The 288,358-nt window shown below is 38.6% G+C and overlaps 1 protein-coding gene and 3 long non-coding RNA genes across 17 annotated transcripts in view; 3 read left to right on the top strand and 1 right to left on the bottom strand.

Annotated features, from left to right (window-relative positions):
* NRG1 (neuregulin 1) overlaps positions 1-92,995 on the top strand; it is a 1,094,991-nt gene extending 1,001,996 nt beyond the window's left edge. For 3 of the 8 annotated variants that reach the window (XM_027598281.2, XM_027598284.2, XM_027598282.2), the window contains 8 exons: positions 51,473-51,602; positions 64,031-64,089; positions 70,741-70,764; positions 75,416-75,518; positions 77,051-77,177; positions 79,596-79,726; positions 80,529-80,735; positions 83,448-92,995. In XM_027598281.2, coding sequence (XP_027454082.1) covers positions 51,473-51,602; positions 64,031-64,089; positions 70,741-70,764; positions 75,416-75,518; positions 77,051-77,177; positions 79,596-79,726; positions 80,529-80,735; positions 83,448-84,099 — 1,433 coding nt within the window. In that variant the 3' untranslated portion in view covers positions 84,100-92,995. Of the gene's footprint in view, positions 1-51,472; positions 51,603-63,351; positions 63,420-64,030; positions 67,393-70,740; positions 70,765-75,415; positions 75,519-77,050; positions 77,178-79,595; positions 79,727-80,528; positions 80,736-82,917; positions 83,060-83,447 lie in introns of those variants that run through there. The other 5 variants (XM_027598286.2, XM_027598287.2, XM_027598288.2 and 2 more) reach the window with 5 other exon arrangements.
* Positions 92,996-100,783: 7,788 nt separating this feature from the next.
* Positions 100,784-123,843, top strand: LOC113925145. Its single transcript, XR_003520930.1, has 4 exons — positions 100,784-100,878; positions 101,907-102,081; positions 103,257-103,352; positions 123,678-123,843. It is a non-coding gene; the product is annotated as an uncharacterized LOC113925145 (long non-coding RNA).
* Positions 123,844-148,817: 24,974 nt separating this feature from the next.
* LOC113925144 lies at positions 148,818-170,294 on the bottom strand. 2 transcript variants are annotated; one of them, XR_003520928.2, is made up of 4 exons: positions 170,250-170,294; positions 168,316-168,624; positions 165,537-165,672; positions 148,818-149,525 (listed from the first exon to the last, which is right to left on the bottom strand). It is a non-coding gene; the product is annotated as an uncharacterized LOC113925144 (long non-coding RNA). The 2 variants fall into 2 exon arrangements; XR_003520929.2 differs by lacking the exon at positions 148,818-149,525 and adding an exon at positions 153,857-153,972.
* Positions 170,295-170,408: 114 nt separating this feature from the next.
* LOC113924977 lies at positions 170,409-285,035 on the top strand. 6 transcript variants are annotated; one of them, XR_003520868.1, is made up of 7 exons: positions 170,409-170,609; positions 171,483-171,600; positions 172,699-172,961; positions 210,793-210,861; positions 219,758-220,182; positions 220,276-220,410; positions 221,797-221,913. It is a non-coding gene; the product is annotated as an uncharacterized LOC113924977 (long non-coding RNA). The 6 variants fall into 6 exon arrangements; XR_003520867.1 differs by having other exon boundaries at positions 219,758-220,410; XR_003520869.1 differs by lacking the exons at positions 219,758-220,182; positions 220,276-220,410; positions 221,797-221,913 and adding an exon at positions 283,940-285,035.
* The last annotated feature ends 3,323 nt before the right edge of the window (positions 285,036-288,358 follow it).

Raw genomic sequence — 288,358 nt, 5'->3', positions numbered from 1 at the left:
GAATGAAGGGACTTTTAGCTAATGAATTTGTAAGTATGTTTACTCCTGTGAGCTAAGTATCTTTATTACCTTACTCTCTTCTAATTGGTTAGAAATAAGGAAAATGTGATTGCTTTCAAAACAATAAAATAACATGTTACTTTAGACATTGAGGATCTCTGTCATTTTGTAAAGGAACCCATGACATTGCACCTTTTTGTTAATCCTTCAGTTTTACCTTTGATTACATTTAACTATGAAGGTAATGAGTTGAAGTGGGTATAGTGTCTGACATAATGACCGTATCCTTCGTAAAAGGTTATTATTAATGTGTCTGATGGTTGGTTGACTAGAAATTATCTCCCGTTACACATTTCCTAATGAATGCACTGTGGGTAGAATGGTAAATCCGCTAATTGAAGCCATATTAACCATTACTATAGATCTAGAGTGACCAGTTTTTCCTGTTTGCCCAGAACTGAGGGAGTTCCCAGCACAGGGGTTTTCCATTTTAAAACCGGGATGGAGATGTTGCTGGAGATACTGGACTTTTAGTGGGCAAGCCAGGAAACTCCCAGGCAGGTGGTAGGAGTGGATCACCCTACACAGCTTACTGCACAATGTAATTCAAATGAATGCAGTTTGCAAGCCATCATTTAATGTGCCCCTATGAGAACGTGATCTCTATGAACATGTAGATTCAGCCATCGATGAGTGAGATCAAGGATTTTGCTTAATGGAGACAGACATTATGAGAACATGACAACAATGTAACCATTTATTGATCCCAAGACTGAATCTTTGTTGAGATAGCCAAAGATGGGGGCACCTGGGTGGCTCAGTCAGTTGAGCATACAACCCTTGATTTCAGCTCAGGTCATGATCTCAGGGTCATGATCTCAAGATTGTGAGACTGAGCCACCCCCCCCCCCCCAGTCAGGCTCTGCACTCAGCGGGGAGTCTGCTTGAGATTCTCTCTCTCCCTCTGCCCCTCCCCTGGCTCACGCTCTCAGTTTCTTTCACTCTCTCGCAAATAAATAAATACATCTTAAAAAAAAATAGCTAAAGATAACTTTCTCTGAAACCTTTCTTGATATTTTTCCCCAGGAGGAATTTACCATTACTTCCTTTTCACTGCCAATGTGCCCTCTACAAAAGTTTGAGATAGTGCTGGTAAACTTCACTATTTGTCTCCCTATACTAGACTGTAAGCTTCTTTGGGAGGATAGAAGCCTTCTTTTCCTTATCTTTCTATGCCAAGAATATAGTATGCTTAATAAATGAATTAATTACCTATGTATTTTCTACTTTTCAAAATAGTACAATAAAAGATAAGGTATTTACTGTCCTTTTTCTGGTGATGAGAAACTCAAAGATCCAAGATGTTACATAACAAGCATGAGAACACAATGTTAATAAATGATGAAGCCAGAGATATAAAATCAGACCTGATTGCAAAGCCCATTCTCTTTCTTTTACTCTGTATTGAATAATTCTGGCCAGCACAGCTACTCAGAAGGTCCTCCCCTGTCAGGGAGCAGAGCAGCAATCAGCAGCACAAATGAAGACCATGTTGGTGTTGTCACATACTGATACTGATTAATGTTTTCTAGTAATCTGCAGAGTAGATTTTATGGAAAATCCCTTTGGAAAAGAAGTGACCAAATGTAAAATATAATCAGCGCTGGTATGTTTAGATGGGGAAATCAGAATGCATTCCACAGTCAGGAAAAAGGTTCTATATCTCTTCCCTTGGGTCATCATTAAACTTTTTTTTTAAGGCACAATGAAGTGCTGTACCTTAAGAAATCCTGCAGTAACCCTAATTCACTGTGTCCCCTTCCTTCTCCTGCATCTTTTCCTCTTGTTGCATCACATTTTTTTACTTATTAACTGGGAACTGAAGATAATAAAATGTGTTAATATTATAAAGTACAGTAAAACAACATAGACCTATATGAAGAATATATTTATGCCAGCCCCTTTTCATTTATACAGGGATGAGCTAATTATTAAGCAAAACAAAACAAAAAAAGACTTTCCCAGCTGCTTGAAAAACATTTGTATACAAAGTTTCATAATAATTAGCTCTTGGTATGTTGTTGTCCTACCAATGCTATGATTCTTGCAAATTCAGGACATTTATAGGAAACTAAGCACCTGAAAGTAAGCAGGCATGAGGACTTCAGTTCCTATGACATGAAAACAGTGTGCAGATGTGGTAGGGACTTGAAAGACATCACAAAATATTTGCCAGGAATTAAATGTTTAATATCTCAAATCCTCAACACAAAAAGCGAGAAACAATATAAACATGGATGCAGAGTGGAGACATACTTGAGTATATAGTGAGGACCTACTATGTGCAAGGTGCTATATTTTCAGGAGTGTATATATTAATGAAGATTGTGATCAAATAAAATTAAAGTTGTTAGATTTTACATTTTGAAAAAAATCGGTTATAAAGTGTGTTGTGAGTGACAATCACTGGAAAGTTTTGCCTTTAAAATGATCAAAATTAGTAATTCTTTTTTATAGATAATAGGTGACTTGGAACCTTAAGAAATTATACTCTTTTTATTCTAAGAAGACTATTCATGTACATTAAGCAACATTGATAAATAGTTAGGTTTTCAACACTGTAACTTAAATATCTAATTTTCAGTACTTTACGTTAACTTATCTATGCCTTCATTATTTACATATTAGGAAAAAAATCACCTTTTTTTATATTCATCTCTCTTCACATGATCATCAATAAACAAAGGTCTGAGAGCTACTGATGAGTTTAATCTGTTTTACTTAGTCAAATTATATAACAAGCCTGGAAGAAATCCAAGCTAGCATCCTGTTTAGCCCCTACTGATAGGCCAGTAAATACAAATAGGCAATACTCTATATTCATCTAAAAAGCGATCTAAAAGCTGAACCTACAAAAGTCAAACAATAGACTTATACCCCCCAAAGAAGTAAACATCTTGAAGACACCACTGCATCTCACTATTTAAAGCTATATTCTATAGTATGCTTCCATAACATTTATTCATTTTTTGATTTATCCTTTTTCTTCAAAATTGAATATACTGTTAGCTTGCTTAAGTGCCGTCTGCCTTCATCGTTTAATATTTATCTATTAAATTTGCAGCTACACACAAAAGTGCACAAAGTGAGCATGAAATAGTCAATAGTCAAGGATTACCTGAACCTAAGCCATGTATAACAAGTGAGCTTTGATATTTAAAGTATTTTGAGATAGTTTTTCAGTTTAATAAAACTGGCATGCTTGTTTACTTAGGTATCAGGCCAATTCTGAGGGTTTGAAATTTGTCATCTAATCGAATCCTCATAACCACCCACTTAGGTTCTATTACTGACCTATTTACTCTTTTAGTTAAGGAGATGGATTTACCCAAAGTAGGAAACAGTAGATCCCAAGCAGGCTGCTTCCAGGGCCCCTATGCTCTGTAACATTAAACTATTCCAGAAAAACCTGAAGAAAGAGAATAAAATTGAGACTTCATGCCCTGAAAGAGACTGAGACACCTCAGATGACTTAAGAGAGACCATGCAGAGGACTTGGCCGTACTTTGTAGTTCAGTGCACAATGCAGTGTCACTCAGTAGTTCAGAACGTTACGGCACAACGTGGGAAGAGAGAGAGAGAACACGAATGTTCTGCACACAGTATCGTATCTGGTGAGACAAATCAAGGGAGACCTTGAGTGCACGGTACAGTTTTGAAAAGTAAAAAGCAGTGTGGAGTGGAAAAAGCATTCGGATTCAGGGGTAGAACAGTCTGCCGTGAGCTCTCTATATCACAGGATTATAGGTCATTTCAAGCAGAGAAGACATGTAGGGATGGAGGGGCAGGTAAGATTGCCATCATAGTTTGGGTCTCATTGTAAAGGACTTGAAATGCTAGGTTGAAGAATCTGAACTTAACTGGATAAGCATCCGAGGCACTGTGATGCTTAATTCACTCTATTAAGATTAACTGGACAGGCTGTATAGGAATGACATACTTAGAGAGTATAAATATAAATGTGTTTTCCCCAAAGGGAAATGTTCAACTTAAAACTTGAATACTGCACTTCATTCTACTGGGTAGAAGAACTTTATATTTCAGTTCTTTCTCATGTAAATGGACAGTTTACTGTTTTTCAGATGCTTGCTCTTCATATGCTTGTGAATAGTTATCGATTCTCCATTTACTATCTCTTTCACGGAAAAAGAGTCCAGTGCATTAATATGCATAAGAACTTATTTTCTATCTTTTAAATGATTGATTTACAACCATCTCTCGGTTCTTTCCAATCATGCTAAATAAAGAACGAAGAGGGGCGCCTGACTGGGTGGTTCAGTTGGTTAAGCATCTGCCTTGGCTTAGGTCATGATCCCAGGACCCTGGGATCCAGGCTTGTTGGGCTCCCTACTCAGCAGGGAGTCTCCTTCTCTCTCTCCCATAGCCCTTCCCCCTCCCCACTCTACTCCTGCTCTCTCTCTCTCTCTCTCAGATAAATAAATAAAATCTTAAAAAAAAAAAAAAAAAAAGAACTAAGATAGGCCCATAGTACATTCATGTGAACTGAATTCGTGAAGCCCCAGCCAGTGACCGGAAGCATTTGATAATGTGCCAGAGTATCTGGAGTTCTTCTGTCTTCCGTTTACCACCTTTTGACCTGTGGTGTCAAAAGAGAAAGAGAGAGATTCAGGCTAGGGAGAATCACGGTCAGATGGCTGTCCTGAAATCGTCTGTTGAAGGCAGATGACCATGTTATTGAGTGCCCTGCTGTTTTTTACCAATTCAAAATGTGTTTTTAAAAAAGTTTTAAAAACCGAGAACATCATATTTACCTTTCAGGCCAACCTTACAAAAAGACATGTTTCCTCCATGCGTTGACAGGATGCCAGTTAAGTCAGGAGATTAATAGCAGGTACACTGGTCTTATATCCAGTAATAGCAGCAATACCTAATTTAAGCACCCTTTAGCAGCAGAGATGATTATCTCATTAGAATCTGGACCGTTGTTTTACTTGTCTCCACTCTTTTTTTATCTTCCTAAAAGTAACCTTTTTTTTGGTTTTTGGTTGATTTTCAACTCATTTTCACAGGTCATATCCATTGATTTGTTGAACACTGAATCCTTTGAGTCCATCATAGCCGTTGCCTGTTTAATTTATATCTAGAATCATACACACAGATACTGATCCCAGTGAATCAAAGGAATGAAAGTCAGGTAGATTTGTAACAATTGACTTTCCTCCCTTTTCCTTTTGTTTGTTTTGTTTTTGTTTTTTACTTTTTAGCTAGTTATTCTCGTACTGTATAACTGACTAGTGGTACCACGCTCTGAGTAATTATTCTTCCTTATTATATATGATTGTATTTTCTTCAATCCAAGCTCATAAACTTGAACATATCCTAGTGTATTCGAGAAAAGAATTAATTTGTAATATGAAAAAATACCACTTTTTTAAATAACACGTGTGCAACACTGTTGAAGCTTATGCTTAAAAAAATTTATAGTCACATAAGATCCATATTATTGAGAATTATACAGTAACCTTGGTGTGAAAATAGTTAAGAAACATAAGTTTTCACCAAGCACCAGTCAAGAATTGGTTTATTATTAAAAACATTAGCTATAGAAATTATTTATTCTGGAACTGAATTATCCTATATTGGCTTTTAACGTCCTATTTGTGGCACTTCTTATCCTGGCAGAGAAATCTGGATAATATGGAAAAGCTAGTGGTCTACACCCACAGATTAATTAACTGCCAGGCATTGACTGGATAAATACCTACTGGGGGACCTCTATACGCTCTTTGCTCTTACAAGAATCACATGGGAAGAGCCACAGAGATTTTCAGCCGAACGTCCTTAGATTCGATGAGAAGGCTGCTGTCTGCGGGAATTAAAAGCCCTCCCCCGAGCCCCAGAGCCTGTTGGTGCAGACCCGACCTCACCCTCAGCTGTGCCCTTAAGCCCACTGTTGTTTTTATTTCTGGTTCTCCTGTCTGGAGCCAACCTTGAGGCCTGAACTTGGACAAGTAGTAAATATTTAAATGTAGAACACTAATTGGGGGAATCAAATTAAAAATTACAACCCAATGCAGAATATCCTCATTAGTTAGGTAGCAACTTTGTGGTCTAAGGATTTCAAAAAGTGAATTTAGTGGAATTCAGTGGATGTGAATAGGTATGCTACAGGAGAAAAGAAAAAAAAAAAAAGAACGAAGGAGGGGAGATCATTTCATGGGCAGAGTTTGGCAGTTGGTTTCTATTCCTGGAGATTGGTGAAGCATTTGAGCGAAAATAAGAGTGAGAAGTCCTGAATGACAATAGCCTGCTTTTATTTTTTTTAAGATTTTTTTTTTAATTCATTTGAGACACAGAGATACAGAGAGAGAGAGAGAGAGAGAGAGAGAATGAGCAGGGAGAGAGGCAGAGGGAGAAGCAGGCTCCCTGCTGAGCCAAGAGCCCAATGTGGGGCTCGATGCGGGGCTCGATGCGGGGCTCGATGCGGGGCTCGATGCGGGGCTCGATCCCAGGACCCTGGGATCATGACCTGAGCCGAAGGCAGACGCTTAACCATCTGAGCCACCCAGGCGCCCCGACAATAGCCTGCTTTTAAGTCTACAGTTTCTCAAGAGGCTTGCCTGTGGTGTTTTGTTTTGTTTTGTTTTTTTCTCTCTGAATACCTACTTACTTTTGGACATAGAGTTCTTATGGAAATAGTAGACTAACGAATAATGAATAAACCAAAAGAATACCCAAAATAGGAGTCTCCTAATCTTTGTTTTGCTCCCGTATTTCTAGCATTATAATGGGAACAATAATACCTGTTATGCCTTGGGTTAAAAATTATAGTAATTGGGTGTTACCTTTATTTCAGTTTCATTCAGAATGAGGTTTTTTTTTTTTTTCTTAAGTTTGGGCAGTATAAGAGTTTTAGTTACTGTATTAGGATTTTGTTTTCAGTGTATAGCTTTACGGACACATGGTTTTCAATATGACGTAACTAGAAAGAGATTTTTACTATGCTTAAAAGATGTAGTAAGTTTATTAAAACTTAGTCGTGAGAAAAATATTCCTGTAACATACCATTAGTAGTGTAATACGTGCTTCCGATGCCTGCTTTTACTTTTCCGCATATATTGGTTCTTTTCTAGAAGTTGAATGCATGCTACAGAGCTATCTGGAAGTCTCTTTTGCCACTTGGAGTAACTCTACCAGTTGTCATGGGGAAGGCAGCAGGTGCTAGTTTCCAAGTGTATACTGTTTTTACTTTTCCGTGTACAAAATATTAGAACAATAAACAGTTATGGTAAGGCTTGTGGAAATGAAAACAGCTGTAAATCTGTAATTTATATGAAATTTATGTGGGAAAACTTAACTGCTCTTCTTTAAGAAACTCTCCTTTGTCGTAGCTTAGTTGAGAATAAAAATATGCACCTTATCTAAACTGATTTATAAAGCAGGCATTTTGACAAATACCTAAGGAAATTCATAAACTCTGGAACGACAAAAAGAAAAAAAAAACTTAATGGCAATGTCAACTATACTTTTAGTGTAATTTATATTTAACCTTTTATCTTGATACTAATAAATATTATCACAGCCCATTCGAGCGGGCAACTTTAATTTACATCTGTTGGTTAAAGGCTTTAGCTTTTGTTTATGCATGCAAGAATTCTGACTTTTTAAGATTAGCTTCAAATTGTTGGATCAGCTCCACGGAGAAACATATTGTTGTTAGAGTGCCGGCAAACTCGAGAACCTCGCCATTTCTGCGTTTATGACCAGGAGCCAACAGAGTCATTTCCATGTTTATTTACTCTTTGTTTTAGTGTGTTATGGCAGTTGACAGTATTCAGGGATTGTGTTGATGCAAGTTGCCATAAAGCAAGGAAATGCAGGCTATAGAACTGTCAGGGAGTCTGAGTGCTGCAGAAGAGTGCAATTTAAGAAAAGCATTTGCAGAAGGATTCAGTGTCAGTCTTAGAAATTGACTCTAAAGGCAAATTGGCCTCAACTTTGCAGTCTCTGGAACAAAAGAGGTGGAAAGTGAGGAACCACCAAACAAGCTGAACGTGCTTTTCTTTTTTAGGCAGAGCTCCTTTCATGAAGACAAAAATAGGATCCTGTTTGTTCATTCACAATAGATACTGCCATCCATGTTTCATTGGAGCCCTCAGTGCTCCCAGGAGAAGGGTTGCCCTTCACCATTGTGTCTCCCCTCCTTCCTACACAGGGAAGTCTTCCAACCCTCCCCACTTTATAGGGTTAGAAGGAAAGACCCTCTGACGCCAGTCCCTCCTGTCACCTTTGTACTTTATGTTCATGAAATGCTGCTATGTTTTGATACTTGAGTTCGGATAGTGCTAGCATCTTCTGTGGACTTACCATGTGCCGTAGCCAGAAACCTGGTCTGCGTTCCTTTTACAAAACCCTGGGCTCTTCTAATTTGCTTCCTGAGTGAAAATGAATTCTAGAATCCCTAGGTCAGAGGGACAAAGGGAGCGAACCAGAAGGTGCATAACATTTCTTTAATGTTTGTCATGCCTATTATCTAGACCTCCTTAAACATTACCCGCCATCAAAGAATTGTTTTACTTCAGAGAATAGTTGATTGCTGCAATTTTTACTTTTCATCTGTCTCATCAAAATAAGATGATTTTCTTTTTGCTTTCTCAAGAGGTATTCCACTTCTAAATAGAGTGGTAAGAAGGGAGGTATTTTAGCAGAGCTTACCTTTTCATTTGTACTGGGAAGTTATTTGTATGGATAGATGACTTACATTTTAATGGAACTAAGGTATCTTTATCTTCTGTGCTTTTCTGCTTCCTTTATATATCTTTCTATTATTAAGAAAGGAATGAGAGGTATTGTTTGAGGAAATAATTCTAAAATACCACTTTTTGATAATTAACAAATATGCATGGGGAGAACCTTCCTGACATTCTCAAATTCGAACGGACGTTAGTCAAGTGCTTAACATTGATTTTTTTTTTCTTTTGACAACTCTCATCAATTTGAACGTTGTATTGTGAAATATCCAGTAAATTAGTTATAAGAGCAGAGAGTTAATTAGGTCGGTGGTATACATTTTTGACAGTTTTATACTACTGACCTTTTCAAAAAAAATACATACATATCACCCTAGTTGGAGGTGAATCCAGCTGAAAATTAAATACATTTTTTACTAAAGTTAATTTTTGAGTTTGGGATACTTATAGATCTACATACAGGTGTTAGAAATAATACAGAAAGATCCCATGTACTCCTTATCATGTCCCCCAGAGGTCACATCCTTCAAAACTCTAGTATAGTATCACAAGCAGGATATTGACATTGATTCCATCAAGGTATAGAACATTTGCATCACCGCAAGAAATGGAACTATAAAGGAGGAATTACACAGATTTTGAGCCATATCCCAACTCTAAATTCTTCGGTACTAAAAAATTTGCATCAGGACAAACTAATAACAGCAGGGTTTATAAGGGAAAAAATGGATTTGACTAGGGGGTCAATAAGCTTGAATTCAGTTTTCAGCTCTGCCGCTAAGACTGGTTCAGTCACATTCTGGGAGTCATAGACTTGTGCTTTAATTTATTCTTTGGTAGGGACTTGGTCTAAGTCAGTGATTCCTAACTAGAATGAAAGTGAGCGATGTCTCCTTCTGTCATGAAAACTTGTCAGAATCTTAGGGTGGGGGGGGTGTTCAGACACAGTCATATACCTTTCCCTCCATGTCCAAACCTCCACCTCCACCTTCACCATAAGCCGATTCTGATTTTGACCCCCAGACTTCTAAGATTTTTGACTCCTTCATCCTCTCTAGAGAATTGCCTCTGAAAACAGTTTAATATGTTACTCATGGGCTGTAGATACAGTTTGCCAATGATTAGTCTCCAGCATCTCTGAGCTACTTTCCAACTTGAAAATAATAAGAAAAAAGTTTCTACAAGGAACACTGAAAATCTTTCTGCTTCATAGCACCCAGTTGATGACTCAGAGGAATGTGCTACATTTAGGAACCAAGTTCAGAGTGGTGCATGAGGAAGGCCTCCTCCAAAAGGGATGTAAGAGAAAGGGGCTCTGAGGACATATAGGAGTAGTCATACAGAAATTGAATCACCTAACTTGAGAACCTGAAGAAAATGAGTCACTCAACATGAGAATTTGACCCTGTCTGATACCTACTTTATAGGTTTTTAAATTTTAGAAATAGGTAACTTTCTCTGTAACTTTGATGTCTTCTCTTCAAAACAGACTCGTTATAAAATCACAGCATAGTAAGATCAGTGTTTTTGTCATTATAATTGCTGTCTTAAATATTTTTTACCAGGATCCAGTCTAGGCTATGAAACTTCCCTGGTTTCCTACTTCTGGTTAGTGCTATCTCCCTGACTATCGCAGGTGTAAGCTACCAGTATGACTTCTTTCTGTTTCTTTCCTTAAGGAGCCAAAACATGCAGGGTGGGGGTGGGGAGGGTGAAGGAGAAAAAAACAACCTGGGATTACAAACTATATACCTAACTTATATTGGAATGTTGAAAGAAAGGAATGAGTCTGAACTCAGAACCAAACAAAGAGGAAAAGAAAAGGAAATGACTTTTTTCATGATACATGAAAGAAGGATTGAGGAAATCCAGAAACAATAATATATTCTCCAAAATGAAGGCTAAATGAGATTTTGGGGCCCACACTACAATGAGCCAATTCAGAAATGGAACAGCAAGTGATGAGGAGAGTTGTCACTGGTCCATATGATAACCTCCAGGTGTAGAATAACTCAGAAGATGTAAGAATCCTTCAGACACAGGATTGCCTGAGGCACTCTTGACTGCAGGAGGTAGAAGGAGCTAAGGGAAAGCAGTGTAATCTTGGTTTCCTGCTTTCAAGTAAGATCCTCTGATTCTATAGGGTGAGTGACACAGCTGTCCTGAGAGATGAATGGCCGGCTCTCCAGTAACACACTGAGGACCGTCTAAGTGAGAAAGCCCCAGAGACCGCGAAGGCAGACCAGCTCTGTGCTTGGGAGTGGCCAGCAATGAATCATAGGAGGCGGAAGAAAATGTGCTCAATTTATGGGCCAGGTTCAGAGTGGTACATGACACAGATCGTTTGGTATTAATGATATAGTGATACCATAGGGGGCAGGAAGTATAGCCGGTTACCACTGAAGTAAGGAACTGATTTGTATTAACCCAATGTCTGAATCTGGATGCAAGAGCCCGTGTGGTGCAAGCTGCTAAATTCTTCATAATTTTACCCTTGAATGAATACTAGATTCAGGAGTCTTTGGGATTGTCGATATTTCTTTTAAAAATCCTGATCTTTGGGGAGGAGGGTAGGGGGATGGGTTAGCCTGGTGATGGGTATTAAAGAGGGCACATTCTGCATGGAGCACTGGGTGTTATGAACAAACAATGAATCATGGAACACTACACCAAAACAAATGATGTAATATATGGTGATTAACATAACAATAAAAAATTTAAAAAAAATCTTGATCTTTATAAAGATGTATCAACCACATCCACCCGTCTTCAGCATGCCACTTTCTATTAATAAAAAAGATAATATGGATCATTAGCCTAGAAAAGGAGACAAGAGAACCTACAAAGAATTGGTAATATCTCAAATATATCATGGTTACCAACATTTCAATAAAGGGTGCAACAAGATTATCCTGCTCTCAACTGTGAGAATTTCAGACAAGCTATTCTAAGAGGAAAGTGGGCAGAGAGATGATGGATGGAGGGATGAATGGATGGACGGGTGGATGGAGGCAGACGTGGGTATGCGCATTGAAAGGTGTAACGGAGCACTATCAGCTAGTCATTTGAGGTTATTCTAAAAGGAAAAAGAACAAAGGGAAAAAACAGAAGCCACATACGGGATTAGCAAAGCTGAGCATGAGCCTGAACACACTGTGAGGAGGAAGAGCTATTAAGAAGGTTGTCAAACGAGACAGATGATCCATTACCAGTGGAAACCAAGAGGCCCAAAACCATTAGCTAAGATTGTAATCCTCTCCGGCGGGGACATGGGTCTGAGTACCTGGAGAGACGATCACAATTCATCTAGGAATGGTTATTGCTTCTTACATGACAGTCATGAGAACATCACTAGGTCCGAGCCACAAACTTCTTGTGAAAGATGGAGCAAATCCTTAAATTTAAAATAATCCTTGCTAGAGTCAGCCTGCAGCTCAAGGGTACTTAAGAGTATAAATGAGCCCTTTTGACAATTAGCTTTTTTGACAGCCTTTTTTAGCAGTGATTGTGCTGGACTTCCATTATCAAAACATGTGAATGAAAGACCTTATTTTAAAAAGAATCCATTACAAGGATTTTAAAGGGGAGGAGGAGCACTGATATCATTGCTTTTAGAAGTGGTATTTTTACATGGTTTATGCTTCCACTCTCCCGGATCGTTTTGATCACATACAATATAATGAAGTGGTTAAGATCGCAGGCTGAACACAAACTGCATCGGTTTGATTCGTGCCTCTACTTCTTTATTAGTTATGCGGCCCTAGGCAGTTTAATGTTTGGGGGGGTTCCTCGGTTTCCTCATCCATAAAATGGGGATTAAAAATAGCACTTAAATCACAGAGTTGTGAAGTTTAGATGAGTTACTCTCTGTAAAGCACTTTGACAGTGCCCGGCACTTAGTGAACACCACCACCCAAAACAATCTCTCTATCTCTACCGCTTCCTTCTATTACCCGCTGAGCTCCATGTGGGTGCGCATTAGCTGTAGCATAGTGCAGGCCTGTGGGCAGAGATCGATGGGGGTGGGTTCATAGCTGCAGCAGGAGAAGAGGAGTGGGCGTCCCTAACATCCTGGCTAGTTCTTACAAAGAAAATAGGAATTAGCTTTGATGGCGTGTAGGAGAGAAAACCATGAGAGACCAAACCACGGCATCAGGCTACTGATATTTTTAATGAAAGAAAAACAGAAGAAAGGATTGTGTTTAAAATACGTAGAAAATTTCAGCCAAGAGCTAAGATACGTGGCCCTTCGGTGTTCATGATAATTTCCAAATACCTTGCGGCTTTTCTCACCTGGGCCACTCAAACCGCCCCGCCCCCCCCCACCCCGGAAACCTTGTCCCACAACCAGTTTCCAATAGTTAACATCATATCCATCTTTCGAAGTGTGGAATAAGACTGCCTATATTCCCAGCCTCAAAAATTCGCCAAAAGCTGCTTTTAAAAAGGTCTCGCTTTTTAATTTGCCTTACTCTTCTTACCAGACAGTAAACTCTTTAAGACAAAAATCCTGTTATCATGACCTTTTTTGACTTTTAATCTTCATCTGTCTGCCTTCCCCTGCTCAATCCTGACCCCTTGTGCGGTGCTGGCATAAAAAATATTTGCCGAACTATGAATGCATCCCAAATGTATAGGCAAGGAATTCCACTCCCTAGTAAAAACTCCCAGAAAACCTTTTTTTCCAAACCCTAGAAGACCCAGTGTAATGAGAGTGACAGCTTCTCCACAATTATTTAACTTACCTATTAGGTTATTACAACAATCGCTGCTTTAGATTGCTAACTAATAAAGATAAATAAATATTCTCTTCCCTGTCAGGTCAGTTGGGTTCTCTGTGAATTCTTGTTCCTGTTTTTATTGTACTCCTGACCACAGCTTGTTGCTGGTTCATCTATTAGGCATTTGAAATGTTGAATTACTCTGCATCACATTTGTTCTTGTATTGTCTAGGCTCTAGGCAGCCTCCTAGGGTCGTCACACCATAATCTTAAACACAACATGTGCCTTGTGGCCCAGATGTTTTCCAAGAGGGAGTTCTGCAGCCAAGAAAAGCAAGATAGTATCTCGAATACCCAAAGGGATTGATATGACTGAGAAAGCAACCGTACAGCCAACTGGTTAGCTGTCCAAGAAAAAGTGAGCTTATTATTTGTGTAGTTGGAGTTTTTGTGATCAAATAGTAGAATTTGAAACAATTTTTACGATAAGATCTTTCGCTTCGCAGGTTCTCATAATATCTGCTTCTCTAGTGTGGACGCGGGCATTTGGCCGTTTGTAGATAAAACTGGGATTATAGCCACAGCAAAAAGAAAGAATTCACAAACTGTGTTTTGTTTCTCCATAAATGTAACATGATAAAAAAAAAATTACCTTTCTTTGCTAATATTTGCAAGTAACAAGATTGCTTCTAGAACTGTACTTAGACTGTGACTAATAGGCTCTTGTGGTTGTTTCTGTTTCTCCCCTGACAAGGTTTGCCTTTTGTAGTTTTGCAGTGAACAGGGGGTACCTGCAGTTGTGTTTTGTTTTGTTTTTTAATAGCTAAATTATGTCTTTTTGTAGTGAAGGTTTACATACCTGTTAACAAAGAAATGATGTAGTAATGTTACATCCATATTTTCATTTCATTATCTTATTAACAGATTCACATCTTTTCTATAACTATTAATAATAGCTCACAATCATGAGCATCAAACTCGAGGGAAGTGTGGAATTTCACATACATGTCATGGTAATGGCCTAGTTAGACTTAGTCTTACCTCTTGCCCCTGGAAATGCTTTGGCTTCTGTTCTCATCCTAGTAACTTGAATTACATCATTGTGTGGCCTAGCCTAGGAGAGGCGAACCAATCGGAAGCTGATTTGGTTCTGGAGTCTACCTAGGACTCTAGGTCTGTCTTAGGGACAGTGGTCTGAGATGTCTGTGCCCTTCCTGGGCCAAACTTTGAGACACCCTCAACTTCAAGATCCTGGAGTAGTGTTACCTTGAATGAGTCAGGCTCTAGTAGAGTTAGGTGCTCATTGCTAGCTTAGATCCCAGGGCTTTTCAAAATTTTTAAAGTATTTGCATCCCTATCTATTCCAAGTAAAATCTATTTTTTTATTTTTTTTTATTTTTTAAGATTTTATTTATTTATTTTGACAGAGAGAGACACAGCGAGAGAGGGAACACAAGCAGGGGGAGTGGGAGAGGGACAAGCAGGCTTCCCGCAGAGCAGGGAGCCCAATGCGGGGCTCAGTCCCAGGACCCTGGGATCATGACCTGAGCCGAAGGCAGATGCTTAACGACTGAGCCACCCAGACGCCCAAAATCTATTTTTTTAAACAATAAAGGCAGATTTCCTCTTGTTGAAGTAACTTTGGGATCCCGGGACCCCATAATTCCATTGGCCCTGTGTTCCCTCACGTTCTGTGGCAGCCCTTCACCCACGCAGCACTGTGTGAAAACGTCTGCTCTACTCCAGCCAGACGGGACCTACTGTACTTAGCAGTTTAACATGCCCACACCGTCTGGCCATGAGTGCAGTGAGGACAGCAGAGATCCAGACATCCTTGTTTGCTCTGTGTCCTTGCGGCATTCCCAGGGGCATACGTGGGATTACTTAACTCAGCATTCTAGGTCTTACTAGATCATCTTTAGGTTCTAAAGTTCTGAGGCCACAGTAGTCTGTAAAGAATGAGAGCTCCAAAGGATTAAAAATCACCACCTGTAGATCTGGTAGAGATCAGCTCTGTGGGCATGGCAGGAAAGGTATATTCCTTTTGAATGTCAGTAGTAACCTTGAACAGAATGAAATTTTATCAGAAATCTTGATATTTAGGCTGAGTGGCCATCACTAGAGAATTAGGAATTTTCAGGTGGTTTTATTTTATCTTACATTCCTAGTAGGAGCATCTCACTACTGTTTGAGGGATGTCTTTATGAAAGTTACATGGAAATCGAGGGATTTTGTTGTTCTGTGTCTCTCACTCTGCGTGTTAACCACTTATGGAATGTAAATCCCTCTATCCCCCAGGAAAAGACCATCTACAGACTTCATTTTCATGCAAGTTAAAAGGCAGAATGCGTATTTCTTCATGATTCAATGCAGCCTTGTGCTCCATGCCATTTCTCTCTATTGATAACATCCCCCCAGAACATACCCATTTGCCCAGGACGTGTTTGCTCCAACTTGTGCTAGACACGCTGTTAGGAAACAGAATCTGAAAATGGCCTGAAGAAAAGAGATCCCAGGCACAACCACCAATTTCTTTATATCCTTGTGAATAAAGATAATGAAACATGTTGAGCAGCTCTTAAAAAGTGTTTGTGTACTTTGGTTTTAGCTGATCAAAACTTTGAAAAAAAGGTAGCTTTTTAAGTAGCAAGATTCTGCAGACGTTTAATACAGGAAGAATGGCAAAGAAGTTGTGGGAATTGTTGGTTTGATTCATTTATAAATTTGTGTTTTTTCTATTAATTAGGGAGTTGCATTCAAGTCTGGTGTAAAGAGATATTTTAGTGGTGCCGTTCTTTGAGCTTTTTGTATTAATGGTTGGGCTGCTTTCTGCCTTGGATAATTGAAAGCAAATTATATATGTCCTCTTCTCTCTGAAGGAAAGAATGATACTGATTTTATCACATCATCATCTTCATAGCCAGCAGCGAATGCCTTCATTGAGCACCCACTGTATACACAGCACTGTTCTAATCAAAGACAGGCAAATAGAACAACCTTTGAGGTCTCCTTCCTGTTCTTCCTCCTTTATTTGCATGACTTAGTTAGCTTCCAAAGCCCATTTCTAATATGCATAATGACTTTAAGTATATTCCAAATTCAGGTAATTTTTTTTTTTTAAGTGTTCTCAGGACAGGGTCAACACCACCTATTACATACACACACTATGAGAATTTAGCACAGTTGGCTGCCGGCAACAGACACTCAGATTTATTCTGTATAGCTATTTTCCAGCCTGTTGGATGCCAGCCAGTTGCCTAATGGATCATGAGTGAGTCAGTTTCATTCAGCCTCTTAGCAAAGTCAATTTGTCCCGCAGCACACGATTTTCTGTCATGTGGGGTCTTTGCCTGGCTCTGCTGTGACGAGCACGGTCTGTTTCTGCATCTCTAGATTCCAACTGGGCTTTGGCCCCGGAAGGCTGGTCTAGAGAATGAGAGTCCCCTTCTAAGGAGGAAAAATGGTTTAATGAAAGCTTCCTGGAAAAATTAGGCAGACTCACCTATATTCAAAAGCAGATCACAAAAATATCCCTATGTTAAGTTGGCTTAATATTTGCATGGGCAATGAACAACATTTGCCTTTCAATGACTTTAGGCCCAATCCCTCTTACTGTTTTAAGTTGCAGAAAAATAATGAAAACAGGGTCCATCTGGAAGGGACTGAATGGCATGTGCTAATAAACCTGACTCACAGCCCAGTGTTGAAGGTCCTGCCCCGTGCATGGGACAAGGGACCAAGTCCAGGCAGGAAGTGAGAGAAGCACATCTTCTGTACTCCCATTGTGCCCCCATCGCCATGGATGGAATTTCTCTGTCAGGGGCCATTCCACTGACATATCCGAGTCCAGTTGGGTACCTGGAAGGAAGACCTCACCACACATGTCAGGGTTTTAAAATACGAGCAAATTATCATGGTCTTTGGGGAGGAGAGCCCTATCACCACGTGGTTTTATGGGTAGCTGCCTTGATTTGTTGTGAACACCCAAGATGTCATGTTTTTTCTTAAGGAAGATATTGGGGTGGGGCTGCTATTTGCACAGGTCTCTAATCCTAGAAGAGATCACAGAGCTGCATTATACAAAAAGGTTGTTGTTTGAGCTGATGGCTCCAAGGACAGCCTAACCTGTCCTCTCTATAGGCTGCACGTTTTTAAGTGAATACTGTCGTTTTCAAAGAATTCACATTCCTAAACTGGCATAGTCGGCCCCGGCATTGCAAGGTAGAAGACGGAGCCGGCATGCTTTTCCTTTCCAGCCAGCAGGCTGGACTTCAGAAATGATTACATGCCAGGTGCTAGGTGTAAAATAACTGCAAAATTCTGATTCCCCATTGGAGAAACTGTGGCTTAATGTATATATTACTTGGTTCATTCTGTTCTATTTGATACAGTAAAATCAAAGTCTGGGGAGCCATTGTGACATGGGCAGAGATGCTCCCGTGGATCAGAAAGGCTTTCATTTCCATTATTCATACCTTCCATGTGTTAAAAGTATATAGAAGACAGCTTAGCTGCATGGACTCTACTTTCAGTGTGAAGAATCAGAGCAGACCTCTTTCCTCTTTGATTCATTTTTGAAAAATTGTACATAATGATGCATACCTCATGCTTGTCTGCTTTCCCCTTGCCTTTTGTTTCTTCCTGTCTGGCCTAAGGAGCAGGCTCTTGGCATGATTTCAGCTGTGCTTTCTTAGCTGTTATGCATCAAGCACATTCTACCAGGTAGGGGCTGGTGTGTTCTTTTCACTCAGGTTAGAGGGCTGTAACTTGATCTTCCATTCCGCCTTTCACCCCCAGAATCTATGTGGTCAGAACTCACATTTTAAAGCTGTACGTCCTAAATTATATCCAACACTTGCTAGTATCAATTATTATCATAATTTCAGATTCCAGATTGCAGATGTTCATCCGAAGACTTTGCCAATATTCTTAGGTCTGGTATTTTTTTTTCCCCATAGATGAGTGTTCCAATTTAAGTGTGTTTTCTTTTCAAGAGTCTTCGATATGTAACTGTTCTGACATTTCAGAGATTGTAGGATTCCTAATATTTAGTCTCATGAGGTGCTTCATTTTTAAAAGTACTCTTTTTATTGTGTTTCTTTCCTGCTGACCCATCGTTGCACTAGATCAGTTCCTTATTTGTCTTTTGAGCATGACTAATAATAATAAAGTCTGAGCTCCGGTCTCAGATTCCATATTTTAATCGTATAAAGCAACTATGAAGACCCACACTGACAAGATCCTGAGCCTAAATGAAATTAGGTCATGTCTCAGAGAAATCATCCTGCGAATCAAGCAGAATGTGTGGGTGTGTGCACATGTGGGGGGGGGGAGAGAAAGAGAGAATGTACTTGCACACAGCCCACAATGCTAGTAATATTTCCTCAGACTGCAACTACTCAGTGCCTGCGTAGTGAAATGAGAAGAGCTTTGGGGTGTCTCTAGCATTCATGTGACAGATTAGGACCCGAAAGCCTAGATAGAATACATTATTTGCCTGAAATCCCACAACACAGTCAACTGGAGCTAAAACCCAGGTCTCTCAGGATGCTCCTGGCCCAACCCTCTTGACTGGGAGCCAGCTCTGCCTGGGGCCTCGAGCACTGCCTGGCAGTCAGGCGTCTCACGGCTCCTAGTGATACAGCAGGGGAGAGCAGGTGAGGTTTTCGCCTACCAGTCAGTCTCCAGATTCTAAAACTTACCAGCAAGGTTGTGAACTCAAGAGCTGCTATACAGCACTGGAGAACATCCCTGTATCATTATCACAGTTTTATGGGGAAGCACAGAAATGAATAAAAAGCAAACTCATGGTATCTTCTATCCTCAGGAAGTAGACAGATCACAGAGCAGTCGGAAACGAATTCGTTATAGACAAAATGTTCCCTGTGGGATTAAAAAACAGAATTGTGCGAATGTGAGGTTGGGGTGTTTAGATGGCCACGGTGATGTGGGGTGGTAACACTGTTCAGGACGTGTGTGGGTCTCCAGATTCATTATCACCATGGGATCGCAAGCACCACTCCTTTTTGCTAATATTATTAAATGCCATCTATTAAAAAATCAGATGCTTGCGAATGGAAGTATTAAAGTTATTGGAGGAAGCAAGATAGTGTGTATCCCATTATTATCAAAGAATAATATCCAAATAAGGATATGATCAAACAACTCAAAACAGTTGCAAGACTGAAGCAAAGGAATGTCCACAGTATTTTAAGCCAGTGTCTGGATGCTGAAAATCAGCCTTTTCATCGTCAATGAGAGTGACCACAAAATTAGATGATTTTGACCCAAAAGAATGCCTTAGCCTCCTTTCCAAGAGTGCTTGCCAGTTTTCCATTTATGCGTTTCCCCTCCTGCACCCCCAGTCCCAGGTGGAAATGAAGATGGTTTTCTGTTTGTTTTGAAGACAGAACTTTATGTCACTGAACTATATAATGTGAAAGGAAGGAACTCTTCCCATCAACATCAGCAGTCTTGGGAAGACAGGGAAACTGAAAAGACTACTCGTGTCTCAGAAAATCTTTCCCAAGAGTTGGATCGTATTAGATAATGTCATGATCCTCTTCACTTTCAAAGTTCCTTAATTACCTTAGAGAGGGAAAAATATATCTAAGTGGTGGAAATCTACATTTCTCTTTCCCCAAGTGGAAAAAAAGAGCACACTGCTCTTCAACCGAAAGCCCTTGTCAGTTTCTCAAGTTGCCTTTCACTGACTCTTCAAACTCCTCCACCAACAGTAAGCTCTGGGCTGCTCCATAGCTTGAACACAACAAGATCCTTGAAAATTATCACCACGTCAGAAATAGTGATTATATTAAGCAACCTCAAAATGCTTCCAGCTTTTACCTATACCTGGTTCTTAAATTTTTTTTCACAAGTTCCTTGAAGATGGGAGGTAATAAAGGCTCATGATTCTTTTCCAAGAACCTTAAAACGCAATGTAATTAATCTTTAAAGATGGTTTCGTGTGTCTGAGTTGTGTACTTGATGTAGGTTCCTAGACTGGAAGTTCTATAAACTGTCAGATTGGATGGATGTTGCCGACGATTCCGTCTGCGGGACCGACTTCATTGTAAAATTGAACATTAGCGCTGAAAGAACAAATTCTTCATAGAAATGGATGAGAAAAATTGAAGTAGCATCACGTGGGCTGAGCTTGAGGCAGTCTGTTCTGTTGAAGAATTACTAGGCACACCAGAGGAGATGGTCCTGGACGAGGCATCTCTATGACTTTTGCCATGCCTATCATTTTCATCATGGATAATTCAGCAAAACTCTTGATTTAATTATTAAATGTTTCCTACATCGTATTCAAAGTTAACTGTTTATTTTTGGCTTGAGTAAATCAGGGTATTGCTTTGTGCCAAGTACTTACCTCTTTATTCTATATATAATAACCTGGAAAAAAAAAAACTTTCTTATTGGCGGATACGATGATGTTGCACTACCTCAAGTGTCAGCACTCTTTCCTGGGGCTGATGTGGTTCTCTGGAATAAGTACACACTGCCGTAGAACTCAGTTACATGACTCCCAGAGGGAGAGAGTGGATTTAAATTCAGAGCTGAAAAGATACCTAACTCCAGTCTATGTATGTTTGAGCTGGAACCACTTAGAATATAGCAATAGGAGACCAATCAAAAGACATGGCAATCAGAGTAAAATTGTATCCCAAAAATAAATTTCAAAAGCTGATATGATTTCCATAAATCAGGAAAGTATGGCTCTCTTACTTTTTATAGCATCCGAATTATGGCTTAGACTTATTAAGAATTAGAAAAACACATTTCATTAGAAACACACTATCTCAGTGTTATTCCTTGGTGTTATATGGAACAATCCGTTAGACATCAATGTGCTGAAGAGATAACAGCAATTTTCAATGAGTAAACATAGGTAAAGCACCTAGAAAAAATTGCCTTTTTTTATATAGCCCTCAAGGAACAGCTAGAAACTGGAAGAGGCGTAGAAGGAGTGGAACAGCAAGAAAAACATATTGGTGATTCAACCGTAGGAAAAGTTCATTGCAGGAGAGTTATGAGGGCAGACAAGATTTTCTAGCTCTCAAGGAGCTGCATGATGCTGGGCCCACATTCCAGCAAGGGCGTTATAAGCCATAAGCCCATCAGGTGTTACGGTAGCAGCACTATCTGTCTCTGACTGAACTAGAGAGAAAACCCCAGATGGTAGAAAATCTTTGGAAATAAGGGCCCATAATAGAGCCCTGAGCACCTGTCACAAGTGATAATGACAAAGTAAAGGCCTAGGAGAAAGTCAGCTGGAGACCTGGGTAGGGAAGCAAGGCCCCCACTTAGCTTAACTCAGGATGGCCTTTGCAAAACAAATGGTTTGCATCCTCTGTGAATTACTGCATTTTACTAAGGCTGGTTTCAGAGAATTTCTGGTCTGTCTTCTTTGGACGTGGAGGTGAGGTGATTGAAAAAAGAAAAACAACCCATATAGCTGATGCTTGGGTTTGACTTTTCCTAGGATATTAAAATCTTAGGGTCAGGAGTGATTTCCAGAGGGCATTGAGTCTAACCCCTACCTTCAGACAGGACTTCACTGAGGTCAACCAAGGAAATACTACCTACCTCATCTATTCACAAATAAGGCACAGACTTTCCTTGAAAAAACTGTCAGTATAAATGCTTCCAGTGATAAAAACCCTAACGCTAACCCACAGTTATTTTGCCAAGTATATTTAAATGTCTTAAATAAATGATACATATTCTCTGCATATTTGGATTTGGATTCCCACTTCGTATGAGTGCATTTATCGTACGGTCAGTTGGTTTGAAACTATGGATGAGTAATTTTGCATGGATAAGACTGCCATGCAAATGTAACTCTGCCTTTAATTAAGTAATCATTAAAAATGAAGGTTGTCTACTTACTCCTATTTTGTACTTGACAGTGATTGAGGGGCTTGTTATGCCCATGGTGGCACAAAAAATGGAATCAGTAAATTAGAGCAGTTGTCAGACCCAGATTCTGATTAGTTAAACAGCTTGCCTGGGTTAGTGATTAATGCAGTTGTAAGGAATGAAATCTGCTTTCCTAGAGAACTAAGAAGAGAACCTTTAATGGAATAGAGTTATGTGATAGTTGTCTGGTTATATGAACCATCTTTGAACTTAGTCAAATATAGATGTAATTTAATATTGAGACTTGAAAAAAATAATGGGAAATTGACTTTGTAAAAGAACAAAATTTTCTGGTTTTTTTTTATGTCTCTATATAAATGTGATTAGTGTAGCTTTTGAGGTTATTCTTTTAGAATTTCTTGACTTTTGTTGTCTGGAGCCATCATTTCTCTGGAAATGTGCTAATATTAATAACGGTTGGTTCAACTTTTGCTCTAATGTCAATATACAAGTCTTTACTCGGTAATATAGGGGTTTGGTTATCAACATGACAAAGAAGTATTTAAGAAAATATTCAAATGCACAAGGCTCTTTCTTCTAAGGATTCAGTCATTCAAGCTATTGAAAAAAATGTTTTTATTGACAACTTTATTGTGATATAAGTCACATTGCCATAGAATTCACCTCTTTATACAATTCATTGTCTTAATATATTCACAAAGTTGTGCAACCCATCACCACTGTCTAATCCCAGAACATTTTATCACCCCAAGACAAATCTCATAGCCGTCAGCAGTCCCTCCCCATTTCCTGTTCCCCGCTCCCCCCAGCTATGCAAGTCATTTTGGAAGCAGGTGCTCTGATTAAAATTCTACATCGGTCTTTTGTGTTTGTAGCTGGCAAAAGTGTTATGAATTCCAAACAATTGATTCCACGTATATAGGCATATGTAAATTATGAGAATGTTCTTCATTTCATTTTTAATGAAATGAGGTAAAGAATAATGAAATATTTCAATTATATACAACTGATGAAATAATTTTGGCAATACTTTGAATGAAATGTAGGAACTAGATGAATGCTTTAACTCAAAATTGACATAAACAGAAAGTCAAATTAGGTAGGTTAAGGATAAATTCTATTAAAGAATTAAGAATTCTTTAAGATTCTTAATTCTTAAGAATTAATTACCTTCCCATTCATGTATAAACTATTATGTAAACCGTATATAACCGCGTAAATAGAACTTAGAATTACCTTTTAAAACTCTGCATCCCTTTTTAATTTTTTAACAACTACTTCCTTCTCACCACAAATACAATAAATTCTCATTCTAATTGGTACCTTGGGTTAATCCTGCCTATCAGCTAAAAGAATTGAGTTAATGTGTATATCTGTGAACAGAGGGTGTGATAAGTTACTTGATAAGGGACATAAGAGTACAAAGGAAACATGCAATTTATAGAAGTAAATATAGCGCACACATTTTATTTTTAAATTTTTATTTAAGTTCCAGTTAGTTAACATACAGTGTGATATAAATCTCTGGTTTACAATTTAGTGATTCAACACTTCCATATAACACCCAGTGCTCATCCCAACAAGACTACACACTTCTTAAAATAACAAATACCATGTTTATGTAAGACTCTGCATGTTCTTCATCTACCGCCTCCTTCAGCCCTTGCCTACCTCATAGACCCTTGCCACAGTGACCCATATTCACTTACTGGATCTGGCCGCGACCCTTCCTGGGTTGGCTAATTACTGACAAGTATCATTCCTGGGTTTTACATCTCACTAAATCCCTGATTTCTCAACTTAACTAAAACCTTTTTTGAAGTAGGCAAAGCTGTCAACTAAAGAGCATGTGCTTAACTAAAACAGTATTCTCTTTGCTAAATATGACCACAAAAATTGATAAAAATTATAGATTAGTTATCAATTATCATTTTCTGGCTTCTATTTGTATTTTTGCCCTGCTACCTTCTGTGAAGAACTTAAGGTATTCTGACTCTGCTGCATTCATTTGCTCAAACAAACAGAAGATAAGAATGGTGCGCCTTGATAAAGGAGAGACCCCTTTAAATTGAAACTCTCCCAAGTGAATGGGGTGCCTCAGTGTCTCAGTCGGTTGAGCATCTGACTCTTGGTTTCTTCTCAGGTCATGGTCGCAGGGTCTGGAAATCGAGCCCCGCTGCCTCCGTGCTTAGCGGGGAGTCTGCTTGAGATTCTCTCCCTCTGCTCCTCCCCACCCCCAAAATAAATAAATAAATTTTCTAAAAAAATAAAAAAAGAAAGAAAGAAAAGAAAAGAGAAAAGAAAACTCTCCCAGGTGAATTTGAAAGTCCGTAAACTGACACCAGACATCAAGATCATGAGATCACATAAGTGACATTTCCTTGAGACTTCATCACAAAATAAATCAAAGTGCTAGAAATTATATTTTCTCTTCTCCCAGAAATCAAATATGCTCCTAGGATGACTCATTGGTAAGAGTAACTTCTTATCATTGAGCCAGCTTGCATACCTAATATCAAAAATAGAAAATCTTTGAATTATTTTTCCTGTCGTAAGAATAAAAGTAATTTATAACACAAAAAATCAATAAGAAATGGATGTTAAAGGAAAACATGTCCCGAGTGCTGTCTTTAAGGCATTGATCAGAGACTGCCTACATCTAAAAACTGACTCAAGTTCATCACCATCACTTATTTCTCTCGAGAAGCTTGTGGAAAAATGTGTGGACTTGTGAAAAGCATGTCATTCTAAGTTCAGATGTGCCTGATGGTCATACTTGTTGTAATCATACATGTAGGAAAATCAGGTGACCTTGTTGAAACAAACAGCATCTTGTGTTTGGGCAATTGTGTTGGTAGAAATGAGCTTTCAAATATTTATTTGTTTGTTTTTTTGTTTGTTTGGGGGGGGCAGAGGGAGAGAGAGAGAGAGAATCAGACTCCCCACTGAGCACAGGGCCCCACATGGGGCCTCAGTCTTATGACTCTGAGATCATGACCTGAGCCGAAACCGTAAGTCCGATGCTCAACTGACTGAGCCACCCAGGTGCCCCTAGAGATGAGCTTTCAAAGGAGCATGGATTCATGTATGTTATGAATTACTGTGAATTCTCACTTGCAAAAATTACCTTGAGGAAAGGAAGAATCCAGGAAAGGAGGTGAATCACAAGGTTGCTGAAACTATTTTAATTTGTCTTACAGTCTTCTTTTTGTCTTTTAGTTCTTTCCTCTCTCTCTAATGGCTGGGTTTTTCAACAATAATTCAAGCAACCATAAAAGTTACCAAATGTGCCCTAGTGCAATTTTGCTTGAGTCTGATGATGATTTACCTTAAATAAATCAATAACTACATAGTATTTAATTATACTATTTGTTTAGAGAAATATTTTTATATTTTAATTTCCTACGTAATTCACACAATTCCTATCTCAGAGGAGGGGAGGGAGTTTGGAGATAATTCGTGAAGCTTTTTGAGACATTCCCCACCTCTTTAGCCTTCTTGTCTGGCCCTGAAGCGCAAGAGGGCTCTGAGCCAATTGGAGCCTGAACGGGAACCCTACAGAGCAGGGAGGGGATGCCCTGACCCCTTGGGACTCTTCAGTTTTTCTCATCTCCTTAGTTGTTTTAGAGTGGGGCTGAAAACTATAATAAATGCTATTAGTTTTTGAAACATCCTTTCATCTGTTTGACTTCCTGAATGATCTGACAGACACTTTGATCTCTTTTTGGCTCATGATAGTGGAGAAACTATTCTGTTGATGATTTTTAAAATTTTTATTATTTTCACAAATATCTGGTGTGGGCTCTAACATCATATTTATAACTCACATGCAGAGTTATACGATTATGATTATTCCTAGACTTTTCTAGTGGGATCAGAGCCATCAAATCGGAATCCTAAAAGTCATAAACAGGATCAAATAAAATTAGTCTGTTTCCTCCCCTGTAATAACAGCTCATAAAAAAAAAAAAGTTCTGCTCATGAAGGTGCATGCAAAGTCAACTTCTTGGTTTAGTATTCTTCATTGTACATCTGATACCAGTCTCAAAAAAAAAAAAAAAAATAGGAGGGGACAGGAAGTGGAAGAAAACTGAATTTTTCATCAGCTGAATATTAGTTGTTTATCTGTGAAGTAGCAATAGTACTTGGAATAAGAGGAAGAATTTTTCCTACCACTTATAAGCAAATCTTATGATTTAGACAGAAATGACTGTATTTGTATTACTTTCTCTTTACTTCTACCTATTTTTCTTCTAAAGTAGTTTCTTTCAGGACCTTGGGGACTGATAGGGACTTTTAAGTCAGAACTAGTTCTGAATGCATTTTGTTCTTCTGGTAAATCGACGGGTAAAGAAAATATAATTTATTTTCTTCTTTTTTTTTTTTTAAAGATTTTATTTATTTATTTGAGAGAGAGAATGAGGTAGAGAGAGAGCATGAGAGGGGAAAGGGTCAGAGGGAGAAGCAGACTTCCTGCTGAGCAGGGAGCCCGATGTGGGACTCGATCCCGGGACTCCAGGATCATGACCTGAGCCGAAGGCAGTCGCTTAACCAACTGAGCCACCCAGGCGCCCCTAATTTATTTTCTTCTGGTTAGTCTGTTCACAGGAAGGAAAATGTAGAAATGAAAATCCGTTCTTATACAAAAAACATGTTTTGTTTTTTTTTTAAAGAAATAGTAATAAATCAAACTATTTTAAAAATTGGAACCAGGGGAGCCTGGGTGTCTCAGTCAGTTAAGCATCTGCCTTCAGCTCAGGTCATGATCCTCAGCGTCCTGGGATTGAGCCCTGAGTCAGGCTCCCTGCTCAGCCGGGAGCCTGCTTCTCACCCTCTCTTGGCCCCGCCCCCCTGCTTGTGCTCTCCCTCCCTGTCTCTCAAATAAATAAATAAAATCTTTTTAAAAAAATAAAAATAAATAAAAATTTGGAACCAACACAGGAAAATTTTGCTAAGTATTTGGAATAAAGGTATTCACACAATTTAAAGTTTATGCTCTGTTCTTTTGGGGTCTTTAAAGACCCTTCATGGCTAACTACCCATTATTTTCACTGAGGTAGTGTTATCACACATTCAGTACATTCAAAATGTGATGCCTTCTCTAGGGACATGCTAGAATTGTACAGTAGTGACTTCTAGTAAGGATGGTTTTACTGTCCACGTCCCTGTGACTCCTTTGCACGTGCTGATTGCAGCACACTGGTTAATTTCACACACCATCAGCGAAAATGGAATATGCTGAACAAGCACTTATAAACTAATGGCTCTTTATAGAACAGAGCGTGGCCCTTCAGTAACAAAAAATGATTCAGAGGAAATGAGTTAATTTAACAAATTGCCAGTTTGCCCACCAGCCACCTTAGCTGAGGGATGATATATGCAGGGTTCACTAAAAAGAATGTTTTCCTCATCTTTTTTCTCCCCATTTCTCCATCTCCCATTACCCTCTGGAGAGGCAGTAAAAGTGGAGGGGTGGGGTGCACGTAGCAAATAAAAACGGTGACAAGACTGGTGAATTTTTATAGTGATTTTTTGAGCTGGATTAAATGAATTGAGAGTTGAATCTTCAAACTGATCATTTCTTTTTTCAAAGCTCTATTTATATTCTGGATATTTTCATGTGAGGATAGGTGATACTCTCAGGCTTAATTCTTCTAAAGGTTTACTAAATTGTGTAAGTAGCTTTGCAGAAGACCCAATGAAAGAACTTTTGTATAATGGACTAGAAGATTCATCTGGATGTCACGTTCACAACGTTAGAAACAAGTGCTCTCATATTTTATGATGAGACAACAGCAGAACAACCAAACAGAGGTGGTTCAAAATCTGTATCACAAGGCAAGATTTTATTTCCCAAGGCTCAAAGCAGTTTAGATTTGCGAAAAGTACATAAATGTTGCCTGAGTTTCTGCACAATAAATCTGACAATTCCCTGCTTTATTTTGCCACTCCTGTTAGGAAATTAGTGGAATTTGTTCAAGTATTTCTGCTTGAAAAGCATCACTGAAATGTGGTGTTCTTCAAGTCATAGCACAAACAAGCTCATATTTATCATTTCCAGGCAGGTTTTATTGGTCCTGGGGCATGTAGTCACCCCCGCCCCCTGTTCATCTGCTGATGGCCAATAAAAGCTATAGGAAGTCTCATCAATGAAATTAGTAATCTGTGGGGACGGAGATGCATTAATGCCTGTCATTCTAGATTTGTGATCGTTGGGCTATGCTTTTTATGACCATTGAAAATATTGGCTTGCCTTAATAAAATGTAGAGTCGTTTCTGTTGTTAAATATATTTTAAAATGAGAGCACAGAAATACTATTTGATAGCCAAAAGAATTTTTTAATTTAATAAAGTATAGCCTTTAGGACTAGCAATCAGTGTGTGATAAGTGACCACATATTTTAACTACTTTCTGCTGTACTTCACAAAAACTGCTAAAATGGCAAAAATTTTGCTTTAGAGATTTATAGAAGTGGAAAATACGTAAAGAACATTAGATAGGGGCGCCTGGGTGGCTCAGTTGGTTAAGCGGCTGCCTTTGGCTCAGGTCATGATCCCGGGGTCCTGAGATCGAGCCCCGCATCGGGCTCCCTGTTCGGCTGGAAGCCGGCTTCTCCCTCTCGCACTCCCCCTGCTTGTGTTCCCTCTCATGCTGTCCCTCTCTTTCTCTCTCTCTCTCTGTCAATTAAATAAATAAAATCTTAAAAAAAAAAAGAACATTAGATGTTTTTCCACTCTGTAATGGGATCTCCTCTTGATCTACTCTTTATTTCCAGTCTCAGTGTGCACCAGTTACAAGTTGACGAGTTAGAACCAGGATGCTCAAGATTAAGATTAATATATATCATTTTGTGGTCTGTAAAATCTTGTCAGATCTTGCTTAAATATGAAAATGTTGAGTTTAGCCCAAACCACCAGCATCACCGATAAAGTGTTTCATTCTCTCCTTCCAGTCATAGGACCTCAAGTTGAAAGAAATCTTGAATGGTCCCAACTCTAACCCTACCCCCACTGCAGTGAGTCCCACCTGTCAACTAGTCTGTACTTTCTTTAGTTAGAAGAAAATGCCCATCTTACCAAAGCTTACCCATTTTCTCTTTCTTTAACTCTGCAGATTTTTTTTCATATATTCAGCAGAAAATTGGTGTTCCTATAGTACCCCATTTCTGCCTACTTAAATAAACATTCCATACATCCCACTTTGATATATTTGAAGACTAATACCCTTTGCCTAGATTCTTTTGCAACAAACACCCATGTCATCTACCTTCTCAATATAGTAAAATTTGAGCCTCTTAGCCAAGCAGATTTATGTACACCGAATAAGTTCCATTTTGCCAACATTCTTTCCACTCTTTTCTGTCAACACTATTTCCTGTTATGCGTCATTTCTGTCTAAGTCATCAGCGGCATGCATGGTGGCTAAATGAAGTAGGGATGTGTGATGACGAAGCCATTCTGCCTCTTCTGGGCTTCCACGTCAGGGACCCTGCCAGGAGTATTAGTAGCATATAGTTTGAAAGGTGTCTCTGCATCTCTTCACCTTCCCCGCTTTAACCTGCAGTACATCTTCTATGCTCTGGTGTTTGTGCTGAGAGCAGAGCAGTTCTGTTGTAAATTCAGCCTACTGTGGGGGCTCAATATGCTTTTCCCTCCGTAGTGTAGTGAGACCTATAGATACGGAATATTGTTAAAAACCTGACTCTGAGATTTTGTACAGTACCCTATTCCTGGGCTGCTTTGAGCTCAGAAGCAAGCCTTTCTGCTGGCGATGTTATTAACTCCTAAGTCATTATTGCCTTTGGACTTGAATCTTAAGACTATCAAAGTGCAGAGGAAGGGGGCAAGGGAGTGTGGGAGAGGGCTGGGGGTCGATTTTGTTAGCTTGGACTAAGTTTTAATTTGAAAGTTCCCCCCATGCTCTTTGGTTCAATCACAACAGAAATGGAGTGGAAATCCCTAAGGCACAGCAACAACATAGTAGTGTAGTTGTAATCTATATGCCAATTTGATAAAAACCAGTTTCAGGGCAGAATGAAAAAGTACAGCCCTGTGGTTGGTTTTTATGACTCGTGTGTGTGTGTGTGTGTGTGTGTGTGTGTGTGTAATTGTACATCCTCTCAGTTAAAAAAGTCATACATTGTTAGTTTCCTGATAAATTCTAGGATACCCAATTAGATTTTGCTTTCTGATAAACAATGCATAATTTGTTAAAGTATGTCCCAAATAGTGCATAGGGAATACTTACACTAAAAATGATTCATTATTTATAGGAAATTCAAATTTAGTTGGATATCCTGTATTTTTATTTGCTAAATCCAGCCGTGTTGTTTTAGGTGGGGCAAGACAACTAAGTGAATCTTGATCTAGTAATGGAACTGTACTCCTCCTAGAGAAGGAACTGGATCTCTTCCTTTTAACTTTTAAGAAGTGAGGACTATTGATTATTAAATGGCAGGAGTCTCATGCCTTCTGTAACCCACACTGCTGAGAGGCTGGGGGCAAACGGAGAGGCCAACGTCTAAGGATTCTCCTTGCCTCGGGGCTGTGCCTTGGTGAGAGAGATGGGTTTCCTAAGTGGTCGGGGTTGGGAGGAGCCAGAGGGCCAGGGAACATAAGAGTGTGATCCAAGCCAGGAATATCAAGTTCATCATTAAGGACAAAGGTTTAGCCTTAGGCTACAGATTAGAAAAAAGATAAGAACGAATGGGTTTCTTTCAGGAACCTGAACACGTGGGACATGAATAGTGGACAGGACAGGAGAGGAGTGGCCTGATTTTATGCCACAGGGATGGAGTAGACACCCATGGTGTGAGGGATATGAACCAAGTCAAGAGGCATTTTCTCGCAGAGAGATGATTTAGCAAAATGAGATACATTAGACTGGTAAAAGTGATCCAGACCAGGGTTTGGATACCTCTGCCAGCTTCATAAGTGCTTAATCTGTGTTTCCAAGGGGTCTGAGGGGACAGCAAGGTAGTAAGAGCAAAGGTTTGTCATTGTCAAGAAGCTCCTCTTAGATGAAAACTCTGCCAAAGATTTTCAGATAGATCCATACCTAGGCATAGGTGTATTTGAATAATTTATCTTTCTACTACTAGATAAATGGGACTGGTAAGGAAATGAGTAGACAAACAAGAAAAGACGTATGGAACTGTCCTATTTTATCTGAGACACTGTGATATGCCAGAGAGCAAATCAAATGGACTCACTTTGGCATAGTGTCTGGAAAAAGACTTTGATGCATATGATGGCCAATTTGCTTTTTCTAAGTTAAACCTGAAAATTAAAATCTTTAAGTGTGTGAGTATGTTTAGATGTGGCTGTGTATATCATTTCCCAAGGGCACAGAGTTATAAGACAATAATAATATATTTTAAGAAAAATTTGACCAACATTTTCACTTAGGAATGTTAGTCTATAATTATGACAAATGTTGCAGATCCTCAAAAAGATTTTAAAAAATTCCTTTGCAGTCGTTCTTCAGACCTGGACATTGAAATTGTAAGGAAGGTTTAGTGGGTTTGGGGGTTTTTTTTTGGATTTTCTCAAATAATATTTCATCAAATGTTAGTCTTACATAATTTGATTCAGTTGGTCATTAAAACTCATAGTCAAAATTAATCCTTTAGAATAGGATTTCAACAAAAGAAGGCTTTAGAAATAAGTCTTTTTTGTTTCTTTGAAGATAAATACTATTTATTATCAAAGTTAACATAATTTCAATTTATTTAGTAAGCTTACAAAGTCCTATTATGAAACCAGTTTCTTTTATTCTAAAGATTATTTGAAAATTCTAAAAACATAAAAAGCAATGCATTTTAAAGGAGAGGGTTTTTGTGCTTGGGTGCAACACTTATTCGTTACTTGATAAATGGTTCTTTTAATTCAGTTAATTAGAGTAATTTATAACCAATTATTTGATACAGCAGACTTGTCATTCTGTTTCTATAAAATAAACATGCACTGTTATATTTGTATTGATTAGGAGCAGTAACAAAATATTACCTAATACTGTCCTAGGCTAAATTTCATGGCCCACAATATTTAAAATTGTATCAGTGGATTTCTGCACTAAATGTTAAAGTAATTCAACTTTGAATTTTCCATTAAAAATTATATTATAAAAAAGATTTGAGGACAACCCCCTGGCATTTTGAAGCTGTGCACTTCCATACAAAGACACCTGAATTACAGATATGTCCACAAGGTTCGTGGTATTTGTGTTTTGTTTCTTTTAGAAGGAATGTGGATTTTTGTTAAAATAAGTGGTTGCTGCAGCCGCCTTTCAGAAAATTAGGTTTCTGTATTAAATAATGCTAGTCCAGCCTTAACAGCAAGAACATCTAAGACTATTAATATTTTTTTTCTTTCAATAAAAAGGAAAACGTTGGAAATCCCCTTCTTCCCAGTCCCCCTCCCCCACGACCAACTTCTAAAATCATAGGTACAAAGTGGTTTTTTGTTTGTTTGTTTTTAAAGATCTTATTTATTTGAGAGAGAGAGAGAGAGCACAGAAGGAGCGGGAGAGGGAGAAGCAGACCCCCCGCGGAGCACGGAGCCCGATGCGGGGCTCGATCCCGGGACCCCGGGATCACGACCCGCGCCCAAGGCAGACGCTTAACGACTGAGCCACCCAGGCGCCCACGAAGTGTTTTTTGTTTTTTGTTTTTTTAAGTTGTGAGGGCACCTTGTTTTATTTTATTTATTTTTTAAGTTTCTTTTTTTCCCTATATTTCCTTGTCGTTAACGTACAGTGTTTAATTAGTTTCAGGTATACAATAGAGTGATTCAGCAGTTCTTTATGTGACTCAGTGCTCCTCATGATAAGTGTGCCCTTCAGCCTCTTCATCTATTTCCCCCATCCCCTCTGGTAACCGTAAGTTTTTCTCTGTGGTTCAGAGTCTGGCTTTTTGGTTTTTCTCTTTTTTTTTTCCTTTGTTTTGTTTCTTAAATTCCACATATGAGTGAAATCATAAGGTATTTGTCTTTCTCTGACTCATTTCACTTAGCATTAGACTCTCTAAAGATCCATCCATGTTGTTGCAAATGGCAAGATCTCAGCCTTTTTCATGGCTGAGTAATATTTCATTCTATATATTGCCACATTTTCCTTATCCATTATCTGTCATTGGACACTTGGGCTGCCTCTGTTATTTGGCTATTGTAAATAATGCTGCTAGAAACATAGGGATCCATATATCTTTTCCAATTAATGTTTTTGCATTCTTTGGGTAAATACCCAGTAGTGGAATTACTGGATCCTATGGTAATTCTATTTTTAATTTGCATTCCTATCAACAGTGCACAAGGATTCCTTTTTCTCCACATCCTCACCAACATTTGTTGTTTATTATGTTTTTTATTTTAGCCATTCTGACAGGTTTGAGGTGATAGCTCATTGTAGTTTTGATTTGCATTTCCCTGATGCTGAGTGGTATTGAGCATCTTTTCAGGGGTCTGTTGGCCATCTGGATGTCTTCTTTGGAAAGATGTCTGTTCATGTCTTCCGTGTGGGGGCACCTTTTAAATAAAATATTCTTTCATTATCATAGGTAATCTGTATAATAAGAGTGGCATTACTTGTAATAAACTCCAAAAGGTTAAATCACCTTTATTATACTTACATTATACCAAAAAAACCATCCTAAATAAGCTTTCATTTCTTAATTTGTACTTTTATCTTGATCTGCTATAATTTTGGAGAAATTTTAAATGTTTTTACATTTGCTTCTAATATGGTTAACACAGATTAATGAGAAAGGCCTTTGAAACAAAGTAAGTAAAAATAATGAATAGACGGGAACAGCTTTTTCTCTTATCTCTAGTGGAATGATGATAATTGAGTATTCTGAATTATAGAAGAAATTAAAGTTCTTTTAGACTCAGACCTCATACCAAGAATTCTTAACTGGAGATCTGTGGAATAACTGAATTGGCATCAGAGGAGGGGGGGATCCATGAAACCCCAATATTGTATGCCAGGTTTTTATTTGCAGACATAAACAAAAATCCATAGCATTCCCCAGATTCTGAAAGGAGTCTGTGGCCCTCAAAAATAGTTAAGAACCACCACTGAAGATACACAAAATACTTGAGTGATGTCTTAGAGGCACAGGGACTTGAAAATCAGAGATCTGAGTTTGAATCTTAACTGCAGGTTTTTATCTGTAGGACCTTGGCAAACTCCTTACTCTCTCTGAGACTTTATTTACTTTTTTTTTAAGATTTATTTGAGAGAGAGAGAGAGCAAGGGAGCATGGTGGGGGAGGGCCAGAGGGAGAGGGAGGAAGAAAGAATCCCAAGCAGACTCTGGGCTGAGCACGGCAGACACAGGGCTCGATCTCACAACCCTGAGATCATGACTTGAGCCGAAATCAAGAGGCAGATGCTCAACCAACTGAGCCACCCAGGTGCGCCAGACTTTATTTACTTTCTAAGTGGGAGAACAAATACAGAATTTGCAGGTTCTTCTGAGAGCTTTATGAGGTCGCGTGTAGTTTTTCCCTAACACATCAAAGTCACTCAATAATTGTTATTTCCTTTCCCTCAAAATCTTCCCTCAGAGATGATAGAAAAAGTGAGCTTCCCTCAGAGATGATAGAAAAAGTGAGCTAAAGCAACTAAGTGTTAACATGAGGCTTTCTTCTCTGTTGCTTGTTATCACACGTGGGTGTATCTAACCCTGCATATAGGAGTCAGTTCTTTACCGCAGCTTTCGGTTGTGGATTTTTATAACAGAAAGCAACCCCATTAACTGCAGTATGGTCCAGGGTGACATTTGACACTTACACATTTTTGTTTTTTTTTTAATAAGGTAATTTAACATATTGCTTTTCCTTTTTATTATGGAAAAAAACATAGGAATGTTTTTTAATATTAATAAGATTAATATTAAATAATATTAAATAATAATAAGCTGTGCCCAAGCTTCCCTTTCTGCCCTCAGAGTTTTTCTCAAGGACACTGAACACTCTTCCTGATTACTTTTTATTGATTTCTTGACATTTCTGCTCAACATGGACTGCTTATTTTTAGGAAACAAAGGATGCTCAGCTAAAAATGTTAATGGAGCATTTGAAAGTACAGAGTTCAATATCTTAGTCATGTCTCTTACACACTGGCAGTCTGAAAAAACTGTATCACAGCTTTGCTGTGTGCTTCCGTTGTCTTATCTCACTGCAGAGAGAAATGTAAAATTCTGGGGTTCTCAGAGTTCTTCCAAAGCTTGAACTTATTTTGAACAAAGCTGTGACTTACCCTGCAGTATTTCAGGCTTTAAATAAGTAAAGGCTAGGCACAGCCAACTGAAGAAAAAAATTAGTAAAAAAAATCTGCTGAATTACTAAACAGAAGCTAATGAAAATGAAGCAACTCAACTCCATAGTATGCATTCTTATCCCAGTTTTGCAGTCATCTGCCATTAGTCAACACTTTAATGATGTCTGCTACTCTCTGGTTTGCTGCATTAGTTTTCTTAGGGCTGGGTATGGTAATCAGGGTCTGATGAGATGATCTTTACATGTAACCTAACCAAGAGAAAAGAAAGCTGGCTTATGTGAGCTAATTAGAATAGTCCATTTCCGCATGAGTTGCTCATTTAAATTACCTCATTGTCACGACTTCCAATTAGGGGTGCTACCACAGGACCCATTTTTAAAACCTTCTTGTAGGTGAAAAAAAAAATAAAAAAAACTTCTTGTCGGTGATTATGTCATATGAAAATGAGGTTAAAGAAAAATTAGCAGTCAACCAAATGAGCCTAATTTCAAATGTCCCTGGAGATCATTTTTCATTATATATAATTTATCTACATCTCTTATAGATACACCTTTTTTTTTCTTTCCTCCCTATTTGCTGAGTACAATCTGCTTTTAAAGGATCCAGTGATATTAATATTGCATTGAGGTCAATCACAGATCTTATGCAAATATTAAATATTGTGCAGGCATCATAACTAAATTTAGCATTTTGTTTGGAATAGTTCCTGCTGCCATAGCTCCCCGGTGATGTGTATAACTCAGCATATTTATATTTGTAAGTGCGTTTATAATATGTACATGCACAATTTCTCTTACGTTAGCTTCATAAAGAAATAAATGAGGTAGTTTTTTCTAACTTTGAAATTATTAATAAATGAAAATAAATAATTTTCTTAAAAATAATTTTGAAAAGGAAAATGGGGATCAGTTGAATGGAAATTGAATAGAATTCCTGCAGTATTGTTGCACAAAATCAAATTTTTTTTTTTAAAGATTTTGTTTAAGTAATCTCTACACCCAATGTGGTGTTCGAACTTAAAACCCCAAGATCAAGAGTCACATGCTCCACCACCGACTGAGCCAGCCAGGTGCTCCACAAAATTGAATTTCTGATAACTTTCCAAATGTATACTAAACCACTTAGGATTGGTTTAGTTTTCTAGTTCTTAGCAAAGCTTAACAGAAAAGATAACCGTTTTATTCTGAAACAGACAATAGGATACTAGATAATGTGGACTGAGCATTTTCCCCCTGAGTTTAAGACTAAAAAACATTGATTTGAACAGCAGTATCCTCCTGTCTTCTGCTAAGAATTCAGAAGTCTCATTCTGTGACATACAGTTTACAAACACAGTAATGCTTTCTGGAAGGTGGTAGAACAGGGCTTCTCTAATAGCCTGTGGAAAAGATGTTGTTTTTTGTTGTCTGTTTATTTTTAACTACAAGTTCAGATATGCAGTCATAGAATGAAAGACCCATGAAATAGGATGCTTCACTGGGCTGGGCCTCAAAGTCAACCTGCCTTGGAATCCCTGTCCACATTATGTGTTATCCTGAGAACACAGGCTTGCAGCTCACCCTCTTTTAGCTGTGTGAAAAGAGTAAAAGGTTACCTATTTCTTAGGGTTATTGTTACTGCTACAGGACTAGAATATCTGGCCAACTACAGATATTTAAAGAATATCAGTCTTCTTGTTCTTTGTTGGAAATTGTATTGCCTTTATGATACAAATAAGTTGTTTCTTCAGCATTCATTTATTCTCCAAAAGGAGGGACGAAGGGAGGGAGGGAAGAAGGAAAGAGAGAGAGAGAGAGAGGGAGGGAGGGGGAGAGAGAGAGAGAGAGAGAGAGAGAGAGAGAAAGAAAGAAAGAAAGAAAGAAAGAAAGAAAGAAAGAAAGAAAGAAGAAAGAAAGGAAAGAAAAGAAGGAAAAGACATGACATTACCATTTATAGCAAAGAAAGAAAGAAAAAGAAAAAAAAAGGAAAAGACATGACATTACCATTTATAGCAAACATTATCAATGCCAAATACCTGCTGGGCTAGATGAATATGATTTTACTTCAGAAGACAAGATTACTAGAGAAAATAGTTTTTATGGCATAAAGAGGAAGATGCTGGGGTACCTGGGTGTCTCAGTAGGTTAAGTGTCCGACTCTTGCTTTCAGTTCAGGTCACGATCTCAGGGTGGTGAGCTCGAGCTTCTGCATTGGGCTCTGCGCTCAGCAGGGAGTCTGCTTGAGATTCTCTCTCTCCCTCTGCCCCTCCCCCCATTGCTCATGCTCTCTGTCTCTAAAATAAATAAAGTCTTAAAAAAAAAAAAAAAGAGGAAGATACCCAGAGAACTCTTCCATGTCTGCAGTCATAAAATGTCTTCTCTCTCTGCTTCTCATGTCCTTACCTATCTTGAAGATTACCTTAAGTCAAAAAGGGATTACCTAGACAAAAGGGGTTGGAGGTTGGGGATGAGAGAAGCATAACAGGGAACTTAAACATGCTTTGCCTTGTTAGCAGCAACTGTGAATGTTCTTCAACTTTGGAATAATTTTTAAAGCACTTGCCTCCTATTTTAAAGTACGCCTAGGGACAAGTTCTATATTTGGAATCAGTACCGATCCATGTCAGCCTCTTAAAATGATTCCTTCTCGTCTCACTTTGAACATGTCATTTTACCTTATTAAGTCATCAGATTTAGCTGAGCATGGAGGCTATTCTCTTTGTTATTTTGATTATAAAATGCCCCTGACCATTTGAGGGTAGTTACAGCTAAGACTTTAGTGCCATCCCCAGTCTTTCTTATAATCACTTATGATAGTGATAGATTTAATCTGTCTGGACCTCTGCCCCTATGGTTCTCTGATCTAAGAGCAGTTGGAACTTTGTTCTGACCTCATGCTATGCCTAGTCAGAGTTTCTTCTAAAATAGAGCAAAATTTTTAATAAATCAGAAATATGAAAGATCCAGATCTTTCATATCTTCTTTCACGGAGTTGCTGAAATGGTCATCAGTGTTGTCTAGAGCATGGAGCATTGGTCCCATAAATAGAAGACCATGACTCAGTTCCTAGCTTACTTACCTTTTCTCTTTTTACCTCCACCTATATACTTACTTTACCTGTTTCCAGAATGTGATTCTCCATTTAATAGATCACCCTACCCATTTAACAGATTACAGGTCATTAGACTTTTTTAGTTTCTACAAGTTTCCTTATTGCCATGTTGATATGATCATAGTTCTATGTAGGAAACCCTAACTTCACGTTAGGATTGGAAGCTAGACTTTACGATAAATTGTAGTTTTCTAGCCCATCAGCCCAAGGAATTTGTGCATTCAACAGGAAGAAAGAGAAACGGAGGAAAGTAACCACCTTGAGCATCGAAATTTCTCCAGTTAAAATGAACCCTCCTGCAATCACCTAAATTTAATCCATGAGGCATATTACAGCCTTATTTACATCACAAAACTGGCATCTCAGACCTTCCTAATTGAATTGAACTTCAAATGGATTCTTTAGGTTCCAAGAAGTACTAAGATTTCACAGACCCAACATCCTTCCTATTCTCTCCTTTGCCCCCTACATCCACCATCTGACTACTTTCTGATGTGCATGGACAAGATTTTTTTTTTTTTTTTAATATATGTAGCCAGCATTTTTTGTGGATATTACTGTGGGTTTACCAATGCCTAGTTCTGACTTTAGCAGAAATATTTTGACACTGTGTTTTCATTTATAATTTCCATCTGTTCATCCATGTGTTCTGTTTGTTCACCTTTGAACAACTAAAATTCATCATTTACAACTAAAATAATTCACAGATAAAATGGTCTTCAAATCCTGAAGACAAATAAACATATAAATAAAAATGAAAACAGGCAAACAAAGTGGCACACTGGTATTTGGACGCCTGAATCTGACAAAGGGTAAAATTGAGTTTAGAACGTTTTCAAGAATAATCTTATAGTCTAGTAGTTAGGTAACTAATGAATTAACATATAATATTAGTTAATTAGACTTCAAAACAAACAAAAGCCTAGGAAACAAAACCAGGGAAAAAATCATGGGATACCTTAATGAAGGCTCACTGAATTCTTAACATCTGTCTGCTGATTAAGATCCATTTATATTATCAACGTTTAATTCCAGGGACTTGTGTGGTCTCTGTAGAACAGTGACTCACTTCCCCGAGTTCTTCAGACCTTGAGAAAAATTTAAGTACGAGTTATTTAATACAACATTAGGCATTAAGGTACAAGGAGAAGAGTGCCTCACAACAGAAAAGTGCTCCACCTGTGACTGATCTCTGTTCAGAGACAGTTAACATCCCGGGGACTGAGCAGGTGTGTCATGAAGAAAAATTCTCTCTTTTAATGAAAGTGTTTTCTATTTCAAAATTCTTCAGAGGTAAGGATTTCTTAAGGAGAAAGCCATGAATAAAACAGGCCTTTATAAAGAATAAGGTCAGAGGTCTGGTTCCTCCTACTTAACAAGATCTCTTTGGCCTGATAAGGCTTTGTTTTGTGCTTAGAAATATAACCAGAAGTTGTGTGTCGTCTGTTAGCTTTCCCTTGGTGGGGTTCAAAAGCATAACTAACCCTGCACATGTGTCCTTATGGTAGTCACTGGATTCTATAGTTACTGAACTGGAAAATTCACTACTCACTAGGCATCAGCAATGCCTATTTGAGCAGAACTAGCAATGCAGACTCCTACTAAACATACCATTTAGTAATGCAGTGTTGGACTTCTGGAAAGCTTTTGGAGAAACGACAGATCTCAGCTGAAGACATTTGACTCTTCTCCAGGAATTGTATGGGAATGTGAGGGATTGAACTGGCAAAGTGGACCTGGTTTAGGATCTGGGTTTGCCTGCCTGGAGTTGTAGGTGGTCTTGTAGAGCCATGGTTCCCTTCCAGCTGGTGTACTAAACCTGCAGCATCTACAGAAATGGTTTATGTTTTAAAAGGGGGAAGGTCGGGCACCTGGGTGGTGCAGTCAGCTAAGCATCTGTCTTCAGGCTCAGTTCATGTTGCCAGGGTCCTGGGATCGAGCCCTGCTCCCCGCTTAGTGGGGAATCTGCTTCTCCCTCTCCCTCTGCCGCTCTCCCCTGCTCTTGCTCTCTCTCGCTCTCAATGAATAAATAAAAAAATCTTTAAAAAAATAAAATAAAAGGGGGAAGACCTCAGCCATTCTGAATTATTATAGCTCCAGGAGATGGAAGTGTTTTATTAGTCCATATACACAGATAGATATATCACCACCAAGAAAAGCTAATAAATTATAACTAAGATCCTATGTGTGGACCTTAAAATTCCCTGTTTCTGGCAGTGCAGGGAAATAGCTAGGCAAGCCTAGATAAAACCCTGACCTCTACTATACTTTTTTTTTTTTATGATGTGCTTCTACATGCCCTTTTTCGGTTTTACTATAAGCAGGATGATTTCCACTGAGTTTTTCCAACAACCAAATGATGTATACATATACATATATATATAACAGCTAGGCCAGATGATGATCGTAAGACACTAAACACATGGCCCCGGTTTTTTTTAGAAATAATTGTGTACATAGGAAAAAGAGTTCAACGCACACACCTGTCTGTTACCCTCCCGTTGAACAACAACAATCAATGCCAACAGTAGAAAAACAGGTGCTTGTTGGGTTTGAGGGTAGAGGCCCACAAATTAAAAACAAAACAAGGCAAAAACACCAAGGCTTTAAGGGAAAGCTTCTTTAGGCATAATGGAGTCAGGGCTAATTTATCATTTTGGCCCAGTTTCTGTAAAGGCATAGGCTATGCCGGTAATATTACCTCCCCCATGGCCCCCATCTGTAACCTAAAAAAATATATGCTCTTTAGAGAAACAAGACCTGCTATGAACTAAATATTATGGGACCAGCTAGTCCTTTGGGGGGTGGGGGGCAGGGCAGCAATTTTTTTTTTTTTTTAAGATGAAGCATTTAAAGTTACGTGTTTTTGGAAACCTTGCTTTATTCTGGTTCAGATCAGTCATGTATGAACAACAATAACGGTATTGAAAAAAGTTAGATACCCATGTGATATTTGGTTATGTAGAATTTGTGCTGGGAACCTAAACACTGCAGCTACACATGTAAGCGCATCATGTTACAGAGAGGGCTGTTTGGCTATTCTGATCACGAACCTGGAAACCAGGCACTCCTGGGAGTTTGAGAAAATATATGGACTGAAATTAGCCAAGTGTTACAGAGCAAGATTCATATGTTCAAACATGCTCCCACTGCTTAATTCCTTTATGTGCAGCAGCCTTTAACCTGAGTGAGGAAAATGTGGTGCTTAGAGAAACAGAATCTGGCCATTTATGTCCACAACCATCACCCAAACGCAGAATGGCAGGAATTTGGCTAAATGGTGTGTAGCAACGTGCAGCTGGGCGTTTAAAGCTGCACGGGTACCACCTAAGAACTATCATCCAGGCTTCTTGTATTCCAGACCACTCGTCAAAAGGGCCTGGCTCAAACCAGAAACACTTGGAAGACTGTGTCTGCATTGCCCAGAGCCTGTCTTTTCTACACTTTTATGGAGGCTCCGTTATGCAAAACACTGAAAATTGAGATTTCTTAAAACTTTTGTCAGAAATCAGTTGCTGTCATGAAGGTGCTTCCATAACTTTTAGGAAGCTTACTGCCGTGAGCATCTGTGTAACTTGCAACTTTAGGCCAACTGTGATACTCTTTATTCTTAATGGGTTCTTTCATATCAACAGACATATGGTATAGTCAGATTAGAAAAGCATCAGTCCTGGGGCACCTGGGTGGCTCAGTCGGTTAAGCATCTGCCTTTGTCTGAGGTCATGATCCCAGGGTCCTGGAATTGAGCCCTACATCGGGCTCCCTGCTCAGCAGAAGGCCAACTTCTCCCTCTCCTGCTCCCCCTGCTTGTACTCTCTCTCTCTCTCTCTCAAACAAATGAAATCCTTTAAAAAAAAAAAAAGAAAGAAAGAAAGAAAGAAATGCATCAGACCTAGAGTCTTGGCTGCAACTTTTTCACTTTACCAGTGACTCCAGAATAATTATTTCATCTTCTCATGTCCTATAGTTATACTACAGTTATATTTTTTTATTCTTTGCGTATTGCATTGGTTAGAACTTTCAAAGTGATGTTAAATAATAGCATTGGCAGTCAACATACTTAGCTTGATCTTTACATTAATGGAAAGCTCTCCCAGAGTCTCAATGTTAAGTATGATATAAGTTGTTTGCTAAAAGTAGGTCTCTTTCGGCAATAGAGTATCATTCCGATTCTACTTTATCAAGACATGTATCGAAAAGCCTGAAATTGATATTTTTTGCTTTAGTAATTTTTTTTTTTTTTTTAAAGATTTTATTTATTTATTTGAGAGAGAGAATGAGAGATAGAAAGCACGAGAAGGAAGAGGGTCAGAGGGAGAAGCAGACTCCCTGCTGAGCAGGGAGCCCGATGCGGGACTCGATCCCGGGACTCCAGGATCATGACCTGAGCCGAAGGCAGTCGCTTAACCAACTGAGCCACCCAGGCGCCCTGCTTTAGTAATTTTAAACATACATAAATGTATCTTTAAACATATAATGCACATAAAAGCATGTATACTAAACCTACGGAAGTACAGGAAATAATGAATAATGAATCTCCATGTAGCCATCATCCACTTCAGCAATTACTGGGTTTTTTTTTTTTCACCTTGATCGAACTTACTTCCCTTCCCTCTTACTATTTTGAAGCAAATTCCAGACATGTTGTCATTGAATATATACACATTTCAGTATGCATCTCTAAAAGCTAAGGACTGTTTTTAAATATAACCACAGTACATTTGACACCCACAAATTAATGATAACCCCATAGAAATATTAATGATCTAATCAGTGATCAGATTTCCTCTTATAAATATCCCATACATTTAAAACTGTTTGAATCAGGATCCAAGTGTGATGCAAGGTGAGTGGTTTAGATGTCTCTTAACTCTCTTTTAAATGTCTCTGTTTTGGATTTTTCTTTTCTTTCATCCTCTTGGCCTGTCTCTAAATCTAGCTCTCTTTGTCTGTTTATCCTCCTTTCGTTTTGTTTTGAAAAAGCTGGGTGATTTCCCCAGAAGAGTTCTCCACGGTCTGGGTTTTGCTGATTGTATGCCATGGTGTGCCTTTTATTGTGTTTCTCTGACCTGTGTACTTGCTGCAAATTAGTAACTGTATGTGGATGCCTGATTAAAAGTCAGGTTTGATTTGGGGGATAATACTTGATAGTCTTATGGAAATTGATGGTTAATCTCATCAAATGTTGATTCAAGATCTATTGAAATGACCATATGGCTTTTATTGTCTGATATGCCATGATTTTTTAGATTTGTTGAATAAGATAATGAATTTGCCTCTTAGTTTCTATCTTCTGACCTTTCATCTACTTTCATTTCTAAATGTATTTTAGTTGATGAATAAATTAACCTATGTCATTAAATGTCACATGGTAATTTCAGCAGCTTGCTGAATAACTGAATCCTTGATCCGTCTTCTCTGTTTTGATTTGTTTGGTGTTCAAAACTTTTGCCTAATTTTCAGATTGACAGGTTAACATTTTCTGCAGTGACACGACCTTCTCCCAACTAAATTGATACTGGTAGAAAATGCAGTGTGTAGTTAACAATGTACACCTTCTGCATTTAGCCTGAGGAGATCTATAGAGGTATCAAATTAAGCCAGTCAAATGGACTGCTACTATTTGCTTTCAGGCTAGATGAATTTGACTCCTTTAGAATAGTGTCTTGATGGGAAAAGATTCAAGGGACAGCTTGAAAGTTTGTCAACTCCCGCCTTTGGAAATTTTATACTTAAATAACACTGAGTGATTAGTAGAAAGTATATACCTGAACTGTATTTCTGGAGTTGACTTGTTAGCTAAGGAAAGATTATTGGCTTTGTAAGGAAGAAAATGTAGCTCTCTTGCAGCTCCAACCAGCCAATGGTCCACTGTGGGAAGAAACTCCCTCTCCCTATTCTTTACAAAATCTATGACATCCTATAAAGTATTTGTCATTGTGATGTTGCTCTAAGAAGTAGTAGACTGTGATTACATTGTATCGTGAGTGAAATGCACTGTCAGAGAAAAGGAAAAAAAGATAGCAACTTGTATGTTTGAAAATAACCTTTCTTGACAATTTTATTTTTCTAAGGATAACACTATCTAGTGACACCAAATCATTTGCTCAGCAAACTGCTGGGAACTTAGAATCTGCTTTCTGTTTAGCTACAAATGAGATCAGTGTTACAACAAAAATTATAATTTTGTTTTATGAGGAGAAACACCCAAAGGTCACTTTTCGTTCTGCTGAAGAAGGAAGAAATAATAGGGTCTGCCCAGAGAGTTTGTAAGAGAGGAATTAAAGGCAATCTTATTAACCTACTTAAGCCACAATATACATTTAACAAAACAGAAAGCAAGCATTTCCTAATTCACTTGTGTGACCTTGGGCAGCCTTCCCCTGTGCACCTCTGAATTCTTTGCTAGAGGTATTTTATTAAATACTATTCTTTTGAGATTTGTACCCTCTTTTTAAATATGGGTTAAACTATAAGATATGCTAAAGTTCTTTCTTCTCCACCATTCTATGTGTGTTTAAATGATGCCGAAGCTAATTTCCATTGGCCCTTGGTGCCAACTTGTTCTTTAGATAAACTCTTCCCTTGTGGGTAGTCTGCGAACCTCTAAGCACTTAATAGCTTATCAGCTGTAAGTTCGTGGGTCCATGAAGCAAGATGCCCTATTCTACTTTAGAAAGTTCTGGTTTCATTTATGGTCTCATGATACTTCTTCTCTGGCTTCCCTTTTTGTTCTTTAGCAGAGTTCAGTAGAGGAGAGGCCAAGGAAATGGTATGCTACTTTAAATCACTGTATTGGCTCTGGGACCCTCCAAGCCAGCACAGGGTTGGGTATTTTTGTTGTTTTTTGTTTTTGTTTCTGTTTTTGTTTTTTATCGCCTCTTGTCATTTTTTCCTCTTCAAGAATTTATTTACCATTCAGCAGAGGATTTAATCTACTCAGAAAAACTGGCGAGCCCAGAATGACAGTGCTTCAGGACTTCTGAGTCAGGCTCTGGACTTTGCCTTTGGAAAACTAATGACTCCCCCACCCCACCCCTCCCCCACTTCATTCCCTAGTCATCGACAGAATCTACATTAGGTGGCCCAGCTCGTCCTGTTCAGCTTCTGTTCCAGAGCTTTCCTTTCAGGAGCCACATAAGCATTTTCCCCCCAGTGGGAGTTCAAAGTGCTTCTAGCACTTAATTGCAAGGAGCTGTATTCCGAGCAAGAATAATAATTTCAGATTTTTTTTTAAAACTGGGAGTTCAAAGAGCACAAAAGCATGCAGATTTCTAAACACAGAGCCATTGAAGATATCACAGGTAAGGTTTAAAAAGAAAGAACGAAAAAGAAAAAAACTTGTAGCAATTGACAGTTTCATATTAGAATATAAAAATTGTTAAACTTTGTATATTTCATTGAGAAAACTGCATAGAGTTAGCTAAATTTTCCTGCAAGTAAATCCTTAAGAATTGTCCTAAAAACTCCTAGTAAGGACTCCTTCACTCAGGGAGGACAGGGTCTAATGATTGCTCCTTTGGGTAGGATAAATACCGTACACTCCTGCTAATCCCTGCTAATTGTCAAAGAAGAATAGAGAGGCTTCTTATCAGCAATTTACATTTGTGTAATGGCCCTGCTCTGTTGGTGCTGTCTACTTCGCTGATAAGGAAAACACCACTTAAAACAAGCAAGAAAGTAAGCCATCCTTTCCAACATTGTTTTCTTTTCACCCTTCCTTGAGCAGAAAGCGCCTGGCATTCTACAGGAAATACTGTGTGATTCTGTGGGAAAATATTTAGTCATGAACAGAGAACACTTCATTAGTCCTCAGATTTTTATTGTGTATTTATAAAAGTGTGCAATAATGTGTGGTTTCCAAAATGTTACATTATAAACAGCTTATACTATGTCCTATATACTGTGAACGTCACACTATTTTTTTTATATTTTATAGTCTGAAACTGTTATAATAACAATATTATAAGTACACTTGATTCAGTTACTTGGAACTTTGGTCAGAAATATTAAAGAATTGCATAGGTCTTAGAAGTTGAAAATAATCACACGTTTAAGACAGTTTTCTTTTAATTCAAATTGTTCTTCATTTTTATATAGGCAAATTTTAGTGGTATTAATTATTAAGAAGTGGTTATGATACAGTTAAAATAGAGTAGATTATTGATATGTACTTAATGCCTTGCAATCATGCAATGTTACCTTTCCAAATTAGACAATCTCTCTTCATAATTTGTAGAAGAATAATATACTAAGAACATTTGAGGCTTGATTATATGTAATTCCTGAGTCTGGACAGATATGTTTTTTGCTTTTCTTTGTTCCACATTTATACCGCTAGTAATAGCAACGGTATCATATTTGCATGCAGTGTTGCAACTGACAAAATATTTTATCACACTCCCCAACAACCCTGTGACAGACAGCACATTTTACAGCTGAATTTACTGAGGCAGGTTAGCTGGATCAGAGCAATTGGTAAAATTGAGCTTTGGATCTGAATCTTTTCAGCTAACTCCAGTACTCATTTCACTACATTTTATCTGTAAAGGTCTCCTTTTAGGAAGAATTGTTCACAGTCTTACAGTTTTTAATCCCAGTAACTCTGGTTGTTATCCTCATGTCTTGCACATAATAGGCAATCATTAAAGAATTGTAGAAGGGAAGAAGGAAGGAAGGAAGGATGGAAGGCAGGGAAGAAGGAAGGCAGGCTAGCAAAAAGGGAGCCCTACTGTGTGGGGCGGGATTTAGGGAGTCTGTAAATGGTGACCTTCATGTCCAGATCCTTGGCTAAGTCAGAGAACTGTCCAGCCTCCTCAGGGATGGTCATGAGTCCTGATCTATAGGCCAGGAGAGACCAGGTCAAGAGTGAAACACACCAGAGTGTTTCACTGGTAACAAGTTACTGCTTTATTTATACTTTCTTCCTTGTAATACTGTAGTTGCTCACATCTCAGGGAAAGTGTGTTTGAGATAAAGTATTCATATAAATGGCAAACATAAAGGTAGTAGCTTCATATTTTGCAGTATCCCTACCTAATTGCTGTTCATTTAGCAACTTACAAGAAGGTGATAAACTCCCGGATTATAACAAACTAGTCGCGAAGTGGTGAGAGGCCGGTGTATTAAGTACCAAATGAGTGAGATCTACTTTACCTACTTCCAGGGACAACTGTGAGGGTCATCTTTTATATATCAAAACACATTCTACCCGCACAACCTTTAGCTTCACCACTGATAAAGTCCTCCCAGCTCCCCCCGGAAAGAATGTCGTTTTCCATAGCTAGGTTTAAGAACCTGCTTTGTCTATTTCATTAATTTCTGGCAGAATTCCTAAATGGAAACTGACTTAGCAATGCAGCATGTGTAAGCCAAGGAGAAAGGGTATCACTGCAAAATTTATAGATCTGCTTAAGACTGCCTGTGCACTGCATTGAACTAAGGAGAATAAAAAGAAACCTGGCAAAAATCTGAAGGGTTCATGTATCAGCATCGCCAACCCAGATTCTCCTGACAGTTACAACTTATTCCTTTGTTTGGCTGTTGGTTCAGAACAGCTGTACCCAGTCGGCTGACACTTAGCATCACCTGGGAGTTCATTACTGCTTTACAATTCCATGATCATTTTTGTTCTTGCTGCGGCTAAAAGGATGGAAATACTAACAAGCACAATAGTCTATGATCATATAAAGATAGTTGTTACTGAATTTTCTCCAAGAATCACTTAACCATCAGATTTACCATTGCTAGCCTCAGGTGATGATCTAAGAATTTTTCAAATGAATGTGTCATAACTTGGTGCTGCAGGGTAGCATTAAAAGGATAATCGTTTCAGAGGGAAATATTTTTAAAAACCAAAAAAGGGGAGATTATTTCCTTTCTTTTTAATCTTTCATGTAAATTCAATTTAGTAACGTAAACTGTATTATCAGTTTCAGAGGTAGAATTTAGTGATTCATCAGTTGCATATAACACCCAGTGCTCGTTGCATCAAGTGCCCTCCTTAATGCCCATCACCCAGTTCCCCCATCTCCCCCACACTCCCCCCCCCCCGTCCAGCAACCTTCAGTTTGTTCCCTAGAATTAAGAGAGTCTCTTATAGTTTGCCTTCCTCTCTGTTTTCCTCTTATTTTATTTTTCCTTCAAAAGGGAATTATTTTTAGTTTTAACATACATTTATCTTAAAGTCCAAGGAATAGGTATGATGTGTCTGTCTGTTGCTTCTATCACTGCTAACCTTTACTGTTAGTTTTATAATGTATATGGGGTGTCTGCTCTTGGGGGGGAATGTTGGTTTCATTGTTTTTAGTAAAAGCCTCAGGATTTGTTCAGGAAGAGCCTAGTGCAGTGTTTGCCGCTCAGCTTGGGTGAAGGGTAATCCTTGGCAACCTGTCAGGGATTCAGAGACCACTGGGGTCTGCTGGACGCTCAGAGTTTCTCCGTGGGAATGACTGGTGACAGCACACAGCAGGTGGTCCGCTCAGTACTGTCACCTGGGGCAGCAAGGGAACCCAGCCCAATTTGTCATCCCACAGTATCCTGTCAGCAGTTAAAAGTCTTAAGCACAAAACCTTTAACATTTAAGGCAAACTTCCTCCTGGTATCTTTTAAAAGCAATTTCCGTGGATGGAAATATTAATACACAGTGCCCAAGTTTTGCACATGAATATTTAATATCGGATTCAAATGATATGTTGTGTGATCGATAGAAATGTTGTGTACTCTATAATTTTACTAAACGAAATGATGCCGATTACATTGCCCTCTACCTGACAAAGAGGTGAGAGCGTAGCTGATAATACCGGGTAAAATCACCCCTCTTCCTCCTCTCTTTCGTTCATTTTGTTTGGTTTGTAGATCTGTGAAGGATACCTTGAAATACATTTTGAAAGGACTTTTCTTTGGAGTATTAAAAAAAAATTGACCCAATTCTTAATTATTCATCATAATGATTCAAGAGTAACATGCAACTTTGAAATCCCCAGATTTCCATTTTCAAGATCCTTATCTGATTGATAAATACCTTCCCTACTTGCCCAGTAGTAATACCTACTTCTACTTATTGAGTGCCAGGGTTGTGCCAATTCCCTTACCTGGATTATTTATGATCCCTAAAAAATCCTGCAAGAGTACCATTACCATTGTTTTCAAGATGGGAAAATTGCATTCTGGGTGGCTAAGTGATGCGCTCAAGGACTCAAAGCTAGTAGGAGATAAGATTTGAACCAGATCTATCTCCAAAGTGCAACTCAGCCTGACTCATCTTTGCTGTTACCCCTAAAAGCCATGCTGAGAGTCATGAAATGGCCCCAAAACATGTCCTCGATGGGAGAATGCAAGGCAAGAAAGGCCTTACGTAATTTGGAAACTGAATAATCAGACGTTGAGTATTTTTATCAACTAGAGTAAAAATCAAAATTGGAGAAGTCAAAAACGAAAAAAAACAAAATGGGGACTTGTGAAGGAAATGAAGAAAAGCCAAAGAAAATGAAAAAAAAAAAAAAGAGGGATCAAATAAAAGTAAAAAAGGGCATCTGAGTTTCACATGCAAATAATAAAATAGAAATTGGGAAGGAAGTCAAGGAATTAAAAATCACTAAGAATGAATCAGTAGCCAGGAAAAAAATTTGTCTAGAGATACATCTATATATTTTTTCTTTTTCCTGAAAAAGTCAATAGGATCTTTGTTGGCTTACCATAATGCTTTTGCTTTACATCCTGATAATATTGGTCATGAACATTATGTGAGTTAGACTGGTTTTGCTTGAGACTGAGCACTGCTTATGGTGTTGCCAGTGGTGTAAGCTGGGAGAAGTTCTGGTACAAAATGCCATTGAGTCTCAGGACCAAGAGCTTTGGCTTCATTTAACCAATGTGCCTAATGGTGGAGCCATCATTTTCAGTTTGCTCTCACATACCTGAAGTTTGACAAACGGATATCAAGCTTATCATAGTTGTAAGCCAAAATTACAGTCTAGTGTCTGCTCCTTATTCAAAATGGATGAATTTTGTCATGCTCTTCTACTGTTGCAGCATCATTAGACTCTTTCCATTTCCTCAAAAGTATGGTGGCAGTCAGACATTCAACAGTGTTCTTCTGAGTAGAATAGAAATTTTGAATAGAATGGCTCCTGATCTGTATGTTAATATGTATATAACTAATAATATATATTTTTATTAGGAACAAATAAGCCACCTTGTATTCTTCTTTGCCATATATATATATATATATATATATATATACACACACACATAATATATAGAGATCTAAAAATTATAAGGTCAAATATACACATAAAATGTAATTTCCAAAACAAATAAGTAGTTGCCATTCAAAAGTGACCTTGAACTTGAGTTGCACTGACATGACTTTATATCATTATCTTTGAGCCTTCCTGGAAAATATATTTTACTTACTGGCAATTGGTCTTCTCTTTTCCAACTTCCTTAGAAGATAAAATATTGGTTATAAAAAATGTTGAGCCTTTTTCCTATTTCATTCTAATTAAATTAATTAACTGTGATTACCCTTTGATAATTTTATTCTATTGAATTACACCCAGAAAGTACTTCACTTGTTTGCTGTTGTTTATTAAACCGGAAAGTGTAGTGAAGTCTGCCATACCTTATGTGAACTCTTCCTTTTAAGAGGATTTAAGACTAAAGGCTGTTGAGAAGAGGGAAAGACACATGTAAACCTTCCCTTCTTTATCTTCTATCCAGCTACGTCTACATCTACAACCGGGACAAGCCATCTTGTAAAGTGTGCAGAGAAGGAGAAAACTTTCTGTGTGAATGGAGGCGAGTGCTTCATGGTGAAAGACCTTTCAAACCCTTCAAGATACTTGTGCAAGTAAGAAAAGCAATCCTCTGTGTGGCTTATGTCCGTAACTGCTTCTTTCAGATGACTCCATGTCTCATGATGTCTTGTTGCTTCTTTTCCCGATTTTGTTGCATCCTGTTGAATAATGCTGTTTTATTTGTAGAGTGTTTTGAAAAGTTCACACCATTTGTCATCTCCTCTGTTACATCCAGAATTTTTTGCTTGTTTCAATTTTCTTTGTGCCTTTATATTTATAAAGTTGCTTTCCCCATGGTTTTCCTCACTGGTACCTAGAAGAGATGTGCAAATATCATAGAGGCCTATAACTTTTGAAACCTCCTTCTCCATCCAGTATATGAATGAGGCTGTAAGATAATGTGCCTTTTTACCCCAATGATCACCTGCAAAATGAATAGGACAACTAAAAGCAGCAGAAGGGCAGAAGATTCTTTACTTATGCATCTGTTACACTTGGCATTAGTTTATTGGTTTACAACTATTCTAAAAATGGAATTTAGGTGATCTCACTAATAGGAAAAAAAAAAACCCAAATTGCACGTGTTTGGAAATGCATTTAGTGTGTGTACCATCATTGTGTGTAGAAGGCAGAGTGTTCTTTCATGCACTGCCCTTGTTTGGAGATATATTTAGAATGGTGCTCTTTCCAGTGACCTGAGGAAGTTGATGCATCATTAAGAAGGATCACAGTCATTCTTTCTTAACAGGCAGATTGAAACAATGATATTACCAGTACATTAAATATTTAAACCTTGCAGTTAAAATTAGTAGGTCTTATTAAAACCACATGTTTATTGTGCCATGCCTTTTAAGTCTCCTCTTGATATTCAGGCTGTATGTGGGACATGGACGCATATAATGTGATATGGTAAAAAATGTGTAATGTCCCATTGAAATGATGAAAAATTCATATTTATTTTTCAGTTGCCTGATGTCTGTGTCCCATTGTTCTAAAGTAGCAGTGATTATCATAAAGGAGGAAAAAAACCATGCCATCATAAAAACTACCTCCTGCTCCAGAATATGAGCTTGTGGCTTACATGTGGACAAAGAAGAGCAAGTTTGTCAGAGACACAGCTGAGCTAATAGAGCAATTAGCAAAATGGAAAAAAAAAGGCACAAGAAATAATTAAGAAGGCCATTTCCCCTTTACATCATATATATAGTATAGAAATATTTATGTGCCAGTTCTAAGAAAACCTTTTATTTTGTATAAGTTACAAAGGACATCATTAAAGACACATGTTTTAAAATCATCACATCAAACAAAAATACCATTTTTGTGGGAAATGTTTTGTCACACCCTGTGCTGTTCTAGACAAGGGCTGTCTGTAGGGTGTGTCATAGACCTCAGGTACTAAGTACAAGTGAACAAGTACCTCCCAGAACCACTTTCTTGCCCTCAAAAGCTTTTTTTTTTTTTTTTAAGCTCTTCTTATAAAAGAGCAGAAGTGGTTCCAAGAGAAGACAAGTTTTGGTAGTTGTGTAGCTGATTTTATCAATGAAGACAGGCAACTTATAAGATTAAATATAGTCTTTTAGAGTGAACAGAAGACTAAAAATCACAAGAATAGAATTCTAATCTCAATTACTAAATATCTCTTTCACAGAGATAGGTAATAGCCTTAAGCCAAGATAAAACTCATTGGTAAAGGCCTTTTCAAAATTTGAAAGCAAGGTGAAAATGAAAGAGCATGTAGAAAATTATTTCTTCTGGGTCCAAATTACTTCATATGACAATGAGTGTTTATTGGGTTAACAGTAATCCTACAGATTCACTTTTTGATCACGAGTATATTGAAATCTACATACCTATAGTAAAAAATAAAAGTTGGTCAGTTTTGGTCTTTGGTTCTGCTGACTTGCTGTGAACACAACACAAACATAGCACCCCCATATTTATCATATTGAATTGAGATGAAGAAATTTTATAATCTCCTCCAAGGTTTTCTCTCATCGAAATAGAAGCAAACAGAAGCTGAGAATTATAACCTATAAAATATGAGGTTCATTTATTACATGGGGAAATTTTGTTATTCCGTCCTAATCTTAGGCAAACCACCTAATTGTTTTAATAAATCGCCTTAAAAAAAAAAAACAACATTGAAATTATAGGTCCTTAAGTTCTCCTTCTTTTTAAACAACTGCACCCAAATTATCTATGTCTCATACAACTACTTCTTGAGGAAAGCATCTGAGACCACTATATTTTAATTATAATAATGAAACATCATTTTTCATCATCGCCTTTGCAAAGATTGACAAGCTGCGTGGGTGCATCTGATAGTTTCTGAATACCTCTAAGGAACCAGCACAGTGATTTTCCACATATTAATTTCAGCTGTTCTGCAGCCCTCCCACGTCCTACACAAAACATGCAATCACATAAGTGCTGTTCATTTGTTCCATTTTGGTATTACGCCAACAACCGTAATTTTTTTTCACCCACCAGTTTTTCATTAAATTTTAAGCCCAATCCAGAAAAAAAAAAAAAAATACTTGCTGTATATTTTTTTAATCTTGAAGTGAAATGTTTGTTATTCCTCTAATAAATATTAAAGCAGCAAACCATGAATGAACACTCTGTATCCCCCCAAGCTCATTGTCTAGTGGGTTATGCTTGTCTTCCACTTCTCAGCAGATTGGCATCATAATTTTATTGGGTTGGGTTTTGGGTTTTTTGTGGTAATTATAATCTTTCAGAAAAGTGTTAAAACGTTTATCATTGGATCTTGTTGGAAAGAAAATCTTTGACACCTATGATTTGATAACTGTTTTACCCCCTTTTGAACCATCTTTTTATTGAACCATCAAAGCAGGCTAGTGCCTTGAGGAAAGAATTAGAGTATATTTGACATCCAGAATATTTCAGGCCTTTTTTGTTGAATGAAAGTGTTTTTTTTTTATCCTTGTATTAAAAACATCTTTAACATAAAAAAATAATCACTACTCAGAATTGAAACAAAGGCACGTAATATACCATGTCCTTTGATAGTATACTGTTCACTAGACCACATGAATAGACACAGAAAACATAAAAAAAAAATGCTACATTGGCTCATCATAGTCCTGTGTACGAAGCCAGTTCATAGTTTCCATATGGTCCATCTGTCTAAAGCAAAACATTGCTGAAGCATGAGCCACATCGTTCAAAATCAACTTTATCCCATGACTCAGAAACACCACAAGCATGGAAGTTTCCAAGTTGTCTCTCTGGTCCCCTAATCCACTGTTGTCTTCTTGGGAGTTGAAGTAGAAGACTGTATAGCAGATTTCTTTTGTCTCTCCACTTAGAACAAGGTGTTCCAAATGGATTGACCATGTAACAGCTAAACACTTCTCTGAGGAGAGGTTTGCTGGTTACTTGGACATTCCCCTGGGGACTGTGTGGGAATTTCATCGGTGGTTCTCATCTTTTATATTGCTCTTTTCTCCATAGTAATTTAAAATCTATCCTGGGGAAAAAATAGTTACCATTCCAGATCACATAAAGACAGAAGAATCATTCCATCTTTCACCTTTTGATGCCCTGTGTAATCGCATGGTTCAAAGAAGCAAGACAATTTGAAATAATGTCCAGATTTTCCTCTTTGCTTTTCCCCTTGTTCTTGTATATCAATTCTCCTGAATAGTTTCAGTAGAGAACTATTTTGGAAGATGTTGTTATGATTTTTTTTTTTTAATCTAAAAATGATTTTATACCAGGCCATATTTTTAAACCCATTATGTTGTCCCATGGACAGATGTGGTTTTCCCATGAGGGGATTAGAGTCTTAACCACCAATTTTGGTGAACGGTCTTGATCCCTTTCACTTCAACTCTCTGGACAATATCTTTATGTATAATATAGAGTTAATATGTTCTCCGAATTTCTTCCCAGGGAGTCCAGGAAATTAAATGAATTCATTTCTGCTCAAGTATTTCTAACTCTGGGGAAGCAAGATTTTTTTTTTCCTTATAATAAAAAGTAAATGGTAGTATTACATTTTCTCTGTAGACATTAGACAAATACATACACCTGTCTTAACAGACTATGCTAGCATGTTTAAAAAAAAAACCCATTTCTTCATTTTACTTAACATTAACAGTTTTACTTGGTTTGGTGGGGCTACCAGCTAGCTTTATAACTTTGCATTTGACAGATCATATAATATCTCTGACCATTTTCTTCCTTATAAGCAGAAACGAGAACAGAAACAAACACAAAACAAAAACCAGAAACAAAACACACAAAACTTGGGAAGATGGGAGTTGCCTTCAAACATGAACTTAACGATTTTGTATCATTTATGAAGCTGTGTAGTATATACAAGGGGCTTTAAAAATACACATAACTAGGAGATAAAGTCACAACAAATATGTTATAATAAACTCAATAAATGAAACATTAAACATTTGTTTATAGAACAACTATATCTATGCCAGGCATTTTTGAAAACACAGAGAAGATGGAAGGCATGGTCTCTGGTCCCTGGGAAGTTAGTCTGTTTAGGAAAATGAAGTAGCTAAAATAGTAAATCAATTAGAGTGAATATATCCCAAGTGGTGCAGTGCTGATTATTATGCTAATGAAAATTGAAAGAAGGAAGAGAAAAGATGGGAATAACTTGGAGAAGACTCTATAAACATAGCCCGCATTTATGGAGTGTTTTCCATATACCCGGCAGGCATTGAGACTGCAATAATCTTTCCTGCAAGACGCAGTCACATACATAGCTAGACCAGCAGCTCCATTCTGGGACGCAAAACGGCTACAAACAAAACAAAACAAAACAACAACTTAGACGTGAGGACCAGTTTATGAGCTCCAAAGGCCAGGCAGATGACTCTTGGACATTGTGAGAGCTAATAGGGAGTATTTAGTAACTTCTGGAGCAGGAGAGTGACACAGTAAACATAGAAGAGATGTTTAGGGAAGACAGACTTCCGTACAGGCTAGAGAAATTTGGGGACTAGGTAAGGTGGGGCGAGAAAGTCAGAGACACTAGCTAAGGTTAAAGTTTTATGAAATCCTGGCATAAAAATGATGATGATATTTATAACACTTTTTAGTAGCTGCATTAGCATAATTAAACAAGGGGATGATGGCTCGAATTCATGGTTGTGTCCTGTGGACTCATTATCATGGCTATAGAGGAGAAATTTGAAATGGATAAAAGGAATATATATATATATATATTGGGTCAGAACCTCCAGTCCGTGAGAACAGACTGCTAACTGAACTCTTATTCCAGCCCTAGAAGAGTTCATTCTTCTGAATGGGTGTGACACTTGCCTATGGCACTTCTCTGTTCTTAAAAGCTGTAACATTTAACAGATGGAGAAGCATCTGTGAGAGAGAGTGAGTGCAACTCTGGTGGCTTAGATCTGCGCTTGAGATGACCACATCTTCTATTTCTTCTGTGTTTCTTGTGCATTGAGAATCCTGCTACGCACTTACTAGGTAGTTATTAACTCATTTTGACTTTCACTCACTAAGGCAGATTGAAGGAAATCCTTTTGTCCTTATAGAAAACAATTTAGGTGTAGTTCTGCCTAAAATCAGGTGCACTGACTAGGTGTTCTTAATAGTTTGCTTCCCTTTTTCTCCTAAAATCAGCTAGGGTGGCCACATATTTATTAATTTTCTTCTAAGAGGCAGGCTCTGTGCTACTGCTTAGCTTGAAGTACTGAACAAAAGCCATGCTGGGCTCTGCCCTCACGGAGTCTGTAGGCTATGGAAAGTAGCAAACATATTTCAAGTAATTAATTTAATTACAAATGGTAGGTGTGCCGGGTGCCATGATGGATATTTAGGGAGCTAAGGAAATGTTTTATGGGGGACCCTAATCAGAGGTGGAGACTCTGGGGTGGGGGGAAAAGTATATGAAGCTCTTGCCTTGAGAAGCAAATAGCCTACTTAAAACACAATTTTGAAATGTTTATATTGAATTATTTAAGTAAAATGGGAATATTTAGTTGCTTCGTCATAAAATGAGGCTGGCAGAGTAGATAGAACTGTAAAGTTCTGAGTCTCCAGGCTGTTGGGCTTGACAGGGGGAGGACATCCTCCAGAGAGGAAGACCAGACTACGAAGTAGCACTCGGTATGTCCTCGAGTCACAGTGACGCGGAGATGTATTGGATGTAGATTGATCCCATAGCCGATGAAATTGTTTGACCCCAAACTTACCAAGATACATCATGTCAAGTAAACAATGGCGAGAGTTTGAGTCTGCAGATGAGCATTTCAGAGCAAGCTGTGCAAACAGAGCTCTGGGAAGGGCACCAAAGTTCAAACAGGACGGGTTAATTCATAAACACTGCCACCGTCATTATTGGGATTGTATGTCTTAGACATTGAAAAACAACACTGGAGAGCCAGGACAACTCTGATTTTTGTTTTTCCTCATATTTACCCATGAATCCAGCGTGGCCACTCTATGTTTACCGTTATCTTCTGGCTTGAGAATAAGTCCCCAGATCATATTAAATAAAAAAAAGGGAAAAGTGGTGATGTGTGCTCGCTGAACAGTAACGGGGAGGTATACAGGGTTGGATCTGAAGGAAATGTTCCTGAAACATTTTATATTTAATATTCTTTAATGACGTTGAAGAAGGCCTTCCCTGGAGGAAATAAATATCTTTTACAGATGATGCCGTAAAGAAAACTGAAATATGAATTAGAAAAGCATATACAAACCTCAAGCAATTTCACTTAAAGGTAGATAACAGAATGAGGTTCATCGTGGGGAAATGCAGACTAAGAGTAACAATACATTTGGGAAAGAGTAATCTACAACACAGATACTCAAGCAGTGAGTGGGTGAGGTCTAGCCAGAATGCCGAGCAGGGGAAGGGGTGAGAAGAGTCAGCACTTGCAATGTGATACTGTAGAAAAACAGACCAGCACTAGTTGAGCTACTGTAGACACTGCCCACTCTAGCTTACGCGGAATGAGAGCAGAAAGCCTTCCCATCTAACACTTAAACTCATTGAGATTCCTTAAGATGTATTTGTTGGCATTCCATTAGTTGATATTTGTAAACATTAAACACCAAAGAAATTATTTCAGAGGTTGTACAGTATGAAGGAGATACCACAACTGGTTTCGAAGTAGAGCGAAAAGACAATAGGGGCTCTTCTTTTTGAGGCAAGGTATTTTTTTAAACTCTCCAAATATCTCATTGTAGGGTGATGACCAGGAGGGAGGAGATATCAGATATAGACCTTGTTTCCCTTTTCCTCTCTGATTAGGGAGGGCCTGATGAAAATTCACAAAACCAAGAATAAAGGGTGTCTAAGGATGGTTTAAAAATTGACCATAAATTTGTAAAACCACAAAACCACTTATAATGGTTTATAAAATTAGCCAATGGTAAATACCTAGAAGTTTCTTGGGGGTCTGTAAGTATCTTTGAATATGTCTAGCGGCTCCACCAATAAAGGGGAAATAGTATTCAATTAGAATATCAAAACCTTACCAAGCACTAAATCGATTCTCAAAATACATGCAAGTACGATTTATTACATCATAAGCATATCAGGATAGTCACCAAGTATTAAGGTTTTTGTTAAAAACAGTTTTTGTTTAACAATACTATGTTCAAGTCTTGCTTACTAGATAGTACTACTTTATTGAATCCTAGGTAAACTGGCAATAAGTAATAAGATTTCATTTTGAAGTAATAAGTTATTATTAAAGAGTTATAGAGTCTTTTCCAAATTCCAAACACAATGTTAAAGATTTCTATTTAGGGGAGTGAGTCTGTGAGGGGGGCATTGGAAGCTGCTGTTGGAAAAAAAAAATATTTAGGAGTCAATAGAGGAGAGTCATCTGTCATAAACTATAAGAATAAAAGCCAGACATTCAATATTGAACTGTACTTGGCAAAATAATTGACTATATGAAAGTCTCTTTGATACAGTTCTTTATTGGACACTGCATTCTGACACTCTTAGGCTCGGTTTACAAACATTTTGTGAGAGCTTTTGACAAGGCAGATACTGAGTTAAAATTAGAGATATAGAATGATCAAAATATGGTCACTGTCCCAACCCAGACAGGCAAGGGCAGTGAAAGAGATGGGGACAGGGTGCAGTGCGAGAGCCCAAGAGAGAATCGTCAGCCAGGCTGTGGGAGCCAGTGATGGGGAGATGGAGGTCAGGGAAGGGTTGGTTGGAAGAGGTGATACTTTTAAGTTCAGACAAACTGTGAACTTTCATTAAGCACAAATGCAGAACAAAAATTATTTATCATGTTAAGAGCAAATACTAAAACAAAAAATAATACTAATTTTCATCTACTCTGATCAATGAAACAAATGGTTTCAGAGACAGAGACATTTGAGGCTATAATAGAGGCTTGATTATTATTCATACAGATTTTTCTAAGAAATAAAATTCTTGGAATTTTCCCAGACTCTTGCCAAAGCATATTGTTCAAAATCAGATTAAGTTTACCGTACTCTTATCTCCAAAGAAAGTGATAGATTGGATGCTTAATGTAGAATGCTAATTTAGAAATACGTCAGAAGCCAGACAGTCTCCTTGTCTTTCAGAAGTAATTCCATAGAAGTTAATCAGAGCTTATAGATCAGATGAATTTCCATTTGCATATGCTTTCTGTATACAATCAATGCATTCTGCAGTTTGCTTACATAAAAACTATCTCAGTCTCTGCTTCTTTCCATTTGATTTGGTGACAACTAGATGTTCACAAAAGTTACGTAATGACTATTGCTACATGCTCGAATTGCTTTAGGAATAGGTATTTGCAATTCGTTTTCCCTTCATGATGGTCTTAAAAATCCATCCTATTAAAAATGTTTTTTCAAAGTCCTTGACCCCTCCCCAACCGGTAACACATTCAGAAGAAATGCTAGTCAGTTTTCATACAGTGACTCCATGTGTTAGGATGAGCATTGATTCCCAGAACCTTTGCGGTGAAAGGAGCCTTTGATAAATCACTTAGTTAAGTCCCTTCATCTTATCACTGAGGCCTGATGAAGTCAAAGTCAAATGGACTGCCCACATCCAAGCAGCAAGATAACTGTGGTGACAGGATAGAGGGACTTAGTCTCCATTTTCCAAGGTCGGCGTCCCAACACCTTGAACTTTAATGTACATACAAATCTCTTAGGGATCTTGTTAAAATACAGATTCTTATTCAGTAGTTATGAAGTGGGGGCCCAAGATTCTGCATTTCTACAAATAAGATCCCAGGAGAGGGGCGCCTGGGTGGCTCAGATGGTTGGGCGTCTGCCTTCGGCTCAGGTCATGATCCCAGGGTCCTGGGATCGAGCCCCGCATCGGGCTCCCTGCTCCGCGGGAAGCCTGCTTCTCCCTCTTCCTCTGCCTCTCTCTCTCTCTCTCTCTCTCTCTGACTCTCATGAATAAATAAATAAAACATTTAATTAAAAAAAAAAAAAAGATCCCAGGAGATGCTGATGCTATTGGTCCATGAACCACACTTTGAATAATAATAAGGCTTTACCCTAAGAAAATTTATCTGAGTGAAGGTAAACATTAGCATAAGGGTATTTTGGGTTCAGATATAACTGATAGCTCCAAAAAAGATTGGCACACCTTCAGCAGATCTGGTGTTACTGTACCAAATAGTCTATATCATCTTATGATGGAGATAAACCACCATGCCATAATGTCAGTTTCCTAGGAAACATCATTTTAGAAGTTCATACTAATTAGAAAATTGATTGGGCAAGAGTTTTGATCCACTTCACCCAGTTGTCCTGTGCCTTCTCACTCAACATTGACACCCAAGATGCATAAGTGACAATTTTCTAATAAATGCATTCCTTCTCTCAAGGGATTCATGATTCTTCAGCTATATGTTAATTTCCTGATCCTTAAATCAGTGCACTTCTTACCTCAAATGGTTCTCCCCTACCTCCCCCGCACCCTGCCATACACAAGTGTTCGTGTGCCTTATACCATGTTCATTGCATGGAACAAGTGGATTATTGTGTGATCAATATGAGAATTCTAATTTTTATCAAGAATGCAAACAGGTAAGATGAAATGGTCATTATAGAATATATCCTTAATTCTGGATTACCTGCTTAATTGTAGGGTATGCCAATGTGGATTTGTAGTCCTGGTTCAGAAACAAATAAACAAAGACGCTGTGTATTTCAGAAGTCATTATGTGAAATAAATTCTATGGAAAACAGGTTTCCATGTATTTTCCTCATATATCTGTGAAGACATTCTTATTAAAGCATGTGTAATGACATCTTTATGAAAAATGGCCCAACCTCACAGACTACCATTCTTATTTCTGGATTTCTCTGGGTAGATCTTCCTCTATTCACTGCTGCAAACATATTCTAACCAAAAATAACCAGTTGAATTATATAAAAGTGTTTTGAAGGGTTGAAAAGAGCTATACCAATACAAGATGCTTGTTGTTAAGTTTATTGATAATATGCTAATGATCATAATTACACTTTATGTTTGCACAAGAACTCACGGGACTAAAACTCAAGAAGTGCTAGTATTTTATCTTACATGCCATTCTTCATGAAATAGGAAAATTAGATATACCAAATCACTTGGTAATACTTTTTTGGCATTGAATATGGTTTTAAGGGGAATGAGAAAAATATCACCCTTACATTTGTAAAAATGAATAGTTGTATTCACATTTCTTTGATGCCAAAAAAATAGTGTTTATTCTTATTTACTCTGAGAAGACAGGGTCATGTATAAATCACGAGGTATGTGCTGTCACTGCTACATTTTATTAGGTGTTTTGCATGATCATTATGGTATAGCTAAACTATTAATAGTAATCACGGCTACGGGTGTTGAGCATCTATAAGTTTATTTCCTTCCTAGAACCTTTTGATGGCCCTCTTTCCTAGAGTATGTTATTGGGTACAATGAATCCAATATGAAACGCTTTTGTTACTGGTATAACAGCAACAAAAAGAGCAGTTAGAAAGGACTTCCAAAGTTAGGCGCATCCCCATTGCATGACCTTATGAACGATATGGGTGAACGTATGTGAGTAAAATGAAAAGTTTATACCATTGAAAGATAGTTTTACCTTAGATGCAAAATGACATCTATTAAGTACAACTATAGAAGAGTAGCCCTTTAAATTTTTAAAAACGTATCTGCCTTTGATTTGGGATCCATGGATGAAGTGAAATGTGTGCTAATAAATAATCTGCTTTTTTTCTGTCGTGCAGTATTAAAAATGAGACCTAATCTGTAATACCTTTAAAAAAAATTGGGAATATGGTTGTTCTTGTCAGTAATTGCTAGAGTATGTAAGCGCTTGACTTCTATGGTAGTTCGATGATTGAACTAACATAAAAGTAGCTATGAATGTACAGAATTGAGTGTATAGAGGACGGAAAGGCTCAGTATCATTTAAATAATAAAAGATCATGGATGGAACCGTGTAAGTCCTTATCAAAACCAGCGTTTTAACAAGGTCGGAGTCAGTGCCCAGTGGCAAATAAGGGAAGGTGACTTAGTGGCCCAGGCCTTGCCAGCCCTATTCAACTTTTCAGCCTCCCTTGAGTTAAATTTAAGTCAACTGTTCTTAGGAAGACTGAAGCAAACCACAACAAAAATACATGCCCCGCAGTTGTCGTGGAACTCGGTTTTCTAAATGTGTTCTTTTCCTTTTCTTTATGTTGTTCAGTCACCAGGTCATTGTAGGAATCTCCATATTCCATAGGAGGAAAATTGCCAGTCTGAAAATTCAGTGTCTATAGTGTTCTATTGCTTATCACATTTTTGCCCTCTAGGTGCCAACCTGGATTCACTGGAGCAAGATGTACTGAGAATGTGCCCATGAAAGTCCAAAACCAAGAAAGTATGTTAAAATAATCTGAAATTTGCTTTCTCCCCCAAACTACAGCAACAATTACTACCACTTGGTGCTTTTACAGTTCAGTTGTAACTGATTCCTTTTGTCCTAACAATGGTTTAAGCACTCGGGGTGTAAACTCATTCAGTGTGAGCTTGTTTCACTGTCTGCCAGCTTGGGCCCCAAAGATCATCGAGGTAAATGAGAAGGGCCGGCCGAGATGGCCAGTGAGGCTGGCAACCATGGCAAGCAGGCCAACCAAAAAAAAAAAAAAAAAATTTCCTTCTAACACCTTTGACCAAAGCTCTCAAATGGAAAACAGACTCGAAGAATACCTCCGACTTCATTGTAGGTGAGTCCCTTTGGAAGAAAGCTGCCCATTAAGATGCTGCCATCTTTCCGTCATGTAGATGCTAGGACCACACTTTGTCCAAATTTTGAATCCTTTGGGGGAAATGCCAGAGTCTGGAAACCATGGTTAGGACAAAGACTCAGTTCCTGAGGGTGAACTCACCAAGTTCAGTCAAATGACACTGAAGGAGCTTCTTTCTAGCATATATTCACCTCTTCTCTTTTTCTCTGTTTTTTCTACCATTGTTTTTTGTTTCTTCTCTCAGGTGCCCAAATGAGTTTACTGGTGATCGCTGCCAAAACTACGTAATGGCCAGCTTCTACAGTACGTCCACTCCCTTTCTGTCTCTGCCTGAGTAGGAGCATGCTCAGTCGGTGCCGCTTTCTTGTTGCTGCATCTCCCCCCAGATCTCACCTAGAGCTAGATGCGTTTCACCAGGTCTAACATTGACTGCCTCTGCCTGTCGCATGAGAACATTAACAAAAAGCGATTGTATTACTTCCTCTGTTCGTGACTAGTTGGCTCTGAGATACTAATAGGTGTGTGAGGCTCCGGATGCTTCTGAAATTGGTACTGAATAATGTGATACAAAATGATAGTCAATATCACACAGTGCAATTATAATAAAGGCATTTAAAAGTCTCACTTTTATTGATAAAATAAAATCATTCCGCTAAACAGTCCATCTTCTTTATAAAAAATGGCAACATCCTGGAAAGGATGCTGCTAAGTTGTAATCAATATGCACTTGAAATGATGGTAAGTTAATTTTGGCTCAGAATGTGTTATTTATAACAAATAAACATACTCAAAAGAGTTCAGATGTTTCTCTTCATTAACAGTTTGCATTTAGGTATTTAAAAATGCACTGACTAGGAAAATTACAAACAAACATTTCACAGCAAATGAGATATCCTGGCTTCTCCTTATGTTGCTTAGGAAACAAGTGATTCAGGACTAGTTTAAACAATCATTTATTTATATTAGCATTCCTTTATGCTAGTTTCAATGATAATTTTAGGGACAAATAGGTTTTTTTAAGATATTTATTACTTACTTTGAAATATAGTAGTTTACCTCTAGATAGATACTTTTAAATGCAGAACTGGGAAATTTTGATGGATCTCTATGACTTTGTGAAGTTTTGAACATCATTCCTAAGCGACCCAGTTCATACGTATATAATTTGCATGGATAACTAAATTATATAATTTGTCCTGCTGTTACAAACTGGGCTATTGCTTTTAATTCTGGAGCTTTCAAAGCATTATATTTAAGGTGGATTCCATATAGTTATCGATTGAGATCAGAGGTCGACAAATTTTTTTTTTTTCCTGTGAAAGATCAGATAGTAAAGCCTTCAGGGTTTGCAGGTGATAACATCACCGGCACAAAGCACTAATTCTGCCAACTCAAAAGCCGCCATAGACAACGCATGAACTGATGAGCATAGATGTGCACTATTAAAAGTTTATTTACGCAACTAATGAATCATTGAACACTATATCAAAAACAGTGGCTAACTGAACATAATAAAAAAAATAATAAAATTGTATTTACAAAAGCAGGCAGTGGGCTGGATTTATCGGCCCCTAATTTGGATTGTCAGTTGCTCAGCCTGAAAAATATTTCACATAGCTTATCGGTGTAAATGCACGTAACACAAGAAACGGTGATGTGAGCCAGTCACTTGGGGACCCTAAAAGAATCAGATTTACCTTTACTTGCATGCATGCAAAGAATAAGATTCTGTTCCTCCTGTTAACACTCATGGAAGAATAAATTTCATGGAAAAATTAATTTCATATGCATTACGGGGAGATCACATGCATAATACTCATTTATTCGTTTATTTAGAGAGGTGGTGCTTTTTGTGTATTTACATAGATGTCATAGGCCATTTTCTGTTGGAAAAAATTAGTAAATTGGCATTTGCTAAATTTTCAAACACAGTCTTCCCTTTATCCACAAGTCTTTAAATAATATACATTTAGTGGACAGAATTTTTCTCCCCATAGCCATAGATTAATCTTTTTAAAGGTAGATAAGATGCAAAGTAAAAATAGAAGTGATAGAATTTTACTCAGTATAGTTAAGCCATTCCTTTTAGAAATCAGTTTGTATTCAAATACCACAGATTTAGCAAATCATATGCCTTTATAAATATGATAGCATTATATTTTAGAATTTCGTGAAAATTCTGAACGTTTATATTATACTTAAATTTTTGGTGTTATGTAGAGTTTCTTTGTGCACTGGAAGCAATGTTAGGACCCTGTCTAGAGAAAAGCATTTAAAAAAATGAAGCTATTTCCCCCAAATAATGGTGCAGTTTAGAGCTGACAGTGGTAACCAGAGAAAATGTTTTCAACTTCTATTTTAGACCATTTTCTTTTTCCTAAGATACCATTTCAAAATAGCTTTTATGTATTTAATCAGAGTGTGATTCCTTAAATAAATTTTTCAGTAAGCTTTCGATGGCACTTTTGGAAGACATCCAGGACGGCAGCATTCCTATTTACCCTGATGTAACAAAGATTGATAGGAAGCACAGTTATGAACAGAAGCTGTAAATGGCCCGGCATCGATGCCGCCTCAGATCTGGAAACACAAGAGCTGCCATTCAGAAACTGCTTTCCAAAGTTGTCTTGCCCAGAGTTAATTTTCTGACCTCTATGTCTTAAGTTCTCAGTGTTCATTCCTGCAAATCCCTATAGAGAAGGCAGGAAAATAAATTTTGCTGCTTTAAGAACTTTATGTTCAAGTAGCAATGTCCTCTGCACGAAGAATAAAAAATGTCGCCACGGTGGTAATGATTAAAACTTAATTGTGTTCATACCATCTGAAACACATACATAAATTTTCAAGGAAAAACTATTCCCCAGGTTCGGAAAGAAACATTTTTTCAACTTATCAAACTACATTTTCAATTGAAGAATGACATTCTAAAAGAATGTACAATTCTTAAAATGCTTATTAATGCATAACTTACGTTATTAGGATTTGATGCAGTTTTTCTGATCAGAGTATCCTGTGGTCATTTATTGATTTATAAAAACAGATTTAAAGTATGAAAGAAAAGAACAAATGTATATTTTATAGGGCTTTCTGGAAGGCAGCCATTTGCTTTGAAATTAAACGTATTTGGAATACTTTCTAGGAAAATGTTGTCAAGGTTAGTCAGCTTCAAATTTGACCTATCTTGACACAGAATTCCTACTTTAAAGGACTGTATTCATCATTGTGGGGTATGTTTGTGGTGGGGGGAACTATACAGACAATTCATACCTGATTTGTAGATTTGTTGGACAGGAAAAAAGCACTCACAGCTTCAATGATTAGAGGCAATATGGAACAAGTATGTCATATAGAAACTAATATATAATAGGAAGTAGTTATCAAATAGCCCAAATTATAGAATATTCTTAAAGACCACAATTTTAGAACTTTTAAGCATATTCTTAGAATGAGTAAACCCAATAGATATCCTTAAACGTAATCTTGAATCAGACGTTCCTAGTGCATAAATTACTTGTGTTGATTTCTAAATGCTTTAAAAAACCACTGATGCTATTCAATTATTTATCCAACATGTGTATCTTGCTGACAGTAGAATAAAGGCACAATCCATGACAAATTGTCATAAAGCCCAGCTGAGTGTTAGTGAGACTTTATTGTGTGTGTGTTGGTGAGTGAGCTCATGTGCACATGGAAACTTGGGGGCGAAGAGAAAGTCTCCTATTACATTTCAAAAGGCTCAGTGGCAATACGGATTTGTATATGTGAAAAAAAAAAGTACCTACATTTGTAAAGGTAAGTCAAAAACTAAAAGTCAGACACTAATTTGGTCCCATTTAGCACTGGCATTGACAGACCTCCCTGAGAAGTCTCAGGGCTGCAGTGAGTCAGGACTCTACATATGTCTGTGATATTATTTGCATAAGGAGGCCCAAGCTATTAAAGAGTAAAATCCTGAATGTCTTCAAGTTTTAACAGAAACTACAAAATGCATGTACAGATAAATTTTGGTAAAAGAAAGTTGTCTTATTTTTCTTTTCTCTGATGCGATTGAAAATTTAAATTAACCTACAGGTTAATCAATTTTCTTCAAACAATTATAAAATCCTAAAGCTTAGGATTAGTGAGTCAATATTTAATAGTTTCTGAAGACTCTCAGGTTTAAATTAATTTTTTATATTGCTTACTGCACAGCAGGAAATCACATGTAGAAAAGGAAACTAAATTGTTTATAGTAACCTTTGTGTTTTTGAATTATTAATTTAATTTGAAAAATGTAGTGGCTAGAACAGAAGTTCAATAGGAAGCGTATGATACATAACGAGCCTAAGCCAACATTAGATTAAATAGAACAGATAGAAAGTCATAACCTTTTCATAAAATGAAAATTATTTGTGTATTCTGCTTTTCTTGACTCACAGTGAAAGAAATGTAGCCACCAATAGTAAAAATAAATTAGAGCAGTATTTGCTCCAGGTTGAGAATGACTGATGCATGTTTCCTCTGCTTGTTTCCTTGTTAGGGCTTATGGCCAGAAGAGATTCCAATTTTAAGTACCAATTTCCCTTTGAATTATTTGAAATTGGAGCTGCCTGATATGAATGACTTCCCATGAAATGAAATTATAGTTAGGCTCACAGACTTACCTATAAAACTGTAAATGCAGTAATATGTATGCATGGGCATGCTACTAATTTTATTGAAGACTTAACCAAGCTTTCTACGCAACTAATATAGATCATTAGCAGTGTTCATGTAGGCATGGAATAATGATTCTCTGGAAAGAGTTTCTGTAGATAATCTCTTGATTTTAACCCTTAAATTATTACTGACCGGTAGGAGGAAAAGGCATAATAAGATGAAAGGGATTCTAGGGAGAAAAACTGAGTCACATCTTCAAGGAAATGTGTAAGGAAATTTATTATCACTTCCTTGGAAAATGAATTCTTGTACTTGACGTTCCAAAGTTTATATAAAGGGAGCAAATTGTCAAATTGAGTGTTGCACAGACACAAGTGAAGTTCACTTGGATTTGAATAAATTGTGATTTTGCTGTGAGCATTGTGCAACCGATTTAATCCTAAATCCCCTGGCTTTTGATTTATGGAAAGTTTAGGTTATTTGCCTGAGTACCCTTGACCCAGGGCAAACTGAACTATTATACATCATGCTTCTCATTATTATTGTTACTCGATGTACTCTTTGATTTCTTTTTTAATCTGGAAGTTTCATTTCCTTAAGAGGTGGAAAGTGTTTAAAGTCTAAATTCTTGGGTACACCCCAGGAGCTTTCCGAGTTTTCCTGGCCATGAGTTAGTTAAAAGTAAACCTACATGCAATTAAGTGGCCTGAGATAGATCTCCAGATAGGTCTGCTCTCCGAGCTCTTAACCGTTTTGCTGTTGGCTGCCATAGTTCATGGCTCCTTTATTGCACAGGGTCTCCCTGTAACGCATGTGTTAGGATCCTAAGCATTTTGTCAGTGAGAAATTAACTGGTCCAAAGTCACTGAACAGGTCAATGGCAGAGATGGGACCTGGAACCGGGACAAGCCAGCCAGCACACTTACCATCTGATTTTCTGCTCTCTACTTGAGGCGCTTTGTCCATGCCCAAACTGATGTTTTTGTAGGAGAACTACCCCTCAACTGCATGTTTTCAAACTCAAGAGGTGCTGTGTCCTATTTTTGGACCGCCCTGGTATCTCTGCAGTCAGGGATCAAGGGAAGAACTGTAGACCCCTGAATCTCCGTTTTCATTCCACCCTTCCTTCCCACAGGCCTCTCCACCACACACGGGCAAGTAAGGAATCCAAAAGTGTCCCACCCAATGAAATTCGATTCACAAGTTTTTTGCTTCGAGAATGGAAAGTGTCATTTCTGGAGGTTTTGGGGTTTTATTTTTAATTGGCCCATGTTCCCCATTTCTTCACTGGAGCCTGTGCAAGTTCTGCTAGTCCTGTCATTCTGGAGCCTCCATGGACGCATCTGCCAGGACCGTGGGCTGTGATGAGCTCACATCTTTGAGCCCCCTGCCCGGGCAGCCCTGCAGCGCCTCTGAGCCCTGTGCTCTCATGTGGGTGGCGGAGCTTGGCACTGTGGAGTGCCCATCGAATTGACTCTCTGTTATTTGAGGGAGTCATACATTGACATTAACTGAGGACCAGCAGCCCCCCCCTTTTTTTTTAACTGTTTGGAAAAGTGAGGCATTGAGATTTGTCCGATGCCACACAGGAGCTATTTGAAAAAACTCTAGAAGCAGGCTCTGTACCCCAATTCCCTCTCTGGCTTTTTGAGCAGAAGCATTTGCTTTCTGTGAATGAAACATTATGTAAGTGGTGGAGAGAGTGGAAGGTTAGGAGCAGAAAAGGAGATAGGTTTTTGTTTTAAAAAATAACCAAACAACAAGAAATGTTAAAGCATGACTATCCACAGGCTACAAAAAATGTAAATCCAATGCAATAAAAATTTCAGGCCAAATTGCTATACTCTTGGCTTCTACTCCTGGCTCTGCCGCTGTGTGCCTTTGGGTTAAAAACAAAATTCCGACCTCCCTGGAACTTTGCTTCTGCCCTTTCAAGAGAGGAATGAGATAATACCGAATGCCTTTTTTTTATTATTATTATAAATACGGTATCTCTGTTCCTAGATGATGAATGAAGTAGCATAGAGTATAGTTCAGCAGTACAAGTTCTCCCTCAGTAAGGTCTTTTAAGGGTTAATAAAGACAGGGTGTGCTGGTTATTTGCACACCTCTTAAAAAAGAGAAGTTCCCTATGGGACTAGCGGAGGCGTACCTGAGCACTGCTTCCTTAACCACCCGCCATTTGTCCTGTTCAATGTGCACGCACAGAGAGCTGTTAATAGTCATGTGTAATGTGTTTTGGAGTGCAGTGTATTGCTCTTTTCTGAAACTTTTTTCCCTTTCTTTCTTTTTTTTGTCAACTTTCTGCATTGGCAGAGCATCTTGGGATTGAATTTATGGGTATGGACCAATCGTCATTCCTTTTAGCCTGCAGAATTTAGAACCTATGAGCTGAAATCTTTTCCCTTCCTGCTCGTACCTTCCGGTCCCTAACTAATCTCCTTTTCCTTCAGAAGGGATCATACAGCTATAACAATGGCTTCTCTGCTTCCAATCTATGATTCGTTTACTGACATGTCCCTGAGTGCAGCGGTTTCTAGATTTCCATACCTCACTTAGGGTTTAAAAATCACCTCAGCCTGTGCAAAGTCACATACATCCCACGTTCCTTAATCCTCTGACTGGATCTGACCATGCTGTTACTTCAGAGCGGGGTAAGTTGGAGAGGTGCCTAAGGCTCTGGGAGGAACCAAGCCAGGCCTGAGAGAACAGAAGAAGCTCTAAGTGCGTCAGCTTAAAAACACCCCACATCTTAGGCTGACGAGAATGTGACATACAATGTAAAAAATCACCTACTTGATATAGTAACATGGAAAGGCCTTACAATGCCACCCAATATTGTATGTGCAGACTGTGATTTTTCTGGGGATATTCAAGCGCTCCTCTAGTCAACTTCATTATCTTTGGAGCAAGGAAATAGAAAACAGAAAGAAATACGCCCAGTGCTATTTTAGGTGGAAATTCTAGCACTAATGGAATTAACCTTGAGTCACTTAGATCATCCAGATAAGTAATCAAATAGAAATGTTCACACTGTAAACATAGGATAATATCTCTTATGAGCATATGAATTTGGGGCATACTCCCTTTGAAGGCCTTTGTCCTAAATCACTGGGAGCCAGGGCCAGTTTTGGGAGGAGAGGGAAGCCATTCGGTCATCCCAGAGGCTCCACAATGCAGGTGCCCGGGCTCCCTGAGCACCGCCTGCAGTGCTGGAACGCGACTGTGGGTCAACAAAGCAAAGTCCTGATTAACAGAATAGCTGATCTCCATCCAGCTGATTAACAGAATAGCTGATCTCCATCCAGCTGGTGTCGGTGACATCATGCAGTGGGGGCGCCCTGTAGCATAGCTGCTACTCTCTTTTGGATGGTAACATCACAGTCCCTACCTAATCTACTTTCCATAATTCGTGGAAAATAAGGCTGTTGCAAGTTCTGTCCGTGACAGGGATAGAAACTCAATCGATTGCCCATCTCCCCCTCAAAGAACTTTGAAGAGAAGCTATTCATTTGATGAGGAAACCCCCACTTACATGTGAGTGACCCTGTGCACATCAGAGAACATCTCCCAAGAGTGAGAAGCACGAGAGTTCCCACGAGCGCCACTCGGGTGGTGGGTTATTTACATGAGGAGAGGGATCTATTTAGGTTACCTCCCTCAGAATAAAAATTGTCCCACTACTGAAAAGGCTTACCAGCCTTTCTCTGCAGGGAGGAAAAAAATCTACCATCACCTCCTCCTTTTCCTTAATACATCTTTGTCCCATTTTATCACTTTAGGGTCTAACTAGAATTTAATATTTCTCTTCCCAGACAATGAGGTAGGGCAATGTATAGTTCAGATATAGGTCTTCTCCCTCAGTACGATCTGAAGGGTCAGTAAAGATACATCATGCTGGTATCTGCGTACCCCTTAAAGGCAAACGGTCCAGAGACTCCACAGTCCCAGGACAGCCGGTGTACTGAGCCAGAACGCTCGTCTTTAAGGAAAATCAGACCTTAAAGGTCAATTAACATTGAGAAAGACAAGGCTTCTGTCTCTCAGCCTGACCAGATCAGACTGGAAAACATGTTTGATCTGATTGACTTCAATGCATCCCACCAAACCATAGAGTAAGGACTCGGAAGATTTCCATTCATTAAGGCAGATCCACCAACTGGACTGACAGATTCTTTTTTTTTTTTTTTTTTTTCCCAGCACTGCCTCTAATTTGCTCTTGCCCTATTGACCCTCTCACACTAGGGGGAAAAAAAATGAGGGGAACAGGGGGTGAAAACCCATTGTTTATATGATTGTTCATCAAGTGCTTCTCTTTTAACACATTCATGATGTGGGGGAGGGGAGGTCCCCTGATCTAGGAAAGGAAATGGAAACTAAGATGAGAAACATTTAATGTATTTGGTGAATGCCGTTGTGAATACAGAATCTTAATCCTCCGTCTGTATTCTATGGGCCTTGTCTTTCATTGGTTCATTTTAGCACGTTTGCTTTACCCTTTGGCCTTTACTGAGCTTGCCTTTTTATTTCCATGACCAATTTCACTGGAAAAATGTGTGTGTTCCCCCGTAATATAGGCAGAACAGTGAGTCAGCGTGCCACATTTGCTGACAACCTGAGGTCAATCTATTCTTTTATGCTTAGCAACCACCAAAAAAACTTGTCCATGGAATCCCCGGGAGGACTCTGGACGCCTTTTCCCCCCTCCGTCCTTAGATGCAACCCATTTTCGTAGTTGTCAGAAGTAACTTCCCAGCTCTTTCTAAAGACAGCGTGTTAAGATTCCAGCACTACCAAGCCCTCCCCCTTTCCAAAGAAGACAAGAGGGGTTCCATTTCTCGTGGCAGTGATACTTGTAGCGGCTCTTTCTAAACCAACCAGTCACACCCGGAGGAGCCCTGCGTCCCGGGCCCCACGGGGAGGGACCAGTGGGGCGCCGCCTCTCCTTCTTAGACATTTTGCTAAAAACTGATCCGCATGCCAAGTCCAGGAGGAGGCTCCTGTAGCACCCGCTCACAGATTACCACCTCGTCAAATGCAATTCCCCGTCCTGGGGCTCTGGGGGAGGGGAGGCAGCGGACACAGCAATTAACATAGAAGCATTCACATTCCACATCCTCAGCTGACTTTTGCGGCACGAAAACATGTGACCCGACCCCACTCTACTGCAATGCACCAGCTGCTTTGCTTCCTAATTGTGGCTTCCACGTGACCACCAGCCTAGGGTAGGAGTTATGCTGTATGGAATAACCCTTCCAACTTTGCATCCACCCTCTCTTCCCACCCAGCATTTCCTCCCTCTGCTTTTCTTTTGTTTGTTTATTTTTTCCTCCCTTAGTATCAGGCATGCTGTGCCAGGGACTTCAGATGGCTCCTTCACTTTTAATCTTGTTTTTCCCTCCTACCTGACTTCCTCCCTCTCTCCGTCATTCTGTCAGTCTGTCTGTCCTCTGGGTTTGTTTTTTTCCCTCCCACTTCCGACCCTTTGGGTTTGTTTTTGTATAATTTCTGCGGCCTTCTAGTCTTTTACCCAGACTTCTACTCTCCTTCTCCTCCTGTTAATAATCAGTGCTATATTAATTTGATTTGACAATGTTCCTGACCTGTTAACTGGAATTTGATTACCATGGGCTTGGCTTGTAGGAAATGTTTTGTTTAATGATAAGGTCTACTGTATCACAGAAATTAAAATGCACTTTTTCATTTCAAGAAAACTTCCTGCGACTTGCCCTCTCTCAGTAAAGAAAATTGGAAATGTTCCCTATGGCCCCATATTGATGTCCAGATAAGAGACCTTCATTTGTGTAATATTCCCCAGTTTTTGACCAGCTTATTAATCAATTTGGCAAGTTCGGCTTACAATGCTTCTGATGCACCCGGTCTGAGTTCTCTTCTTCAGTGAACTTGTGAATGTCTTCCAATAAATGTAATTAGACTGGTTGGAAGCTCAGTTCCTAAGGGATCAGGTTTGCCATTAAATCTGCCAATCTCTTGAAGAACCTGACCTACCAAAGTATAATCAAGTGATCCCTCCCCAAAACTGATTTGCAAGTAGAAAGACTTCCTTGAATAAGAGACTGGATGCATTTAAGGTACAGTGGTACTATTAACGCAAAGTTCTAAGCATCACCCTCCGTTATGCGACCTCCTTGCGCTAATTTGCCAAGCTGATCACTACAGGGATGGACAATGTTGTCCAAGTCACATATCCCGTGTGCTCATGGTTTCTTTATACAGATCAATTCGATTTCTAAGTACAGTCAGTGAAATGATAATAATTGTCCCTCAGAGGATAAAGGTTCATCTTGGCCCCAGACTCTCCTACCCACCATATTGGATTTTCTCTGATACAGTGCCCTGCTACCCCCACTGTGTTGCTTATGTTCACATTTTACTGTTAAATCATAGGGATCCTGCCTCAGTTTTGTTGCTAACTACAAGTCAAGCTCATGTTTGCAAATGTCTTTGAGTTTATTTTTTTAAGTTAGAAATGGCTCCTTGTAAAGACCACTGGAATATAAAATATCTGGGAAACAAAAAGGGGTTGGGGAGGGAGGAAGGAGGGGGAGAGGAGGCCGAGGACGGCCCCAGTGGTTCCAATTCCAGCTCCTTTTATTGGCATTGATTCCCGTTGCCTTTACAAGAGATTTCTTTTCTTCATTAAAAACTACAGTTTTAACAAAATTATTATTTTATAATTGATGTTTATGATTTGCCAGTTTTATATATATATATATCTGTTGCTTATCAGTAGACCAATTTAATAGTATAATTTTTTTATTGCAAATGGCCCCATCTGGCTTTGCTGTTTATGCTCAAAGTGTAATGCAGAGTATGCCGTACCTTAAGTATGTCTGCAAAAGTAATGAATTGTCATGTATTTACTTTCTCGTGAACATGGACAATGCCATGCCGCATGCCAACTGTTCAGTTGTTAAGTCCTGGTGAGTATAAGGGGGCTTTGGTGACGTCTGCTCTCATCCCTTTCCAGAAGCGGAGGAGCTGTACCAGAAGAGAGTGCTGACCATCACCGGCATCTGCATCGCCCTGCTTGTGGTCGGCATCATGTGTGTGGTGGCCTACTGCAAAACCAAGTAAACCTTCCTCCTCCATGCCTCTCGTTCCTTAGCGCAGAGAAGACAGCTCAGCTGGCCCAGGGCTTTGCAGAAAGCATTTTCCACAGCCTAGGCTTGAAAAGGGGGAGTGGGGAGGTGGGGGGTGTTTCTTCTCATTTTTTTCTCTGAGTAATCTATTTCGAAGACTTTTTCTAATCACATAACTAGAACGCTTTGCCTATTTGTGTGAAAATGTTCAGAAGACTTCTGGTCATTGACCGTGGCCCCTGACTTGGGAAAGGGTTGGACGGATGGGCTTGTGGGGCCTACGCAGGTTCGTGTGGATGATCCTGAGAGGACAGGGATTAGCACCCAGGGTGCACCTGTCATGTCACCGCTGAGGACACATCCCACTTTGCACTCAGACTTAGGAGATAAAGGAGACACTTGGTGATGTTGGGAATGAAGTTTTTTAAAACATTATTGCGATTATTTTCCCATTCCGTCTAATGAGCTTACCAGCTCAAATGCTCTCAAAGTGTGGGATGTACAAAAAGAATCTCATGGGAGGAAAATCAAGCAAATCTTGCTTTGGAAAGAAGAGAAAACATTAAAGCAGATTTGTGTTCACTATGTCTGTTCTGTTAAGCTCGGTCCGTATTAACAAACAAGTTACTGTGTGACCTGATTTCCCTTCACTTTTCTCTCTTACATAGAACTTCTGCTTCAAGTAGGAAGTAACGTTAACAGTTTTGTTTCATTTTTTGCTTCATCACGTAAACTCTCTTGCCAAAACCAGTCATGGGGATATTATCATGACCTGAACGTTGCATTGAGGAACAAAGACAATATGCTTTTAGACATTAAATTAAGGGCATGGATGGCATTTTCTTAATACCCCAGGATTTCATGGGTTGCCAGAATTGAGTAAGTGATAGAGACAAGCCTTACTGAAATCTACCTTATGAGTCTTATTAGATTCAATCTCAGTATTTCAATATCCATTACCTAGTTCTAAAAAAAAATTTTACTAAGAATAAGATCATGTTCTAATTGTGCTAAATCTATGGGCAAAATATGTACCTAGCTGCACTCACATACAATGCCATACCTGCACACCCACCGTGTAGAAGGTACAGATTCAGAATTAACTGCATCTTCTTAAGAGACACACAGGCGAAATTATGAATGAAATCAGCCTTATCAATTGCACGGTGCAAATTGGTACCCAAGACAAATGACCATCTGTAAGACTCAGGCAAAGATGGATTGACTGCGAAAGTTGGGGTTTGAGCCAAATATCAACTTGATTGATCTTGTCTTCTCTTTTTTTTTTCTTATCTATCAGCAGTCCAGTTAGATTTCCGTAAGAATCCCCCGCGCCGCAAGCTCCTTAAGTGTATTCACTAAGATTGTGTGATTCCACTTCTGTCTGTAGGCAGAATCCGAGACGGAGTGGCATATCCTCCACCAATCTCCTACCTGACTAATGTGTTGGTAGAATCAAGAGTTGAGTGTACCAAGAAATGTAAATGATAGAAAAAAATAAATGCTCCCCTTTTCATATCCAGGAAACAACGGAAAAAGCTTCATGACCGGCTTCGGCAGAGTCTGCGGTCTGAACGCAACAACATGGTGAACATAGCCAACGGGCCTCACCACCCCAACCCGCCCCCCGAGAACGTCCAGCTGGTGAATGTATGTTGAGTCTGGCCAGTGGAAAAGCTCAGCATCTCTCCTCTGTTCAGGCACCTTGACGTTTATTTTCTAAAGCTCTTAGGCTCTTAGCTACTGCCATTAATCACCACGGCTTCCAGGAATCCGGGGTTTTGCCAGGACAAAATAATGGGAACATTTTTTTAAAGTGGATTTGGTTACTGTAAGGCCAGCACATTTCCTCTCGTAAAGTGTTCATTAAGGGGTTGGAATAATAATATTGGTTTTGTTCTACAGGGAGGGCCTAACTGGAAGAAAGAAAAGAAAAACACAGAAAAATAATAAAATTAATGATACAAAAATCAGAAGGAATTTTTTTTTCTTAATAATTTGGAAACGAAGGCTCCTCCAGTCTCTAACTGATTAGTACTGAGAACTGAGCTAAGGGCTTTAGAGTGATTTTTATTAGAGGCATCTCCCAGGGCCTGATGATTTACTGATCCTGATGTACAAAGGAAGAAGTTAGGGCATGCAAGGGCCAAATGACTTATCAAACTCCCTTCTCAGTAGCAAAACTGGGAGAACATAGTGCTTTCTTATCCCCTGACTCCTTCTACATGGTGTCAAACCCTCCAGATTAAATATATCTTTAATCACTCAAATTTTCTGTTTAGAATTTACCAAGCACTCGGCTTTTAAATATAACTAGATCATAGAATATTACATTCTGAAGAGTCTTTAGATGTGATCTTTCAGGTCTCCCCTTTTTACAGATAAGGGCGAAAGCTGAACTCAGCTTTCCTGGCATTTGGAGTATCGCTCTTCCTATTCCACCATAATTTTTCCTGTTTTCTGCATTTCCCTTGGATGTTTGGCTTTTTATAGGCAAAGCTCGAAGGTTACATTGTAGTACCATTCTTTTCTATCCTGTAGGAAAATGTGTATTTTGTGTGGAGCAAATATATCCTACACCCAAGTTCAGAGTTGGTGGTTACTCAGCCGCCAGCAAATCTTGTAGCAAAGACCTTCCAGAGACAGAATAAGGTGCTAATATATTAGCTTATTTTGCTGTCTCCCTCCCTCTACCAGTGTTCATTAGAATGTTCTACACAGTTGACAAATGCATTCACTCCATACAGACACACCTACAATCTGTCACTATGTTTGTTATAATATATAGGAAGCAGAATGGCTGCTTGCATTCCAATTATCTCTCAGGCTGTGTTACTTTGGGCTTTATTTAATCTGTCTACACCCTATTTCTTCATTATGACAACAGGCCTAAAAATAATACCTACTTCAACAAATTCTATGAGCATTTAACAAGACAATCCATACAAAACCCTTAGCCCGGTGACATTCAGTGTGTGGTCAATAATTGTTAGATATTATTTTCATTAGATTCACCAAGCTTACATTGCCTTTCAAGGACCAAGAGTGAGATGGTACACAGACTAGAAAGAGCTCATGAATCATGACATCACCATCTTTTCCTTAAAGCAAGCTAACTGCACGTCCCAGAAAGAGCCACATGGACTAGCCTTTCCACTAAGAGAACCAACTAGAGTTTCAAGCATAATTCAAGTTGTATATTTTGGGGGTTTCCATAAATACATCAGGTTCTTTTAAGGCCCACAGCCCATTGCTTATATAAAGTGCCCATTTCATCTGAGAGTATTCCTTTCCATGCCTTTTTCCATTACTCAATTTAATTTGGAGTAAAACTAACAGCATTTCAAACACAACTTTGAAATGCGCCTCTTTCACTGATTGAAGGCAGGAATAGCTCATGTGATTTGGTGATGAAAATAAGTAGAATCTACTTGCACTATATATAGGCCCTCTGTATATTGTGTACTTTGTCAAGATGTGTGACCTTGACGGCTTCTGTAAGTCCTTCACACCTCTCAGTGGCCTTGTTAGTCTTACCACTGACAACAAATTGAACATTTCACTGCTATCGTTAGGGCAACATGGGCCCTTGGAAACTGAAAAAGAAAAGTAGATCCAAAATATAGAGATTGTTAAAAAAAAAAATCCGTCTCCTGACTTGAAATTTGAAAGAAGACAAATCATCTCTATGCTTTTGTTTCATTCAGCTGTCTGTTAATCTTCTTCACCTACAACAGCTATGGCAAAAAATGAATATGGGGCAGAGATTTGTCTTGAATTCCACTAACGTTACCAGTTGGAAGTAAGATAGAAGAACTAGGTCTGTTTCTGATAATATGCAGTTAAGACTGCAGAACCCACACTGCATGCGCATCCAAAGGATAATTCATTAATTTCATTTACTGAATTTAAAAGCCATAGAGCCAGGGTAGGATTTGCCATCTGACTGTTGGAGAAATGGAATGTGTTATGAAGTATATGTATGAGAATAGAATTTGTGTGTGTTGATGATGATGTTACTGTTTTGATTAATATGAATCTTCAAGTTGTGTCTCTTTGTTTATCCAGCAATACGTATCTAAAAATGTCATCTCTAGTGAGCATATTGTTGAGAGAGAAGCGGAGACATCTTTTTCCACCAGTCACTATACCTCAACAGCCCACCACTCCACTACTGTCACCCAGACTCCTAGCCACAGGTATGAGAATAAAAACAATTGCAGGGCACTACTCCAAGAGAGAATTTCTAGACATTGTCTTTTTCTTTCACTGCCTAAGAAAGGAACAGGAAACCCTTATGAGGCAAGGACATCTAACAACATGTATGACTCGGGACAAAAACAGACTTTGGACATCAACTGGCTCTGCCATTTAATGGCCGTTTAAATTTGAGCCTCCATTTTTTCATTACTGAAGGTGAAAATAATACCCACTCCCAGGATTGTTGTTCCCCATTTTAGAGATTGTCTTTACTCATGCCTGACTACTCACTGAATTGCTACAGTGGAAAAAGTCTGTCCTAGATGCTATAGAACATTTAGGAGTCGACTCCTTCCAATGATCGGATTGCCCTCGGAAATGAACACGAGAACTTGTTTGATAGCTGAACTCACATGCCTCGGGGATCCCCGTGTGAGTGCACGCTACCAGGGACAACATGGGACTGCCAAATGTAGCTCATAGGCCAAGTGTTTCCTTGACATAAGCCACTGGAGAACAGAGAGATTGTAAGAGTACTTAGTACATACTGACATTTGATACATGTATGTTGAATGGGTGAACAGGTGCATAAACTGTATCCTTACAAAGTCAAACAAAATGAAGAGCCCCTCTATAGCAAGTAATAATAATTCTATTCTGAGAGGAGTAATGTTGTCGTCAACTGCTGATACACCAGTAAGTTGAAATAGTTGCCAGATCACTTCCTTTCCTTTCCATTTTTGCGTATCATTAAAAAATGCATATGTATATGTCTCTTTACCTCTCCCGTTTCCCCTCCAGCTGGAGCAATGGGCACACTGAAAGCATCATTTCGGAAAGTCACTCTGTAATCATGATGTCATCAGTAGAAAACAGTAGGCACAGCAGCCCAGCTGGGGGCCCAAGAGGACGACTTAATGGCTTGGGAGGCCCTCGCGAATGTAACAGCTTCCTCAGGCATGCCAGAGAAACCCCTGACTCCTACCGAGACTCTCCTCATAGTGAAAGGTAAAACCGAAGGGCAAAGCTCCTGCAGAGGAGAAAGCACCCTAGTAGGAGAATCCCCATGAGCAGCTGGGGTCTCACCTAAGGAAATCTACTCTAATGAGCCTAAGGGGCGGCCCTTGCCTGTTCCAGTTCCCTAGTTGATGAAGTCATCTTTTTGTTTGACTGAACTCGTTTCTTCTGAGCTGCTCACATGGCCCCAGTGGCTGACAGGCAACAGACTCTTAAGGAGCGGGAGTGATTTGATGTTGGAGGGGCAGCTAACCCAGAGGTCCCAGCTCTGACCTTAGGCTCACACCCACTTGGCATCTGTTTCCTCAGTTGTAACTTTAGAGAGATGGCACCAGCAGTCCGTAAAGACCCTTCTAATAATTCGAATTTGCCGAGCTACCCAAACTCCGGTCGAGCTGGTCTCGTGGTCTCATGTGCTAACTCTTTCTTACCTTCCAGCCTCAGTTAAATCAAATCAAAGGCTGTGTCACTGCTGAGTCTCATGGGACACAACTGCTTGCATTCCACCCTGTAGTGTCCCTTTTACGAAATTCGAAGAAGGGACGAATAAATAAATCTCTTGTATGCTGCAGACGCAGTCTTCACAGGTGGTTTTCAAAGCAGATATTGCTTTATTCCAGAATGTTTTGGCTTTCTTCTGGGGATATTGGATTGGGTTGGGGGTGGGGGGAGGAGGGTTACAGACAAGGTAAAATCAAGAACAGAGTAAAGTAAGAGATGCTTCATAGGAATACTGAATTCATAGATTGTCTTGATTCATTTTTCACTTAAGTTGGGAGCGAGTTATATCCAACCAGCATTTGTGGCATTATCAGTAAGCTGCTACTTGTTTGTTTTCCAAATCCAGTGGGGTGTTGTCTGTTTGTTTACTGTATCACCATCTCAGCGTCATCTTTGACCACTTGCCGAAAGGTTTACATAATGTCAAATCCATACCTAGTTACATGGGTGGAGATAATGCTGACAGACTCTTTCCACTCATGGACTGGCTGGGAAGTCCTTGTAACGAAGGATGACTAGTTCTGGGCCAGCAGGTCCTATAGAGCTTGCTGATCACTTCTTCAAGGGTCTTTACCCCAAAGTGGTATTTCAGAGCTTTATGGAATGAGAGGTTGCTCTGTCATTCATCTGTGAAAATGTAGGCATGGTCCCAAAGTGGTTTAAAAACCTTAGTCTTAAATTCATATAATTGTATCTTTATGTATTAAGAAACTCTATCTATCTTAATCCAGTCTTTTTTGAGACCTGAGAAAGAGGTTAGGGATAAATTCTTTCTTCATCACTCCATGTGATATTTCTCTCTAAAGGCTGACATTTCCCTGCTGTGGTAGGCTTCCACACACACTGCAGATATTATCTAGGGCCTCGAAATATACCTGAACCTCGAGAACACGGAGAGAAAAGATGAATCATCTTTATGTTTTGGCTGAATGCGGATTAGCATTTCTCAGGGAGCTTAATTTAAGTATCCCCAGGACAAAAGTTGAAGCCTCAAGCCCCAAGTATTTCCATCTCTAAACACCTTCCCGTTTTAGACACAGCTAGACCTCACATCCATATGACTCTGAATCATGGCTGAAGAGCAGGAAAGTTAATAGGTTTCCTGTTCTTGTTAGCTAGAGTTCAGATAATGGTGTCCGGTGTCATCACAGGTCATGTCAAATTAGACTCTGTGAACGCCAACGTGAAGAAAAGAGAGCTTTGGTGCTATTCATTGGCATCATTTTTATCAAAGTTGAGAAATGTGACTCTGAATAAACCACATCTTCCTCAGTGCTAAGTCAGGCCTTCTTGTTCTAGAGGGAGAAAGCATGATATGGTTAAAAAAAAAAAAATACACTCAATGTCTTGACAATGAGATTTACTGAGCACTACTGGATATAACATGACATGAGGTAACATGGTGCAGCCAACCCTTGAGCAGTCACAAAAGATAAGCCAAAGATTGATGCAGCCATGGGTTTCAAAGAGAGGTAGACCAGAGCTTGGACATACCTCGGGAGCCAACATAAGGTTTTCTCAGGCTTTTTTCTGAATGTCTTGGTCACTGGGATGGAGAGTTGCAAATTGAATGTTACGAAGTAGCATTTCATGGAAAAACTGAAAGCACACAAATGTGTTACACTGTTATCAGGAATAAATCTAAGTTACTATGCTCTTTTTTTTTCATAAGACATAACCTTATAGCTGAGCTAAGGAGAAACAAGGCACACAGATCCAAATGCATGCAGATCCAGCTATCAGCAACTCATCTTAGATCTTCTTCCATTCCCCATTTGGGCTTCATTCTCTAAGACCCCTTGGCCTTTAGGAAGGTATAGTATTTAAGTAATACTTCTTTCCCTTGCAAATCCCTGCGCCTTGGTCCTTCTAAACTGAAAGGTTTCCGGGACCTAGTGCCCTCTTGTCCTGACTCACATGCTTTTATTTAAAATCACCATGAGATTGGAAAATCCCCAAAGCTTGGTTGAGTTAGGCCACCTAGCTGATCTATGCATGTACTCCCGTGAGGAAACTCTTGGCTACATAATTTCAGATTCCAAGGGTGCCGAATGTCCTTAGTGTTAAAAATCGAGAAGTGTACAACGCATAGAAATTCTTTGTTTTCTGATTCTGTAATATCGTGACTTCTGTCCCCTTACCCTCCCTGCCTCTGCCTCTTCTTCCACCACACTCATGGGGGGGTATTCTGTGCTCACACAGGTATGTGTCAGCAATGACCACCCCGGCTCGCATGTCACCTGTAGATTTCCACACGCCAAGCTCCCCCAAATCGCCCCCTTCGGAAATGTCTCCACCTGTGTCCAGCACGGCAGTGTCCCTGCCCATCATGGCAGTCAGCCCCTTCGTGGAAGAAGAGAGACCTCTGCTTCTTGTGACACCACCACGGCTTCGGGAGAAGTATGACCCCCACCCTCAGCAGTTCAACACCTACCACCACAACCCCGCACATGGGAGCAACAGCCTGCCCCCTAGCCCCTTGAGGATAGTGGAGGATGAGGAGTATGAAACCACCCAGGAATACGAGCCAGCTCAAGAGCCTGTTAAGAAACTCACCAGTAGCCGGCGGGCCAAAAGAACCAAGCTCAATGGCCACATTGCTAACAGGTTGGAGATGGACAGCAACGCAAGCGCTGAGGGCACTAACTCAGAGAGTGAAACAGAAGATGAGAGGGTAGGGGAAGATACTCCCTTCCTGGGCATTCAGAACCCCCTGGCAGCCAGTCTTGAGGCAGCACCTGCCTTCCGCCTGGCGGACAGCAGGACTAACCCAGCAGGCCGCTTCTCGACGCAGGAAGAATTGCAGGCCAGGCTGTCTAGTGTAATCGCTAACCAAGACCCCATCGCTGTATAAAACCTAAATAAACACATAGATTCACCTGTAAAACTTTATTTTATATAATAAAGTATTCCACCTTAAATTAAACAATTTATTTTATTTTAGCAGTTCTGCAAATAGAAAACAGGAAAAAAAACTTTTATAAATTAAATATATGTATGTACAAATGTGTTATGTGCCATATGTAGCAATTTTTTACAGTATTTCAAAACGAGAAAGATATCAATGGTGCCTTTATGTTCTGTTATGTTGAGAGCGAGTTTTGTACAGTTACTGTGATTGCTTTTCCACAGTATTTCAGCAAAACCTCCCATATATTCAGTTTTCGCTGGCTTCTCGTGCATTGCATTATGATGTTGACAGGATGTATGATTTGCAAGACTTGCAACTGTCCCTCTGTTTGCTATTTATAGTAGCGCCCGATCAGTACGTCTTGTAATGGCACATCCATCCAAATACTCTTCTCTTTTGTACGAAGTTTTCTTTTGCTTTCAGTATATGAAATGAGTTGTGTCTACTCTGCCAGCCAAAGGTTTGCTTCACTGGGCTCTGAGATAATAGTAGATCCAACAGCATGCTACTATTAATTACAGCAGGAAACTGCATTAAGTAATGTTAAATATTAGGAAGAAAGTAATATTGTGATTTTTTTAAAAAAACTATATTCTTAATCAGAAGACAGCTTGCTCTCACGAAAAAGAGCTACCATTTGCTTTGTTTGGGTTTATTTTTCTTGACAAAGAGCAACAGTTGGGGGGATAGCATAGTAAATGGGTTCTGGCTTGCTATCGGGGTAAATCCATCACCTTCTAAGAGGACTCAGCCTCATTTTCTGGGGGAATGACGCAGCAGGTCATCTAGTTGAAAATCAAACCGTGGCTGAAAAAGGTGCAATCGTTCCTGACTTGTGTTTTTCACTGATTGGGGAGCTAGCCATTGGTTGTGTCTTATCAACTCAAGAACAGATGTGTTATGGCACAAAATGACCAGCTTAAACGGCACACTCAGCAATTTGAAATCCTTCTGCAGTGAAATATGCCTGCCGTGTGCGGTGGTGACTAGTCATCATAGCGAAGTAGTTCTGTTGTAGAGTATCTAGACGGAGTGAGTGTCTAGAAGGCCCAGGTGGAGAAGAGCCGTGTGACTTGGTTGCAGTTTTAAAACAGTTCTGTTGACCACGCCTTTCTCCTCATGACTTTCCTCTTGTTTTTCCATGTTGCCTCGATCAGGTCATAACTATGCATGAACATTTTTGTCAGGAATGGCCAACATGCATGTGATTTGTGATTAGCAAGAGCCTTCCCAGAGCAATGATTCATCAGGGAATGTTGACAGGGTTGGAAAGATTGCAACTTTCCCTGCAGAAGTGACCCCCCACCTCTGTCCTGGCCTCTCCATCTGCAGCCTGTATCATCCATGTCCTCCCCTTTCTTACCTTTTGCTTTACTGTCACAAAACAGGACGGACGATGGGTCCAAACTTCACATGTTCTCTGTGATCGCAAGTCCAAGGAAGGCCTATAGCTGTTAATATGTGGAATAAACGCTAATTCAGGAAAATAGGGGGATTTAAAAAAAAAATGCAGGCCCTATTTCATGCCCTGCCTGATATCTGTCAGATCGGGCTAGAGCTTTACTTAGATTCCTGGTGACCTCTTGGGATCCATGGGACAAAATGGGAAACAGGTTGGCAGGGGGTTCCAAACACCAGGCGTGAAGTCAACGAGAGCAGCTGCTGCTTGTTTGCAGGTGAACTGGGTTTAGTTCTTCATCAAATGTCTATGTTAAAATACTCGGGAAGAAGGGACGTGCAAGGAGGTCGTGGGAAAATGCGGGCTGGACGCGAGTCATGTCATTAAGCAACTTTCCTGTTTCTACAACCCACAGAGGTGTCTGTCTGCAGGTCCTTGAAGTTACTCTTAGTATTTGGTATCCTGAACTGTCCTTCGTTACTCACACGCCACTTTGTGCTTCTTTCGGGCTGCCCAAGTTATTCCGATTTCCCACTTCTGTAGAAATGAGTAAGCTCATGGCAGGGGGAAGAGGGCAGTCCACCCAAAGAGGTCCTTTAAATTATTAAATTAATATTGCCTTTGTGAAGGCCTTGGGTCGTTCAGAGACTATGTCAATAAAGAAATTTCTACCATTAATGAAAAGTCTAAAATTTCTGCTGCAAAAATCTTTGGGCATTGGAGTATTCAAATGCCCCATTGTGGAGAATTTCCGGAATAAATGGTATCTGCTGAGAGCAACCAACATTTTCCTCAGTATGAAAATTGCTATCTACATTTTCAGGTCGCAAATACATAGGAACCTTTAGGACGAGAGGAAATTTTATTTCCAGCTTGATTCTGGTCACTCAGAGAGGTGGCATGTTCTCTGGGACAGCCTTTCCTTCTGGAGAACAAGAGTTTGCCCCTGTAAGAAAGGCCAGCTGTCTCCTCAGGGCTACCTGCCGCCACCACCCACTTTGTGTTCAAATGGACCTCTCTGTGATGTCTAGTCCCCACGCGGCTCCCAACCATCCCTGTCTCTAAACGCGGGCAGTGTAGTGGCAATCCTACGGAGGGGCGTGAACCCATGCTCCCAGCATGTGGCAAGCTTCAGAGGGGCTTCCGGGGAGTGGAAATTGCCCAGAAGTGTGACGGCAACTGTGTTTCCTGGGTCTGAAATCCTATCCCACCGAGGGGTAGTGCAGTATAGGCGAAACTTCTTTTTCTCACTCAAGATTCCCCTTCTGTCCTACTCTCCCTTCTTGCCGGGTATGCCTTTTTTTGTTTGTTTTTTTTTCAAGAGTGCCTGGACAGCCTCATGCTTTCCACAAAATGGCACTCTGCCTGAGTATATGTGAAATGTGTCCCAAACACCAACAGACCGTATCTTCCTTGTTTAAGTGTGACTGTCTTGATATAGATGGAGTTTATCCAGGGTAACTTGCTCATAACTATTCCTTTTTTTGGCCTGAGTTAAAAGGTGCATGGCTCACATTGGTGAAAATAAGGAAGGCCTGGTTTTATCTTTTAGTACTGGCTTCATTCCACCACCCACAGAGATTTCTATCTGCAAAGACCCGTGAAACACTGCAGAGAAGTGCAGGCAAGAGGAAATGGCCACATATCACGAATTCTATTATATATTCTTTTGTAAATACACATTGTACGTTACTTGGATGTTTTCCTAAATCATTTACTGTCTTTATGAGTTAATGTCAGTTTTTTACTCTCTCAACTTACTGTGTAACATTGTAAATAACATAATGTCTTTTATTATTTATATTTAAGCATCTAACATAGAGTTGTTTTCATATAAGTTTAAGATAAATGTCAAAAATATATGGGGTTTTTTTTTTTTGTTTTTCTTTGCTTTAAAATTATGTATCTTTTCTTTTTTTCTTTTTTTTTAAAGAATAATTTATTGTTCAGGAGAAAGAATGTATATGTAATTGAAACTATTTGAAGAATGCACATTTGAAGGCCCTGAGGTACTGATAAACTAAAGAATTTATTATCCAAAATACTAAGCAATAAGTAATTGTGATTTATTTAAAGTTTTGTTCATTTTCCATGAAAGACATACTGCAATAAAAATGCTACTCTGTGGAGGCGTGGGAGTGTTGCTCAGCAGACTAATGTTTCAGTCTGTTAGACCAGCACCTTTCAGCTGACTGTGACAGTTGTATTAATTTAGGAATGTGCCTGATGGACCCCATGATCATCTCCTCTGTTGCTTTTGCCACACTGCCTGTTCTTTCATCACTTTCTGCCTGTTGGTTCTGCTCATCACTGTCTTCCGTGTTGAAGGGGCCACAAGCAAGCAATACGATGTCTTCTTCCCCTTCTCGCACACTGCCCACCACCCCACCCCCCGCCAATACGCAATAACATATCAGAGAGGACATTTTAGGGCATGATTGCCTGGATCCTAGTTGTTGATATGTTCTGTAGTGACCGCAAGAGATTTCTTCAGACTAATGGAAATGTCAATGTGATGATCCCCAGCAGTTGTGAAAGGAAAACATGTTATTGGGGTTCAAGTAATCTGACGGCCAACAGGGCCCAAAAAAGGCAGCCATTAGAACCTGGCCATGCTCAGCTTTCCTGTAGCTTCAGTAAATTTATCTTCCATCAGGTTCATGATTTATTGATTCGGGCCCATGATTTATTGATTCAGTTTTGAGAGAAGATAAGGCTAAGTTGGATTCTTTCCCCTCATGCTATCAATAAATCAAACGAAATGCCCATCTTACTGCTCAGGGAAGGGCCTATGCATGAGAAATTTCCCACATTCTAAGATTTAGTCATAGAAATGAGGATATTACTTTTCTTACTGAAATTAGCCTAAACAAAAGCCATATTTTAACAAATAGATATTTGCATGGGTGATACTTTTTATATATTTCGAGCAATTTACTCACTATTCTAGATAAGATTAGGGCTTGTGAAGTATATGAGATAGAGTTCAGGAATCCTGTGGGGGTACACAGGGGCCTCCGTTGGAGTTTGAGGGCACCCAATGCTTGCCATCAAAGTCCATCTCCATATACATATATGATTCCTAGTACCTACTAACAGCTCTACTGGTATCATTTCCAAAACAGTCTTAGATGTCTAAGAGATTCAGATAGTGGCCTTTGACTGTACTTGTTCTTATTATTTATATTATGAACTTTTCAAAACAATTCAGAGTCCTCATATTTGTGATTTGTGTCAACTTTGGTTTACACATGCGCACGCGCGCGCGCGCGCGCACACACACACACACACACACACAATTCCTAATACACACTATCCTGAAGCCACCACATCATTTCACTTGTCCAGTCCAGCCAACCAGCCATTCAGCAAATCAAGGAGTTCACAGAATATTGAAAAATTGAAGACTGAGATACTTCCCTGTGTCTTCAAGTTGAAGCTGAGGCTTTGTCCATCCCTCAAACTGAAAACTACAAGCAGCTATCTCAGTAACGTAGGTTAGAATCAGATACCTAACATATATTGGTATTTGAGGCAGAAGACTATGTGGTGGACCATGGTACAGAGAGAATGAAGATTATCTGAATATTTAGATTATCACAATTCTCCATTCACTTCAATGCTGTAGACTGGAATGTCAAACCCAGGCCAACAACATCTTTGCAGCCTAATGTCTGGGGAAGACATCATTAGATTTCCCTGCTCTCAGCCCTGATGATGAATGACCAAAGGACCTGATGTCAGGGATTGGGGGTTCAGTGAGGCAGTTCGGAAATCTAGAGATTTAGGATGCTGGAGGGAGTGGAAAATTTTGATGACCTCATGTGAATCACTTTGTAGTCTATCTTGGGCTTGCCCTTTCTGAAACAGAATAAAATAAATTTATGGAAACCATTACTCCAAAAGATTGATCTGGTAAGGGAAGAGAAATGCTTTCAGTTTATGTGAGACAGGACCGTCCTGCTGCTACAGTAAAGCCGCATTATTCCTCCCTTTAAGGCTGTCGTGGGACAGAGAAGTCAGACCCGATCCTGTATCTCCCTGGAGGCTCCTGTTGACAAACTGGGACTGTCATTGTTGGACCTCTCTGGTGAGCTGTTGTGTTTGAGCTTTAGTGAGCTTCAGAACATCACTTGGCAGGGGGATAAAATGGATTTTGTTACCTGGAGGAAACCCATCATGATCTACCCGATCTTTTTAAAAGCAAACCAGAAGAGGGAGACCAGTAATTCATAAAAGGAGACAGAGAATCCTTCCCCCCTTCAAACGTATTTATTGGGACAGAATTTGATGGAAGAAGCGACTCTCTTCCCACCCCACAACATGCCAGAAGGGCCGGAGAATTACCTTCATAGATACAAAAATCTTTCTTAGCTTATGTACGGGTTTGCTTATATACAGAGAAATAATCTATTATGCATAAGTAATATTTTATAAGATTTCAGGGCTTAAAACATCCTTTTCATTTATAATCTTCTTAAACCCATGGGATGTTGCTATGATAAATAGGAAATTCTAGGTTCAGGGAAGTTAAAAGTGTTTCCTGGAGCTACACATGTGGTAAGTTGCAGAGGTAACACTTGTACCCAGGCTTTCCGACTACAACTCCTTTTTCTACCCATTGCACGCCTTCCCTCCCCACCCCAGACTCAACGAAGGCTGCCATTTTCAGCCTTTCATTGCCTCAAGACAAGTTCCATCCAAAACCAAGCTTCTATTTGAAAGAATATGAGCTCCTCTGGCTTTGGTTTAGAGTTACTCTAGAACCCAATTTGCCTGACTTAGTGACTATGCACTTTTTTCCTAAACATAGCTTTCTAAGGAAATGAAGTGTAACCATGGGAATGGATTCACAATTTCAATGTGTAGGTAGCATCCAGCAGTGAAATGAGGAGGGGCTTATAGGCAGCACTGTCCCCACCACTCAGCAGCTTGGCCCGTTTGAACAATTTCCCCCTCCAAGCTTATTTCTTGATCACTAATATGGGAATCCAAGCAACTTTACAAGGCTGTGGTGTGTAATGAGGATTACACTTGAATACATATAAGGAAGCCATACATGTCTAGCATAGAGTGAATATCCAAAGGCTACCTTCTCTTTGCTCCTTCCCCCCCACTTTATGTTCTTAAGTTTTGGAGCTTGTGTTTCTCAGTTCCAAATGACACACTCTACATCACACAAGCTCATCAAATAAACATATTTGAGCATTTCTCCGATCTCATGCCAATAGGCAAATTCCTTTTTAATGACAACTGTATATTAAGCAGCAAAATCACTGAACAGCATTTAAAGTTGTAACTTAAGTTCTTTATTTTATGTTTGCTTCTTGTGTAGCCACACTGTTTCACGTAAAGTCTGTCATTTTTAAAGGCTTATTGCATGAGTGTTTCATTATAATTTCACAGAAATTTACTGAAACATACTTCTTTGTAGTTTTCAGAATACCATTTTCAAACTTCATTGCAAACATGTAGTAAGACAAGCAAAACATGATCCTAAATGGATAGGATATCTTTGCACACCCATTTTCCTTCATTTGCACCCAGGACGTCCTGGCATGTTCTATTCCCGCCCCCCCCCCTGCAAAAAAATATAATCTAGGCAAAGTCTGCATAGTGATAAAGTTAGAGGAGTCAAGTCTCGGATTAACTCCTAAATGAAAGAAGCCTCTTTGCTTATGGATGTTTCTCACCCCCTCCCATGATCTATCCAATAAGTAATTTTTCAGGTTCTACTCACTCTTTATGCATAAAACAAGATTCTTTTTTTATGAATAATTTATAGATTGAAGCTTTTTGGATTCAATACCTTAAAATGTCATCCTACATTAAGAATAGTGGGTGACTTGGTCTATGATATTCATCATCAGGCTTGTCGTGTAGTTAATATAGTTCTATTATTAATGGCAAGAGAGTCTAATATAATTGCCCATACATTATCCTTCATTTAAATAAGAATGTATTTTATTGAAAATAATCCTAACTCTAGCTCCCTATAAAAATGATAAATAAGGACACTTCCTTGTCTTTTTTTTTTAAGAGATAAGCTAGATGTAAACTTTGTATCATGTTAATTATTAGTTATCATCATTGTTAAGCAAACACTTGTCTTCCATTCTTTGGCTTTCATTTGGTGATTTCCTTCTTACCAGACCTTGACCTTTCTCTTGAAGATGATTGGGGGCCTCAGGCTGGGCAAGTTTTCTAGAGCCCTTTTGGTTTCTCACAGTCAGCCTGAAGTATACTTTCCATCTTCTTCAGATGAAGGGTTTTCATCAGTATGTCCGTTAGCAGGTGATAAGGTAACAAAAGCATTTCCCTTATGTCCTAGACCCTCTCCACTATGAAAAGGAAAGACAGAAAATGCTGTGTGTCAGAGCCAATTCCCAGTACCCAATTTCCTTCCAATTATGAGATGATTCTGCTCTCCCGCAAGAATCTCTCTGCAAATATCCATCCCAGCCTTCCTTCAGAGTAACCTTATTTTTGCAAAATGGAGACCTCCCTTAGTAACTTCTTAGTTTAGAGCCCTTCTCGTCCCTGGGCTGATACCTCTGATTTCGAAATCATAGGACAATATAACTTGACATTTGGAACAAAAATTAGTCAGAAATTATGGGTTTAGGATTTAAAGTACTTTTTAAAAACTGAGAAGTTTTTCTTGATTTGTTGTAAGCCCTTTAGAAAATTTTAGGGCAGAGTCGGAGAGCATTATATCTTTTTCGGTATTTGCTTGACCAAAAACTCTTTCAGAACATGAAAAGATGCTAATTATACACACATTCTGAGTTCTGCCTGTTTGTCTGGGGAGTTAGATCTCTAGCCATGCGTGTGAGGAAAAGACCCTTCTTATTAAGCTGTTGATGCAGAGTTAATAGGATTTAGGTTACCACTCAGGGTCAAACTCATACCAGTTATCCAGCAAAAGAACTACTAAGGGAAAATATCCCCTCATCTGATTAGGAGAGCCACATGTCACCCACTGAGCAAGCCAGAACCTGAGCAATATTCTAGGTTTCTTCCTCCACATCTAACTGGTGACAATGGTGATCGTACCACTGACATGTCAAGCCTCCCCTATACACACTCTTGTACCACTGGCGCCCTCTTCCTCTCTCAGTGGGGGCCCCCTTAGCCTCCTAACTGATCTGCTTCTTTTAGTTCCTCTGGGACATCCTTCGCATTTTGCTGGAAGTTTCTCTCTAACTTGCAAACCTTGTTGTGCATCCTCCTGATTATAACCCTTCAATGGCTCCTCATGAAGCTTGACTCCTCAGCTTGACATAGGATGCTCTCCACAGGCTGGCTTCTGCCAAACTCTTGTAGTGCCTCCCACTTCACCCTTGACTCCATCTTATGATTTTCTGTTTTCTAAGTATTCCACACCAGTGTTTGTCAAACTCTACTCATTGGCGTACCAACTTCATGACTATTACCATATTCATGTACCACCTGTATTATTTTTTGCATATTGTTTTTTCAATTGATTGCATTTTTAACTAAAATAAAGTCATTTCAAATGAAACTTTGTATCGATGCTATGAGTGGAAAACTTCAACCAGCTGCCATAATCAAAATAAAACCGTAAAAGTAAATGTAACAAAAATGAAACAACGTAATTAAATTCTAACAGGGTACTGTTGCCTGCTAAAGTAGCTGGGCTGAAACCTGTTCTCTGACAAAAGGGGAGATCAGCAAGTGTTGGAGAAGTTGGATATATATTCAGACACAGAAAGATTTATTCCTTGACTTAACCAGGACTGAGAGGGAGTTGACAGGAAGTCACTTCTACAGTTTTAGTCAATGTTATTTAATGCGCTAGATCCTAAAATCATTTTGGATGCAACATTCAGTCACCCTCTGATCTTACACCACCATGCAGCACTGTGCTTGTCATACAGCCCTGCCCTTGTGCACACCATTTCGTTTAACAGGAACTATTTTCTCCATTTATCTTTCTGACAAACTCCCTTTACCCCCTTCCGTGGATGGAGTGTCTTTGTTTGGAATCCTTCCCTGATAAATATCTGCCTTTTCTATATGAAAAGTGCTTTTCCTTTGCTGTTTCATGGTATGCTGCGCAACCTTTTATGTTGTATTTTCCAGCCAGCTCGCAACTTCTGCTGAACTGAAATCCTTCCCTTAGTAGACCATGTACTCTCTGAGGGCAGAGACACTGTCCTCTCTGTGTAGATCCATGCCTTACACAATGCCTAGAACATGACAGATGCTGGATGTTTGAAGAATAAATCAGGACAAAAAATAATTTATTATTATTTAATAATTAACAATATTATCATTATTAAGTATTGTATTAATAATAATAAAAAATAAATAAATAATCAGGATATTTACATATGTAGGCAAGCATGTGAGGAATCTAGGTTATCATAGGCATTTTTAAACGCGGAGAGCATGAAAAGAGTAACCTGACTGACTTATTTCACTTAGCATGCATGTTGTTGTGAATTGAAAGTTTTCATTCTTTTTTTATGGCTGAGTAATATTCCATCATATATATATATATATCTTATATATATATAATGTATTCCATGATCTATATAACGAAATATTATATGTATATATGGAATATATATAAACATATATTATGGAATGCATTATATATAATTTGTGTATATATACACACACACAAAATATATACATTATCTACATCACATATACCCATCAATATACAAATATATTCCTATATATATGTATATTCCTATATAACATATACATATATATGTATGTATCTCACATCTTTATCAATTTATCTATGGATAGACATCTGTGTTGCTTCCATATAATAACAAAAATAACTGCAAAGGAAAAAGAAAAGAGTAATCTGTAAGTTGCTAAGACAAAATCAGAAACATGGGAATGGAACCAAGTTTGCTAAATCATGGTAAAAAAAACAAAAACAAAAACACAGAATCTAAGGGATGGAAGCTTCATGGCTCGAACTAGATTTGGTAATGAACACATGACTACCTCATATACCCTTTGTATTTGGTTTTAGCTTCCTCTCCACTCAAGAACTCTGGCTTAAAATTAACCTTTCATGTCTGTTCTCCCTTCATCCTTCTCACTTCTTAGCAATGTCCTGAAAATAAAACCTTTTAACTGGGTATTGTTCAATCTGGTCATTCTTATAAAGAAGACTTCTGTACTGACCATTGCATTAAAGCCAACCTAAGTCTCCAATCCTCTGAAAAGGTACAAAGGGAGCCTTGTACATAACAAACTTTCAAAAGTTTTTTAGATGCCCAAGGTGGGTGAAACATATAAAATCAGCATGCCATATACATCAGTGGAATACATAATTTCTCATTCTAATTAGACCCATGATTTGCAACACCAAGTATTCGGTGATACTTTCTGGATGATTCTATTTCATAGTTAGGTATAGTATGACCATTGTGAGGGAGAGGAAGGACATTTACCTTTTACCACATTGGACTTCCTTCCCTAAGAGTTTATCTAGTCTAGAAATGCAGTCTTCTTTATTGATTAAAAGAAAGATCTGTCAAATTGTCTATTTAAAAGTAAAACTTTTTTGTTGTGTTTAGCCTGGAGAGTGTAAAGCAGACTCCAAATTTAGTTATCCAGAGATTAAAAGAATATAATCGTGTAGTTATTTGAACTTCGTGGCTGACATACTAGGCCAATAATACAGCTACCAGCTGGTTGATGGAGTCGTATGCAACTTTAAACTTCAGAGGAAAGACAGTTGGATTGGAAATGCATACCAAGAGTTTTGGAAATGTCAGTGCAAGGGGGTATCTACACTGCCATTGAGCTGATCATACCTGCAGTCCTTGCCAAATTCTGTGCTTGTCAGCCCCAGAACTATTCTCCTATGCTGCCTCTTTAGTGATTCTGAAGGCACCAGCACTGTGGACAGCACACAGGATAGCAGATATCACATTACTCCCAATATTGTCATTTTCCACCTAAAATGCACCAGCTGGATAAGGAGATATCAAAATATGATTAAGTCAGGAGCTGGAACGTGATCAAATCTAGGAGGCCAAAATATCCTTGCTCCAAGACAAGGTTAGCACTTTTTTTGTTTTTTTTGTATAAAAGCAAAGTCCAAGAGATTCAGAATAAGCCACTCAACGATTATAACTCCTCCCTTTGAATCCACAACTTGAGTATGTCAAAGGATCGAGCTTGCCCACAGTCACCCAGCCAATAAGATGAAGACCTAAAAAGAGGGACTGAGAACTCTTCATCTATCATTAGGCCCTGCTGCTACTCAGACTTTAAAGCCTTGGAAGAAAATTTGAAGTTTAGAAACCTGCTCTTCCTTACCCATCTTTGTATATTCACCTTCCATTTTGGAAACTGAGAAATAGGTAGCTTTTCCTAGATTCTGCCTACATTATGGCACAAGAATCACACAGCCTAAAGAGCATGAACTCAGAAACAGTGAGATCAAGGTATGAGTTCTTCCTCTCTTACTCGGGCAATTTGAGCAAGTTAACATCCCTGAGCTTCAGATTCATTATGTGGATTAAATGAAATAATTATTATCTGTGCAAGCTTAAGCATGGTGCTTTGCCATGTAGTAGATGCTCAATAAACATCACATCTTCACTGTTTGCAGATTTCTTTGTGTAGGAAACCTGGTTTGTCTGACAGGGAGAAGGGGACTGTGCTCCCAAGCTTAGCAGCCTCGCTGGCTTTGGTTGTCCTGCCCTGCCTACAGAGAGCTCCCCTGGGGAAGCTAGTTGAGGATGTATCATCAGAAAGCTGGATTTCAGGCTCTGCTGCCAGGATGGAGCCCCCTTTTGCTCACCCGGCTACACCAAAACACAGGAAGACAAACTTACTCGGAACTGAGTTATCCCCGAAGAGCAGATGTTTCTTTTTCCCTGAGAAGAAAACAATTTTACAAATGCAGCAATGGAAATGATAATTCTCTCTATCCAATTAGCAAGAGCTAATTTGGATTTCAAGGTCATTGTGTACGGTGTACTCCCTCTTTCCCATGCCTAGTGCTTTGGCACCACTCCCTCTCTGGTTTTGTGGCTCAGCATCCCTGCACACATTGTAAACAATCACAATTTCCATTTTAGGATTTCGTCGCCTGGTGATGTGCTGCAGTTCCTGTTTTTAGGAAATTGACGCTTGGCAAAAGATGAAAGGCTTCACAGATTATGAAGGTTATGGCACAGTTTTCTCCTGCCTTATGGTTTAATTTAATTAAATATCCTGTAATAGCTCAGCAGCAAGATTGCACTGCAGAATGGGCTCCAATTTGCCCACAGGCAACCTCAAGAGCTCAGCAAATATGAAATATGCTGCATGACTCATCAGCTGATGGAAAATGCAATGAAACTTTCCCTCTTTCAGCAGAATCAGGCAAGGTGACTGAGAAAGCTTCCCTGGGCATACATACCTGGTAATTCTGCATCTACAAGTTCATTTTAAAATATGCTTACAGTGAAGTAATCAGCAAAACCACTGTCTGATCTTGAAATTATTCTGTGGCCACTGGACCTTGAAGACACTAATGGAGGCAGCTAAATCTAGCCATCTGGAACCTTGATCAACTATGTCCCCCACAGAGCAGCCAGGACTTCAGTGAGCAGGAAGCTTCTCTGAGGCATGAGGCCCAAGCGGAGAAGTGCGGAGACCATGATGCTCTTGCTTATTTCTGTAGATGCCAAATTGCCTCATGCTTTTGCAAGATTTCAGATGTGCACAATTCCTGATATTGATTACCCTTGTTGGAGACACTAAGCTTCACAGAGTTTTTTTATTCAGACATGAAGCAAACCGAGGCCCTGAAGTCACAGGATGTCTTGGCAGCTATGTTCAGGCTGGATAGAAAGGCATCCTTTTGGGGGCATAGCTTTTCTCTGGTTCCATTTCACTTGCTATCTTCAGAAGGCAAAGATGGAGCCATAACTGGTTGGGTGGGGGCCATGTGATAGGGATTGTCTGGGAAGATGGAGATGAGGAACGCTTTAGACAAGTGACAAATGACCTCCCAAGAGACCTGTAACTAGTCATCCAACTTATGAACAGGACAGCAGCCTAAGATAGGGTGCCAGAGATGGCCCAGAATACAAGGTTTGCTGATGTGATCAGCTGGTACAGCCACTTCTCCCTCGCAGGGTTGGAAACAAAGTCACTCTGTTCCTCCTCTAGTCTTCCAGCCATGGCCACACTGCCTGCCCACTAGATGTTTGAGAATCAGTCTCCAGCACTGTCCTGCAACCCTTCCAAAATCAATCCTCAAAGAAGCTGGACTCAAATATCATTCATGTACACAAAGCTCATTCTTTCATTCAACGAATGAGTATACACAACACAAATGATGCTGGGCAAAGAGCTGGTGATGCAAAGAAGAAAATACATCTCATTTGAACACATCTGATCCTTCCAAGAAAGCACATCCTAGTTCTGGAGATTAACGCATAGGCAGCTGCAGTGCGACGGGTCAAGGAGGTTGTGTTTGAGCGACAAGAACATAGGACTTGGGATCTTGCTTCGTATATTCACTGCCAACTCTGCCACGTAGGTACTATCTGAAGTTTGGCATATCACTACTCTTAGAGCTTAGCTTATTTACTAGTGAGAGTTGAATAATGTTAAAAGCATAGTAGGATATCATTAGGGATATCTCCAAATTATCATCTGGCACAGAGAAACTGCTCAGTAATAGTTTGGGAATTTAAAGATGTTGTGATAATGATACCACCAAGTACTATGAGAGCACAGAAAAGATAACTTCTCTCTGAGGGTTATAATTTAGCTGGGTTTTAGAAGAGGTGTAGCTCACCCACCAGAGAATTGGGTAAAGATTACTGCAATTTAATTTTCATGAGAAAATGCCCAGAGAAGTAAAAAAAAAAAAAAAAAAAAAAAAGCAGAGTCTTTTCAAGTTAGTATGGAGGATGCAAATGGTAGATGGAGGTGAATTGAGGTAGATTCAAACGTAAGACTGGTGTGGCTAGTGGGGACGAAATTTTGGGATAAGATCATTGTGTTAGCACTGGAGGCAATTAAGAAGGAAGTTAACAAGTTCAGAAATGGGATTTGTAAAATTAATCCTGGAGACCAGGGCTCCAGGGCAAGGGAGTGGAGAAAGAGAATTTAGGTGGGGAAGGTAATGTTGTAAATGAGTGACGAAAATCAGGACCTAATCTGGATTGGTGGCCAGGAAGATGGCCGCTAGGAGTCAGAGTAGGGGGAATTTATGAGGTGGAGGAAAAGAGACTTAATGGCTAAATGGATGTGGGATGTGAGGTGGGAAAGGATCCAAGGATGTCATTGAGCTTGGTCTTTGCAACAGTTGCCAACATCTGTTCTGAGAAGTTTGATGAAACATTCTTCACTCACTTACAGAAGTCCAAGAGGCAAAGGCTGAGATAAAGCCAGCACTTTTCAACAGCATGTTCAGACCCTGACTGGAGCTGGGGGCTCCAAGAGCCATGTTCTGCTACCATCAGCCTGGGTATCCTCACTTAATCTTCCCAGCAATTCTATGAGGCAGGCGTTCTCATTCTCATGCTACAGAAGGGGAAAACCAAGGCTCTGCTATGTCAAGAATCTTGCCCTAATGTCATATAGCCTGCAAAAGTTGGAGCTGGAAATCAACAAAGCTTCAGTTCTTACCCAGTTCCCCCTTTCTGGGCCTCTTGTAGAGATGCCTACCTCATAGGATTCATATTGGAAAACCACTTAAGATCACCCTCTTTCAGGGAAGACCGTGTCTCTCCACAGCCATAGGTTATGCTTCTGGGCTTAGCCTGTGAGGGGCAATGCCAAATGAAGCCAGCTTGTCTCCATTTTCAAACTATTTATTATTATAAAAGCAATATTCAAGTGAGCCAACGTGAAAGTCACACTGTCCCCGTATCTATATCCATTCACTCACATCCCTGCCCCCACCAATCGGTAGCATCCTTCCACCGTTTTTTACCATCTTGTGCTGTGCCCAGCACTGTGTTGTTTGTTTGAAGATGCCTAGGATGCTTTCAGAACCTCTTCTGATGCTCTTCTTTATCTTACCATCCTCCATGGAAAAAGTATTAGCTCTTTGGCATTCGAAGAGTTCATAGAAGAATAAATGTGTCTCCCTCACTTCCGGAATTGCTAAAAAATCCTACAAATGATGTTTAACTTCACATTTGAGGAACTATGTTGGGATCTGCCCCATTGGCCTTCCAGGAAGTAAATTATTTTAATTAATTAATCTGTCTCAATTCATTCTTCCCAGACAGTGGCAAACCTTCCATGTCAGGGAGGACTAGGCTGGCCACCCAGTCGGTCAGAATGCCGCAGGTGTGACTTTCATCTATGGAACATTGGGGTTTACAGAATCAGTGCTGCTGGATGATTCCAGTCACCCAGACAGTCATGCTTGTTTTGAAAACTAAGGGATCTGGTCTCAACATGAATATGGCAATGGAAAGCAGTTTATGTGGCTGTCCAACTACAGTCAGCACTATAGACAATAGAGTAAGTCTGGCTACCATGAAGAAAAATTCCAAGCCTCAGGGTTGAGGATCAGAGGGACAGCTTGATTTCCCTTCTCTATAAATTGGCACAACTTCTTCTACAAAGACTGGATCACTGCTTTTTCTTTGGTTTTCAGATTATCAACTGCAACATGCACCGCATCATTTTAGACTTCACGTTTATGGCTGACCTCCAACTAGCTGTAAGCTCCTAGATGTTAAGGATTGTGTCGGACTCACCTTCAGCCCTAATGCTTAGCACAGCAACTGAAACATAGGAAATCCTTAATAAATATTGTTCAGGGCTACTGCTTTAGGCATAACTGTCAACAGGGATGATCATAAAGCTCCACAGTAGGAAATCATTTAATTCACTCAAGACTCTTCTCTGTACCAGTCTTACCCAAGATGAATGGCAAAGGACTATTTTGGCTGGGGGAGGGTGGGAGTGTAGATGGTTTTATAAATGAAGACAGGTTATAATGATATAATGCTGTTCTTTTCTTATGTATCTAATATATCATAAAAGAAAAGAAATTTTCAGAGGAAGAAAGAGTAGAAAGAGGAATCTGTGATCCTTTCAATTAATGTAATGGAGATCTCAATTTAGCTCGAAGAGCCCAACATGCCTGGGCCTGTCTATTGAATTGGTGGAGTAACTGCCAGAAGCCTGTTTGCATATGGATTGAGGGTCCTCACGGGAGAGTTCTCATTCTGAAGGAAGAAGTTGCCTGGCAACAAGAGTTTGACCCACGAAGACAGACTTACCCAACAGAGGAGCAAGGAAGCCTGAGTACAGTGTGGTGTCTGTCATCTAGATCCATCCTCCAGCCGGATAACCTGAATGTATGCCTTCGTGCCATGGAGCATGGGGAGTCTGAATGTACAAAGTAGAGAATAAACCTGCTTTACTAATATCCTTTTAAAACATCGGACTACAATATAGGGTTTCGGGATCTGTCTGATAGAGTAAAACCTAGATGGAAGGGAGACATTTTCCCCTTTCTTACTAAAAATCAGTTTGGGTCTGGACATGTCACCAAAACATTCATTGTAGTACATGGCAGGGCAGCAACAGAATCAGAAGGAAGACTTTGACACCCCGTGAAGCGCTAAGAATCAGTACCTGTAGGATGTGGTAGTATCCACATGAAATTCACGGGACTGTGTCTGCACCTGGTACAGAGTAGCAGAGTGGCAAAGTAGCACTCAGCAGAGGGCTGATGGGAGACTGTTGCACCCAGTGGGCCCTTTAATCTTTGAACACATTTGGGATCACTATACTGATCTGTGTTTCTCCAGGGAGATCCTCAGTTCCCTATACCCCTATACCAATTACAGGAGATGCTTGCAGAGGTGAGGACAAGGAGGCTGCCCATTTCAATCACTGGCAGCACCATGGTTCCAAAAGTAAATGTATGTGTTAGTAAAAAGTAATGACAATCCCTTTACATTGGCCCATTGGAAAACTATTCTTTACAATGAATTTATATTTAATATATTTTTATATTTTTCCAAAATGTATATAATAAGAGACGTTTATTTTATTTTTTTAAAAAGAAAAACTGTTCCAATTATGAGACGAGGATGTTCTGGGGATTTAATATGCAGCATGGCAATTATAGTTAACAACACAGTATTGTATACTTGAAAGCTGCTAAGAGAATAGATCTGAATGTTCTCATCATGCACAAAAAATGGTAATTACGTGAGGTGATAGAGGTGTACACTAACCTTACTGTGGTTTATGTGTGTGTGTGTGTGTGTGTGTGTGTGTGTGTGTATACAGTGTTTATATATATATAAAAAATACAAAGTCGTATTGTACACTTTACACTTATATAATGTCTTATGTCAATTATATCTCAATAAAGCTGGAAAAAAGAAAAAAGAAAAACTGACCATCAGACCATGGCTTCCAACTCTTGCTTACAAAATATGCTCATAACACATATGTGACTTCGCTAGCATTTACTTTGTGATACCAATCCAGAAATGGAGGCAAGGGAAAGTAAGGAGTAAGCACTCCCAGGCAAAGCTGTGACACAGGTAAAATTTACCCTCCCTTTTCTTTCTTTCTTTCTTTTTTTTTAAGATTTTATTTATTTATTTGAGAGAGACAGAGAGAGAGGGCATGAGTGGAGAGAGGGGCAGAGGGAGAGGGAGAAGCAGACTCCCCACTGAGCAGGGAGCCCGACAACGGCCTCGATCCCAGGACCCTGAGATCATGACGTGAGCCAAAGGCAGACACTGAACCGACTGAGCCAGCCGGGCGCCCCTCAACCTCCCTTTTCTGCTTCCTTTTCCACAATCATGATATGTCCCTCTCCCCAAAAACTCCCGTCCCTATGACTCCACATGTCTCAAGGCTCTGTTCCAGAAAACCTTTGACCAGTTTACTGCCAGGGTTGGTTTTGTATTTTTGGGGGGAGGGCTCTATCAAAATATTCTTAGCAGCAAGGTCAAATGAAAAGAAAATTTGTTCATCTGGGGAGCCCTGCAGAGAGCCCCTGAGGTCACACCGTATTGTAGTTGGTCACCATATTCACCTTTCAAGAAAGTCATGAGAAAAGTAAATCTGACCCAGATATCTTGTTAGCAGAGGAACTCAATAGTACTCTCACAAGGACTGCTTCAGAGGAGGATACGTCAGGACTCATTTAGCCATGGGTGTCTGTGTCACCCACAGGGACTCCTGGGCCTTTGAGTGTGCTCATTGCATAGTGCCCCGGTGGCTCATGGGAATGCATTAAGGGCAATCTGGAAGGCTGGCGTGGCAGGTTAGAGGAGTGCTCCCAGGATCTTTCTTGCCCCACAGTAAGCAGGATCTTCTCACAGGGCTTCCTTCTATGCTGTGACATGATGTGCATTCTGTTTGGCCTGGTCAGCTCCTGAATCTTCATTGTTCACATCAGGGCCTGCATAGCCAGAGAAGCTAGCTGAAGGCAAAGAGCTACTGACTAAAGGAAGAGAACAGGCATGCAAAGAGAAGGGTGAGAGACAGGACAGCCTTCCAGGTCTGAGTTTGTAAAACAAGGTCTTTTTGGAGTTTGATCAGAAAGAGACTTTGGGGTCCCAGCCATAGGTATGAAAGAAGGAAAGAGAGCCAAATGAAAGAAGAGAATGCAAGATTTTTGCGCACAGGCATTATTAGCTGTAATTGCTTTTTGGCATAACTGAACTAAAGGTTTAATTCACTCTTTTCTATTACTCTTTCATCCCAGAATGATGCTTCTTTGAACACAACTGTGATGGTACTGAGTGGTGGCTCAAGTTTATGCAGTTTGTTCTTGGAAGCTGTAATGGTGTGTGATTCTTAGGTAAGGTACATCCCACCTTTGTCTAAGAAATGTTGAAAGGACACCAATGCTGTATTAAAGTAAAGGTCACCCCTATGTGGAACACTGTGGCAGTGACTCTGACCCCAGCTTCTTAGGCCCAAATGCTAGGAAATGGTTGTGTTACTCATTAATGAAACCTAGGGCTCTCTTCTCAGAACCTGCTTAATCTCCCTGAGGTTGGAGCAGTCCTTCTGCTGAGATATTTTAAGGTCATTAGTGGGACATTTTTTAGAAAGACATCCTGCAGTCCAGCATGTGAATAATAAGCAATCTATCAACTCTGAGTCACCAAATACTGAGAGAAATCTCCAGGATACTTGGAGAGGGTTAGGGTTCCCAGCAGTTAGGTAGGTATCTGGTCCTATAGAAAGAGCATACTCATGGGGGGAGCACAGGCTGATTAGGAGTGAACCTCCTCTACCAGCAGAGAACAGGAGAGCAGGTTGCAGCACTCTCTGGTTTGGAATGTTTAAACACCCTTGATTTTTGTCCAAACCCCCTCCTACCTCTTTGTCCAGCTCTGTGTGCCCCAGCTTCTGCTGGTAATGGCTGGTGGTTAGTGGCCTCTACTGGCAATCTTCAGGGAACTATTCTGTGCCTGGAAGTTTACATCCAGCCCCAGGCTCCACCTCATGTTGATCCATAGCCAGTGACATAGCATGGGAAGACAAGATCCCAGTTTCTCTACCTCAAGGTGGAGCAACAATCTCCAAGGTCACATCTATCCTGGCATTCTCTGGGAGAGCAGTTTGAGGCTGGGACTTCATCAAGATCAGAACTTGCTTGTTCCTTCCTTCCTTATTCTACTTCTCTTGCCTCCTTACTGATGTCTTCTGGGAGCGCTTCCTTACTAAATCACTGAACCTAAATCTTTGGCTCAATATCTGTTTCTTGGACAGCACAACTAAAACAGAATGGTACACGGTTTGGAGATCTTGAAAAGAGGTTAAAAACATTATCGGTTCTTCGCTATTCCTGTACTGGTGTCTCATGACCAGAGTAAGTGTGAGTGAGTGCTGGGCCATCCAGAGGGTGGCTCTTCAAAGTTTCTGTGGGCATTCTGTCCAAGAGAAATACCAAGTGGCCCACAATGAACCTGGCTTTGCCATGTAAGCTTGACCATTCTCTAACATCAGGGTGTCATCCGCTGTTTAAGTTTCTGAAAGCAGAGATTATGCATCATGTGATTTGAGAGAAACTGACTTTATATGAGACTGAACTAAAATGACATAATCTATTATATCTCAGGATTATAAAGAAAGAAGTGTAAGAAGACATAAAAGATGTGATGTCTAAGATTTAGCAGACTACAGGTGTTATTCTATTATTTTGGGGAAAGTATGTCATTTTCTGTGCTATATTTCCTGTATCTAAAAAAATGGGGATTAGTCAACTTCTCTGCTTGCCCTAGACAGTAGTTTTTAGAACACGACAACACGTGGAAAAGTCCTTTATAAATGATAGAGTGCTAATAAAAGTGGCAAGAATACTATTTACTGATGATTTGTCTTCTATTAGGATTAAATCATCTTGAGATTCACAAGCACACTAATGCTCCTTCCATGGGTGGGGTGTGAATTCAAGGAATAATGATTAAATTGGGGTGCCTGGGTGGCTCAGTTGGTTAAGCATCTGCCTTTGGCGCAGGTCATGATCTCAGGTTCCTGGGATTGAGTCCGGCATCAGGCTCTCTGCTCAGCAGGGAGCTTGCTTCTCCCTCTGCCTCTGCTGCTCCCCCTGCTTGTGTTCTCTCTCTCTCTCTCAAATAAATAAAAAAAATCTTTATATAAAAAAGGAATAATGATTAGAAATACATGACTATTAGGAGGGTAATCCAGAGTAGTAGTTTTAACACTAAAACCCTTTGTTGAAATATAAGTTCACTAACAATATTTTTATTCCTGGTTAAAGTAAGAGAAATATTGAGAGAATCTCTAGGCCAAAAAATTATTTCAGTCCAATAATTCTAAATTACCTTAATTGTTTTCTGAAAAGCAAAAGCAGGTTTCCTTATTTTAGTCAATCTAGTGAATTGTTACCACCTCCCTACAAATCAATGAAGAGACAATTCCTGATTGAAAGAATTACTGGTTCATCATATATATGGGAATATATAGGCAGGGAACCTAAGGACACTTAGTTTAATTTTGAGAACCTAACAGCCCATCTGGTAATTAATTGAAAGAAGATTCAGTTCTATTAAAATAAAGTTACTCTTGTAAAAATATTTCCTATGTGTTGAGCAGCTAAAGAATAATACTAAGCAACATCTTAAAGACATGAACCTACACCTCTGCCAAGAAGTTTAATATACAAAATACATCAAGATTTTAATATAAAATATTTTAATATTGAAAAATGTATATTGATATCCTTCCCAATCTTAGATGTGTAATATATGCATAGAGAAATATGGTAAAAATACTTGAGAACAAGCATAATGTCGTTCCTGAATGACAGAATTATGGGTGATATTTTCTTCCTTATGCTTTTATGTGTTTTTCAAATTTGCCACCATGAATAGGCACTCTTTTAATATTATAAAAATAGCTATTTTAATGGAAAAGCCCAGTCCCATCAGAAGACTTCTCGGTTGGAGTGGAATTGGGGCAAGGCTCCCTATTTCTCCTCCCATTTTGTAATTGTATGTCCTCTGTTGGGATCTAAGCTCCATCGGGGTGGAGACTTTTTGCCTTCTCTTGTTCATCACTGTGTGGCTGGTGTGACTTGCACAGGGCAGGCAGTTCATAGATAGGTAGGTGGTCAGGGAAGGAATAATGATAGGTAATGACGAGGAGGAGGGACTTTCCCAAGTCAAAGAAACAACATGAACAGATAAAAGAGACTAGTATAGCTCAGTGTGAACTGAAGCCGCGCAGGTAATTCGGCATGGCTGACATACTGGGTATTGAAGGGCAGCGGTGGGAACTAGGAGCAGCTCTAGCTGCTGAACCTTCGCTGTGTGCCAGGCCCTGTCTGAGTTTCTTTATCAGCGGCATCTCATTATCCTTAGGATATCCTGCCAGACACATTATTTTTTCCCATTCGTAGCTGAGAACTCCGAAGCTCTCTGAGCTACTGTAAAGGAAGTGGAGATGTGAAGCCAGTGCTGTCCTGCCCCCAAGGAGCCTTCTGGATTCTTGTACCTCTGAGGGGGAAGCCTGTCTATGCAGAGGGACAGACTCTTAAAGGCAACAGAAAACATTAAGTTTGGGGAGAGGACTGACATGATCTTTAGGGCATGAAGCTGGAGCTACTGGCTAATCACTCCTCTCATCCATCCCCTCATCCCTCTTAACGTGAACTTTCTAATACTTGAAACTCCCACATTTCCTTTTTTCAGAGAGAGAGTCGGGGTGGGGTGGGAGGGGCAGAGAGAGCAGGAGAGAGAGAGAATCTTAAGCAGGCTCCACACCCAGAACAGAGTCTGACATGGGGCTAGATCTCATGACCCTGAGATCATGACCTGAGCTGAAATCAAGAGTCGGCCACTTAACTGACTGAGCCACCCAGGCGCCCCACCCCCACATTTCTTATACCCATGAGTCAGTGTGCAGAATAGCTTTGGTGAAATGCCATAGTTATCCAGAAGGAATAACGCACGGCATGAGTAATTTTTTAGTATGAATTATCAGAGGGCAAACTCCTGAAGGAATCAGACACCTTTCTTTTGTTTAATTGAATGATCTTTTTTGGAGCCCCACTATACACCAGTCATTGCTTACACACTTGATATGCATCATGGACAAGACAGATACTTTCTCTGCCTTATTAGAATTACAGCTCAGGAAACAGCCATGATCGTTTTTATTGCAGGTAGGAGAAGGTAGACCAAAAGGTTGCAAATGGAAAGTCACGTGAAGCAGAGTCCTTACAGTGAAGAAAGCAGGACGGGAGCCCAGGCATTTAGGAGATATCATGGGGTGGCGGGAGAATAGGGAGGAATACGGACAGGGTCCTAGGTTTCACAGTGAGATAGGTTCCCATGCCTAAAGCAGGACCACACCATCATATTGTCTTTCTGGATACCTGCAGTCTGAGAAAGGGATTATCGCGGTAAAACTTCATCATGAATCTTAGTTGCCTGAGAAAAATGAGCTTTGAATCATTAACAAGGCAATTGCTGCTACATACTAATGACACCATTTCCCGCTCCTGGTCTTTTCAGCATTAATGCGCCCTGTGGTGTGGATTGAATGATATAAAAATGATTACACGCTTTGGAGATATTTCTGGGTTTGATTGTTTTATGCCATGCACCACTTGTTTAGATTATGAATTAACTAATAAATCTGTGTTACTTCTTAAGTTTTAAACTTGAAAGTCCTTACTCCTTTTTCCGACACCAAGTTAACATAACCATTTCTGGTGATAGCTGATGAAGACTAAGCCGTGGCCATTAGTGTGATTTACTTCCCACCCACCCGTCCCCCAAACGACCACTCATCTTTCCTAGTGATTGAGAGATTATGTCACTAGTTTAATGAATAATTTCTCCTCAATGCAATGCCATTTATCTCAGCTTGTAACACCCTGCTTTGTGCACACTGGACTCAATAAATATTTTTTCAACTTCACCAATTATTCATGTATTTTGACCCATATTTAGGACTCTATCCTAACAAAATAATTCTAAATATGACAAATAAAACAGAACTATGCCGAAAGATGTTCAGCATAGCATTTTGTATGGTATAAAAACACTGGAAAATTCTATGGGGCCCCTGGGTGGCTCAGTCAGTTAAGCATCTACCTTTGGCTCAGGTCATAGTCCTGGGGTCCTGGGACCAAGCCCTGCATAGGGCTCCCTGCTCAGTGGGGAGTCTGCTTGTCCCTCTGGCCCTCCCCTTGCTTGTGCTCTCTCTCTCTCTCTCATAAATAAATAAAAACTTTTCTAAAAAATGGAAAAATCTAAGTATACTAATATAGGAAGTTATAAAAACAAGTATTTTCTTCCAAATAATGAAATACTATACAGCCATATAATGTTTTGTAAGAACAAGGAAAGATGCTGATGCCAAAGTATTATGTGAAAACCTGTAGGCAAATTCTATAAACAGTATTATTATAATTATGTAAAACATATAGGAAAAAATATCCAGAAAATACTCTAAAATGAAAATAGTGGTTTTCTCAGGGTGATGATACTATTTTTACTATTTTCTTTTCTTTGTTTAACATATGGTATTATTTTTTTTAAGATTTTATTTATTTATTTGACAGAGAGAGACACAGCAAGAGAGGGAACACAAGCAGGGGGAGTGGGAGAGGGAGAAGCAGGCTTCCTGCAGAGCAGGGAACCTGATGCGGGGCTCGATCCCAGGACCCTGGGACCATGACCTGAGCCAAAGGCAGATGCTTAACGACTGAGTCACCCAGCCGCCCCCATACGGTGTAATTTTTTTTAAAAGATTTTATTTATTTATTTGAGAGAGAGAGAAAAAAAAACAGCATGAGAGGGGAGAAGTTCAGAGGGAGAAGCAGGCTCCCCGCCAAGCCGCGAGCCCAATGTGGGACTCGATCCCAGGACTCCGGGATCATGACCTGAGCCGAAGGCAGTCGCTTAACCAACTGAGCCACCCAGGCACCCCATATGGTGCAATTTTTAACTTGAAATTATTTTTGAAAAAAAATTTTCTTAATTTATTCAAAAATTGGGGCACCTGGGTGGCTCCTTCAGTTGAGCATCCCTTTCTTGGTTTCGGCTCAGGTCATGATCTCAGGGTAGTGACACTGAGCCCTGCGTCAGGCTCCACGCTCAGGGGGGAGTCTGCTTGAGATTCTTTCCCTCTGCCCCTCCTCCCCCTCTAAAAAAAAATAAATAAATCTTAAAAAAAAAAGAATATGCTTAAGGAAAATGAACACAGGTGTCCACAAACAGCCTTGTGCTTGACTGTTCACAACAGGGCTATTCATAAGAGTCAAAAACTGAAAACAATCCAAATGTCCATAAATCAGTGAACTGATAAACGAAATGGGGTGTACCCACACAATAGAATATGGTTTGGTCATTAAAAGGAATTCAATACTGAACTATTACTACAACACAGATGAAACTCAAAACCATAGCGACAGGCACAAAAGACAATATATCCCATCCTTCTATTTAAGGAAATATTCAGAAAAGGCAAATTTATAAAGATAGCAGGTGGATCAGTGGCTGCCCGTGGTTGGGGGCAGGAGGAGAGAAGGACTACACCCATGCTCCTGGGAAGTTTTGGGGGGCTAATGAAAATGTTCTAAGTTTGGACCATGATGATGGTTGTTCAGCTCCATAAATGGACTAAAAATCATTGAATTGTGAAATTACAGTGAGTGAATTATATGGTATAGATATTACACCTAAAAAAAAAAGTAAAAGGTTATGTGAACTTAGAAAAAGAAAGAGGAAGAAGATAAAATGAGAACAGTGGTTGTGAGCCCTGGTGCATCCTTCAAGGATGTTAGTGGGAAAAACTGATTAGTTATAGGGCCTGGAGTAAGTTTGTAGCCTGTCAGCTTGGGTTCGCACAGGGAGATGGCTCCACTTTGAAAAATTGAAAAGTCTGTTGTTTTTGTTCTGGAAGCTGCTAGAAAGGTCATGGCTTTCGTCTTTACTTCTGTGCTCAGATCTCAGCATCGTGGGGTCTCTTCCAGAGTGTAGACTGCAAGCTAGTATCAAATTGGATGGGACTTCTTCCCTTCCAGACATACGGTGTGAAACTGATCATGCAAAAAGTCCCCTGGAGGAATTCAGAACTGGCCCTCCCTGGAACCAACAATAGAAGTAAACTCAGTAGCTACTCAGATTTTAATGGGTGGGGTAACAGAATATTTGTTCCAGAAAATTTCTAGAATGGCAGAAAAAATACAACTGTGGAAATTTGCTAGCTTACTTTTTCATATTGCCATGTATATCTCCCAGAAGAGAATTGAAAATATATGAATAAAGCAAAGAAATCATTCAATAAGTAAGAAAATCACCAACTGGTATCAGTAATATCATAAGAAACACAACAGAATTTTTTCAGCAGAATATGACAATATCCAACAGATGCGTGGGAGGCTTCTTTCTAGGCCTTGCATCTTAAGAATATGAACATACAATTGCCATGGATTTTAACTATGATATGGTGCCAGGTTTCTAAATTCTCCAGGCCTTGGTAAACAAGCAACTGGAAAATACTGAAGCTTGCAATTTAGATTTTTCCTTTCAGAAGTCTGGTCATTATGGATTTCCTGAAAAAGATCAAATTACATTACTCCTGAAATTTTTCTGTCATTATTTTCAAAATTGTGTACTTTCAGGAATAAGCCTTATACATGTGACCATTGGAAATGTTGTCTTGGAGAGACAAAAAATTATTCATTTGATACTTCCCTGATTAAATGCTTTCTTTTTTTTTATTGCACAGATTATTCTTCACCGTACTATAGATGATATGGTGTTAGTAATGAAGTAGTATGTATATTACAGCATCAATAGGAGTTATTTTCCAAGGGAATTTAATTGTAATAAAGCACAATAGTTCTATTATAAATAACAAATATATATATATATGTACGTATTAAAGATTTTATTTATTTGTCAGAGAAAGAGAGAACACAAGCAGGGGGAGTGGGAGAGGGAGAAGCAGGCTTCCCGCAGAGCAGGGAGCCCTTTGTGGGGCTCCATCCCAGACTCTGGGATAATGACCTGAGCGGAAGGTAGACGCTTAACCGACTGAGCCACCCAGGCGCCCAACAAATATTTTTAAAAGACAACCAAGTGACTCTCCTCTCCAATAAATAGGAGAAAGCTCATTTTGTCCATGAAAGAGTCCTGCATGAACTTGGATTTTTTGACACCTGATTTCTGGAGGGGAGAGAGGCACTGACAAGCACAGCACAGGGCGGGGACATCCCCACCAAGGGTCGGGTTGCGGCTCGCCACACAGAGGCAGTGCCTGGAGCGTGCACCAGGGCTGAAATGAAAAAGACGAGCTGTGACAGGTAGAGAAGATAGGAGGGTGGCAGCAAGGGGCCAGGCAGGTGGTGTGCGTCATCACATTTAGGAAGTTCCGAAGAAGCAGGGAGTGTTTTCCTTCCACCAGACTGCTCTACCCTGTGGAATATCACTACTGGCTTGAAGGACTGCTTGGGATGCATTCCAGGTCACAATGGTTATTGTCACCTTCCATGTAAACAAATGAGGGTCATGAGTGTATGCGCATGGTTTTATGCTCTCGCTGTAGAGAAGAAACATTCATGAAGAAATCCATCAGAAAGACAGAGAGGTGGGGGGAATTCCAAATCTTTTCCAGCAAATAACTCTACCGGGAGAGTCCCTGAACTACCCTAGGCTCAGGATCCCCCAGTCTCTGCTTGGATAAACGAGTATTGTTAGAATGGAGGTAATAAATGTTGATTTTGGAAAATTCAAAAATGTAACAAAGTAAAAGGGAAAATTTACCTGTAATCTTACCGCCCAAAGTAGCCATTAACATTTTTATGCAGTCTTATTTTTTTGTTTATGCAGATACATAAACAAATATGGAGTTGTGATTATAACGTACACAATTGTTATGTCCTCCTGCCTTCATTTATTCATATACATTTTCTATGGAATTGTTAATGCTTGGTAAACATCATTTTTCATAGTTGCCTGATTGAAATCTTTTTGTTCCCAGGTTCTTTCTAGGCCTTGCATCTTAAGGATATGAACATACAATTGCCATGTTTTTTTTTTTTTTTTTTTGCTATCATAAATGATACTGTAATGAAATTTTGTGCATAAATACTTTTCTACATATTTCATAATAGGTACTTAGGGTAGATGCCCAGAAGTAGAATTACTGAGTTAAAGTGGGAAAACATTAGGTTTTAAGGCTCTTGATTTGTGTTTTTGATTTTTTTTTACCCTAAATAATTGAGTTGCATGCCCCCCAGCAATGCTGGTGTCTTCTTCACCTGACCTTTCACTAGCCCTGTGTATCATGATTCAAGAAGTTACTTGCTGATTTCGCATCCTCTAATGTAAAGATATAAAAGATGAAGCAACAATAACAATGAGCCAAGAAACCCTGCAAAAATAGTAAAATAATAAAACTTAATCTTGGTTTGCTTACCGTGGACTGAATGTTTTATGTTGATCAGCTCGGGCAGGTGGGTGCCGTGGGATGCCTGGTTCACAAGGGAATAAATGGAGGCTCTAGAGATTGAGTAGCCCAAGTTTAAACAACTAGAATGCATACTTCTAACTTGTTTACTAACCTACAATCTTTATTCATCCTATTTAAAATTAAGGTGTTTTTACTTTCTCTGCTGACTTTATAGCCCATTCCAGCTTTGTCTGTTTCCCTTGTATCTTCCCTGTATCAACTCTTTGTTCCTCGGTGGTGGATGCCTATTCACCCTTTAGACTTGCAACATGGATTCCCTGTGAAAGCTTTCCCTGAGTCATCATTGTTCTTAACTAATTCTCTCACCTCGTTGGTTCCAGAGGTTCTCATTCACGGAATATAACTGCTTTGGTGGGGAGGTGTATCTTTCATACAGAAGTCTGGGTTTACCTGGAACAGAAAAAATGTGCCATTTCCATTTTTGTCTAATTTTCTGAATCTGCCCTTACTTCCTCTTCCTCCTCTAGGGGAGTCCATTGTAAGGCCTGGTTTCTACCCAGGATGTGGACCAGCTCAGGAACATTCGTGCAAGATGTGGCTAGGTTGAGGCCACTCTGTCTCTCCCACACCTGCTTCTCAACATGGACATCTGCCTTTGCTCTTTCTGCTACTTACATGCTTGCCTCCTACAGTCAATCCAGCAAGTCAGAAATACTAGAGTATGAACGATTTTTAAAGTTTCTCCAGGTGGTTTTTGTTTTATTTTTTATTTTATTTATTTTTATTTTTTTGAGAGGGAAAGAGAGTGGGGAGGTGGAGGGGCAGAGGGAGAAGGAGAGAGAATCTTAAGTAGGCTCCATGCTGAGCGCAGAGCCTGACGTGGGGCTCGATCTCACGACCCTGCGAGCATAACCTGAGCCAAAATCAAGAGTCAGATGCTTGACCGACTGAGCCACCCAGGCACCCTTCCCTAGGTGGTTTTAATGCAGTAAGAGAGAGGATCTCTCTTCAGATCTATTGGTCTGGTATCTTCGTCTGAAAAACAGATGCTCTTGAATTCCTGGCCGACACGTCACTGTGATTTACAGAAAACGTCCTGATCAGTTTGATCAAAGGCCAATCATTCCGTCTCTCTGCAAGTGCATACCTGTAAAAGGGAAAGGAAAATTAACAAATTTTAAAAGTATTAGAAATGAACTGAGCATGATGATAATAAAACCAATAATAATAAATTAGCAATACCAAAAGAAGAATCATAATACCAATAATAATAAAACTAATGTTTATAGGCCATTTTATGTGCCAGACACTGTGCCAATTGCCATGTGTATCTCCATGATAGCTTTTCATCTAAAGCTGTTCTTATGATATAGGGGATAATTCTTTTCATTTCACAAATGGAGATCTCAATAGAGACATTAATTTGACCAAAGTGACGCAGCTGGTAAGTATGGAACCTGGATTTTAAACAGGCAGCCTGGCTCCTAATCCACATAATTAACCATGGCAGAATGTAGGAGGGGTGGATTTTGTGGGAAGAACTTAGCCCAAACCCAAATCACTAATGTTTAAATAGCAAATATAAATAAGAAGCAGAGGATTGGTATAACTTAATTAATGAACTTTGTTTCCTATATCCACACCCAGAGAAAGAACTCATCTCTTTTTCAAGCCTCCATGAAACATTTACAGAATGGATTCAATTCTTTTTTTTTTTTTTAAGATTTTATTTATTTATTTGAGAGAGAGACATAGCAAGAGCAGGAACACAAGCAGGGGGAGTGGGAGAGGGAGAAGCAGGCTCCCCGCGGAGCAGGGAGCCCGATGTGGGACTCGAACCCAGGACCCTGGGATCATGACCTGAGCCGAAGGCAGTCGCTCAACGAACTGAGCCACCCAGGCGCCCCCCAGATAAGTACTTCTTAAGATAGGCAAAACCTTCTCTTAAGAGTTTTCCTTTTTAACAAGAAAGAATTAAAGTAAATAATCACAACACTGAGCTATTTCTTCTAAGAAGGTAAAAATATCCAAAGCTGCCTTTGGATACATTAGGCTGTTCAGTGCGACCTTCATCCATATCCTTCTAATGGAATGGACTAGAAAGGAAATATTGTGTGGAATAATACCTAAAACCTAATTATCACACTATAAGATTATATTTTTTGTTTCCCCCTTATTTAGGTGACAGGTTATTTCCTTATGGAAATCACTTCAGTGGGCTTGACTCTTGGAAAACCAGGGTTATCTGCCATGCCATATTCTGTGTTCTTTGAAGTGATTGCAAATTGTACTGGATAAATTGGACTGGTAAATTCCAGGTTTCAAAGGTGAAAAGAACTAATCTATTAGTAGTAAGATTCCCCCAGCAGTTACATTTCTAAAACTGTCTTAAATGGGTATTCACTTATATTATTTTAAATATACTTATATTAAATTGTGTGTATTTATTTGAATGTACATGCATACAAAAGGTGTTATATCCATATTTCATCCATTTCTTGGACTGATTTTCTTTTCTCTTCCATAGAGTTCTATTAACTTATAGATGTTTCTAATCACATTTGCAATTATCTTAAGGACCCTAATACAAAGAGTGTCAGGCACTGATAATTTCATTAATTTCTGCCAGTGCACAAAAATCATTAATTTAACATTCACATACTTGAGTAATTGAAATAACCTCTTTTTCTATGCTCGGCAACGTTTTTCCTCCTGCTCAAATTTTTTTCTATCTTACCATTGCTAGCAATATTCTTTTCCTTTTCTCATCTGTGATGGCTTTTCATTAAAAGTTAATATTTTTTCTGCAATATCAGGATATTGCATTAATACCTTTTGGCATTCTGGGTTTCATTTCAGCTGGGTAACATCATTTTCCTGGGTCTTGTCTTGTGCTTTAAATTTCTGATGATTTTTTTCTGAATGTTCATATTTTCTACCTTGTATTACAGTCTTTGTGTGTGTGTGTACATGTGTGTGAGTGTGTGCATGAGTGGTTAGTCTTGACTCCTAAAGTGTGAGCTCCCGAGAGAAGATTCTGTGTTTGCCTTATTTGGGTGTTCTCCTGGGCCTAACTAGCCTGTCTTCTTCTTCTTCTTTTTTTTTTTAAAGATTTTATTTATTCATTTGAGCGAGAGAGAGAGAGAGGGAGAGAGCACCAGCGTGGGGGAGAGAGGCAGAGGGAGAGGGAGAAGCAGACTCCCTGCTGAGCAGAGAGCCCAACTAGATTCTAAGACCCTAAGATCATGACCTGAGCTGAAGGCAGATGCTTAACCAACTGAGCCACCCGGGCACCCCTGGATGCGTACTTTCTTTAGCCTTATGATGTCTTGCTTTGAAAGTATCTTTTTATCCATCAAAGTGACAATGAGCTGGACTCAGAAATGCCACAGGAAATTTGGTCTTAAAAAGGTAGAGTGGACCAACCCACAAAGTATGTAAAATCTGATTTTGTGAGGGGATGGTAGGATCCATATATCCACAGGGGCTGAGCATTTGGGTTTGGGATGCACTGATCTGATGCTATAATCAGGAATCCCAAAGAATATGACACTCACGACCATGTAGTCATGTTTGGGCAAGGCCTGTCCAAGTTTCCATCCTTTGAAGAGGTGGAAAAATAAACTTGCTTTACCTCTTTACATTCTGCTTTGTTCTAAGGCTCTTGGAGATTTATCCTAAGCCCTGCCTGATTAATGTACAGTTTCAACCAGGTTGACATTCTGATGTTAACCTCAGTACTTGGTTGCTCGGAAATATTGTGACAACTTTATACAGAAAGACAGACTATTCTGGGACAGACATATAACTTCCTTAACCATGGGATCAATCTTTCTTGTAACTTCATGAATTCTTTCTGCAGAATATTTCTGCTCTAATGCTTCTAGCCTCTCAAATAAACCTAGTCTAGTGCCCTGGGAATTATCTACTTTTTCATTAAAGGCAGCACAGGTAGAGAAAGAATTACAGATTACCTTATTGGATTTATTTGAATTTATGTGAAACTCATCTATATCATTCTGTCTCTTGCCTTTTTTTTATTGGTAATTCGAACTGCTTCCCAATTCTCTGTTGAACTGTGTTATTCAGCTTTCTGTACAAAGTGGAATTTATGTACTTCTATGCACTTTCCCTTTATGTTTATTCAATGGGTAAGTATCACTTATTCTTCTGCTTACAAAATAATTTACATGAAGAACATTTAACTACTCCCTGGGATCTTCCAGATTAAGAAAGATTACTTATAGTGGGCTCCTTTGGAAAAAGAAAAATTACCTAAAACATATTTCATTCTTTGTAGATTCTATTACTGTTTAGCAAATATTCTCTCCCTGTCCTCTTGCCACAGGAGTATAGTGCTAATGCTGGGCTTGGACGCATGACTTGGCTGATGAAATGTGGGTGGTATGACAGTATCTATGTTTCCACTAATCCTCTTGGACTCCTGACCACCTTGATGAAGCAACATGCCCCAGAGGATAGCTGCTCTTCCATCTTGGGATTTGAGTAAGATGGGGGAGAGTTGTGACCCTGTCTCGCTACCTGGAAAGAGATGACATAGCTGACCTGCAGATGAGTGTGTGGGAAACAAATGTTGCCTGTCGTCAGCCGCTGAGATCTGAGCTTGTTTCTTGTGAAACATGTTCACAAGGGACATGTGCCTGGAGGGAATTCAGGCTTGTTATGGACTGGCAACTAGCCGGGACCTCCCCTTTTCCCATGAGGTTATTTATTGCCTTCATCCTGGTCTTGTTTTATCTTTATATGGTATGTGTGTGTGCATGTGTGTTTGTGAGTGTGTGTGTACATGTGTGTGTGCTCAAAAGAAGATACACATAACTTTTCTTTTAGCTATGCAGATGTAGACCAAGAGGAACCATATCCAGACTTCCTGAAGTGGCTAGTACAAGATCCTGGACTCCAAATCCAATGTCTTTTAGACTGTTCTCCTCAAGGAGGGTATGAATTTATTTTGAAAGCAGAGGGAATGCATCAATATTTGAGACCAAGAGAATGGGCTGTGGTAGATTTTACTATTATTCAGCAAATATTTATCCTTTTCTCTGCACAATAAATACTATTGACCCCCATCACTGTTTGGTTCAGCCATTTGACCTCATGACTTACTATGAACAGTGGGACACGGGGGGGTGGGAGGAATGCACAATATGCCAATTCCAAAGGAAGGCTCTAAGAGGCATTGAAACTTTCAACCAGCCTTCATGCACTCCAGGTCTCCTCACAATAATAGTGCATACTGGATAGAAGCCACTTTGACTTTAGTGTATTGGATGAGAAAGCATATGAAGTTGACCTAAACCAGTAGAGTGGCCAAAGCCAACTCACAGAACTGCGAATGAGAAAAAAAAAAGTGTTTGTTCCTGCAATCAACTGAGATTTAGATGTTTTTTCTATACAGTACTGTTGCAGCAAATGCTGCCTGCATAAACTTTTGATAAGAGAAGGGCTAATGCCCACAGGTCGTTAGTATTTGAGCCAACCACGTATCTGTCTGGACAGCATTATATAGAAAATATCAGATTCAAAGAAGGATTATTCTGGAAAGTTTTAAGTAAATTAAGAATGAAGAGACTCGTTCTAAACAAATTCTGCTCTTCACCATGCATGGGGGATGCTTGCCAGAATTCTGACTGAAGTTCATTGGTAATTTTTCCATCTGTATAATGTGCAGTGGAATGCAGAGTCCACCTACCTCACAGGGCAATGGGCACCAGTCCAGGTAGAGGTAATCTGCACTTTCAGCATATTTCTGGAAGTAGATCCAAAGCATTAATAACTCATGATCTTGTAAACATAGTACTGTTGGGGTATGCACCAGATTATTCGCTGAAAAATGACCACAAACTTCTTTTCTAGGATACTTATCTCTAACCTCAATCTAATCCTTCACTGTAATCATTTATATCTCAATACACAAACTCTATCTAAGCATGGGTCTTATTGATATAATTCACTATGAACAAAATATATACAAAAAAGCTCATTGTTCGCCCTAAATTTCACATTATTATCTTTGGTACTGTTATTGAATTAAACTGTCAACACCTAAAAATGTTGAAAAGAAGCAAAGGTTTAAGAATGCATGAGGTCTATGAATGTGAGCGTGCTCTGGCTGTGATATCTGTCAATGACAGATTGCCAAGGTGGATTTGGCCGATCTGGTTGGCTAGGAGGGTACTCTCTCTCCTGCCCTCTTCACTCCATGTGCATCCCTCCTGAAACTGTGCTCTCAGTGGAAGGGTGACCTTCCTCCGTGGAGAAGGACCTTTCTTCCATCAAGGGTAGATGAGTAGCTATGTTCCCCTGCTAGAGTCTCCAAACAAGCTCTCAAGAATGCATGCAGTCTAAATGACTACTTTATAATATAAATTATAAATACATATATATAATCCCCAACTCACGGTCCTTCGACTTTTGATGGTGTGAAAATAGTACCCATTCAGTAGAAACTGTACTTGGAATTGTGCCTGTGGACCTTTTCCTGGGCTAGCAATATGCATGATGTCTCTCTATCTCTCTCATGATGCTAAGCAGTGGAAACCGTAGCTCCCAGTCAACCATGTGATCACAAGGGTGAACAACCGAAACACGTACAACCATTCTGTACCTGTACACTCACGCTGTTTCTCATGTTCAGTACAGTGTTCAATAAATTACTTGATATATTCAACACTTATTATAAAATAGACTTTGTGTTAGATGATTTTGCCCAACTGTAGGCTAATATAAGCATTCTGAACATGCTTAAGGTGGGTAGGCTAAGCTATGGTGTTCAGCAGGTTAGCTGCAATGTTAAATGCATTTTCAACCTATGATCCTTTCCATTTGTGATGGTTTTTTGGGGATGTATCCCCATTGTAAGTCAAGGAAGATTGTGTGTGTGTGTGTCTGTGTGTGTGTGTGTGTGTGTGTGTGTAACTGTTTAGAGAACATGAAGAACATAAAAATTTCAAAAATAACAGCAGCCTGGGTTTAATCTCATAACAAAGGTGGAAAATATTGAAAAAGAATTGGGCCAAGAGGAAAAAGAAGCAAAGTTAGTTCCTTATCTCATATAAGCAAGGAATCAAGTATCATGTTTTTGTTAAATTTGATAACATAGGCTCAAGTATGTGTGGTGAGTTTCCCTGAGTCTTCCTGCTCCACGTCAACCCCATGCACAAAAAGCATAAGTAATGACCAATAAACGGTCTAAGTTGGCTATTGAACTGCGTGAATTATTTTTTCTACACTTGCACAATCCCAAGGATTGAGCCTCACCCAAACACGTTGTAGAAGAGGGAATGCATAAGTAGCACATGCAACCTGAAGACATTCAAGGAAGAAAACAGAGAAAAGAGAATCATGACTGGAAGGTTTCAAAGATAGAAGTTCTATGGAAAGAAAAAGTCATTCAAGCAGGATATTTTAAAATGTTGGTTCTTATACTTGCAATGTAATGTGTTCTTCAGTAAAATCCATATTCCTTATCAAAACACTTCAGGATCTATGGCCATATTTTTGAGATGATATTCAGGTGGGCAGAAGTGAGACAACAAAAGTAGGCCTGGAAATATGTATGTTACTTGTTCTTTTTTAATTTAAATTCAAATAATTAACATATCATGTATTATTGGTTTCAGTGGTAGAGGTCAGTGATTCATCAGTCATATAATACCCAGTGCTTGTTACGTCACATGCCCTCCTTAATGTCCATCATTTTTAAGTTAAAGAAACTTACTAATAAAATTAAAAGCAAGATATTAGGAAAAATAAAATTAAATAATATGTAGTCTGTCTGAGGCAGAAAATAAGCCAAATATCAAGGAAGCATAAAAAACAAGAAATTACAGAAATAAGTCCTAACATATCACTTATGACAACAACTAATAAACAGGTTAAAATAAGAAGATGCTTAAAGTGATTTATGAAAACAAAACAAAATAACCAAAAAAGTGACATAAAAAGGGTAAGCAAATATGATATACACAAAATATCAAACAAAAACAAGTGGGAGTTAATAATAATAGAATCTAAAGTACAGAACAAAAATGGACAGAGAGCACTTTTGTAAGGCTATTATACACAGTCCACAAATAACCATATACTCTATGACATATAATCAAATATGTAAATAAAAATACTGGAAATGAAGGGAACACAAGAATAATACCCATAATAAAACTAATGTTTATTGAGCATATTATGGGCCAGATACTGTGCCCATTGCTGTATCACTATTACCTCTTAAACTAATGAAGTAGGAGATTATTATTTTTGTTTTGTAAATGGAGACACTAAACGTTCGGGACATAAACTAAATTGACTAAAGTGACAGAGGTGGTATAGATAGATAAATAGATGATAGGTAGATAGATAAATATAGAAATAGGTCTGCATATATATTATAGATGTATATATGAACATATATGCAAAAATTCTAAAATATACTAGCAGATTTAAGTATGACCAAGGTGTGTTAAGCCTTGGTTGGCTCTGGAATGCCCTTCCTCACCTGTCAGTAGTTTAGCAGGAAGCCAGCTTAGCAAGTGTGGGTGTTTTCAGTGAAAGATCAGGGGACCTCTGGCTAATTCCTGAGGCTGGGCTCCAAAGGCTCTCCTTTTCTTACAGAGCCTCTTACCCTCACCTTCAAGGTCCTTCTGTTGCATAGGCCACTGGGCACTTTCTGTCCCTTCTAATGCCTCTGTAAATAGGTAAAGCAGCGAGCAGTGGAGACCCTCTACTGGTGTGTCCAGCTGTATCACACCCAGGTCCTTCTCTCATCAGGATTGGAGAGTCGAGGTGATGGTGGCTGTTCTCCTGTTTCTCTAAGTGTCCATTCAACACAAGTGGTGCCAGTCCACACCCCACTGTGTGACAAAAAATTAATGTATAACCATAACCAAGGAGAGTTTATCATAGAAGAGCTAAGATACTCTATTTGTAGAAAATACATTTTAGGGGCGCCTGGGTGGCTCAATCAGTTAAATGTCTGACTCTTGATTTCAGCTCAGATCACGACGTCAGGGTCATGAGATTGAGCCCTGTGTGGGGCTCTGCGTTCAGCATGGAGTCTGCTTGAGTTTCTCTCCTTCTGCCTCTTCCCTCCTTGCACACACCATCTCTCTCTCTAAAAAGTAAATAAATAAATCTTTAAAAAAATACATTTTAAAAAAATCACTTTAATAGGTTGAAGAAGAATAATCTCAAAGGATGCCAAAATGGTATTTGATAAAATTCGAAGCCTATTGTTCAAGACAAATCAGGAACCAGTGAATCTTTTCTTAATATAATAAAGCATTTAAGGACCACCAGTCAACTCCCTAATAATGGAATGTGGAAGACTTCCATTTAAAATAGGTAATAAGGCAAAGATTTTCATTTTTTTTTAAGAAGCTCTTTGTTATTCACATTATTTAAGCTTCTTTGGGAAATTCTAGTCAACCTATATGAAGCAGAATAAAATAAAATATGAAGCAGAAATTTAAAATTATGACTACTTGCCAATAACATGATTTTGTGAAAAATTCTAGACTTCAAGTTCTTTAATTCAGCCTTGACTAAAATTAAAAGAAAAATCAGAGGCCACACAATTTTTTGAAGAGTTGAATCTTTCAGGGATTAATACACTTTGGGCTATAGATCTCAGTGTTCCAGAGTATAAAGCACTGAGCTTGCTATTACATTTCATAACATAGACAGGAAGAGCTAGAAAAGATTTAGACATGGTTACCTGAAAGACACAAACCATATGAACATGAGGGATATTGGGGTGAAGGTCCTTCCTAGCAGATTTTTATTTATTCTGTATCTTGTCATCAGAATATTGAAGTATGACTAGTTTGATTGCAAGAAGCTCTCCTGTATGAATCTACTTGAAATTCAATGAAATAATTATCATAGAACCATTAACCTTGAAACTATAGTTTGTTTACTTGCTTGATATAGGAAACTGCTGTCTTTTCTGTTATGTACATGTCATATGAAGTCAAACTTTCAGTGGTTTATATACACTTTAGCTTCAATGATCTTGTTATAATTATTACTTAATTGAACTAATTCACTAATTCAACTAGTAGAAGCCTTGCACCAATTATAAAACAAGAAAACTAAATGGTCATTATAGAAGAAACATTTTTAAAATGCGAAGTAGAATCTTAAAAAATTGCTTAAAATCCTTAGCACTGATAAGATTTCTAAGTCAGGCTTATAAAGTTAAGTACATTTTTAAAGTATTTTCTGTATACCAGATGTATCCATTAATAATTTATTTTAAAATTCTTATTCTTGTAATAGTTGCCAAAAAGATTAAATAACTAGAATAAACTTTAAAGTTATGTATGCAAGAAATAACAAAAAATCTTAAAAGTTTTACTGATGGAAAGAAAAGAACAATTGAGTAAATGGAGAGGCAAAACATGTTCTTACCTTGGTAAGTTTAAATAATTTAAAAATTGTTTCAGATTAATTAATCAAATTCTGTTGATTTTTCAACAGAAATCCCAAAGTTTGTTTTTTTCTTCTGAAATTTGACAACGTAGAGTAAAAAGTGACATAAATACCCGAGAAAGTTTTGAAAAAGAAGAACAAGATATGAATGTACATTGGAAACTATATTTAAAATGATCCCTTTCTAGAACAAAAGTCATCAGATGGATCACTGGAGTTGAATAAAAGTCACAGAACCCATTTCTATACATACAATCTCGTGCTCTGATAAAGAAATCATCACAGATTACTGGATGTTAAGGAAATAAATGCTGCTGGGAGAATTAATTAACCATCTAGAAAGAAATAAAAATCCCAGTATGTCAAGAAAAGTTTGTAGATAGATTAAAATGTTATATGTGAAAAGTTGTATGTTTCACATATATTTGAAAATGCAAACGTAGAATTTATAAAAGCAAAGACCATTTGAGTATGTTATTTTAGAACAAGGCTTTTCTGAGCATAAGGCAGTGGATAAGATTTGACCACATGAAGACAAAAATGGGCATGTCAAAACTGAAAAAGAAAATGTAAAAAATATAGGCAACAAGTATGGCATTTAATATGCTTTTATAATGAGGTTGTTCAAATAAAAAAGGAAATACCCAAAAAATGTAGAAAGGAGGCTTCATATATCTAAAGTTGCTAATAAACATAATAAAAATACTCGACTTCGATAGCAAGCCAAAAATACAAACTAAAACAAAAATGAGAGCCTATCTTTCTTTTTATCCAGTTTTTTCAGATTTGGAAATGCCGCCCACTACAAGGGGGCCTTGGAGAAGGCACTCGCTCACACAATGCTGCCGACGGAGAAATCGGCATAGACTTCCAGGAAATACATCACTATACCTAACAAGAGATTAAAATAAATTCATACCCTTTCATTCAATGGTTTCAGCTTGAAGAATTAAAGCTAAGTATAGTCAAATATGTGGAAAAGATCTACGCATCAAATCATTGCAGCATTGTTTATAACAGTAGGGGTAAATAAACTAGTGGTTACCAATAATAAAATGGTCAAATAAATCAAGGAGTCTCCAGATCACTGTCTATCATAAAGCTATTATAAAACTATTAACAATTATTTTTTAAAAATTTGACTGAATTCTGTAGTCATAACATGTGCAAGTCAAGATACAGAACTGTATGTAGAACTTAATGACATATATACGGTATCTATTTGTCATCACTCTGTCATCTAAACAAAATATTGATCATGTTTATCATTGGGAGGCAGAATTATTATGCTTTTATCTACTTATCTATGATTTCCAAGCCCTCCGATGAAGTACTTTGCAGGGAGTGGGCAGTTTCTCAGTGTTTTGTTTTTTTTTTTTTTTTTTTTAGGATTTATTTATTTATTTGAGAGAGAGACAGCACAAGTGGGAAGGACAGGAGAGGAAAAGAGAATCTCAATCTCAATCTCCTAGCTCAGAAGCCCGACTTGGGCTCAATCTCAGGACCCTGAGATCATGACCTGAGCCAAAACCAAGAGTCAGGGGCTCAGCCAACTGCACCACCCAGGTGCCCCTCAGTGTCTTCTTTTTTAAACCACTTCCTTTCAGTTCATAGTGGTTGCCTTCAGGTTAACGTTCAAGTTTTCAGAGCTGAACCTACATCTTTCTCCTTCCCAAAATGAGTCTTGGTGTATGGGGGAGGGTCTGGTGTCCTCAGGAGGATGGAAAAGGGCCCTTGTACCTTCAGTCCAGTGCGATCTTACTGTCTTGGAAGTGATGATTAGGTGAGTCTCTGTCCATAATAGCCAGTCTCTGGAAGATGATGGCCCATCTGGGCATCTCAGCTCACCCTGCTGACAGGGTGGTTATTATTGCCTGGGGCTAGTAAACACGTGGGCTTCTTCCTCCTCATTGGTTGGAGCGCTGCTTTGAGTTATATATAAACTGAAAACCAGCTCAGGTTTGCCATTTGGCACCTATTCCTTAGCGACAGCCTCTCCTTTGTCCTTACTACAGGGTTGCACACCTCACTTCTAAGACAACCAGTATCATCAGCTACTTTCCACATCCCTTCACAAAGCAAACACGATTTTCCAGATGATTTCCAGGCTATGCAGGAGCCCAGCAAGTCTCTCAACAGATCAATTCTGGTCCTCTCTTTGCCAAAATTTGTCATAGCTTTTATTTTACTATTTGTTAGGTAAGGGTGGGGTCCACCTAGAGAAATGGTCTAATCTCCAAATCCCAAATGGGCAGGTGGAATTCAGAAAAATAGAGAACACTTTAAGAGAGTAAAAATTGCGTGACATTTTATAAATGTAATAATACCCATTATACTTTAATGTGGCAGTCCTGTTACTTCTGTTCATGTTTAAACTGCACTATGAGTTAATCTCCTTATAGATCGCCATAAAAATTGTGTATTTATTGGAATAGCTAAACTCAAAATTCTGTCCAGATACAAAATTCTATGAGAAGCACACATATTTCAGTGAGAGTGATCAACTTGCTCTGTTTTGCCTGGGATTTTACCGGTTTTAACTCTGAAAATCTCATGTTCTGAGAACCCTACAGAACCAGGCAGCCCAGGATAGCTTGTTGCCTTGCTTTCTGCTTATATTTGAATATCCATTCAGTAATCTAATCAAGGTAATTTCATGTTCTAAGTTTCAAGCTGGAAATCTAGAATATTGACAACATATTCCCATCAGCACCTTCTCTAAAATTTCAGAATGAATTCCTCTCTCCCTTCCATGGACAGTAAAAAGGAACAAAAGACCCTTGGCCTTTGATAGGCAAGATTTAAGGCTGCATAACCGAACATCATTTTGGGATAACTCAGAGTCTTCAATGCCTGAGGATCACCATCTGAAATTGATATTGGAGGTTCATTATATATCATAGATTTGGTGGACTTTCATAAGGCTTTATTTTCAACTTTCTTTTCCAATTTTATTGAGATACAATTGACAAATAAAATCAGAATGTATTTAAAGTATACAACATGATGATTTGATGTAGATATATAACTAAGTAGAACATTTTAATGAAAGTTATAAACATATGTTTCTTTTATTATTTGCCTCTTTTTGAAAGGACAGGTAGGAAAGAGTGTTGTGAACTCTTGTTTGGTTGTTGGGAGGCAATGTGGTCTAGTGGAAGAAATAGCAGCTTTATATTAAATATTCCTACTTCTAAGCCCACCTGTGATCTTTTGATATTTTCTGTGTGATATCTAAGAATTCTTAATCTCTTAGAACTTAATTTGTCTATAAAATGTCTCATAGCTTACTGTGAATAAGTGCTAGAAAAACTAGAAATAATATATGTAAACAGCCTAGCTCAGTGCCTAGCAAATTCTATGTGCTTAATGAAAGTGGGAATATTTGTAATGTTGAATTCTTGGTTAGGTTTTGGTAGTTCTCCTCTTCCAAACTTCACTCAAGGCAAGGTCTGTACCTTCGATATACTTTGGAAGCAAACACAGCACCCGTTCAAGTGCTGGGTATTCAGTAAATGTGGTGTTTCAGATGTAGACCACAATGCTGACTTCCTTTTCAGAATTATTTCTATTATGCAAGTGGTTATGGAAAATTAACAAGGGAAAGTTTTTAAAAGGAAGAATAGTGCACTCTTCAAAGGTCAATATTATTAGTTCACCATGGTGGTTTGTGAGACCCAACCTGCTGGACAGAAATCTCCTTCAGATCCAGCGTTTTGGTAAAAAATAAAACAAAGTATGCAGTAGTAGTACATCAAAAAAGTCTTTATTTGATATAGAATGGACCCCTGAGTCCTGATTGGAGAGCTTTTGGGAAGTTCGCGGGCAGGCTAAATGATATAAATGCCAGTAAATCCATAGATCTAGGTTTCTTACCTGGTAGGTAACGAGGTAAGTCATGTGCCTTGGGGAGGTACTAAGGGAGGAAGTACTGGGCACCTGTGTTCCCTCACCTGTATCTTTGCTCTTGGGTATATCCTTTGTTTCCTTATTGTTTTTTGTTTGCTTGCTTGCTTTTTGTTTTTTAGTTTTGTTTTTGTTTTTTTGTATTAGAACAAAGACTATGCCAGAGTTTCTCCACTCTTAAAATCTGGGCCAAACTATGGGGTCTAGTTCAACCACGTACTTAACTATTAAGAAAAAAACTATGAAAGTGTCAATAATTTCTACCAAAAAAATACTAATAAAAAAATAAAGAACAAGTTAGTATCATTAGCTCTCAAGATAATAAATTATTTTAATGATTCACTTGCTAGACAGTCACATATTTCTAAAATATCTTAATTGCAAGGCCATCATAATATTTTCAGAAACATATAAGGAAGTCTGAGGGAAGAGGCCATTTTCCCAAACTTCTTACTACTCAGAACATAAAAATACTCAGAACTAAAAGGAAGGATTCTTGAAATCTGAGCTTGAGACTTTATTTTATTGCATAATTTAGGAGAGTGACATGGTTGACTCAGTCTGGGAAAGCTTTCAGAATTCTGGTGTGAGGATTCTCTCAAATCCTTCTTCCCCCTCAAGACCTAGTGTCTATGTATTCATATTGGGGCCCTTGGCAGCAGATGATGATCTAGAAGCAATCAAGGAAAGTGGCTATTAAAAGCTCACAGGCTTACTGGAGGGAGAAAAATGACTTTTGCTAAAAGCTAAATCTCTAAATATCCCCAAAGTTATTTCCCTCTTGACCTATACGTGTGGCCCTCTGTATGCATATTCACACTTTCCCCCTGATGTGTGTGTGTGTGTGTTTTGCAATAATCTTTACACACATTTAAATTTAACACTCGATGAGCACTTAAATGGCTGAGTTAAACAAGAAGTCACTTGAGCAATTTTGGCTCCCTGCCATTCTTCAGGAGTTCATCAGTTGGGGAATAATGTGCAGGACAGAAGCCAATCCCTAATTGTTTTTGTTTAATTAGACCATTTAGATGGCTTAGCCAGCCTGGAGACCCTGGTTCTCTGCTCACCCTCACCTGGATAAGATGGCTTTTGTTGGAGCCTATTTCTCCAGAACCTTTGTAATTTTGGACCATGGAATTGAGCCGAGGATGAACAATAGCACAATAGCCTTCACACCATTTGGCTTTGATTTCAGCATTTTCAGGAGCATTTCTCAGGTGGTTCCTCATTTTCCCTTTTGTTTTGCCCCAGGATATGTGAAAACTGATCTTCTTTTCCCTTCTGCTGTGAAGCAGAAGGTTAATAGTCCTATGAATCCATAAAAAGCTGTCGCCTTTCAGTGGTGGTACATTTATAGATACTTTTCTGAAGGCTAAGGAAATAGGTATTATTGATGGGGTCTCCTCTCTGCCACCTGATAGACAAGAAAGTGTTCAACTGTCAAATGATCATTAACTTGCAATGACAATGGAAAACAGCATTTTGTGGCACATTAAAATTACAAATGGAATTGTTCCGATAGACTGAATCTTCTGGAAGTTATTGAGTAATAACTGCCCTGCTTATTCAGGGACAGCAATATTTGCCTTCCCCTCAAGTCGGGGATTACATTACAGGGGTGATGTGAGCCTATGCCTTCTCTGAGCTCCAATAAGAGGCGCAAACAAACAGTTGGAATACTTGCAACTTGGCTTGGCCAAATGTGATGAGTTCTTTTTATCACCATTTAAAAATAGCTCCTTGATATTCAACCAAATGTAACCTAAATGCGTTGGAATATTGGAAAGGGAGCAATGGGTGAATGAGGCCAAATCCTCAGGAAGGTTGCTAATGGGATTAGGGAGTCCAAGATCCCTCATAAACTCTACTGGCTTCTCTGTGGTGGAAATACCGAATTGGATCACAGGCTGGGAGAGGCTGGAGGGGTTTTTTGAAGGGGGTCTCTCAATAAGCCTGCCCCACCGTTTCCATAGAAACTGAAGTTTTACTTTTTAACTTGAGTGTATGCACCCTGAGTACACAAAGATGGGGCCTTTGACCCTGAATCTTATTTTCATAAGGTGTCAGATTCAGAAGGGACCTTTCCCACCACCTGGCCCAATTCCTGCATCTTAGAGAAGTGACAAGATTTGTCCAAGTGATACAACAGAGCAAGTTCATGGCAGGGTTGGTACTGTGCTACAGGGCTTTCACCCACCGACCCAGTAAGGGTCAGGTTGATTTTGTTTCCTTGTGTCCTTTTTCCATCTCCACTGCCAGCTGAACTACCAGTTACTTCTGTGATTTTGCACAAGCAAGGAGTGACCTGTGGGTGAAGGTCTGTGCATGTGTGGGTCCTCCTCCGTGCATTTACTTGCCCTGCAAGCAAGGACCCCAACATCAACAGCATTCTCCAGAATAAGCCAACTTCAGCGATTGTTTTACTGCCCTACATTATTACTTAGTCACGTGAGGAGCTGACATTTCTTAGCTCGTCAATTATGTTCCCCATAAATCTGAATGGTTTACTATTATGGTGGTGGCACAAAACTGACTTCCCCAGAGGGCAGGCAGTAGACAGAAAGTAACTCCTCCTTCATCAGGAAAGGTATATGAGGCTTTTTTTTTTTTAATTTTAAAATTTTTATTTTTTTTAAGTAATCTCTACACCCAATGTGGGGCTTGAACCCACAACCCCAAAATCAAGAGTTGCCTACTCTACTGACTGAGGGAACCAGACACCCCTATGAGGCTTTTCACTATCTCCAAAGGTGGGAAAATGGGACCATGGCCATGGCAACCAATCACCATTTCAGTTTCTCTCTGGCCCGAGGACAGGACCCCACTGGCATCAGTATAGGGTTCTATACCCAAAGATACATAACAGAATGATAATAACTTGGTGTTTGTTGAGGCTTCAAAAAGCCAGGTATTGTGCTAAACATTTTAAATATATTATCATATTTAAAAATCTTCACCATAGCCCAAGAGGTGAGTATTATTGTAATCACCATTTCGTAGTTAAGAAAGCAAGGCTCAAAAAAGTTGATTCTCAGGTCCCTGGGTGGCTCAGTCAGTTAAGCGTCTACCTTTGGTTCAGGTCATGATCCCAGGGTCCTGGGATTGAGTCCCGCATTGGGCTCCTTGCTCAGTCTGCTTTCCCCTCTCCTTCTGCCCCTCTCCCCTGCTCGTGCTCTCTCTCAAATAAATAAAATCTTTTTTTTTTTTAAAGTTGATCCTCTTGTTGAAGGTCTCTCTCAGGCATTGAACTTGGGCTGTTTGACCTCAAATCCTATGTTTGTGGCCATCACACTCTGCCTTGAGAAATTGCTGATCTAGGGCTCTGATTTCACAACTAAAGGCACACAAACCCGGAAAGACAGTATAGTAAAAGAAAACTGGTCCCAAGCTGTGGGTAGGGTGACCTGCCTTCCTGCCTGGGTTGCTTCCCACTGGGGTTAGTCTTGAGCACATCATTTGTGCCCTGTGGCCTTTGCATCTCATCTATAAAACTGAGGTGTTAGATCATTTGACTTCTAAGATCCCTTCCAGTTCTAACTTTCCAGAGTTAATCTGTGACTGAGCCAAAGGCAGAAGGCAGATTCACCAGACTCTGAGTTCAGCGTTGATGCCACAGTATGAGACCAACTGCTTATATGGAAAAACTTATAAAATATGGGTCTCAGATTGTATTGTGAAGAAATCTTTTCAAAGACCATTTAATTAAATCTCCTACTACTTTTTCTTGTTAGATGATACTTATTGAATAAAAAGATACTCAAAAAAATTTTTTTAAAACACAAATCACCTATAATTCTACCACATTTCAAATATATCACACTTAATAGTTTGGTGGATATATTTCCAGGCCACCCTCCTCCTATCTTGATATTCATCTAATGCAGGATTTGTCTTAAACAAATCTGGGGTTTGCTTTATGTAAACTGCTTTCAATTCCTAATATACAGTACAGTTTTTCCTGTTAATACTCTAAAATATAAAATACAGTCACAATTGTTGTATAGTCTTCCATTGCACGAATGCCAAATAATTGATATAACCTCTGTTTTGCTTCCATTAAAAAAATTTTTTTAAATTAGGAGTAACTTGACAGGTATTCTTAGAGCTGAATGTTTATGCAAGTACTGTTTTCATTGGGATTAAAGAACATGAAAGAGATGCTATATTAAAGACCATGTACTTGAAAGAAGACTTCAGATACAAACTGTTAAAACTTTTCAGAAAGATTTATCTGTTTCCATTTTCATCAGTGGCATGGGCTGGGGATGGGGGACTCTTTTCCCAAACCCTCCTCAACAGATAAGCATTACTTGAACAGGTACTGATGATGTGTGTGTTGAAGGCAGGACCTCGTGCTGCTAGAGTGCAGCCAGACTTCCTGGGTGGGACTGGGGCTGTGTTACCTGCTTCTTGGTGACCGTTGGCAATGAACTTAACTTCTCTGTGTCTATAAAATGGAGCCCATAACAGGAACCTAACCCTAAGATTCCAATCTTTAGCCCATTCTTAGAGTTAACTACTCTTCTTTGTTTTTTCTTACTTTATGAGAATATTTTATATGTTAGGAATATTACTCCTTTGCTTCTCACCTATTGCAAATAATCACCATATTTTCAAATGAGAACATGGAGGCCCCAAAAAACATCTTGTCTCTCAAGCTCTCACCTAGGTCTCTCGTTTTTCATTCCTTCATCCTAACAAAGCTTTTTTCCTTTCTTCCTTTTTTTTTTTTTTTTTTTTTGGCAGAGGGACTTTTTTTTCTTTTTAATTCTTGGTGAGTTGTTGATTTCATTCCTCTTTTTCCTTTGTGCTCAGTCCACACCTGACTTAAATAGATAAAATCATAGCTTGTGAACACAGGCCTCTGTTGAAAAAATAATTTCAAGAAAATAATAGCAGCATTTGGGTGGTTCATTTGTGAAGTGTCTGACTCTTGATTTTGTCTCAGGTCATGATCTCAGGGTCGTGGGATGGAGCCCCGCAACAGGCTCTGTGCTCAGCACAATGTCTGCTTGTCTCTCTCCTTCTGTTATCTCTCTCAAATAAATAAATAAATAATAAATAAATAAATAAATAAATAAAATCTTAAGAAAAAAAGAAAATTATAAAAATAACTGATCACATCAGGTGTTTACCTCTATTTTTCTTTTATGATTCAGTTCACACTTTCTGAAAGCTGTTCTTTTTAAAAAAAAAATATTTTGTTAATTTGACAGAGAGAGAGAGCAAGCAGGGGGAGTGTCAGGCAGAGGGAGAAGCAGACTCCCTGCTGAGCAGGGGCCCCAATGTGGGGCTCAATGCGGTGCTCAATCTGGGGCTCGATCTGGGGCTCAATCCCAGGACCCCGGGATCATGACCTGAGCTGAAGGCAGACGTTTAACGACTGAGCCACCCAGGCGCCCCCTGAAACCTATTCTAATTCTACCCCTCTGCTCTCCACTTGAGGGAGGCAGACTCCTAGGATGAGTCCCAGGATTTTTGCCCCTCTGATAGACACACCTTGTATAACACCTTCCCTTTGAGTGTAGATGGGGGCTCTAAGTATGAAGGGACTTCGCTCCTATGATCAGGTCATATTATATCCCAAATGTGAAGAGATTTTGTAGATGTAATTAAGGTCCCAAGTCAGATGATTTGGGATTAATCAAAAGGCAGATTAATCTAGCTGAGACTAAGTTAATCAGTAAAAGCTCTTTAAAAAGGGACTGGGCCTTCCTGAAGAGTGTGATTCTTCTGCTGACTTTGAAGAGGTAAGCTGCCATATTGTGGGAAGGCCATATGGCAGGGAACTGGGGGTGGGGCGGGGCCTCCAGGAGCTGAGATGGCCAGCAGGAAAGCAGTGCTTCAGTCCTACAACCATAAGGACCTAAATTCTGCCAGCAACCACACAAGCTTGGAAGAGACCACTGAGCTTCAGAAAAGACTAAAGCTTGACCAACACCTTCACTGCATCCTTGGGAGACCCCAAGCTGAGGATCCATCTGAGACATGCAGGAATTCCTGATGCATGGAAATAATAAATACACATTTTTAGGCCACTAAATTTGAGATAATTTGTTTGTTACATAGCAATAGAAACAAATATACTACCCACCCTGTGGCCTCCTTTGCATAGAGTGCTTATTTCTTCTCTATGCTTCCACCCAATGCACTAACCTTGTTTCACTGAAATTGTCTCACTGCAGGTTGGTCTCCCTTAGCAAACAGTGGGTTTTATGAGAGGTAGAGGCCACATTTCCTTCACCCCTCTGTCCTTGGAGTCCAGTAGGCATTTGGAGAATGCTGAACCAGATCCCCACATCAGGATGAGAATTAGCAGAACTATATCTCCATGGCTGGTCAAGGCTCTCCGGCCAGTAGCATCTTTCAGACAGAGTTAAGAACACTTCCAAGCATTCACACAAGTCTAAACTTAGCAGTGCTACAGCAGAGGTGTGTTTTGTTGTTGTTGTTGTTGTTGTTGCTGCTGCTGCTGCTGTTTTTTTGTTTTTTTGTTTTGTTTTGTTTTTCTTGTTTAAGCATAGAGAAAGAGCACCTGGCTTCCAGTGTCTTCTACCAATTCACCATGTGATCTTGCATATACCACCTGACCTCTCTGAGCCATACTTTCCTCATCTATAAATGAAATATTTGGACACACGGGGTGATCTCTAAGGCCATTTAATTTCCAGCATTTTATACTTCTATGCAGCTTAAAACAACAGAATACATATATTTGAAAGATAAGAGGAAAAAGTACCAAGAAAAGGAGTTAAGCCCCATACTCAGTTAGATTTAACAATCTATACCTAGGGGCTTCCTACTCAATGAAGAAGAGAAACAACAAAAAGCAAAAATAATTATAAAAACAACATCAAAGTAGCCTTCCCTCAATAGGACTGCGTGTATGATAAGAACATCTCAGGTCTTTTATTACGTGGGTTAGAACATTCGTTACTCTGGTCATCTGTAATCTGGCTTTGCAGATATAGCCAAAGCTGCAGAAGAACTCTGAGTTTTATAGGAAAGGATAAGAAATCAATAGAATGCAGGTTACAGTTATGGAGGCGATGTCTCTGTTGTGTTTATTCGGAGCCAGAGTCCTGCCCATTTAGCTCATTTCTGTATGAAAATGAAAGTAATCAGCCTCAGTGCATGAAACCATTAACTAGTGCTTAAAAAGCGCTGCATTTCAGAAAGGTCACAGAGGGCCGCCCCAGCGGCAACAGGAATTTTGCAAGTGATGTGTGTCACATTTGCATATGATAATTAGTTTCTCTATAAATACAATTTGTTCTGCAGATTAACATTTTGTGTCCTCATTAGATAGCAAACATTTCCATATTAAACCCCCAAAGCTGCCAGAGTTGGCTCTGCTTGCATTGCCTGATAGCATTTATACCTCTGTTTATACTGATGCCAATTAGCAGTGTTAAGTCTTGGAAGAATAAAGGAGATCACTAATGCTATTAATATAAATAGTAATAATAATGCCGAGAAGCTTTTGCAAACCTTGTTAACTTCAAAGATCATTAGCAATCAAGTAGCTCTTGCTTGTAAATGGCCATGTTCTTAAGCACATAAAGTATCTTCGTGTCTAGAACTCTTTGCTCTGTATACTGAAGTTGGCTCCTGGCTCAGGTCATGAGTCTGCCCGCTGTAACACGGAGCCTGCAATTAAAATACTGTTTCCTTTTGCTAAATGCTTTAGTCCAATGAGGAAGTCAGACTTGCTTTAGCCAGGAGAAATAACAATTTGCTTACCTTGTCTTCAGCTCCACGCAATACAGTTTGCTCTCATTCCTGAAGCCAGCTTCTTAAAGGAGATGAGGTGAGGTATTTTATGGTCCATAAGAGGTCTTTAAAAGCAGGATACCCCAGAATTCCTCGTGGGGGGATTCAGTTTTCACTGGACCAGAAAGAAAAGTTCTCTGATGAGGGGAGCATCCAGGAACACAGAAGATGGCAATGGACACATGGGATTGGGGACCCTGTTTCTCATCTCAGTCATCATTTTGACTTGATGCTGAACGGAGGAGGCTGCTTTAGACAGACAACCCCTGGTGGGTGCGAGCTCTCACTGCCCACATGGACATGGAGACTAATGGTCGCTTACCCCTACCTCATGACAAGGGATGGATGATCCCGTCGTCACTGTTGATAAAGAACAGTTCCTGCAGAAATCAACTCACTTCACTTCTTTACATAAGGGTTTGGTTTTTGTTTGTTTGTTTTTTGTATGATGTGCTATATATACTTAGGTTCAGCGATTTTTTTAAAGAAAAGCTTTGGTTAAGGCACCAAACATATTCAGCTCAAATGTAAATGCTTTACTATTGAAGTATGGGCTGTGACACAAGGAAATTATACAAAAATGCCTAATTTTATATCATTTGAGATGTCAGGCTTCAAGTTAGATAGAAGTAGCTTTGCTTCACAGCTCTGCCATTTACTAGCAGTGTGATTTTGGATACGATGGATCCATTAAATTTTTCTTTTCTCATCTGTAAAATGAGAATAAGAACTGTACCTGCCTCAGAGGATTATTATGAGGATTGAATGACTTACCCCGGTGTTAATGCCCAGAGACAGACTCGGTAGAGAGAAGATAGGGTTATCATTATGACAAAATCAAGTTTCCTGATGCTGGGGAATAGCAGTAACAAAATGGCGCCTCTCCTACCAGATTTATAACAACTGCAGGCCTCCTTGGATGCTACCCAGAGGTTATCTCCCGTGTGCCAGATGCAGATCCTCTCCTCTTGGTCCTCCCTCCCAGGGCATCATTTCTTCCTCCTACTCTCACTGCTCCATAAACAAACCCACCACCCAATACCGCTTTCTCCACCAGACCTCCTGCTTTGCTTCTGCCCTGCTGTAAGCCCGTGCTGTCCCTTCTAGCTCGGTATGATCTGATCTTCTCCCCTCACTTCTCCATCTAGGTGGTGGCGTCCAACATCGCCCAAGTTCCAAAATAGTGTTGCCTTGTATTTTCAGTGTTGACTAGAGATTTCTGTGATCTTGGCCTTTGATCCTCAGTGTTCTTTCTCCCCAAGTTTGGCGCAAGTTCCTGCAGGCAGAAAACTGGATCCACAGAATGAACTGAACCCACGTCCCTGAACATTCCTCCCTTTCCATGCTGATTTATGGCTCTTGAAGGATGACTTGTAGTTGGTTAACTAGTTATTTGCTGATTTCCCTACGAAGCTCTTTCATCCTCCCCATAAATAGACACCCTGCTGGTCTGTTCCTGTAGTTCATGTTTGAATCCTCAAGGTAAATACACGCAAGACTCCCAAGCTGGAATTTCTGCTATACGTTTCTAGGTGTAGAAAGGAACAAAGGACATTTAAAGATTTTATTTATTTATTTGAGAGAGAGAGAATGAGAGACAGAGAGCACGAGAGGGAAGAGGGTCAGAGGGAGAAGCAGACTTCCTGCTGAGCAGGGAGCCCAATGTGGGACTCGATCCTGGGACTCCAGGATCATGACCTGAGCTGAAGGCAGCTGCTTAACCAACTGAGCCACCCAGGCACCCCAGGAACAAGGGACATTTAATATACAGAAGAAAAAGTTTAGGAGGGATGTGTTAATGTCTCAAAGTACCTGAAGGGTTGGCCAGTGGAAGGAAAGATTAATATGCTTCTGACAACTAAAACAACAGGTAAAGGCTATAGAAGAAAGATATTAGCTAAATTTAAGCAGGAGTATTCTAATAGTCATAGCTGTACAGGATGGCAGCTCTGGGAGAAAATGAGCTCTCTGTTTCTAGAGGTATTCAAGAAAAGACTGAATGATAATTGGTGGGATGGAAAATAAGGGGGATTCATGAATCAGTTGGAGTAAATGGTCTTGAATGATGGTGGCTCTAAATTTCTCTGTAAGAGGATCTTTAAGCACAAAAACAATTTGAAAGGTATATTAGAAAGTGAGGGAGTCGTTGGTGATTGTCTTGAAGTTATGTTTTGTATAAAACTTTACATAAGATTGACAAGTATCAATTATCCTTTTCAAAATATGAAGTGATAGGCTGAAGGTGATCATTTATTCATTCCTCAAGCACTTTTTGAACACTTACTAGGTGGCAGGCACCTTTCTAGGTTTTGGGGTAGACTGATGAGCAAACCAAAGTTCCTCTTGAGTTTATATTCTAGTTGGAGGCAGGGAAGGACCTGTGGAGAAAAGAAAAAGTACATGCAAGAAAAGGCGGATGTATTGTTAAGACATTCTGCCAACTTAGCTTTTTACCTGCTTCCTCCAGAGTCTGTTTGTCCTTAGAGTTTCCCTGAGACACTATTCTCCAGTACCTCTCTAACCAGATTAAAGGGGAAAGAGTTGATGGATGATAGCTAAATCTCTGATCCTAAGAGATGTGATCCTACCAGCTGTTTATCTCCCTGGACTCAACAGCAGAAGAGCAAGAACTCTCTCATTCACATAGTAGATGCTTAATGAAAAAATACACAATAGAAGAATGTAGACTATGTTACCGAGGGGCCTCATATAAATCCTTCTCTGTGTTACTTAGGAGGAAAAAGGATATAAAATCATCTTTCTGGGTCAGTTGTGGCAGACAAGTGGATCAGATGGTCTTTTAGTTCCTGTGAATGTCTGCAACTTTTCGAGGGCCACTCCTTGCATTTCCCTTGGAGTCTCTCATGGCATTGGATCTTCTAACCCCCACTGTTTCCATCACAGAATGGATTCTTGGAAGTGAAACAGGCCTGTTAAAAAACTCTTCTTTATGCAATGAAGGATGTAAGGAAACTGGAGGAGGTTCAAAGAAGAATAACAAGAATGATTAAGGGGCTGAGAGCATGATTTATGTTGAATGATTAAAAGGATTAAACATGCAGAACTTGGCCAATGCTACATACTTAGCTATAAAAAAAATCAAAATTAAGTGCCAAAGCTCTCAGCTCCCATGAAAAATACAAATTTGCATATAATTTGGCACATATTTCTACACGAATTTCAGCAAAGCCTTACTGCTGCAGCATTCACATGATGCCAAAACCACTAGTCTGTTTGGTCAGTTTAAAGTATAGTCACATAGTAAAAATTTGCTATCTGACCAAATTGAATAGATGATTGAATCAGAGTGTCCACCCAGGGCCACATCCACATGTGATGCATGTGTATAGTATATAAAACAGTGTAATACATCGCCATTCACCCAAGAGTCACAGACTGAAATCCCCACAGGGGCAAACAGGTAGCCAGTTGAGAGAATGAGCCGAGCTTGGAAGGTGCACAGCCCATTGAAAGGGGGGCAGCCACTGTGGTTTCCAGCTCATTGTTGCCATGAGACAAAGGTTGGCCAAAGGTTGCCAGATCTTCTTGTCTATTAAATGAAAGCAGTGATTCAGGGAGCTTGCAGCAAGTAAGTAATGAGAACCCAGCTCACAGAGGGGTTGCCTGCGGAACCAGTACCCACGAGGGACATATCTTTAAAGGGGAAAGCAGGAGCTAGAAGGTGGGGAGGCAGGGCAGCAGATAGGAATGTATGTGAGGAGGCAACTAAGTGGCATTCGTTAGAGTTTAAAAATTCAGATGGTTACATTAAAAAAAATCTATTGACTTAATTTTAAAAAGTACACAGCCAGGAAGGTCATTCTGGGGATCCCAGTTTGCCTTTTTATCTGGCTCACTTCTTCATTTCCGACTTAGAAAACCTGAAGTCCAGAGACAGGGAAAGACACTCTCCAAGTCATAGTGAGGAAATTATTAGAACAAGATCTGAGTAGAAGCAGTAGATTGTCAGAGGATCTTGGGGTTCTTTTCTGATTCTGTTGTCTGGGTAAGTTGCATCTGGGCTCAGAAATTAAGTTTTCTAGCTCTGTCTATCTGCTAAATAAAGAGGCTGGACAACATGGGTTTTTGATTTTCTCACGCCTCTCAGCCTTGTACTCTACCGGGACCCCTGTGAGGGAAATACACCTAAGAGCTTTACAATTATAATCCCAAAATGCACAGGCACATAGATACATCAACTTTCATTCATGTGCAAACTGAACTCGAATGAGGCATTACTGACTATGAGGGCAGGGTATTTTTTTTTTTTAAAGGGCCGTGGAGGTTTGTTGAGGTTGTGCACTGCAAAATTCTAGTGGTGCCAATGTGAAGCACACACTCCACATGTGGCACTGAAAGGAGATACCAGCCTGGCAGTGTGAGCCCTGAAACACTGAGAGGAGCTCTGGTGTTGAAATTCTGAGACATCACGGCTCACACAGTCTAAAATTCCATTTTCCAATTGCAGAGATTTCTTTTACATGCTCACTGCCCCACCTGCAGCTACAATGGCCTTGAGAGAGAGAATCAGAGAAGAATTCTGATGAAAAATGGAAAATGATTACAGTTTCGAAAGAGTATTGTCCGTTCTAACAGGTGGACATGAATCTGAGTAAAGGAGAGCAGTCGTCATTTCGAGAAAGGGAACATTTGGATTAAACACCCTGAAAATTTATGACAGCAAGAATTATGAGATTGGGGAAATATGTACTAAAGCAAGTGGTGGAAACCCCATCCCTGGAGCCATTTGAAAATCAACAGGATCAGGAACTAGAAAATCTATTCTAGGAAAGAATCCTCCACTGATTCCCCTGGGCCTGTGGGATGATATAATGGGTCAACTCCATCTCTAATTGCTGTAGTTCTTAGGCTCTTATGTACTTTCCAGGGTTTTTATAATGCTGCTGTTAGACCAGCACTGCACCTTCTCCAAAAAAGGGGAAAAAAACAAACTCCACACAAACCCTAAACTAGTTGCTCCAAGGAGCATAAAGATGCTCCCAAATGGAAATTGTGTGTAATAAAGTTCTCCAGTGAGAACTTCATTATTTCCTGAAGGCAGTCTACCAAGATGAGAAACATCGTTATCATTTTACTTCATTTATCCGGTTTTCTCTTTCTGGCTTATTGTAATTTCAGGGGAGAAAAACCAGTGGACCGTAAACCTCATAGCTCTGGTTGAAAAGGATTTGTGTTTTTCTCTCTCTTTCTGCTCACTGATATTCCACCAGAAGAGTGGCTCTCTTGTGGTGAATTGGTAAGAGCAGTTAGTGCACCACCAAGGGGAATCGGAGGCCTCCACGTCTGCCATTTGAATGCGGGGAATATGGATTCCTCTGAGGCTCAAAAACTGAATTGTTGGGTTCTCTCAAGAAAGCCGGTTTCACGAGTAAGTGGGAATGAGTACTGGCTGTGTGTGGAGGCTTTGGTGATTGTGGTTTGTATCCTTCTTTGTACGTATCATGTGTAACCTCTTTTCCAGGTATGGACACAGAGATAGTAGACAGTTGAGGCTTACTGAGGGAATTTGGAGAGTCCTTATTACATATGAAGTTTAGGAACTACCACAGTGGTCAGATGCCCAGTTTCTACAGTCCAGGGTTCTCTCTCTATGGCAACAGTGAGTGACAAGGGGGCTTAGTAGTATCATCCGGAATCATGTCTAAAATGTGAAGAGAGGAACAGATATTTCTTTCCATGAAATGTGGGTGTGGCAGTAACGGTAATCTGCCTCTGGTTAAAAAAAAAAAAAGTGGAGGGGCACCTGGGTGGCTCACTCAGTTAAGCGTCTGACTCTCGATTTTGGCTCAAGTCATGATCTCAGGTGTGTGAGATCAAGCCCCATGTTGGGCTCCATGTTGGCGGTGGAGAGTTTAAGATTCTCCCTCTCCCTCTGCCCTTCCCACCCCCCCCCAAAAAAGTGAAAAATCTGGTCTAACATTCACTTTAGTTTTATCTGATTTGTAGAAATGGGTCCATAGCCCAGTACCCTTCATTGGTTAACAGCCATCCTTCCTTTTGTCTACATATCAAGGAACTAGGGCGCCTGGGTGGCTCAGTCGGTTAAGCTTCTGCCTTTAGCACAGGTCATGATCCTGGAGTCTCGGGATTGAGTCCTGCGTCAGGCTCCCCTGCTCAGCGGGGAGTCTGCTTTTCCCTCTGCCCCTCACCCTGCTCTCATGCTTACTCTCTCTCTCAAATAAATAAATAAAATCTTTAAAAAAAAGTTATGAAAAATAAAAAGAAACCATAATTAGAAACCAACACTTTATTATAAGGGTTTTTTTTTTTTTCCCAATTGCTTTATGTGCGTGGTAATTTATAAACTCACAAAATTATTTTTCTAGGAAATATTTCTTTAGAGACTTCCAACTTCATATAGTGTGAAATGGAGAAACCATCCTTGTGTCGATGAAGGCCTCAGGGCACCCCTCATGGCCAGAGAGTCCAGAATGAAAGCATTAAGGCTCCTAACTCCAGGGCCAGGGCATCTAGAATGAATGGTGTGGGGAAAAGTGCCTTAAGGAAGGACCAAATTCAGTTCGGTTTTGTATGATGACCATTGATGGCTAGCACCTCTTCTTTATTGCCTCCTTTCGAGTCTGAGATAGTGAACCTCGAAACTCTCCTGTTCATCTTGTAATTTAAAATTGAAAAAACAAACACCACCACAAAGCACTGGAATTTGATGGGGATTTTCAAAATCGTATGATTCCACCTCAGTGTGGCCTCATCCTTGGCCCTCCTTGCCTTCCCGGCTTCTGCTCCCCTTAGGAAATTTCTGGATCTTGTTTTGACTCAGGAACATTTCTCCAGGAAATTTTGGAGTCTTTCCTTTCCAATTTCCAGTCCTTCCTCCACTGCCCCCATCAATAAACATGTCCCTTTGCCTCTAGTCTAGGGCCAAAGCCTCTATGTTAAAGTGATGGTGTCACAAAATGCCTGGTGATGTCATAAAGCACAGGGAGATCTGGCAAAGCAAAATGATTCTCGTTTTTATGTTCCCGGGAAATTATTGGTACCCAAAGGGCCATCACGTCTTCTGTATGTGCAGGAGTTGTTGTAGAAACAGTTAGGGCCTAGTTAATTGTGGGCATTTACATGTTTGGCAAATTTCTATAAAATACCACGTACAGAATACAGATTCGAGGAGACGGGGTTATTAAAATGGGGTGGGGTGAGAGGAGACATGCCAATGAAAACAGACAATGTGGATTTTAATCCTTTCCACAGGAATTCAGGCAAAGGGGGAATGAAATAATTCTATAGGGTCACTTGTAATTCAGCTTAAACTAAGCTCAGGAAACGGAATATTTCTCAGAAGGCTGATTTATGCACTTAAAGTAACTAAGTCCCAGGTGCCATAGGAAGTAATACAACTTCGAGCAATGTCCTAGCCTGCATGCTCAAACTAACTGCCTGAATCAATTTCTTACTTCTCTTTAAAACATTTCAGAGTCAGTTCTACTGGGAATGTTTGAGTCCTAGATTCTCCGTTAGCAGAGGCTGTTGCAGGAAGGGAAGTCCAGGGACCTAGGTAGGCTCTATATTATAAACAAGTTGTGTTCCAAAGTTTGCCTGTGAAGCATTTCTTTGGAAACCTAAACACATTTTCTGTAAAGAAGCAGAGGTAGACACAGTTAGGCCCTCTGGCTCTTAAAACCCTCCGAAGCCTATTTAAACCAGATGCAGGTCAAATCCCCTTTACTACATAAAAACTAGAAAGCAGTCACATAATCATACAAAACTGGGGAGTGGGGGGGGGGGCAGGATCAGATTTAATAAACTTTTTTTTCATTTTTCCCTGCCCCCTTCCCTGTATCCCTTTATTAGAAAAGGATAAAAGATGGATGGAAATTTGATGGATATCTTGATTGAGGTTTCTCAACATTTTCAAAGATTTTAGAGACCAACGGCACGGTTTATTTATTATAACTAATTTTGCTTCGAGCTCCTGGTTGGCTCAGTGGGTTAAGTGTTCAACTCGAACTCAGGTCTTGAGCTCAGGGTTATGAGTTCAGGCCTTGTGTTGACCTCTGTGCTGGGCATGGAGCCTACTAAAAAAAAAAAAATGCATGTATGTATATATATATAATGTGTATATATAGATATATATAAAAGCCTCTCTCGCATATGATTATTTTGAGCTAAGGCCATTTAGGACCAGCCATGCAGGAAAAGCTCTAAAGGTCAGGCACAAGTTTTCCTTTTGCAAAGGAAATTGACATTTGTAAAGGTGCGTTCTCCCTTAACTCCAAGGGGACTCTTCACAAGTTCTATCAATGGTGAAGTCCTTGACTTAAATCTGCATAACAAACCTTACTGGGCAACCTTCCTTTACTATCCCTCCCTGACTTCCTTCCTGAACCATCCAGAAGCTTAAGCCCCTTTACCTTTGTTTAGCCTAAAATGGTAAGCCCCAGCTGTAACCAGCCCCTTGGGTCCCTCATCACTGGTGTCCCATGTGTATGTGTGATGCAGTGTTTAAAAAAAGTGTTTGTCTTTCTCTTGTGGGAAAAAAAAAACTAATTTTGCTTCACTATGCATGGTTTATCTTTACTGACAGAGAAAATAGCAAGAAAACGGATCAGCAGAGAAAGAAAAAAGAAATCTCTAGCAATTCTGTGGGAAGGAGGCCCATTTTGGGGGTAGTTATTGTTGTTGCTAAGTCAGGATATCTTGGAACTAAGTGTCTCAAAGTCAGATTTGCTTGGAACCATCAAGCTTTGCTTTGTGCCTTGGTTCCAAAGACTTCACTTACCCAGCTCTTTATTAGGCATGCTAATAAAAAGTAAAATAAAAACATTTCTGGAACAGAAGAGTCTTTTCTCTCAAAGTGCCCTGAAGTGGTGGTCCAGAGCGGAACTAATACACCCCAAACAAAGGGCTTGGATCCTTCACAGACTGGATAAGAGGACCTTGATAACTCAGTTGACTGTATTTGGAATTTTCCTGTTTCCTCCTGAACGGAGGCAGGGAACTGAATGAAGCGCTTATCTGAGAAGTGTCAGAACCTTCTAACAATGTTATTACAAGGATGTGGGTAAAGCAGAGTGAAGATTTTGGCAGGTACAGATGGGATTATATTTGACTGAATGTATTTTCTTGGTACGTGTTAATTTGTACTTTTCTAGTATTGCGATTTTAAGGAGGTCAGATAAAGGCCTATCCGAAACTCTCCGTTAACCCTCTCCTTAGCATCCCTTGTCAGGAATTCAGCATCCCAGCTGTGACATGGATGGAACTACGTGATTTCAGTTGAATGTCTGGGAGAAATTACTCTACAGTAGGAACCATAGCAGGAGAAGTCTGGCTAAGGAAGAAGTCTCCAGAATAAGGGATGGGGTGATGGATCATTTCTAACAGGTTACATCCAACTTCAAGTGAAATCATTTGAAAGGATCCCAGCTGGGCTTCACATGCCCCCAATGAGAGAGAATGATGAAGTCAGACGTATATCCACATGAAAAAGTATAATTCAGGGGGAGAGGATTCTAAGAGGGCCTAGACAGAGCAGTTTGGAGTTTTGGAGGAACAATACCATTTCCACAAGGTCTTAAATCTTCCGGCCCACTGATAAAATTTTAAAATCCCCTCTTTCCCCATTTAAGCCAGAGCAATTTTCTAGTATATAAATACTTTAAACTCAGAAGATAAAAGGAAAACCCTTACACATGAGTAACTAAAATGGTCATAAAAGAGAAGCAATTTTCTTCTTAGTGATAATAATGTTGGTTTAGCAGTTTACAGCACCTGAAAAGCGTGTCACAGTATACTTTGCACCAAGCAGGTTTCAAATGAAATCAGATTTTTAAAGTATGCCGTTGAAAGGCAGAGGGGTGAGCACACGGTCAAGAACAAATGCAAAAGAATGGCAGGAAACTGGGTAAGAACAAAATCAAAAGGATAACCCAGAGGAAGAGAAAAGTGATTGGAAAATGGGACAGCCAAAATTAGTGATGAACAGATAACAAAGAACAGGGAAAGGTAGGTATGGTACACTGAGGGTGGACGGCAGGCAGGAAACTGAGCTGTTCTACTCCCTTAGGGTTCACTCTTCTCTAATGAAGAAAGTGTCTTCAGACTAGAAAGAATAAAATAAACATGATAAAGAAGAAACTGAAGCCTAAAATAGGGGAGCTACTACAAAAGGCATCTTTTATTTTATTTTTTTAAGATTATTTATTTATTATTTGAGAGAGAGAGAGAGACAAAGATAGTGACAGAGAGCACAAGCGAGCAGGAGCTGAGAGGAGAGGGAGAAGCAGACGCCCCTGCGGAGCAGGGAGCCAGACATGGGGTTTGATCCCAGGTCCTTGAGATCATGACCTGAGCTGAAGGCAGACCCTTAACAGACTGAGCCACCCAAGTGCCCCAAAAGGTATCTAACTTTTAAACTATAGCTAAATCTTTAGGTTCAGAAACATTATATCCTACGATACTAAACTTTGCAGATGGGACTTCTTTTAAAAATATTTTTATTGTGAAGTAAGTATAGATCCATAGAAAGGCTCAAAGAAATGTCCAGGGAGGCCCTGGGCACAATTCAGCCAGCCTCCCCTAATGTTTGCAGGTGGGATTTTAAAACCACTGACCACATTTCTGAGGACACATGAAGAATGAGAAGAATGGTACCAGAAGACTGATGGATGGACAAATAATTTCAGAATTGTCAAAAATGGTGGGGAGGTAATTTCTGAGATCTGTTCCTGGGTGAGCTTGTAATAACTCTCTTGATAAATTCTAGGAATGGTTGATTGATGTTTTCAGTGTATGTGAAGCAGTAATAGTAGAAATAACATTAAGAACAAGCTGGGTCATTTCTTTTTTTTCTGAAGAGAATCTCTTGACTGATAAGCCAAGTGACTATTTGCTTCCAGTATATGTTTTCCCTCCAGCTATTTGGAAAATCTTTCATTATACGTTTGTTGACAAATTGGTTTTAAATGTAGTTTAGTTAGAGGAGCTCATTGCTAGTACTGAGATATCGGTGAATCAGTATAAAAATGGAAGGCTTTTCCAATGGCCTGCACCCCAGGGTTTTGGCACTAGCCTGGATGACTGAATAAAGACTCAGAAATGACTTTGGCTGTTGGAATACCAGGTTGAAACCAAGATGAATTCTGATAATTTTTAAAGAATTGTACCATAGAATACAGGATGTGAGAAATGTGTTTTAACAGCAATATTTGTGAAAAGATTTTGGACTTCTAGTTGCTATCTTAATATGAATCACAAATGAGAAAAACCAGAGTAATTTTAAGATGTTATGTGTGTTAACAAAGGAGATGATAGATACTTTATGCTGTCAAAAACTACCTGGAATATTGTGATCCATTGTAAGTCCCAATTTTAAGAGGGACAATGACAAGTCATTACTCCTTCAGACAAAGATGAGTGTTCTGGAGACACTCATTTTAAGAGAGACCAAAGCAGCTGGGTTTGTCATAGCTGTCTTCTTATATGGGAAGGGTTACCATGAGAGAGAAGGATTGGATTAAGTCTCTGTGGCCTACAGTATAGAAACAGTGCTAAGATATGGAAGATACAGTATTTACCTTAAATATAAGGAAAATATTTTACTAATAAGGAAGAGGGGTCAGACACTGTATTTTAGTAGGTCGATCAATCTGAGTGTTTGAAGCATAAGAAGGAGATCTTGTAGGAAGATACAGTGTGGGAATCAACAGCATGTAGTTTCAATGAGATAACAAGAAAGTGGGTCAGAACAGGCATGCATTTCCTGGGATTCATTTCATCCTAGAGAGTCTCTTTTCTGACTTCAGAGAAGCCAAAGTTTGTTTGTATGTGCAATTCTTTGGAGAGATGGTCTATAACAGTCCACAGATTCCCAAAGACCCACAGTCTCAAAATGTAAACTTTCCTTGTGTAAGATCAGAAAATAGTTTTGACTAATCAGGGGACACTTTAGGAGCACAAACTTTTAGAGTGTAGGTGAAGGAATGAGAAGAAACAGTCATCGAGGCCTAAGGACAATTGGCCAAGTACACAGAGAATGCATTCAATGGAAGGAACTTTGAAATTGTGGGAGTCAGCAGCAGTTCAAATGCTTTGGAAAGATTTCATAAAACAAAAATTATACCATGCCTGGAAGAGGTGTGACATACATATCGAACAAGGTAAATGATGTGCAAAGCAACAATACAAGAGCTGTCAGAAAGCCAAGTGGCAGACTAATTTAAAGTAAATGGTGCAGAAAAGGGTTGTAAGGTCAAATGAAGGAAAATTTTAGTGGGGAGAGCCAGAGATTTAAGAGACCCTTGTAGAGATGGCAGGACATACACTAGATCTGAGAGTCAAAACACCCTTCTTTCTTCCTTTTTCTTCTTTCTTTCTTTTTCTTTCTTTCTAACCAAAATGGCTAAACTTTCTTTTTATTATGTCTCCTGAGTAAAAACACATCCTTCACATAAGAAGTACCTAAGTGTTTGAAACTGACTATTAAGTCACACCTTGATCTTGCCTCTAACTTCAAGACTTCCCAGTCTTCAGGGAACAGACTATCTCCAGTGAAGAACCTTGCAGAACTTGATTAGGAGTCAGGATTTGACATGAGGGGAAATAAAGTCTCTTCCAGGCTGTGATTAAGCATTGTATCATGACAAAAAAAGAAAGAAAGAAAGAGAGAGAGAGCGAGAAAGAAAGAAAAGAAAGAAAGAAAGAAAGAAAGAAAGAAAGAAAGAAAGAAAGAAAGAAAGAAAGAAAGAAAGAGAAAGAAAGAAAGAAAGAAAGAAGAAAGAAAGAAAGAAAGAAAGAAAGAAAGAAAGAAAGAAAGAAAGAAAGAAAGAAAGAAAGAAAGAAAAGAAAAAAATTTAAAGAAGAGCATTTGAGTCACAACGTTGAATGTGATTAGATGGGGAAAAGGCCAACTGTAAGTCCCTCATGAGTGGTCTCAGGGCAGAGCAGTGCACATGGGAAGGGTGGGGGGGACCAGACAAACACCGCAAAAGGAAGGTTGCAGAGCTTTGGTGATGTGCAGATGTGTGATGGATGAGCTATCAGAGATTGAACTCTCCTTGACTTCATAATGTACTTAGCAGCCCCAGTCCTCAGACAGGTGCAGCTTGGAGAAAAGACTAGCATTCGGCTGTCACAGCTTTTTATTACATGTAAAGTACAGATGTATGATAGCCATGGGGGGAAATATGGAAACCAAAGGCACTTTCCTGAGGGAGGACAGAGCGAGGAAGACCAAAGGTACATCTTGCCTGGCTTTTGTGTTCTGGTTACTGAAATGAAAGGGGCAACGTCCAAGAGGGACTGGAGGGACTGCTACACAGTGATATTCTGGAAGCCCTCTAAGGGTTAGCTTGTGTTCTGAGCAGAGGAAGCCCTGGGTGTAGCCTGGCAATCCTCTCTCCACGTTCTGTATGGGGAGAGGTGGGGAGGTTAGAGAAGAGGGTGCGAGGGAACACTCCACCCAGGTAGGGAGGGCACTAGTTACTTAGCAAAGTAACTTAAACTAATCTGACATTTGTTGAGCCTCTACTGGGTGTCAGGCACTTTATATACATTTCTGTTGTTGTTGTTTAAACCTTAAAATAACCATAGGAGGAAGAATAAGACAAGGGGGAGGTACAATGAGGATCAAGTGAACACCCTATAGACTGTCTCCATTGCTAACAGTCCTTGGAAAGGCTCCTGTCCAGGGAGAAATAAGCAACCTCTCTGTGTAGGAAGCGTGTACCTTCTCTGAGACAAGGAGACACTCAAGGTAAAAAACTGGGAACCTTTAGGGGAAATGCTAATCTTGGAATATCATCTGTGCAGGAAGGTATTAGGATTAGACGTTATGATCAAAGAATATTTGGTCACAGAGCAGACAAGACCATAAGAGTTTCCATAGTCTCCTCTCTCTATGAAAAGAAAGTGTTATTATCATTAGACCTCCTTTTACAGGGGACCGGGACCCAGGTAGAAGGAGGGCTGGAACTGAGGTGGTGACTCGTTCTAGGTGCCTTGGTCCTATGGGTCTTTGATGGTTTGTGAACCCTGAGGACCCTGAAGTTCTCACTCTGACTTCTACAACTTACAGGAACGTTGAATGGATTGCCACCGTAAATACACAAGTTATCAATCTGCATACACTGACGTCTTTGATACCCATTTATTTGACCCTTCCTGTCCCAGGGGAGGAGGCAGGACATCTACCGCCCACACTCCCTCAAGACCCAGTGGAAGATTCAGATGATAGCAAGGATTGAGTAAGCCACCTTCTCTCAGGGATGTAGTCCTCGAAAGGGAAGTGGTTGCTTGCTTCCAGAGCTTGCTAGAAAATAAATGTAGCTAATCCTTTTATGCTGGGTAGATTTCGCTACATTCCCCAAGGGACTAATATTTCTTCTCAGGTTTTTTTTTTTTTTTCCTTGAAATCCTTATGAATGTCTGAGAAGAGGTCCCTACAGAGAAAACTACCTCAGTCACAGGCACGAAGGCCTCTGAATTATGTCGCCATTTCTAGTGTGAATGCTATGTTAATGTAGTGTCATGGGTGACAGTGAAAATGCACCCAAGTCACGAAATTCAAATTTATGACTTCAGCAACAGTCCTCACTTCTCCCACTCTGCTGTGCTCAATGTTTTATGTTGTTGCACTTCCAGGGAAATTTATGCCTCGATGTGCATTGTGAGTGAGTTATGGTTACTCTGAGAACCTTAATTTTGCATTTCCTGACTTCTGTGCATTCAAAGGGACAACTTTTCAAAAATGGCCTCCAAAAAGGCACAGCAGACCAGCTGATGTTGTGTAATGGCTGTGCCTGTGGAATGGGAGTGATGAACCTCCATGCCTGGGGCTTCTTTGTGTCTGTTTCCCATCTACGGTTTACAGGAGCAGAGGGAGATGGGCAGGGTAGGGTTGTGCCTTGGCAGCCTTGGCAGCCTCAGGTGGATGTTCAGTCCAGGGGACAAGTCTGAGGCACTGGAAAAGGGAAAGAACATGGATTAATTGTTGTTGGTTGTTATGAGAGTTTTCATTTATTGAACACTTACTACATGCCAGGAATTGGTCTAATTTCACTTTCGTTTTTTCATGCTAGCTTTCTCTTCACCCTTTAAAGTAGGTTCTATCATCCCAACCATGCATCCCCACTGAATGAAGTCGAAAATACATAAATCGCCCCAGGTCGCGTGAGCAGCACAGGCAGACCTCGGTTCTAATTCCGTTGATCCCAGAGTCCATGTTCCACCCTGGGCTGCTTCTCTAGTCACCAAGTCCTGAGACGTAATTCCAGCTCAGTCCCTGATAGCTGCGTTGTCTTTCCCAGGACTTTAACCCTAGTTTCCTCTGGTGAAACTGGATAATACAGAGCCAACAGACTCCTGTTGGCTTAAGTGGGACCAAGTTTATTTGTTATTTTACTGTTATTACTGGTGCTCTCTGTGAAGAACTTCCCACTCGTGGTATTACCTAGCCAAAGGGAAATGGTCAAGTCAGAAAAATTTACCAGTATTTTTCCTTGGTTACAAGCTACACGAGGGGCAGAATTTTTGCGTTTTGCTCATTTCGTATATCCAATGCCTAGAAGAGTGTTTGGCACATCGACAGTCACATCTGATGACTGCAGGAGAGATTTTTATGATGCCACCTCCCACTCTATTGTCTCTCTTCTGTCTCCTCCTAGCTCAGGCACAGCGACAGTCACATCTGATGACTGCAGGAGAGATTTATATGATGCCACCTCCCACTTTATTGTCTCTCTTCTGTCTCCTCCTAGCTCAGGCACAGCTGTGCACTCTGTACTTTGGACATCTTATGTCTTCTTGCAGAAACTGTTTGTCTTGTCCAATCGCTGTGGCAACTTACTTTCTATTTGGAAACTTCCATACCACACTGGAAACAATGTAGTGTGTTTCTACTCTTGGGAGTTTGCCAAACAGGGGTTTTCTGAGTCCTGTGCGATTCTAATGGTGGACTTCTTAATGCGGTGGCAGGCTTTAGGGATAGCTTTTGGAGACTTACATTTGGTACTCCTAAAATTAAACTAGGCCTAGATCCACCCTTGTCCCTGTCCAACAGCAACTGGGCAAAACCCACCAAATCAGACTCTGCTGCCCTCAGGAGACCCGACTACCCCCCCAAGCTGTGGTTTTAAGAAGTGTTGAAGTTTGTATGTCTTAGCACCTTTGCAATTGCTTTCGTTACTTCTTCTGCCTCCCAGAGGATTTTTCTCATGTGCCCTTCCCCTGCTAAAGGGCTTTTCAAAGTTTCTGACATCAGTTCTTGTCTTTCTAAGCCCTACAGCCAGCAAACAGCCCACTGCCCTACTAATTGTGTTTATCTTGATACTCACTGGGTTTGGAGCTCTGTGCTGCTCTGTGTCATCATCCCTCTTTTGCTCAGCAGGAGCAATTGGTCCCAATATCATTATCCTTCTGGCTAGTTTTAAAATTCACTCTTTGTAAAACCACTGCCTGGCATTTCCATAAACGACCCATTGCCCCTAGCTCCTGGGGTCTCACTGTATGCCACGCTTCCTAGTAAGGCCAGCTTCCTCCAAGACTGTGTTCTTGCTCCTGATTACTCCTCAACTCCCCCACCCCTCCCCATTTCGTAAGGATTCTGGCTCAATTTTTCTCTGAGATTAAAAAAGGCAAGGTTATGAACCTGGTGGAGAGGTCATTTGTAATGGTGAAAGCAAGCTCTTGGGGTTTGAATCACAACCTCACCACTTAATATCTGTGTGACAAAGAGCGGGCTGTTTCAGCTCTCTGAGACCCAGTTTCTCATCTGTTGAATGGATAACAATGCCTTTTGTGTAGGGGTTGGCCTATCATGGGTAAGCACCCATTGAAAGTTCACTATCCCTGAGGAAGAAGAGTCATAATGTAAATTTCCTAGTTTATTGATAGTAAAAGAAAATTTTAAAAGGGGCACCTGGGTGGCTTAGTCGGCTGAATGGTCCACTCTTGATTTTGGCTCAGGTCTTGAACTCAGGGTTGTGACTTCAAGCCCCCTTTGGGCTCCATGCTGGGTATGCAGCCTACTTTAAAAAAAAAGCTATAACCCAGATTTTTTTTTTTTCGAGGGGAAGGAGAGGGGAAAGATTGCAGAAAGAACTATTGTCATAACTGTGAGAATTACCGTGTTTATTAATTTGATTTTCTTAATGACCAATGAAGTAAAAATTTTATTTTGGTTTTGTACCTTGTGTGTGTGTGCATGTTTGTTTCGCTTGAGCTTAAAATTCCTTATTCATGTCAAGAGCAGTGAATTCATTCATCCCTTTCATAAAATTTTAGAGAGTATCTATTGTGTGCCCGCTACTCTGTAAAATGCTGGCTAAAACAGAGTCCCTTATAGTCGAACCAGAAAATCACAATAAATGATTATAATGCATTGTGACAAATGCCACCATAGTGCTTCATCCAAGTTCATTTTTGTGGCCTCCTGTTCCTGTTTCAGGAAATGGAAGCATTTATGGGAGATGTTCTGAAGGGAATTTCCCCTGGCTCTTCTCCATGTCGGAGGGGGACATTTCTTTTGAAGTGTCTCTTATTATCGGAAGACAAAGCTATCCAGAAAGCGGCTTGCGGAAGCCTCAGGCTGTTGTAGCGGAGGGAGGGAGGGCAGGATTATTGTTCTGTTGTAATTAATTAAAGAACCCTCAGAAGGTTCCCTAATGCCAGAGAGGTGTGCCATGCATATGAGGCAAGATTTTGAGTGTTGGAGTTTTGTTTTCTCAATAAATATATAGAGATGCAGCAGGGATGTTTGAATGTATGATGTCAAATAGCGGATGATATCAAGCCAAAGACCTCCGTGTAATGAATGGGCCGTGTTCTGGTCTGTCCAGCAGTTCACAGCCAGTGTTATTTATTTGCTTTGGTGGCTGCAGAGCCCTTTGGAACCTGAGGTTCTGCACGTACACGTGTGTCCACACACACCTTTACAAGGTGACCCTGTTCCTCAGCTGAATGCAGTCAAACATTCAGCAGGTGACTTGAAAAGAGCCTCAGTATCTGGAATGTCAGTGAATTTGGGGGGACAGTCCCAATTCTAAATTTTCAGACTCTGTTTCAAACCATGTGTCCTGAGTCGGGGCTCACAAATATATGATCTCCACATGAATATTAGATCTACTCAGGATTCTTCTCCTGGCTCATGGGACACTGACTCAGTGGTGGTTCTTTGCCACCTGATAGCCCCACTTTTCCCTTCTTCCTTGGTGGTCCCCTCCCCACGGCAGCTCTCCTATTCAGGACACCCTTGTGAGCTCTCTCTCCAGGCGGAAGCACTTCTCGTTCCCATCCTGATGGCACCTTTTGACCCTAGAGACTGTGGGTGGTGTTAGGGTGGGCGAGAACAGGGCTGTAACAAGACATGCTGTGGACATCTTCCCAGCTGCACACCTTCAGTACCCCCATCCCACGTCCCCCCATGAGCGGAAATTGAGCGAACAATCTGGAAGGCACAGGTTAGGCATTCCTACAATCCTGTGTCTTACTCCAGCTGTGAGTCTTGTTGTGTGCCCTTGAGTAAGTCACTGAACTTCTCTGTGACTCAGGTCTCCCCACTGTGCTGGCTTCATGGCATGGCTGTGAGGATGAGAGGCATTCATATATGTAATTGGAACAGGGACTGGAAAATCGGCTGCACACAATATAAGTATTTGCTTTTAGTAGTATGATGACTACTATTACTACGACGATGTGTTAGCATTAGGGTAAGTGCTCAAACGTTCTCAGGGGAACACACATAGTGACACATAGGCTGGGGAAATGCCCGAGCACTGGGAAGGAAAGAAATGTAAGAAACTCACTTTGAAAAGGACCAGGGGAACCTGGGTGGCTCGGTCGGTTGAGCATCCAACTCTTGGTTCCAGCTCAGGTCATGATCTCAGGGTCATGAGATCGAGCCCGGAGATGGGCTCCATACTCGGTGCAGAGTCTGCTTGAGAGTCTCTCTCTCCTCTGCCCCTCCCCTGCTTGCACTCACTCTCTCTCTAAAATAAAAAAATAATCTTTAAAATAAAAATAAAAAAAAGAGACCCAAAAAGCCCACATAAAAATAAATAAAAAAGACCAGAGCCCTTTTTTCTCTACTCATGCAGCACAAGTTAATGACGACGGCTGTCAGGACCCTGCTGGATCACATGGGGCTGTTCCAGCAGCTCACATCTGTTCTCGAGTCTTCTTCTTGGTCCTGGCTTGCACTGCCACCCCCTACCCCACCAAGTTACCAGCTGTCACCCCCCACTCCGACTCAGCCAGCAGGCATCATAAAAATCAACACAGGGAAATCCACAGCCAAGCATCACAACTTTATCTAATGTCTTTGCTCTTTCATACTCTGTGGCACGAGGTTCCCTCCAGTGAAGTTGTGGACCCTTCTCAGCAGCACCCCCTCTTTCGTTCTCCCGTCAACTCTACAAGAGACCATGATGGGCATGAGGCAATTTGGCTTAGAATTTGAGCTTTGATATTTTTATCCAAGAAATTATATATTTCTAAATATTGGCCTTTAGTTCTACTATTTGAATCTGGATGACATGTTCATTTACTTCCTGTCTATTCCGATTGCTGGTAACTTGGGTGATTAAGTGTTTTTCAGGTTGTTTTATTTTACTTAAACTCTAACATTCCTCTCTGACCCTTGAGTTATTTTTTTTCTAGGGATCAGCCAATTTGTGTTTGGTTGTCTAGAAAAAAAAAAGGTGTCTTACAGCGATTAGATAGAGGCCAACTCCCGCTTTCAGAAAATGTAATTTTCTTAAGATACTGGAGCATGCTGACTTCCTTTCTCTGACACAAATATTATGCCTTATCTAGACATACTAATGAGATTAACCTAGAAAATGGACCTGCAAAACAGAGAGGTTTAAACTTTGATGTTTACCCAGTTTAAAAAAAAAAAATCTGTGAAATCGTAAATTAAAAAAAAAATTCTCGGTGGTTAAAAAAAGGATGATTGAATAATGTTCATTACATTTGGAATTTCAGGCCAAAAATACAAAAAGGAAAAAGGAATTGGAAGGAATACCAGTCCAGAAAAAGTAAAAGCGGCTGCCACTGCCCAGCAAGGCTCACGCTGGCCTTTGATGGCACATTCTAGATGTCACGGCATCAGGCAAACAACAGACAACTGCCTGGTCACATTAGAACATTCTAGTGTGTATAATGAACGTGTGCCAGTTTTCAGGAAAATAGAAGTTAGAACAGCAGGTGGACAGAAAGGAAAATTTTACTCCTATTCTGTTCCAAGGTTTGTGATGTTTGCCTCAATCCTCTGCTCTCCGTTTATGACACATAGCCTTCTTCAGTTCTAGACACCATCACACGTAGGCATGAATCACCATTTAATATACAAAATATTGTATCTTATTTATTTTCTTTATTTTCTGTCCCCCTCCACGAGAATCTAAGCACAGTGAGGGTGGGGATGTTTTGTCTATTTTGTTCACCACTGTATCTCCAGTCCCTAAGACGGTGCTTGGCTCAGAGTTGGTGCTACATAAATATTGATTGAGTAATTGTGTGATTCCCTCACATGTCCCAAACCAAACACCACTCCCTCTAACCTCCAAAAGAGAACAGAGCTGCTCAAGCATAGTTATCTTTCTCAGAGTCATGCATCTTTTGAGCCTAAAAAATTAGGAGCTCACCTAGTCTAACCCCTTAATTTTACTGATAAAGAAGTGAAGGTCCAGAATATCAGCAAATTGCCCAGACACATAGCAAATTAATAAAATAACCAGGAGTAGAAATCGGGACACCTGGCCCACTGCTCCTTCCCCAAATTACCCTTGCCCACTGATTTCACTACACACGTTTTCACTTCCTGAACAGCAGTGACTTGCTCCATTGTAACAGCACAATCCTCAGAGTTTCTCTTAGGTTAAGGGCTCAGTGATGCTGAGCCTGCTGGGGATCCCTTTGATGATCTGTCTGTTAGTGACAATCCAAGAGAAAGGATTTGACCCTGTTGAGGCCTTAGAGTCAGCCTGTGGGCCTTTAGACAGACACACATAATCTCCTTTGTCTCTCTCCGTCAGGTTCTAGCTCAAACCCCACCCATTCCATGACGTTTTCTCCTGTGAATCCAGCCCATATGGATGTTGCGTTTCTCTGCGGTGCTGAGATAACCTCAAATGCCTTTAGAAGCCAATGCAGTCATGTAAATGGGGAAAGAGTCCAGGGCAGGAGCAAAGGCCCAGGATTGCTAAACCTTTCTATTTCTAGGGAAGCTGAAGTTTCCTGTTGTCACTGGCCTCTGCCTTTTCACTCTGCCTTTCAGGAATTAATAGAAGGAGTCACCTCCTGGGGCAGAGACTTGCATTCTCCATCTTAGACACCATCTCTCCTCTGGGTGCCTTGCCCACGCAGCTTGTCCTACAGACTGTCTACACCACAGCTGACAGGGTCCTAGCAGAACGCTTGAGGGGCAGCACAAGCACTTTGAGGTGAGCAGGCAGAAGTTTCCTTCCTGCCCTCCTCTTGCAGACCCAAGAGCAGTCCTAGTCCCACTCTGGAGACTGCCCTTTTGCTGTATTTCCATCTGGCTTCTATCAAGCTGGCTTCCCTAAATCCTTGGACAAGGGGCTCTTTCCTTTCTGTGTCCAGGCCTGCCTCTGTTTGCCTTCAGCTTGGAACTGCTCTTCCCTCAGCCTCGTTTCTCACCAACTCCACTGTTGCTTCTCCCTTGTTCTCTGCCCATCAGTGGTTAGAAATGAAGTCCCAGAGAAGTCTCTGTCAGGAGGAGAGACTGCCACCCTCCCTGGAGCCCTGTCCCTTTGCCTTCCCAGGCTCCTCTTGGGCCTTCTTGTTTGTTCTCTCACATTCTTTCTGGCTTTGAAGGCTTTGCCACAAGCCTATTTTCTTAGCACCTCACTCTGGATCAAGCGTCTTCAAACTTCCTTTGGTTTGGGGAAAAAGCCATGTTCCATTTTTTATTTTTATTTTTTTGCCCTCTGTGATTTGAAGATGGAACTGAGGATTTCCACCACTTTGAACTATGAATCTCCTCCTAAGGAATTTAAACCATTAGCATATGAAAAAGTTGCCACCATCATTCCCTGAGAAGTTTATCTTTCTCTTATCAGTGAGAGAACTGTAGGATATAAACACTCATTTTATGAAAAATCCCTGTCCCTTGGGTAGTTTTTGACCCGCCAATCCCTTTGTAAGGACATATGTAATGCAGCAAAGTTTGATATTTGTCAACTAAAATTATGACTTTCTCGTCTGGAGCTTTTCTGTGTTGACGTCTGTGGGTAAGATCAGGTAATGATTAAAGACAAGATGGAGACTGGATTTGGCCACATGGTAGGGACCTAGAGCACCACGTAAAAGGTCCTGGAATTTATCCCAGAGAAAAATACAATTATTTGGGTAGGAGCACTAAGTTTTAGACTAAGATCACTGACATAGCAAGATGGGAAGATGGGTTTTAAAAAGAGATGGCAGAATTAGAAAGACTAGCTGTGGCCACAGGCATAGAAAAAAGTGACAGATTCAAAAGACATTTCAGAAAAAATCATTGACAGCATTTCAGGTTAGTAAGGAAAAGGGAAGAAATTACATTTTATGGTGAAAACTTAAGATATGAGAAGGAAGGGGAGTGATTTGAGAGCAGAGAGGATGCTCTCAGGTGGAAGCTGCAAATGGTTCTGAAGTCTCATCTGCAGTGGGCTACATCTTCTGAGGTCCAATGGAGCTCTCACAGACTCCTGGAGGAACAAATGGAAATTCTTGGTGACTGAGGCCACTCCCTTTTCTCTGCTTTGCAAAGCCACGAGCAACATAAGAAATTATCATGTGACAACTGTTTGCAAGACTACCTCCACCCTGTTTAGAAAAGCCTGCCTCGAGAGCCTTTTGGTAATATCACTGCTAGAATGAAAGGTCAGGGCCTTTGCCTACTGGCATTTATGTTCTCCAGTCTTAATCTGGAGATTCAGGAACTATTCAAGTTCTCAAAAGAAATATGGAGCATTAAAGAAAAAAAAAAAAGCAATTATCATCCGATGAAAGTAATAGAGAAAGCAAAATATGACTCCCTGTGACCAGCCTCAGATGGTATCAGACCCTGGGCCAACCCACAGCAAACTTTATCAATTAAAAGTAATTTTCTAAATGTTTACAAATCCAATTTACTATGATCTTTTTAAAAAGGAAAAGTCACTGTACCCCCTGTTATTTAAAGTGATTGAACTGGATAATCTTAAGGAAAAAACACCTGTCAATAGCCCCTGAGCCTGCTGCATTGTACCCTAAAAACAGGAGGATTTCCTTTCCTCAGTAATTGACCTTCACTCTCATAATGGCATTATTCTTACTCTGAGAACCATCTTTTCCTGACTGAGATTCTCGCCTGGCTAAACTTAGCTCTTTGTCAGCCATTGTTCCTTTCATCAGGCTGGGGTTTTTTGGTTTGTTTTGTTATGTTCTTCTTTGCCTCCAGCAATCCCACCGCCGCATTCACGCACTCCCCTCTGTCCTCCAACCCCATTGGAGAGAAGTGTCCACACTTGGCCTGCACTTGGCCGCACGTACGGATTTAATATGCACAATGTGATATTTCACCTTCATTTTGGGAGGCCCTAGGGTTCTAGGTGGATAACTTTGCTCTTTCAGTGCTTAAAAATATTGTTCCATTTTTTTCTAGCTTGTATTATTTCTGATGAGTAGTCTGCAAATTTCCTTATTTGTTCCATTTCACTATGTCTTACTGTAAAGTCTTCTTTCCTCTGGCTGCTGTGAATATTTATCTTTAGCTCCTATTTCTAGCAACTTGAATATTGATGTGATTACCTTCCTTGGGGCTCGTTGAACCTCTTGGAGCTGTTGGTTTATAGTTCTCAAAAAACTTTACAATTTCTTGGCCATTATTTCTTCAAATATCTTTTTCTTTCTCATCTCTTTTTTGGACTCCAATAATATATATGTTAGACTGCTGATTATTGTCACATAGGTCACTGAGTCTCTGTGGATTTTTTTCAGTCTTTTTCATCTCCATTCCTCAGTTTACATAGCTTTCCACCCAAACCCTGTCTCATTCTCCGTACTGATTTTGAGTGTCCTGTTTCTGTAGCTCCAGTATCCTCCCAGACTCATTTTCTTCCCATTTCCTCCAGAGCCTTCATACTGTTAAAAATAATTTTTTTTTAAATGACTTATTTCGGCGCCTGGGGTGTCTCAGTCATTAAGTGTCTGCCTTCGGCTCAGGTCATGATTCTCCACATCCTGGGACTGAGCCCCACACCGGGGTCCCTGCTCTCTCCCACTCCCCCTGCTTGTGTTCCCTCACTCACTGTGTCTCTCTGTCAAACAAATAAATAAAGTCTTTTAAAAAAAAAATGACTGATTTGAGCATGATAGTTTCTCTTCTTTCTCTTCTCCCTCTTTGGATTACTGACATCATTATCTTTGCTTAGTTTCTTGTTTCCCCAGTTAGTTTCCACAATATATACTGCCAAAAATTAATCTTCCTCATGTAAACTCAGATCATATCACTTCCTTATTTAAAAATCATCCATGTTTCCTCAGAGCCTATAGATGAAATAAAAACTAGTTTTTCATTCAAGGTCCTCCCCAATTTAGTCACAGGCTTGCTCTCTTAGTGTGTTTCTTTAGTACTCCCATTTATGTATCTTAGATTCAAGAAATTAAGAAATATTACTGAGAGATTTAAAATGCATGTCCTGAAGAGTTCTCAAACCTCTCAGATTTACCTCTTTGCTTTGTCTATTCATTGCCTCTGTTTGAATGTCTACACCAATATTTCATGTGTTCAAACCCAGCCTATGAATCAAAATTCACCTTGATGGCTAACTTCTGTATGAGATCTTTCTTTCCTCCATTTTAAAGTTTTCTTTCTGACTACTGACAGCTCTGGCAGTTGATCTATTCATACTGAGTTGGAACATAACACTTGTATTATAACCTTGCATTATAGTTATTTGCAAACATATATTGTATTCTTGCATGTCCTGATAAATTATTTTCCTGGACGGAGGATTCAAGTTCAACATTCTATCCTTTACATCCCTTGCATAGCACACTGTTGACTCTTGATAAATAGCACACTGTTGACTCTTGATAAATATTAACAGAATAAATATTTTACTTCTCTGAGCCCCATGATGCATTCATTTAACACTATAATTTTCATTGCAAATAAATATATTGCTTACTAACAATCACTTACATCTAGTATTTTTTTCTTCGGTTTACTTTTTAATATTCACAGATATTCATATTATCATGGTGAAATTATAATCTGACATTGTTCTCAATACGATCTTGTGCATTTTAAGAAGCTTGAAATAAAAACAATCAAAAGATCTGGAAGCCTGCAGGCTCTCTTCTTAATCATGTATCTTGGCAGTGAGAGTTGCAATATGTTGCCACCTATTAATTAAATTTGTTCTCTGGTGAATTAGCCTAGAGAGAGAACATTTTCTTAAAAAAAAAAAAATGAACCAAGTACGATGAGGAGGATAATAAGTCTAGAAAACTGCTCAGGTAATCAGAACCTGTGGTGTAGCAATGCTGGGGCCATACCATTTCCCAGTGGCTGTGAGAAAACTGCAGGGATGCACAAAGGCAAGAAAGAACCTACAAATTCTGGCTGGAAAATCACCACTAAAACATTACACTGCTTCATAACATATTAATGACTAATATTGAACCAAAAGGAACAGTCAATTATGAGTTTGATGAGAATGAGAGTATTAGATACAGATGAAATTTTAGAGACCATCTAGATTCTAAAATATCACTATCTATTACTGCACATAGATCTCTTTGAAATTCTGTTGACAGCTTTGGACCTTACTTCTGGAAAAAATGTGCATACATACAAAATTAGCCTTAGGTCTAGACCTTTGATTCAGAACACATTTCCTCATTATAGGTAAAAACAATGCATCTCAGGAAGAGTTGACAATTTGCTAAAAATCATGTAGAAGGTTAGTGACGGAGATGTAGTATCACAGCAAAGTGTCTCCAGAACTCAAGCCCCATCCTGGTTTTTATCCAACACATTTCCTCATGTGTAGTGTCCAACAAATAAAGTAGTCAATTTATTGAATAAAACTCATTTATCTTTTGCTCTGTAGAAGGAAAATGAAATAAAAATCTACTGTCTTTGGTGTCAGGCACTCTGCCAGGTCCTTTCACATATGTGATTTTATCTCTACAACAACCAAAGGTATTATTCCTACTTTATATTTAAAAAATGACCCTTGGGGCTCCTCAATGGCTCAGTTGATTAAGTGTCCAACTCTTGATTTCAGCTCAGGTCATAATCTCTGGGTGGTGAGATTGAGCCCCACATGGGCTCTGCGTGATCAAGACAGAGTCTGCTTGAGATTCTCTCTCCGTTCCCTGCTCACATGCTCTCTTTCCTTTCTCTCTCTATAATAATAAAAAAATTCCTCAAAAAAATAAAATAAAAAATGATCCTCAACAAAGTAGGGATAGAGGGAACATAACTCAATGTCATAGAGGCCCACATATATGAAAGACCCACAGCTAATATCGTCCTCAATTGGCAAAAGCTGAGAGCTTTTCCTCTATAGTCAGGAACAAGACAGGGATGTCCACTCTCACCATGGTTATTTCACACAGTACTGGAAGTCCTAGCCTCAACAATCAGAAAACAAAAAGAAATAAAAAGCATCCAAATCAGCAAGGAAGAAGTCCAACTTTCACTATTTGCAGATGACATGATACTCTATGTAGAAAACCTGAAAGACTCCACCAAAAATTACTGGAACTGATATACAAATTCAGCAAAGTGGCAGGATATAAAATCAACACACAGAAATCTGTTGCATTCTATGCACAAATAAGTAAGCAGCAGAAAAAGAAATCAAGGAATTGATCTTATTTACAATTACACAAAAAACCTGTAAGATACCTAGGAATATACCTAAACAAAGAGGTAAAAAATATGTACTCTGAAAACTATAGAACACTTAAGAAAGAAATTGAGGAAGACACAAAGAAATGAAAAAACATCCCATGCTCTTGGGTTGGAAGAACAAATATTTTTAAAATGTCCATACTACTCAAAGCAATCTATGCATTTAATGCAATCCTTATCAAAATACGATCAGCATTTTTCACAGAGCTAAAACAATCCTAAAATTTGTATGGAACCACAAAAGACCTCAAATAGCCAAAGCAATCTTGAAAAAGAAAAACAGAGCTGGAAGCATCCCAATTCCCAACTTCAAGGTATATTACAAAGCTGTAATCATCATGACAGTATGGTACTGGCACAAAAACAGACACATAGATCAATGGAACAGAGTAGAGAACCCAGAAATGGACCCACAACTATATGGCCGACTAATCTTCGACAAAGCAGGAAAAAAATATCCAATGGAAAAAAAGTGTCTTCAACAAATGGTGTTGGGAAAACTGGACAGCAGCATGCAGAAGAATAAAACTGGACCACTTTCTTATGCCACATACAAAAATAAATTTAAAATGGATGAAAGACCTAAATGTGAAATAGGAAATCATCAAAATCCTAGAAGAGAGAACAGGCAGCAACCTCTTTGACCTCAGCCATAGCAATTTCTTACTAGACACATCTCTGGAGGCAAGGGAAACAAAAGCAAAAATGAACTATTGGGACTTAATCCAGATAAAAAGATACACTGCAGCACAGCAAACAAGTCAATCAACAAAACTAAAAAGCCACCTATGGAATGGGAGAAGATATTTGCAATGGACGTGTCTGATAAGGGCCCAAAATCTATAAAGAACTTATCAAACTCAACACCCATAAAATAATCCAGCTAAGAAATGAGCAGAAGACGTGAGCAGACATTTTTCCAAAGAAGACATCCAGATGACTAACAGACACATGAAAAGATGCTCAACATTACTCATCATCAGAGAAATGCAAATCAAAACCACGATGAGATACCACCTCACACCTGTCAGAGTGGCTAAAATCAATAACACAGGAAAACAACAGGTGTAGCAATGTGGAGAAAGAGGAAGCTTCTTGCACCGTTGGTGGGAATGCAAACTAGTGCAGCCATTCTGGAAAATGGTATGTAGGTTCCTCAAAAAGTTAAAAATAGAACACAGCAGTTTGCATTATTAGGTATTTACCCAAAGGACACAAAAAAATACTAATTCAAAGGGGCACATGCACCCTGATTTTTATAGTAGCATTACCAACAATAGCCAAATTATGGAAAGAACGAAATGTCTGTCAACTGATGAATGGATAAAGAAGTTGTGGGATACACACACACACACACACACACACACACCACACACACACACACACACACACAGAGGAATATTACTCAGCCATCAAAAAGAATGAAATCTTGCCATTTGCAATGACATGGATGGAGTTAGAGTATATTTCACTAAGCAAAATAAATTAGAGAAAGACAAATGATTTCACTCATGTGGAAGCTTAAGAGACAAAACAGATGAACATAGGGGAAAGGAAAAAAAAAAAAAGAAAGGGAAGCAAACCGTAAGAGACTCTTAACTATAAAGAGCAAACTGAGGGTCCATAGAGGGAGGTGGATGGGGAATGGGCAAATGGGTGATGGGTATTAAGGAGGGTACTTATTGTGATGAGCACTGGGTGTTATATGTAAGTGATGAGTCACTAAATTCTATACCTGAAACCAATTTTACCATATATGTTAACTAACTAGAATTTAAATAAAAAAATTAAAATACAAAAAATAAAAAAAAGAGTAAGAGAAATTAAGTGACTTACTCAAATTCATACAAATACAAAATAGGGCTCAGATATGAATCCACAATCTTACCTCAATCTAGTGTTCTTTATTCTATGCCTTCTTACCTTTCATTATGCTAAGTTAATTCTGGGAAAACTTTTTAATCTGGAAAAAGATGCTTATTGATACACTGCAGCAACTATGATTAAGTACATTTAGAGAAAAAAAAATTTTGTGTAGAAGACCAACCAACAGTATTGATCAGGAATGGTCTGGATCTGTTCTTACCCTTTTGGCACAATTTTTCAGTTATTATTCCAATCAAGTTTACCTACCCTCCTCTTCTTTGTTTAAAATACCAGCCCCAAAGCTGACCACACAGCTGATAGAACCATTTTGGAGAGCCACCTATCAATATATATCAAAAGTCATAATATTTTGTTTGCATTTTCTCTCAAAAATTCTAGTTCTACCAATTTATCCTAAGGAACTTATTGCACAACCAAACATCAGAAAGTGTACTACAATTTATGTCCTAAAATTGTTTATTATGATATAAAAGTTATAATATGAGACAAACTAAGTATCTAGCAATAGAAAAGTATGTATGGCACGTTTATATAATGTAAAATATGCAGCTATTAGACATGATGTTGTCGACAAAATTTATTGGCACAGAAATAGGATCATGGTATAATTTTTGAGCTGAATGTGATTGTATCGATTGATTGTTTTTCTCATTCTTTTAAGTCTATCCATATATATAATATATTATAAGTACATTTTCACCTACTTTCGTCAATTTTATTTTACCTACTTTCTTATAGACACGTCATTTTTTTCTTTTCTTTTTCTTCTTGATATTGTTATGATCCTTATGTCCTCTTAAGAATCCAGACAACATCTCTATGTTAGATACTTCTCTTTCAAATCTTTCTTCTTCCTCCAAAGAAGGGGTGATCTATGCTTTTTCTTTCCATCTTTTGGGAACCTTTCTTACCTGGCATGTTACATTCTGCCTACAGTATGATAATAGTAAACCCCATGATCTAGGTCAGTCAGTTTGGCTCTTGAAATGTAAAGGAGAGATTGTAAAACTAGAAACTATTTTCCTCACTCAACAAACCTTGACTTTCTTTTTTCTCTCTCTCTTTTTTAAAGATTTTATTTATTTATTTGACAGAGAGAGAGAGAGAAGAGAGAGAGCACAAGTAGGTGCTGAGAGAGAGAGCCGCTAAGCAGAGCCTGATGCAGGGCTCGATCCCAGGACCCTGTTATCATGACCTGAGCTGAAGAGAGATGCTTAACCAACTGAGCCACCCAGGTACCTCCTACCTCCAAACCTTGACTTTCAAGACAATTCTTTGCTGTGGAATCAGTAATTGGGTGATGGGCATTAAAGGAGGGCACTTGAAGTAATGAGCACTCTGTGTTGCAGGCAACTGATGAATCACTAAATTGTACCTCTGAAACTAATAATACAGTATATTTTTAATTAAATTGAATGTTAATTAAATTGAATTTAAAGAAAAAAAATTTAAAGAAAAGAAAAAATATTTTTGAAAAAAAATTATATTTTTTAAAGTCAAAATCTGAATATTACCTCTTTCTTTCCCTTTGCATCCTGCCTAAAATTTCTATTTTTTTCAAAATCAATGGAGGCCTCTGGATGAATAAAAAAAATATGTTTTTATTAAGCTTTTTTTTTAAGATTTTATTTATTTATTTGACAGAGAGAGAAACAGTGAGAGAGGGAACACAAGCAGGGGGAGTGGGAGAGGGAGAAGCAGGCTTCCCGCCGTGCAGGGAGCCTGATGCGGGCTGGATCCCAGGACCCTGGGATCATGACCTGAGCCGAAGGCAGATCCTTAACGACTGAGCCACCCAGGTGCCCCAAAAACATATATGTTTTTAAAATGTTACCTTTATTAAATATTAACTTTATAGCTTAATTTCAAAAGGAAAAGGATCTTTTTTAAAATTTAATTTTATTATGTTAGTCACCATACAGTATCTTTACAATGAATGTTCCAATACAAGAACTTGTTATATCTTTTAAATCACTTAAGTCTTATATTTCAAAAAATGTTTTTTCATAAACATACATTCATGATTACATTTATTACTAGATAGTTCATAGTAGTGGTCGCTATTTTAACTATGATTTTTTTTCATTTTATTTAAAAATTTTTGACAGTGTTTAGGAAAGCAATTGATTTTGTAGGTTGATCATATGTATACGCTACTTTGTTGAAATATTTTACCTTTTCTACTCTTTTTCTTGGAGGTGGGGAGTGATTCTTCTCTTATATGTCCTTGTCAGCAAATGGTGACAGTCCTATCTCTTCTTTGTGAATATTCGTTCCTCTTATTTCTTGTGTGTTTTGCATTAGTTAGAACCTTAAAGAAAGTAAGAAAATGGTACATAATACCCTTCTCTCTCTTTCCCTCTCGAACTTAACTGTAAATGCTTCTCATATTTTACCACTAAATTCAGTGTTTCTGCTAGATACCCATTCAGGTATAGGATTTTCTTTCTGTTCCTAGTGACTAGTGCTTTCATTAATTATTCATTCTTTTTTATCAGGAATGGGTGACATCTATCATTGAGATGATCATGCCTTTCTCCTCCTTTAATATTTGATCTAGTGAATTATATGGATTAATTTTCCAATGTTAGAAACATCTTAAATTCTTCAATAAATCCAACTTGTCATGGTGTATTACTAGATTTAATTTGCAAATACTTTAGTATTTTGTATCATAGTGTTGGTTGGTGACACTGGCCTATAGTTGGGAACTTGTCCATCAATTCTATGCTTTGGAATGGTTGTAACATAAGAATTATCTTTTCCTGGATGTTTTGGCACAATATAATGCCAAGGGAGAAAAGCAATTTATAGTCCATTATGTACAATATGATCTGTTTTTGAAAATATACATATATGAAAAATCTGGATGAATATTTCAAAGATTAATAATATTTCCACAGAGCTAATTATGGTTGTTCTCTTTTCTTTTGCTAAACTATAATTTTTTACTTGTTTATAGTGGATATGAATTTTTTTGTGGAAAAATAGGGCATGAAATGGTATATAGGTACAAAAAGCATATAAAAAGCAGTGACTAGAAACCACTTAGTCTGGTAATATGCTCCCAGGCCCTCTAAAAAAGTACACCTTGCACTGTTGGTTTGATTTCTCTGTGCTAAACCCTCCTGTTCCCTGGTAACACACCCCTATTTCTAGAACTTTCTCTCCATATCTGGACTCATTTCCAACTTTTATCCTGGCTTCTTCTACTCTAACCTTTTCATAGACCTTCTAACAATACTGTCTTTATAGATACTGTAACCTGTTTTTTCCTGATTTGGGGCATCCTTTGTGTATGCAGTGCCTCCTATCCCCCTTACCTTCCCATGGTTTCGCTCACATCATCAAAACTATAGCTTGTTTCTGGTTTGGCAGTTGACACTTGCTCTGCTAAAGGGAAAGCAGTTAATGACGGGTTTCTGGTTTCTTTTCCTTGGGTTTCTTGCAGGCTATTCCAGATACCAACTTTGCTTCATTTAGATGTAAGAAACATGAGGATTCCGCACTGGCCACTGACTGAAATTTACTTTTATTTTTGACTTGACAACCAAAAAAGAATGTTCCCAAGTGAATCTATTGACTAAGGATGAAGTAGTTACAGAGTTCCTATTTATGCTCTTTCCAAAGTTTTCTCTTATACTTTAGAGTTAGGGTTCTCAGCAGTTTTCACAGCCATTTAGAAATAACCTAAGGCAGCAAAGATCATCTACTTCAATAGCCTGAACTAGCTTAGGCTTGAGCATATTGCAGCTTGGGGAATCCTCCTCACCCATATCTATTCTTTCTTCATGGGCTGCAGATACTGTCTGACGAGTAGTCTCAGAATGGCCAAATCAGCAAACACACTGCCCCTCCAGAATCTCCTTGGTCAAAATCGTGTTCTTTCCCATCAGTGCACTCTTGCAGGTCTAACAAAGGGGTCTGCCTGGGGGTATGGGAAAATAGGTCTTCCCTTCCTTCTACCTGTTTGCCATAGTGTTGTGTTAGTCTCTATTTATGTCTCATGTTTAAGGACCCTCCTCTGAAATCTACCAAACTAGTCTTGATCAGGTGGTTAGGCGGTTGTAGTTTTTTATGAGAGTTCCAGACAAAGTCTTCCCACCCAGGGTCATTAGCCTCACCTGGATGGAGTTCTAAACAGAGTGACCATATTGTTTAATGGTTAGGACTATGGAATCTGGAATAGATTGCCTGGGTTCAACATGGACTCCACAAATTTAATTATGTTTACATGAGCAAATTCATCCTTCTTTACCCCCCTTTCCTATTCTGTAAAATTGGGGAAAATATGGCTTTAGGTTGCTGGGAAGAGTAAGTGAGAAGGTGAATATAAAGCTCTTAGCAGAGTGTCTGGCTGTGGCAGGTCCTCAGTAAATGCATTACTATAGTTTGAAGTGTGTTTTGAGACAATGTTCGGAAGCAGTGGCTGCTGGCTCTGGGGTCTGCTTCCCATCTTCATTGCTTGCACTGTCCAAATACATCCTCTTTGTCCATTGAGTAACGCCACACCTGGTGCACAGGGGCAGTTTTGCTCTCCACAGCAACTCCTGTTTGTTTGTTTGTTTGTTTTTTGACAACTATGCAGATGACACAGACAGAACATTCTGTCCTCGTGGTTCTCCAGCCTCCTTACTGGCAAGGATCTTCCCTTCCTCTTGTGCCTTGTTATTTGTGCTCAGGGCCACAGTCCAGCTCTCATTACCTCTTTTTTTCCCCCAAAGATTTATTTATTTATTTTAGAGAGAGAGTGCATGCATGTGTGTACGTGCGGGGAGGGGCAGAGGGAGAGAATCTCAAGCCTACTCCCTGCAAAGCATGATGCCCAACACGGGGCTTGATCCCACAGCCCATGAGATCATGACATGAGCTGAAACCAAGAGTCAAATGCTTAACAGACTGAGCCACTCAGGCACCTCTCTCTTTACCTCTTAAACTGTTCACTGATACTCACTTCTTATTACAACCTGTGTCCTTTCTCCTTTCTTACATGCCCTCACTTCAATAGTAGTTGGATGTGGTAGTTGGACCTCACCAAATCCTTTCCAATGCCATGTCCTGTCATTTTCCATCGCTTTGTTCTCCTGTCTCTGTATTCAGCCTAGGGTTCATGATCTTTCATAACAGCATTGCCCTTGTCCCACTTGTTTGCTTCCATTGCACTTACTCCCAAAAATGTCAGCTCTTAGACTGATCCAAACCCTAGTCTTCAGTGCTCAGAAAACCTTTATGGAAGAATTATAGTCTTCAGCACTCAGAAAACCTTTATGGAAAGAAAGAAAGTTGAGATAACTAGGGCGAACAAGAGAAAACAAAAATCTTTCCCTGTGAGGGAGGGCATTTCAGATGATCTTGTACAGGCTTTTCAGAGTTATATGTATATTCCCTAAACGACCCAAGTTCCTATTTTTCCCTAAAATCTAAGCAAAAGGGTTGATTTATGCCCGATTGTTTATTTATGCTATGGTTTGTTTTTTTTTAAATGTAACCGTGTGGAATAAGCCAGACAAAATTGACTTCATTTAGGAAGTTGTGCATTTTTATCTTCTTTAGAATAATTGTTTTTTCTTTGTTTAGCTCCTTATCGTGGAGACTCTGTATCCTAATATTAGAGCAATATTAATGCCTATATATATTATATATATACATATGTGTATATATATTCTGGTAATCTAGCATTATAGTCTTAAGGTTGCTGACTCATAACATTACTTGGAAATGAATTTGAATCTTGGAAAATTATGAAGTTCAGTTTGTAATATTCTAAACTTCTGGGGCTAAAATTTTAAAATATAAATTTTATAAGATTAGACTTCAAAAGATTTTACTGCAATATGGTATTTACCAATTACTTGGGGGGGTGACTATATAATGTTTTTCATAATTACATCTTAGTTCCTTTTCAAATATTCCAAAAAAACACTTGAAAATGTGTGTGTGTGTGTGTATGTGTGTGTGTGTGTGTGTGTGTGTGTGTGTGTATAGACAATATTAGCGAGGAAGTCAGAATATTTCTTATGGGAAAAATAAATTCAGAGCAGCAAATAATATTGTCTACTGTGTGCCAGGTCCAATTTTAGTATATGTGCTGCCGAAGCGAGCACATGTGTGCCAGGTCCAGATTTCTCACTAAATTTTGAAAAAAGCTAGATCTAGCATTTTTTTTAAATAAAGGAGATAAGGCTCAAGTTTTTTTTCTTTCCATACAAGCTTGCTTTCTGAATCTCAATCATAATTTTTTTTAAGGCACTTTTCAAATACTGCATAAATGGCTTGCTCTGTGCTGAGTTGTAGAATGAGGGCAGGTCAGCAGGAGACCTGTGTTTGGCAGAACTCAAATCAATCCACCTGCCTTTGTTAAGAACTTTTATTATCCACAGAATTTATCTTTGGCACTTTCTTTTCTAGGTAAATTCATCACTCTGCTTACTTAAGAAATGAAAAAGCTGAAACAATATTCTTTGCCAACTCTTTCATGAATATGGTTAGTACTTTTCACAAAAAAAATATAATTTGGGGTGGTTCTGTCACTGCCAGTAAAGAGAAGGAGAGAGGTGGAGATTAAGGGAAAGAAAGAGGTAAGAGAATTGAGTGCAAGAGGGAACAGCAGTACAGCATCTACAGTAAACCCCTCCCCCCTTATCCACAGATGATGTGTTCTGAGACCCCCAGTGGATGCCTGAAACCACAGATAGTACAAAATCCTGTACATACTGTTTTTTCCTATACTTACATACCTATGATAAAGTTTAATTTATAAACTAGGCACAGTAAGAGATTAACGACAGTAAGTAATAAAATAGAACAATTATAACAATACACTGAATAAGAGTATATGAACGTGGTCTTTCTCTCTCTCTCAAAATATCTTTTGGGTGGGGTACTTACCCTTCTTCTTGTGGTGATGCTGAGAGATGATAAAATACCCACGTGGTAAGGCAAGCGAGGAGTGACGTAGGCGATGGGACCGGGGGCGTTGTGACGTGAGCACTGTGACGTAGCATTAGGCGACCACTAACGTTCTGACTTTTGATGATTGGTCAGAAGGAGGAGCCACTGCTCCTGGACCGCAGTTGACTGTGGGTAACTGAAACCTCTGAGAGCAAAACCAAACTGCAGATAAGAGGGAACGGCTGCTATTGTGTGCCTAACGTCATGCTTGGAGCCTTAGCGAATGTGGAAGAAATAAAGTAAGACACTTCCAAGCCTGATAGACGGCACTTCATCTCCTGTGGCCACCATGCACAAGTAAGCAATGAGACCATGCCCCTGATGATTCTTGTTTTTTTCATCAGTGCTGTTTTTGCCCACACGATCTCCTGCGGTTTATCACATTCAGTCCATCCAGGGAATATCACTGCTTCGTTCACATCTGTGTCCCCAGAACCTAGCCTGATGGGTGCTCAAATGTGTGTTGAATCAATGTGAATTGATAAATAAAACAACCATAAATATCCAAGTGGAGACTTGCAGTGAGGAGTCACATAAGCAGATGGGGAATTTAAAAGGGATCTGGGTGAAGAGGTGCGTTTTGGAGTCTGTCAGGATTTTGCAGTTTGAATTAATTTCTAAGCGTGGTGTTGGTACAGACCTGAAGACAATGCTGGTACCTTTAATCTAACTTCATTCTCCACTGCCCTTTGTGATGGTCTTCAGTGTTGTTCGCCAATTCTTCCAACTTCTTCCCGTTTGGGAATATGTCATGTGACCATTTCTAGCTGGTGAGTTTAAGTGGAATTGACATATGTCACTTTCAAGCAGAGCCAGTTAACTGGTAAGGTAAGACCCTCCAGAGCTCTGTATTTTTCTTTAGCCACAGTTACTGACAGTGTTCTCCATAGCAACTAATCTATCAACCTGGGCCCCCAAGCAGACATTGGAGAATAGAATGGAGGTCCCAGCTGACTTTCAATGACATGTAAAATGACCTAGAAACAAACCTTTGTTGTTCTAAAGCTCCGAAATGCGGGTGGTGTTTTACTATAATGTAGCCTATCTTTCCGGATACATTTCCCCACCTGAAATACATAAGAAGGCCTACTCCCAGTTTTCCTATGTCTTTGTCTTTGTTCTTTGTGTTCCCCCTACCTGATTTATTCTTACCTTTCTCTCCACTTACAGAAATCCTAACCCTTCTTTAAAGACCCAACTTGAGAGAGTCCTACTTCCTTCAAAACTTTCTGTGACCATTTCAGTACTCAGAGCTGGGTCCTTGCTCTGAGTTCCTGAAGTCCCGTTTGTAAAGTGCTATTTGTTTCTTATCTATTGTTTTGCATGATAATTTTTTAAATGAGCACATATGTCCCCACTTAAACATAAAACCCTTGAAACCATCAGACATCATGTTTATCATTCATTGAATCCCTCACCTCAAACCCCTCTTAACTTGAAGGGATTACCCACAGAATTAATGTGTTCATTTATCCAGTCTGCCAACAGACATTTAATAAGTGCCTACTATGTGTGTGGAAGAGACTGGTTAGTTGTTAAACCTTTTTGCTTTTCCTCCTGTGCACATAGCTAGACCACATCTCTCAGCCTTTCTTATAGTTACATATAATCATGTGACTGAGTTTGGGCCAATGAAGTGGAATAGAATGATGTTGAGTGAGTTCTCTCTTGGCATATCAAAGTCTCTTGCTTTGACTATCTTTTTCTTTCTCTATTGATTCTGGGACATGCTTAGAATTGATGTGCTAGTGATAGCAGAGCCTTCATCAGCATGAGTCACTGAATGACTATATGGGAAAGAGCCACCATCTGTCCCATCGATCTACTATTTGAAATTTGAGTGAATAAAACATCCATTGTTGTAAACCATTGAGAATTAGAGTTTATCTGTTATAGCTGCTAGCATTATCTTACAAAGAGACTTGAGAGTAAGGGGTTGTCATTTTAAACACCATGGTCAGGGTGTTCTTATTGAGAAGGTAACATCTGAGCAGACTTGCAAGAGCAGATAGTGGGAGCCATGCGGATATGTGGAGAAAGAATGGTCTGGCAGAGGAAAAACAATTGTGTGCAAATGCCCTTGTGTTTCCCTGGCATGGTCAAAGGATAGCAACTACCTCCATGTGACTGGAGCAAAGAATGATGGATGGAGTAAATGAGAGGGAAGGGATTGCCAGGTGTTTGAGGGCTAGCCTATTCTAGGCAATAGATCTAGTCTTGTACCTCAAATGCCCATTATCTTCTTTTTCTCAAGCCCATGTTAAATTATACAACTGCTCTTGAATATCTTATCCTGAAACAACTATAATACAAACGAAATGTCCTGATTATAATCCTCCGTACTAAACTTTTAAACTTCAAATTCCATCTTAATATTCCTTTGCAGGTATAGCAAAATTCACGTGCCCCACATAGGTTCAGAAGAAAGAGTTTGTGCAGCTTGCCAATCCTTATAAATCAGGCCACAGGCACAGTTAAATCATGACACTTTCTACAAGAGCACAGAGGAACTTAAAATCAGTCCATACTTCATACAAACTCATAGGATGCTAGTGATTGCTGTCAGCTACCAGTGCAATGGGAGGTCAACCTGAGATGTCTCAATATTTTATTCTACTCTGGAATTTGTTCCAACAATTGTCTCTCCAGGTGAGCTGCAGGTCAAAAAGATAACTAAATAGCTTTTCTTTCATTCTTTAAATATAATTAAGTCATGAGTTTTGCTAGACATGGCTATTTAGTATGTTCATTTTCTCTTACCTTAATATCTGAATAGCATTAAGCTTAAACGGTTTCTTTTACTGTAGTTAGTAAATGACCAGTAGTAGAAAGATGAATGAGCAAATGCCACAGAGAAAATTTATGAAAGGAAAAAGTAAAATGCCTAGTGGATATGTGGAAAATATTTAATTAACCCGGAAATAAAAATTGCATGGGTATACCATTTTTTAGAATTCATCGAATTGGTAAAGTTTTAATAAAATAAATCATAATGATCCTTTTCTACAAACATAGAGGAAAACTTGCTTTATCATACATTAGAAGTATGATGTCAGCTAGAAAAAAAGTTAGAGAACAATTTTGCAATATATATTGGAATACTTACTTGGATTTCCAACCCTACTTGGAAAAGTATATGTATTTCTAGCTCTGCCCATGAGAGAGCCTAAGATTAGTAATAATACCCTAGTGGCAACAAACACTGCCGGTCCCCAGATCTTGGTTACTGAATACAATTCTCCAGTTAAAGGAATCAAGAGAGGGGCGCCTGGGTGGCTCAGTCGTTAAGCGTCTGCCTTCGGCTCAGGTCATGATCCCAGGGTCCTGGGATCGAGCCCCGCATCGAGCCCCGCATCGAGCCCCGCATCGGGCTCCCTGCTCAGCAGGAAGCCTGCTTCTCCCTCCCCCACTCCTCCTGCTTGTGCTCCCTCTCTTGCTGTGTCTCTCTCTGTCAAATAAATAAAATCTTTAAAAAAAAATAAAGGAATCAAGAGAAATGATTGATTATAGGGCTGGCTATAGAAAATACCAAATAAGAACCTTGGGACATCTTGTAGTGCCAGAAGTAAGGAAGGATAAACAAAAAACATAGGAGCCAGACAGAGAAAGACAAATACTCCATGGTATCACTTACAAGTAGAATCTAGGGAAAAAAAAACAAAACAAATTCATAGAAACAGAGAGTAGATTGGTGGTTGCCAGGGGCTAGAGGCTGAAATAAGAAGAGGTTGGTGAAAGAGTAAACATTCAATTATGAGTTGAATGAGGTCTGAGGATCTAATTTATGGCATGGTGACTATAGTTGATAATATTGTATTATGTAATTGAAATTTGCTAAGAGAATAAATCTTAAGTGTCTTTACCCCCTTCTTCCAAGAAAACTACTATGTGAGCTAATAGATGTGTTCATTAATTTGGTAGGAATCCTTTTCATTATGTACATGCTATATCAAATCATCATGTTGTACATGTTAAATATATTACAATTTTACTGTTGAATTATACCTCAATAAAGCTGGAAAAGCATAGAAGCCAATGTGAAAGAGTTGGCCAAAGCTAGAATACTATGAGGAAGAAATAAATAAATGTTGTATTGAATTATAACCCAAAGAATAAAATGAATGTCCATGAATCCATACTGATGTAAATCAGTCAGTCAATCAATGGGGGAGAGGAAATCCTTCTTACAGAACAATTCCAAAGAATTTATGGAGGTACTATCCCCTTTAGGAAGTAGAGCTTAATGTCCCTTCCCTTGAGTGTTGACTGGACTTTGTGATTTGCTTGCAAAGAATGAAGTATGGAAAAGGAAAAATAGTAACTTTACAGTGGAGACATCTGGTAGACACCACTCTAACCAAGTGGTCAAGGTTAATATCACCAGTAATAAATCATGATGATATCACATACCCTCTGATAGGATGCAATGAGAAGGGTACCTCACCTCTCTGGTATTATTCTCTGAAACTCATAACCCCACTCTAATGATCATGAGAAAACCCCAAGTGAGGGACATTCAACAAAATACTTCACAAATACCCTTCAAAAATATCAAGGTCTTGTAAAACAAGGAAAGCCTAAATGTCACAGAACTGAGGAGACAAAGCAGACATGATGACTAAATGTAATATAGGATCTCGTACTGGATCCGGGAGCAGGAAAGGACTTTATTGGAAGAACTGGTGCAATCTAAATAAAGTCTAAGGTTTAGTAAAAATAATCATAATAATAACAATAAACCAAAACACAAAAAAATCCTTTGAGCAAACACTATCACTCATAGGTATTTATGCTGTGGGAACAATTATGACACGTGTCAGTGGCTCTCAAAGTTTAGCTTACAATAGAATCACCTGGAGGGACTGTTCTAACCAGATTTCTGGGCCCCTCTTCCAGAACCTTATTCAGTATGGCTGGAGGGTGGAGGGAAGGAGGAGTGTTGGTCTTGCAACTCGTTCCCAGGTGCTGCTGCTGCCCTGGTCTGGGAACCACACATTGACAACACTTTCATCTGCAGATGCTTCCTACAAGGATATTTACTGTAATTATCTCTTGGATTATATAATTTTTGTTTTATTACCTTTTCATTAATGTCTTCAAATCTTTAAACATGTTCTTGGATGTTTCAAACGTTTCCATAGTATGTATGTGTTGCTTTTGTAATAAGAGAAAAAAAGTTTTAAGTTAAAAATGTAGCTCTTTTTCACATAAGATTCTTGTGCCTGAAGTGAGATTTTTGCATTCTTGAGGGCAGACTGATGCACAAGAAATGCTATTGGTGGCTGCTTTTAAAAAATTAATATTCAATTTATTAAAGTGAAAAATTGAAAAACTTAGTTTTCTCTTAAGCTTTTAAGTTCAACCTAAAAATAGTATTATTATAGTTATAAATCTAGTAACATTTAACAATCACTTCCAAGGAAACTTTGATTAATATTTTTACATTCTCCTAAATATTCTGTCCCATTTACAAACTTGGCTAAACTCTCCTAAAATGTTTTAAACTTCATTTATAAATGTAACATATTAGATTCTATTTTCACATATTTTAAATAAATGTTCAGCAAGCAAAACTTTCCCATATACTTTGATGTTGCATGTAAATCCATTAAATGATACTTTAAAAATATAGAGAATCTAAGTTCTTTAAAAATGTTCTAATATTATTTACAAACTTAGCCAAAAACTCATACTGTTCAACTTAGAATTCCAAGTCTAAAATCAATGACTCAGTTATATGTCTTACATTTTACTTGTAACACTAATCTTTCAGAATTTCAAATTTTAAAAAATATAACAATTATTTTAAATGCCAAAAACCCAAGATTATTCCTAAACCTAAAAACTGAAAATAGATGATCAGTTCTCTGGGTCTAATTTACTTCTTCCTGTAAGTATTGTTATGGGCTGAATTATATTACCCAAATTTATATATTGATGTTATAACCTTCAGTACCTCAGAATGTGACCTTATTTGGAGATAGAGTCTTTGCAGAGGGACTAAGTTAAAATGGGTCTGGGGTGGGGGGTGATACCACAAGAAGGCAGAGAGGAGACCACAATGACTGTTTCATAAGTTAGGAAGAGCTGCCAAACTGAAAGCTAATAACTGAAAGGAATACAGTATGAGGAGGTAAAAATAACTTAACTCCTCACTGGGAAGAGAGACTATGTTAATAGGGAAACACCCTAGAGAAGTTAATATTAATTAATTAAGTTAATTCTTTCTCACCATTAGAAACACATTCGCTTGGGATAAGTGATAGTGTCTAGCAGAGTCCACTGTTAGCCAGTTCATAATCCTTGAGTAAGATGGACAAGAAACTTACTTTCTGTGGTCTTCAGCTGCCATATTTATAAAATGAGGACAATAATTGTAGCAAACACTGTGCATCTTTGCACCCCACCCCCATATCTTTTGGGAACTCACTATTCCAGCAGGACTTCAAAAGGCAAGCACCTTCAGCTTTCTGCCTGAGGGTTTCCTGTGGCCACCCAACTGTAAGAGCCAGGGCGTTAAGGCTTCCAGGAACAGCTTTCAACTATTAACTAACAGGAGTCAGTGGGTAGATACCCCTGCTAGCTCATCCCAACTCAGATGTGCTCTACATAGTCTCCCAGAAACTCTCACAGATTAGATCCCAGTTGCCCCCAGTGGTAATTTGCTCATCAACCTGCCTTTTATTGGTTTCACTTCCCCACTTCCCTAAGGATCCTGCCTAGAAGTACCTCCCAAAGAAACTGTGCACTCAAATTCTTGATATGAGGTCTATATCTGCAGAACTCAATCTAAGACAATAAAGTACAATTTACGAGATTATGTCAGAAGAGAGAAAACTAAGCTTCGATATTTTGCGGAGTTGAGGAGGCAGTCTTCTATTGTGTAGTGGAAAGAACAGTGAACCTAGAGTCAGAAAACTTGGATGGTCACCCTGGCACTATCCCATATTAGTGGTAAACTTTGAAAAACGGAGGTAATAAGTGATAACAAAATGAGATAATCCATGCCAAAATGTCTAGTACTTAGTAGGTACTCAAGAAGTACTAATCCTCCTCTTTGTTCTTATCTTCATGTTATTAATACAGAATTGGAAAGACAGTGAGATGTCATAGATAAAATCTTTGTGTTAGACTGGCTTAAATCTGACTCCGATGAGCATATGATCTTGGGCCAAGTACTCAATAAAAGAAAGAGTAGCTTTTTCTCTCTTCCACAACTAAGAGTATAAAAAGTCTTCATCTTAAAAAGACGGGGAGGACTTATCCTCACTAACAGATGCCCGAAATGTTTATGATATAATCAGAACTACAATCTGGAATTAAAATATTATATAACATGACTCCCACTCATCTCCAATTAAAAGCTACTTTAAAATTGTGGGAAAGGTAAAGTATTGGAACATAAATCCATTGCAGTCTGTTAGTGTGAATTTGAATGTTAGCTGCCATAGGTCATTCTTTTGAAACAGATTTGTCAAGACTTGTATCTCAGTGGTCAATCAACTATACTTGATAATGTTGAATTGGCCATAGCCATATTGTGCACGCAAACATTCACACACACGTACTTGTTTACTGATTTAACATGTATGAGTGTTTCTCAGACAGTTTTTGTTGGTCACTTTAGCCCCAAAGATTCAAAGAACTTTGCCCAATTAGCCAGAACTTAATTGTATTCTTCACTTATCTCCACTGGAGATAGAATTATTATTATTATTATTTTTACTGAATTATTTCAGGATAGTCTTTTTTTTTTTTTTTTTTTTAGACCACTCAGTGCTCATCACAACAAGTGTGCTCCTTAATCCCTATCACCTATTTCATCCTTCCCTCCTGCCCCTGTCCCCTCTGGTAACTATCATTTCAATTGAATTATTATTAATGCTGTTTTAAAATAGTCCATTTACTGAGGTTAGCAGTGTGTTCATAATAAACATCATTTATTTTACCTATTTAAGCCAATTTTAATATGGATTTAGAATTTGAAGGCTTAACTTTGTTTGCCATACTCTCCATTAAGAGGTGGGCTTTGAGAGCATCAAAACCTTAATGTGACAGTGATCTCTATGAGTTCATTGTTGAAGCATCACTTGCACATGGAAAATGAAAATATTTAAACAATAATAGGAGACGTTTATGAAAGACCACTTACTCTATGTCATTGTACTAAGTACTTTATGTACAATATACCATTATATTCTCATAAGCAACGTATAGTATGAGGTTACCCCCCTATTTTAGTTGAGGAAACTGAACGTTAGGGAAGAGAAATAATTTGATGATGGCCTTGGCTAATATGTGTTAGAATGGGGATTTGGAAATGATGCCTGACTTCAAAATGTATACACTTAACTAACAAGCTGTCATGATTCATGACTACACAAAATTTTCCCTGAAATTTCAAAGGTCCTACAATCTTCTCTTTTGTCTGAGTCCACGAACTCTGGGTTAAGGAACTCTTTATTACGGTTTCTGCCACCTGTGTAAGCCTCCAGCTTCTTACCTTCCCCAGAGCTTTATCTCTTCATTAAAAATCGTCGTTCCCTTTCATCAACAAATCTGAGATGAACTTGTTCATTTGGACGAAAAAGACTCTGGATAAGGGCCTAATCTCCTTTCCAGCTTCATTCCCTTATGGTTCTTCTTCTTCACTTTACATCTACCCAACCAACCAAACAGAACTTCTTGCCATCCCCCTGTGCTCATTTCCTAATGTTGTCTTTAAAAAGTACCACAAAGCAGCTGACAAAAAGCAGAAATGTTTCATCTCACAGTTCTGCAGGCTAGAAGCCTGAGCCCCAGGTGTTAGCAGCGTGGTCACAACTTAAGGCGATGGGGGAGAATCTGACCCAGACTACTCCCCAAGCTTCTGTAGTGGCTGGCAATCCTGGGTGTGCCTTGGCTTCTGCTGCATTTCCTTGATATCTGTCTTCATCTCCGCAGTGTTCTCCCCATGTGATTGTTTTGTCCAAATTTCCCCAATATATAATGTCTACCCTGCTCCGGTATAATCTCATCCTAAATTAACCCTAATTACATCTGCAATGACCCTCCTTCTAACTACGGTCACTTTCTGTGATGCTGAGGTTAGGACTTCAACATAGGAATTTGGGGGGGACACAGTTCAGCTTATAACACCTCCCAATATGCCAAGTGCTTCTGTGCTTTCAGCCCCAGAGAAAGCTGTTCTAGACTCTTCTTCCCCTAATTCTTTATAGTGAATTCTCAACCTTTAAGCCATCTCAAATGTAAATTATTTTATGAAGATTAACTCCCCCACATAGTTGGTTGTCCTTAGACCTAGAGGATGTTCTTCCTGATGTGTATAGCCCCCTCACATGTAGGGTTGTTATTTACCTGTCTCTTTTGAAACAGTAAGTGCTTCAAGGGCTGTATTCATATCTTAATTTACTTTGTCTCTCCAGTGCTATTATGGTGTCTGGTACATAGTGTGGAGTAACTGTTGTTAATTGAGTGAATAAAGCTAACATTCTCCTATACTCTGTTATGGTCTTCCTAATTTTCCAGCAAGAAAGAAACTTACTGAGGCTATTAATCTTGCAAAACATGAGGCTTTATGTTTAAGGACTTTGCTATTAAAACCTTTTGTTTTTCTTGATAAAATAAAAGAAAGAGCTAATGTGATTTTACTGATAGAACTGGTTGATGGCACTTCTTATGTTCAGTATCTAAAATTAACCAAGTATTGGCTTTGTGCTGTCTCCTACTTTCTGGCTAGTGTTTTGCCATTCCAGAGGTCAACTAAGTGCTTGTGCAGCAGTCTGTAGGTTCATGCACGCTCTTGACACTTTCCAAACAGGCTTGGTATCAGGCATGACAAGCTGTGGATTTTCCTTATAATTTTCCTAAGGCCCACCACCTCCATATATGTGCCCTACTTGTTGTGTTTCCACAAACTCATACCAATCGGAATTTGAAGGCAAACATAGTTGAGTACCTCTTCAGGGGTGAAACTGTAATGATAAATATGTAAGAGTCCATTGAGCAGAATCTCTGGTGGAAATGCATGGGCCTAGGTAATTCTGAGAGCTCTCAGTCCTACTGGGATGCAAGCTACTTAGCAGTCACAACTGACTTCACCATAATGCAGTCAGCATTCCCAGAGCAGTGCATTTCCACTCCTGCCAAGGAATGTGGTATGAAGGGTAAATTAGCCGCTACAAGGCAGAGAACAGAAAGAGCTCCTCAAGCACTTCCGTTAAGTACTTGTGTAGAACCTTTACCTTGCCTGTCTCTGTCACGGGCAGCTGCTTTATTTGCTGACTTTAATACTGATGATTTGCCTTCACAGAGTAAGAGCTCAGAATTACAAGTATTCTTGTTAAAACTTAGACTGCTGTTGTGGAATCAATACGTGGCTAATTTCATTTTATTCGTTTTTGGGGGCGGAATCATGGGTCATTGAGTTTGATTTACCTAGAAAATACAGTGATTTAATAATACACAAGATCGATAAAATGACTACAAAGGAATGCAGTTTATTTTCTTAATAAAAACTATAGGAATTCTATATCACTATCTAAAATATAAGTTAAATACCTGATTCAAATGCTGCTGCCACCTTCAGAACTGAGGCTTGGACAGCCTCAGTAGAAAAATAGAAATGTTTATTTCTAAGTTTCTTTTCAGAAATAGCCAAAAAAACTTCCAGAGTCACAGCTAATGAATACAGAGGAAGAAAACCCCCTGCCCAACAGAAGTTTGAGTAAAAGAAATAAAAAGATGATTTATTTTCATGTATGCCTTCTAATTTGGCTTTCTGAAAATTTCCATGTTTCCAAAAATGTTTTCAAATATAGCGGCATCACTGAAAAAAGTATATAGCCTCTTAAGAGAGGGCACGTGTTAAGTCAGTATTTGAATATGTAGGTTTGGATATTTTTCTGCCCCCCCCAAGTATATTGACATATAGTTGACATAAAACGTTGTGTAAGTTTAAGGAATATAGGTGATAATTTGATACACATACATATTGTGAAATGGTTACCACAATTAGGCTAGTTAACACATCCATCATTTATCATCCATCACATAGCTACCATCTTTTGTAGTAAAAACATTTAATATCTACTTTCTTAGCATCTTTCAAGGATAAAATACAGTATTGTTAACTGTAGTCACCACACTTAATCCCCAGAACTTATAACTGGAAGTATATACCCTTTGACACATCTCCTCCTCACCCCTCAGCCCCTAGCAACCACCATCCTACTCTTTGTTTCTGAGTTTAGCTTTTTTTAGAGTCCACATATAAGTGAGATAATACACTATTTGTCTTTCTCCCTGTCTGACTTATTTTACTTAGAAATATCCTTAAGGTCCATCCATGTTGTTGTCTATGGCAGGAGTTCCTTCCTTTTTATGGGTGAATAACATTCCACGTATATCTCTACCCTACTTTCTTTATCCATTCATCTGTTGATAGACACTTAGGTTGTTTCCACATCTTGGCTATTGTGAACAATATTGCAGTGAACATAGGGGTGCAGATATTTCTTCAAGACAGTGATTGTATTTCCTTCAGATGCTGAGTATGTTTTCTCTTAACAGCTCCCCAGCCCTTGACCTCCACCTCATGCTGCCACCACCAGTGATTTTGTCCTGACTCTTCCTGTACTGATGAAAGGCTTTGTTTATCCATCTGAGTTTTGAGAAGACAGTACACCTTCTGCTTAATTTAATTAACTACTTTTTTCTTATATCACACTTCGGCATGGTTGTCTATTATGGACTCAGAGCCCAATCAAGGAATGGGTCAGCCAAGCAGATGTCCAAAATGCCAATCTGTGTGGAGCAACAGACATTACTGGATTGACTCAGTGTTTCTGAAAATGAAAGGAGATTGGGAAAATTGTAATTATCCAAATTCTTCTTCATACTCTACTAATAATAGCAAATGCTTATTTGCAGCTCAATCTGTGCCAGGCACTGTTCTAAATGTATTAGGTATGTTAACTTCTCTAAATCTCACAGTAACCCTATGGTGTAGGTAGTATTATTATTCCCATTTTACAGATTCGGAAATTGAGGCACAGAGAGATTAAATAATTGTCCAAAGTCACACAGCTAGGAAGTGGCAGAGCCTTTATCTCATATGGAGAAATTGTAGATATCAGATGATACCTACTTTTCTAAGAGGTTCAAAAACCTTTTAGAAAAAGGAGTGAGACCCCCTAGGGTCATGGTTCAGAAACATAGGATGTTCGTTTAAGTTCTTACTAGGAAGGGTCAGCCCAGAGAATCGTAGAGACTTTTGTTTGGCTGAGGGTATGTATAAGTGGCTGGGGCCAGAAATGACTTGCCCAACAAGGGAAAGAGTCTGAGCACAGCTTCCTGCTGCTAGAGTCCTTCTCTGTCCTTCCCCTAAGCTACTCTCAACCCCTCCTCCAATTAAATGTGAACAAATGATTCAAGAAGACAAGTTTGAAGGGGCAAGTGTATTAGCCTGCTTGGGATGTTAAATTATTAGCCTGCATGAGGGGCCTATACGTCTTTGTCAGATGTTGCTCAGATTGAGTGGATTTTAATGGAACAGGGCTCCTGAAGTAATTTTAAAAAGAGAAAGAAGAAGAAGAAGGGCAGAAGGCTCAGAGCAAAGTGATGCAGGTGCTAGCGTCATGTTCTGATCAGAGGATGTGCCCGTCTCCCTAATCCGTGAGAGCTCCTGCCAGGAGACTGCATAATGGACTTGGTCTGCTTGTGTTTGTTCCATTGGCTGGTTCCAACAACCAGGGTTGTTGCTGTATTGTCTTATGTCACCACAGTTGTTGCTGAAGCAGTGAGATTGTTTTCCTCTTTCAATGAAATGTAAATTGTTCACTTCAAGATTCTCACAGAAGTTTGTATACTTGTAGCTAAGCCATCATTAGGCAAGAAAATACAGGAAAAGAATTTTGTGTTAGGAAGAACCAGTCTTGCTTGCCTTGAGAAAATTGACTCATGGGGACTTTATGAACAGATTTTTAGATGCACCATTAGAAAACATGCTACAATTAGGTTGTCTGCCTCCAACCCCTGTTCCTTGCAATCGATGTTGTTTTTTGCACAAAGAGCTGTTCCTTAAAGTTCTGTTTCTGTTTAGGAAATAATCATGAATACCAGTTGACTATATAATATACCCTATAGTATGTATTTCCAAACTTCCATCAAATGCACTATCCTTTTTTTATTATTATTATGTTATGTTAATCACCATACATTACATCATTAGTTTTTGATATAGTGTTCCATGATTCATTGTTTATGTGTAACACCCAGTGCTCCATGCAGAATGTGCCCTCTTTAATACCCATCACCAGGCTAACCCATCCCCCCACTCCCCACCCCTCTAGAACCCTCAGTTTGTTTTTCAGAGTCCATTCTCTCATGGTTCATCTCCCCCTCCTATTTCCCCCCCTTCATCCTTCCCCTCCTGTTATCTTTTTTTTTTAACATATAATGTATTATTTGTTTCAGAGGTACAGATCTGTGATTCAACAGTCTTACACAATTCAAAGCACTCATCATAGCACATACCGTCTCCAATGTCTATCACCCAGGCACCCCATCCCTCTCACCCCCCACCACTCCAGCAACCCTCAGTTTGTTTCCTGAGATTAAGAATTCCTCATATCAGTGAGGTCATATGATACATGTCTTTTCTCTGACTGACTTATTTCGCTCAGCATAATACCCTCCAGTTCCATCCACGTGGTTGCAAATGGCAAGATTTCCTTCTTTTTGATGGCTGCATAATATTCCATTGTATATATACACCACTCTTCTTTATCCATTCATCTGTCGATGGACATCTTGGCTCTTTCCACAGTTTGGCTATTGTGGACATTGCTGCTATAAACATCGGGAAATGCACTATCCTTTTATCTTCATTCCCCAAAAGCTTAACTTTGATACCTAACCAGACAAATGTTTGTTGGTCCCATTAGGGCCAAGTTATACATAGATGAGGTTACCAATTAGGTAGTATGATTTTAGGCAGGTCTAGTAAGGGTTGTAGTCCCCAGATATTTCTCTCATCCACTTGGATGCAGCCTACTTTGTCATTATTAGCATTTCTTTCCTCAGGTTCTGATTTTGATGTTGTTAAGAGTTGCTCCTTCTCTAAGAGATATGCATTTCAAACTGACAGCAGTTTCATTTCAGTGTGAAAAATTTTTCTGAGAGTAGGTATACCAAATAGATCAAGGTCCAGAGAATGTGAGGAGCTTGAGGTGACGCCATCACTATATACAGGGCACTGTGCATGCATGTGTGTTTCAGATAGTATAAAACAAAACAAAACCAATCTATCTTCCAACATACACAAAAAAATCCAAGGATGACTAATTTCAGTAAAATAATTCATGAAAACCAAGAATCCAGAGAACAGTCTGTAAGCCAGATTGCTCTTTTATGTATGTTCAGAGGGAGGAGTATTTGGCCAGAGAGCTGTGATCTGTTATCTGTGTGAGTCTAGTAACTGGACAGCCTGGACTTTCAAGGATTATACTGAGTTTCAAATATTCAGTCACATTTTCCCTACAAATACACTCATATCTATGGAACTACAGTTGTCCAGATGTCCAGATTGTTAGAATACAATATGTGGGAAATGCCAACCCTACACTTAGAATAACCCTTTTATTTAGATCATCTACCAAGGAAGGCACAACATATGTCTGGTGATCTTGGAGTCCGAGAAAAAGAAATATTCTCTACTCAGATGTAGAGAATCTGCCACCATTTTCTTCTATGCTTTTTATCCCAGAGAAGAGTTCTATGAACCTTGTATCATGCTGTTTCTTAAAATCAAATTCCTTTGTCCTTGACCTTTGCCTGGGATCAGGTTCTAGAAAGCTCTGATAGTCATTCTGTGATCAATCTAATTTCAATCGAATACAATCTCTCTTTCCTGTTTCTTGGCTAGTTTCACTCATCTATAATTCAGAGTAGGTAATAACATTTTACATTCATAGATGCAGGTGTGCAAAGATGTGATTTTTTTTTAAACTGAACTTAATGTAGCTTGTAAGTACCCATTTCCATTAGGTAAGCAAAAACTTCATCATATCAATTCAAAGTCATTATTTCACTTCCAGTTAAAAACTATATCTTTCTGTGTCTCTTGGCTCAATCCACAAATTTTTCTACTTTGCTGCCTTTCTCTGATGTTATGTGAATATCAAGATGGCTGACTTATTCTGACTTATTGTCCTGGGATCAGATGATTGCTGTCTGGCCCACCTGCTACACTGTCCTCTTTGACCATCACTGAGGTGTGGTGTGTCTCACGTGGTCTTGGTAATCCATTTCTGGTCCTGCCACATCTGCTATAGTTATCTGAGACCCTGGCCTGGACGCTGGAGGACATTCTGCATCACCTCAACCCAACAGAAAAGATAATTGATTAGCACTTCTGTGCTCCTCTTTGGGGGCTGGGGAATTCTTAGCATCACTGACTTTTCTACCCCACATTGGGGTGCTCACATCAATCCCCTAATTCCCAAATACCTCCCTCAGCTTCCACTGGACTTGGAGCTCTTCTCTGAGTCCTTCAGTTCCTCAGGCTACACCCTAGTAGGCCAGGAGATATGTTTTCTCTCCTAGGACCTAGGATTTCTATCAGTGTTTACATAATCCATCTTCAACTGTGGATTCATTCTAAGGTACCAACCAATTATTCCTGATCCCCTGATTCTTCCTTCCTACTTTGGATGAACCTCTGTACCTTGGGGGTAGGAAACTGCTCTTTGATCGTTACTTGTAAGTCCTTTCTCTGTGGTTCATGACATAAAGGGTCCGCAACGCGTCCTTCCTGGCTGTTAGCTCTTTGGAGCTTAATAAACCTCTATCAAAATTTCCGGCTCCTACAGTAGAAGGACTTGCATTGAGAGCTACTATTTCAGCTATTTTCAAAAATGTCTGACTTGGCATTGGAAATTCAGTAATAATTTCTTTGTTTCTGACTATTTCTGATCTCCCCTGGGGGTGGTGCATATGGAGGAGCATTTTGGTTTTCTTGGGGTTGCTGTCAATAGGCTGAACTTCTTCTTCCCTTCCTCACCTTCAAATCTTTCTCTAAGGCTCATTTCCGTAAAAGTCATCACAAAATAGATCATTTTGTCATCTTTTTTTTTAAAACATGAATTGCTTGTTACATTTATTAATTTGCCAAGGTCACTTAATTTAAGTATTGTAGCCCTGTGAAAGGCAAAAGGCACTGGATGATTAAGGAGATGGTTTTATTCAGACTATTTATTGCACTAGGAAGACCATTCATTAATAAAGATTGTCTCAAAGAAGAGGGAGAAAAGCTGGGGTTTACAGAGGCAGGTAAACAAGAGTCATGAGGAAGGACAGTGAGTCTTACGGGATTGGAGAAGAGGGTGGAGGCTATTCTTATCTCGGAACAGGGGAAGGCAGGGTGGTCCTTTGTGGTTAGCCATTTCCCAGAACACAAAGGGGAAGAGGACTAAAGTTTGTTATCAGTTCCCCTTTTTGTTCAAGAAGACTATCATTCCCCTTCATTCTATAAGATTACCCAGTTAAAAAAAAAAAGCCTTTACAGTAATCTTTTAGTAAAGCAGACAAATGTAAACATAAGATCATAAAATCTTATGAATAAACCCATCAAACCTTAGCTAGCTCTGACTACGGTAAATAAAGTTTCCTTTCCATGAACATTCTAACCATTCTGGTTTTGTCCCACAAGATAATACCTAGTCATTTTACCCTAAAACAAAATCACTCTCTTTTTCTTTAACAGAAACACGTCCCGCACACCTTGCACACGAGGTTACACCATCCTGCTGCTCCGTTCCTGTTAGAGTCTCACTCACATTATTTAACCTCCATAACTTCTATTTCACAGAGAAAACTACAAGGTGGATAGCTGTGAACTGTCTGTCGCACGCCAATACTTTTCAGCAGATGAACTGAGCTCATGAATATACATCCCACAGCTTCTGACAGCCAAACACATCCTTATAATACAACTTCTCAAACTGGTAAAAATGAACATGTTCATTGACAAACTCAAATGTACAGTCCCTCTGTAACACATAAGATAAAAGGCAAAAAGTACATAAAGTTATGCCTAGGTATTAATGTTTCAGTATTCCATCTTACTTTGAAATGATCTGGGCATTCAATTAATATCTACTAGTTAACTCAGTTTAGTATAACTCTAGGGTTTCAAGTGTCCTAGAGGTCTTAGAAATTATCTTCCCACTGACATACTATAAAACATAATTACTGTTAAAATAAAGTTTGTTATTGTAATGAGTTTATTTGGTTAAACACACATTAACATTTTTTATATTTTAAACATTAATAATAAACATTAGTGATACTGGCTTAATCAATCAGTAAACCTGTGTGAGTTCATGCAGAACATTTCCAAGTAGAACAAAAATGTATGTATATATTATTCTTAACCGTAATCAGAGAAGACATGACTGTTTTTATTAAATGAAAAGTATTAAACAGGTCTTGTTTGCCAAAGCTTTATCTAAATTATGTGAACTTGAATTCCTCAAGCATATCCAAGTTGTTTTCTATAAAGATAATTTTTAAGTCTAGCACATTCAGGTATCTGAGACTCAATTTCCTTAATTTCTAGGAATATTATGACTATTCAATTTATAAGTGCTAACTTAGTGTTAAGCCATCAGAATAGAGCTCCTTTAAGAAATTTTATAATCTGATTTAGTAATACCATCTTTAGGTAGAGAAGTATTACACATCACACAGTGAGAGGTAAAAGCCTTTCTGAATTACAGATACATAATCATGCAGGCTTAGAGATACCTTATAGCTTCAATTCTAAAATTTTAGCCATGAGTCAAGCACAAGCACATAATTACAAAACTCACTAGTTCATACCAAAAGAGCTGTTTTCTTCACAGTGGGTATGAATCTTTAATTTATTTGAGCTCTATATAGACAGGTAGACAAACAGAAAAGGCTAACAAGCCAGATTATTGTTGTCTCTCACCCCAGAGAGAGATCTCTGTCAACCATTGATCTTCTTATAGAGATCAATGGTCAAAACATGAAACCAAAGAAGCCAGAACCAGAAATCAACTGAATACTCAAAAGGAATTAAGTCAAATCCTTGGCATACTGCCAATGGACAACAATGCAGAGCAAGGCATGAGGAGTCAGACTCACTGGCCTCTTATCCTGGGTGAAGCAAATGGTGATATGAAAACAGGGTGCAAGATTGTCCAAGGTCATGGCACTCAAACTATGAAGGACAAATGTACTATAAATTAAGGAGATGATTTTTTTTTCACCCTATTGCAATAGAGATTAACTATCTTAATGAGGAACATCTCAAAGATGAAAAGAAAATCTGTGAGAAAATGTGAGGTTTTATAGTGGCAACTAAATGAAGGAATCAGGAGGAAAGAGGGACAGTAAGTCTTATGGGATTCACGAGTCACGACATTCTTATCTTGCAATACGCAAAGGCAGCTTGGTCCTTTGTGGTTAGCCATTTCCCACAATATAAAGGAATGGGGAGATTTCTTGACCTTCAAACCCCAGGGCTCAGATAAAGTTCAATACTATCACCACCTCATCTTCTAGTAGATCTAAACTGGTATGGAGGTTTATGGGTTAGGGTAGGTGTGAGGAGGCAGAGTTGTATGATTTGGAAACATTACTCGAGTGATTTTGATTACAATACCTCCCAGTGAAAATCTCTTATCCTGTAATTTCCTTTGGGTCAGAAATACGTGGTCATATCCCTTTGTGACTTTGGGGAAGTTGCCGAATTTCCCTCAACATCTCTCTCTTAGCAAAATTAGGAGGTTGTGAACAAGTAGGGTGATGTTCATTGGGTATTTATCCATAAGAATTAAAAGGTTGAAAACAACCTAAATGTATGTCAGTGGGGGAATAAATAAATAAAATGTTTTATATTCACATAGTGGGATACAGCATGGTAGTTTAAATATATTAATTTGATTTACATACATCATCACAAATAGATCTTAAATTTATTATGTTAAATAAAGAAAAGTAGAGAATGATACCAGCAGCATATAACCTATATAAACTTAAACTCATAATTCAGAAACAATACTATGTATAGTGAATGTGTGTGTATAATATATACACACACACATATAAATGAGAAACCAACTTAAAATGGATGAGAGCTGGACTAGCCAACTCCTAGCCACTAGCCATAGATGGCAAGCGAACACTTGGAATGCCACTAATCTGAATTGAGGTGGGCTATAAGTACAAACTGCACACTGGTTTTGAAGATTTATGATTAAAAAAAGGGAGTTAAAAGTAGCACATTAACATTGTTTTATGTTGATTTCCTATTGAAATGATATTTGGAATATATTGGGTAATAATTTAAAATATATTATTAAAATTCCACTTTTTGTGTATGGGGGGTGGTTTGGTTTCTTTTCTTTTTTAAAATGTGGCCTATAGACATTTAAAATTACACATTTGGCTCACGTTATATTTCTAGTGGACAGCACTGGACTAGAAAGTTACACCTCAAATCCAGCACACTGGTTACCCTCAGGAGAAGGGGAAACAAGTAGCACTTGGGAAGATATTTGAAAGGTGTTTCTTTCAGTAAGGTTTAATAGTATTAAAGATAAGTAGACTAAAAGTAAATATGAAAAAAGTATTGCTAATTCTGTAGTATGAGAGGTGATTGCTATTCATGTCATTTTGTCTACGATGTCTTTTTAATTTCTAAAGAGAAAAAATAAAACAGCTGGACTAAGTCTCCAAAAACTGACATAGCTCCCACTTCCATGTTTGACTAGATAAAATGAACAGTGCGCTGGAGTTTATTAAAAACTAGCTATGTAGCCTTAGATAAGTCACCTAATTTTTTTGTGCCTCATTTTTCTTTTCTATAAAATTGAGTGGTTGAAGAGAATCTTTAAAGTCTCAAAACACCCTGGTTTGTTCTTTATGTGTAACTACAGGAGCCTAGTATGGCAAATATGTAATACATTACTGTGAAAAAGCTTGTATTTATCAAATATTTTTAATAGTGGCCATGACATTGACCTACCATATTCCATCCAACTAGCTTGATGGATTTGTTTTAGAGATTTGGTATAAGTTTGATTTAATCACCATGAAAATATTGGGTTCTTTTTCATTTCTTTATTTTTCTATAAAGAAATTTGCATCAGGAAACTCGGTGGCACAGACTATTATGCAGAAGTTGTTGACATTACGTTAATGCCATATAATGTTGATGATCGTACATGGGGGTAACTATGAATGCAACCTTTTCTCCTGATCTCCATAAGCATGCATAAATATTTGGAAAAGATGCTTTACCATACATATTGACTAAAAAATAAAGGACTGTATAGTATCATTGCCTATTATTGTTTGTTTTTGTTTTTTTAAGTTTTTATTTATTTGTCAGAGAGAGAGAGAACACAAGCAGGGAGATCTGCAGCCAGAGGAGGAGCAGGCTCCCTGCTGAGCAAGGAGCCCCATGCAGGACTCATGATCCCAGATCCTAGCATCCTGGGATCAGGACCTGAGCTGAAGGCAGACATTTAAGCCACTGAGCCATCCAGGTGTCCCGCCTGTTATTGTTTTTAAACTCTTTCAAAACATAAGTTGGTTCACTTCATATGCAATAATTATTTTTCTTTATAATATTTCTTTCCAAAGCTACTAATTATAGCTTCCTATGTAAATGGGAGAGAGAAGAAAAATGACTCCTCCCACTTCTGTTGCTTTTTCTCCTTGTATTTCCTAATTCATCATTTTTTCTTGTTTTTATTTATTCTTTTCTATTTAGCGAGTATTTGGTTTGGTGATACTGGGTCATGACTCAAAGATATGTAAATATGAAAACTAGACAAGAGCAGAAAACTTAGATAAAGCTCATCTTACAAAAATTTTTATCAGAAAATGTTTCAAAGGAGACTACATGGTAAGACATGGAGTCTATTTCTTCTGGGCAGATCACACAAAAAAGTAAAGAATAACTTCTTGTTAAGAGCTCTAAAATAAAGTTATCATTTTAACAGATAGAAAATCAAATTCCAGTTTCTCATGAACATAATATTTGGCAGTGAAGAATACACAGAAAATTTTCCTTATGGATAAACCCATCAATACCCACCCAACTTTCAACTTTCATAAAAATGTTTAGGACATTTTATTGCTTCTTTTCAGACTGACATTATAAGCCAAGGGAAATAAAAGTATCTTGTCTACAAATTTTCTACACCTTTCTGCATCCATATAGTGTTTGTCTTTTACTATCCTTTCCAGGTTTTGAATTCTGGAACAACCAGACACCTTAAGAAAAAAAAAAAACAAACTCATTTTATCTTGATAAACAAAAACACAGTTCATTACTTTGCCTACATATGCATACTTCTCCACCATTGTTCTCAGTATAGTATCAAAGTAACTAACTTCTATTTCACAGGGAAAAGTAGAAAGTAACTAAAATGTGTCATATATAAGCATTTTTGCAAACTAGCAAAACTCATGAATACACATAACACACATTTCACAGCCAATCACTTCCCTTCTACATATTTCCTACAGTGGAAAAACTAAACATTTTTATTAATGTGACCCAACGATAGGGGTATTCTCCAGCATGTAAACACAGAGGCAAAGTATATACACTACAATTATGTTTACTATCTATGCTCTAAAATTTAGTCACACTTAAAATTATCTGGGTGTCCAGTGATTATTCATTAATTTAATATTAGTCTAAAGCTTCATGTTATCTAAGGGCCTTGGATATTATGTTCAAGCGGATACACTGTAAATATGATTGCTGATGATAAAAAAGTTTCAGAATGAAGACTCAAATTAATTGAACACAAAGTAACATTTTCATAGTCTTCAGTATTATATAGTATTAGCTTTTTCCTGATAAATAATCCAATATAAAATATTTAGAACATTAAGCTTAACTAGTTTCTTCATGAGAAGACAAACTTCAATTTTATAAAAAAAAATATTCTCTTGTATTTAATGCTGATAAAATTTGGGAAAAGCCCAAATTTATAGCTGATTTTTTTTCTTTCTTAAACCTGAATTGTGAAACCAAGGATTCATCTTTGTTGTGTGAACTTACATTCTTATATAAAAATATTTTTGAACTGGTGGTTTCTGTAAGAAATTTTTTCTTAAAAGTCCCACATATTTTAAATTTATAAGATCAATTTCCACATTTTCTGAGTATTTTGAAAATATTGCCTCTATGAATCAATATTAACAGAACTCCTTTAATTCAAGATACATTATAATTTAATTTATTAAACCCTTTGGACGTAGGAAAACATTTTATACTCAACAACAAGAATTAAAAGTCTTCTTGAATTACAGACATACACACATAAAGAGAGCTTATAATAATCGGTATAGGTCAAATTCAACACAGAAACTCAAAAATTCACTGTCCAGAGTTTTTCTCTTCCTCAGTGGCCACAAAATTCTTAATTGATTTGAACTCAAAAACAGTCAGTTGACAACAGACTGGAGTCTATGTTGTTTCTCATCTAATAGCAAAAAGATCTATATCATCCATCCAACAGAAATCATCAAATGGCCAGAGCATAAAACCAAATTCCCAATCATGGCTGCCACCAAATATTGAATAACTTATGAGCTGCATATGGTAGAGAAAAAAACACAACCACAAAATTAATAGAAAATGGGGAGAAAACATGGAGAGTCAGCAAACTTAAAACTCTTGCCAAATGGAAGGAGCAAGAAAGAAAAACAAAGATCCAATTTCCATGCTTCAAAAGCCCACTTCTCCAGGAATGCATTTCATTTGATTCTGCCAGTGAGTTCCCTTGGTTATCTTGGTGCAACAAAATTGGCGTACCAAATTTCTTTGTCAGTTGATTTTTTTTTAAGTTTTTTATTGTGGAATATTTCAAAACATATATATATATATGGAAAATACATATATGGAAAAATATATATGGAAAAGATAGTATAATGAAATCCACATATCATTACTGAGCTTTAGCAATTGTCACGCCAACTTTCTCTCATCTAAATCCATACCTACTTTCCCCTGAATCCCACCTCTGCCCCTATAATTTACCAGGTACTATATCATCAAGTATCTAGTAGAATTTGAATGTCATTAATAAGCCTATAACTATGTCTTATATATAATTTGTTTGGATCAGAATTTAGACTAGGTCCACACATTACCTTTGGTTGATATATCTCCAGTCTCGTTGGATCTATGGATTCATCTTCTATTTCTTTTTTTGTTCTTTGCCTTTCGTTTGTTGAAGAAACTGGGTCACTGATCCCTTAAATTTTTCCATAGTCTATATTTTGCTGATTGCACCACCAGAGTTTTGTTTAATACCATTCTCTGTCCCCTATATTTTCTATAAACTGGTAATTATATCTAGATTTTTGGTTAGATTCAGTTTTGATTTATTGGCAAGGATTCTGTGTAAGTTAAATTGTATTCTTCCATCAGGATGTACTTTGTCTCTCTTTTTTGTCACGCTAAAACCCATCAGGGTTCCGACGTCAGCCTGAAACTTTCATTATTAAGCTTCCTTTTAGCTCTTTATCTAATGATTTTAGGTTGATGAGCAATGGTAGATACATTATTTCATTAAGGATTGCAAAGTGGTGATACTCTATCATACCTTTATGCTGGAATAGTTCTATTAAGAAAAAGGCTTTTTTGAACAAAGAAGTGACATAATCAAAGTTGTACATGAGGAGAATAAATCTGATATCAGTATGAAAAATGGGTAGGAAGGTGAGGTGCTAGGGACAAAGATAGAATTCAGGATTTCTATGAGTCGTCACCTTAAGAGGTAAAGGGTGGTGTGGTGTAAAAGGTAAATGGGAAGGACGAAACTGACAAAAAATGCACCAGATGAAACCCAACTGGCAACTGGCTGACCAGTGAGAGATGTTGGTGCCACCATCAGTGATGCGGAGGACTAGCGGTTTGGAGAAGGGAGAGATGATGGATATTACCGTGTCTGTTTTCATCTCTTTAACACAGGTCTTCTCTCCCTGCTGCATTTTCTGTTGCTTTGGGCAGTCTGATTTTTAAGAGCTTCACAGTGATTTCTGTCAATTCCCTCAGGGACCTCCTTCATGATCTAATAATTCTCACCATCTGGAAGTGGAAGGATTTTCGACATCTAACCAGAATTTTTATTCTTTACTTTTTCCTCTCTGAGCTGCAAACACAATCATTTCAGGGGTTTATGGCTAGGCATTTTGATCTTTTTAAGTTTGAGGGACCACTGGGATGACTCAGCTAATTTGGAATTCAGAAGGTTGTCTCTGAGGGTCTTTTAAATATACAAACAAGGGCATTTTATTCCATTCCACTGCCCCTACTTAACCTTTTTTTCTACCCCCTTACAATATTCTTCTCCCTCCTGTGTTCTTCAATTACTGAGCTGTCACTTCTGAGCTTGGCTTCCTGCTCCAGTAACCTATATGGACAGTATTTAGTTCTGTGGGTCTTTGCCCATAAATCACTCTCCCACTTTCTAATCATATATGTTCCTCTTCTTTTAACTCCCTTGAGTTAATCTATATTGTTCTGGCATCAGTATACCCAGGCTTGTATTCAAGATTCCAGAGCACTTCTCAGAGACACTTAAAAAGAGATTTTTTTTCTTTTTCCTCCATTTGGTCACCATTCATTGGCCTCCGTTGCATTGCCTGCCAATCCATTAAATTCCTTAATGTTTATCAGTGCGCTTCCCTGATACTGGGAAAGTCACATTCAACCTAAGAGCATAGAATTCAGAAATGAGGAAATAGTTTACTTCTGCTTTATTCTGTTTGGACTGTGGCTTGGTTGAGCTATTCAATTCAGAGAAATGTCATTCCAGTTGTATCATAACATAAATAATAGACATTTTTCCTTAAGCGCTGTATAGAAAATTTTTAAGTGGGACATTTATACAATTACACTAGTTGAGCTTAATACATAAAATACCTTATGTAGAGACTCTCTTGAAAAGTAAAGAAACCCTTTTTAATATTGAATAATAAATCCCAAACCAATTTGTTGAGTTTTTGCATATTAGATTTTCTTTAAATGGAATGGGAGTCTGGGGGATACCCTTATTTTTATTTCCAATATACTTTCTAAAAAAAGTAACATTCAAACACAGAACAGAGTATTAACTAATGCCAACCAGTAGGATTTTTAAGAATAAAGGACAGAGCATGAGATGGATTGGTCACTTACCTTCCATGGGACATCCCTGCTTTGGAAAAGGAGAAGTATCAATAGAATGGTAGACGTGGCTTATGTTTTAGTAGAGTCAGTGTAGTGCTCTGTCCTTTGTCCTTCACCACTAGCAGAGAAGGACAGTCATTGAGAAAGATAGCTTTTGTATTTGGAGCTGGTCCAGGGCTCAGAAACGGTGGGGAATGATGTGACATATTTCATGATTCCTCAAACTTGGATAAACAATTGGTATGTCATAATATACATCTTTTGGGGAGTCTATAAAATAGACTGAGTGACCTCTGAAACCTCTGGAAAAAAAAATGTAGTGAACCCTTCTATTCCAGATTCTCTAAAAGAAGCCACACCATCCATAGCAGTTTACATATGAAAGCTTAGCCCCATGGGACCTCCAAGGTGGGAGCTAGCCCCACCTGTCTTTGGGATGGAGATAAGATGCTGTGTTCTCCAGTTCCTGTATGGGACAATAAACATGTGACAATGAGTCAGATCATAGAATGAAACTGAGTGAGGTTTTCTGTATCCCAGGCCAAGTGAGGCCACCACAGAGGCAGCAGGGCTGATTTGAAGGCTAATGTGCTGTGTGCAGCACACTGGTGTTTCCAGCCAGCAGTCTTGCTGATGTGTGGTTGAGTACAGTATAATTCATGAGTTGTTAGCATTTTGGACATCACACAGAGAAAGTACTCCTTGCCAAGGTCAGAGAAGAATGCATTCTCAGAGTTACCTCTGAACTCTTCAGTTCTGCTCATTCAAAAAGGTATTTGAGGGGCACCTGGCTGGCTCGGTCAGTAGAGCATGCAACTCTTGATCTCAAGGTTGTGAGTTCAAGCCCCACATTGGGTATAGAGATGACTTAAAAAAAAAGATATTTGAGTGTTATTAAATTAGATCTCAGAACTTCCACCGTATAATATATTTCTATGTAGTTCTCAATTTAACTAAGCTCTCCAGAGTTGATTGACCCAGTTAATGAAAAGTAGTTATTTGGTTGGGGGAGAATTCATTTTTCTACCTGGTATATGTTAGTGAGTTGTGAACACAAAGAACAAGGTGATCTTTCTGAAATGTGTGGTTGGTGGCTTATTTTTTTTCTTGCTAAATCCAAAGTCGAACAGGGTCATATCTGGGATGAGAAGCTCCAAACAAGTCTTATGGAGTGATACATCCCACCCCTTATTTAAAATCCAGTGAAATCTGATTAAAATGAACATCCCAGGAAGCTGATAAGGGGGAAAGAAATCTCTTGAGGAGTGTATATGGAAGAGCAGATAGTATGTTGTGAACGACATTTCATTTCAGATTTCCACCTGATCCTCCCACAGAATCCAAGGTTATTTCCCTGATTTGACACCAAAAACCCATACTAAAAGTATAGACAAACTCCTGTTCTATGGGTGAGAAACCTCCAAAAGCCTGAATTTTCTCTCCCTTGAAATAAACTTTCCAACTCAATCACTGACTGATGGTTATTGATTTCACCTCTTGTCCCACTTGCTTTTTCTGAGATGACAAGCCCTATGAGGCTGAATTTGAAACTCATAGAATTCTCTCATCCTTCAGTCTTAAAAGCCTAAATGAATTGAACAAATGAGATGATCATGTGAATAATTCAGATGATGACTTAGTGGTGAGGCTAGGAATGGTGGTATGGGATGTATCACATAATCCTAAGGAAAAAAAAAAGGAAAAGACTGGATTAGTGATCTGGGTGTTAACTTTGCTTTTCATAGTGTAGCTGGACAAAAAGCCCCATGGTAAGAAGGAAGTCCATCTAGGGCTTTTCATGACCTGCTCAGCAAAAGAGTCTGAAGATACCGTTTGACCCCAGCAGGTACCTGTTAAAGAGATACCCTAGAGTCTGAAAATGCCAGAAATATGTTGTTTGTGACTCATCAGTAATGAACTGTAGAGACAATTAGCTAAATTCATCTAATTTGTTGAAATTCACAGCTAGGATTTTAATTTGCAAGTAGAGTGGCTGCAGCTGTTCTGCCTTTCAGTGTAAAACCTTTAGAATAATATCTTCTCTGTAATAATTTTGCCTTGAAACTAAAGTCCTGCAACCTCCATGGGCCGAAGTGTTCCATGCTCAATACTGTGTTAATAAAACAGTGGAAGATCCAGGCAAAGAAAAGGACCCTGTAGACCACTGAGAATAGCTTCAATCCATCTAAGAGTGATCACATCAAGCCACGTTGGATTAAAATGCAGACATTCAGTTAGGTCGTTAGTAAGTGATGCTTTTGCATTGGGACATAAATTGTCCAGGGTGAAAAATGACAAGTTCTTCAAGGCTCAGCCAATGACACCTAGTAAGTGGCATTCTTTTGGGAAAATTCATTCACTTTTTTTAGCATTTGCCTTTGCCATTGCCATAATTCTTTTGAAAGTTTTGAAATCAAGCAAATAATCACTGTTTAAGAGAAAAGGCAAAGCAAATCATATTTTTTATCACATTAAATATAAAAGGGAGATTCTTTGTGTTATAAGAAATCAAACTGTTACTGCTATCTTTGTTTTTGGTCATTTATTTTTTTATGTTTAATTTTAATTCCAGTGTAGTTAATATACAGTGTTATATTAGTTTCAAGTGTACACTATAGTGATTCAACAATTCTATACATTACTCAGTGCTCATCATGATCAGTGTATTCTTTTTTCTTAAGATTTTATTTATTTATTTGACAGAGAGAGAGCACAAGTAGGCAGAGAGGCAGGCAGAAGGAAAGGGAGAAGCAGGCTCCCCGCTGAGCAGGGAAGCCCAATGCGGGGCTCGATCCCAGGACCCTGGGATCATGACCTGAGCCAAAGGCAGCAGCTTAACCAACTGAGCCACCCAGATGCCCCCGATCAGTGTACTCTTAATCCCCATCACCTAGGTGAAGGGGTTTTCATTCATTTTGAACAACTCTCAAGACCTTGCTTGGAGTGACCCTTGAAGTTTTCTCACCCTTTGTAAACTTTTTATAATATAAAGAGTTAAGGTTTTGATGGCTGCTAACCACAAGACCATAAGATAATTTATGCTTGGTGTTTATGTATCATTCTTTATTATAGGTTTTTTTGGTATGTTTTTGTGTTTGAGTATGCAGGTTTATATTTATATGACTATGTAGGTACATAAATATCTAGACCAGTATGACATAAAATATGTTTTTCACACCCCTCTCAATCGGTTGTATTGACCTAAGTCAATGTGGCCACAAAACCATTAGGTTTTTAAAAAATAGATCCTGGTTGCACCAACAATTAGGAATAGGCATTATAAAAACAGGGTTTTCCACAATGAACTTACCAGGTAATTTGTAAAATTACAACAAGTATCAGACTAAGTACTGACCCACAGATCTTCATTTATTAGCAAACTGGCGCATAAGCAATTCACAGAACCATGTAGTAAGTAAGGTGCCAACGGTCCCAGTTTGCTCAGGATTGTCCAATTTTAGCACTGAAGTTGTCAATCCAGAAAACTCCTCAGTCCCAAGCAAACCAGGACCTTTGGCCATCCTAGATACTATCCCTTCTTCCAGGTATCCTAACCACACTCTGAATGACAGATTTACTTGAGGCTGATGAAAGAATTCTGAAGCAAGATGCAGTCAGGCTTATAATTGGCCTCTTGTCTGGACACAGTACAACTTGGGGAAATAGTCTCAGCTGTCATTATTAAGAGTAAATTTGAAGAATCTGTAACATTCCTATACCGTTTTTATGCAAGTGTGGGGTGTCTCTAAAATATTTTAGCCTAACCATGAAGCTTGAAAACCACTCATTTCGCCACAGAGAGCTTATTTCTGGCACCTATTATGCTAATTGATTAGCTATTACTTTAACCAAAGAAATCCATTTCTAATACTCAGTTGTTCTATTTCGAAAAGCCTGCACTATTGATCACCAGAGTGGTGGCAGCAGCTTCTGGTTTTCTGGTTACAAATTTGCTGACTACTGAGAAGATGGATTAAAACTGACCCTATGCATTGATAGGACACTGTATATGATCAAATATTTTGGAGTAAAGAACAGTTATCAAAATACGTCAACTCTTAGGAAAACTGAAGGAAACCAATATAGTGAGAAACTTAGGAAGGCGTGCTTTCTAAGAACAGGAAATCTGAAGAACGAGTTGCTAATGACTTTTTCAGAACATTGAGGTTATCTTGTAACAATATCAAACTTCAACAAAAAGGAAGTGAAGACCCTTTCCCTGGAAATCATAAGATTAAAGTAAATCCACACCAGTCTAGTAAAAAGTTGACCTACTAGAGAAAGTTTTGGGAATAGGGCTTGAATTCTAGTCCTTTCCTTACCTCTTGGCAAGCTCTTTACCTTGAACAGTCAATTCATTTCTTTTTGAACTTGTATTTCTTTTGTCATAAAAAGTAGTTGATCTTTACGTCTCTTCTAAAGTCTGTATTATAATTCTAAGTGTTTGAATTTTTCACTTTAAGTTTGAAGGCGATAATTACCTTCTCTTGTGTTTTGCCAGTGTTAAGTAGAAATTTGGCTGACCTCTCTGCTGCTAGTTCTTTAACCACCATCTTTGATGTCATTGGAAATGGTTGATGATTTCTCTGAGGCAGAAAATATAGCTATGAACACAGTGGTGTTTTGCAGATGCCATGCATCTTCAAGTTGTCTGAGTCCTTTTGACTCCTAGGAATAGTGAGCATATCTTGGCCATTGAAAGAGCTTCATACAAACATTCTGAGTGTGTGTTTACTTCATATTCAAAGACAATGCCCTAAATAGTCATTCTCTAGGAATGCAGGTCTTACAGCTTTGGCATTAAATTTCTCTAAATGGAATTTTCTGTACAGATAAAGCACAAAACACAGCAAGTTTTGACCGTGAGGACATTTCCTTTGATAAAACACTAAAAAAAAAGTCTATGGGAATAATATTAGTTAGCCCCTTGTTTACATGAGAGCAATGATCTTTACACTGCAAGGTGAAGCTATCCAGACCAATTTTTTAGAACATTGCAGTTGGTTTCTCAAACTGATGTGCTGCCTTATTCTGACATCTAAATCAAGTGCGGCTGTACACTTCAGGGCACAAATTAGAGGACTGGCACCAGACTAGAGCAGTTAGACTGCCAGAGGATCAATACAGGCCATTTAAGCATCAGGACTGACTATGTTTCATTTTTGACACTCAAGTTTATGCTTATTGAGTGGGGGAGCTTTAACTCCACAGCAGCAATAAACGCATTAGGAAGTGTCAGCTGGGATTACAGTGCATGTTAAATAAATACCACCAGTGCTGAGACACAGTCTTCATTAACTCTTTAGTAGAGTATCTGAATGTGAAAGCAGTCTAAACCAGTTGGGGTATGGTGGGCTTTGAGAACAACTTCTCTCTCTCATAGACTTGTCACAGTGCTTGAATTCCAATATTAGGAAAGAGTGTCTATGAATTTAGTAGGCTTTTCTTTTCCTTAGAAACCTCTAACAAGATGATATGCCAACTAACACCTTTAAGAGGATTTGCTCAAAGGGGCACCTGGCTGGCTCAGTTGGAAAAGCGTGCCACTCTTGATGTCGAGGTCATGAGTTTTAGCCCCACGTTGGGTGTAGAGATTACTAAAAAAAATAAATTAAAAAAAGTTAAAAAAAAAAAAGATTTGCTCAATGTGGTCTGAAAGCCAGGTGTTGGAATGAAATTCTAATGAGGCATCTGGGAAACCTGCGTTGGACAGACAGATAGGACGTTGCTTTAAAGAAGTATGATCTCCCTCAAAGCACATTCTTCAAAAGTGATGCTTTACAACAAATTTTAAAGGCAATAGGTTGGTCTAGCCGCTGGTAAGGCAATGATGAATGCAGTCGGAGGAAGCAAAATGCAGTTGGAGAACTGCCCTGTATAGATGGTACTTGTGTTCCTTCTGATCAATGGCTCAGCTCTGCCCCCACCGCGGGTGCCCAATCCCAGTCCTCACTTTCCCTGGCTACTTCTTTTTGATCTATAAGTGGAATGGGGTCACTGCAGGGGGAAGTGGTTGTTGCCAGAGAGGAGCCTTGCCTTACACATGTGTGCTAGTGTTGCTTATTTTCCATCCACTGTGCTCCATTGGAGTCAACTGAGATCCAACTATAGCTTTGACATTAGCGAGTCTCTGGGTCAAAATAAGTAAATCTCCCTCTTCTGAGTAGGAAATCTTCTAAATATTATTGGTTAACTTTTAATAACTCTAAAATGTGACCCAGATTATCTTTTGCACTCTATCTTTGCGAGATCGAACTCTTCATCTGCCCCTTTTCAGCCAGTTGTCCTCTCCTGCCTGTTTTTTCCAATGTCCTGCTTGTTTACCCAGAACTGTTAATTATATCAAAATATATCTTACAACAGAGAACACTTATAAGTATTGTTGGTCTTGTAGACTTCTTCATGTAGTTCATGTAATGTGTCTTAGAATTCTGGCAGGATCTAAACTTGGGGGCCCACTGTGTCTTTGTCTACCATGTTTTCTTAAGACAAATTAGAAAGCTGGGTCATTAGGACAAAGGCAAGTTTGTTTCATTACCCAGAGTGTATTCCTATAACCAAATGATTACCAAGAATTTACTAGGGGCACACAGCTGGCCTAGAGAATGTGCATGCTAAGCTCTGGGCTTTAGCCTTACTACTGAAGAACAACACAAAACACTATTCTGGTGATAGTGCATCTGAAAACTTCAAAATATTTAACCATCTCCAATAATTAATTGACCTGGAACATATCCTTTGTTCAATAAAGTACTGGATTCTAATGAAGAAGAATGAAGCCATTTACTAAAATGTTAGTACATGTAAAGCACTTGGAAGAAAGCCTGGTCCATAGTAGGTGCTTGGGCTGATTATTCTCCATTTGATCCTCAGCAACCCCTGGCCTCCCACTATTCATTCTCCCATCTTCTCTCTCCTGGTCCCTTCCCAGGAAAGAAAGGACTACATCACCCAGGTTCCCTTGCCAGCCAGCTTCAGTTTGGGGCCAGCCAATGGGAGGAAGTGTCAGGGAACCAGAAGGGAGGAAGAGAGAGACACTAGAGAATTTCCTTTCTGCCCTTTTCTGCGTACTTCTCTGGCAGTAACCCAGGCCCTCCCTTATGAAACTCCACCTGGTGGCCCTTCTGCCACTGCCGCAGTGACCCTGTTTGCTCCCTCTGTCCCTGCAGCCCAGGAAGGTTAACGCCTTCCCTCTGTTGCTGCTCCCTGAGTGCTTCAATATCCCATTTCTGTTTCCTTGACTCTTCCCAAATTTCTGTAAGTAGTCCCTTCATTAAAATCTACTCACTAAAAGCGGTGGTTCTCAACTCTTCCTGCACATTATCATCCAAGGGAGCTTTTGAAAACTACAAATGCCTGGGCCCCCATCCCTAGAGATTGATGTAACAGGCCTGGGTTGGGGCCTGGGCGTGCTCGTGCTGTTTAAGAGCACTGCAGGTAATGAAGCCAGAGTTGAGAATGGCTTATTGAAACCATGTGAGTGAATTCTGTTTCCTGCCAAGACTGCAACTGATAGAGCACTCAGTGAATGTTACCGATCATTATTACAACGGACTACCACCACCACTTTTATTTCTACCGGGCTAATAGTAACAGTTCTCCCCAATTTACAGATGAGGAAACCTATACACAGAGCTTACATAACATTCTGAGAATCACAGATTTCTAAATGGCAGAGTTAGAATTCAGTTTATTGGCATCAAAAGCTCATACCCTTCATGATCTTTCCACTATGGCAGACTGTCAAGACCAGAGCTTCTCAAATTTTAACGTGCATGTGAAACACTTGGGGATCCTGTTAAAACGCATTTTTTGATTTAGTAGTTCTGAGGCCTAAGAGTCAGCATTTCTAACAGCCTCCCAGGTGATGCCACTGCTGCTGGCCCAAGGACTTCACTTTAAACGTAACATAAACTACTATATCCCACTTTCTACTTTCTTCAGATGTTCAAAAATTCCTCCCCTGTCCTCATAATTTCCACTGATAGCCTTGCTTCTTACCTCACTCAGAAAACAGAAGCATTCGGGGCGCCTGGGTGGCTCAGTCGGTTAAGCGGCTGCCTTTGGCTCAGGTCATAATCCCAGGGTCCTAGGATCGAGCCCCGCATCGGGCTCCCTGCTCAGTGGGGAGTCTGGTTCTCCCTCTCCCTCTGCCTGCCTCTCTGCCTACTTGTTCTCTCTCTGTATCTCTCTGCCAAGTAAATAAATAAAATCTTTAAAAAAAAAAAGAAAACGGAAGCATTCGAAAGACTCATATTATCACATCTTCCCAGTTATCCACATCTGTCCCCACCTACTCTGTCCACTGGTAACCATAGATGGAATACCTATGTTCCCATTCAAAACCAATCCATCCAGGGCACCAAAGCTCAGCTACATTCATTTACCCCAAGGTACTGCTTTAGGAATACTCTCTACTCTCTTCTCTACTGCATCATTAATTTTTTTCCCCTCTCTTCTGGATTTTTCCATCAACATGACATGTAAACTTCATTATTTCTCTTATCTTAGAAAACAAAAAAAAAAACTTATTTTGATTCCATTCCCCCACTCCAGTTTTTGTACTTATTTGCAAAGAAATTACACAGGCTTTCCACATCTGTTGTCACCAGCTATAATCTCATTCTTAGACAGCCTTTATCAAGGTCACCAGTGAGATTTACATTGCTAAACCCAGTGGTCTATTTCAGTCTCCACTTTACTAATATCACTTTTGTACAATTAGTAACTCTCTCCTCCTTGTTGCAGGTTAGAACACCATGCTCTCTTTTTTCTTCTTTGCTGGTTCCTCTTCTTATCCCTGACCTCTTAATTTTGGGATGCTCTAGGGCTCAGTCTTTAGTTCTCTAACTATATTTACTCTTTTGGTGATGTCCTCCAGCAATATGATTATAATTGCCATAGATGTTTAAAAATTATACCAAAATTATACCTCCACTTTATCTTTCAACTGAAATCTATACCTATAAATATAGCTGCCTATGTAACATCTTCATTAGGTTATCTAATAAACATTTCAAAATAACATGTCAAGACTGAAGTTATGATATTTTTCTCCAGATTTGTTTCATCCACAGTTTTCCCCATCTCAGTTGATACATCTCCATCCCCCCAGTTGCTGAAGTAAAAAATCTTGAGGCCATCCTTGACTCTTTCACACCTTACACACCACATAACATGAAATCCTATTGACTCTTCAAAATGTATTCAGAGTCCCACACTTCTCACCACCTCTACTGCTACCACCCTGTTCTGAGCCTCTTGCTTGGACTATTGCAGTAGTCTCCTGATACAACTCCTTGATTCTACACTTGCTACCCGATATCCACAGTCTTTTTTTTTTTTTTTTTTTTAACAAAGCAAATAGTGATTCTTCTTAAATGCAAGTCAGGTCATATGGCTCCATTGCTTAATACCCAGTAAAAGACTTCATTTCACTCAGGGTACAAGCCAAAGTTCTCACTACAGTCAAAAGGGTCTGCATAATTCATACTCCTTTCTGCCCTTTCAGTCTTACTTCTCTGACATTAAATCCTGCTGCTTCTCTGCTTGATCACTCCTCTTCGGGCATATTGACTTCCTTGATGCTGCTTGAACTTCCCAGGCATGTTCTTGCTTTCTTGGTCTTCTAGCCCTTGCATTGGTTTTCCCTTCTTCCTAGAATATTCTGCCTTGAGGAGCTGGATGGATGGATAGCTTTCTCATCTCCATCAAGCCTTTGCTCAAATGTCACCTTATCAGTGAGTTGTACTCTTGATCATTCTTTTAAAAATTGCAACTGTCTTCCACTCACTACCTGTCTGGCTTTTCTGATTTCCATTACTCTGTTTATTTTTTCCCCCCACAATGTGCAATCTCTTTCTTTACTATGCCTGTTACTTATTGCCTATAATCTAAGTTTCCAGGAGGAGAAGGATTATTGTATTTTGTTTCTTAATATTTTTAAGTACCTGAAAAAATGTCTGGCACATAGAGATACTCAAAAAATTTTGCTGAATAAATGAATGAATAAAAGAATAGTTTGTTTTATTATAGTTTTAAAATGGTGGTAGTAATAGAATAAGCTTCTGTTGGTCAAGAACCAAGAGTCTGAGTGTTCTAAGTATGATAATAAGACTCAGACACAATACACACAAACACATGCGCACGCACGCACACACACACACACACACACACACACCCCACAAGACAAAAGTCCCATCTCTTTCTAGACCTATCTACTTATCTAAGTCCAAGGAAATGAATTCTGGATATTCAGGAGTAAGACTGGTTTATATATGAGGAATAGTCTCTTCCTTAAGCTTTGGCCTACTCCAATATCTCCATCAAAGTGAACAGCTATTACCTATTCTCCAACATTTTATAGCATGAAAAAATGTCTCATGGAATGGAATTTGGGCTATTGACAGACTGTGTCATGGAATCTAGAGGGTTTGGGGTAAAGTTCAGTGTTTCACTGCAGAGAGCCCCCTGGGGCAGTGTTCTCAAGAAGGAGGCCAACTATAGCCTTGTTCTCCTCAAATATGAACCTGGTTAGTTTATCAGAAAACAGATGTTTATTGCTTTCAGGCAGAGAATAATAAGTCAGGCAGGTTTACAAGCCCACTTTCCATCTTGAAAACATTTCTGTCAGCTTCTTCGTTCTTGGAGAAAATTACCCAATCAAGCCCTGAAAGGTAGATGATTAGTGGGTGTCACACTTGGCATCTCATTTCTTCTTCTTAGCTGGGGTTATGGAGATGCTATTGACCTCCTACTTAGGGAAAAACTTATTTTTGACAGCAGAGTTGTCTTAGGGCTTTTTCTTGGAACAAAGAAACCATGCAACTATATGCTAATGTAGAAAGCCGAAGGAACCTGGCATGAGGCTCTCAGGATAGCTCTAATCATGGTTTAGAAACAATGATCCAAGAGCTGGCATTTATTATAAGGGAGAGAAGAATCTTATGTCCTTTCCTAAAAAGTAATTTGTAACAGGCTGAAAGAGTTACCTAGAAAATCTGTTCATCCTTTTTGATGATCTGAATGTTTTAGGACCAACTTCTATACCTTTTGGGAAAATTCAGTAAGGAACAATGATAATTATAAGAAATAGAGTCTTTGAGTCTAAATCCCAAGTTCAGAGAGCACTCAATAAAGTCCTCCAAACCCGTGGGGTGGGGGTTCCTTTGAATGTTCCAACTTTCAGGCATTTTAATAATAATAAAAATACCTGAAGTGATGCATGAGAAAGGGAGGGTTACAGGATTTTGTTTACCTTTTGAGGTAGAGAATAACCAGGACCAAAGGAGCCTGAAGAATCTTTAGCTGCACTGGGTCCATATGTCAGCCACAAGTGGAAGGCAAATCCAAGCATTGCTTGCAGATTGAATCAATACATGTTTTACAGACATATATAACAGTATTTTTCATATAGGTATACTGCTATATGAGGTCAATAAGAATCCTTCAAGCTAGTCTCAGAGTTGCTTCAGTCAGCTGCTAATAGTCAAATATGCTGTCTTGACCCACCAGCTGCACCTTGTCAGCAGAGTGAGGACACTCATCTAGTGTTTCCCTTATGTGTTCTGCTTAATTCTCTGTTATTTCATATGGGTGGGTTGTACCTTCCCACATAAAGGCAGGGAAAGCATGGGATTTGGAGCTAGTCCACCTGGGTTTGGGTCCCAGCTCTGTGCATAGTAGCTCTAAAGCAAAGGACTAGTCATTGAATATCTCTGAGTCTTGGTTTGTTTATTCCATTTGAAAAGTGGAAAAATAGTCAAAAATAATACCTCTAGCATAGGAAGAATGTAAGGATCCGGTTTTAAGGTGATTTGTAAATTTAATATTATACAAATAGTTTCCCAAGTGTCATGTAACTCTGTGTGTAGGTCACAGTGTAGGTCAATTATTTACAGTTGTTCATCTGATTTTCTTGGTCTCTACTGAACCATCTCAGTCATTTTATCTTAAGAAATTGGGTTACTCAGTGGGGAAGAAGGAAGATATGAGAAAATTAGATTTGCACCTCTATAACACAGCCATTATTGTGCATCTGTTGCCTCTGCCTATCTAAATATTTTACATTCATAAGATGGTCCTCCTTGTCATACTCACTCTCGAATATAAGCTCATGAAATTCATGAAGTTCATTTTTAATGTGATGTCCCCGGTTTGGGGCATCTGATATGCAGATGAATCCAAAGTTCTATAGGACCACTAGCACTATTCCCCTCCTCCACATTTCCATTCTCTCCAGCTATGCAAACTGATGCCTACAGATAGCATGGAGCATGGACATTTCATTTGGTTATTTTTCTCTAGAGAAATACACTTCCATAGATGTTTTAATGAGCTGCAGAATGATATTTCCATGGTCTTAACACTTTGGGCTTCAATTAAGTACACCTTTTTTTTTTTCTTGGTTCTCAGTTCATGCTTTTATTTTTTTTTAAGATTTTATTTTTGAGAGAGAGAGAGAGAGCACGAGGAGGGGAGGGGCAGAGGGAGAAGCAGACTCCCTGCTGAGCAGGGAGCCCGATGCATAACTGATCCCAGGACCCTGGGATCATGGCCTGGGCCAAAGGCAGACACTTAACTGACTGAGCCACCCAGGCACCCTCAGCTCATGCCTTGAATGAACAAAACACTGTCTGCCACCCACAGGAGTATAGGCTAAAGAAAGTGACATTTGCTAAATGTCTAAAATGATGGCTTTCAGGAAGTATAAGCCCTCCTTACAAGTGAAATGTTGCCACTGTTAACAAAACAATAGATGAAATGCAAAACAAGAGGGAGATGATGTTAGAAATAGGAAAAAAATCAATTAACTTTCTCAGCAGTATTACCGGAGAACCAACCACAAAATGCCTAGATCATGGAGGCAGGAGTGGGGGAAGTTAGATAGAAGGGTTAATGAACAGAAGATAGGTAGTTGGACTGCAAGCCAATATCTTTCTCTCTTTTGATCACATTTCTTGTCAAGGTATCACATCTCTTAAATATTTATTCCTCTTTTTACACTTAGTACTGACTCTTTTTAAGGAGGGCAGTAGTAGTTCCAAAGTTGTAATTATTTGCCAAAGTATTTTTAAAAATTCATCTAGAAGACCAATATTGGTGATTATAACTCCTTTTCAGTAATAATATATATAATATATATAATATGTATATATAATATATGTAATATATATGTATGTATACACATGTATATTACATATATACGTGTATATATACATGTGTATACATATGTATATGTAATATACATGTGTATATACAGATAATATATATAATACGCTGATATATATAATATATATGCATATGTTTCTCTGATCTTATAAGCGCTTTTTTCTTGGCTAGTCCTGTGGTCAGCCAGAACCTGCCATCGATAACTGGTACAATTTTCGGTCATCTTCCCCAAGAAAAAAAATAATCTTTTATCATTTAAAATGGAAATTTGCTAGAGGAGGATGAGTCAGGATTGGAACATATGAAATTTATAAAATAATACTACTAGTTTATATTTGTGTAGGATTGTATTTCAGAGAAATATAGGATATTTTACCTAATCCTCATATCAAAAGTTGAATATAGTTAGTATAAATTTTTTTTATAGTATAGTTGAAGAAATTTGGGTAACAGTGGCCTGCCTAAATCTTTGAGAGCATATCCTTTACCTTGCATATCTACCTTCACTTTTCTTATATAATAACTTGTCTTTTAATAAGAAGTCTGTAGAAAAGAATAATAAAGCAACTTTTTCTATTCCATTCTCCTACGGTGGGTGTCTTTCAGTCCACCTTTGCTCTTACTACTATCACTGTCTTTCTCTTCTTTCTATTTCCTTCCTAACATGAGGAAAAGTTTAGTGATAAAGTGGTACAGGGTACTTTTTATTATAACCACAAATGAAAGATATTTCTTGGATTTTCCAAATCTGGAAATAATGATACTTTTTAGGAAAATAAACATTACCAATATTGATTAAAGAGAATGCAGAAAACCTAAATATACCAATAAATATGACTGAAATAGAAAAGGAAATTTAAAAGGTTATCCAATATTATTACAGTGTACATTTACCATGTGAAGTCTTTAAATCTTTGGAGGATAGATAATTAACAAAATATACAGACTGTCTCAAAATACAGTGAAAAAACCTGGATGTATGATCTCAAAACTTGACCAAAAAACAAGCAAAAGAGTACTTTAAGGGGGGCACCTGGGTGGCTCAGTCGTTAAGCGTCTGCCTTCAGCTCAGGTCATGATCCCGGGGCCCTGGGATCGAGCCCCACATCGGGCTCCCTGCTCCGCGGGAAGCCTGCTTCTCCCTCTCCCACTCCCCTGCTTGTGTTCCCTCTCTCCCTCTCTCGCTGTGTCTCTCTCTGTCAAATAAATAAATAAAATCTTAAAAAAAGAAAAATAAAGTTTAAAAAAAAGAGTACTTTAAGCAAATATCACTGAAGAATAGAGATGTAACTAATAGAAGCAAACTGCAATGGCAAATTTTTAAACATATTAAAACTACCTTTTATACGAAGTTATGAAAGAGAAAAGGGATTATTTGTATAAATGTATTTCATAAGTTTGACTTTATAAAGTTTATTATGCAGTCAATTCCTTGTGGACAGGAAGGTAGCTTTGATGAATAAAATAATCTGAAATGGAAGATCATGGATCAAAATTGCAATCATGTACAAAGAATTAAAGATATCATGGTTCAAACAGGAAAACTACTTGCAAAGGTATCAAAGTTTTATACATTTTGCTTTATGATTCTTCGACTAAACTAATCCATAAGTCTGCAAGATGAGATATAGGTAAATTTTGTCTCAGTAATCAACAAAATTTAGTGGCAATCTCTAACACAATAGTTGTTCATATTATTTTTATGGAAATTGTTCACTTTGGAAAGCTCTCATTTATGACTTTGTTTCAATGGTTAGAAGGCTTGGTTTCCATTCTATAGTGACCACTGGAGACATTGTGGTAGAGGTTTTCCTTACCACTGCTGCTCTCACTTTGAATGATGACGTATCTGCCAATTTGCTTAAGAGTGAGATTAAAAACATGGAACACTACATCAAAAACTAATGATGTAATGTATGGTGATTAACATAACATAATAAAATAAAATTTAAAAAATTAAAAAAAGAATGAGATTAAAAACTGGTAACCGATTTAAATATTTTTTCACTTTAATGTGGAATCAAAATTATGTTGGCTTCATAAGACATTAAAAATTGTTCTCTCTTTTTTCAATTTCTGGAGGATTGTTTACCCCAGGATTAAATAAACTGTAGAAGATTAAACTATAGAGCTACTCAGCACATTTAATAAGTAAGTGAATATATTCTTTGACTTTCTAACATGGGAACAACATATGGCATATTTCTAAAGTTTAATTTATCATAGACTTCTTTCTCTAAAGAGGGCAATTGTTCTACAAAATACACATTGAGAAACCCCATAAATATTCCTATTCAAATTAAGAACAATAGAAATATGTCAAGTATCTCTATTTTTAACATTCTTTCTGAAGTGCTCATACAGTACAACAAAATGAGTGTAATGGTTCAAATGTCAGACAGTAGGAGGTAACCACTTTCATCTGGAAATTGTGTGATTTCCTCCTACAAAAATGCAGAAAAATTAGCTAAGACACTATAAAATTGATAAAAGAAATGAGAAAGGACACTACCCTAACATATAACCTCTCCTACAAAATACTACAAAGTAAAATTGAAAATGAAAACTTCTTTTCTGACCCTCAGATTAACCATTTTTAAAAAAGAATAAAAATGCACAAATGAATGAAATTTTGATTTGGTGAGGAAGCTTGCTCAAGTAATTTCATGAAGTGATTTTTCTGGTTCTCATATACCTGTTTGGTGGACTCCATTGTATCATGGATTTAAATCTGCCAACTGCAACATTCCACTCCTTAATTTATTAAAAATCTCTCTTTTCTGGCTAAGAATAAGCACTTCTTAGACTTCTTCAGTTTCATCACCAGCACTAGCAATGGTTTATTTCTCCCAGAAGAGCCATTTTTCACAAATATACCAAGGTTTTATCACTTAAGAACAGCTACTACCTCTGAGAGAAGAGGACAGGGCTAAGGTGAGTGCATATGAAGAGAAGCTAGCTAGCTTTTCTCAGTGCCATTGAGACTGGCTCCCACATATCAGGCTCTTAGTGTGTACAATTCAAATTTATGCCACCACAGAACTGCAGATTACTCTGTGACATTAATCTCTGAGACTGTTTATAAAGAATACATACTAGGATATTAAATCCCTGAATGCCAAAGTCTTATTGAACTACAAATAAATACAGTAATATTTATTATCCACTATGAAGATTAGGTTCATCATTTTCACAGAGCCCTTAAACATTTCAGTGTAGGTCAGCTAGGATTAATTCACTTTAGCTAAAAATATCTCACAGCATGTATCTTATTGCCACCTATTAAAAAGTGTATATAATATCTGAAATTTGTGAGAGACTGCATATTCTAATAATGTAAGATAAGTGCCTTCAGCTATCAATAATGTATGGTCATCTTCAAAATAATATTGTGTGGCAGATTATAGATCATCTAATATTAAATAATTCATCTGTTTAGTGCCCTTACATCATAAGGTTATGAGTCCCATTTAACACATAAGGAAGCACAGACACTAAGAGGTTAACTGGCCTTTTCAGGGCCTCATGGGAAATTGTTGGTAGATGGAGAATGAAGGATCAAAAATCCATTGCTTCAAGACATTTTCTCTTCTCCTTGAATTTTGTTTTTCTATCATTAGGAAATTTTCCTACTTTAGCTTGTTGAATTCTCTTGATCTGCTATGAGAAACCAAAGTATATCCATAAGAATAAGCATATAGTATAAGCAACATACATACATACATGAAATAAAAATGTAGAAAATCATTTAGGGACAGTCTATGTGACTTGAAATGATATGTAATTAGTACATGTAGAAAGAGAATCCTCCTCAGCCTTGGAAATCTTAACTGAGATTCAAAATACTGAAGTCATTTTTAAGCTCCAGAATTTTTAAGACCCATCTGCCTGGGAATCTTATTTTTATTTTATTTTTTCTTATTTTATTTATTTTGTTTTGTTTTGTTTATTTTCCTTCTACCTCTTCATTTCTTTTTAATTTTTTTATTTGAATATAGTTAACACACAATATTACATTTGTTTCAGGTGGACAACATAGTGATTCGTCTTCTTTATATATTATGCTATGCTCACAAGTGTAGCTACCACTTCTCACAGTACAATGCTATTACAATACCATTGACTATATGGGAATCTTCATTTTAAACAGTTGTCACCAGGTAATACTAAGGCAATTATTCCATAGGCCACATTTTATGGGACATTGAAGGATACCATAGTGCTTAAAGAGTTCATGGTTTGGTTTCAGGTGGACGTGGGTTAAAAGTCTCTTGTAAATTGTAGTCCTTTAGAACCAGGCCATGAATTGGATTTGAGTGCCAGTTTATTTGGGAGGCCATTCCAGAAGGAAGGGAATTAAGGTGAAAGAAAGGTGTTATTAACTAATCAGCCACTGTGAGCAATTAGTCTTCAGGCCTACTGATGACTGCTGAGTGACAATCATATCTCAAAGCGGCTCTACCCAAAAGCAAGAAAGCCTAGGTATGTGTCTACTAACTCTGTTTGTCATCTGTTGGAGCTGCTGGCAGAACTTTTAGTCCCAGGTCCTCTCAGCCCATCCTATGTGGGTTTAACATGTTCTGATGGCCAGAAAAAGCTCTCAGTCAGAATGACTTTTCAAAAAAAAAGAAGCTGTGCTTCATGTACAAACCTGTAGGTGTGTCTGGGGACAGTGAGCACTGAGAGGATAGGAGCTGAGCAGCAAAGACATTGGCTACAATCATCCTTTGTACTTCTCAGGTCCACTCATGTCCCATATTGAGTTCATTTTGTTGTGTTAGGGATGCTTCAAAGTTGTGGCCACACAAAATTTATTAAGGAGAAAAAGACATAACAAGATGATAAGTGGAGCTATCTACAGTCCCATTGCTTTAACTAGTCCCTACTTCATCAGTAATAGTTATCATTTTCCTCTACCATGCTTTCTACATTCATTTCAGCTGCTTTCAGTTGCCAGCAAGATGACCCAGACTCTCATTTCTGAAATTTCTAATCCTCCCATTTTTTGGACTTTTGTCAGACTCACTTGCTGCAACTACCCATTCATGGTTATCACTGGGCACTGAATACCAGCAGGCTCCCGCAGTGAATCTCCTGAATGCCAGACATACTTTTCCTTGACATCATTGTACAGTAGCAACAGTATCTCTTCATGGTGGTCAAATACTCCAAGCAGGATTTCTTCTTCACCTTATGGTCTACTGGCATGAATAGCCCCAAATGACTAAGTGGTAGCAGTAACTTTGGGGTTAGTGAAACCCACACACTGTCCCCTGGTAATAAGCCTTCCATTCCAGGAATAGAACATATAATCCCACAGAACCTGGTGTAGAGACAGAAAGCATAAAATTCCAAATTGGTCACTGAACATGATTGTAAGAATAGTCACTCCTACTTCAATTCTTTTGTTCTTGATCCCATGGATTCTATCTATAATGGACATAGACCATATAATGGCTTTTTGTACGTGGGTTTTACGCCTGTAGCCTTCATTATGTTAAAGTAATTTCCTTCTTCCTAGTTTGTTGAGTGTTTTTATCATTATAGAGTATTTAATTTTGTCTAATTGAAATGATCATGTGATTTTTCCCCTTCATTCTGTTAATGTGGTGTATTATATTGATTGATTTTTCCATATTGAACCATCCTTGCATTTCAGGAATAAATCCCACTGAGTCATGGTGTATAATCCTTTTAATGTGCTGTTGAATTCAGTTTGCTAATATTTTGTTGTGGATTTTTGCATCAGTATTAATCAAGTATGTTGGTCTGTATTTTTTTTTATAGTGTTTTAATTGTGGTATTAGGATAATGTTGGCCTCTTAAATTGAATTTGGAAATGTTTCCTCCTCTTTATTTTTTTGTAAGAGTTTGAGAAGGATTGGTGTTAATTTAAATTTTTGGTGGAATTCTCCAGTGAGGCCATCTGGTCTCATCAGCTCTTGTTTGTTGGGAAGTTTTTGAATATCGATTCAATATTCCTAACTGTTATAGTTCTGTTCATATTTTTTATTTCATAATGATTCAGTCTTGGTTTTTCAAGAGTGTGTTGTTTAATTTCCATTAACTTGAATTACTTGAATTTTCCAGTTTTCCTTTTGCTATTGATTTCTAGTTACATTTCATTGTGATCAGAAAAGATACTTTGTATGATCTCACTTTTTTTAAATTTGTTAAGATATATTTTGTAGCCTAACCTGTGACCTATCCTAGAGAATGTTCCATATGCACATGAGAAGAATATGTATTCTGGTAATGTTGAGTGTTCTGTTTATATCTGTTACATCTAATCTGTCTATAGTGTTAGTCACATCCTCTCTTTCCTTGTTGATCTGTCTAGTCATTCTGTCCATTATTGAAAATGGGGTACTGAAACCTCCCACCATTATTGGAGTTACTCTTGATTTCTCCCTTCATTTCTGACAGTGTTTGCTTCATATGTTTGGGTGCTCTCTATTAGATGCTCTCTATAGATGCATATGTATTTATAATTGTTAGAGATTCCTAGTAAATTGACCCTTTTACCATTTTATCCAAAGAAGGTAAATATATAAATTTATAAAGTTTTTGACTTAAAGTCTATGTTTTCTGACATAAATATGGCCACTTCTGCTCTCTTTTGGTTATCTTTCCCATCCTTTTGCTTTCAGCCTGTGTATGTCCTTAGATCTAAAATGTGTCCCTTGCAGATAGTATTTAGTTGGGTCTTGTTCTTTTAAAAGCTATTCAGTCTTGGGTGCCTGGGTGGCTTAGATGGTTAAGCATCTGCCTTCAGGTTGGGTCATGATCCCAGGGTCATGGGATAGAGTCCCATATCAGGCTCCTGGCTCAGCAGGGAGCCTACTTCCCCCTCCCTCTGCCTCTCCCCCTGCTCATGCTCTCTCTCTGTCTGTATCTCTGTGTCTCAAATGAATAAATAAAATCTTTAAAAAATAAAAATAAAATAAAATCTATTCAGTCACTCTATATCTTTTGATTGGGGAGTTTAACCCATTTACATTTAAAGCAATTAATGATTAATAGGAAGGGACTTATTATTACCATTTTGTTCATTGCTTTCTGTATGTCTTTTAGTTATTTTATTCCTCTTTTCCTTTCCTGCTGCCTTTATTTTATTGATTTTTTTAGGTTACATGCTTTGGTTCCTTTCTCATTTTCTTTTGTGTATCTTCTATAGGTATTTCCTTTGTGGTTACCATGAGGATTATATAAAACATCTTATAATAATCTATTTTATTTTTTTAAGTAGGCTCCATGCCCAGAGTGGAGGTCAATGCAAGGCTTAAACTCATGATCCTGAGATCAAGACCAGAGCTGAGATCAAGAGTCGGATGTTTAACTGACTGAGCCACCTAGGCACCCCTACAATAATCTATTTTAAACTAAAAATGACTTAATTGAAATCATATACAAAATGTTACTCCTTTAAACTCCCCCTACTTTAAGTTATTGATGTCACAAATTACATCTTTTACATTTTGTATTCATTAACATATTTTTATAGTTATAGTCATTCTTAAGCTTTTATCTTTTAAAGTTTACACCAGAATTAAAAATGATTTATGGACCACCATTATAGTATTTCAGGATTCTGTATTCGTCTATATATTTACTTTTACCAAAGAGCTTTATATTTTGCATGCTTTTGTGTTTTTGTTTAGCATCCTTTCATTTCAACGTAGAGAACTTTGTTTAGCATCTTACAAGGCAGATCCAGTGGTATGAATTCCCTCAGCTTTTATCTGGAAGGTCTTTATTTCTTCATTTTTGAGGGACAGTTTACTGTATATAGTATTCTTGGTTGGTAGTTTGTTTTGTTTTCAGCACTTTAAATGTGTTATCTACTTCCCTTCTTGCCTCTAATATTTCTACTAAGAAATCTATTGATAATCTTGTGGGAGCTTGAATGTGATAAGTCACTTTTCTTTCACTGCTTTCTAAATTCTCTCTTTGCCTTTGACTTTTAAAAGTTTGATTATAATATGTCTTTGTATGTGTCTCTTGAGGTTTATCCTAGTTCAAGTTTTTTGAGCTTCTTGAATTTGGATGTGCATTTCCTCCCTAAGATTGAGAGGTCTGCGGCCATTATTTCTTCAAATAAATTATTTTTTCCTCTAGCCTCTTTTACAGATTTCTATAATGCGTACATTGGTTCATTTGAAAGTCCCGTAGGTTTTCTTTACTTTTCATTCTTTTTTCTGTTTGTTCCTCTGACTCCATAATTTCAAATGACCTATCTTTTTTTTTTTGAGATATTTATTTATTTATTTATTTATTACATTTTATTTAAATTCAAGTTAGTAAGTTGGTTAACATACAGTATATTATTAGTTTCAGGGGCAGAATTTAGTGATTCATGAGCTGTGTATAACACCCAGTGCTCATTACCTTAAGTGCTCACCTTAGTGCCCCTCATCCCATTAGCCCATCCCCCCTCCCCCGCTCCAGCAACCCTCAGTTTTTCTCTATAGTTAAGAGTCTCTTATAGTTTGCCTCCCTCTCTGTTTTTATCTTATTTCATTTTTCCTTCCCTTCTCCTATGCTCATCTGTTTTATTTCTTAAATTCCACCCAAGAGTGAGTGGTGAGAATGCAAATTGGTGCAGCCAGTCTGGAAAACAGGATGGAGATTCCTCAAAAAGTTAAAAATAGAACAATAACGCAGCAATTGCACTACTAGGTACTTATGCAAAAGATACAAAAATTGTGATTTGAAGGGGCACTTGCACCCAATGTTTATAGCAGCAATGTTGCAATAGCCAAGATATGGAAAGAGCCCAGATGTCCATCAACAGATGAATGAAGAAAGATGTTTTGTGTGTGTGTGTGTGTGTGTGTGTGTGTGTGTGTGTGTGTGTGTGTATATATATATATATATATAATTCAAAAAGAATGAAATCTTGCCATTTGCAACAACATGAATGGAACTAGAGTGTATTATGCTGAGTGAAATAAGTCAGTCAGAGAAAGTCAAATGACCTATCTTAAAGTTGTCTGTGGCACTGCAGTCTTCTGGTGCTGCAGGAAACTGCCAGTTTCCTCGGTCCTCAGTGATGCCCAGACTTCCAAACTAGACCAGTTCTCCACTGGCGCTCTGAGTTAGATGAAACAGAAACCAGTCCCTCAGGCAGCCCCGAATAGCCAGAACTTCAGACCTACAGTCCAGTCTTGTCTCTCCTCCCAAGGGAAAAGTACAGTTTGGGCATTTTCTCCTCATTGTACCATGCTGTGCTGGCTTGGGTTAAAGCTATTGTGGATAAAATTGAATGGCTTTTCTCATCTGTTTCAGTGTAGCTATTCTTGGTTTTGTGATTATTTTTGTTACTATTACTTTTTAATTGGTTTCTTTATTTTTCATAAAGGTTTGTTGCACTGTATATGTATCTCTGTGGTAGAACAAAGCTTCCTATTTCACTGTCTTGCTTATTCAAATCTCTGAGGAGCTGTTTTTTAAACAGTGAATAATTCTCTTCTTCAAATGGCATGCTCTCACTCTAGAACCTTAGGAATCTGCATTGCAACTCAAATTTTGGTGCTTGGGATATATTCTACAATCCATCCTGGTCTACTATGGAGACTTATAGCAATTTTAGATAGGCCAGATTGTATGATCCAAGTAGCAGGACCAGGTGCTTCAGACCAGAACATGGTGCAGAGGCCTCCCTTGTTCTGGTCACCACTCAAAATTGGCAGATTTTCAAGTTGCTCAACAAATGTGTTGATCAATATTTCCCAGTGTGGTATATGCTCTCCCTAAAATATGGAGAGGTTTGACAAGTATTGTGTCTCTTTCTTAGTAGTCAGAAGTATAAGGTGAAATAATTTGTTTTTTACCTTGGAGGGGATATCCCAAAATGCTGTAGGCTATTGGTTACTAAAAATTTTAGAAGGTCCCTGAATATGTACAGAGTATCTCCCACTCTCAATCACACTTGTATCATACCAGATCTTATCTAGAATACTTTTTACTTCTTATTCACCAGATTTAGTTTGCATTATGTCATCACTGTAAGAGATCAGCATGATATTCTGCAGAATGTCAAGATTATCAAGGTCCCTATGATTCTATTATGACAGAAAGAGGAAAGTTAGCAAAATCCTAAAACAAGACTACATATATATGTTTTGCAGTTTATTCTAGGTGAATAAAAAGAGCTTTTTGATGGGCATTGAAAGAATGCGTATGCTATTCAATAGCTGTATGACAAATTTCAGAGATCTGTTCTAGTGAAAATCCCACTTCCAACACATTGGCTGTGATTGAGCCTACCAGTTGGTTAAGTTTATGTAGTCTATCATAATCTGCCATGTTCTGTCCTGTTTTCACAAGGATCAGATTGGTGAATTCAGTGGGGATGTGATGAGGACTACTACCTCTGCATTCCTTAAGTCTTTGAGGGTAACACTAATTTTTGCCATTTTAGCCTTCTGAATTCAAAGCAAGTTTGATTCTAATAGTGTTGCTTCTTAGGGCTGTTAGTACCCTATTTACTCAGTCATAGACATGAGAAGCTTACCTTGCACTCATTTTGAGTATTAGTGAATTCCCATGCATTGTGGATCCCCTAGAATTGTGTGCTGATGGCAAACACTACATACAAATAACAGGGGCATATATTTCTTCTTCTCGTGTTCATGCTTCATTGTCACATCAAACTTTACTTACAAAACCCAGTCCAAAGAATTTCGAGAAGACTACACCAAAGCATTCAACCAAGCATGGAGCCCTTCTAAACACATAGGGTTCTGGGAGACAGCAGAGGTCACATGCCCATGAGGTTGTGGCTGACCACAACCTTACACAGTGGAGTTGCCAAGAGTGGTTTACAGAACCAAGTTTAATGGCAGGTCATGCAAAACTTTCCCTAAGACCTAACCCACTGTGTCCCTAAAAACCATTATGTTGCTAAAGAATACCTTTTTGCAAATTGGGAAATTCTTTAATACTTTATGTGACTTTTTAAAAGTAATTGCTCTGATTTAAATTCAAATGGCATGAAAGTAATGCATTAGTTAATTTTGTTTGTTTATGGATATTTTGTTTCTAGGAGTTTCACCAAACTTTTGGGCTGCAGCCAGACAAGAGCTATACTTGGGCTGACTCCCAGTTCTGAAGATTGTGGATCCAAGCCCAAATTTCAAGGTCAAGGACTAGGGACTCTTTGGCTGTTTGGAACTATTAGAATTGAGAAAGAAAGGGCCCCAGTGACCTACCTAAGCATTGAAGAGAGAAATCTTAAAGCCCACTGATTTGTAGCACCTCATTTCCTACCACATTGAGCTTTCACAAGGGGAATCCATTAGATTTTAGAATAGAAGGAAATCCATCACATGTAGAAGTTCTTGGTTTTAAACCTCTGGTTAAATTTAAAGGAGATAATGTTTGGTAGTCAAAGGTAAAGGAAAGATTAAATGATCTAGATCTACCAAAGGGAATCTGGCCATAGAACTATGGATCCAGAGAGAATAGCAGGTAATCATAAACTTGTTACGTTTTGCAAATGACCTTAAGTCTAATGCCAGGTTCATGAGGCTACGAGAGCCATACTGTCTTGTATTTCATCAGCATTTGCAACAGCAGTAACGTCTGGAGTTATTTAGCCACCTTCTTTCATTTGACCTAAGAATATTAGGAAAATGACCATAGCATTCCCGATATTTCTGGAAGACAAGAGGAAACTGCCATTCAACTATATGAAAGGTGAGACTAAGATTCAGGTAGATAAGAATGATTACACAGAAGACAGAGATTTGGGCAATGAAAAAGCTAAAAGTAAATTCTGAGTTTCTTGCCCTCCAAACCCATGCTCTCCAGTCAAATACATTTTGGTCTGTACTTTAGGTGATTTTCTCTGTGGTCTTAAATGGATTTTTACAAGGTCTGTGGAGTTTCTACATGCTGTTACATATGTTTTAGTAATGCTGATGTTCAGTTTTGCATGTGTTTTATTTTATTCCCCCAGTAGTCTTAAAAGTAGGACAAGAATTATTTAAAGGGGAAAAGAGATTATTATTTCAGTTTAAGAGTCCCAACAGAATGGAGAAAACTTGGAAAGTGTAAAGAGTTCTATATTCCTATTAAGTGTGACTCAAAAGCCACCCTTGGTTTTACACTATCTCTATCTATAATTTTACTTCTCCCTAGCATTTTTTTCAGACTTGCACAGCAGCTAATCCTCATAAAGGAAAAGCCACACGTGAAATTTAAACTCCAACACTTTCGCTAAAATTCCTGTAGGAAAACATCTTCCCCCTCTCCATGACTATATTAAATTGACTACATGGAATACAGTCAAACTTCTCCTTTCAATATTCACCTTTGGATTAAATCCAGGCATTAACTAAGAAATGTATAGAAAATCAGGTGTTATTGGACATAAATTATCTAGAATATGATTTTGTGGTCTTTAGAAGTTAACACTTCATGGAGGGAAATCCTAACAACACACACATCTAATTTAGCTACTTATCTAGTCTAGTAAATATCAAGGTATATATAATGTGTACATCTATACTTGTAAAGAATTCCAAAGAAGCCCTGTGAACAGGGCCAGATTTTAAGTTTTATGCAAAAAGGGGTCAGATATTAAAAGGCTCCCCATGTTTTCTCCCCAAACAGATTTTTTAAAAAATAAGAATTTTATTTATTTTATTTTCTCTTCAAATAGAAATAAAAAATGAGAATCTTATTTTCTTCCCAAATAAGAAATAAAATAGAAATTTTCTCTCCAGGTTCTTTGTTAGTAGGTATTAGAAGGGAGAGACAAAGGCTTATGGACAATAGGCCTACGGAACCCCTGTTTTGGTCTGAGTCGTCAAATCCTGAAATGTTCAGGTCAAAAAGCAAGACCAGTGGATTTCACACTGTTGTACTTTGAGCTCTTGGGTATCTCAGAGGTCATATTGGAGAACAAAGGAAAGCCCATGGTATGGAGCTACCAGCTCATGACTCCCATTTCAACTGCTAAGTTTTCCTTTTCATCAGTCTTATCTGGGAATTTGCATAAAATTATGTAAAAAAAAAAAATTCTGCTGCTGAGAAAAAGTCTGAAAACTACTGATATAATACATTCTTTCATTTTTTTAGGTAAAGAAATTGAGACCAAGAGAGGGAATGATGACTTTTTCCTTATCATTCGGCTACTCAGCATAGTACTATAGATAATTCTATGAGTCTCAATGACCCACCAGTCATAGTCTTTATACCACATAAACTTTTGATGTATGAAGAGTTATTGTCCAATTCCATGCACTGCTTCTTCCTCCCTAATGCTCCATTTGCTTACTTCCCCTTTTGGTTATTAAAACAGAAACTGTTAGTCACCTACACAGTATCAAGTGTCCCCCTCTTCTTTAATAACCCAGCTCAAGCACTGCATATCACAGCCTCCTTTGCAGCAACTATGACACTGAGTTCTGGTCAATGAGGTGAAGGCAGAATTATTGTGTAGGATAGCTGAGAAGTCTCTTTAAGGGGAGTCAACACAGTGTAGACATGGGCCTTTTTTTTCCCTTCCCTCTTTCTTCCTTTGGGAGGTCTGGGGTGTAAACTTGATAGCTGAAGCCTACAATGGCAGAGCAGACACAAGAGGTACTTTGGTTTCAGATAATTTCTTGAGGACTTCATACCTGCCCTCTTTTATTTAGAAGAGTAAACCTTTGTGTGTTTAAACCACTTAATGATCTTCACCCATGCTTTATATTTTATCCATGCTTGTGCTTTCCAGAATACATCTGGTCTTTCTTCTTATACCCATTAAAAATAAAAATTAATTACTTCTCTATTTCATTACCTCAGAGTCTCAGGCCTTTTAAGATTACTTAATAATATTTTCAATAACACCTGACAATTAAGATTTCCCCTTCCATACAGCATTTGTCAAGGACAGTCAGCATTTTTTACCATGTATTTTATTATATTCTTATTCAGTAAAAATGGGCATACCTTATATAGTAACAATATTAATTGAAATATGTAATTAGCAAGAATGCAGGTGCTCTCTAAGTATGCAAAAGAGAATTTAAAAATAGAAATGAAATTAAATAAATGGAAATGTTTAGAGGAATCATTTGAATTTAAAAAAAATTTTTTTTAAATTTTTTATTGTTATGCTAATCACCATATATTACATCATTAGTTTTTGGTGCAGTGTTCCATGATTCATTGTTTGTTCATAACACCCAGTGCTCCATGCAGAACGTGCCCTCCTCAATGCCCATCACCAGGCTAACCCATCCCCCCACCCCCCTCCCCTCTAGAACCCTCAGTTTGTTTTTCAGAGTCCATCATCTCTCATGGTTCGTCTCCCCCTCTGACATACTCCCCTTTTCTTCCTCTCCTGTTATCCTCTTCTTTTTCTTTTTTCTTAAAATATGTTGCATTATTTGTTTCAGAAGTACAGATCTGTGATTCAACAGTCTTGCACAATTCACAGCGCTCACCGTAGCACATACCCTCCCCAATGTCTATCACCCAGCCACCCCAACCCACCCACCCCCAACCAAAAAAAATTTTTGAGTATGGTTGACACACAATGGTACATTAGTTTCAGTTGTACAACATAGTGATCCAACTTCTCTATATGTTACACTGTGCTCGCCACAAGCGTAGCTACCATCTGTCACCAGTACAATGCTATCACAATACCATTGACTAGATTCTCTATGCTGTGCCTTTTATTCCCTTGATTTATTCATTCCGTGACCGGAAGCCTGTGTCTCCACTCCCCTTCACCCATTTTGCTTATCCTCCATCCCCCTTCCCTCCGGCAACGATCAGTTTGTTCTCGCTATCTATCAGTCTGATTCTGCTTTTTATTTGTTTATTTAGTCGTTTTCTTAAGATTCCACATATGAGTGAAATCACAGTATTTGTCTTTCTCAGTCTGGGGACTTATTTCACTTAGCATAATACTATCCATGTCCATCCATATTGTCACAGATGGCAAGAGCCCATTCTTTTTTATGGATGCATAATATTCATGTGTGTGTGTGTGTTGTCTTCCTTATCCCTTCACCTCTTGATGGACACTTAGGTTGTTTCCATATCTTGGCTAGTGTGAATAATATTGCAATAAACATGGGGTGCATATATCTTTTTGAATTAGTGTTTCTATTGTCTTTGAATAAATACCCAGTAGTGGAACTATTGAATCATATGGTAGTTCTATTTTTAATCTTTCTGAGGAAACTCCATACTGTTTTCTACAGTGATAGTACCGGTTCACATTCCCACCAACAGCACATGGAGGTTCCTTTTTCTCCATATCTTTGCCAACACTCTTGTTATTTCTTGTTTTTTCAATTCTAACCACACTTATAATCAGTTGATTATATCCATTCACCTAAAAACCAACAGTTATTCCTACTGTGTCCCAGGTATGGAAGATAGAGACTCTGCCCTTCAAAGTTCTTACAGCTAGTAAATTCAGAAATTATCTGAAATTCTGTTCAGAATTTTGAACAGAATGTAAGCTAACTGGAAAGACATTTTTACAGTAAAGGGATGTTTATTTTCCCCTTGGATTTTACCTTGCAAACACTCATTTGCTGAAAGTTCTTGGTTTTAAAGTACAGGCTGGGGTGCCTGGGTGGCTCAGTCGTTAAGCATCTGCTTTCGGCTCAGGTCATGATCCCAGGGGTCCTGGGATTGAACCCCAGAGCAGGGAGTCCGCTTCTCCTTTTCCTACTCCCCCTGCTTGTGTTCCCTCTCTCGCTGTGTCTCTCTCTGTCAAATAAATAAATAAAATCTTAAAAAAAAAATAAAGTACAGGCTACAGGAAAGCCCAAGTGCTTTACTTTGAAATCATTAGAGACTTTGAAATTCTACCAAGTATTCAGGTGGTTACTAAAAGTGTTTTTTTCTTTAGCACTTTCAGTTACTATGTAAAATTTGAGAATAACTTGTACTTATGCTTTCAAAACTTGAAATAAATAGGCAGAAACTCTTAAAGACATAGGCTCTGTCAATAAATACATCTGTCAATAAATATAATGTGCACCAAAGGGGCATCTGGGTGGCTCAGTCAGTTAAGCTTCTGCCTTCAACTCAGGTCATGATCCCAGGTCCTGGGATCGAGCCCCACGTCCAGCTCTCTGCTCACTGGGGAGTCTGCTTCTCCCTCTCCCTCTGCCCCTCCCCCCAGCTGTGCTTGCTCACTCTCTCTCTCTCAAATAAATAAATAAAATCTTTAAAAAAAATAATGTGCACCAAAGACACTTCTGACTTTAGAATCATTGAGGCATAGGATATTAAATCTAGATGTACTTGGGAGAGTGTGTAGTGCAATTTCTTCATTTCTCCTCTGGGTTAGCGGGTAGAACAAAATGAGAAGCTCAGTTTTCTGCTGACTTCATTATTCTTTCCCTCAGTATAGAGCATCTGCTTTTAAGTGTAAGAAGGATATGTTGGGTACATGCCAATAGAAAATAAAGGGAAAGGAAAAAATAGATTGGACTCCAGATCCCGCACTGACTTCAGACCTTTATGAATCTTCTGATGTCAGTGACCTTTACTGCCTCACAACATTCCGGGGTCTTAGTAATTCAGTATAAGAAAGAAGGGAAGGAATGTTCTCAGCTATTTGCCATTAGTCCTTTCTGAGCCTTATTTCTCAGGGAGCTTATCATTTTCTGAAATAAAATAGGTGACCCTTGTAAGGCAGAAGAATGACTTCCAGGTGCTATTTTGAAGATCTTGTTTTCTGGTCATTGGCTAGTGTCTGAGTAACCCAGGCAGGGTAAGTTTTTCCACAACTGTGCTTATAGAACACAAAATGTAGATATATAAGTGGAGGCAGAGGTAGAGGTAGATATTATAATATTTAAAAATTGTTTTCCCTTTTATATTCTAAGTCCCTTCAGGACAGAGAACTGAAAAAATTGTTTTTTGTATACAAAGAAATATTAACCAACACAGTGCCTGGAACCTACTTACAGTGTGTTTCCATCATGAAAATTGTGATGTTAATCCCCAGATAGGTTTTGACATTCATTTTATCTGTTTTGTACCAGAACTGAGTTCTTGGTGTATGCTGTGTGTTCAGTTCACCTCAGGAAACAAAAAACATAATCTATTCACCTAAAAACCAACAGTTATTCCTACTGTGTCCCAGGTATGGAAGATAGAGACTCTGCCCTTCAAAGTTCTAACGAGCTAGTAAAAAATGTACAGAATTTTCCATATGCACAACATTCTGGAGGTTCTAAGGATAACCTTTATAGTCACTAAGCTGTCTCATGGGAAGAAGCAAGGGGACCAACTTTCTTAGGGCAGAGGGCTCAGATTGGAGTCATAATGAGAAATAAAATGGAGTTGACAAAGGGGCTCCATTTGAGGAAGGGCCTTAACTATCTACATGGGAGTTTGACCCTGTTCTGCTTAGCAACGGGGAGCCATGGAAGGTTTTTAAAGATGGAAGTGACAAAATGAATGTTGTATTTCAGGAACATCCTGGTGTACAGGATGAATAAGCAGCAGAAAGTCACTATAGTCAGAGAGACTAGTTAGTTGTTAATGTCTGTCATCAGGACCTGCACTGAATTTGAAGTTGAAAAACAACAAAAATTCATTAATTCAGAAAATGTTTATTAAGCACCTTATTTGGGCCATACCTTATGTTAAAAATTGAGAATACATCTATGTTTCTGCTTTGCAGGACATACATACCAGTAGAAAGTATTGGTGTGTGTATGTGCATGCATGTGCATGTGTGTGTGTGTGTGTGTGTGTGTGTGTGTGTGGTTGTGGATATGTGAGTATGTGAAAGAGAAAATGAGAAACAGAAAGAGAGGGCAATATTTAATGTAAGAAATGGAGAATGAAATAAGGAAAGCAAATTTATTAGGAAAGATGTAAACCTTACCAATAATATGCTTAACCTCACTAGAAATAGAGAAACAGGTATTAGAACCATGGTAAGATAACATTAGAGAAACAAAATTTTTAATAGGTTGACAAATAGCAAATGGTAAGGATGTGAAACAATAAGAACTCTAATGCATTTCCCATCTGAGTATTTATTAGTAGAACCACTTTCAAGAACAATTTGACAATATCTTATCAAGTTGAAAGTATACATTCCTTAAACAAAATAGAAATAACCTACATAATCTGCTGATAGGAGAATGGAAAAATAAATGAAATACTAATCAGAAATGAAAATGACACGTATTGAATGGAGCACTGGGTGTTATACACAAACAATGAATCATGGAACACTATATCAAAAACTAATGATGTAATATATGGTGATTAACATAACATGATAAAATAAAAAAACAAAAACAAACAAAAAAAGAAATGAAAATGAATGGACTGAAGCTATATTTATCAATGTGCATGAAACTTTAAATACAATGTTGAATGGAAAAAGATGTGCAAAATATCTTTTATATAAAGTTTATAAACATTCAAGTCAATAGTATACACTAATTTTCTCAAAGAAATACTTGAGGATAAAAAGCATATGATTTAGGACAGAGATTACTTTCAGGGGCCTGGTGAGATGAGATTGGAAGTAATATAGAGAAGCTTCAAATTTATGCATCATTTTTTATTTCTTATGTTGGAAAATGGCTCATGAGAATTCATTGCATTTTTTAAAATATTTTTTCATTGTATCAAATATCTTTATATTTTAAACAATTCCTAACAAATTCTAAACACTTTCCTCATAATACGACATACACATCACGGACGTCTTGCAATAGCCTAACGGTGAGGGACTGGCTAGCAACATATTGGTTTTCAGGTAATTTCTGGCCTGCAATGACAAATCTCCCTATTATTTAAGAAAAATGACTTTTTACTGGACACTCTGAAATTTCCAGGGACTTACTCGAGCTATCAAATACTGCCACTCTAGAAGATGATGCTTTTTTACGTAAGAAAGTATTTGGGAAGTGTCTTAGAATTGGTCTGTCTCTTGACCACATCCATATAATCAAGCAAATCTAGGCAAGACATTGACTTTGATGATGCAAGCTAATGTTCTGCCTATAAACTGGCAAAGATATTGCTAAACCTATTTAAAAACCTAACATAGGTTCAATTTTCCTATTTCCTGACAAAATAATGTTGATGGATGGGTCTGAGCCTTCCCTAGAGTGGTTCAGAGTCTCTGGAGATGGAGCTTTCACTATAAGGAATGTTCTTCCTTGCTCCACTCCAAGATCAATACAAAATCCAGCCTTGGATTTCACATTAGGTGGCTCCTGGCTGCCTGTTTCAGGCTGTCAGTCTCCCCTCTATGTACAATATGGCTGAGTTCTCTTCTGGGTGGTGTCTCCCTCCAAAGACAGAGTCAGGTTTCTCATTAGTTTGCAAAATAGCTTACTGCCCTAACTGTATTCTCAGCTGAAATTCCCAACACTGGGTGAGTCACACTGAAGATCCTGTTGAAGCCAGTTTGAGCAGCTTTCTCATGTTTACACACCAGAAAAATCAAAAGCATAACATTTGGAATCTGACCTGCACTTTAGATGCATCCACTTGGACCTATGGGTACTTGATCAGCTAAAGGTTTATTGGTCTACCCTCTTTTTTTAATTATAAACTATTGAAATCCACTGAAGAATTCTGACTGAAATCAGGAGACTGGAGTTATAATAAAATCAGAATTTCTGTGTTTTTCTGTGAGGGAGTCAAGGTAGGGATGTTAGAGCCACTCAATAAGCACTAAATAAATCATGTTCCCTTTCTCTGGAGCAGAGGGACCTAGCACTTCCTCTGCTAGGCCCAGCTGATCGACCTCTATAAAAATCTTAGCAGGCACTTGTGTCCCAGTAGGAGATGTACTGGGATGAAATCATGGAGTGCCTGAGGACAGCACCCGCCTCCCCATTCCCATGGCAACTGTCAATCTCACAGGAACAGAAGAGATGTCTTAGGTTTGAGATTTCTTTTGGAATCCTCTCTGGGAGGGAAATGCCTTATTAAATTTCAAAGATTCAAGTACTGAGACTCCAGGGAGAAGGTCTGCTCTTCTATTGTACCGGGGTAGGGAAGTGCGCCATTTTCTATCTATTGGGAAACAGAACTTGGCCAACTGATGCAAATTATACGTTGGCATATTTGCTCAAAATGATACAGAATTCTTCACAGAAGTAGTGCCGCTCAATAATGGAGTGGCCTATCTCAGAAATTCAAGCATTCTTTGACATTGTAATAATTTAAGTGGAGGACAGATGTCTAATAATTGAAGATGATAGAGGCAAACAAACTATTGAACTGAATGAGGTTCCTGAGAACACTGAGACTATGTCAAACACAAAGCTTGAGTTGAATCTGTTAGGATTCATGACATATTGTAGTATCCATTAACGCATACAAATCTTTAGAAGGAGTAAACCTAATATATAGAAAATTTGGGAACTGAAAGAAATAACATAAGGTAGATGGAAATGCAGGTAATATAGGACAGAGGTTGTGTGGAATCTGGTTTTGTCTTTGTTACTAGGCGGCTGAGCAACCTTGGACCAGTCATTTGAGCATTCTTAAGTCTAGGTTTCCTCATGTGTGTAAAATGAGGAGACCGGACTCAATGTTCTTTGTATTCCTGACAGCAATTTAATATTTTTTTCTGGAGAAGGATGAGGTATAGATACACAAGTGAATCACTGTCAGTTAGTGAAATCCTTTCCCATCTTTATTTTAGCCCATATAACACAGAACAAATCAGGACATGGAATCCTGAAAATAAATCGCCCTCCTGTTGATTCTGATATTCTCTCCTCATGTTATCATAGTCCATTACAACAACACAATAGTAGAGAATTGCTGATACCAATTAAGTAGGGTTATGATATCTGGTGTTGTGTGTAGGTGAGTGAACCCTCCTTTAGAAGGAAGATAAAAGTCCCCTTTCATGCATTTCTCCAAAGAGCAGAGGACTGCTTCTGAGTTCCTAATCCATAGTTCTAACAGAGGCATGCTCATTGAGTTTAATAACCTCTATAGAAAGAAGTTGTATTAAAAGAATAAAATGTTTCTGCCAATGCTAGAATTTTCAATGTCACAAAATCCCAGAAGTCTTGAAGGTTCAGAAGGGTCACATTCTAGTCACATGGAATAAATATGAAATTGGCTTCATTTCATATCATGCAAACCTATGATATAAAACTCAAAGATGAAATGTATGAAGCATATTTGACAAATGAGAGTTTTATATTTCCAGTACCTTCAATACATTTTGTCTTTATTGAACTTAATACCACATGTGATATCTGGATGGGGAAATTGAGCCAATTCAGTACTGTCATTTGTATTTTATAATTAGGAATGGCGTGTAATATATAGACATTTGTGCCTTTTTTTTAAAAGCCTATAATTTTGAGCCAAGCAAAACCCCTAATTAGTACAGATTTGAGTTAACTCAGCAGCTTGTGAGTTAAGGAGGAAAAACTCAATGTCAAATGCCATTCCTTAATTTAACAAACATGAAATGTTTCTGCCCTGCAAGTGGTGATCTCTGGGATTTCCTGGTACTTACATTTCACCTCAACAAATCCCCACACCCCACACAAAAATCAGCATTACCTTTAATATTTCCAATATGATAAGCCTTCTCTCTGCCAAATCTAATTAGTTTTAGAAATCTAAATTTCGTCTAACCTAAAAATCTTTGAAGTAATAGGGAAAGACTTGTAAATGACTAAGCAACAAACACATACTGTTTGTCATTTGCAATAAGTTTATTAGAGCAAATATTGTAGGAAAATTCCTTAAAACAATTTAACTCTTAAAAAACAAGTTTGTGACCATAAGTTTTTTTTAAGAAAAGACTTTTTTAGAAAAGACTGTATAGTTCTAAATCCTTTTCCTTTTCTTTATTTAGCTATGTAACCTCATCTTTATGATACCCTTTGTTCTTTCCCTCTCTTCCATTTTTTAAACTTGCATTTTCTCTTCCTACTGAGACTCTCACTCTCCTCATCATTAGGAAATAACAGAAGTTTCATTCACTGAAGATTGATCTCCAAGAAGGAGGATACAAAAAGAATGTTCCTCAAATTTCTGGAGAGATTAAACAATGAGTTATTCTTCAATAATTGGAGATTCCTTTTATAGGTCATCAGAAAACAAGACAAAGCAAACAAACACTAAAATGTATTGCTGAACAAGCTAATCTAAGTTCCGCAAACTTAGATGTTTTCTGTTCCTTTGTGTTTTAAGAAGCCCAACCTCTCCAGTATGCTCACCCACACTGCAAATATCCCAAGCAAATGGAAAGATCAGATATTTTAGACCTGTCCTAGTCTAGCTAATTTAAAGTGCTCTGTGGTCACTGGTGTGTAACTGATCTGAGGTTTAGAGGCAGAGCTACACCATAAACCCTGCTCTCAGAAGCGGATAACCAAGATACTGTCCTTAGTGGCTTTATATCAAGAGAGAACCCGTGCTAAAAAGAGGTCAGGCCAGGGGTGGTTGGTCACTGGGAAGAAGAGTTGGAAAAAAGGAATGCTTGGGCGCCTGGATGGCTCAGTTGGTTAAGCGACTGCCTTCGGCTCAGGTCATGATCCTGGAGTCCTGGGATCGAGTCCCACATCGGGCTTCCTGCTCAGCAGGGAGTCTGCTTCTCCCTCTGACCCTCTTCCCTCTCGTGCTTTCTATCTCTCGTTCTCTCTCTCTCTCAAATAAATAAATAAAATCTTTAAAAAAAAAAAAAGGAAAAAAGGAATGCTTGTCAGTTGATCCCTCATGGGAAGAGGCCAAGGACACATGCTTCCTATCACCAGGAAGGCCAGTAAAAGACCAGGTAGCTCTGGGTGGTTAATCTCAGGGAGCAAGGAAATTGTACAGCAGTCCAAGGCAGAAAGATGAAAGTAGCTCACTGGAGCTTCCCAACCTGACTGAGGTTTCTGTCGATTTGAACAGAATTTCTAGAATCTCTCCAGCACGGACGGCTTCCTAATTTGACCTTTTGTGATTTGCGGCCTTAAAGCCACAAGGCCAAACTACAAATCTTATAGTACTTTGGCACAAGGGGTCAGGCTCAGGAGAATTTTTATCCTTAAGTCTATAGTTTTGTGGCTTTTGCTGACTTAGCATTATCCATAAACTATCTGGAACACATTTTTGATCATTCATAATTTACTGTAAAGGTTTGGGGCTAAACCAACAGAAACTGCTCTTTTGGGGATCATCTCATGCATTGGAGCCTGGAAAATTAAGAATCTCTTTAAATCGAAGTTAGTAAAACCAAATGTCCAAGAGCAGTGGCTCTCAGGATCTTCCATGGTCTTATAATCTGCAAACTGACACAAAACCAAAATCATTACTGCATATATAATGTGCAAGTATGAATCTACACTTAAATCTTACCCAAACTTTTCAAGGAATTATCAGATGTTCACTAACCCAGACTTCAAGATGCAGCCTAGTCCACCAAACCCTACTTTATTTTTTTTTATTATGTTCAGGTGCATCATTAGTTTTTGATGTAGTGTTCAGTGATTCACTAGCTAGCACCCAGTGCTCATCACAACCCATGCTCTCCTTAATCCCCATCACCCGGCTATCCTATCCCCCACCCCCTTCCCTTCTGTAAACCCTACTTTATAATCTTGTCCTCATTGTTTATTCTCCTCTCTGAATTCCTGTAGCATCACTGGTCTATAAATATATATGTCAGCTGGAAACCGGAATCATTCTAAATATTTTAAGTAGAAAAAGGTTTAGAAGCAGAGGTTTGGTGCTCACAGAATTGTTCCAAGGGTGAGCAGGATGGGCTTTAGCTAAGCATCCAGGAGCACCTCTGACAAGACCTGCTAACTGGCCCATCAGAGGAAAATCTGCTGCCGTGTTCACAGCGTAGGACCCCGGGAGAATTACAAGGCTCATTACTTATTTGTAGAGCTGGAATTCAGATTTTTGGCAGGCCGTGCTACCAACTCCTCAACTCTCTTTACATACCTACAAAATTAGTGACTGGACACTGCAAGGCAGCTACAGAAAAACCCATCTCCACAACCCAGCTTCTAGCTGAAAAAAAAAGGTGTGGCAGTGATTGGAAGTATCATGCCATGGATTAGAACAGCCAGGATTTGATATACCTGATATACCTGTGGTGATTGGGGTTTTTTTTCCATTTTCCAAAACATTGATATCTATCACATCTTCATGCATTCATCTATTTCACTGATATTCGTCTATTTAACAGAGAGCCATTTGGACAAGCACTGCTCTAAGAGCTGGGAAAACCTCAGTGACCAAAACTGTCCCTGCACTTAGGGAGTTGTCATTCCAGCTACATCTTATTAGTCCTCATCTGTGCAAAGACTGGAATGCAGTGGGGTAGTTAATCACGTAGAAATACAGGGGAAGAGTGGTCAGGTGCAGGGAGAGTTCTTTAAGTCCTAAGGTAGAAGCCTGTGTTTCAGGAAGAAAATTTCCGGGGTTGGGGGGACATCTTGAGCAAAGGCTCCAAGGTGGGATCATGTTTGGCAAGTTTGAGTGAAAAGAAGGAGGAAAAACTGCTGAGCAGAGAAGTAGGTCAAGGTGGTTACAGGGGTACCCAGATCATCTGGTCAAGCACATCAATTTCACTCAGTGAAATTGGAAGCCATTGCAAGGTTTTGAACAAAAAAAAATGACATGATCTGACTCATTTCTTAAAACAATCAGTCTGATTACTGAATTGAGAATCGAGACTGTAGGGGGACAATGGTAGAAGGAACATGTTCTTGACACACTGATGTGGGAGAGGCTGTGGTGAACTAGGGATGAGAGGAAACGTCAGGAATTCAGCTTTGGATATCCCGACTTTGGGATGCTCACTAGACTTCTGAGTGGAAGTGACAAGCAGGCAGTTGATAGGATTTTGGGAGAGAGACCTTGGCTAAAGATACATATAGTATTTGGAGCTCTCAGCACATGCATGGAATGGAAAACTGAGTGGCTGGATAAAACTAATAAGCTACTGGAGGGAAGGCCTAAGGACTAGCTCTGGCCACTCCAACATTAGGAGGAAGAACCAGCAAAGGAAACTGAGAAGGAACAAAGAAGTGAAGCAAGAAAAAATAAATGGGAGTTTGGTGTCCTGCAGTCCAGTAAAGAACATATATCAAAGGGGATTTTTTTCCTTTTTCCTTTTTAACTAACCCCTTGGTAAACAGGCCTTACTCATAGTTCAGTTGCTTCTAATTTATATCCAATAGCTATCATTGCCGTTGTGGCTGAGCTCACTCCTGAACATGCAGCCAGCTGGCAGGTCAGCATGGGGTGGCTGGTGTAGGATGACCAAGGCTTGGCTGATTCATCTCCGCTCCACATGGCCTCTCATGATCCATGGGACTAGCACAGGCTTGTTCCCATAGCAACAGGCAAGGGTCCCAGATAGAGTGAGCAAGTCATGAAGCAAGTCACAAGGAGAACCTATATTCAACGTGTAGACAGTAGAGTCTATCTATTGATGAGATGAACTGCAAATCACATGGCAAAGGGCATGGATATAGAAGATGAACATTTGGGGATATTTTGCAATCCCCACTGCGTACCGCTCTGAATCCCCAGGCTCTATCAAGAAGCTGCCCCGACCATCCTGCCAAGACCACCTTCCCCATCTTCTGCGCCTTTCTAGATCCAAGTATTTCTCTTAAATGCAGCTCAGCTCCCTCATCTTCTTTTCAAACCATTCTTGCCCATACTCATGTCTCCTTCTCTGAGTCCCTATAGCCCTTGCAACTAGAACCCCAGACAATACATTACAGTGCCTAAGGGGGGCACTGGCACGCAACAAGCACCCAGTGAATGGTAGTGATTGCCATTGTTCTTCTTTAACACATTACAAATCATCTGAAAGTGTCCTCTAATTATTTTTCTGCATTCATCTTATCAATCTCCCTAACTAGGCCATAATCCCCTCTAATAGAAGGGAGATGTCTTATATATCTCTGTGTCCTAACAGTGGCCAGCACAGTGGTAGGCACATAGTGAGTGCTCAATAATATCTTGTTAATTGTTAAGGATTGATTTAAAGTCTGAGGGGATTCTTATAATGTGGAGATTATCACACAGTTAAAATGTCGTGAAACAACATTAATTCTGGAAATGCTAAGAAAGGCATACTTGTGGAGAGAATTCAATTATTAGCATAAGGATTATTCTCTCTAAGGAAATTATCTATTTTCTCACTCTTTCACATCAATTTTACTAACTACTTGGAGTTAAAGGTGTGAACCTAGGAGTTCTGGAAACCTGATAAAAGCAGCTATTAATCATTTTTAAGCACATGTCTTATATTTTCAGCAAATACATTGTCACATCCATGCAGTACTCTCTATGGAACTTCAAAACACATCTTGCCCTTGCTGGTAAGCCTGAAAGAGAAAAAAAAAAATGCAGGCTCTCTCAAAATTGAGTGAGGGGCAGTGAAAGAAGAAAAAATAAACATGCAAAAGAAGGAAAATGTTAGCAAATAGGCTAAAAATTGCAATAACCTTAGTGCCTGACTGATTTTTGTGTTCTGTGGTTTGAACCATAGACTACATTATTTCAGTATCAGGTGTCACAGTTTAAGAGAAAAAAATTAGTGGAGTAGTGCGTTGGGGATGGGTGGAAGGACAGTAGAGGTCAAATGAAATATTTCCACAGACCCAGATTTTTTTTGCTTCTTTACAATATGAAATTCTCCATAAATAACATGTCAATCAATCAATGTCAGATAGTCTCAACTGAATAAAGTCACAGTGAAATTTCTGCTTTCTAACAATTTAGTAACTTGTCCAAACTTCACTTTAAGCTCAGTCTCAAAGTTGCAAATAGATGGGTTATTAAGTTTGGTTTTTGTTCAGTAGAGTCTAGAATAAGATTAGAATGCAAAGTATAGAAATTGAAACACTGGATGTGTCAAGACTTTTTTTTGTATTTCTATAGGTTTTCCATTATATTTTTTTTAAAGTTCTGAACATCTGGTCACTCTGTAAATGTACAGTTGCGTTTAATGTTACTGAACATGAGAGCTTTGTTGTTGAGATTGTAGAAGCGTTTAAATTGCACAGGACTACATCTGGAGATTTAGACTCTGTAATGATAAGAATTAGTTCTAATACCTTACAATGAAATATGTATTTTGTGGTCAATTGATCAATCCTCCCCGTCCCCTTTATCCATTTTTTCTGCCATAGTTTGAATTCAGGAATTATATCCTGATGCCAAGATAGGTCATACTTCAACATTCTGGGCTACTCTTCCCATATCCGCCCTCTTCCTCTTCCAATTCATTCTTCTTACTGCCAAATTAATCTCCATTAAGTAACAGATGCATCATATTAGTTCCTTGCCTAAAACCCTTTACTGGTTCAGTGAGACCTTGAGAATAAAACCCAAGAAGCTTAGCTTGGTACTCAAGACCTCTCTCAGAGACACCTCAAATCCACCTTTCCTATGATCCCCCTGCTGCTTTCCATGACACCTCCATTCACACCACTGGTGCAGTCCTTCTTCTCTTCTCAATATATTGTGTCTTCTCATTGAATACACAGTGAGACTCTCCCTCCCTGCACTCCTGTAAGCTTTGAACCCTTGCCTTCTCTCCACATGTCTAATTCCAGTACCATCTTGACAGCACAGCTCCAATGCTCACAAATACAATTTTCTCTGACCGGTGGGACAGAAACTGGCACATCATTTCTCCTCCTCTTCCTTTTAAAGGAAACCTAGTTTTTCATAATGGCACTATTTCCAGTGTGAAAAAATGAAAAATTTTCTGAGCTTGTAGTAATTTTTGTTCAGGCCTATAAGAGGTAAGTGCAAGTTTCTAGATAGGTCACAGGGCAAAAACTTTTAAAAGGAGGCAAATAGACATGTTTGCTTTTCCCCAGTGTTCTATTTCAAACAACACTGTGCCAAGCCAGTTTGTAGATGAGTATTTGTGAACTTTCTTAATTATTTTCTTAAGATATACCCATGAAAGGGGAATGCTTCTTGAAGCATATTAAAATTCAAGTTAATTACCTTTCAAGAAAGTACTAATTCATGCCTCTTACAGTGTATGAAAGTGTCAATTCCACATAACTTTGCAAATGTTGGCTATTTTTCTGTATGTGTTTTCCAATTCTTGTCCTTTTTTTTTTTTTAAGGTTTTGACTCTAATAAAATTTGACTTTGTAAAAGCGTCTTCCAACTTTAAGAAAATTTCAGGAGGCATAGTTGACAAATCAGTGCCAGATAGCTCTAGAGTAGATATTAAGCTCTGGACACATTCTTGTCTACTAACATTGGAAAAAACACACCCAAGACTGGTAAATATGGTTGTGCCATCTTTGCCAATGTGCCCTTTTACATGTTGTGACATGTAACTACAGTGGCAGAAAATGAATTGGCCTAGTGTAACAGCCTCTAACAAAGGCTGAATTCTGTTATAAATCAAAGGTAGCTGCAGCACAGATCATCATGACATGTTGTAATGGCCTCATATGTCCTCATTTAAGTCTGTATGAACTTGGCTGGAGCAAGGATATTATTAATAATCATTATTAGTTTTTAATGGTACCTAATTATTTTTTACCCTAAATATTACATTTGAAAAATGAAACTTACAAGTTTTTGTACTAATATTTTATAAAACTCCATGTAAAATGATCCCTATGTATGCTCCACTAATTCAACTTGAAGTTTTTCATTAGTGTGGCGTTTCCAAAGAATGTGCCACAGAATGCTTATTTCCATTGATAATCCATGGGAAAGCATTCCTTAGATAAATGTATCTAAGAAATACTACATGGTGAATCCCCTTTTGGATATTTTCAATGAACATTTGTATATTAGGAGGTTTAAAGAGTTATGCAGTAAGCCTTTTTACTTTGTTTAACTTGGCATTTCTACACACTTTTTAAAGTAACATCTATTAATATACTTTGAATCTGGTGTTCTGTGGAAAACCCTTTGGAAAATGTTTTTCTAAAAAAATGTAGTAAAGTTAATAATGTCTACAAATTCTTCAACTTAAGTGAGGGACAAGCAGTTCTGTTGTTATGTATAATACAGCTTAGACATCTCTATGTCTTTGCAGAAATTTGAGATGTAACTCCACAGAATTTGGACTATCAGTGCATTCTTTGTAAGACTTTCTGAGCATTTTTAAAAAGAGATTTTGAATGTCAATGTGGTCTCCTTGTTAGGAAGCGTATCAGTCTGCATGTCTTTTCATACATCTGAAATATCTATAGATATTAGTTGGGTATTTCCTAAGGTTTTCTGATTCTATTGGCAAGACCTGTATGTCTGACCATATAATCTTGAATAGAAGCTGCTGCTTTAATTTCTGTGAAATTAGATGGACCAGTCTTACTAGCTAGTGTTTATTTTTAGCTATTATAAATGTCAAATTTTATCTAGTCAAAAGAATCACTGGAGTGTTTCTTTGTGGATTCCATATACAAGGATGATCCAACTCCCTGATGTCATCCAGGAAATTTCCAATTTTTAGAAACACAATACAACAATTATCTCACCTGATGGTTGATTCTGTTGGTGAAACTTGAATCTCTGAGCACTACTGGATGGTGTTGATGTTTCCTCTGCCTGGCCATCTTCCCTTGAACATTCCTCTTGGTTAAATCCTACTCCTCCTTGAGGTTTCGATTTAAATGTGTCTCTCTCAGAGAGAATTTATGTGACTTCTCTCCCCAAAGCAATTCCAAAGAAAGAACTAAACTTGTTCTCTTTCACAGCAGGCTATTCTTTTATAATTATGTATTTATTTGGGTTTGTATATATCTAATATCTCTCTGTCCCACTGGACTCTACAAGTGAGCTTTATAAGGGCAGAGATTTTATGTTTTTGATTTTTTTTTCCCACCGGAGTGTAATCAATACTAAGAAAAGTTTTGACACATAGTGGTTACTTGATAAATATTTGTTAAATGAAAGAATGAAGTGTACATTAAAGCATTCTTCCATGTGATCATATTTTTATTCCCCAGAAAACATGTTTGAACTGACAGACCCTCCCAAGAGTATAACCCTGTTCTGTGCAGTCATCCTTTGCTTCAAGATAAAATGAAAGCTTGATTGATTGATTGATTGTGAATCCCAACAAGCAAGTTTGTTGTCATACAATTTTCCACAAAGTAGTAGTTTTAAATACAAAGATTGATTGTAATGTTAATGTGGTCACATTCAATTACACACTTAAAATATTTGAGAAACATTTGGGCTTCTCTTATCCAATTTTCTTTCAACAGGATCCTTTCTGTTGTTAAAAAGTGTGTTGGTTAACAAGGAAACAGTCATGGTGAGATAGATACAACTTGTATTAACTTCTGTGACCATAATTAGATTGATTGTCATGGGGTGGTCTCTGCACATTTAGATAAAACTGTGAGAGCCTTTCCCCATAGGAGAGGATTGTGCAGATTTTCAATCAGGGTCATGTTTCCATTTGACTTCTAAGAATTTGTAAATATGCTGGTGGCTGTTCAGTGTAGCATGGCTTCAGGGATAGCAGGTGCTAAAACTTGCCTAGAGTGCCATAAAAAATAGCACTAGTGAATCAGAAGAAATGGCAACACTGCTAATTTTTTCTAGAAAGGAAATCGGGGGAAAAAGAAAAGAAAGGTAATGGCTACTGGCGAAACATTTTCTCTAATGTTTTTCCTCCTATTTCTTTCAGAAGTCCAAGGTTGGGAGGTTTTTTTATTGGAGGTATTCAGGACAAAGTCACAACCCATATGCCACTGAGGAAATGCTGAAAGTGGTGTTAGGATGTTAGAAGAGAGATTCTCTATCTGTGCTTCCTTCCTCCTTCCCTTAATGGAACATATTGTATGGAAATGCTCGGTGCTGGAAAAATTCAGCCCAAAGATAAGGGATTTGTTCTTATTTGACAAAAAAAGGACTATCATGAAGAGTATCACATTGGTCATTGCCAGCAGAAAGAAGATGGTGCTAAGTAGTGGTGGGAGAAGATTCTGAGCCTTCTCTCTTCCTTTTTTTTACTTCTTCCTGCTATCTACACCTCATAAACACAATACATATAGGGAAAACTATTGGCTGCTCTATATATCTTAAAATTACCTTTAGGATAAAAAAATCCTCATCAGTTATTATTATTATTATTAATTTTGTAGTGCACTATTTGTAAAGCTAAGATAAAATGCAAGACAAACCTTTTTTTTAATGGCTTGGTTTCACCAGGCTTAAATTAACATAAATTGATTCATGTGAGATCAATTTAAATGAATAATTAGCTAATCATACAATTTTTACAGCTGCAAGTTATCTAATCAAATGTCTTCATTTTACAGATGAGGATTAAGTCTTTGGCTGTACTCTGAGAATAGCGATAAAAGTTCCTGGCTGTTTTAACAGACAGCTCAAATGACCTCTCGTTACCTCTTGCATTAAATGCAAGCCTGGACAGAAATTTCATAAAGCCCACAGTGTTTCTAAAGTGACTTCTTGGACGTTGGCATGCTTATTTCAGAAGCTATATTTCTCACTTCCTGAGTTGGCATTTTCTACGGATTATTTTATCTGATATTTGCATTTGTGTGATGTTTGCATTTGAGATCAAAAGTGGATAGTGTTTAAAATGCATTTAGAGTGTCCTTATAAATAACACCTTACTTTGTAGCCCCTTCAAATACTAAGATGATTCTCATTAGTGTGTCTTTATTTTGACTCTTTTCTTGGGATGGTTCTCTTCAAAAATACGGAGGGTGAAAAAGAGAAAAAAGAAAGTTGAGTAGAAAAGAAGGAAATTCATCAACATTTACTTCACACACATAGTCTGTAAAACAATTAGTGCATGCCTTTACATGCACGAAATTATCTTGTTTAGTTCTTTCAATAACTCTGTGATGTAGGTAATATTCCATATTATAGATGAAATAATAATGAAATAGATGAAACTAAGACTAAGTGATGAATAATGAATGAAACTAGGTGATGAAGTAATGTGCAGTGACCACATGGTTGTTAAATGCAAAACACACTTTTTCCGTCTGATTTCAATGCTCCTTTTATTATATCATCTTTGAAGTCTGGACTATACTGAGTAAAAATAATGTGAAAATAGGACATGCTGAAAAAGACATAAGAAGCAGCAATCCTGAGTAGGGTCTGCAGAAGGGTAAAGATGAAACATGGAGCAAAACATAGGACCAAATAGTCTGGATAATGTGCATGCTTTCTCTGTTTATATGCTCAGAAAGTTCTCCATCCAGTTGGAGAAACAATTTGTTTTTTTACTTTTTGTCTTTGTGTGTGTGTGTGTGTGTGTGTGTGTGTGTGTGTGTGTGTGTGTGTGTGTGTGTGTGTGTAGCTTGAGTTTGAGAGTTAATGTTGACATCTAAGAACCAGCTCACTAATTAAACCTATTAACTACTGAAGAGCCCAATTACAGCCCTGGGAGAGGAGTTGATCCTTTGCTAATTTGTCCTCAAATAAAATCTGTTTCCTCAGTGGCTGAATATTACATAACCTTATAGTATCACAAGAAATGTACAATGGGCTATTTTCCTCTACCCAGGAAAAAACATATTCATCAAATGTATTGATTCCTGGATAATTACTTAGAATCATAGACATCTAATTAAAATCTAGTGGGCATGTTTAATTAGGATTATATTAGTTAACTCTACTATTAGAATTATGCATCTATCCTATATTTAGAAAGAACATAAGATCTTCTGCTTCTGGCTAAATGAAGTAAAAGGAACTAGGTTTACCTTCCTATCTGAAACAACTAAAAAATTGGACACATATTCAAAACAATGGTTTTCCAACATTGCATCAGGCAACAACAGGATAGTAATCCTTGAGAGAGGGGAAACAAACAAAATATTTCAGCTTACTGCCTGGATAGAGTTTCCAGGCTGTGGTGCAGGAGGGGAAACCAGGTGGAGCCCAGCAGTATGGCTGAGTTAAGAGGACAGATTTAGGAATCCAGAGAGGCTAAGCCAGTGAGTAGTCATAGAACCAAATATCACAGAGGAGAGAGGTGCACCGAGGCTGAGTTCTAGAGATGTGCAGAGGATCCCCCTCAAATCTGCTTGGCATTGTTCAGTGCATGTGTGCAAGGAAACTGTCAAAGGGGAAGAAAGTAACACCTGAAAGGAGAAGAGGGAAAAATCTCTGGAACTTATTCAGGACCTGGAATAGTTTGTGTTCACACCAGAAAAAAAGGAAAAGCTGTGAATGCATGGGGCATTAAGTTAAACACTCAGAAAACTATTATCTCAGTGATGGGGTAGAATAGCCCTAGGCTGCTCTGGTCCCAAGCCTCAATGAATCAAACTATTTTCTTTTTCAACTTTTTTAAAATTTAAATTCAATTAATCAACATATAATGTATTATTGGCTTCAGAGGTACAGGCCTGTGATTCATCAATCTTATCTAACACCCAGTGCTCATTACATCACATGCCCTCCTTAATGCCCATCACCCAGTTACCCCATCCCCCCACCCACTTCCCCTACAGCAACCCTCAGTCTGTTTCCTATGATTAAGAGTCTCTTATGGTTTGTCTCCCTCTCTGGTTTCATCTTGTTTTAGTTTTTCCTCCCTTCCCCTATGATCCTGTTGTTTCTTAACTTCCACATATGAATGAAATCATAGGATAATTGTCTTTCTCTGATTGGCTTATTTTGCTTAGCATAATACCCTCTAGTTCCATCCACGTCATTGCAAAAGGCAAGATTTCATTTTTTGATGGCTGTGTAATATTCCATTATATACACTATATTATATGTTATTATATTAATTATTAATATAATATAATTATTATATATAATTCTAATGTGTGTGTGTGTATATATATATATAAAATACATCTTCTTTATCCACTCACTTGTCACCTGTCAATGGACATCTGGGCTCTTTCCATAGTTTGGCAATTTTGGATATTGCTGCTATAAATGTTGGGGTGCAGGTGCCCCTTTGAATCACTACATTTGTATCTTTGGGGTAAATACCCAATAGTGCAATTGCTGGGTCGTAGAGTAGCTCTATTTTCAACTTTTTGAGGAAACTCCATACTAGAATCAAATTATTTTCAAATAACCATATTCAAAGAAAATAAGCTCAAAGATATTTATAGGAATATAAAATATCCAGCACCCTGTAAAATCACAATGTCTGGCATCTAATAAAAAATCACTAGGCATATGAAAAGCAGAACAATATGACCCATAATGAAGAGAAATATCAATAGAAACAGATTCATAATTACATAAATTGGTTGAGGAGAACATTAAAACAGTTCTAACTATATTCTATATGTTCAAGGAAGTAGTGGAATCCTGGAACAGGTTAAGTAGAGACATGGAGAATCTTAAGTAGAGACATGGAAAATGAAAAATACAATATTGTATTTTTCATTTCTAGAAGTTTTATTTAGGTCATGGAACACTACATCAAAAACTAATGATGTAATGTATGGTGATTAACATAACATAATAAAATAAAATTTAAAAAAAAGAAAAATACAATATCTAGGATTAAATAAATCCTCTGGATAGAATTAATAGCAGACACTACACTACAGAAGAAAAATTTAATAGATAAGAAGACATGGCAATAAAGCTATTAAAAATGATAGAAAAAAGGCCGAAAAAAAATAAGCAGCTATGTTACAATGAGCTATGTTACAATTTCCAGCAGCCTAATACATGTGTTTTTCTGACTGAGTTTTTTCTGAATTAATTAAATTTTCCACTGCTGGGAAGAATGTTGATGTTAGATATAAATTAAGTTATACAAAAAAAATAATGTGATATCCCTTGGGGGAAAAATTGTAGGCAGTCCTCCAGGTCTGACAGGCTATTCCTTAGTGACAGGAACTCTGCCTCTTTTTATCTTGTATCTCCGCCATGCTAGCTTCCATCCCCAAGGTCACCTTGAGGTCCAAGATGCCTGCTGAAACTTTATCAATTATATCCACATTCTGGCAATCAAGAAAGAGGGTACTTCCTGGAAAGGCACAAACTTCTGTTTATATCCAACTGGTGAGAACCTAACCAAATTGTCTCTATCTAGCAACAAGGGATGCTGGGAAACACAATATTTATTTTGGTTGGTCATATATACATAGCTAAAAATCAAAATCTATTACTATGTTTCAAATGGACAGTAGACATTGGAGGAACAATCCACTCTCCCACACAGTGGAATGGAAGTTTTTATGGAAAGAAAAATATCAGACAAAAATTAGCATATATCAGGATTGAGATGGGAAGTGGTTAATAAAACTAAGAGGGGGACTTTAGTAGAGAAATATATGGGAATAAAAGCCTACTGACAGGATTAGACTCTTCACAAATCAAGCAATATTATTTTTACTGTAAATACCAGGAGTACTTTATTAGATATCTGTATAGATTCTAAAAGAGATTGCTATGTGTCAAGGAAAGGTGAAAATATAATAATTCCTTCCCACATGGAATTTATAATTTGATTTTATTGTAATAGTTAAGGTAATCACAGCTTCTGTTGATAAAATAAATGTATAAGAGTAAAAGAAATGAGCTACTAAATCATGAAAAGACGTGGAAGAAACTTAAAGGCAGGCATATTATTAAGTAGAAAAAGCCAATCTGAAACGGCTCCATATTGTATGATTCCAACTATAAGACATTCTGGAAAAGACAAAACAATGGAGACAGTAGGAAGATCAGTGGTTGCCAGGGGTTGGGGTATGAGGAAGAGATGAACAGGTGGAACAGAGAGCAATTTTAGGGCAGTAAGAATACTCTGTATGATACCATAATGATAGATACATGCCATTATACATTTGTACAAACCTATATAGAATGAACAACACCAAGCGAACACCGGTATAAACTAAATTTTGAGTGATTATTATGTCAGTGTAAATTCATCAATGTAACAAATGGAACACTCTGGTGGGGGATGTTGATCATGGGGGAGGCTGTGCATGTGTGGGGGCAAAGGGCATTAGGGAAATTTCTGTACTCTCCTCACAGTTTTGCTGTGAACCTAGAACTTCTCTTAAAAAAATAGTCTTAAAAAGTGTTTTATGACTCAAACAGAATGGAAGGTTATTTCTAGCTTACATGAAGTACAAAATACAGCTCTAAACAAAAGGCCAGCTCATTTCCATGTAGTGATTAAGGGATCTGGGGTTCTTTAATCTTTTGGCTCCATCCTCTTCAATAGTTGGCTTCCAAAGTCCCCATTCTTGTCTACATTAAGGTGGTTGAAAGTAAAATAGGATGGAGGATCACATATAGGAGGGTTTTGTGGTCCAGGCCTAGAAGTGTGTGTATAACTTTCATTCACATTCCTTGGACTAGAAGCACAAAGATGGATGGGAAATGAAGTTTAGCTATGTGCCCTGGAATAAAAGAAAATGGATTTGGTGAACAAATGACCAGTCTCTGGGGGTGCCTGCTTGGCTCAGTGGGTTGAGCATCCAACTCTTGGTTTCAGCTTAGGCCATGATCTCATGGGTCGTGAGATAGAGCCCTGTGTCATGCTCCATGCTCAGTGGGGAGTCTGCTTGGATTCTCTCCCTCTGCTCCTCCCCTCACTTACCCTCTTTCTCTCAAATAAATAAATAAATCTTTTTAAAAAATAACCAGTCTCTGACAGTTTACCCTTCTTGTCTCTAAATACATATTTTGTTCTTCTTTTCATACTTAGAAGAAAACCACCCTCTCCCCAAAGGATACAATCTAAAGTCCCATTCCTTGATATCTTAAGCTCAAAGTCCAAGATTCTTGGTTTGTGCAGTCCTTTCCTTCAGGTTTGAATGCGACTTTGTATTTTCATGATTTATGAACTAATCGGATAAATATATGTCTCGTACACACATGCCCAATATACAACAAAGGAGCAGGAACAGGGTGACCTCAAAAAAAAAAAAATTCCCATTCTGAAAATGGAAGAAGAGAAGAGACACAGCCGTCACTGGTCAATGGCTAAACAAATCCTGCTGGACAGGCCTGGGGAAAGCCTCCTACTCTGTGTGGTACAGAAAATTCCTTGATTAGATCCTGATTTTGCTTCTTGTCAGGCATTTTCTCTTTGCTCTCTGCCTTCCCCCTCTGGAAAGTTCTTCCTTGTCCTCTACACCTACACCTTTGGGAGTATGTCTTTCTGGGGAGATGCCAGCTCTCAATCTGATTTGTGTTGGTAAAATTTGAAGTCTGTCATCCCAGCCCAGGACTATGTATTTCCTGACCTTTTTTTTTTTTAATTTTATGAGCATAGAAGATATATACTTTTATTAATTTTAAGGTTTTTCAGTTATAACCAGTCAAACTGAATAGTAACTGAATTAATACTATTTTTTGTTTAAGAGTGTGTTTTGGCTCGTATTAATAGATATTCTACCTTTTGATATTGTTTTGTGGTTGTTAGTATTTTTCTGATATAACTTGTTCCATTTTTAAATTCTTCATGTGCAGGTATGACTTCTATAAATAGCATATAGCTGGATTTTTAAAAATCCATTATGCTAATCTATCTTTTTACTGATAAATTTAGATGTTCACATTTTTTCCAGTAACTGTGGCATTTGGATTTTTTTTACATCATATGCAGTGTATTCTATTTACTCTGATTTTTTGTAAATTTACCCCCTCTTTTTCTATCTCCCATTACTAATCTGGAGGGGCTATTTGATCAAGGTAAAATCTGTGTCTCTGTCACTTTAATCAAAGGTTCTAGCCCATGCCTCTAGAATACAAAGTGAAACGTCTTCTCCCTCTTCTACTTGAGACACCCATTAACAGTTCTCCTCATGCATAGGTCCTGTCCCCACATCCTGCTGGTCCACCTTTTTTACTCCATCTTTTGCTGCTGTAGCCAGCTGCACACAGATGCAATACAACAGCACTTCACCTTGTCTGCACTGCAGAGCTCTTGTTCCCTGCCCCAGCGCTTCCATGACACCAGCCATGCATCCACATGTGCAACCTGGAAGGAAGTGTGCATGGGGGATGTGAGCACAGGTATAAGTACTCCAACTTGTGTCCCTCAAGGGAAAATCATGGGCACATTCCACATGGCTCTTTATAAAGGTCCAGTGGAAGTGAGCTCTAGTTGCCCACAGCAAGAAAGCATCTAATTCCCCATCTCATTCTCTTAAATCTCTTGCTTTTGTTTCATGGAATCACTTCTCAAAAAAAAAAAAAAAACTATCTGCTCATAGTCCTGGTTAAGGCTCTGCTCTGTTTTCTTGGGGATCCCACATTAAGACAACATTTCTTTTATGAAATAATGTTTAAAACTTTATCTTTCTTACTGATTTTGTCTAGGCATACTACATTTTAATAGTAGAGTTCTCTAATTCTCAAAATTGAATATAATACTTCAGGTTTTCATCCCACCAGGAACACACAAAATGATGGGACTATTGTTTCTGTAGTTTGGACAAAATTCTGCTACTTTGTCAGCTATTAAACTTTACTTTGGTTAACATTCCCAAATATTTTTCACGTGTTCTGCTTCAAAATAAAATCGAATTTATCCCTCACCTTTTCAATTACTTTTTATGAAATAAACCTTGTGTTTTAGAATAGTATAGACTTACAGAAAAATTGCACTGACAGTACAAAGAGTTCTTATGTTAGTATAGTACACTTGTCACAACTAATGAATTAATATTTGTACACTGTTATTAACTAAAGTCTATACTTTATTCAAATTTCCTTCATTTTTACCTAATGTCCATTTTCTGTTGAGGGTTCCCATCCAAGATACTACATCACATTTAATTTTATCATGTCTCCTTAGACTCCTCTTGGCTGTGACAGTTTCTCAGATCTTCCTTGTTTTTGATACTCTTGAGGGTGTTGAGGAGTTCTGATTAAGTGTTTTGTAGAATGCCCCTCCATTAAGATTTATGTGATGTTCTCATGATTAGCCTGGGGTTATGGGTTTTGGGGACAAAGACTTTAGAGGTAAACTGCCATCCTTATCACACAAATCAAGAGTACATACTATCCACAGGACTTATCCCTATTGAAGTTGACTTTGGTTTACCTGGCTGATCAGGTTTCTCCTCCACAAAGTTACCTTTTGTTTCTTCCTTTCCATACTATACTCTTTTGAATGAAGGCACTATGCACAGCCTTCACTTAAGGAGTTAAGAGTTATGCTCCACCATGAAGATATAGAGTATCTGCACAAGTTACTTGGAATTCTTCTATATAGGAGATTTCTCTTCTCTCAGAGTTATTAACTTATTCAATTATTTATATTAATATGGGCTCATGGATATTTATTTCATATTTGGGTTATAATCTAGTACGTTTTGTATTTGGGCAATAATCTAATACTATTTATCATGTTGTTCATATTGTTCCAGCTTTGTCACTGGGAGCTTTTAGTTAGCTCCGGTGTCCCTTTGATATATCCCCATCATTGTGGGTTTTTTAAAAGACATTTAATTTTCTCATACTATAGCCCCACTGCTTTTAATATCAAATGTACAGATTTGCATTCATTCCTATTAACTTCTGTTCTCTTGGCATTAGTCCATAACTCTAATATGCTGAAATAATTTTCCTTTTTCTTCTTTCAATTTTTACTTTAATTATCTCTCCATGTTTTGGTTCATTACAAGATTTGATATCTTCTCTGCATTCACTCAAATACTCTACACAGAACAAGATTAAGGCCAGAGCCCTATGGCCTCCTACTAAAGACCTCTCTCTCTGTGTATATATGTGTATGTATATACATATATATCGAGTATATCCTTTCCCCCCACCCCCAGCCTGACCCTGAAGCCTTAATAAGAACTCTCTTGGTTCCTTGTTCATTCAGATGAAAATGGACTTTATAATATTATCTTCCAGCTCACATTTCATCCTCTTATCCACAAGAACAAATAAAAGAACAGGAAGTCTAATGGGAGAGTTTCATGTGAAGAATAATAATTATGAGGTGGTTCACTGCTCAGAAGTGAAAGGAGAATGGAGTTCAACAGGAGGAGAGGCTCTGGAATTTTATCTTTCCTAGGAAGGAAACAGTTATCAAGCTTGGAGGACAAAAAGTGAGGAATGAAAGATGAATTAGAGTCACCTCTAATTCCCCACAGACACTGCATGACATCGAACCAGAAGAGAAATGGCACAAAAAAACATTTCAAGGTCACATTAGTTTCCATGATGGTAAGGAGGAGGAGAGAAGAGTCACACTAGGAAGCAGCAGATAACAGGAAAACCAACCACAGCAGAGACAAGCATGTACTGCAAGCCCTTAGCATCAGAGAAATCTCCAGTGACTTCAGTTTCAGCCTCCACTTGCTGCCTGCTTCGTGATGCTTCTCAGTCATTGCATGAAGAGAAAACAGCACTTCTTGAAAGGAAACTCATACTCCTGGCCTACAGGGTACAGTGAAAAGACTATCAAGAGACAAGAGAGATTGCAAGGACTTCTGACACTTTAGAAATGCTTCTCACAGTGAAACCAGCAAATTCAGTTCATAACTTGAGGTTTCCCCACAATAACACATGTCTAAGCCTGATCACTTTTCCAGGGTATTCATTCAACATGCTGAGGGGATCAGAGCTACCATCCACAGAACACCTACTATGTGCAAGCTCTTACATTTTCCTAAATTTTCATGACAACTCTACGGAATAGGTGTGAGTCTTTCCATTTACAAATTTGGAACTGGACTTCAGAAATGTGAGTAGCGCATGCATGATGTTATATGAACAGTGCTCAGATCCTTCTGGAAACAAAGGCCCTGTTTGGATCCACTACATTGCATGGCTTTGCCACAACCCAGCAACTCTCTGGTGCCCTCAAAAATAGTGAACAACTGTGAATATAGGATAGGAGACTTTATGTCCAAAACTGAGGTGTTTACCTCTCTGAACACAGGGGACTATAAAAATGAGACTTTCCACCTTATAACTCAATGTTTGGTTTAAGATACAATAGGTTTTAACAAAGTGGCTTTCTACGCTTGCTGCTGCATGTGAGTTTGACTCCGTTATACTGGCTTATGCAGCTCGGAACTTTTGGAGTCATAGCTGGAAACATAGGTTATTGAGAATCACAATCTTTACCCAACTCCTCAAAAGAATATTTAGAGCTGGGACTTTGATGAAAAGAATTGACCTAAGAGGAGATTGATACCAACTCATAGAAGCTGAGAGTTAAAATTAACTTTTTTTGCCAACAGCAGAGAACGTTTATTTAATCTTGCAGTAGGCCAGAAAACCTCAAGTTCATTCTCAGGGCAGCATTATTCTTCCTTTTTTGCCCCTGCCTCCTCCATAAGCTATACTTCTATCCTCCAAGGTCTAGGTGATATTTCAATCTTTCATCAATACAAGTTAATTTATAGTTATTGAAAAAAGTTAACAGCTAGCATATAACATCAGATTTTATTCCCTCTAAATTTTCTCAGGGGAGATTTTGTGTGTTCCTCCTCCTTGCACCTGACAGAGAATACTTACTGACCAGTAATACTTTGAGGTCCTGGCTGATTAACATTCTGGAAGAGACTTTGAGAAAGCTGCTGTTCCTGAAAATTTTCATTTGCACATTCTTCTTAGAAGATAGCATTCTTCAGCCTGCTGAAGTCTGATTTTTCTCCAGTCTCAGCAGTCTCCTGGCATGGGGCCACTGTAAACTGGAACATCTTTTGTTTTCTCAACCTCAGTTAAAGTTGACGGGTTTAATTGTTACTGCTTCACTTAGTGCACAATCATATTTATTGCCATTTGATGCAAGCTGTGTATTGTGCCACTCAGGAAAATTATTTTAATCTGTGCTAGACTGTTAGCTTAGTGTTTTTCAGTATTAAGTGATGACATCACAACTCACCTTGAAAAGCAAGGATAGGAAAGTTTGCAAAGGAGACGCTAAGGAATCTTGGAAATCCCGTGGTACAAGCTAAAAAAGAATCTCAAAGTGTGAGTACAGGTGGCATCAGTATCTGGGACCATTTCAGTTACATGTATGTCCCAAAGTCTGGATATCATTTAGAAATATAGGAAGAGAAAAAAGATGCAGTCATCGAAGTCCCTAGACCAAGTAATGCCTGATTTGTGACGTTGGCCACTTGGGAATTCCTTCCCTAGTCCCTAGGAAGATACAGTCACTTCCCTCTCTGTGTTGGGGTTTGAGTAATTGGTTTTATAAAGGCAACACAGAAAGTCCCCTTGTGACTCACCCACCTCCATCTTCTGGAGAAGAACCAACTGAAGGCAGTGCTAGCAACACTGGTGATTACCAACATCGTTTCTGAATCAGTGTGCAGGGTGGGTGCAGTGTTTGGAGCCTGCCCTTGTCATCCTCATATTGTAATGCAGGAGCTCAGCTATTGGCATTTTTGTGTCATGTCCTGGCAATTAGATTCAGCAATATGTTATTCAAACCAAAAATTCAAACCAATTTCTAGAATCTGACAATTCTGATCTTGGTTTATTTCTCTTCTTTTACCTTTTGTGATTCATAGTAATCCCCTTTTAAACTTTGCTCCATTGTCCACAGCCCTAGGAAGCAAATATCTCCTCTTTGTGAATGCCTCTTTCAGACCTATCTTCTGCTCATCGTTGCCCAAAATTACACTCTGTGACAAGTAGCTATTGGGAAGGAATTTAGGATTTCTTCAACCATTTGGAAAAGAATAGGGATACTTGTGCCATGGTGAGGGGCATGGCTAGGCAGGGGCTAGTGTGGGGCTTCTAAAGTGAGGGGCCCAGGGCAGGGGGCTCCACTTGCCCAGATTATAGAAAGGAAGGTTGTATCTCCAGAGGTTAGAAAAAACACTATCCTGCTGCTGAATTCCTCATTAACTGTGATGTATTTAACCAAGATTTATATAAAACTACTCTGGTATCTCTTCCACAATCCCTGAATATGTTTGCATTCTGAATTGGGTGATTATCATGAACATATATATATATCTCTGTCTGCTTTGGTGGGCTTACAAGAAGGAAGGAAGGTTTGAGTTCTGTTAATCTGTAGGTCTGGGCTACTGCCGTTGCACTGGGTATGAAATCATATGTTTGGTAAGGGCCATGTGGAAGTCTGACCCCCAGTGGCTATTATCAACTGATGCATGTCTTCAGAAAGATGTGGCAAGGGTACAAAGCAAACAATAGAATAGCATCTTGAAGTTGTACAGCAATATATGTCATTGCTTGGTTTTCTGGAACACTTTTCATTAGGAAAAGCAGACATTTCACAGAAGAAAGTGTCAATAAACACATTGAGTCAGTTTCCAGAAACATAAAAATAGTGTTCACACAAAGGGATCAGTTTATGTTTGGGAATAATTTCCATTTTTATAACTATAGAGATCTGTAAGTTGTCACTTTGGCTTTGTTATTGCCACAAAAAAAAAAGGTTGGTCACATTTTTCAGACAGTTTTTCAGAGGGTGGCCCCATTATCATGTTATACTCCATTATTTTAACTTATTTTAAAGGGACTATAGATTCACAGAAAGTTGCAAAAATATTAAAAAGGTACCATGTATTTTTCACCCAATTACTCCCAATGGTGATATCTTACACTAACTATAGTACAATATCCAAATGAGGAAAATGCAATTCACTTACTTATTCAGGTCTCACCAGTTCTACCTGTATTATGTGTGTGTGCATGTGGGTGTACAGTTCTGTACAGTTTGATCACATGTGCAGACTAATATAGCCACGACCACAATCAAGATAGGGAATTGTAAAGATCTCCTTAAAAAGATCTCCCTTGCATTACTCTTTAATAGTCACATCCACTCTCCCTCACTCTGACCCTCCCTAACCCCTGGCAATCACTGATCTGTTCTCAGTCTCTATAATTTTATCATTTTGAGCATATTGTATAAATGGAATCGTATAGTATATGACCTTTTGAGATTGACTTTTTTTTCACTCAGCACAATTCCCTGGTGCATGTTGTTAGTTCATTCCCTTTTATTGCCGAGTAGTACTCCATGTTATGAATATGCCAGAGTTTATTTAACCATTCTTACATGGAAGCACATCTAGGTTGTTTGCAGTTTTTCCCTATTACCTATAAAGCTGCTATGAACATTTGTGAATAAGTCTTTGTGTAGGTATAGTTTTCATTTCTCTGAGGTAAATACCCAGGAGTGTGAATGCTGAATCATATCGTTCATGTATGTTTAATTTTTCAAGAAACTCAAAGTATTTTCCAGAATGGCTGTTCAATTTCACATTCCCACCAGGAATGTATGAGAGATCCACTTTCTCTGCACTCTTGCCAGCATTTGGTACTGTCACTATTTTTCATTTTAGCTACTCTAATAGGTGTGAAGTAGTCCCTACTTTTAAATAACATAAAGTATCATTTGGTTCTTGCCATCAAAACGGCCGCACCAAAGAAAAACATGGTTAACTCTATGAGTAATACACACAGTTGTGTGGTTTATGTTCTTATTTCCATGTGATTCGAGAACTTTGCTAAATCCCATGAAGATAGAAGTCCAAGGATGATGTGGACGTTCAAAATACAGCAAATTTTGACTGGGCTGGTTGGGTTCCTTATTAAAACCATTCTTCTCTGGCAAAGTCAGAAAACTTGCCAATTACTAGATTAATTGTGTTGAGTTAGGGGTGATTATACTGAAAAATGTTTCTGGCAGCTATGTAGAAACTAAACATACTACTCTCTTTTGTGTTTGCTTCTTAGGTATGTTAAGATTCAATCAATCCAGTCTACCTTTTCTCAGTATGTTTGGCGACACAAAAGAAGGGAGAGTTCTGTCCACTTCTCCCTAGAGACCTCGTCAGGCTTAAATATTTTCACTATCCATCATCCATTATTATGTATCACCTCATCATTACTTCACTTCCGGGGTCAGAGGTGCGTGAGGTCCATTAGTCAGGATCCCAACTTCTGTCTTCCTCCCAAATGGAGCTCAATGGATCAGCTCCCTGGGTTGTTTCACATTAGAAGTGAAGAGCATTATTCTCCTTGAATCTGTTTTGCTGTCACATCAGGCCCCTGAGAACAGGATAGGCTTTACATTCTGTGCTCAAAAATTCCCTTCAAATATATGGGGTTCAACTGAAACCCCTTGAGCCATATTTTACTTTTTATGTATTTCAGTTATGAAGGAAGAGTGATCTGGGTAACATGAATGCAACACAAGCCAGCTAGTTGTAATAGAGAGGCACCATAAATTTACTCAGACTCAGACACAGCCTGTTGAGAAGAAAAAAGGAACACAGACCTCAATCATTTAAAACTATCTCCTTTATAAAAGTGTTCAAATCAAAGAGAACTCTGAATCATAAATGCCTAGATTTATAGTCTGACATTTGCAAGAAGGAAGAAAAAAGTCATAGAGGGAAATCTAGAGTGAAGAAAACAAAACTCTACCATATTCTCCCTAATTTGTCATATGTTTAGTTTTAGCCTACTCCAAAGCCCTATCGTTTGAGGACAAACATACAAAAAAACTGCTTTTCTTCCAGAAACCATATTGGTGGAGTGTCCTGATGGAGACCAATCCTGGGAGCCATGTCCTTTGCCCCTGTCAGCCTGATGGGAATGGGAAACAGGATCTTTCAAAATATTCCTTGAATCTACGAAGCTTGCAGTCCATTGATGCCTCTTAGTAGATATTAATGACTAACCATGGAAATATTTTGCCTCCTGGTCAGTTTGAACAGTTGTCTTCCTTTTTCAGCATTGGGCAGGAAGCTCTCTCCAGAACTATCACGAGTCTCACATCTCAGGTCCACAGTTGTATGTGGCATGTGTTTTTTGCCCAACTTTTATCAAAGAACAAAGTTCAAAGGACATCAGAATCTACAATTCAAACAGTTTCAGAGGGAGACAAAACAGGGCCAGTTTTAATGAGAGAGAACAATGGGGGAAAATTCCAATGAATAACGCTCAATCTTTTTTCTAGGACTCCTTGTGAAATACCATGAGCATTCTTAGAACTCCTTTTTCTTTCTCTTCTCTGGGCTGTTATCAAGACTTTGTCATTGTGTTGCTGCAGAATCTAAAGGCCTCTGCTGCCTTCCCCATCTTACTATTACTTCTGTTAAGAATAGTTCACATTTTTTTTATTAACATATAACGTATTATTTGTTTTAGTAGTACAGGTCTGTGATTCATCAGTCTTACACGACACACAGTACTCACCATAGCACATACCCTCCCCAATGTCCATCACCCAGCCACCCCATCCCTCCCACCCCCCTCCACTCCAGCAACCTTCAGTTTGTTTCTGAGATTGAGTCTCTTATGGTTTGTCTCCCTCTCTGATTTTGTCTTGTTTCATTTTTCCCTCCCTTCCCCTATGATCCTTTGTCTTGTTTCTCAAATTCCTCATATCAGTGAGATTATATGATACTTGTCTTTCTCTGATTGATTTATTTCGCTTAGCATAATACCCTCTAGTTCCATCCACATCATTGCAAATGGCAAGATTTCATTTTTGATGGCTGCATAATATTCCATTGTATATATACACCACATCTTTATTCATTCATCTGTCGATGGACGTCTAGGCTCTTTCCATAGTTTGGCTATTGTGGACATTGCTGCTATAAACATTGGAGTGCATGTACCCCTTCAGATCACTACATTTGTATGTTTGGGGTAAATATCCAGTAGTGAAATTGCTGGGTCGTAGGGTAGCTCTATTTTCAACTTTTTGAGGAACCTCCATACTGTTTTGCAGAGTGGCTGCACCAGCTTGCATTCCCACCAACAGTGTAGGAGGGTTCCCCTTTTTCCGCATCTTTGCCAACATCTGTTGTTTCCTGATTTGTTAATTTTAGCCATTCTGACTGATGTGAGGTGGTATCTCATTGAGGTTTTGATTTGTATTTCCCTAATGCTGAATGATGTGGAACACTTTTTCATGTGCGTGTTGGCCATTTGGATGTCTTATTTGCAGAAATGTCTGTTCATGTCTTCTGTCATTTCTTGATTGGATTAGTTGTTCTTTGGGAGTTGAGTTTGATAAGTTCTTTATAGATCTTGGATACTAGCCCTTTACCTGATATGTCATTTGCAAATATCTTCTCCCATTCTGTCATTTGTCTTTTGGTTTTGTTGACTGTTTCCTTTGCTGTGCAAAAGCTTTTTATCTTCACCAAGTCCCAATAGTTCATTTTTGCCCTTGCTTCCCTTGCCTTTGGCTATGTTTCCAGGAAGAAGTTGTTGCGGCTGAGGTGGCAGAGGTTGCTGCCTGTGTTCTCCTCAAGGATTTTGATGGACTCCTGTCTCACACTGAGGTCTTTCATCCATTTTGAGTCTATTTTTGTGTGTGGTGTAAGGAAATGGTCCAGTTTCATTCTTCTGCATGTGGCTGTCCAATTTTCCCAACACCATTTGTTGAAGAGACTGTCTTTTTTCCATTGGACATTCTTTCCTGCTTTGTCGAAGATTAGTTGGCCATAGAGCTGAGGTTCCATTTCTGGGCTTTCTATTCTGTTCATTTGATCTATGTGTCTGTTTTTGTGCCAGTACCATACTGTCTTGATGATTACAGCTTTGTAATAGAGCTGGAAGTCCGGAATTGTGATGCCACCAGCTTTGCTTTTCTTTTTCAACATTCTTCTGGCTATTTGGGGTCTTCTCTGGTTCCATACAAATTTTAGGATTATTTGTTCCATTTCTTTGAAAAAAGTGGATGGTATTTTGATAGGGATTGCATTAAATGTGTAGATTGCTCTAGGTAGCATAGACATTTTCACAATATTTGTTCTTCCAATCCATGAGCATGGAACGTTTTTCCATTTCTTTGTGTCTTCCTCAATTTCTTTCATGAGTATTCTATAGTTTTCTGAGTACAGATTTTTGGCTCTTTGGTTAGATTTATTCCTAGGTATGTTATGGTTTTGGGTGCAATTGTAAATGGGATCGACTCCTTAATTTCTCTTTCTTCTGTCTTGTTGGTGTATAGGAATGCCACTGATTTCTGTGCATTGATTTTATATCCTGCCACTTGATTGAATTCCTGTATGAGTTCTAGCAGTTTTGGGGTGGAGTCTTTTGGGTTTTTCACATAAAGTATCATATCATCTGCAAACAGTGAGAGTTTGACTTCTTCTTTGCCAATTTGGATGCCTTTTATTTCTTTTTGTTGTCTGATTGCTGAGACTAGGACTTCTAGTACTATGGTGAATAGCAGTGATGATAGTGGACATCCTGCCACGTTCCTGACCTTAAGGGAAAAGCTCTGTTTTTCCCCATTGAGAATGATACTCATTGTGGGTACCATAGATGGCTTTTATGATATTGAGGTATGTTCCCTCTATCCCTACACTTTGAAGAGTTTTAATCAAGAAAGGATGCTGTATTTTGTCAAATGCTTTTTCTGCATCTATTGAGAGGATCATATGGTTCTTGTTCTTTCTTTTATTAATGTATTGTATCACATTGATTGATTTGTGGATGTTGAACCAACCTTGCAGTCCAGGAATAAATCCCACTTGGTTGTGGTGAATAATCCTTTTAATGTACTGTTGGATCCTATTGGCTAGTATTTTGATGAGAATTTTTGCATCCATGTTCATCAGGGATTTTGATCTGTAGTTCTCCTTCTTGATGGGGTCCTTGTCTGATTTTGGGATCAAGGTAATGCTGGCCTCATAAAACGAGTTTGGAAGTTTTCCTTCCATTTCTATTTTTTGGAACAGTTTCAGAAGAATAGGTATTAATTCTTCTTTACATGTTTGGTAGAATTCTCCTGGGAAGCCATCTGGCCCTGGGCTCTTGTTTGTTGGGAGATTGTTGATTACTGCTTCAATTTCCTTACTGGTTATGGGTCTGTTCAGGTTTTCTATTTCTTCCTGGTTCCATTTTGGTAGTTTATAGGTCTCTAGGAATGCATCCATTTCTTCCAGATTATCTAATTTGCTGGCATATAGTTGCTTGTAATGTGTTCTTATAATTGTTTGTATTTCTTTGGTGTTGGTTGATCTCTCCTCTTTCATTCATGATTTTATTTATTTGGGTCCTTTCTCTTTTCTTTTTGATAAGTTTGGCCAGGGATTTAGCAATCTTATTAATTCTTTCAAAGAACCAGCTCCTAGTTTCGTTGATCTGTTCTACTGTTCTTTTAGTTTCTATTTCATTGATTTCTGCTCCGATATTTATAACTTCTCTTCTCCTGATGGGTTTAGGCTTTATTTGCTGTTCTTTCTCCAGCTCCTTTAGGTGTAGGGTTAGGTTGTGTATTTGAGAACTTTCTTGTTTCTTGAGAAAAGCTTGTGTTGCTATATACGTTCATCTTAGGACCATCTTTGCTGCCTCCCAAAGATTTTGAAGAGTTGTGTTTTCATTTTCATTGGTTTCCATGAATTTTTTTAATTCTTCTTTAATTTCCCAGTTGACCCATTCATTCTTTAGTAGGATGCTCTTTAGCCTCCATGTGTTTGAGTTCTTTCTGACTTTCCTCCTGTGATTGAGTTCTAGTTTCAAAGCATTGTGGTCCGAAAATATGCAGGGAATGATCCCAATCTTTTGGTACCAGTTGAGACCTGATTTGTGACCTAGGATGTGATCTATTCTGGAGAATGTTCCATGGGCACTAGAGAAGAATGTGTATTCTGTAGCTTTGGGATGGAATGTTCTGAATATATCTGTGAAGTCCATCTGGTCCAGTGTGTCATTTAAAGTCTTTATTTCCTTGTTGATCTTTTGCTTAGATGATCTGTCCATTTCAGTGAGGGGGAGGTGTTAAAGTATCCCACTATTATTGTATTGTTGTTGATGTGTTTCTTTGCTTTTGTTATTAATTGGCTTATATAATCTAACAAATGTTAGATCTTGTTGGACAGACCCTTTAAGTAGGATATAGTGTCCTTCCTCATCTCTTATTACAGTCTTTGGTTTAAAATCTAATTTGTCTGTTATGAGGATTGCCACCTCAGGTTTCTTTTGATGTCTATTAGCATGGTAAATGGTTTTCCACCCCCTGACTTTAAATCTGGAGGTGACTTTGGGTCTAAATTAAATCTCATGCAGACAGCATATCGATGGGTCTTGTTTTTTTTTTATCCAATCTGATACCCTGTGTCTTTTGATTGGGGCATTTAGCCCATTTACATTCAGGTTAACTATTGAAAGATATGAATTTAGTGCCATTGTATTGCTTGTAAGGTGACTGTTACTGTATAATGTCTCTGTTTCTTTCTGGTCTATGTTACTTTTAGGCTCTTTCTTTGCTTAAAGGACCCCTTTCAATATTTCCTGTAGGGCTGGTTTGGTGTTCACAAATATTTTTAGTTTTTGTTTGTCCTGGAAGTTTTTTATCTCTCCTATTTTCAATGACAGCCTAGCTGGATATAGTATTCTTGGCTGCATATTTTTCTCATTTAGTGCTCTGAATATATCCTGCCAGTCCTTTCTTCCCTGCCAGGTCTCTGTGGATAGGTCTGTTGTCAATCTAATGTTTCTACCATTGTAGGTTACAGACGTCTTGTCCTGAGCTGCTTTCAGGATTTTCTCTTTGTCTTAGAGACTTGTGAGTTTTACTATTAGTGTTGGGTGTTCACCTGTTTTCATCGATTTTGAGGGGGGGTCTCTGCACATCCTGGATTTTGATGCCTTTTTCCCCCAAATTAGGGAGGTCCTCTGCTATAATTTGCTCCAATATGCCTTCTGTCCCTCTCTCCTTCTTCTTCTGGGATCCCAATTATCCTAATGTTTCACTTTATGGTCTCACTTAGCTCTCAAATTCTCCCCTCATGATCCAGTAGCTGTTTATCTCTCTTTTTCTCAGCTTCTTTATTCTCCATCATTTGGTCTTCTATATCACTAATTCTCTCTTCTGCCTCATTTATCCTAGCAGTTAGAGCTTCCATTTTTCATTGCACCTCATTAGTAGCCTTTTTGATTTCGACTTGGTTAGATTTTAGTTCTTTTATTTCTCCAGAAAGGGATTCTCTAGTATCTTCTATGCTTTTTTCCAAGCCCAGCTAGTATTTTTATAATCATCATTCTGAACTCTAGTTCTGACATCTTACTCATGTCTGTATTGATTAGGTCCCTGGCAGTTACTGCCTCTCGTTCTTTTTTTGAGGTGAGTTTTTCTGTCTTGTCATTTTGTCCAGAGGAGAATAGATGAATGAGAGAACAAAATGCTAAAAGGATAACAACGACCCCAGGAAAACATACACTAAACAAATTAGAAGAAACCCAAAACTTCCAGAAAGTTGTTGCTTTTCTGTTCATAGAATTGCTGCTATTCTTTTCTTCGATCTCCTGTTGAGTTCGTACCTGTTCTGAATGGTTTGATAATTATCTAGCTGAATTCCTGGGACCAGACGAAATTTAGGTCTCCCACTCCTCTGCCATCTTGCTCCTCCCCATGAGGAATAGTTCACATTTTTGTCCTAGACTCTTACAGAAATATAAACAGGTTTTGTTTCAAGGTCTGTTTGTGCCTTGTTTATCATTTGTCTCATTCTGGGTCCTCTATTTAAAAACTTACACTATATGCAGATTACTTAAGATCATTCTAATAACTTAAAAATAATATACCTAGGGTCCCTAAATTTTACTGGTCACATCCCTTCTTTAGAGAAAAGCATTATTCATGTCCCTACTTCCAGAGGAGGGATTATCTCAAAATCATACTACTCCCTAAAACATACTAAATTTGAAAATTCCAATCACTTCCTTAGTTGCTAAATATTCTTAGTTACTAATAAACTTAGATTGATACATGAAGAATAAGAAACTTTATATAAATAGATATAGACATATTTTTATTTATTTTTATTTTTTTATTTTTTTAAGATTTTTATTTATTTATTGAGAGAGAGAGAGAATGGTAGAGAGAGAGCATGAGAGGGAAGAAGGTCAGAGGGAGAAGCAGACTCCCTGCTGAGCAGGGAGCCCGATGTGGGACTCGATCCTGGGACTCCAGGATCATGACCTGAGCCGAAGGCAGTTGCTTAACCAACTGAGCCACCCAGGCACCCAGATATAGACATATTTTTAATGAAGACTTCTTCCCCACTATCTACACTTTCTGCTCCTCCATACTTTAGGCATTGACCTCATTGCTACTTTTCTCTCTATAAACTCTATTTTTGGGGTACCTGGGTTGCACAGTCAAATAAATGTCTGCCTTCAGCTCAGGTCATGATCTCCAGGTCCTGAGATAGAGCCTTGCATCGGGCTCCCTGCTCAGTGGGGGGGTCTGCTTCTCCCTGACCCTCTGCCTCTGCCACTCCCCCTGCTTGTGTTCTCTCTCTCACTCACTCTCTCTCTCTCAAATAAATAAATAAATAAATAATCTTAAAAACAAATAAATAAACTCTATTTTCTATTTTTTAATACTTTTGCACTGAAATATGTTTAAAAGTATGTTCGGGGCACCTGGGTGGCTCAGTCGGTTAAATGTCTGACTCTTGGTTTTGGCTCAGGTCGTGATCTCAGTCTCATGAGATCAAGCCCCACGTCCATGCCCAGCATGGAGTCTGCTTGAGAGTCTCTCTCCCTCTCCCTTTGCCCATGTCCCCCTCCCCCCACCTCTCTCTCTCTCTCTCTTTCTCTAAAACAAATAGAAAGTAAAAAGTATTATCAAGGGCATGTTACTCAAGGAGTTGCTTTAGATCATCAGAAAGTTGAAAGGGGATGCTCTTTTTTCATCATGTCCAGATCAATCACCCTCTTACTCTTTCCACATGTGTTCACCACTCCTTGGCTACTCTATTTTCTCAGTCTTTTTACTACCTCATGTCTCCGTTTTCTTGTCTCAGCCTAGACTCTAGACCAACCCTTCAATGCCTTTCCCTTGTCCTTTCTCTGAATCTGCCCAGCAGAACTGCAACTCTGATCAATTTGACCACCTGCCTCCCTGCCTTATACCTGGACTATTGAACCCTGCTGCTGCAAATGCACAAAACCAAAGGATCAGAGTAGTACTTTCTGAACTGTGGCTGTACATTAGAATCACCTAGGGAAGCTACCCTATGACCCAGCAATTGCACTACTGGGTATTTACCCGAAACATATAAAGATAGTGATCTGAAGGGGCATGTGCACCCCAATGTTTATAGCAGCAATGGTCACAATAGCCAAACTATGGAAAGAGCCTAGATGTCCATCAACAGATGAATGGATAAAGAAGATGTGGTGTATATATACAATGGAATATTATGCAGCCATCAAAAAATGAAATTTTGCCATTTGCAATGATGTGGATGGAACTAGAGGGTATTATGCTAAGTGAAATAAGTCAATCAGAGAAAGACAAGTATCATATGATCTCACTGATATGAAGAATTTGAGAAACAAGACAGAGGATCATAGGGAAGGGAGGGGAAAATGAAACAAGACAAAATCAGAGAGGGAGACAAACCATAAGAGACTCTTAATCTCAGGAAACAAACTGAAGGTTGCCAGAGTGGAGGGGGGTGGGAAGGATGGGGTGGTTGGATGATTGACATTGGGGAGGGTATGTACTATGGTGAAAGCTGTGAATTGTGTAAGACTGATGAATCACAGACCTGTACCCCTGAAACAAATAATACATTATATGTTAATAAAATAATGAAAGAATTAAAAAAGAAATCACCTAGGGAGCTTTCAAAAATGTTTATGCCCAGAACAATCAGTATCTCTTGGGTGAAAAACTGGGAATAAGTATTTTTTTAAACCTGTCCGGGTGATTCTGTTATGAAGGCAGGGTAAACAATCTGAAATAAGACATCTACAGTTGCCAGTCTTGGCGGGGTCCTCATCTTCATTTCCCTTCTCCTCTGCCCTAGTCCCTTTCAGGTTTTGACATTGACTTTCTCCCTTCAATTCCTTAAAATAACTGATATTAGAAATAGGTGCCACATCTTCTTTATCCATTCATCTGTTGAAGGACATCTGGGTTCTTTCCATATTTTGGCTATTGTGGACATTGCTGCTATAAACATTGGTGTGCAGGTGCCAAATGGATAAAGAAGATGTGAGATATATATATATATATATGGCATATTACTCAGCCATCCAAAAAATGAAATCTTACCGTTTTCAATGATGTGGATGGAAATAGAGGGTTAGCTAAGCAAAATAAGTCAATCAGAGAAAGACAATTATCATATGATTTCATTCATATGTGCAAGTTAAGAAACAAGACAGAGTATCATAGAGGAAGGGAGGGAAGAATAAAATCAGACAAAATCAGAGAGGGAAACAACCATAAGAGACTCTTAACTGTAGGAAACAAACTAAGGGTTGCTGGAGGAGAGGTGGATGAGGGGATGGGGTACCTGGGTAATGGGCATTAAGGAGGGCACTTGATGTAATGAGCACTGGTTGTTATATGCAACTGATAAATCACCGAACTCTACCTCTGAAACTAATAATACACTATATGTTAATTAAATTAAAAAAAATAGGTGCCACTGGGAAGAAATTCCAACTATTTCCTGCTCTCAATCCAGGCCCTGTTTTCACCCCTAATCCTTACTTTTAAATTAAAGCAACAAGGAAATCTTGTTCAGTCTCAATTAACTTCCTGCCCATGCCCTTGCTCCCATCCCCACCCACTGTTCACAGACCTTGCTCCATCTGTTTCCCCATCTTCTCCTAAATCTTCCATCTATCCTTATCTTCCAGTTGTTTCCCATCAACATGCAAGTATGCTCAGATTGTTACCACCTTTAGAATACTGTTTCATCCAGGCATTGTCCTCCTCTTCTCCTCTTTCTGTTTACAGCCAGGGTTATTGAATAGCTATCTCTATTTTATCACATCATATGAATTTCTCAAACTATTCCAAACATGGTTTCCACCCTTAAATATGATCACATACTTTGACTAAGTCAATGATGAGTTCTTTATAGTTAAATCCAAAAGATATGTTCTATTCTTATCTTTCTTGAACTCTCTGTAGTGTTTGTTCCTGCTCATTACTCAGTATTGTGATCCCCTCTTTACCCTTGGCTTCTTGATACCTTTCCTTAATGGACTCTTCTGTTCTGGTCCTTGGGTACCTCCTATTCTTGCTCAACACATTTTCCTTTTATAGGTTAATTAAACCCCATGGCTCCAATTACCACTTACATGCTGATGACTCCCATACATCACCTATGCATCCCACAACATCTCTCCTGAACTCCTAAAAAGCTCTATTTGGAGGCCTCACAAGAATTTCAAATTCTTAGCTAGAGGGGATTTTATCCTCTTTACCAAAGTCTACTCTTTCTCTGTTACCAATTTTAGTGAACATAGCTGGCTACTATGCAACTGAAAAAGCAAGAAACAGTCTTCTAATTCTACCTTGTTGATGTCCCTAGAATCGGATCCTGGTGCTTTATGTCCCACTGCCATAGTTCAGGCTCTTCTAATTTCTTGCCTAGATTACAGGGAGAATCATGGTGGATTTCCTACTTCTAGTCTGGTCCTTATCTAATTGTTTTTCCATATTCCTCATTTCCTTTCTCTCTCCCCTGGGACTTGAAGATGCTCATTTGGGTTTTATTGGGAAGAAATACAAAGGGGTAAAAAAAACTAAAGGATACACAGAAAGAGTTTGAAGTGATGATCCAAAAGTCTTACCTAGATTGCAAAAGAAATGGAAACAAACTGTCATAGACAGATTGGAAGAACAGGGAATGGTCAGTGTAATGGAGATCTTAAAGAGCCAGCAAAGGAGTGAATGACACAGTCAGAACAGGAATTAAATGAAATGCTTTCTTTTCACTTTTTAGATAGACTTAATTCCTCCTTTCATTAAAGCATCCCTGGATAGAGTTTTTAAAACATTCTAACACAAACCTGCAAAGGAAGTAGATAATGAAGTCTCTGGAGAATGGTCTTGGTAGTAATTGGATCAGTACTTATGGTTTGAGAACCAAGACCATTGAGAGGAAACTGGATCACTTCTTACTACTCTGTGTCAAGCACAGATTAAATAGAAGAAATCCCACATTGTTTTCCAAAATATAGTTTTATATTCCTCATGTGACTATATTTATGGAGAGACAATCCTGAACTTCTGGAGAGCATTTGCCTTTCAAAAAATCTTAGCTAAAAAAGAAAGAAAGAAAGAAGAAGAAAGAAAGAGAGAAGAAAGAGAAGAAAAAAGAAAAAGAAAGAAAGAAAGAAAGAAAGAAAGAAAGAAAGAAAGAAAGAAAGAAAGAAAGAAAGAAAGAAGAAGAAAGAAAGAGAAAGAAAGAAAGAGAAAGAAAGAAAAAGAGAAAGAAAGAAAGAGAGAAAGAAGAAAGAAAAGAGAGAGAAAGAAGAAAGAAAGAAAGAGAAAAAAGGAAAGAAAGAAAAAGAAAGAAAGAAAGAAAGAAGAAAGAAAGAAATAGAAAGAAAGAAAGAAAGAAAGAAAGAAAGAAAGAAAGAAAGAAAGAAAGAAAGAAAGAAAGAAAGAAAAAGAAAGAAAGAAGAGAAAGAAAGAAAGAAGAGAAAAGAAAAAGTGATTGGAGTCTTCTATCTTTATAACTATGAGTGAAGTGGTAAAAACCCATGACAACTGCTTTTTAAAAAGTTGAAAATCCAAGCATATGTGTGAAATCTTTCACAGTCCAGGGTTGGCCTATCTTTCTAGCTTCATCCCTCACCCAGCTCCTTTCCTGCTAAAGTCCAGTGAGACTGGATTACATTTAATTCCCCAAACAGCATATTGTTTTCTCATTCATCTCAGTCAGTCTCTTTGCCTTTGCTGCTGTCCTAACCTTGTGCTTAGTCTGCTGTGCCAGGAAAGTGTTAGGAACATAGTAAATGCTGATTAAATGCTTTAGAAAGAAAAGACAAGGATTTGAGTAAAAAAAAAAATTGATGTAGAAAGGTGCCATTTGTAACCAGTGTGGTGGATTTTTGGTTTATCAGAGAACAGACTTAGTTTTAATTAAAATGAAATAATGAGATGGCCAGGAAGTATTTCCATGGCCTTTGATTGGCAAGTGTTAATAAGTTACTGGGCAAGTCTGGAGCTGTGACTGTGTGGATGCTAGCAGGGGTAGATACGGCAAGCAAGCAAGGTCGCATAGTGCTGTTGGGGGTCTGCAGCTCTCCCTTTACACCACACCCTCCCTGGTTACCCTCCCTCATCATCAGCTGTGCTCAGGAGCCCAGCTCAGTTTCCATCATGTGATAGAACCTACCAGTCTCACCATCTAAATGGAGATTTTACTTCTTATATTCTGTCCTTGGTCTAAAATCTCCCATCTTCCTTGGGAACTGCAGACGCACATGGAATATCCTCTATATATTACAAATATATAGTCCTAGGTAAAGAGAGATGTGGAATTGCCGGATCATTGGTTTTATAGATAAGACCTAACTGTTTTTAGAGACTGTACCAATGTACATTGCTGCCTGGGGCTTATGAGCTCACATCTTCATCAACACCTGTTAATTCTGTCTGAAAAAATGATTTTGGGTAATTCCATTAGTGTTCATCTGCTAGTAATGAATTACCTCATTTTTGTTTGACTAAAAACATTTTTATTTCACCTTCCTTCTTTAAAAAATTTTATCAAGGTAAATTTATATATAGATTTTAAATTGCAGAGGTCTTTAATGATTCATGATCACCAATATAGCTCTGTATATATTCAGGGCATTAATTTTTCTCATCATGTTTTGCAACTTCCAGCAAACAAATCTTACAGTATTTTGCTAGATTTGTACCCAAGTATTCCTTGTTTTAATGCTATTGTAAATAGCTTTTTGAATTTCAATTTTTGATTTTGTATTTGTTCATTGTATCTTTCAAGTTACTAAACTCATTTATTACTTTTCACATCTTTTATGTAGAATCCTTAGTTTTTCCACATAGATGATCATATTGTCTATGAATCAAGACAGTTTTACTTTATCTTTTCTAATAAGGATGTCTTTTTTTCTTGCCTAATTGCACTTGTTAAAACTTGATGTACAGTGTTGAGCAGAAGAGGTTAAGAGTGAACATCCATGCTTGTACCCAAACTTACAGATAAAGCATTTGGTTTTTCACCATCATATATCATGTTACCCATAGCACTGTTTTTGGATGTGTTTATCTGTTTGAGGATGTCCTCTTCTATTCCTAGCTTGCTGAGAATTTTTATCAACATGCTACATTACAATAGGTGCTAAGTGAAGTTCTTCAGGCTTATGAAAAATTACATCAGTTAGAAGTTTGGATCCATAAGAAGAAAGGATTCAGGAATTAGTAAATATTTAGGTAACTATATGACATTTTCTCTTTTCTTTCTTTTTTACTCTTTCTGAATTATTTGAAACAATTGATTTTCAAAGAAAAAATATTATTGTGATATGCATAAATATGCAGTAGGAAAGATATGACAACAAGAGCAGAAAGGATTGGGGGGATGGAATAGGAAGAATACTATTATAAATTTCCTGTATTATAATATGAGCTGATACTATATCAATTTAGATAATATCAATTTATGGCAGACTGCAATAAGTTAATAACACTAATTTACTCTGCTTAATTAATATTAACTAATGTATAGTCTAATAATTTTTTCTTTAATTAATTTCTTTATGCCTTGAACATACTTCATTTTTTGTCTTTCCAACACACAAAGCTGATTGCTGCCTAGGGCCTTAGTATTGTCTGCCCAGAACATCATTTCTTCCAATCTAGCTCCTTCTCATCATTTATGTCTCAACTATAAGTCTCCTCAGTGATGACTTTTCCCCCCACTCAATCTACACAGCTCTGTTTATGTTTATTTTATATCTAAGATTTTTTTAACTTTAGTTTATTGTCTCCTTAGCACCATATTTGATTATTACCTCCCCACTACTATACATTTCCCTTTGCACCCCTAATCCCTACCTAGCACAATGCTTATACTTTATAATTCCTGAAAGTCATCATTTCATGAAATCAAGCATATGTATTTGGGGCAGAACCAAGTTTCAGGTAAAGTGTCTAAGGACATCACTAGAATCTAAAATCAAACTTTTCTGCCGTCAGAGTGTATTTTCTGATGGAGAAGTTGTGATTCATTATTCTGCCCCTGATAGCCATTATACTCACCTAGGAAGTCAAGATTAGTTCATTTTTAATCTCTTCATTCTTTTGATGGTATGTTAGCAGTTAGTCAAATGATCAAAATCTGTGCATCAAGAAATGCAAATAGAAGAAAAAGAGCCAAATGAATTTATGAAGCTTTAAGTAACTTAGAATTGGTAGTAACCCAAAAATAGAACCTGAGAAAAGATGGTAATTTCTCATAGCTTTCAGTGAAAGAATTTTCTCCTTTGTCAATATAATTTGTACTTTCATTCAGTGATGATCTTTCCCAGATTTCCTATGATGACCCCAAAGCAATAATCTCTCCTACTCTCAAGTCATGTGTACTAATATGTTTTTTCAGGTAATTTGTGGCCACCATGCCTTTTGGCATTTTTCCATACTATTTCTTATATATAAATTGCTTCCTGCTACTGTCCACCAAAAAAATTGCCCCTTCTTCCCACTTTCCTTTAGACTCTGACTACTTCATTTCAAGATAACTTACACCAACATTTATGGCGCACTTAATCTGTGCCAGTCTTCAAACCTAGTTGTGTACATGCATCATTTCATTGAAAAGTTTCATGGGCATCTATGAGATTGGTTTGTTATTCTTTTTAATAAATAAAAAAACTTGGATGAAAGAGTTTTAAGTACTGTTCCTAAGGCTATATATCTGATGAATGACAGAACTGGAATTCAAAGTCTTATCTGTCTGACTTCAGAATCTGAAGTTGTAATCACTAAGTGGTGCTGTCTCATTTACGTATATATGTATGTATGTATGTGTGTATGTATGTAGGTATTTAGTCTTATGCATTCCCTACTCCAAGTCCCATTTGAACTACATCCTACGTGTCTTTTATTCTAAATATTTCCATTGCATTAAGATTTAAGTATTTCATTTTCAAGATTTATTGTAGTTTCTCCTCCCTCATTTTATTCTATATTTCTTAGCTCTTTATAAAAAAAGAGAGAGAGTGGGGAGCCTGGGTGGCTCAGTCAGTAAGCATTTGCCTTTAGCTCTGGTCATCATCTCAGGGTCCTGGGATCGAGTCCCACAACGGGCTCTCTCCTCAGCAGGGGGTCTGGCTTCTTCCTCTCTCTCCCTTTGTGCTCTCTCTCTCTCTCTCTGAGAGAGAGACTGTGTCTACACTTTTCCCTTTGCCCTGCTCCATTTTAAAATAAGTCTCAGAACTCTAGGATGTTCAGTTGGAAAGCAGAGTTTCCACACCACTGTGGATATTCTTTGCAAGCCCCAGAGTTCTCCACAATGTTGGATTTTCTTAGGCTTTATTCCGGATAAGACTTCCAGGCTAACACAGTAAGAAACAGAGCCTTCAGATGAGGCTGTTTGGAATGTGGTGGTGGAAGGCCTGGGTTTATCCATAGATTTCTCTAGAATCTTGAGGAACTTAATTCTTCTCCCATTTATCCCTTACTTGTTAGCAAAAGACAAACAGTTGATTCTTACTTAAGGACATACATGGCCTGGGGACAATCTGTTCAAAACTTTCTAGACTTCATTCCAATTTGTGTGTAATCCAACACAAGCAGCGTGTCTACCAAAGGTGAATCATTAAACCAGGAATAACCAGCAGAAGATCTGAATTCTTTTCTTGGCTACTCTTAAATTAAAATGCCTCACTGTATTACAGGTAATTCTCTTCAGCACCCTTGATTCAGAACCTTATTTTGAAAAAGTAGATAAATTTTGGCAATTAAATATTTTCACATTATAATGCAATCCAAAATCTAGTAGAGATAAGCCTTCTGGTCTGTCAGTAATGGTGACTTTAAACCATGTTATCTTTAAAGGATATTTTCATATGATTGACCCAGGATTCCACTAATTGTGACATTTGTTAGTCATGGAGAAGCTGCCGTGTATGTGGACTTAGACCACCCACTGTTCAAGTCACAGGGCTGCTTTTGTTTGTTTTGTTGCCAGCCTGGACATTGGGCAAGGAGGCACTGTCTGTTGACTGCTATGTATAAGATTCTTGTCTTTTTGATGAGAAGGGTGTTTTCTTTATCTTGTTCTTCCCATTGTAGTACTGACGGAGGTCAGAGGGGATAGACAGTTTGTGGGTGGAAAGCTACAGAAGGCTGTCCTCCAACACAAGTGTCTTCCCTCTCTTTGCCAAGCAGACCTCCATGGGGATGTTGCTAGGCCATCCAAGGTTCAACTCTACTGACATGGGACTGGAAACTGGACAAGAAATGGAAATGCACTGTGACTTCCTCTGTCCTCTTCTGCTCCTTGAGCCAAAGAGCAAATCAAGCTTTGGTTTCAGGAAAGCAAATGAGACTGAAGCAAAGAGGAGGCATTGGTGTTTCTTCATTCCCATCCCCCACCCCTGCTCATTTTCACCCACTACCTTAGCTACATGGAACATCTGTGTCCAGGTAATCTGACAGATCTTAAGAATAGCACCTTTGGATTCCATCTTTTGGGGCCCCTCTGAAATGTTCTCACAGAGTCATGTCATTTGTTTTCAACAAAATGTTTCTCCTTTTTAAGTCAATTCTCCCTTCTGTTAGCTATTGGAACCAGGGACAGTGATAATTCTGTTGGAAAATGAATCAGTTGCAAAGCACTGGGAATGAGTATAGTTTAAAACCTCAGGTTGGGTTTCTTGGAATTCTAGGCCAAGTCTCTTTCCCAGTTGCTCACAGGAAGTTTTGACTGATGTCATTGGAAATTGTATGTGTGTGTACATGTGTGTGTAATTTAGGTCACAGCGAGGCTGTAAGCATCCAGGATAAAACTCTTGTGTCAGATTATATCTAGTGATTACATCACTCTTTGTGCCCAGCTAATATTTGTGATGCTGATAAGCCAGGAAACCATTCCTATCTTCTTCAGTTTGAGATCACCATTGAAAAGTTGCCTCCTTATGGAGGAAACCAGAGAGATTTTTGTTCAACTCAAGGCTTAGACATTTCCAAAATACTCTTTCACACTTTGAGGATGAATATTTAGATCATCATGACTGACAGTTGATATAACTCAGAGAAATTATCTATTCATGACTTTCAGTTTTTCATTTAAGATTTTAAGGGAAATTGATCAGTGTTGCCCTCATCTAAAAGGGCAAAAAAAAAAAAAAACTTTGGCATATAAGAAAAATAGCTCTTGATGTGTTAAAATAGAAAGAATAGAAAGAGAAAGCCAAACCATGTGAAGAACATAATTCAAAAAAGATGCTTCGAGTAGTCTGGTAGAAGGGCATCTTTTTGGTAATGCATGTATGTAGTTTGGCAAAAATCGATAGGCAACCTTGCAACCAAATAGTGAGCCATTCTTTATTTCATTTCCTTTCATTTAACATTCCAACCAAACTGTAGTATTTAATGACATGAGAGTTTATGAAGCTCCATGTTTTCCCAACTTTTCCTAAATCTCTTTTGGCAACCTTTCCTTTTCCTTGTCTTCTTTCAACACAAACATGGTAAATTGTCCAAGTACTATCTTCAAGGATGTGATGAGAGACTCACTTTTCAAAGAGTGCAAATTAATATGTTCTATATCTATCCTATGCTCTAGTTCTCTTTTTTCCCCCCTCCTCCTATTTGTCTGTCTTCCTTGGACAAAATTAATCTGTTTTCTTTTCTTCAAAGTTCTCGTCTGAATTCCCATACAGAGTTTGGCCAGATCCCAATGACTTTCCTATTCCTATCCAGACAAGATACAGAATAATTCCAAAGCTGTGGCTCTAGTCTTTTTCTAATCCTCGAAACACAATAGGAAGCATAGGATTGACCCTCTAAATTAGTGACAGTTCTCATTGGATTAAAAGATCTAATAGGACAGTATTGGATCCTTAGTTTTCCATAAACATTCCTTAATCCCAGTAGCCCATTTGTAGTTTCTGAAATGTTGGCTACTAGTACCCCCCAACCCCAAAAGAAATAAAAATAAAAACAAAATTCAAAAAGCCTGAGAAACTTCATAGTTCCAAACCAGCCATAAAACCCAGCATTTTGACTTCTGCTTCTATTTGTCATTACTCGGTTCTTGTTCTGGTTTAAAACTGTACTTTGTATCCAGATTTTAGTGAAAATTAAGACTTTGTTTTTCTCTTTCATACATGGTAGTGTTTTTTGTGGAGTATAACCAACCAGTCTTGACTTTTTTGTTTATTTTTTAAACAATTTCCTTTCTCTCTGTGACCTATAACCTCCCCAGCTCCCAACATACACAAGATTTGAAACTTGCTCACTGGTCCCTGCCTCAGTGGACTCTGTCCCATAGGTTCCCTCTCTCATTTTAGAAGATTTTGATGCTCTCCTGTGACATCTCAGTATCTGCTCACTCTAAGTAAGTAGAGATTAACCCAGAAGAAAAACATAAAGAGTTTCCACTGTTAGGTTCCTTCTCCAACAATAATTTTCTTCCTGGCTTTACCAACTTTATCTCAGAAGACAGTGTTCATTAGTTCTGGACTCTGAAAAAGATGTACTTCATGACTGCAGTGATTTTTCTCTGCCTTGTTTATAGCACTTAGAATACCACCTGATACATAGTAGGTTCTCAATCAGTATTCTGTAAATGAATGAATATAATCTTTGGGTATCCCTTTATGAACTGCAGAATTGCTTTTAGTTAAAAAAAAAGTTCAGTCAAAAGGCATTTTCATGCTGTAGTATTTGAACATATTATGTATTTTAAGTGTTCTCATTTTCATCACTAACTGGGATTATGTAAAAACAGACAAACAAATAAACAATGATTTGGCTCAGCCAGATGAGAAACACAACACTTTTGGAAGAACTATCATGATGGCTGCCCTAGGAGAACCCCAAGTTCTATTTAAACATGTGTTGGTTTATGATGGTAGTACTGGTTCAATTATATTTTCAGTGTAATTTGAGAAGTATGTATTCACTTTAGTTGTTGAAGTCCATCACCCTGTGTTTCATACCAACCATAGATTTTTTTAATTTATTTTTTAAGTAAGCTCTATGTCCAATATATGGGGCTTGAACTCACAACCTCAAAATGAAGAGTCACATGTTCTACCAACTGAGTCAGCCAGGAGCCCCAACAGTAGGCTTTTTAAATTCAATATATTGGATGTACATTTCATGGTCTGTGAAATGGCCCTTGTATCTAAACCCAGCATGCCTTTAAAATATTTAATGTAACATCAAGAGTTACAAGTGTTCACCTAAGTGGCATAGAGATCTTGTAGGACTTTGTGAAAAGACATATTGCATAGCAACATCATATTGCAGAGCAACATAGTGGATATTAAGGCTGAAAATTTAAGGAAAATCTATTGTGTTCCAGCTTGCTAGGAGACTAACTGGCTATCCTGACTTGGATTTCTTGCCATGCCTGCTCTTGCCCCACCAGACATGATCATGGACTCAGTTTCAGAAGTTCAATGTCACCCGGCTTAGAGGTTTGTTCAGATGACTGTTCTCCCAGCGGAATGACACTCTGTGAGAGAATAAAGCTGAAGTTGGAAGTCTAGTTTTATAAGCAATGGTCTTGGACACCAAGATGCAGTGTGTTTTCTACTTTGTTATATGGGGAACCAGATATGTGTTTCATCTTCGGGATGTTAAGAAAGATCAGTGAGATTCAGAATGACTGTGGCAGTTAAGAAAAAGTAACTTTACAGAATCAAACCTATAAATACAGAGAACAAACTGGTGGTTGCCAGAGGGGAGGGAGTGGGAGGATGGGCAAAATGGGTGAAGCAGAGTGGTAGATACCAGCTTCCAGTCATGGAATGAATAAATTACAGGAATAAAAGGCACAGCATAGAGGATATAGTCAATGATATATAGTCAATGATATTGTAATAGTGCTGTATGGTGACAGATGGTAGCTAATGTGGTGAGCACAAGGTAATGTATACAAAGTTGAATCACTATGTTGTACACCTGAAATTAATGTAACATTGTGTGTCAATTATACTCAAAAGTAAATTTTTTTAAAGTACCTCTATACTTCAAACCTGCATATTTGACTGTTTGAAACCCCAGTTATTTCTTTCCTGAGTTTCACATATAGACTGCTACAGTCACATCACATAAAGAGACACAAAGTATCAGTGAGTTAGGACTTTTCTTCTGGAATTGAAACAAATATGGTGAGTAAAATATCACTGAGAGAAACCCTAAATATCCAATAGGTTAATAAATTAGTAAATCATAATACAACAACTGTTTAATATTTCACAGTACTCAAAATTGTGATTATTAAAAATTTTAAATGGCATGAAAAAAGACTTCTGGGAAACTGTCAAGTAGAACACCAATTAAATATACATACAGTCACATTTATAGTTCAAAAATAAAAAATAAGTAAGCTCAACAGGAAATACATTTAAAAAGTTAACATGATAAGATTATGGGTAGCTTTTTTCTTTTTCTTATGTTTTGTAATTTTGATAACAAATATATGCAATTATAAGGGAAGAAAGACAAACTTTTATTTCTATTGGCAAAAAATAAATTATTAAACATGTAAAAATGCCTTGAAAAGGGGCGGCCTGGCTGGCTCAGTCATTAAGTGTCTGCCTTCCGCTCAGGTCATGATCCCAGGGTTCTGGGATTGAGTCCCGCATCAGGCTCCCTGCTCCGCGGGAAGCCTGCTGCTCCCTCTCCCACTCCCCCCTGCTTGTGTTCCCTCTCTCGCTGTGTCTCTCTCTGTCAAATGAACAAATACAATCTTTAAAAAAAATGCCTTGAAAAATAAAACAGAATGCAAAATAGTGTATCATCATCAGATTACTGGGCAAATGTAAAAAGTTGATTATTATTTAACTGCATTATGAAAATCAATTAACAATTAGATGACAGGGTGCCTGGGTGGCTCAGTCGGTTAAGCGACTGCCTTCAGCTCAAGTCATGATCCTGGAGTCCCTGGATTGAGTCCCGCATCAGGCTCCCTGCGGGGCAGGGAGTCTGCTTCTCCCTCTGACCCTCCCCCCTCTCATGTGCACATGTATATTAGTGGGAGAATTTGTTGGTGGTTTTTGTTTGTTATCTCCTATATCCCACTTTTGGAGCTAAAGAAACTGGCAACCTGTGAATGCAAACCAGACCCCAAAAAAAAAAAAAAATCCATCCACAACAAATCTGCATTCTGTAGCCAAAGAAACAGGATACGGGCAGCCTAGAAAGAGAATACTTTTAGATAATCTACTCCAGCCAAATGCAAAAGCATGGGCCCCAACCCATGTCAGTAAAAAGTAAGTAGAAAGTCTAGACTTCAAGAGGTTGCAAAAAGGTGTCCCAACACCCTTACAGAAGTAGTGTCAAAGAAGGAAGTTCTTTCATTCCCACAGAGAAGTAAAGAAGCCTTCAGTGTTAGGGGACACCACCTGGAAAGTCTGGGACATCTTCCCAGGATTAATGAAGCATTCCTTCCCCTCCTAACGAGTGGTGTTAGAAGAAGCTTAATGAAGAGCCAAGGCATTACCATCAACCTTTGGCAATGAAGCCACACTTACCATGCTGCCAGTAGGACAATGGGAAGAACTGGACTTGAAGCCTGCCCAGCAATAACAAGGATCCCCCTCCCTTCCATGCAAATAAGGCTGAGTAGGGAACCTGGACTTATACTTTCACCTGAGAGTAAGAAGGTGGTATCTCACTTTCCACTGCCAGAGAGATATTACACAAAGCCAGCTAAAATAGAGGCTTAAATAAAACCAGTCTCAGGATACAAAATGTCCTGAATTAAATAAAAAAATAGCTAATCATACCATGAATGAGAAAGATCTCAAAACAAATGAAAAAAGACAACCATTAGTCACCAACACTGAGACGGCAAACATGTTAGAATTATCTGACAAAGATTTTAAAGGAGCCCATGATTAAAAATGCTGCAATCGCAATTATGATGATGCTTGATACAAATGAAAAACTACAAAGTCTTGGAAAAGAAACAGATGTTATAAAGAAGAACCAAATAGAAAATTTAGAACTGGAAACCACAGTAACTGAAATGCAAAGTTCAGTGGTTGGGCTCACCAGCAGAACAGAAGACACAGGAGGAAAGAATGAGAAGATAGGAAGATAGAACAATAAAAATTACCCAATCTGAACAACAGAATGAAAATAGACTGGAAGAACTAAACGGAGCCTCATATTTGTGGAATTATAATAAAAGATCTAACATTTGTGCCATTAGATTGCTGGAAAGAGAAGAGAAAGGTTGTGTGTAGGGGAGGAGTTGAGAAAGGGATATGTTGCAAGGGACCTAAGCCCATAGATTCAAGAAGCTTGATGAATCCCAAATAGGATAAACCAAGGAGAGTCTCATCAAGATGCAGCATAATTAAACTTCTAATCACTAAAGAAAAAGAATATGGAAAGCAGCCAAAGAAAAATATACACTATCTTTAAGGGGAAACCAATTTGAATGATAGCAGATTTCTATCAGAAACCATTGGGACCACAGGGAAGCAGCAAGATATGTTTTAAGTGCTAAAAGAAATAAACTGTCAATACAGAATCCTACATCCAGGGAAACTATCCTTCAGGAATAAAAGGAATATCAAGACATTCAAGGATGAAATAAAATTAAGAATTTACCACCAGTGTACCTATGCTTAAAGAATGGCTACATGAAGTTTTCTGAACACAAAGGAATGACAATAGAAGGGATCTTGGAATTTCAGTAAAGAAGAAAGAACATGGTTAGAAAAATCTGAGTAAACATAATAAGTTTAACTTTTTATAACTGACGTTTAAAGCAAAAATGATAACACTGGTGTGGTTCTAAGTGTATCTAGAGGGAAGATTTAAGACAATTATATTAAAAATGAGAGAGGGTAGGGGCACCTGTGTGACTCAATCGGTTAAGCATCTGCCTTAGGCTCAGGTCATGATCCCAGGGTTCTGGGATTGAGCCCCTCATCGAGCTCCCCGCTCAGCGGGGAGTCTGCTTCTCCCTCTCCCTTTGCCCCACCCCCCACCCTGCTCGTGCTCTCTCTCACTTGCTCTCTCTCTCTCTCTCTCTCTCAAGTAAATGGATAAAATCTTTAAAAAAAATTGAGAGAAGGTAAAAGAAAATGAGACAATAGGTAAAATGACACACCAGTAGACTAGGATTAATTATACACATAAATGTAATAACTAAAGCAACCACTGAAAGACAAAGATTGGCATAGTGATTTAAAAACATGACACACTAATAGGAGTTATTTACAAGAAACTCATTTCAAAGATAATGATACAGTCAGCTTCAAAGTAAAAAGAAGGAAAAAATATACATGAAAACAATTTTTTTAACAAGCAGGAATGACTATGTCAATATTAAAGTAAACTTCAGAACAAGGATAATTACCAGAGACAGAGTTAAACATCATATAATGATAATACTGTCAATCCACCCAGAAGACATAGCAGTCATAAGTGAGTGTGCAGCAAACAGCAGAGTTAGAACATATGTGAAGCAAAACTGATAGATCTGAAAGGAGAAATAGACAAATCCACTCATATAGTTGGAGAATTCATCATCATCACTCAACAAATGATAGAGGACAGAAAAAACCGATAAAAGTATGGAAGGACTCAACAATAACATGAGACAATAAAGATCTAATTGATATTTATAGAACATTGCACCCAACAACAGCAGAATGCGTGTTCTTTTCAAGTACTCATAGAACACATAGCAAAATAAACCCTGGGCCATAAAACAAACCTCAATAAACTTAGAAGAATTGAAGTACCACAAATGTATCTCCAACCACCACAGAACCAAAATAGAAATCAGTCACAGAATAATGGGAACATCTCCAAACACATGAAAACTGAACAACAAGTGTTTATACAACCCATTGGCCAAAGAGGAAGTCTCAAAAGAAATATAAAAAATATACTGAACTGAATGAAAATGAAAACACAACATATCAAAATTGTAAAGCACAACTAAAGCAGAACCAACAGGGAAATTTATAGCCCAAATCCATACACTAGAAAAGAGGAAAAGTCTCATATTAGTAATCTAAACTCTACCCCAAGAACCAAAGAGAAGGGAAATTAAAAACAAAAGAAGAAGATAAGAGCAGATGTCAATGAAATTGAAATCGGAAAAAAACACTGAATGAAACAAAGAGATGGTTCTTTGAAAAGATCAATATATTGACAAACCTCAAACAAGGGCTGTCAAAGAAAAAATACTTACCAATACCAGAAATGAAATAGAGGTTATCACTACTAATACTGCAGACATCCAAAAGATCATAAGGGAATACTATGAATAACTCTACACACACGAATTTGACAACTTAGACAAAAAACAAAACACAAATTTACTACAACTCACCTGATCTGAAATACATCATTTGAACAACCTTATAAGTATTTAAAAATTTGAATTCACTATTTAAAAATTCATAGAAAGAAAATCTCCAAGCCCAAATGGTTCCTTTGAGAATTCTATAAAAAGATTTAACAGCAATTCTATACAAACTCTAAAAATATGGAAAAGAATACTTTCCAGTTCATTTTACAAAACTGATATTACCCCAATATCAAAATTTATATTATATATTGATAAAATATAAGCCTCTCTATATTAGAAAATCAAATTAAAAGATAAATAAAAATTACAAAAATACTTGGGACAAATAACAGTATATAAAAAAGAAAACTACAAACAAGTATCTCTTATGAATATAGACACCAAAAAATCTTACTAAGATAAAAATATTAGCATATCAAATCCAGCAATAAATAAGAATTATACACCATATCCAAGTGAGACTTATTCCCGGGATGTAAGACTGATTAGATATAAAAAAAAAAAGAATCAAGGTAACCTGCAATATTAATAGCTAAAGAAGAAATATCTCATAATCACCTTAATGCAGAAAGAGCATTTGACAAAATTCAATACTCATTCATCATAAAAAAAAATCTCAGAAAAATAAGAATAAAGGCAAACTTCCTCAACTTGATCAAGAGCACCTACAAAAAGCTTAAGTTAACATTATCCTTACTGGTGAAGCCCTCCTGAGCTGCTCCTCCCTTCTCTTATTCAACATAGTGCTGGAGGTTCTACCCAGGGAAACTAGGCAAGAAAGGGAATGAAGAAACATACAAGCAGAGAAGTAAAATGCATGATTGCATACCTAGAAAGGTTGTTGTTTTTTTTTTTAAAGAACAAAACTATTAATACACAAAACATGAATAAATCTTTAAAATGTATGTTGCATGAAAAAAAGCAGTCCCAAAAGTTTCCATACTATATAATTCCATTAATAAAACATTGTTGAAATGACAAAATTGTAGAAATGAACAACAGATTAGTGGTTGTCAGGGGTGGGAAAGTGGTAGAGAGGAGCTGTGGATATAAAAGGGCAGCCTGTGGGAGTCTCTGGTGATAGAAATGTTCTGCTTTTGACTGTGTTAATGTCAATATCCTTTTGTCTTTCTTACTGTAGCTTTGCAAGATGTTACCATTGGCAAAAACTGGGGTAGATGGTGCACAGGACTTCTCTGTATTATTTCTTACCAACTGATGTGTATCTATAATTATTTCAATATTAAAAGTATATTTTTTTAAAAAGAAAGAAATATAGCTACATAGCACACTCCTGGCTAAAAGACCAAATATTGTTAAGGATTATTTTTGTCCCAATTAATGAGCAGACTTTGCACAAGATAAATCACAATTTATCACAATTTAATATTATAAATTGACAAAATGTAAAACCTCTTCTATTAAAAAAATATGGAAAATTAAAAGATATAGAGGGGCACCTGGCTGGCTCAGTCAGTACAGCATGCGACTCTTGATCTTGGAGGTGTGAGTTTAAGGCCCACACTGGGTGTAGAGCTTACTGAAAAATAAAAAAAGATAAAAGATAAAAATTACAAAAAGCTTATTCAAATAAATAAATACTCAAAACCAGCAATAGTAATAGGCAAAAAATTGAACAGTTTACAAAAGAGGAAATGTGCAATGTCAGTAAATAACATTATGCAATGTTTAATGTCCTTAGTTAGCAAAGAAATATGAAATAAAAACAATATTACACATGTCTCAAGTCTCTAGCAAAGCACTGACCAAACTGTGAACCTTCCCACCCCACCTGGAATTCAATTTGCTAGATCATTTTTCCTCAGTAATCTGAATGAATTCATAACTATTCTCTCTGAATACATCCATTAGAATAATTTACAGGATACTGTACTTCCCTTGACTTCTTGGCCTAGACCATCCTAATTTGTCTTCTTAGCCTTCCTTAGAATAACACTAGGATGTTAGTTGGATATTTTGTAATTCCCAAGTCTCTCCCACAGGGAAGAATGATGGAGTCTAGGAAAAGGGCCTGTAATAAAGATCTCAGGGAGGTGCAGGTGTTTATAAGAAATGATGCCTCCATTAGGCACATCCCACACGTCTCTCCCAGCACCGGTGTGATGCTCTCAGGAGCCCTGTTATGGCTGGTACTCTTCAGTCATAGGCCAGTGTGTACAAAGATATGGCTACCTTTTAGGTTTCCAAATTTTGAATGGGCTTAATGGTTTGGTTTTTCTCCTAAGATATATCTCTCTCTTTGTCTTAGTCAATTTAGGCTGCCTCAACACTATAGACTGGATGACTTTAAAGAACAAACATTTATTTCTCACAGTTCTGGAGGCTGGGGAGTGCAAAATCAAGGTGCTAACCCTGGTGTCTAGTGTGAGCCTTCTTTCTGGTTTGCAGATGGCCATCTTAATGCTGTACCCTTACATGGAGGGGAGAGGAATCATCTCTCTCCTGTCTCTTCTTATAAGGACAGTAATTTATTCTCGAGAGCTCCACCCTCATGACCAATTACTTCCCAAAGGTCCCACCTTTTAATGCAATCACATTGGAAAATAAGAATTCAATGTGTGAATTTGAGGGAGACACAAAGATTCTGTACGTAGCACCATTAGATCGAGTTATTACCAGACTACACAAAGTTTCTCCTTTTAGTCTATGATGAATCCAAAAAAAGAGAAGGAATTAAACTTTTGGTCTGAGGTTGGGAAGTAAACAGCCTGACCCTAACATTTGCAAGACCCAGGGAAAGAGTGTAGATGGAGACACTTCTATACTATGAGCCTGGAGGCACTCAATCCAAGCCAAGCGATCCTGGTCTACAAGGGCTGACTGATCCCCCGCTTCTGCCAACACCACACGTTTGAAGTGAAAAGGCTAGATTCAAATGTAGAAACCAGGTGTCCTAGAGTTCTAAGCCAAATATTGGCAGCTTTGAGAGAGTCAGTCCCCTTTCACCCAAACCCTACTCTGCAGCCTGAATCTCTCCCTCCTCTTCCCATGCTGGGCTCCATCCTATGCTGCAGGGGACCTCAAGAACATGCACGTGGACACACCAGCTTGGAGTTCTGCACTCACCCCACCAGTAGCCAGTCTTTGGTCATGGTTCCTTGGGTGTAGAGATCAGCTTTGCAAACTGCTCTTTGGAAGTAGGATTTGGTAAAGACTTTGCACAGGCCCAGAAAGTGTCCTGGACAAAAAATTCTGAGGTTCCGATCCCTGAAGCATGGTCTAGAAGGGAATGGTATGGTCTCTGCGTGAACAAATCTTTTTGGCCCCAAGACTGAGAGGCCATCAGGAGGAGCTCAGCTAGAGAGCATAGTGGAGTTTTCAGAAGCACAATGCCCAGGGAAAGGATGCTTCTTGCTAGATCTAGGGGTAATTTTCCACAAAAGTGGAAAATTATATAATTCAGTCTGTTAACTCTTCAGAAATGAATAAGCAATTTGATTGGTTTAATTCCCAACCATCCACCCCAAATGATCTTTTTTTTTTTTTAAAGATTTTATTTATTTATTTGACAGAGACAGAAACAGTGAGAGAGGGAACACAAGCAGGGGGAGTGGGAGAGGGAGAAGCACGCTTCCCACTGAGCAGGGAGCCCTATGTGAGGCTCGATCCCAGGGACCTGGGATCATGACCTGAGGCGAAGGCAGACTCTTAAAGACTGAGCCACCCAGGCGCCTCCAACCCAAAATGATCTTAATGAATCATTGTTCATACTTCGTCTTTATCTTCTGGGGAAAGTGAGATAGACCTGGAAGATTTGGTGGGTAATCTTTTTCTTTCTTTTATGTTTGGATAGGGTGGGGGTGGGGGAGATACAGAGATGAAAGGTTCAGAGATGGACTATAGCTCTACTTTTGCTCTCTCTTGCAATATGATGGAATGCACAGCACTGCTAAGATGGTAACCAAGGTATTTCTCTTTTTTTATGCCCCATCTCTATCCTAAAAGTATGAGACAAAACTATTGTTCATTACCATTCATTTTGTTCTTCTAAGAACAAAATTTTTGTCATCATACAATGTGCTTTCACACATAACATTTTATTTCATTCCAATAGAATAGGTTGCATTCAAGAATAACTCTGATTTCTAATTTTTGTTTCAGTAATAATAAACAACTTCACGTATTCATTGGGTGAACATATATATTGAATGCTTTCTATGCATCAGGTACTTTGTAACATGTTGGAAATATAATAGTGAATAAGACAAATGATTGTGTCCTCATTAAATTTACAATCTAGTGGGGAAAACAGACAAAAAGAAGAAAAAAATAATGATCAATTTTAATACTTAGCTTTAACAGGGATAAAACACAAGAGACTGAAATGCAGAATATATAGTGGCATGGATGGAGCTATTTCAGGTCTTTGCTTAAATAAAGATCCCCCTTTTAAAGAGGCCTTTTCTGACCTCTCTACTAAAAATAGCAATCATTCTACTCTAGCACTCATCTTCTCACCTCTATTGTCACACACACACACACACACACACACACACACACACACACACACACATATTTGCTTACTCATTTTGTTTTCCTCTCTCCTTATATGTAAGTTCTATGAGGACAGGAACTGTTACCTTTTTACTGTGACAGTTGTTTTTCTTTCTCTTCTAGGATAAGAATAGTGCCTGGTGCAGAGTAGATACTCAATAAATACTTATTGAATGAATGAATGAATAAGTCAGGGAAAGACTTTCTGAGAAAGAAACATTTAAACTGAGACCTAATGATGATCAGTTATGCAAGGGATAGGTAAGGTGGGAGGAAACCTTTCCAGGTAGAGGAAATAGCAGGTGCAAAGACCCTGAGGCAGGAAAGAGGCTGACATTTAAGGAATTAAAGGGAAGGCCCCTGTGCTGGAAGCCTGTGTCAGGTAATGGCTGGAGCTGAGGTTGGAGACATGGGCAGGGCAGGGTTGTGCTGTGCTTATAGGCCAAGGTAAGCATTGGGTTTCCCTGTAAATATGTAAGGAAAAGATATAAGCAAGGCAGAAATATAATCATATGATCTGGGTTTAAACATAATCACTCTTGCTTCTTATAAAGCATCTATTGGAGGATGACAAAAGCGTAACCAGAGAGATCAGTTATGAGACTTGTATCAGAGTAATAATATTAGGCAATATCTATTGTGCGCTTTAATCAGGCACTGATCTAAGTGCTTTATATATCATTTTATTTAAGTAAAATTTTAGCTTAGTTAATTAATAGAGTCCATGTTTTTCAAATTATTTTTCTTAAGCTTTACTTTTCCATATTATAATCTACTTTAGTGTAAAATCAGATATAGCAAAAAAAAAAAGCCATTACATTAAGGTTACTATGTTAGCATTTAATAGAGCTCCAAAGAGAGCACCACAATTTTAATGTACTCTTCATCTTTAAAATTTTGAGAAATGTTCCCATAGATATTTAAGAATTACATTTGAAAATGGTGTTGAAAATGGAGGAAAATATTAATCCAGCAATGTGTGGGATAATCTGGGTTAGGGGATATTCTAAAGTGGGAATTTAGCTGCGAAATGGGTAGGGTAATCCAGATATCAGGTGACAAAGCCTAGACTAACGGGACTGCAGTGGGAATTAGATAAAAAAGATAAACACAAGAAAAACCACAAAAAAATAAAACGGAAAGAATTTGATTGAATCTGGGGAAAGCATGAGAGAGAAAAATTAAAGATGTCTTCAAGGTTTTGAGAAAGAGAGATGTATGTAGTAGAAACGTTGACGCCCTGACTCGATCCCCCTTATGTGCCCATTGCATCTATCCCCCAGTTGGTGTGGATATTGTCTGTTAAGACTCACAGTTATGCTCCTGCTGGAAATATGCCCTCAAAGATTGTCATAAGCAGAGACTGGAGCTGCCCCTCCCGCAACTGCCGGGGGGTTATGTGCCCCCTCCAAGGGCAGGTAACAGCTAATGCCTACGGAGGTGGGATATACTCTCAAGGGGAGACAACATGACAAGCTATTCATGCTGCCCTGTAAGATCAGGCTGAGGCTGGTTTTCAGCTGAAACCACATCTTTGCTTAGCTTCTATCCCTGCCTTATCTGTTTCCTTCACTTCCTTACAGATTTCTCCTGAGAGAACTTCCTCAGTAAATCACTTACACAAGAACCCCTGTCTTAAGCTCTGCTTCTATGGATACTGATCCAAGACAGAAGAGTATGGAAATACTGGAGTAACTGACAGAAAAGGGAACTTAAGAGAAGGGTGCTAATTTGGATTTGTTTCATAAATACTATCAATCCTTACCAGTATAGTCTGAATTCTCTTGGATCACCCATCACACAGGATGCACCCTGCATGCGTGCACACAGCCACTGGAGGCAACTTTGAGATACTGAAGAAGTAAGGCATCTTTCAAATACATTTGATCTAAAATTGACTTTCTGATATCACTTCTTTAACTAGGGACCCAAAGGCCCATTGAACTAGTCCTAAATGCATTTTATTGAGTGACCCAAATTTTAAGATCTAAGTACTTTGCAGATAGAGAATGGAGAACCCATGAACACCTAGGGATCAGCAAAACATCCCCAACAATTTTCCAAGTGTTTTATTTTTGGCAAAACTCAATTTAACTCATTTTGCAAGCACTCTTCCCTCCAGTTTTTAAACCCATGGGTCTTTCAAAGGAAATTTAATCCATATGTTTCTGATTCATTTACATTTTAAGTCATAAAAATGTTATTTTTATAAGAGCTGTTTGATATCCAAGAAACTTTCTGAGCCTTTTAAAAAATCTCTTTAAAGTCTTGTTGGTTGGAGCCAGGGAGCAGACATGGTGTGTGATGCACCACCCGAAAATGTGATCCAGACACTCAACCATAGACTGACCTCAGAACAATGCTTGCCACACTGAGCCAAAAAAATAATGGCAACGAGATGATCAAGAAAGTTGGTCTGGACACCAGAGAATCCTTAAGAAACACAAAAGAAGCCAATGGCAAATGATAGCAAAGGTTAAAGTAGTATTCATCAGTGTGTCATTGATGTGTTTGGGCATATAAGGACCAGACTTTCATACGTTACAGCAAGCTATCATTTCTGGCAGCTTTCAGGAAGATCTGCAGGCTTCTTCAGGACAAAGTCCAGTATCATCACCCAAATATTTTATGTGAAGAAAATCGTGCCTTTTCTCAGTATTGCATATAATAGTAAAACATCAGAATAACAACATCCAAAGGACTCTCAATTAATTTACTGCATATATTTAGAGTACTAGGCAGTGATTAAAAGGATGATGATGTAAATATGTATTTAATGATACAGAAAGATGTTTGTGATACATTGCTAAATAAGAAATGTGAAAAAAACTGTAAATGATATTGGCACCACATTTTTGGTTAAGCAAAAAAAGATATAAAAAATATGTTTTTATATATGCACATGAAAATACTAAAAAGGAATTGTGGTTAGGATAACTGATAGGATTGGAATGTTTTTCTTTGCTTAGCTTGGTTATATTTTTTCACTTTTCTACAATACGCATTGTGTAAGTTAACAAAAAAATTACTTTTGTCTGCACTTTAAAAATTGTGTGTAATAGTATTCCTGTAATATTGTGAGAGAGCAGTGCCCTTCTTTTTCTCCTCATTTCTTTTGCTCTGGAACAATAGTGCATGGGGTCCAAGCCGGAGGGGGTGCTACAGCAAGCACAGATGATCAAATCGTCTGAGATTGCTGGAATGCAGTTGTTCATCTGGAATGGCTGAATATATGGTGACCATGCTTTCTGAACCCCAAATTGGTCACACGATCTAACATGTGTGGGGTGTACGACAGGATAGATTATTTTAAATCAGAACCGCTCTCAAAATTTTGGACATATGGTCATTCTGGCTACCAGGCACATTGCTCCAGAAAGGAAGAAAAATTCTAAAAGGCAACCTAAGGAGCCCTCTGAAGGATAAAATAATGGCTGGTAATTTATAAAACTGCAGTTGCTCATACTGAACATCCACTGAACAAGGAGAACTCTTGTGATTCTCCCTTGTGTAGATGTAGACAGCGTTTTAAATCCAAAGGACTATTACTTTCACATCTGTTGGCATCCATTCAGTTGCTGTCTGAAGGACTCCCTGCACAAAATGTGCACAACTGCCAATATTAATTATCTCATAAATTCTCCTGAAAACTGTAAAATGAATGTTTTCTCCTAAAGAGCCATTCTCCCTAATACCGTTAGCACCCCATCTCCTCTCCCCTTTGCTACCATCCCCACCAACCTCAGGCTGGGTTCTGAATCACAAGCCATTTTACGTTCTGTTCAGCTGGGCTCCTAAGACCCTCTTTGATCAAAAAGGCAAATCAAAGAAGAAACATCCTTTTCTGAGACCCCATTAGTAGAGAAAAGTGAGATAAATAATGCTTAATGCTTTCATTAAAAAAAAAGTGATTCCACAGCATTCTAATCAAAAGAAATAGGATAAGTCTAGAATTCAATTAATTATCATTTAAAATTAAGTTATTTCAAAACCCTGGAAAGACTTTCTGTTTTAACATTCTGTGATTATTTTATTTAAATATATTGTATTCTCACCTTCTGAAATGACTGAATTCATTTTAAACAGACTTTAACTTTGAAGCCAAAAATGATGAAAAGCTTAACCAACTGGCCTGTCATGGTTAATCATACTCTCCTACCAAACACTTTTTGTTCAACTCACAAGAATATAAGCTCTCAGCTCCAGGTACTATGGGACAGTTCTCAAATGCTGGCAGATCTGTCTTCCAATAAACAGCATTTTCTTTAACAATTTATCAGGATCCTAGTTATGGATAAATGTCATGTAGAGGCAATGTCCTCTCCAGGTGACACCTACATAAATGAACCTCAAAAGTCCTTCAAAGCAAAACAATGGGATGACTTACTGATCCCCCGAATGAGAAAAAGTGTGTGTGTTTGTGTGTGTGTGAGAGAAAGAGAGAGAAAGAGATTGAGAGAGAGAAACTGATTTGGTCTTTGATATATTCATCCCCGAGTTTCTAGTGTTGTCATTGTGTCATGGGTTTTGGATTCAAATATCACCGAAGTAGTGGCACCCAATATTAGACTTCATATGGAATATTATTACAGAGCATAGTAATAAATGAATAATTATCTAATCATATTAACCATTCATTCATTCATTCACTTGTTCATTCATTCGATAACTAGAGAACTCACTAAATGGCAGCCATTAGGTATTGGGAACACAGAGATGAGTGAGACAAAACCCCTGCTCTCAATTAATACTCCAGCAGCTGGACAAATGAACCAATTAAAAACTGTGGGGTGAGCCATACAAAACAATGAAAATTGTATAGGGTACTATGAGAGGAAAGATAATGTTCTCAGAAAAGTTGGCACTTGAGATAAGTTTTAAAGAATAATTAGGAGTTAGTCAAACCAAGAATGGGGAGCAAATGGAAAACCTGTGTGAATGCAGGAAATGAATAGATGAATGAATTTTTGGTACTTCTTGATCAATGGGTATCATACCCCTGCCAACTAAAGCTAGTGGGATAGATCCCTCTTCCCTCCCAAAAAATGAAAAAGAGCTAAGCCGTGATCAGATTTATATTTAAAAATAATCAAATAGAAAAAGCACATTTTGGTTTATATATGCTCCTCATTCTAAGAAGGTTAATCTTTTTTAATCAGAAATCCAGTAACATTTTATCTAGTGCTGCGACTGAATCATCTTCAACCAAACTCAGACTTTTCTGGAAAGCAAATGAGAAATTGTGCAATGTTTGAGGATACTGTATTACTTTTTGAAACATAGAATATTGCATGTTTGAAAAAGCATAGACTTAGGTTTGAATCCCAGCTTCCCCACATAACAGCTGTGTGACTGAGCAAATTAACTTTTCTGAGACTCAGTTTCCTCATCTGGTTTATTAGTGTCAGAGATTTCTTCCCTATTTAATTTCTTCCCTATTTAATACAGCTGTTGGGAGAATTATATTAAATAGTGTCTATAAAGGTCCTGATATAGTATCTGGCACCGGTGCCTGTTAATTCTGTTTCCTTTCCCTTTTCTTAGGGATGGGGGTTCGGAACAGGGGAAACAAGATAGTCATAACTCACCAATTTTTAAAGTACTGCCCATGTTCAGGCAACACTGATATTCGCCTAGTTGGTCTCATGTAAGTCGGCCAAGCCTGACTCAGTCTGACCATGTTTCCTTTCACTAGCTGGAAAAAAAAAATATTTAGTTATGGATCTTGGATACTAATAGAGAGCTAACACTCACCATTTCATTTACACAATGGAGAGACACCTGCAACATAGCTTGTAGAACAGAAAAGAATTGTTATAAAAAATATTTCCCATGGCAGCAAAGACACTTACAGTTAATGAGCTAATAAATATTGTCAAGTGACCTTTCCCTTGCCAAGTATTAAATCGTAAAGAGAGGGGGAAGGGAAGGATTAGAACTGAGTATTTGCTACAGAGTTCAAATTCTGGGACTTCTTCTAGCTAACTTTTATTACTATTGAC

The sequence above is a fragment of the Zalophus californianus genome, chromosome 2 (assembly GCF_009762305.2).
Source record: "Zalophus californianus isolate mZalCal1 chromosome 2, mZalCal1.pri.v2, whole genome shotgun sequence".
Taxonomy (NCBI): Eukaryota; Metazoa; Chordata; class Mammalia; order Carnivora; family Otariidae; genus Zalophus; species Zalophus californianus.
Note: the sequence above shows the minus strand (reverse complement) of the source record. Positions and strands in the feature narration are given on the sequence as shown.